The 288,358-nt window shown below is 47.7% G+C and overlaps 1 protein-coding gene, 2 non-coding genes and 1 pseudogene across 8 annotated transcripts; all 4 read left to right on the forward strand.

Annotated features, from left to right (window-relative positions):
- Positions 1-27,438: 27,438 nt before the first annotated feature.
- Positions 27,439-36,116, forward strand: LOC138480967 (RNA-binding motif protein, X chromosome-like). Of its 6 annotated transcripts, none has more exons than XR_011274175.1 (10): positions 27,476-27,589; positions 28,322-28,449; positions 28,635-28,741; positions 28,853-29,009; positions 29,260-29,382; positions 30,077-30,191; positions 30,358-30,474; positions 32,638-32,714; positions 35,672-35,759; positions 35,924-36,116. XR_011274175.1 is itself a non-coding variant. In XM_069612786.1 (9 exons), the coding sequence occupies exons 2-9, from the start codon at positions 28,341-28,343 to the stop codon at positions 33,733-33,735; spliced, it is 1,065 nt and encodes a 354-aa protein (XP_069468887.1). In that variant the 5' UTR covers positions 27,439-27,589; positions 28,322-28,340; the 3' UTR covers positions 33,736-34,003. The 6 variants fall into 6 exon arrangements, 4 of the variants coding, with proteins under 4 accessions (XP_069468887.1, XP_069468886.1, XP_069468888.1 ...); XR_011274176.1 differs by having other exon boundaries at positions 28,853-28,961; XM_069612786.1 differs by lacking the exons at positions 35,672-35,759; positions 35,924-36,116 and adding an exon at positions 33,428-34,003 and having other exon boundaries at positions 27,439-27,589; positions 28,853-28,961.
- LOC138481872 (small nucleolar RNA SNORD61) lies at positions 28,492-28,561 on the forward strand. Its single transcript, XR_011274464.1, has one exon. It is a non-coding gene; the product is annotated as a small nucleolar RNA SNORD61 (small nucleolar RNA).
- A 13,974-nt stretch (positions 36,117-50,090) lies between the features above and the next one.
- On the forward strand, positions 50,091-143,842 carry LOC138480537 (RNA-binding motif protein, X chromosome-like; annotated as a pseudogene).
- LOC138481873 (small nucleolar RNA SNORD61) lies at positions 50,259-50,328 on the forward strand. Its single transcript, XR_011274465.1, has one exon. It is a non-coding gene; the product is annotated as a small nucleolar RNA SNORD61 (small nucleolar RNA).
- Positions 143,843-288,358: the final 144,516 nt, after the last annotated feature.

The raw sequence follows: 288,358 nt of genomic DNA on the forward strand, positions 1-288,358 counted from the left end.
TAGGAGTACTCTTCTGTCAATGGAGAAAGGGGAATTAACCACCCGTGGAGTTGAGCGTAAATTCCCCCCACCCTCTGGTGTTCTCCCCACAGACCACCTCCGATATCCCCTCTAAAGTCTCACCTTATGGTTTGAAAGGGTGAGCTCTCCATCTGGCTTCGAGCGCAGAGGCGCGTGATGGACCAGTTGCTCCACTGGTCGAAGGAATTGGTGAGTTCCAGGGCTATTTTGACTCTCCCGGCAAAACGCCGCAAGTATGCAGTTCGTAAGAGTTCAAATGCCTGACCATCACTCCTATCCAATCCCGTAATCTGTGGTCTTCTCCTTTATTCAGGTGCTGAGAGAAAACCAGAGTCGAGGAGTTATACCTCCGGCGGTAAAATTAGGTAAGTCTATGCCGGGAGGTGGCTCCCCTTGATTGTCCTTTTGATTCACCCTGTTGTGCTTTTGTTTCCCCTTAGGGGCCAGGGTACGGCGATGGTGCAGTGGGAGCTGCGCTGACTCGAGGAGAGGAATGGTTTCCCCGGTGGTAAATCAGGTAGGTCTTAGGGTGCGAACCAGTACTCCTCTATATGTTCCCTTGGCTCACCTTATTGTCTTTATCTCCCCCTAGGCGCCGGAATGCGGCGGGAACATGCAGGAGGCTGCGGTGAAACGTGAAGATGCTGCGAGGAACGGTGAGTGCAGCGCGGCGCTGCTGCTGGCGATGCGACGTGTTTTAAAATAAAGTCTTTCCTTTGGTTCGAAGATGCGATGGCTCTGGAATCAGGTAAGAAGCTGGTAAATGTTCTGGTTCTAACCTTTCTCCTTCTTTCCCATGTTTCTAGGTGCTCTGGGTTCGAGGCGGGCGTGGCTGAAGTCTGGATGCTGCTGCAGGCACGGTGAGCGTTACGCTGCTGGATGCAGAATAACACGAAGCGTGTGCTGCTCTTCGGGCGTGGTTTAAATAGCCTCCAAAGTAGTTCCAGGTAAGTATTCCTCCACCGCCACACCCGAGTGGCAAAAGAGTTCCCAGGTAAAGTAGTCCCTTCTAGGCCTCTTGAGGGCTTGGATCCCTTGCAGCATGGTCTGCATCAGGTAAGTCCAGGTAAGTTTTCCCCTTATGAGCCTGGCGCCTATGGCGCCAGGACTGAAGTCTCATATGAGCCTGGCGCCAAAGGCGCCAGGACTGTGTCCAGATGGCCCCTAACAGGGGTCGCTGGGCCTTTCCCCAGGAACGTGATGCCTGCTCCCGGGGCTGCTGGACCTGGTCTGGTTCCCCGGGGGTAGGCATCATGACATGAAGAGATAAGAGACTTTGTGAAGGCCAGCAAATTTGCACCAAAAGGAAAAAAGTTCACATACCCTAAGAAACGAAGAAGGTATGAGGGAAAATGGATCTACTGCAGCCCAAATGGACAATGTCAGCTAATGACGTGGAACAAAGACGAACATGTGAAGACAGCAGGGAGTTTGAAGGGAGTGATAAAAATATGGACTCCAAAGGCTCACACATTCACGCCATCATGTACCAACGCAGAGGACGATGAGCATGACACTGAAGAAGCGAAGGAAATGAAAGCAAAGGAGGTTGCAGAAGTGGTCGATGAACCAACCAGAGGGGGGAATGTAAAGGAGGTCCCAGACATGGCCTGCACCCCTTCACCTCATTTCGAGGTTCCAGGAACGCGCTCGCCAAGGTATGTGACGTATGAAGAGCAAATGAACCTACAAAGAGCTGCAGTAGGACTCTGCCCAGTATACATCAGAAGATCCATACCGGCTGAACCACCCATAACCAGACAACCCTGGGAAGCACGGTACCCTATCAGAAAGCCATACCAGCCGCTGATACGAAATGAGGAGTGCCTACACACGGTCCACGAAGAGACCCCAAAAGCCTTAACGGAAGGCCAGTGGAAATGACACAAGGGCCCAAACAGATTCGAGAATGAACAAGAGCAGCTATCGAAGATAACTGCCAGTGCGAGTAACTACGAAATTGAATGGAATAGGCACAGAGAGGAGACAATGTTACAACACCAGGAATCAGTGTTACGGGACCAGATGGAAGCAACCGTCCTGTTAAACGTGTGTAAATAGGCTTGAAACGCAAGATGCTAAGAAATCGATATTGCTTGCAATGCTTAGTAGAAGATAGAGCGGCTAGCGCCAACCATATATCTACCTCAATGAGACACATTATACAAGTTTGACTCCATTTTGTAAAAGCAGAAAAGGTACCCAGGCGGCAAGAGGCCTGCCAGGCCAAGTTTCGAAACCCAGCCAAAGGCAAGAGAAGGAGCGGAATCGAAACTCAACAAAGAGCGGCTCATGCCTAGGAAATCGAGGTCAACCGGAGAAGGGGAGGAGAGCGTCAGCTCACAAGTCTCCAACTTCAGAGCATACCAGCCTGCCTCATGAAGGTCAAGATAAGGGGGGCCCATGCAGGTGGCTAGGCCGACACAGAATTAAATGTATTAAAAACTGGAAACTGAAGCAGATTCATGGTGAACTAACACGTGACCAGCCAGGCGCAAAGAAGTACCATCGCCTGATGTCATCCAGGACCCGAGGATGCCATAACTTTTCCCGATAAGAGTCTACAGTTTCGAGGCCATCCCTAGCCAACTAATTGACACGTCGCCCTAAAACACTGATTGATGGAAGGGAGGCAGGCTGAAACTTGGGACACCATGCTAAGGGGTATCTATTCTGCATGCTGCTAATTAAAGTGGAGATTTATCTTTAGGGATGTAACTTGCCCAATCACAATGGGCCATGTAATCTAGGGTCCTATAGACACTGTAGCCAATGAGACATCGTACTTGTAGTGACGTCAATCACGTGTGATATAAAGGGATGGGCATAGACGCCCACCCGATAAGAGTTATCCAATCCACATGCTCCATTATCATATACAGATATAACACCTATATTTAAGTAACCTTTCCTAACCAATTATATTGCATGATGATTTTTTATAGAAATTAGACATCAATGATGACGATTTGTGCCTATAAAAATTGTTGTTCAACTGAAGTTCGTGGAAGTCGCAGCTCCCAAGAGATAATGCCGCCAAGCCTTGGAGGCTGCCTTGATGGCCAAGAGTTCTTTATCCGTAATGGCATAATTCAGTTCTGGGGCCGTGAATTTCCAAAAGGCCACAGGGTGAAGCTGACCGGATTCAGGATCCTTTTGCGAGAGGACCGCTCCCATTGCCAAGCTGGAAGCGTCGGTCTCAACCACGTATGGTAGATCTGGACGAGGATGTTTCAGGATAGGTTCTGAGATTAATTTCTGTTTTAAGTCCTGGAAGTCTTTCTCTGCTTCCTCTGACCATTGAAAATGTTTATTCTTTCGCAGTAAAGAGGTAATAGGATGTACTAGCTGCGAAAAGCCTGGAATGAAACGACGATAGAAGTTTGCGAATCCGAGCATACTCTGGACTCCTTTAATTGAGGTTGGAGAGGGCCAATTGAGGAAGGCATCCACCTTCCGCAAATCCATGTGCACACCTTGAGGGGTTAGGACAAATCCAAGGAGCTCGACCTCTGTAACATGGAAGAAGCGGGAGAGTATACCAAAATGTCGTCGATATATACTACGACGCACACATGAATCAATTCTCACAGGACGTCATTCATGAAATACTGGAATGCCGTTGGGGCGTTGCAAAGGCCAAAGGGCATCACCTGGTATTCGAATAGTCCGTATTTGGTGCGGAAAGCGGTCTTCCATTCGTCCCCTTTCTTGATTCGTACCAGGTGGTATGCCCCATGGAGATCTAACTTGTTATAAATGTGGGCGTCTTTAACTTGATTCAAAAGTTCAGAAATTAGGGGTAAGGGATAACGGTTTTTAACAGTGACCTGGTTCAATGCGCGGTAATCGATGCAAGTCCTAAGGTCTCCTTCCTTCTTAGGCACGAAGAATAAGGGTGAAGCTTCCGGGGACTTGGACGGGCGGATAAACAGTTAGCCAGGTACTGGTCTAGATATTTCTTTAAATGCAGATATTCAGGTTCAGTGAGTGCATAGATTCGACCGCATGGAATGTGTGTGCCAGGTATGAGATCGATTTGACAGTCGTACGATCTATGGGGAGGGAGAGTGTTGGCTTGGTCCTTCTGGAAAACATCCTGATAATCTTGATATACCAGAGGCAGCGGGTTAGTCAGACTCATGATCGTTGTCACTTCCTTGACCAAGGGTTCTTTTACTTGATAACAGGTACGAGCACATTCGCCTGAGAAGTTCAGCCTCTTAGCACGCCAGTCTATGCAAGGATTGTGTTACTCTAGCCATGGCATCCCCAGAATGATTTGGAATTGTGGAGCCTTGATTATATCAAACACAATGGCTTCCCGATGTCCGTCTTGGCACAGAAGTGTCATCTCTGTCGTTGAGTGCGTTACAGGGCCCGAAGCGATTTCAGTCCCGTCGACAGTGGTGACTAAATCTGTTGTTGCCTTTTCACAGAGGGGAAGATTCATCCTTGTAGCCAATTCTTGATCCATATAATTTCCAATGGCTACGCTGTCGATATATGCTTTGACTGCATGCATTCGAGATGGCTGTTGGTGACTTATGAGGATCATTGGCAATGCTAGGTGCGAGGTCTGTAAGTCCTTCCAGTCCAGTCCTCTCCTGTCGGGCAGGGTAGTTTTCCGACTCTGGCTCTGTTTCAACTTTGCCAGCAACCCCAACTGCTTTCTTGGGTGGTTTTACGGGGCACTCTCGGAGGAAATGGCCGGCTGACCCACAATACAAACACAATTGTTGTTGTCTTCTCCGATCTCTTTCAGCCTTGGACAATGGCCCGCGCACCCCTCCAATCTGCATGGGTTCGGCCAAGTCTGTGGTTTTAGATTCATTTTCCTTTGGGCGTACAAATACCCGAGTTTCCCTTCTAGCTCGGTCTGCCTTACGGTTCTGTAGTCTGTGATCAAGCTGAACCACCAAGTCTATATATTTAGCACAGTCTCGGGGAGGGTTGACCACTTGAGCTAGAACATCCTTTAACTCCCCTCTCAAACCTCGATAAAACAGCATTGTTCTTTTGTCGTCTGGCCAGTCGGTTTCCATTACCGGCCTATTAAAGGTTGCGATGTAAGTTAACATATCTTGATTGCCTTGACGCAGAGACAAGAGCTCATTATCGAATGCCTGGCCCTGGGAGTGGCGGGCAAAAAGCTTCTCCATGTTCAATTGGAACCTCTGGAAGTCAAGTAAAATAGGATCGTCCCGATTGACTAGTGGTACTGACCAGTCCGCCGCACTGCCACTGAGGTATGAAAGCACAAAGGCCACCTTAGATTGGTCGTTTGGAAAGGCTCCTGGTCTATATAGGAAATGTAGTCGGCACTGATTTATAAAGACTGCATACCTTTTTGGGTCTCCTGAAAAGCGTTCTGGAGGTGCCAAAGGTACGGCCCCTGGAAGGACCACTTGAACTGGATTGCTTGGTGTTGTTGGAACCGTTGAGCCCAATCCTGGTAACAGTGTTTGCCCAGCCTGTGACTGAAGCAGTTGTCTAGCGAGGTCATCAGTACGATCCTTGGCCACAATCAGTTCTCTCCGCAAGGCATTGGTTTCCTGCCGAACTGAATGTGCCTCTGCCCTGATTTCCCCCAAAAGCTGGTCTAGCTGATCTGTCTCAGAGGTTTCCATGACGCCCAGGTAGAGAATTTTGTATAAGGCTTCACGTGCTGACACACTCACCTGGTCTCCACGGGGGCGTAGCACGTGGCTGCGCGATTGATGTCTGCACTGGCATGGCACTGCGCAGATGATGATGCTTGCTGCGACTTCTCCCTTGTTATCACCCCACGAGGCGTTTGTCTGCAAGATCGGAATAGGATATTAGCTACTGAGTGGGGCTGGATTGGACCCACCTCCTCAACCACCTGATGCCCTAATCCTCTTTGATCTCACCTTAGAGTTTTGTAAGGTAGGCTCTCCGTCCTGCAATCTCTAGCAGGGGCGCAATTAACACAGTCTTTCCCTGGATCAAGTTACTTCACTGATCCGTTGAGCGGTCGCCGAATCTTGGAGAGCTGGGTCAAACAGGTAAGTCTCTATGCCAATGGTTGCTTGGTGTAGGTGCTTGAAGTCTTTATTCCCCAAGTCCTTTTTTTGATCTGTGTTTTGTGTTTTCTTTCATGTTTCTGTGATGTTCTTCCAACGTGTGACGACTGTGCCTACCGATACGATTGTTACCCCATACATGCTGGCTTTTTTGAGTTTGGATAACTCTATATCATTAGGCACAATTGGCCTATTGAAACGCACTCACCATCAGTGGCTATATGAAGGTAGCAGCATATATAGTACGGGCAATATTAAATATTGGTTGAAGCGTAAATTAAGTGTTTGCTCATTTGCGCTCAATATGCTCCATCTAGAAAAATTGCCCTCCGCTACTGACTACTGTAAATATAGAAGGGATCGAAAATTTACCTCACTTTACATTCAGGCCTATCCCAATCCCAACATTTTTAGAACGTATCTACTGCTCAAATGCAACTTATTGGTGGCACTATCGCCGTCAAGTTGGAGGAACAAAAATATTTATAATCACAAATATTGTAGATTATGTGGCAATCTATCCGAAGAAACTTTGCATCATCTGATCATCACGTGTGAAAGTACGACCCATCTTCGAATGAAATACTTCAAATCATACAATAATGCTGCTACGATCCTTGAGATCCCCGGTCTATGGTTGAAATTTTTACAAGGCAATGACATGAATTTAATCTATTTTATTGTCCGATTTTATATACACTTATCTGAAATTTTTGACTGCTTAATATAACGTCCTTTCTTCCAAATGTGGATAAGTTTTTAAAGTGTTTGTCATAATGTATAATGATTTCCAGCTTATATCTTGAATCAATTATTTTTTAAAGTTTTATATGAAATGTTTTACAAAGCTTGTGCTGTAAGTATAACAATAAACTTATCATCATTATCTTTTCTTTCAGGCGCGGTCTCAAGCGGATTTTTGAATGGAGGATCAACTCTTCCTAAGATGCTGAACAGATTTCCTTCAGGAGAGTAGTAGGGCAAGAGTGTGGCAGTGAATGTCTGAATAACTGTTTTCCCTTCCGTGCGCGACTAACCTGCTGTTTCTTTTCATTCTTTGCAGAAGTGCCGCGGCTCCGGCATGAAGAGTGGAAGAACCGTTCCATGGTGTTCCGGAAGAATGCTGACCCCGGGTGAGTATTAGATGCCTGAGCGGATACTTTCCCTTACGCAGGTGCAGAGGTCCGGGGAACGGCAGAAGGAGCAACCGATGGATGGAATGCTGCAGGTAAGGCCTTTGCTGCTGTACTGACTTTGCTTCTCTTGTCTTTCTTCTTCCAGGTACCGATGGATGGATTTCTGGATGGGCGTGGCTGTAGCAGTTCGAGGACAGGACAGACACGGTGAGTGTTACGCTGCAGAAGTGCAGAATAACGCGAAGCGTGTTCTGCGTGCAGGGCGTGGCTTAAATAGCCTTGCAAGTAATTCCAGGTAAAGTAGTCCCTTTACCACACCCTGCCTTTCAGGTAACGTAGTCCCTCAGCCACACCCTGGGTAAGCAGAAAGGCTCAGCCTCACTAGACTGAGAAAGTAGTTCCATGCAGTTTAACCCATCTTATGAGCCTGGCCCCAACGGCGCCAGGACTGAGTCCAGGAGGTTCTGGGACACTCCTTTGGGGCTTGATAAGACCTTATGGGAGTCAGTGACTGGGGTGGGCCCATTAGATCCAGGGGGTTTTGAGCACGAACCATGACAGTCCCCCAGAAAAGGGTAAAGTTGCCATTAACTTTACTTAGTCAATTTACCACAGATCCAGTACACCCCATCTTCCATGGAGTACTGGAAAAGGTTACCTCGTATCCCTTTGTATCTGTACCTCCTAGAGCACTGTTTCGCTCTTTTAACATTTAGACTTGGCTGGTGGCAGTGGTATCTACCCTAACTTCTCTACCGTGGTTATACTATATAAACATGGTATTGTTTTAGGCCAGAGGTCTTCAAACTGTGGGGCGCACACCCCAGGGGGGGCGCCAGAGCCCAGCATGAAATGTAAAATAAAAAAAAAAAAGATATATTTTTTTCTTTTTTTCATTGGAGGAAATGGGAAGGGGCAGCTCACATGGTCACACTGAACCATAAAATGGTCTTAGGCACCAATGAAAAAATGGCCAGCAGTTGCAAATGGATATTCAGTCCTTTAGTCACAGACTGTTTGAATAGTACCCAAGGGGTTGTTTTTTGTTCAAATGTAAACACATTGTGATATTTAAAGAATATTTATTCAGCAACAATGGTCAAAACTACTAGCTGCATAGTGAAGTAACTCCTCAAACTGGCCCACATTGGCCAAAAGAGAGGCCCATTTTGACTGGCCTACACTAGCATTTTGCATTTTTGGTATGGTCATCGCCATATTGCCCTATAGGCCAGTCCAAGCCTGCCGGCTCATCCATAATGGGTGAGGGGGTGTCCACCAACTGGCCACCTCACCCATTATGGAGGAGCCGAGGAGCCAGCCCAGTGAAACACTGAGCACTCCCTCACCTGCTTTTTCCAGCTGAGGGAGTGTTCCTGGGCTGGCTGAACCGTCAAAGGGAAACACTGTTTTCCTTTGACAGTTCATTTCCCCAGCCGCACATGATCACTGAGCCATGCAACGCTGGGGGTGCTTTGCTTCGCCAGCCCTGCATAGCTCATTGGAAATGCTGGCTGGGGCATTGCATGTATATATGTGTGAGGGGATGCTCCTGCGCCTCCTCGCACATACGGGCAGAGCAACCTGGAGCGCAGCATTTTAGCAACCACGCGCAGGCCCCTGCAGAAGGTATGTTTATGGTGATTTATTTTTTATTTAAATGTGTATGAATGTGTGTATGCTTGTGTTATGGGACTGTGGTGGGAGCAGGATGGGCGGCAGCACTGGGATAGTGGTGGGAGAGCCAAGGGTCTGTACTGGGAGTAGGGTGCGGTGACGGCACGCAAAAGTTCATAACGATTTCTACATACTATCCATCTGGCACTTTTGGGGGGGCCTGGCCTGCCCAAACTGTGCTCAGGGGGGGCCCAGGCCAAAAATGTTTGAATACCACTGTTTTAGGCTATTATATTAGCCTCAAACTTAAACCCGCTTGACCAAATGCTTTTTCTTTTGGCTCCGGTTGGGTTTATTCACCATTTCTTTTTGTTAAAGTCCTTCTTGTGTTTTACTTTGCGCGGCAAACCAGGTTTGCCTCCTTTGTTCACTACCTTTTGGCAGGCTTCTGCCCAGAAGCCCTCCTCTAGGTGCCTGGGTGTCTAGGTGGGCTGAATGTGAGGGAGGGGTGTAGTCACCCCCTGCACAGGGTATCCTAGGAAACCCAAGTCGCACTTTGCCATGATTGGCTGAGGTGGTTGTCTGGGCCGGACAACCCCCCTGCTGCGTGATTGACAGCCAGGCTATGTGAATGGGGGATTTTCGCATAAAGGGCAGGTCTCTTGGTCTAGAAGACAGAGTCGCCACAGGAACTACAAGGAACTGAAGAGAAGACGAGAAGAAGTCGACTGCTGCAACTATCCCGTCCCGGTGAAGCCCTGCTGCAGTCCTGAGCTATCTAACCTTCGACGACCAGAGAAGATCCAGTCCAGAGTCTTCTTCCCTTGAGCTTGGTGGGGATAACCAGCTCATCTTCTACAGCCAGAGGATCCTCTTCATGGTCGAAATCACTGCACACTGCTGTAGTGGTCCGGATAGCCATCTGAAGAGCCTCTCCTGTTTTTAAGGAGCGCACCTTTTATTCACTGTCACTGCTGCCGGCTTCAGCCCTGTGTGGTGCAAACGTCCTCCTTCGGATCGAAGCTACAGGAACTGAGGGTCTGCAGGAAACTACCAGGAACAACCGCCGTGGCACCAGCTTCTCCCTTGAATAAGGTACTGTGTTCTGCTCAAGGAATTTGGGTGAATCCTTTTTTCTTCGTCTCCAAGTCTTGCCCTTGTCTTCCCTTCTTCTTATAACTTTTGCTTCCTCTGTTGACAATATCTAAGTACTCCTGGCTCCGCCGAATCGTGAACTATCTGACTGTGTGATCCTCGACAACAGGAACCCGGTTCCACTTGACACTGGCTCCGGCCTATTGACTTTTGAATTTCTGTCTAAGAGTGTTCTCTGATTCTGTCTGCCTTGACACAAGTATTGCCTATGATTTTTGCCCCCACTCTCTCTGGGTATCTCAGGGGCTAGGTGTGTTTTTGCCCCGGTAAAATTTCTTGCCGCTGATACGCATTTCTTTAGTAAGACCGAAATGTCATTACTGTCAAAAAGTGATTGCAAGTGTATTCCCGGGAACGTCTTTTGTTCCATAACACCGGTCTTCTAAAACACACGGTACTTACCTTGAAGTATACCGTACAAAGTGAATTGGTTAGTTGTAGTATATTTTACGTGTGGTTTTCGAATTAATAGAAGTGTCGTGTTTATAACAAATGGTTTAAAAATAAATGTACTTATATTTTTTTACTGAAACCTTGAGTCAGTGTTTGCTTGAGTCACAGTAATTGTGCTCCCTTTGTGTAATCTCTGCTACTGCTCATATACTCTTGAGTTAAGCCTGGCTGCTCCGCTACTGCTACCACTTTAACATAGTAGTACAGGCTTGTACCAAAGGTAAACCTTGTATTGCCACCTGTAGTCTTAATTGTGTGTAGTGGTCCCTAAAGGCACTGCACAGGATTCTGCCTAACACTGGTGTACAGCGGTGATGATTTGGAAGTAGAGTGAACACAATGGGTTTAGGAATTGTTCCCCGGAGCGTGCGCAATGTCATTCCTGAATTGTATATTTGGCATGTTGTGCATTCCATTGCCAATCGAGACACATGCTCCTGGAGACAGGGCACGAACCATTCTTCCTGTATTTCCGCTGCAATGTGCTGTTTGGTATTATGTGCAGGGAAGTGTAGCTGTTGATATGCAACTTCTAGTAACTGTAGCGGCATTACCACTTTCCCTGAGTTATTTTGTCGCCACAGTAGGTCTGTTCCCGACTGGCAGCACCCCCGTTTTGTCCATGTCAATTTCTCCTCTGCACTAGCTCCTTCCTGCAATTCTAGTATTTGTGATATGGACATCATGTTGTACCCTTCTGGGGGCTCTTCGGTTCTCTTGTTCTTCAGCATGTACTCACCTGTGTCATATTTCTGAAAATAGGAAGCCTCCTTGGCGGCAGCATCCGCTGCCGCGTTCCCCAAGGACACAACGTCTGTGTTGGATGTATGGGCTTGGCACTTCACTATTGCTACTGCAGTAGGGTTTTGTAGGGCCTCAATTAATTCTTTCAACAATTCTGCATGCTGTACTGGTGTACCGTCTGCCCTCCTAAATCCCCTACGCCCCCATCTTGCTAGACCTCCATGTACTGTCGTCGTCATGTAAGCTGAGTCTGTGTATATTGTCACTGCACAACCCTTTGCTGCATGTAGTGCTTCTATGAGCGCAATCAGTTCTGCTGCCTGTGCAGAGTAATGTGATGGGAGGCGGTACTGTACTAGTGTTTCATACTCACCTTCTTCTAACCTTACTACTGCCATGCCAACGTGTTTTTCTCCCGTGTCCACATCAATTGATGCCGACCCATCCACAAAGTACACTTCCCCCTTGCTTAGAGCGTTCTCACACACCACTGTGTCCTCCCCTCCTTCTCCTGTGTAGGTTGCACAATCGTGGTTCTGCATATCCTCTAATGTGCACGCTTCTGTAATGAATGTGGCGGGGTTCACTGTCTTGCATCTCACTATATGGATGTTGGCGCTGGACAATATAATCTCGTAGGCTGTCGCCCGCTGTGTGGTCAGTGTGCTCTTTGATCTCTCAAGTATTGCAAATAATGAATGTTCCACAAACAATGTCACCGGGCAACCCATTACTATTGTGGCACTTTTCTCAATTGCGAATGCGGCTGCAGCGAGTGATTGTTCGCATGCGAAATGACCCTGCATCATGGCATCTAAAGTACCACTATAGTAAGCCAATGGCTTGTGTCCTAAGGATGTTTTTTGTGTCAGTACTGCTGTCATGAGTGTTCCCTTGCAGTGTGAGAATAGGTAAAATTCGCGTCCATAATCAGGGTTTGCTAGTACTGGAGCGCTTGAAATTAGCTCTTTCAATGATTGAAATGACATGCTCATTTCTTCTGACCATTTTATTTTTTCATTCTCCTGTTGTGCTTCCTTGAGTGCTTGTAGGAGGGGCCTCGTGTATGCTGCATAGTCTAGTATCCATGCTCGGCAATAGTTGCACATCCCCAAGAATTTCTGCATATCTTTCACTGTTGTGGGTTCTCCTACTGATCTTATTGCTTCTACCCTGTCGGGAATTATCCTTTTTCCATCTTTTGATATGAGCTGTCCCAAGTATAGGACCTCAGTCAGGCAGTACTGTAGCTTCTCCTTGTCTACCTTGTATCCCTTGTTGGCCAGTAAAGTCAGGAGCGTTGTTGAATCTTTTCTACATGTTGCTTCATCTTGTGCACACACTAATAAATCGTCTACATACTGAATAATCGTACTCTCAACTGATAGATTTCCCAAGTCTTCATGCAATATGCGGTTGAATATGCTCGGGCTCTCACAGTATCTCTGTGGTAGTCTGCAGTGTTCATATCTCTTACCCCCCAGCGTGAAGGCTGTAAGGTATCTACTCTCTTCAGCCAGGGGTATTGAGAAAAATGCATTTTTCAAGTCCACTACTGTGAAATGTGATGCTGCATAGTATTGATGCAGGGTTCGGGACTAGAGGGAACTCTTTCTGAATTACGTCATTGAGGGGGCGTAAGTCCTGTATCATCCTCCAAGATCCCACTTTCGCTTTTTTGATTGGATAAATACATGTGTTGCATGGGGAGTTTGAAGGCACTATTATCCCTTGTGCTAGTAGTGCATGTATTGTTTCTTTTATCCCTTCTTCAGCTTCACGAGACAATGGATACTGTTTGACTCGGGGTAAGATTGCTCCTTGCTTTAGTTTTATTATTACAGGTTGTACTCCGTGCAACAGCCCTACATCATGGGGGCCTGTTGTCCATAAATTGTTTGGTACGAGCCTCATGTCGTCATCAAAAAATGACGGTGGTGTTCCTACCACTGCCATCAATTGGACGGGGATCTCCCTGGCTTGGATCAAAATGTCACAGGGCATCGCTATTTCCATTACTATCTCACCATCCCCTTCTGTGTCTGAAAAGAGATCCTCATCTGTTACCTCGCGTAGGGCGAGGTTGGCGTTTGTACACAGCACTGTGCGCCATTCACATCCTTCCCTGTCCACTCCAATCACAGCGATCCTTTTCGTTGATACCTGCACAGCGTGCAAATCCAACGATACCACTGATCCTGGTGCTGCGTTTGGACACACTATGGGGTGGAAGAGGAACTCTGCTGGAATCCTCCAATCCATGCTTCTTAGCTCTGGAATTACAAGGGCCAAAGTCTTTAGCCCTTCAATAAACATTTCCTCATTTTGTGGCAGCCCTCGTATTTCCTGTGTGGTTGCGTAGGCTTGCACTACCAACATCGCACGCAAGGGGCATATCCCGGGTGTAGAACACACTATTCCTCTTTCAGTGAATGATATGGTCATGTTAAGTTTACTCATAAGATCCCTCCCCAACAAATTTATTGGGGACTGTTCGTAATACAGTAAGGGTGCCCTCACAGTCTTGCCCCCCACCGTTACATCCAAAGCTTCTGTGTAAGGAACTTCAATTACAGCCCCAGAGAACCCCTGCGTCTCTAACTTCCTGTTAGATAACGGGAACCGGCCCTCTCTGACACATGATTTCTCCGCTCCCGAATCAACCATGAATATAAACTGCTTGTCTCCTATCTGCGCCCCTACCAATGGTTCCTCTGCTGCACTGTAGGTGGTAGATAGAACTGGACACGCAAGTGTTCTCTGTGGGCTGTCCTATGCGGGGTGTCTCATCGCCCCCCCCTCACTAAATACGTTGCCTGAGACCACTGACATGCCGTTGTAAGGTGCTGGTGCGGGGGCCCCCTATTGCTGTTGTCGCGAAAGGGTTACCTGGCGTATATTGCATACTGTCGTTGTTTTGTGGGTGGTTCTGTGTTCTATACTGGGGTCCCTGTTGCTGGCCGGCATTACCTTGGCCTGGGTTTCTTAGTTGTTGTTGTCCCATTGGGAGGCCATATGGGCTTCCCGGGTGGGGATGGCCATATTGTTCTACTTCTTGGAACCCGTTATTGGGTCTACTTCTGCACTCTCTAGAATAGTGCCCCCATCGCCTGCAGTTCCAGCAACTTCCTTGTGCACCTCTAGGGCCCTGCCATCCATTTCCTCCCGTTCCCCCGTACCCCGTTCCGCCTCCTCTTCGGACCCTGTACCCACCTCGTCCCCCTCGAGGGGTCCACTCTTGCCACTGCGGACCTCCACCTTGCTCTTGCTCATTCCACTGCCGCTGTCCTGCTCCCGCCCAATTAGCTGCCATCCTTCCTTGTATTGCTATCAGCCCCTCCTCCTCATCGTCTCCCTCCCTGCTGTGTGGGAGCGCAGCTACTGCTGCTGCGACCTTCACCAATTTTGTCTGTACTAACTTCGCTTCGTCTGCCAATCTTTTCTGAGCCACCTCCTTCTCCCTTTCCTTTATTCGTTTACAATGGTGTACTATTATGCTCTGAATTTCTGGCCATCCCTTTGCTTCAATACCTGCTATCTTGTCGAGGGCTTTCTGCACTTCCTTTGGGAGCCCTCTTTTTATAATGAAGTAAAATAAAGATGTCGATTGATGCCAAGGCGTGCCCGTCTCCGCTCTCCACATCTCTTGGACCCGAAAAATGTAATCCATAGCCTCCTCCCCGTCATTCATTGTACATTGCATCACTGACTGTAAGTCCGGTGTATCTGGGAATGTTTCGCGTAAGGCGTCCCACACCCTAGCCCGCACTGTGTTAAAGGAGGCCCCATCATGGCGGTCACAATCTAACGTTACTCCCGGGAAACCGGCTTTAACCCATACTCTTTCAGCCTGATCGCCCACCGCCGATACGAGCAGACTTTTCACATCTCCTATAGCTAGGGGTACCCCAGCAGTATGTTTTTCAAAGGCGTATATCCACTTACTTGCCCCTCCTGATAACGGGGGCAATAGCTTTAATAAATTGGCTTTATCCATCTGTGCCCATGGGATATAGTTAGGCCTCCCTCCTCCTCTGTGTATCAACGGGAGCTGTAGCTTTCCTTTCGTTATGGCATCCGAACCCGATTTGGATGCTGATGTTTCCAGTGATGCCATTTTCCCCACACTGCTCCTTAGTCGTCCCGTCCACTCATCGTCCAGTGTTCTCACTGAACATGTGCCATCCCCCCTTCGCTTCCCCCTCCCATAGCCATGCTCAACCTGTCACTTTCTTCTAACTCGTCCCTTATGTCGCATAGTAATTCCTCTCTATCTCCCATAGGCCTTTCATCATTGTCAGTATCTCCCTCGCGTGTCTCTATTTCAATTATTCGTGTTGGTTCTTCTTCAATTCTGAACAGTATCTCACCTTTCTTCCACCCCTCTTCAGGTTTTCTATTCTCGTCTGGCGCTCTAGACGTGCGCCCTGATCTAACCGCATTAAGTGCTGTTTGTCCGCACATGTCTTTTATCCTCGAGAGCTCATCTTTTGCTATTGAGAGTCTTGACTGTAAATCATCTGTGAGTTTCTCTATGTCCCTTTGTGTACTCGCCTGTCCTCGCTCCCCTGTACTTTCATATGGTGGGGGTGCAGTGGGCCGGTGGGGTGTAGGGGTTGTCGGGGGAGGCACATACGTCGGATCACTGTATCCTTCTGCGGGTACAGGCTTTTTTAATATCGGGTACAAACTTATTACCTCTACTGGTGGCGCTACACTTGACAATTCTTTGATATCTTTCTGTATCATCAGTGGATTGTCTGTAGTGGATGGGAGATCAGGATTTAATGCTGGTGCTTTAGGCGGTGGTATCTCTTCAAATAACCGCCAAAGATCTAATATTTCCCTCCTATTTTGCAACTGCTTCCCTTTGTACTTCAAGAAAATGCATGTGACCACCATATCCAGAACACTTTTATCAAATGACCCTCCCTCTGGCCATATCTGGGGTAACCCCTCTCCCTTCAACTCAGTTACCCATTGGTCGTGATATTTCTTAATCCGCTCCGCGTACCCTGGAAGACTCTTACAAATATGTGATAAGGGTGTTTCAGCCCCCATCTCTGTGCCCTCCTAGTGATTGTGTTTCTCTGTGTGTCTGCAACTACAAGGTAAATGCAGTATCAATATATATATATATATATATTTTTTATGCTACTTCACATTCAATGTTGGGCTCGTTTGGGCTCTCCCCCCCTTCCCCTGATTGCACGATACAAAACTAGCTATACACAGTGTCTACTCTGTTCTCTTGGGGGGGCACATACAAGGGCAACCCATCATTTATTTTGACAATATCAATCCGGAAATCAAAACATGCACATCTCACTTACCATGACCATTTAACTATTATACATTTATAACCGTTATGCACATTCACAACCTCAAATTGTCCCCTGACACATACGAGGTGCACACACCTCTTGGTAACACTCAATGCACCATTCAAGCTGCCCTCCCTTTCCTCCCTAGCCGGCTGTCCCTGTCTGTCTTACTTAGATAGATGGATGCGCATATGCATATATTTATATGTTTTAACCTGCTCTCCCCCTTCTAGTAGGACCCTTTTTCTCTTACTTTCTTCCCAAGTTCGTGCTAATCTCGCTTTTTATTCTCCCCCTACCCCTAAAGAAAAAGAAAAGAAAGAAGTAATAGCGATCACTAATATATTCTCAGTGCCCCCTTTTGCTGAACACTTTTATCTTGTATTTCACTTCGTCATATATTCCCAGTACTAGTCTATATAGCACTATGCGGCGCCGCCTTCCACCCCCTTTCGGAGCTAGGTTCCCGTCACTTTTATCTCTTATTCACCTCTTAATCCTAATGGCCATATGCAAAGAAAAAGAAAGGAAATTTTAGAATGATCTTTAGTATATCTTCGTACCCCCTTCTCGTTCCCTGTCCTACACTTCTCTCCCCGCTCCCTTTACAATCGCTCACACTCAGTACTCACGTGCCCGTCTTGAACCGATAGTCTCCGAAACTGGGTCCGTCCAGGCAGTGTCGCCGTCAGCTCAACAGTCAGCCCCGGCTCCGGCGAGCGGTACTCAAAGGGGATTTTTCAACCGGGATCCCGTACCCTCTCTCTATTGAGTGCGCACTTCTTAGTGTACCGGTCGCCGTTGGCGGGCAGCCTCCCGGAGCCGGCTCACCGTGCGTATCCCTTTTGACCGGAGATTCTCGTGCCAAAAGGGGACGGTTATAATGAGTTAGGAAGAAATAAAAATCACGCTATCGGGGTCACCACTGAAAGCAAGCGTCCCCAACAAGCACGATCCTCCCCGCAATGAGAGACAATGAAGGACTCTCCCAAAATGGGAATAAGGCCAAGACAGAGTGCGGGTGAGCGTAAATGGGAGTTTATCAATCAGAATAGGGCATGCAAAGAACTCTGCAAACTCCGAGAGCGCTCTGTCTGACAATAGCAAAGACAGGCGTATATATTTACAAAAAACGTCATAAGAACCTACACACTATAGGGGGCACAAGTTCAAGGGGATTGGGTGGCGACGACTAACTATAGGTGCTGCTGTGATGTGGTTGGCTTTGGCTGGAAGACGTCACTGGTCAGTCTCGTGGGTTGGGCTGGGCCTGGCAGGGTGGCGGAGTTCATCCGGGCGGTGTTGTCGTGCCATCGCGGCCAATGTCAGAGATGAATGTCCTTTCCTGACTTATTTGCCCTAGGCCATGCACACCGCAGTCATTCAATCGTTTCAATATTATCTTCTTTAGTAAATCTTCCAATAGGTTATACTACAGGTTAATGCAACACAGGAGGAATGCACCTTGTGAGGGGTCTGGAGGTAATACGTCAGGACATAGTTACCAGTGTCCTGTTGACCGGGGCCATAGGTCGAGGAGCTAAGCTTCAGGGCCTGGGACGGGCGGTACAGGTCTTTCTGCCTTGTTAGAAGTTGTTATGGATGTTCCGCTGTGTGTTGTCAAAGTGTCGGGTGTCCTGATTGCACAGGGCCATAAGTCTGAGATGGTCCGGTGGGTTGTGAGGTTTACGAGGGGGCGCGTGTGTTCAGGCAGAGGTTTACTGCTGTGCTGTAAATAATGCAGGTGGCGGGTGGCGGCCTTGGGTGCTTCAGAGGGGGTTACAAGTCTTTGAAGCGGCTCCAGTCTGGTTGGGGGAGGTAAAGCAGCGCGGCGCGGTCTCTGCTCTCATGCCTTTGGCAGCCTTCGCAGGGTGGGAGGGGGAATGGCCTTGCACGTATTTCACAAAGGTATCTCCCTCGTGTGTTGCCGATTTAGGTAAAGACATCACAAACATTTGAACACTCTATAATACTTATTCAAAACAATACAAAACATGCATTTAAACTTTGCTGGATGTGTCTCGATTATACCCAGTCTGAGCACCTTATTCATACATTATGTTTTAACAAGTACAGTATTTAGTTATATGCATATATATTTGCAGTAAGTGAGGTAGAGTTAGGATTGGTGGAGAACATGGAAAGTAACCCGCCACTTGTTCGTGACGGTGGTGGCACATGTGGGGCCTAGACATGCACACCTGACATGCGCTTTTTCGTGCATCCTTCACATGGGCCCTCTGTATGGTTACATTCGTCTTCTTGTGTCCTCTAGCAGCATTAGTTCAGTTATGGCGCAAGCCCATGGGGTGTAAGTTTCCCAGTGAGATACGTAACAAATAGATTCCTGGTGCGTTCCTTTATTATTAGCACCCAACTGCAATGGTGTGGGCTCACCATCGCTTATATCATGGAAGCATGATTTCTTGTAATTATACATTTTACAGGCTTTTGTAATATAAGGGATTTTGTGGAAGAAAGCATCCTTTGCGAGTAGTCTCAACATTAATATATAAAGATTGTCTGTCATCTAATGACTATTTTACTGTTCTTTTCATTGCCTAGGCCTGCTGGCCGGGTCATGCTGGGAGCGATGATACACTGCGGGAGGTGAACTGTTACAATGTTAGTGTATTACACTAGCTCATGTCCGTCTTGTTCGTGGGAACGTGCTCGCAGCGGATCTGCCAGGGTGCTGCGGCAACAAGGATGACTGAAACCCTCCAAGGGTGGGGGCCGCACTACAGTGCGCTGAGCTCACACCGTTTTTACCAGACAAAATGGTTTCTAGGCCTAGCTAAATTTTAATACATGTGGGCAATTAATACGTGCGGGCAATGTCTTCAGTGGGTGAGCACTCCACCACCTGGGCCCGGGTGGCATGAGGGGACGCCCAAAAGAGCCATAGCCCACACCTGGGGAGAAAGCGCAGGCGAGGGGGGTCTTCTTGGACCAGTCCTCCCCTACATTTGCCAGTCTTAAGCGCTATGAACACTAAGCTATGAGTGCATGCCTTTTAGAGCTTGCTCACATGGGGTTAATTCATCTCGGCTTCTCTTAGAATATTCTGCCTTTCTAACGGTAGCCCTGCATGGCTTCGTAAACAAATCCTCTTTCTCTGAGAAGGCACTGATAAGACATTCCTGAGCTTTCGCGCAGATGGGCTCCAAGTAGAGAGGGGCACAGAAAAGGAGCACAGTGGAAATTCACAGAGTTGGGTTTTTCCATGAGCAAGCCTATATTTTGCACAGGGAAAGTTCTGGAACTGTGCGTCATGGACTGACAGCACGAGATTATAAAAATGCATGCCCACATGACTCAGGTGGGAGATCGATCTGTGGACTTGGTTCGAGCAAGATCAAGTGTCCGGAATTTATGGCTCTGTCGGCACCCTGCAGCGCTGTCCTCTGAGCGGGGCTTGTTACAGCTAGCTTATGAGGGCCAGGGTCTCCCAGTGCTGATTGAAGGGGCGTAAGACTGTGTTTCTCTATGTTTTTCTAAGTTCTATGTTTCTCTATATTTTGCATTTCTCTAAGTTTTGTGCTTTGTAATCTTCTCTAACTTGAATCCCAAGATGTTGCTGAAATTCACTGTTTAGAATAAAATACTAAAACTTATTGAAGGTGTCATTTGTCACTAGCATGAGTTCACTGCTCGGCACAATAGAACCTGTATTTTGGGCTGAATTGGGTCATTTTTGCTCCCAAGGGCTGGTCCCGAGGAAGATTTGCCCAATATCAAGACAGGGGCGTAGTGGTGCACAAGCACCCAGCTGTGATATCCTTGTACGGCAACGACATCCTCTTGTTTGTTAAGCACCCTCAGAAAAATTTTAATCCTCTGACTCAAGAGGTGGTCAGGTTTGGTGAACTGTCCGGTCTCAGAATGAATTGGACGTAATCAGAAGTCCTCCCCCCTGACTCCCTGTGTGCAACAGCTTGATGCGGGAGATGGTTTTTGTTGGTGCCCGCCGGGGATACATTACCTAGGGGTGAGGGCTTCCACCACGCCAGACACTCTATACAGAGAAAATTACATACAAACCCTAGAGGAATTGGAGCAGACGGTTGAGGCATGGATACTACTCCCTCTGTCCCAGGCGGCCCTTATTGCATTGTCCAAGATGGTCATCCTCCCTAAACTACTATATATTTTTAACAACGTCCCACTGAGGCATCTGTCACGTTTTTGGGCTTGTATCAGGAAAATGATGAAATTAGTCTGGGCTGGTAAACAGCCTAGGGTAGCGTACGACACTCTCGCCCGGTCATATGACCAGGGTGGTTTAGAATGCCCCGATATGTTCTTATATTACCTCACAGCACAGGCATAATACATTGCCGGTTGGAGTTCTCTAAGTCTTGATATCCCACACAACCATCTTGCAACAGCAATCACCTCTCCCAACGCACTTATGGGGCTTTTATGGGGCTATAGGGATCGTATCCCGAAGGGGGAGATCCAGCCACTAGCAGTGACATATTAAGCCTGGGATAAGATCTGTCAGTTGCTCGAGTCCACTTCCCGATACCAGCCCTGTTTCCCGATCTACAACATAGTTGGGGTCCCACACACACATGAAAAATCCTTTAAGGAACTGTTTTTGAGACTGGGGGTGCAGACACTCTGTGACTTAGTCCATAATGATCAGATGGTCTCCTGGGAGAAACTTAGATCCAGAGGAGTGCATAATTCAGTGTCTTTACTTTACTACTACAGGCTTTGGGGTACACTTAAAGATATGTGGCGGAGTTTCCCCGAGCTCCTTCCCCTCATCCGGCCCTGAGCCTTATCATACAGTCATCTAGTAAACTTGTGGCTACTATATATAAATTGATCAGGGTTGGGAGGGAGTGTGGTAATCGTAGACATGAACACATGGCAATCCGCCCTTGGAGAGCCTTTGAGTGAGAACCAATGGAGGGCAATCGGCATGCAAACCCGGTATATATCCTTGAATTGCCGATATAGACTGATTCAGTTCAAATTCATCCATCAGGCCTACTACTCCCCCGCCGCCCTCAGCAGGTTCTTCCCTGGGAGATCTTCTGCATGTAAGAGGTGTGGGAACACGGATGCAGACTTCTTCCATGTCGCTTGGGCTTGCCCCCGCATTAGGCCCCACTGCTCCAGCATAGATGCGGCAATGAGTGCGATGCTACCCTCGCCAAAAACGTATTCCCCAGAACTTTGGTTGTTGGCCCTGATAGAAGGTGGCACTCGTTCAGAGAAGTATGGCCTCTGTGTTGGCTAGGTATCTTGTAGCCTGATATTGGGGGAGATACAATCCGCCCACCGTTACTAAATGGCTGGAAATCATGAACATATCTGAGCGAAGAGAGACTGCATATGCTTCCACACTTCCTCCCTCCAGCTGCCCTCTTGACTATTGGCCCCCTTTGAGACAATACATGGCAGATATGCCCTCGACGGTGCAATCTCCTGCCCTCTCCTTGGACCACGCTCAATAGTGCAAGCCTGGGGCCGGCTGGCCTTCCATTTCGGAATTTGAGGGGGACTGGAGTGAACACTTTCTCCTCCTGTTGTACGCTACTGACTACCTGGAGCTGTATGTCTATACTTGGCGCTAATGTTTTGTGTCGGGTTGGGGGGGGTGGGTGGTACGAATCCGTGGGCTGGAGGTAACCTGTTGTTGTTTGCTTGTTATTTGAAACTCAATAAAGAACGTTTTTTTTTTAAAAGGACATCCTGGTCTCCAACCCAGGCCTCCCTATCACTGACACCTATACCAGTGCCGCTTCCAAGGAATCTCTCACCGACATCCTCTTTGTCGTTCCTTCACCAGACCTATGGACCCCTCATATGGTCTCCGTGCTCTCTCCTATCTCCTCTTCTCCCATCAATGGTGGCACCCGTTGGGACGCCCTCCTGGCCTCCTTCCATTCCTCTAAGGTCATTGTTAATGTCTACTCAAATGGGACCGTCCTGATCCAAGGCCCTCAGGCCAACCTTCATCTCTTTGATAGACGCTTCCCGCGCCTCATCAACTTCCTCTCTTCTCCTGCTGTCCCCTCCCCCCTTTGCCTGACTACCTCGCCTCCCCCTTCTGCCTCCTCGTGGGCTACCTTGCCTCCTCCTTCCCACTCTGCCCCCTCTCGGGCTCCCGCTACACCTCCGAAAGGCGTACCTCTGATCTGTATCCCTCACTGGAAGTCCTACAAGGATGGCAACCTTCTCCATATTGCCACTCTAAACTCTTGCTCTGCTGTCAAACACGCCTCTGATATCTGCTGCCTTCTGGAAGAACTTGACCTTGATGTCCTCGGTCTCACAGAGACATGGTTCACAACCAGCTCTGGCACCAGCTTTGACACTCTCCTACCTGACGGCTACAGACTTGGAGGTGAAAAATGATTCCACCCAATTTCAATCGCTACAATAAAAATGTGTAAATATGGTACTTGAAAAATAATGTGATGCTATATATGATATTTTAATGTTATTGTTATGAAATTGCCCACCCGTTCATGGTGAGTTTGGTGATGGTTTATACATGTTTCAACAGGGGCAGACAGAAGACAATGCCTTGAGAGGGGAACAAGGTGAAGTTAAAGTCGTCTACCGTTTGGGGCGCAAGTTTGGATATTCGTTCAGCAAAAGAAAGAGGAAGGACTATGGTGACAGCTTGTGTTATAGAGGATGTGAGGAGTTGTAATTGGATTGAGAAATCACGTGATTTCAAAAACGCAGTACTACAAATACCAACATGATTATCTGTTTCCGGCCATTAGTGATGCTTGGAAAATTGAACAATTGTCTCTAGCAAGTACATTCGAAGGCAAACGATTCAGGCTAGCCGGCGATGGACAGTGCGACAGCCCTGGATTTTCTGCCAAGTACTACACCTACCACTTTCAGGACATGGATAGTAAGAAAATTGTGAGTACGGTGGTTGTGCAGGTAACACAATGTACATCTGCAGTGGCCATGGAGAAACTAGGATTTATAAAATCAGTGGAATATCTACAATCGAGGGGAATGCACATCGACCGCATAGCCACGGACAGACACGTTTCAATTGCCAAGACAATGAGAGAGCAGTTCCCACATATTAAACATCAATTTGACGTATGGCATCTTGCTAAATCAATCAATAAGAAAATCTTGGCTGCAGGGAAAAAAAAAGGTTTGGAAAGTATTTCAGAGTGGTCCCAGTCTATCAGCAAGCATCTTTGGTGGAGCTCCAAAACTTGTGAAGGGTCAGTGGAAATACTACTTGAAAAATGGCGGTCACTGATGCACCACTGTACCAACGTGCACCGCTGGTCAGAAAACCTACATTTCCACCAATGTGAACATGGCTCTTTGTCCCCAGTGGAGGCACGGAAGAAGAAGTGGTTGAATCCATCTTCACCGACACACAAAGCCATTGAGAAGATTGTTTTCCATAAAACTCTATCAAGAGATTTGAGGGGACTGACAGAATTCTGTCACACAGGAGGTTTGGAGGTGTTCCACAATTTGTGCCTAAAGTACAGGCCAAAGCGCTTGCATTTCAGCATACAGGGCATGAGACATAGGACTCTACTTGCCGTCTTGGCCCATAACGAGAATCTCGGCCGTGAACAATCTAGGACTACGGGTAATGTAAGGATGCCTCGCTACACTAAGGCCTTTTCAAAAAGAAGTAAGCAATGGCTGATCAAACCAGTCTATGAGGAAATGGAGTTCGACTTTGTCAAAAGCCTCATTGCTGCTGTATTAGAGAAGCACAGATATGGAATTTTGAATTTTTCTGTGCAGAGCACTGATCCATTGCCACCCAACTTTGCCACTGTGCCATGTCCACCCAAAGGAGAGCTGGTTGTGAAGTACAAATCCCGGTTTAAATAATTGTAATACAATTGTCTTTTTGTAAATAAATGTTATTGTACAGTGTACATACAAAGTACGCTAACCCTAACCCCTACCTTCACCATCCTGGGTGGCGAACAACCTGGGTGTCATTTTGAATTTTCTCTCTATTCACCTCATATTGCTGACCTTGTCTATATGTGTATGTATATATTTTTGTTGATGTAACTAATTTTCGCAATCTCATGTAAATGCTGCGCACTGTTAACCGAGGGGAGGCTTGCGTACTGCAAATAATAAAACAAACAACAAATCTCACTTTCAACTCAACTCCTCGGGTACTTTATACTTTCCCTGACCTTCCCCAAAAAAATTAAAGTCTCCATAGTTATGGTTCTTTGGGGCTTCAAAGCTCGCAGACAATGAGGACAAAATTGGGGGCCTTAGAACGCGCCAAGCGAGCTGTTGCAGATGGGAGAGAAGCCAGTTCGCATTTGCACATTGAGGCGCAGTACATAGATGGATTTGAAACTTCAAGTTCTCACAGATGGCTTTACTACGGGATGTTGCAAAGAAAGAATGTATGCTCATTTCTAGTGAAGGTCAGCGGCTTTGATTTTCAGCTCGCGCCCTGAAGAGGCCCACAACTCGCACTGGCAGTATAAGGTTCTATTTTTTTTTACCTTGAAAGACAGGGACCATGCCGAAAGAACTTCATTTGAAGGGGGGGGTGCAATAACGTAAGAGACGATAAGGCAGAAAATTCTGAAACTAGACCGAGTTTCATGTTAGCTCAGTATACGAAAAATCATTGTCAAGAGCACAGTGGGATTTACGGACTGCATTACGCAGAGACACAATGGAAATTGCAAATATAATGTAAGTAACTCTTTAGACGCTTTTATACCGGAATGAAGAATTAATGAATGGATGCATGAATAAATGAATGAATGAAGAGCTAGGAAAACGTTTGTGGGATCGTCCTTGTAGTGGGCACATGGGCATGCAGGTCCACATTCTACACACATGTAGACAAACATTTGTTTCTCATTGTGTGCTAACCTCGATTTATTTTGTTATTTTTCGCATTGATTTTAGAGCCGAACATACGCCATTGCACTATCCTTGAAAGCAAATAGTTTCACCTCGGCCGTAATAAATAAAATGAATAATATTAATAAAGATCGGCTGGCGAGACTAATTATAAATTTTATGTTTTCAAAACAGGTATATCCTTCCCTACTGCTACTGCCACCAGTTTCAGGCCCCGGCAGATGTTTTTTTCAACCGCCAGCTGCAGCTTCTTGTAAACAACTGCACCACTTTGACGATTTTATGGGACGATCGCCAAGGACCCATATGCCATTATGCGGTACTAGCGGCTGGAAGCAACAAATCAACCTTTACGCTGGCCTAGTGCCTACTTGATGGAACAGCCTTGCGGTTCACTGTGCGGCCAAAGTGCTTCTTTTAATGAAAACCAACACCCTGTGTACCATAAAGGAACAGCTCGTGACTCACGATAAACTTTTACGGATTTGCGGATAGAGATAAAAGAAAATAAATGGCATTCCGAGTTCATATGGCAATTGCTGAATATTCTATAAACATTTAATGTCAAATAAATGTACTTTACCAAATGTACCGTGTTGCAGTTTGATTTAAAAGTACAGTTTCATATTCCGAATTGTGGCGCGCTGTGTTGTGAATTGATCTGTGTTGGTTTCCGGGTTCTGTGTGAAGTCGCATAGAAGACGACAGGGCGCGTTTGCCTACGCAGCACAGAAACGTCACGGAGAGAGGCGGGGAATATGAATGTTTTGATAATGTCAGGCTCAGGGGCGGGGGATATGATTTAGTGCCGCAAAAGCAGGTCAGCCAGGGCGATGCAGCAAGTGATAAGATTATCACAAAATGGCAGCGCCCTACTGCCTGTTTTCGTGTGTGTTTAATGGACGAAAACTCAGGTAAGGTCCATAAGAAATTTTTCTAAAATCGAGCGACTTAGGCTTAAAAACACATGGCCGACCCGTAGGGGCAATAAAAAATGTTCACCGAACCATTCCTTTAACAACTTATGAAAAACGGACTACAAATTCATTGGTTTTGTTGGGAATTGTAGTTCTTTGCTGTTATTGTTTTTCATAATTGTTTTGAATTTTGCTGCTCGTGTAGTAAAGAGAAGTTCAGAGCATAATCGTTCGCCTCCGAGTCCGAATGTACGGAAAATCTGTATTGCCCACCCGCTCAGGAAGAGATATGTCATAGAGTATATATTTTTTCGACAGGTGCAGAAAGAAGTTGTCTACCAGTTGGGCGCAAAATATTCGATTGTGCAATCAGCAGCAGAAAGAGGAAAGAGTTTGGAGTAGTCAGTGTTTATAAGGGAAAGTGTGATGTGAAGGGACTGGGAAGGTCACGTGGTTTTATGGACTTATGAAAAATGAACTACAAATATTACTGCAGTTCTTGGGAATTGTAGTTTTATGTTAGATTTGTTTTTCATAATTGTTTGTTTAAACTTTGCTGCTCGGGAAATAAAGAGAAGATCAGAGCATAAGCTTTCCCCGCCCAGTCTTTAGTAGAATCATGATTTTCGGTAACGAATGTGTGGGAAATGTGTATTTACCATAATCAACAATGTAATGAATCTCACCGATAAAATGTTAACATATCATCATCATCATTAATATAAAATAAAAAGTACATCACGTTACTTTATAATGAAAATCGTACGAAAACGACCGGTAATTAGCACATGCGGCAAACATGGCGGCGTTAACAATGCCGGTGCTGGGTACACTCCAAAACAAAACACTTCCAGTCCGATAAAACTCATCCTCGCCGTCACACACACCCAGAATGCCATCGTTTTGAAAAACAGTTACACTTTGTGCTAGCCAATAAACGGTTGCCTTGCCGACTACAAGCCTCCAACATCAGTGTAATGTTAAAAAACATCAAGGTAATAATAAAAGTCAAACAAAACGTAAGCGACTTTAAAGTTCAGGAAGTGCATTGTTGTGTAAACTCGCGAGAGTGTCCGTCTGGCGTCTTCTTGTCGTTGGGATGGCTCTTCAAAGGCAAGAGTCGGCGATTTCCTGCTGGAGAGATGATATTCACCGAACTCGCGAGAAGACGTGACCCTTACGCGTGTACGTCACCTAATCTCCTCCCACCAGAATACGTAAACCTTTCGTCACCACGGCATGGTTTATAAGGGAGGCGTTCTTTGTTTCACGTTCATTTTGTGCACAGCGGTTCACTGTAGTTGAAGGTGAGTGAAGGGGGTTTCACGGAGTTGGTTCCACACGTTAGGTTTTTTATTTATTAAAACCAAATGCTAACTAAATATATTACCTGCCATATTGCAATTATCTGGTGTTGTATTTTGGTAGAGTATTATGCGGTTACCGTTTTTGAAGCTCATACGTCAGCGCGCTTGGGCGAAGCCGCCATTTTGTAAAATAACCCACGCGGTTTTTCTTCGAAAACGTCAGTTCTTTAGATGCCCCTAGTGTATACTAGCACCATATCTGTTCGTTTGAATCGACTCCTAATCGTACTATTTAAATTTATGTGTTTAAATAGTCTAAAGTATTTAGTAGTCGGGTGTACCTGATTTTAAATTAACTCGACGTGCGCATACACCATAATTTCGTCAATTATCGTAAAGGGCTCAGTTTGCTTCACTAGCCGCGGTCAAATACGATATTTAAGCGGCTGGGTACTGCGTGGGGTTGGTTCTGTAATCTCTATACGAATCGATTTTACTGAGTTCCATGCGACGGTTGGGTTTTGAAAGGCTGGCCTTTAGTGTGTTTCTCCTGAACCGACGTTGCACTATTCCCGTTGTCTGCGAGCCGCGCGGGATTCCTTCTGTCCCTTCGCGTGCATTTGGCTACGTTGGGCGCCATTTTGTCTCTGCTTTTTTGGTATGTGGGCGTCGCCCTTTCACGTCTGTACGCGCGAGTTTTTGTTCGGTGGCGCTAATTTTATTTTCTTTCAGGTTTTGGAGCCCATTCAAAATGGTTGAAGCCGATCGCCCAGGCAAACTGTTCATTGGCGGGCTCAATCCGGAGACCAATGAGAAGGCTCTGGAGTCGTGTTTCGGCAAATATGGGCGTATTGCAGAAGGTATGTTTTCGTTGGTGATATTATTTTTTTGCGTAGTATCCCCAAATGATGATTACAATGGCATTGATGGGCGGTGATATAGCCTGTTTGTCCTCTAAGAAGTTCTGATGGAAACGTTTTGGGTGTTTTGGCTTAGTTGCCTTGCGTAGTTAGACTGACTTGACCTGGTTGTATTTTTATTTTAGTCCTTTTGATGAAGGATCGTGAAACTAGCAAATCCAGAGGTTTTGCTTTCGTTACTTTCGAGAGTCCAGCTGATGCCAAGGATGCTGCAAGAGACATGAACGGAAAGGTAACGCCATTAAATGCACAAGTACAGCCGAATGCCAATAACGTGCAGGTTGTCTTTATATGAGCGCCGATGGCTTGGAATGTTCCGTTTTAAATCTCTACTTTGTTGTAGGCGCTGGATGGCAAACCAATCAAGGTCGAACAAGCCACGAAACCTGCATTTGAAACCGGCGCTAGACGTGGACCTCCACCGCCTCCAAGAAGCCGTGGCCCTCCAAGAGGTATGAGGGGTGGCCAGTGGGGCAGCAGTGGAGGCCCTCCCGAAAGAGGTACCTATCGAATCCCCTGCAATAGTTTTATTTCCGGAAGTTCTTCAGGCTCGAAATGTTTGGTTTAAAAGGGTGAACATGGATGATGGCAATTTCCATAAATGTCAGCTGAACCCCATGCGAGTTAGCCCCCACATAGCGTGAGGTTTTTGACGATGCGTGCTTACTTGCTGCGCTTGCGATGTCGGAACTGCTGGTTTTTTTTTTTGGCCCCGTCACAAATTCACCCAAATGTCCTTGTATACCATAGGCGGTTCTTCTTCTAGAGGACTACCCATGAAGAGGGGCCCACCACCAAGAAGTGGCGGCCCTCCGCCTAAAAGGTCTGCACCTTCAGGACCAATTCGCAGCAGTGGTGGAATGGGAGGGAGAGGTAGGTTTATGTTCAGTGGTATTGTTTGCAAGCCAGTGCCCATGTTCAATGCACCACGTGTAAAATTCTGATGTCAGTGACCAGTACAACATTGGGGTCACACTTCTGCAAGTACAGATTTCAATTGGACACGTGAAAGCTAGAGTGGGCAGCTTTTATATCGATAACGTTTTAACCAAGCGTTATAAATAACCTACCCTTCCACAATGAAACTAGCGCCTAGATACCCACGGGTTATGTGCGCTGTAAATGAAGGAAAACATGCCGTAGAACCAGGCTGTCATACTAGCATAGTATGACATACAAAGGCTTTCTGTGCGGTTTAACTATTGGTTGAGCTGGTCAGATATGTGGTCAAACAAGTTGCGCATCTGTCGTAAAAGTGGTAACTGTTATCCCCTTTTTTTTGTACTGCAAATGTCCCCGGTTGACTGAAGTTATATTGCAGTATACTACCCCGAGAATTTTTTTGGTAGTTGGTCCTAATGCAGTTGACAAGCGCTAGCACTTCGTAACAGATGATTTTTATCCGTCTCTTCTGAAGAATTAGGCAGTCGGAACCTCGTGAATATATATGGGCATCCTTTCAATGACTAGTTTGACATGCCAATTTGTAATGGTCAGTTATGGTTTCTACGAGAGAAGCAAGCACTTTGTCGCATGTTACTAATTTCATGTCGCTTTTCCCCTTAAGCTCATTTGTCACGAGAACGTGATGGATATGGTGGTCCTCCCCGCAGAGATTCGCTGCCATCAAGAAGGGATGTTTACATGTCTCCACGTGATGATGGCTATGGTGGTAAAGACAGGTATGCTTTATGCAGAGAAGAGTTCTTGCACTGCTTGGGTTCATGCATTGGCTAATGTTCCGCTTTTTAGTTGGATTACTTCACTGTGTTTGCAGGGAGATTTGTGGCGCTGGGTAACTGGTATAGTTTGAGTGATCTTAAGTAAATCTTTCTCTTCCCTTTTCAGTTATTCGAGCAGAGATTATCAAAATTCGCGGGATTCTAGAGATTATGCTCCACCACCAAGAGATTATGCATACCGGGAATATTCCAGCCGTGATGATTATGGATCCAGGGGATACAGGTATGCAACCGTTGCTTAGCGTTGTCCTTGACATAGCAGTGAGTGGGGTTTTAAGGAGAAGTTGGGGCTCGTGTGTGGGGGGCAGGGGGGTTGTGGGCAAAATGCGGCATCCGAGGGACCATGTATGGCACTCAACAAAGGTACATAAATTAGTGCGCGCACAAGCTTCACTGTATGGAGTTGTGCACTGGATGTTGTGGGGCCGAGTAGGAGATTGGAGCGTTGAGCAAGGGTAGCATGTTTGGAAGTAAGGTCAGGTGTTAAGGGTTGTGGTGGGCAGGCAGGTTCCTTGCACTGTGGAGAAACTGGGAGGGTGAGGGGCACGCTACATGTTCCCAATGTTGAATACATGCTGCATTTCAGTTTGTGTTCTCCAAGTGCTTACAGATCAGTCTCAATTGGTCTAAAGGAATTCTGGTAGCTGTAGTCTATTTTGGTAACCAGGAACAAACTCCCTTGCACTGTCGCTGTTTGGAAACGTGCACTGTGATATTTGACTGCTCTCCCTGCCCCCTGTGAGCTCCAGTGCATTACACACACATGTCAATTGGGGGAATTGCATACAACTACACATGTAAATGGACCCCATAGCACCACCAGATTATCGTACAAGTTAAGAAGCCCGTTCCATCAGTCATACATGGATTCTGTATTTGGATGTCCAAATAGACCCTCTTATGATTTGGAATAGTTTTACAGAACAATCTTAATCTTACCTGACCACCTTCAGCTATCCAGTTATGGTGCACCTTTTCTCAATGCCAGTACACTTGTTCTCTTCCTGGCCACCCTCTATGGGCTCTTATTCCTAACATCTTCACCTTCTCAGACATTTCTCCATTTCCTCACCTTCCCGATGTCTAGAGCTCTGGTCCTCTCCTGTCTGGACTACTGTAACTTGGACTAATCTAGAATAGGGCTGCAAGACATCTTTACTCGGGCACAGGGGCTGCATCGCCAGCTCTAAAATATCTCCTGGCTCCCAGTTGCAACAATGTTCAAATTGAAAATCCTTGCATCATCCATAAATAAGGCTCTCTGGGGCCTGGGACTGATTGGTGGCCTGGTGGTCCGCCCCCCCCCCCCCCCCTTCAACTTCCTTGATGGTTCTGGGCTTCTGCCCAACAGCGCCTGCATGCCCCCTTTGCACTGCCCATGGGCCTATGCCCCCTTTGCACGGGCCTGCTCTGCTGGTGGGTTCATTGGGTTGTCTCCACCAGGCGTCTTTGGCACCCTCGGAGACCCTCAGCACTTAAATTTGCTCACCTTTCTCTGCACTTGCATGTTCCGAATGTCACAAGGACAAGTAGTGCTGCTGTCTTTTCTATATTGCCGATATTTTGGCAGACTCCTTTTGCTGTAATTTAATCTTCATTCTCCTGGTTCTACAGTTCTAGGCCTTACAGCTGCAATATGCAAGTACAGGTGCCATGGCCACGAAGCTTTTTGTGTACTCTTCACGAAGTTAATGGGAAGCTTCCATTTGTCAGTCTGATTGCAGGTTGGCGCTACTGGGGTGTTTCCGCGTCTCGAAGCTTCATTTGCCATTACATTTTGGTGCCTCCGTGTAGCTCGGGTGTGTTAATCCTGTGGAGTAATCTTGTTTAATGCACTGCTGGTATCCGTTGTCTTAAAATGGCGGCTGCAGGTGCTGCTGCCAGTTTGTGCCGACAGTTTTCACTGAAGCAGGAGTTGGTGTGTGAAGGAAGGGGGGGGGGGGCTATCGGACTTAGTTTAGGGGGGGCGCATAACATTGACATTGTTGGGACTGTCGGGCCTGGGGCACATTGCAGCAGAATTAAGCAGTAGATTAAACGATTTTGTGGGTAACAGATGTTTTACTTCCGATTCGTTCTTGGTATAAAGTATGTGCAGCCTATTTCACGAGCAAGTTTTAACTGATGGCATAATGAAGACCATATGATAACAAGGTACCTTCATTCTCGACAGTACAACCGTGTTCAGTCGTTCCACCAAGGTAGCCATGACAAGTCCCTACAAACCGAACTGTCTTTGTCCTGTGGACTATGCTACTTAGTATGCTTCTTGGCCAGTGCCACCAGAAGACGAATTTACTTGTATTGCTTATTTTATGGATTAGTCATTTTGGCACTTGGTTGGGCGTAATTTTAGAAATGTTAATGACTATATCCTGTTTTTCAGTGACAGAGATGGGTATGCTCGGGATAGGGACTACGATCATCCAAGTGGCTCTTACCGAGATTCGTATGATGGTTACGGTAAGCATCTATTTTAAATTGTATTTTATGCATTTTAATCCGTTAACAAGCACAGGAAGTACTAGATCGCCCCCATCAGAGCAATACATCAAATCAGAGCACTAATAGTATGCAAACAAATTAGTCAAATGTCAACAATGGAATATGGCTCCATCTGCTATAAAAGAAGCCGTTTGGATGTTACAAAAGTTCTAATGACCTGAAGCAGTCTTCAGCACCTCAAGAACCAGTTATACTAAATTGGCAGCTCGTGTTAAATACAAAGCTGACTGCCGCAATCCCCTAATGCATGGCCTCATATACAGGCTCTTCAGATAAAGCCTGCTCTTTACTGCCGTTAAGTTGCTCCCTATTTACACGGCCTTCCGTGGCAAACCAAATTGCAGTCTACAGACAGTGCAAATCTACAGTTGGTTCAAAAAACCATGTCCCCACTTTTATGGTCACGTTTTTATCCACAATTAATTTCAACTTAACGAGGCAGTTGTCAGGCCAAATGCACAGCAACCCCATGTGGCAAATTATAACTTCCTGGATGCAAATTAATCCAAATGGGCAATCTACAATTGCGGTCCAAACAAAATGCAACTATTAAGCCCCACTGGCAACATTTGTTGAACATCACTGGATGCTAAATATTATACATCTGTAAATTAAAATCAGTAATGCACTTAACTTAGTGTTGCACTATCACCTGACCATTGACCCTGCAGGTAACTCACGTAGTGCTCCGCCTGCACGAGGTCCACCGCCATCATATGGTGGAAGCAGTCGATATGATGATTACAGCAGCTCACGGGATGGCTATGGTGGAGGTCGAGACAGTTACTCAAGCAGAAATGAAATCTACTCAAGTGGTCGTGAGCGTGTTGGCAGACAAGAGCGTGGTATCCCCCCTCCAATGGATAGAGGCTACCCTCCACCACGTGATTCATACAGCAGTTCAAGCCGTGGAGCCCCAAGAGGTGGGGGGCGAGGAGCAAGCAGATCTGATAGAGGTGGTGGCAGGAGCAGATATTAAACAAAAAAACTTGCTTGGGACATTTTTTCTTTAAAAACACATGGAGCTTGTTCTGTCTTTCCAGAGGACTTTACCAGAAGAAGTTGTTGTTTTTATTTAACTTTTTTATTGCCTGTAAGTTCCACCTCATTTTATGCTTTTGTGAGGAAAGGTTAATATGCTTGGTTTAATTTCAAAACTGTTAACTACTTCCAACCAGATGTTAAATGTGTTAGTCTGAGCTGTGTATTAGCATTGTAATTTTTCAAGTAAAGTTTCTCTGAAACAAGCCAATATATACTTTTTTTTTTCCTTTGATGAATGCTTCAGTTCTAGTACTTGCCACACATTGAGACCGTCATCTAAATGGAGTTTACATACCACTTTCATTCAAAACACTATGGGAGCTGTAAACCACAAATCCAATCGTCAATGGAAAATTCTACTTGTATTCTTTGGATACCACTTGGGGGTGAGCTGTAAATGGAAGCTTCAACAATACCACTTAAAAATGAGGGCTGCCTTTTGGTTCTTTTCAGGGTGCACGTTTAGTTCACCATTGCCTCTAAAAACCATGTCTGGTGAAACTAACCCATTAACATGCTACCTATGCCCCAGCACAATAGAACTTAAACGATGCAATAGGGTAAAGCTATTCCAAATGACATCAAATGTGATGTGACGGGTTGGGTAGTGTTTCCGAATCTGCTGAATTACCCAGCCATCCCTAATTTTGCAGAGGAAGTAGTTTATGGACAACTTGTACCCTGAAGGACGCGAAGGTAAATCTCAACAAAGACCAATGCCATCTCATGATCAAAATACGTTTCCCATTAGATAACAAATGGGATGGTGCGGTCTAATAACACGGCTACCTCTAAAAAACCCCCTTGTAGCCGTAAACATCTAGCCTGATCCCAATTTCAGATGGCAAATGAACGTGTACATTCTTTCTTTGCAACCTACAGTGATTCCAAAGCGCTCATAGTAAAACCTCGCATCTGACATCCCATTATCAAATGCCTCCTGCATTTGTGTTCACTAGCCAGATGGATGGCACTCATCAAATGGATTATCCGAATGTCTAACTACCCTGACATAGTATGATCATTTCACTTAAAACTGCCAAACAATGTTACTAATAATTTCTTTGCAACTGCAGTCTCGTTCACTATCTTAAATGGAAATTCGAGCATACACAGTAATTGAAGGCAACTGCAACGGATAGTGCTGCATAAGCCCATGGATTGTTCAATTCCCCAAAATCCTAACCTAGTCAAAGATGCTCATCCCACTTCAAGGTGCCAAACATGTTACTGTGTTAAATCTTTTTGCAAATCTACAGTATCTCCTTTCAAGGATCAGCTTTCAAAGCTGAAAGGGGGTGGGTGGGGAATAAAGATACCGTCAAAACAAATTTAAGACATCCGTATGCAAAGGAATCGCGCAACCTTGTGGTCAACAGACAAAAGAATCTCAGGTCAACAAAGAATCTCAAGTCAACGACAAAGATGGTAAGCAAAGAATCAGTTACTCGTCTTATTTCACTTCCATAGTACACTGACATCTTGTCAAAGGAAATTCATTCTGGGGATTTCGTATGGAGCATTTGCCACAACAATACGGTTTCGTTGGTCTTAATTCTGAACAGCTTTGTGTATAGTAGGAAGACTAAATGTGTCTTGGATTATTCAGCCTTTGTGGAGCCATTTTTTTAATGTGGGCATTTGAGTATAATATAGTACAATCTAGGCTTAAGGCCCCGATTCACCCTGTCCAATGTTAAACATCCATGGCAATGCGGTGGTAACTAGGGTAATGGTTTTGGTCAATTGTGACGGGACATAGATGTTGAGGGGATGATTACGTCCTTTAAAAGAAACCTTTTGTTAATGGGTGGGGGTGGTGGGTTTTGTTGTTGTTTAGTGCTTTTACTTAACTGAAGTGTTTCTTACAGGTTGACTTATAAATAAGATGCTTGGGTAAACAAATCTGACGGGAGTGTGTTGGTCGGATCGCACTTGGATGCAGAACCCATCCCCACGGTAAGGGGTGCGATTAGTCTAATAAAAAAAATCCCTTTGACTTGTATCCCGCCCTGGTGTACTGCTTGTGTTCAAACAGTTGCTTGTTCTGTGCTGTTGTAATTTTGTGTAGTCTTTGTAATTTTGTGTTGTCTTTGACGCTAGTCCCAAATTGTTTTTTTCAGGTGACTGCAATCTTTGGAGATCGCTATCTAATTGGGCCCAGCTGGGAAGGACACTTTACAGAAGCAGTAGTGGACTCTTGGGGTCATTTGGAGATGGTGCGGGTGGAATAGTGAAGGCTTGCAAATTGTGTGCTGGTTTCACATATGCATATCCAGTTGGTGGCAAATGAAAATAAACGTGTTTTTCATAAGACTCCTTTTTTGTTCATTGTGTTTTAGGTTGCCTTACCCTCGCACCAATTCCAGGTTGTGGCTTTAATTATATTGCTTGCATTTATAACGAGCCTATAAACACGTGTTTCATATACCACTCCAGTATTACCCATGGATAGTTCTTTATTGTGTTCATGTGGCGGTGGGCTGCCTCGTGTACAATACTATGGAATAGGCTGGTCTAGACGGTGCACGGCTTGCTTTAAGTTGGGAGCACAAGGGTGCAGAGGGTTCCGGGCTGTACATGTACAAAAACCAACATGGTGACATTTGGGGGCTTCACAATGGGTAGCCCAGTTTAGTTGGTAGGGTACCACTGCTAAACTGAGCCACAGTCTAAATGAATGCACCCTGGTGATTAGTCTGCTCCATAACCTGACTGCAGGGCATTCAGGGGGTATGGTGGGCGGGGAGTGTGCCTTCAGGAGGCATAATGTGTTGTGCACATGCTTAGAAACCAAGAATGAAAACAAATTGCCAAAGGTAATATGGTGTATGAGTGAGAACTGGAATGTGAAGGCGGACTGCGTCTGGTTATGGCAGCAAGGTCCTGTCCCATGGAACGTGTATTTTTTTTAATGACGCCACCGCTACCTTCTTGTGCAATATATTTCGTATCTGGTTGATTTTCATTCCATACTATTTGGTGTGATGCTCTCTTGTTTGGAAGCTTAGGTGTTCATTCTATGTGGAAGTACCCAGCGGAAAGTAAACGTTGCCAGTAATGCAGCTAAAAAAGCTCGAGGCTGTGACCTTAACTACAAAGTCCTCTATCGTCCGTACTTCGTCCCCAAACCTCTTCCGCTAACTATTTGCTAATCGGAACTAACCATTGAGTGCACACGTATTTTCCATGTTGGCAATACAAAAGTATGGAGAATGATCACTAACCTGCTTCCAAACCCCATCGGCTCTCCACAAATAGCATGGTCATTGCCCTCCTTGCTCGGCTCTCCACAAATGGCATGGTCATTGCCCTCCTTGCTCTAAATCCTAACCTTGCACTCGAGCTTCCCCTATGCTTGTTCTGCGCGAACCACTAAATCCATGTCAACATCGGCCTTCCCTGTAACATTTTACCCTTATTATATTAACCCTAGCCTTACTATAATTATCCAGACCATCTACCCAACAATCAACCAAACATCACCCCTGCACCGATCGCGCAGAACCGAACTTGCTGTAATTTCATAACCTATTTAGCCTACCCCATCCCATTTTTGCCCAAAGTCAGGCAAGCCCACAACACCCTCGCTATTCTCTAGCAACACCTGTTTGGCTACTTTTACGTCGCTAAGCTTTCACTGGCAGTCCCAATTTCTAAATGTATGAGCGTACTGTATTTCTGGTTTCCACCATTAGAAATGGCATTTATGTACCTGCCCAGCTTTAAACTATCGCCTCTGCTGACAACTGAATTATCTTCACCCGTGCTACTCAATTGCTCATTTGCCACAATGTGGCTGTGCCTGCAGTCTTTCCTCAACCCTTGGCAACCTTGCCCATGGTTTTCGCCCTCGTACTACCAGTTCCCAACATTGCAAGTACACGTCAGACACATTAAACATCTAGACATGCATGGCAAACTAGACTAATGCATGTATGGCTACGTTCGTGCTCCCCCCCCCTTATAAAACATTCTTTACTCTTCCTTCCCTCCAACCAATCTGGCTTCTGCCCAAAGCACTCCAGGCACTGCCCTCACCTCTGTTCTTAACTCTCTTCTCTGCACGCTACTCCTCCATTCTCCTTGACCTTTCTGCTGCTTTTGATACTGTCGTCCCTCCTCTTCTCAACTCCCTCATTGGTTGGCTTCAAGGACATCCTTAACTGGCTCTCCTCTTAACTTTCTAACCACACCTTTTCTGTCTCGTGGGGTGGCTCCTCCTCTCCTACTTTTCCCCTTAACCAGTGTTCCCCAAGGCTCTCTCCTCGGCCCCTTTCTTTTCTCGCTCTACACCTCATTCCTAGCTCGTATATCTCCTTTTGGTATCTCTCCCCATTTCTATGTTGACACCCAGCTCTTCCTATACTTCCCCTCTCATGATAAACTCTCTTCTTGCCTTTCAGCCATTAAATCTTGGATGGCCTCACACTTCCTTACACAATGCTGAGAAAACTGAACTCCTTTTCTTCCCGGCCAACACTTTTCCTCCTCCCTCACCTCCCCCTTTATTGTCCCCCCACCCCCTCAGCTTTCCTTCTCTCCCCATAGCCATAACCTTGGGCTCCATATCGACCCTCTCCACTCTCCACATTTCTCACTGCTAAATCCTGTCGCTTTCTCCTCTACAAAATTAGTAAATCTGACCCCTCCTTACCTTCCACGCCACTAAACTCTAAATTACCCCACTCATCTCCTGGCTCTTCTACTGTTCCTCCCTTCTCTTCGGACTCGCCTCATCTCTCCCCTCTTAAATCCATCTACCACTCTGCCATCCGCTCCCTATGCCTTCTCTCACCTTGATTCCATCTCCTCCTCCCTCACCTTTCGGTTGGCTCTTTTTCACTCCCAGCTCAAGTTCCTCTTCGTTTTCAAATCACTCCATGTTCTTGCCCCCCTACCTCCTCCCTTTCTACACTTTTTTCTGTCTGCTCTGCTAATCTTTTCCTACTCTCCTCCACCCTGCGCCCCCTTCCGCTCCTCCTTCCACTGGAACCGCCTCCCGCTTCACATTTGCTCTTCTCCCTCCTACCCTTCCTTTCGCTCTTCCACCCAACACCCCGCGTTCCTTTCCTCCTCCCTTCCCCACTACTCTCACCTCTTACTCCTGCTCTTCCTTACCCTTTCCATCTAACCACCTCCTTCCTCCCTTGACCCTGCTCACAGCCTCTTTCCTTCACATTCCTGCATTCCCCCGTTCTTACCTCACCTCATCTAACATCTACTACTCCCTTGCACCTCTCCCATCCCTACACCCACCTCACCCCTGCAATTTTGTAAGTTGTTCTTTATACTGTTTTCAGGTTGTGGTTCAATTGTCCTCCTAAGCACTTTGGAGTAAAGGGCTATAAATTCAATAAAATACAAAAACAATGCCTAAGCTCCCTCCACAAATCGAGGTGTAGGTAGCCCACTCAGGTTTTATATGGAGATTCCCCCAGGACAGCAAAAACGGGACGGCCTGCTCACCAGTGGACTCTCAAATTCAGGAGCAGCCTCCCTTGGCTTACTACGTGACAAAACATCCTGCAGGGGGGATACTTTTTTGGACACTACTCGTGGACTCTACTTGGTTCTACCCAAATTGCACTGTTCGTGTCAGCTCTGTATTGTTTACCCTTGTACTCTATTGCATTTTTGGGTGTAGGCCTCTCCCACAATACAGGACCCTTGAATCTAGCTGTATTCTAAAATTGCACTGTTAGGTGTATCCCTCCCACTACAGAGGGCTCTTGAATCTACGGTATTTATCGCACACCACTAGTATGGACACAGGCCCCCCATGCATGATAGAATATGCCTATGGCTAAGCACATGGCCTAGTACACACATGGCCATCAGATTTAAACATCTGACATACCACAACACCTCTACCACGCAGCGACCACCAACCAAGGGGAATTTGGTATGCTGATCCACAAATTCAATAGCCATCTATCTAACCCCCAACAGCAGCCACCCAAGTCCTAGAACTGCAACATGCACACACCTCCTAAACTGAACTCCAACATCAGTCACCAAGGGCGTTCAACCAAGGGAAAAGCACATTGAGGCCACACGTGGGCAAAGAGCGCTATGACAAAATGCAAAGAACAATTGTAGCTGTTGAATCTTGACCCAAACATCTGCCAACATGGGGGAGCTGTCCTTTCCAGACTTGGAGCTCAGATACCGGGTTGGGGAGCCGTGTACATAATGGGAATTGTCTTCTGAAGTGTTGAATGTTTACTGATCTAAAAGCAAGAGGACTAGTACTTGGATGACGGACAAAGGGCAAGCTGCCCAGTCTGGCACATCCCACTCTCCACATCAGTCATGACACACTGGCACATTGGAATAACAGGATGCAGTCTGTGCTTGCTCACAGCCCCAGGCTAATATTAGTTTGGGGGGTGGGTGGTTAATGATTGTCCCCTCACCCCAATGCCTATAGATGGGTCGGGTGAACAGTCTGGCACCCATGGGTTGCTTAAATAAGATATTGGGAATTTTTTTATTTCATGCTGAAACACGGTCACTAAATTAGTCACTTTTCTGTCAGCAAGGTGCTAATTGCAGATTAAACCAGATTAAAAGGCAGAGGTGAGAACACTTCTGGGTGCTATCGAGGCAATCTAACTTGCTGCAAGTGCACATTTGAAGTCTTCAGTTAAGGTGGAAGCAAAGGGCAGCCTGTAACATGCAGTGCGCATGTAAGGCCAAGAAAGTGCCAAAATGGAGGGAGCTGCTTGCCCTGCCCTAAGGCCCTTGAAGACTCGCAACATAATCGCAATACTGGGACTGAGTCGCACGACGCACTGATGTCTTCTGAACCTGTCCAGCTTAAGATGCAGAACCCTAACTTGCATGATATGGCTTGATGCGCTGTAAATCACATTACAACCAGCGACCTCAGTCTGAATATGATGTGCAATATATAAACCACATGTTTTTCTTCATAGCAAAAAATGCAAAAGAAATTCATTCTTGCTAAACCTGATGTCAACTAATTAGGCAGTGAGATTAAATGATTTCATCACTTAAAAGAAATGTGTAGTTTTGGGCAAAGCACTTTACTACATATCTTCCCAGTGATCCTGAATATTTTTGTTTGTGGTAAACTGTCTTTATTGATGAATGCTCCGATAGACTGGTCATACATGCATGCAAAAGTCTTGCCTCAAACTATTAGCTCAGAATTCACTGATTTACTTGGATGTCAATGCATAACCCTGAACAAACCTTGTGTCATGGTTATCATACAATCAAAGATGTGGTTAACACTTATTAGGGCAAAGTCTTTCTCAATATCGAAAAATACTTCAATAGGGAAGGTCTATAATGGTGATTCTCAATGTCCCCAGTCATGGAACTTAACTGTACAATTTATGACTATGCAAGTTGACACGTTTTCCATTGCCAGTACATGCCATACCTTCACCCACAATAGAGCCACCCCAGGGCCTTTGGTCACTTTCTATTGAACCTATAACATTTGAGCAGCCGTAAGCATGTTCAAGGCTGCTCAGATGCCTACCTCTGCTGCCTCGGCGAGTAATTCAATCGATGGTCTATGCAGTTGGCCACCAATGTCTTTGTGCCCCAGATCTCATTCATTAATTTTGTCCTATAGGGCAGGACCACCACATGGAGTTGATTTCCCACCCCTGCCCCCCACCACCCCTCAGTTCCTCCGGCATGGAGGTGGGTACTCGGACTGAATTTTGTCAAGCTTCTGCCATAAAAATACCATCGTAAGCATAATTCGTTAGGCAGGCTCTTTAATTGTAGAGCACTGCGATGCCTTGTTGGCCATCCTCCGGATTTGTTCCCACACTGCCATAGTGATTTCTTTTTTGCAAGTCCCTCTCCCATTTCTCCATGTATGGTAGTTGGTGCTCCAGTAGCCAATGGGTCCTAGCTACCTTCTTTTGAGTGACTACCTAATGCAATTTCTAGCCTTATCTGGTGTCTAGCACCCACCGCTCTAACCTCATTGTGCTAGATACAATGCCAAAGTTGCGTATCGTGGAACTGTTTTCCCTCGCCCTGCTGTGGTTTAGTTTTCATGTCATTGAATGTTAGGGGGGAATCGTCCCTATACAATTTGCCAGTGTCAAAGTAGAGGACTAATGCCAACCCTTCCAAAAAACTGCTGGGGCAGCTGGGACTGAAGTCGGGATTATCCCTTTACAGGAGTGTAAGGACCCACTCCTGGGGCCAAGCCCCTGCAATGGAATCCCTGGTTTCATTACCATACTGCACAGTTGGTGGCTTCTAGGCCCCCCCCCCCTCCTGTCACACGTTCCCAGAAATTGCAAGGTGCTCAACAGATGTTGCACCCTGTTTCAAGATATGCCACATCTCCCTTTTATTTCCAATAGCCCACTTGAACATGGGACTGATTGGCACTGCCTGTCATGATCTCTGCTTCCAAAAGGTCAGGGTTTTCCCAACTCCCTTGGAAGCAGATCCATAACCCAGGTTCCGAGTGCCAACCAGTCCCAATTGGGACCTTTTGGACCCAGTCCTGGCGCCAGTGGCACCAGACTCATAAATATGCCCAGTCCCAGCGCTGGAAGCGCCGGGCTCATAATGCTTGGGTGGACTTATCTGCAGCAGACCATGCTGCTTACTTGCCTGCCAGTTGAGCCTCTGATCCTCTTCTGTTTGGAACTACTTTTCCTGTTGGGTGGGGCAGGAGCCACTCCCTAGGTTCAGAACACTGGAACTCTTCTGGAAAGCAGGAACTCTTTTCTTACCTAGGCGTGGCTGTGGAAGGAGACACCTAAGCACTACAGGAGGCTATTTAAACCACACCCGATGGATGAATCTTGCTTTGCGTCATTCTGCATCCTCTGCAGCAGAACGCTCATCGTGTCTTCTGCATCTGATCCTGGGCCTAAGGAAAAAGGCTTACCATCCTGAATCCAGTCTTCAGCAACACCTATAAAGACCAGAAAGAACAGGTTAGCATTACGGTCTTCAGTGACAGCGCTTCACTTACCTGGTCCATCGGCTGTCACCAACGCCTCGCGCTGCATTCCGGCATCTGAAAGACAAAGGCTTACCTACTCTTCGTGCGCTCCAGAGGTCTTCGCACTGCATTCCGGCATCTGAAAGACAAAAGCTTACCAACTCTTCGCACGCTCCGGAGGCTTTCGGCGCTGCATCCCGCATCTGAAAGACAAAACAAGGTGCGTTTAAAGACATTGGGGAACTTTAATACTCACGTGCCATTACTCCTTTCCACATCTAACCCAGTGGGTATTCCGGCACCCTGCAGCCGCTCCGAACTTGTACCTGCAAAATAAAAAGACAGTTTGAGCGCATCGTGAAGCAGGCAACAAGCGCTTACTTACGTGCTTCCAGGCGCTTCTATTCATCACACGGGCTCCATCTTCAACTCACTTCAGCCCGTCATCCGCCATCGCCGGAACCCTGCAAAACAACACATCATTACTAAAGACTTTTAAAGACATTAGAATTACTCGAAACTTACCGTTCGTGCAGTAAACGACGGACAGCAGTCCTCTGAAGTCAAGAGGCCTGCTCCCCTTATCCAGTGAAGAAACTGGTTACAGCACCCTGCCCCAAGGCAGATGGAGAGCACGGCGTTCACTTACCTAAGACATCTTACCCTTCGAGTCAGACATACAGTGCACAGAAGTCCAGCCCAAAGAGCCAGCCGTGTGTTACACATCACCTTTGAAGATACGGTATACGCCCAGTCAAGACGGGCGCCTCTACGGGAATCAGGTGAGCGTTACAGAACGCAAAGCCTACCGCAAAACTCCCGTCCAGGCGCTATGGAAACCTCGGATACCGACCAGCTAGCCCAGTTACTTGGGGAACTAAGGGCAGAAGTGCATGCTACCCGTCAGGAAACGAACGCTTTAAGAAGGGAACTGATTATTTCCAAGGAGCGAACAGATCTCGCTAGACAATTGCTACAGTCACAAGCCGGACAGACCCCGTTACCCGCATCTGGGGGAAATCTTCCTTCTACATCCTCTATGAATCCAGTGCAGATCAACCTACCTGGGAATGTACCTCTGGCTCCGCCCGAACGATTTTCTGGTGACCCAAAGAGGTTTGCAGTATTTATCAATCAGTGCCGGTTGCATTTCTTATGCCGGCCAGCAGCCTTTCCGACTGATCAATCTAAAGTAGCTTTCGTACTTTAGTGGCAATGCAGCAGACTGGTTGATCCCTCTAGTAAATCAAGATGATCCGGTCCTCCATGATTTTCAAGCTTTTCAGCTCAGTATGGAAAGACTGTTTGCAAGACATTCACAGGGGCAGGCCTTGGACAATGAGCTTCTTTCGTTGCAACAAGGTAATCAAGACCTTTTGGCTTATATTGCGTCTTTCAACAGACTGATAGTGGAAACTCAATGGCCTGAGGACAAAAGGATTACGCTGTTTTATAGAGGTCTACGTGGAGAGCTCAAAGATGTGTTGGCCCAAGTAGTGAATCCCCCACAAGATTGTTCGGACTATATAGACTTAGTCGTTCAAATAGATCACAGACTGCAGAACAGGAAGGCCGATCGTTCCAAGTTTGATGCTCGAGTATTTTCCAAACCGCCAACTCCTTCCAAAGGAGTAGACTCCGGGGAACCCATGCAAATAGGGGGCCTGAAAGGTCCTCTAACACAAAAGGAGCGGGAAAGGAGAAAACAGTTGCAATTATGCCTCTATTGCGGAAACTCAGGGCACTTTCTTCGAGACTGTCCGGTGAAACCTGCCAAGAAGGCAGTAGGAGCTGCAGTTACCAAAGTTACAAACTCTGAGCAGGGAAACGACCTCGCCCGACAAGAATAGAGGTCCTCTTGCCGAGCGTGAAAACCAGTTCCGTGACCTCGCATTTCGTGATACCTATGGTCCTCATTAGCCCTGATAATCCGGATCGATTACATGCAATTGAAGCTTACGTCGACAGCGGTGCCATCGGCAATTATGTGGATCATGAAATGGTTTTGTGGATGAATCTAACACTTTGTCCCAAGGCTGTAAAGGACGTCATTACTACGGTGGATGGAACGGAGATAGCCTCCGGACCAGTAACGCATACCACTCAACTAGTGACGCTAGTAAGTCAAGATGGACACCATGAGAAGATCGTGTTCGATGTGATCAAGGCTCCTCAGTTTCAGATTATTCTAGGAATACCTTGGTTAGAGAAACACCATCCTCTGATCGATTGGCGAGCAAGAACGGTCCAGTTTCCAGAATGTGTCTCTACTGGTCACCCTCCACCTGGTGTTGCACTGGCAGCAATTTCTTCAGAGACTCCCCAGTTACCTCCCGAATACCTAGAATACCAAGATGTTTTCCGGAAGGATCAGGCTAACTCTCTACCTCCTCATAGGTCTTATGACTGCCAGATAGACCTGATACCTGGATCTACTCCTCCTTGTAGTAGAATTTATGCCCTCACCGAGCCTGAGAACCTTCACCTTCGACAATACCTGGATCAATACCTGGCAAATGGGTTTATTTGTCCTTCCAAGTCCCCTGCTTCTTCAGCTTTGTTCTTCGTTCCAAAAAAGGAAGGAGACCTTAGAACTTGTATAGATTATCGCTCCCTGAACCAGATCACCGTCAAGAATAGATATCCGTTACCTTTGATCCCTGAACTCCTGGACCAAGTCAGAAAAGCATGCATATATACAAAGCTGGATCTTAGAGGAGCCTACCACTTGGTACGAGTAAAAGAGGGCGATGAATGGAAGACGGCCTTCCGCACCAAATATGGGCTATTTGAATATCAGGTCATGCCCATCGGACTTTGCAATGCCCCGGCCGCCTTTCAATATTTTATGAACGATGTCCTCAGAGAGCTCATAGATGTATGTGTTGTTGTCTACATTGATGACATCCTCGTTTATTCTTCATCGGAATCTGAACATCGGAAACACGTGAAAATGGTCCTCGAAAGATTGCGTCAACACAAACTTTTCGCTAAATTGGAAAAATGTGTTTTCAACGTGACTGAAGTTGAATTCTTGGGATTCATATTATCACCTAGCGGAGTGCGTATGGATTCAAAGAAGGTCGATGCAGTTCTCAAATGGCCATCACCATCCTCCGTAAAAGGTGTGCAAAGCATGTTAGGCTTCGCTAACTTTTATCGCAGGTTTATCCCCGAATTTTCTCGAATAGTCCAGCCCATCACTGCCTTGTTAAAGAAAAACAAACGTTTTGAATGGTCTACCGAGGCGGAACAAGCTTTCCAGGATTTGAAGACTAAATTTATCTCTGCACCAATCTTAAAACACCCTCGCCCCGAACTCCCCTACATCGTGGAAACTGATGCTTCAAGCCTTGCCATGGGGGCAGTTCTATCACAAAAGGACCCGGTAACCAATCAGTTGCATCCCGTGGCATTTTGGTCCCGCAAATTCTCGCCTCCTGAAATCAATTACACGATTACTGACAAGGAACTTCTGGCTATCAAGTCTGCCTTTAAGGCTTGGCAGCATTATCTGCTGGGGGCCCGACACCGTTACTGTGATTACGGATCACCGAAACCTGCAATATTTGAAAACCGCAAAAGCCCAATCCTCTAGACAACTCCGTTGGGCATTATTCTTTGCCGAGTTTGACTTCATAATTACCTATCGACCTGGTACAAAAAACGGTAAAGCTGATGCCCTTTCTCGGATGGGAGTGGAAGAACACTTGATCAACCCTAAACCTGTACCAATCATTCCCGAACAAAGAATTCTGGGTGTAATCGCCACACAATCCATAGAGGAAGTTAAGGATAAAGCCAGGCAACTTGTAACTCCAGCAGACATACAGAATTGGCATCTGCAGGGAAAGGACTTTGCAGTAAAGGACAATGTATTTCCAAGAACGATTATACCTGTCCAGCACAGATTTACAGAAAAAGGTAATCTCTTGTTATCACGATTCTTTAATGGAAGGACATCCCGGTATGGCCAAGACCTCAGAAAAGATCAAGCGCTACTTCTGGTGGCCGTCTTGGAAAAAAGATATCAGAGACTTTATAATGTCCTGTGGAGTATGCGCCCAAAACAAGTCAAAAGGAAAGACCAGCAGGCCTCTTACGCCCTATTGACATCCCACCTCGCCCTTGGCATACGCTTTCTATGGACTTCATCACCGATCTACCTCCATGCTCCGGATACAATACGATTCTAGTAATCGTGGACTTATTCTCCAAGATGGCGCATTTCATTCCGCTCAAAGGCTTGCCAACAGCAGCAACTCTGGCCCGAGAATTTCTCAAAAACATCGTCCGACTGCACGGTTTTCTTTCGGTTCTAATTTCGGATCGAGGTAGTCAATTTATTTCTCATTTTTGGCGAAGTTGCTGTCGGTCGGCTCAAATTGATGTGAGACTATCGACCAGTCACCACCCTCAGACCGACGGACAAACCGAGAGGACCAATCAAACTCTGGAACAGTATTTACGCTGGTAGTCAGTCAAAATCTCGAAACCAAAATATCGAATACAAAAAGACCGAAAAAAAAATATCGAAAAAAAAAATATCGCATTTTTTATTTATTTATTTATATATGTTTTTGGGGTCAGGTAAGTAAAAAAAAGGGGTAAAATAAAAAAAAATGAAAAAAAGGGGGGTTGGGGGGGGGAACCCCCCCATTTAAAAAAAACACATTGAAAAAAAAATTCGATATTTTATTTTTCGGCCTTTTGTATTAGAGATTTTGGTTTTCGAGATTTTGGTTTTCGATATTATCACTATAAACCATTTACGCTGCATGCTGTAACACACTGAAAAAACTTGGAAAGACATCCTTTGGATAGCCGAATATGCCTACAATAACTCTGTCCATTCGGGAACTGGGAAAACCCCGTTTTTTCTTTTATATGGCAGTCACCCTCGAACCTCGGAGTTGGATCCCCTCCAAGATCTTGAAACACCAGCAGTAGACTACCTGCATTCTACAATCACCCAAGCCTTTAAGGAAGCTGTTTCACACCTTCAAAGGGCTAAAGAACAATACAAGAAAGGAGCAGATCAACATCGGAAGGAAGCCCCTCAATATCAAGTAGGGGATCAAGTCTGGTTATCCACCAAATATCTACCTCTAAAAGGGCCACGCACATTCAACCCAAGATACCTTGGTCCCTATTCCATCACTACCATAGTAAACCCAGTAGCGGTCAAGTTGGACTTGCCCCCGCACATGAAGATACATCCGGTCTTCCACGTCTCTCTATTAAAACCCGTGCAACCTCAAACCCGACTAACTAAATCTCCAAAACCCATCCTAGTTGATGGAGAACTCGAGTTTGAAGTCAAAAGCATTCTGGACTCCAAGATCTCTAAATCTAAACTATTTCACCTAATTGACTGGAAAGGCTACGGCCCCCAAGAGAGATCCTGGGAACCTGCTGAATATGTCCACGCTCCTCGCCTAATCAAAAGATTTCACCGAACATTTCCTGACAAGCCAAAACCTCCGGAGAAGCCCGGTTTGGGAGGGGCCTTGAGGGGGGGGTACTGTCATGATCTCTGCTTCCAAAAGGTCAGGGTTTTCCCAACTCCCTTGGAAGCAGATCCATAACCCAGGTTCCGAGTGCCAACCAGTCCCAATTGGGACCTTTTGGACCCAGTCCTGGTGCCAGTGGCGCCAGGCTCATAAATATGCCCAGTCCCAGCGCTGGAAGCGCCGGGCTCATAATGCTTGGGTGGACTTATCTGCAGCAGACCATGCTGCTTACTTGCCTGCCAGTTGAGCCTCTGATCCTCTTCTGTTTGGAACTACTTTTCCTGTTGGGTGGGGCAGGAGCCACTCCCTAGGTTCAGAAATTCTGGAAAGCAGGAACTCTTTTCTTACCTAGGCGTGGCTGTGGAAGGAGACACCTAAGCGCTACAGGAGGCTATTTAAACCACACCCGATGGATGAATCTTGCTTTGCGTTACTCTGCATCCTCTGCAGCAGAACGCTCATCGTGTCTTCTGCATCTGATCCTGGGCCTAAGGAAAAAGGCTTACCATCCTGAATCCAGTCTTCAGCAACACCTATAAAGACAAGAAAGAACAGGTTAGCATTACGGTCTTCAGTGACAGCTCTTCACTTACCTGGTCCATCGGCTGTCACCCACGCCTCGCGCTGCATTCCGGCATCTGAAAGACAAAGGCTTACCTACTCTTCGTGCGCTCCGGAGGTCTTCGCACTGCATTCCGGCATCTGAAAGACAAAAGCTTACCAACTCTTCGCACGCTCCGGAGGCTTTCGGCGCTGCATCCCGCATCTGAAAGACAAAACAAGGTGCGTTTAAAGACATTGGGGAACTTTAATACTCACGTGCCATTACTCCTTTCCACATCTAACCCAGTGGGTATTCCGGCACCCTGCAGCCGCTCCGAACTTGTACCTGCAAAATAAAAAGACAGTTTGAGCGCATCGTGAAGCAGGCAACAAGCGCTTACTTACGTGCTTCCATGCGCTTCTATTCATCACACGGGCTCCATCTTCAACTCACTTCAGCCCGTCATCCGCCATCGCCGGAACCCTGCAAAACAAGAGACATCATTACTAAAGACTTTTAAAGACATTAGAATTACTCGAAACTTACCGTTCGTGCAGTAAACGACGGACAGCAGTCCTCTGAAGTCAAGAGGCCTGCTCCCCTTATCCAGTGAAGAAACTGGTTACAGCACCCTGCCCCGAGGCAGATGGAGAGCACGGCGTTCACTTACCTAAGGTGAGAGCGTTAACCTTTGGGGTTCTACACGAGAAGAGAAAGGGAAGAAGAGAGAGACATTCAATAACCCAGTTCTTTAATCCCATATTTTCTATCTGCAGACATCTTACCCTTCGAGTCAGACATACAGTGCACAGAGGTCCAGCCCAAAGAGCCAGCCGTGTGTTACACATCACCTTTGAAGATACGGTATACGCCCAGTCAAGACCGGCGCCTCTACGGGAATCAGGTGAGCGTTACACTGCCATATCTTTTGTTGACTCCCAGACCACCCTCCAATTTAATGTAGGCTGCATTAGTTCTCTCTGAGGGACTCTACCGTCTTTAAAAAAAAGCATCACTAAGATCTTTTGTAGCGATTGCACCATAGAGCCCGAGATGGGGATGTTGGGGAGAATTCTCATTTATGGCTGCCTTCCCTCACCTACTGAGTCCCTCAGCAGTTTTGCTGGATTTCTGGGGTTTATTTTTTCCACCAGGTAAGAGTGTGAGCCTTTTCCCCACTCTTGCATGTGTTTTGCCATGTGTAGTTCTACTGTTTGTGTGATCTTGAGTTGTGGAGCCACACCACTCCATGAGCCCCCCTTTTTTTTGTTTTGTTACACAGCACCTTCAAAATGGTTGAAGCCAATCGCCCGGGAAAACTGTTAATTGGCGGGCTCATCTGGAGACGGATGAGAAGGCTCTGGAGTAGTTTTTCGACAAATATGGGCGTATTGCAGAAGGTATGTTTTCGTTGGTGATATTTTTTTTTTTTAGCGTAGTATCCCCAAATGATGATTACAATGGCATTGATGGGCGGTGATATAGCCTGTTTGTCCTCTAAGAAGTTCTGATGGAAACGTTTTGGGTGTTTTGGCTTAGTTGCCTTGCGTAGTTAGACTGACTTGACCTGGTTGTATTTTTATTTTAGTCCTTTTGATGAAGGATCGTGAAACTAGCAAATCCAGAGGTTTTGCTTTCGTTACTTTCGAGAGTCCAGCTGATGCCAAGGATGCTGCAAGAGACATGAACGGAAAGGTAACGCCATTAAATGCACAAGTACAGCCGAATGCCAATAACGTGCAGGTTGTCTTTATATGAGCGCCGATGGCTTGGAATGTTCCGTTTTAAATCTCTACTTTGTTGTAGGCGCTGGATGGCAAGCCAATCAAGGTCGAACAAGCCACGAAACCTGCCTTTGAAACCGGCGCTAGACGTGGACCTCCACCGCCTCCAAGAAGCCGTGGCCCTCCAAGAGGTATGAGGGGTGGCCAATGGGGCAGCAGTGGAGGCCCCCCCCGAAAGAGGTACCTATCGAATCCCCTGCAATAGTTTTATTTCCGGAAGTTCTTCAGGCTTGAAATGTTTGGTTTAAAAGGGTGAACATGGATGATGGCAATTTCCATAAATGTCAGCTCAACCCCATGCGAGTTAGCCCCCACATTCCGTGATGTTTTTGACGATGCGTGCTTATTTGCTGCGCTTGCGATGTCGTAAAAGTGGTAACTGTTTGAATCCCCTTTTTTTGTACTGCAAATGTTCCCGGTTGACTGAAGTTATATTGCAGTATACTACCACGAGAATTTTTTTGGTAGTTGGTCCTAATGCAGTTGACAAGCGCTAGCACTTCGTAACATAGATGAGGACGATTTTTATCCGTCTCCTCTGAAGAATTAGGCAGTCAGAGCCTCGTGAATATTTATGGGCATCCTTTCAAGGACTAGTTTGACATGCCAATTTGAAATGGTCAGTTATGGTTTCTACAAGAGAAGCAAACACTGTCGCATGTTGCTAATTTCCTGTCGCTTTTCCCCGTAAGCTAATTTGTCACGAGAACGTGATGGATATGGTGGTCCTCCCCGCAGAGATTTGCTGCCATCAAGAAGGGATGTTTACATGTCTCCACGTGATGATGGCTATGGTGGTAAAGACGGGTATGCTTTATGCAGAGAAGAGTTGTTGCACTGCTTGAGTTCATGCACTGGCTAATGTTCCGCTTTTTAGTTGGATTACTTCACTGTGAGTTTGCAGGGATATTAGTGGAACTGGGTAACTGGTATAGTTTGAGTGATCTTAAGTAAATCAATTCCCTTCCCTTTTCAGTTATTCGAGCAGAGATTATCAAAATTCGCGGGATTCTAGAGATTATGCTCCACCACCAAGAGATTATGCATACCGGGAATATTCCAGCCGTGATGATCATGGATCCAAGGGATACAGGTATGCAACTATTGCTTAGCGTTGTCCGTGATCTAGCAGTGAATGGGGCTATAAGGAGAAGTTGGCTTGTGTGGGGTGTGGGGGGAGTTGTGGCCAGTGAACAAATGCTTTAAAAATGGTCACTGTTGTCACCCGACCCTCTAGTTGCAAATCTTGGGACCACCACTGGTTAGTATTTTAATGCATGAGATTACGTTTTTGTTATCCCCCCCCCCCAAACCCCTGTTTTTTGGCCAGCTAGTTTCACTCGACTGATCCTCCTTTGCTGGACACACTACCTGCTTTACCCCCTCAACACATTAATTTGAAGCACGGGGGTGGCGTCCTTGATCACACATGACTGGCAGGCGTTCGACCCCCACCCCAATAGACTCACGCACAAAGATGCCAATAAGTTGTCAGCGGGAAAAATGCGGCATCCGAGGGACCATGTATGGCACTCAACAAAGGTACATAAATTAGTGCGCGCACAAGCTTCACTGTATGGAGTTGTGCACTGGATGTTGTGGGGCTGAGTAGGAGATTGGAGCGTTGAGCAAGGGTAGCATGTTTGGAAGTAAGGTCAGGTGTTAAGGGTTGTGGTGGGCAGGCAGGTTCCTTGCACTGTGTAGAGAAACTGGGAGGGTGAGGGGCACGCTACATGTTCCCAATGTTGAATACATGCTGCATTTCAGTTTGTGTTCTCCAAGTGCTTACAGATTAGTCTCAATTGGTCTAAAGGAATTCTGGTAGCTGTAGTCTATTTTGGTAACCAGGAACAAACTCCCTTGCACTGTCGCTGTTTGGAAACGTGCACTGTGATAATATTTGACTGCTCTCCTTGCCCCCTGTGAGCTCCGGTGCATTACACACACACACACACACGTCAATTGGGGGAATTGCATACTTCTCCAGCATTGGATCTTTCATGGATTCACATGCTTAGAATATTCCCCGTCGTCAGACCGGGACCCCTCGGTACACATAGCCTTTTTCAAAGGAAAAACTTTCGACACTTTTGTGTCCTATCTACGTCCTTCTAGGACCCGCCTACTCATGCTCCGCAGGCCGTGCTAGTATAAGAGGCCCGCCCCCGCGGCTCCCCTTCAGATTTCAACCGTCTCCAAAGTAGTGGGATCTCCTCGTGTTGTCCTACTGTTTTGTACTAGGTTGCGTCATTGGATTTCGAGTAATAATGTCCTCTGTGTCAGGTAACGCGCTGTTCCGTCCATGCGCGACATGCGGCTTAAAAAAGGTTTACGAGGGGGACGGACATATGGACTGCATATATTGCCTCCACCCTCACCATTCGGCGGATACCTGCGACATATGCAAGGGGTTTTCTCAAAAAACCCTCAAAGACCGGAACCGACGCCTGGTGGCATGGCTGAATGATGGAGCGGGGGCATACCCCCCCTCGGGGGTGGGCTCCACACAGTCGGCGAAAACATCGCGCCGAGCGGCCTCGTCGGAACCGCCGGCGAAGAAATCTAGACCGTCGGAAAAAGAGTCATCTGGAACTCACTCCACTAGAGACTCCTCGGCAAAGAAATCATCCTCATCAAAAAAGCATGAGAAGGAAAGGAAATCCTCCTCTGGCGATCATCACAGATCGACCACGAGTCGAGAGTCTAGTAAAAGCGGGCACAGTGTGGAGAAGGCGGGACCGCCAAAACCACCTGCGAAGTCTTCGTCGACGGCGGTCCAGTCATCGACCGCCTCCCTACCACTTGCACAGGGGGCATCCACCGTCCCGTCGACAATGGCGTCGACGAGGGCCTCGACGACGGGGATCCTACAGGAGGCCTGGAGGCCTGAAGTCTTTGACACGACCCCCCCGGAGCCTTTGCTACAAGAACAAGCTATGTTGCTGTCCTCGGAGGACGGGAACGAGAGAGTTGCTGGCCCAGCAGACCTAGGGCTACGAGCGGCTGACAAGTTGTCGACGAGGGCCTCCGTTACACCGGTATCTGCCCCTCTCCTCAATCCTCAATCGGTTTTGTCGTTGGATATTCTGTCCACGCTTCAGTCCTTGTTGCAGTCGTTGGACCAGCGACTACCCCAGGCAAGCCTGCCACAGTCACTCGTCGACGAGCCGGGCCCGTCCCGTCAACCGACGCACCCACGCACGCCAATCTCAACACTGGCACAGGAGGAAGGTGAGCTGCCAGATTCGGAGTCCGACAGGGGGGCCATGTCGGATATCTCATTATCCCCCTCCAGGGATCCTACCTGGGAGTCAGAGGCGGAGTTGGAAAACCCCAGAAGCCCAGCTCACCCGTCCCCTCCGGACGACATTGCGTCATTCCATTCTATGATGAAGGCATGCAAAGAATTTGGTCTGTCCCAAGAAGAACAGAAAAAGGATTGTTTTTTGTTCGACCACATGGGCAAGAGGAGGTCGGTGTTCTCGATACCAATACTGGACCATGTATGGAAAGAGGGGTTGCAGACAATGAGACACCCATTCTCAGAACCAGCAGTGAAAGGACGCCTAGAAAAAAGTTTAAGGCTCCAGAGTCTACCCCCAAGTGTTTATCCTCCCAACCAACACCGGACTCGGTGGTGTCGGCGGCAGCAGCGAGGAAGGCAAAGGCACAGCACAAGTGCACGACGACTCCTGAGAACGAGGCGAGACGCCAAGATGCCTTTGGCAAGAAAGTGCTCTCCGTGGGAGCGACCACAGTAAAGGCCGCAAACTCTCTGGCAATTGTGGCCAGATACGATAGGGAGATGTGGCACAGATTAGCTCCGCTGCTTGATCATCTTCCAGAAGAACAGAGGAAGGCGGCGATGCTACTGGTCCGAGAGGGTGAGGAAGCCTCAAATCACGCAATAAACATCGCGGTGGATCTCGCTGAGTCAGGCTTCAAGCAAGTCAACAATGGGGTGGTATTGCGTCGACAGTCATGGCTTGAGTGTACCTACTTCAGGCCAGAGGTGCAATACAAGGTCTTAGATATGCCCTTTGAGGGAGACCTTCTTTTCGGCGAGAAGGTGGACGAGGCCCTAAAAGGGATGAAAGAAGATTCGGACACGGCACGTTCATTGGGTGCCCTCCAGAGTGGCAGAAGTTACAAGTCTTTTCGTCCCTTTAGAGGGGCTTCAGGTAATTCAAGATTCTCTTTTGGAGACAGATCCTTTGCCAGATCGGCTTACCCCTCCCAGGGATACCGACGTGCCTCACAATCGGCTAACCATCGACGAAACTTCCAGTCTTCCAGAAAACGACCATCATACCCATCATCGTCGAGAGACAAGCAAAATAAAGATCAGCAGTGACATACCACGCACCGTTCTAGGGGGAAGAGACAAGCAAAATAAAGATCAGCAGTGACATACCACGCACCGTTCTGGGGGGAAGAGTCTCAGCATATGTCGACGAATGGGAAAGGATAACGACGGACCAATGGGTGTTAGACACCATAAGAAACGGACACTCTCTGCAATTGAAACACAACCCTCTGCAAATTCCACCTGCGTTCACCACTCAGTCCCATATGAAGGTACTGCAACAAGAGGTTACACATGTTAGCGAAGGGCGTGATAGAATTAGTTCCAACATCACAGAGAGGTCAAGGAGTCTACTCAAGATACTTCGTCGTAAAAAAGCCGAACGGCAAATGCCGTCCCATTCTAGACTTACGCGATCTCAACAAGTCCTTAAAGAGCCTAAAATTCAAGATGCTCACTCTGCAGGAAGTGATCCGCGCAGTTCAAAAGGGAGATTTCCTGGCGTCCCTGGATTTACAGGACGCGTATTTCCATATTCCAATGTGTCGGAAACACAGGAAATTCCTACGTTTCGTAATAGTGCGAACTCACTACCAATTCACGGTTATTCCTTTCGGGCTCAAGACCTCCCCCAGAACGTTCACAAAATGCCTGGCTCCAGTAGCTGCCTGGCTAAGGAAGCAAAGCCACCATGTATACCCATACCTCGACGACTGGCTGGTAAGGGGATCCTCCCCAGCGTCGACCAACACAAGTCTGCAAGCCACCAGGCAGCTTCTACAACGACTAGGATTTGCCATAAACTTCGAGAAATCCTCTCTGCGGCCATCGAGAACGCTGGTATTCTTGGGGGCACAGTTCGAGACTCAGTTAGGGCTGGTGAAACCTTCCCTCGACAGGACCTCAAGACTCATTCAACAAGCGGCCCGGCTACGGCAAAACACCAGGATCTCAGTGAGAAAGTATGTTTCAGGCCTGGGGGCCATGGCATCCTGCATCCATCTGGTGAGAAACTGTCGACTATTCATGAGGCCAATCCAAGAATTCCTCGCGGACCGATGGACACAGGCTCAGGGATCGTGGTCGGACAGGATAACCGTCGACGACGACAAGCTACGTCGGACCCTCCAGTGGTGGCAGAGTTCCCACAATCTGAGCAACGGTGTGCCCCTACAGGAGCCGGAGTTTCAGAGCACCATAGTTACGGATGCGTCCCTAACCGGATGGGGAGCGCACATGGGTGCTCTCCAAACGCAAGGTCGCTGGTCTCCAACGGAGTCACTCCTACACATAAACGTACTGGAACTCAGAGCGGTACGATGGGCTTTGAAGGCGTTCCTACCACACATCAAGAGTTTGCGAGTGCGAATACTGACCGACAATACAACAGCCATGTTTTATCTGAGGAAACAAGGAGGGACACGATCGAGGACTCTTTCCATAGAAGCCCAGAAAACATGGCATTGGGCATCGAAACACAAAATTTCCCTCGTGGCTCATCACCTTCCAGGAGTGAGGAAACGGCCAAGCCGACTCCCTCAGCAGAAGCATGGCCCAGATACACTAGTGGGAAGTGGACACGGGTTACTTGAGGAAAGTGTTCGAGAAATGGGGTCACCCCCCTCTGGACGCCTTCGCGACCAAAGACAACAAGAAATGTGAGCAATTTGCAAGCAGATGGCCCCAAGAGGGATCGGTGGGGGAGGCGTTCTCCTTCCCATGGACGGACATGTTCCTCTATGCTTTCCCCCCCGTTTCCCCTCATACGGAAAACAACAGTGGATACGCAGATACAATTGCCGGGTGATTCTAGTGACACCATACTGGCCGAGGCAACCGTGGTTCTCAGACCTCCTCCATCTATCGCTGGAACATCCCATAGCGTTTCTGAAAGTCCCGTACCTTCTATCCCGGGACAGAGGCACGGTGTGGCATCACGACCCGGACAGTCTCAACCTTACGTCCTGGCTCCTGACCTCTCGGAGTTCGGCGCCTTAGACATTTCAGAGGATTGCCAAAAAATTCTACAGGCGGCTAGAGCCCCTTCTACTAACAAATCTTACTCCTATAAGTGGCGGAGATTCTGTGAATGGTGTAGAGGACGACGGGGCATACAACCATCGTTGGTGACGCCGGAACAAGTTCTACCTTACCTGCTCCTCTTGGCAGAAAAGGGATTGTCCCCCTCGTCGATAAAGGTACACCTGGCAGCCATCTCGAGGTTCACAAGGAAGAGGCAGTCGTCTCCTCTATTCAGTGACAGACTGGTAAAACACTTCATGCAGGGTTTATTTCGAGCCTTTCCCCCGGTGAAACGTTTTCCCCCGGCGTGGAGCCTCAACACAGTGTTGGCAGGCTTGATGAAACCGCCTTTCGAGCCTATGGCCACGTCCAACATAAAATTCATTTCGTGGAAGTTGGCATTCCTGATAGCTATCACATCAGCCAGACGTATCTCGGATCTACAAGCGCTGGTCGTGGACCCGCCCAACCTAAGATTCTTTAAGGACAAGGTAGTCCTGGCAACTAACCCTATGTTCGTCCCGAAGGTTCCGACGGTATACCACAAACACTCATCTGTGGTTCTGCCTACTTTCTTCGCCACTCCATCGTCGACAGCAGAAAAAACTCTTCATACCCTGGACGTTAAGAGGGCCCTGAAATTCTACCTACATCGTACACAAGACATCAGGGCTACTCGGCAACTGTTCGTCGCATATGGTCCGTCGACGAGAGGAAAAGCAATCTCTAAACAGGGACTGGCTAGATGGGTGTCGTCGACGGTTGCTTTTTGTCACTCTAAGGCCGGAAGGCCACTGCAAGGACATCCTAGAGCTCATTCTACAAGGTCGATGTCCTCCTCAACAGCGTTATGGGCTGGGATTCCGCTGACGGACATATGTCAAGCGGCGGCATGGTCAGTGCCCCACACGTTTACCCGCCACTACTGCCTTGCCAGGCAGCATGCAGACGAGGTGCAGAAGGGAAGAGCTGTCCTGCGCCATTTGTTTCAGTAAGGTAAGCTCTTCCCTGTGGAGATTCGGTTATCTACCCTCTTAAGGGCGATATACTTTGTGGGCAATGTTATATGACTTAACTTATCCCTACGGGAGATATGCATTGTGTAGTAGGGTGAGGATATATATTGTTACATTACATTCTCACCGCCGTCTCAAGCGTTACTGCCATACAATCTATTCTAAGCATGTGAATCCATGAAAGATCCAATGCTGGAGAAGGGAATAGTTTCTTACCTGTAACTCCATTTCTCCAGCATTGGTATCTTTCATGGATTCACATGCGCCCGCCAACCTCCCCGTATGTAATGTATGTGATAAATTTAACCCTTCCTACTTTGGAGGGGCCGAAATCTGAAGGGGAGCCGTGGGGGCGGGCCTCTTATACTAGCACGGCATGCGGAGCATGCGTAGGTGGGTCCTAGAAGGACGTAGATAGGACACAAAAGTGTCGAAAGTTTTTCCTTTGAAAAAGGCTATATATGTGTACCGAGGGGTCCCGGTCTGACGGGGAATATTCTAAGCATGTGAATCCATGAAAGATAACAATGCTGGAGAAATGGAGTTACAGGTAAACTATTCCCTATCTACACATTTTACAGGTTTTTTTAGTCAGAGGTTGTGGAGAGAACGCTTCCATCGCAGGTAGTTTTGTCATTAGTATTTAGGAACTTTTGCTTTTATCAAAGGACCATTTTACAGTTCTTTTTCCACCCAGGCTCTGCTGGCCGGGTCATGCTGGGAGCAGCGATACACTGCGGAAGGTGACATGTTACAGTGTTGGTATCTTACACTAGCTCACGTCCGTCTTGTTCGTGTGAACGGGCTCACAGCGGATCTGCCAGGAAGCTGCGGCCACAGGGATAATTGAAATTCTCCAAAGGTGGGGGCCGCGCTGCGGTTCGCCGGGCTCACACCATCTTCATTAGACAAAATGGTTTCCGTGGCCTAGCTAAATTCAGCAGGTTTGGGCAATGTCTTCGGCAGGTGAGCCATCCACCACCTGGGCCCTGGTGGTAAGGAGGGGACCCCTGACGAGCCATGGCCCTCACCGGGGGAGGGGATGCAGGCGAGGGGGGTCTTTTGGACCAATCCTCCCCTACATTTCCCCCTTTCGTTACTTAAGTAATGAATTCTTTAAATCCTCCAATCTCCTGCACTCTTCCTCGTCAATTACTGCGTCATCCCATGCAGGTGTGCCGTTTATGGGCATCCATGCTCTGCACACCCCTCTCAAGCTCTCACCTCTCCTAGCATATTCATCTGGGGTACAAGTCAGGTATATACATCCGCTCTCCGCTTCCAAGTCCACCCACACTTCCTCGTACCATTCTAGTATACAGGGCTCTTTAATGGTAGTATGCCACAACTTATCTACTATATCCTTGTCATGGTACCTAGGCACTAGCTGATATCTCGGTGTGTCATCTGTTCCTGTTTGTACCTGTACTTCCTGCATAGCTTGTATTGTACCGCGGGTGTTGCCCATTGTCACCATCATCATTGCACCATTCGGTACTGCGTTAGCACAACATCGAAGACCCACCTGACACAGGCAAAAAATAAAGAGGAGGAATACTACAGCCGGCATCAAAAATTTCAGTCATTCCCAGCCACGATGGAACCCAGGAGAAGATCTTGTCGAACCACTTGCTTTCTTCTGCTCCACCTTCCATTCTCATTCTTTCTCCCAGGTTATGTACTGCTTTGATCACATGGGACAGGGAGCCGTTGTCTGCGTCTTCGGAAGGTACGAAAGTGCAGCAGGCACTTCTGATTTTTCGGCAAACGCCTCCGTCCATCGCTGTCAACAGGTCCAGGACATACCTGTTTTGCATGGTCATCAACCGTAATGCTCTTAGTTCCACTTTTATTACGTTGAACCCTTCTTCAGTGTCATTTGCCAGCTGGATCAGCTCCCAACGTGTGATTTGGAGCCATTTTGCATTTGCTCGCGCCTGGATACTTGGGATGAGTGAGGCGAAGAATGTTTCTGCAGAGCTGAATAATCGATACCTATCCGGGATCTGTGCCAGCAATTCTGACGATGCCTTTGATATGTAGTTCGATGATCGTCTGTTTCGGGACAGCACCCCTTCCTTGTTCCCTAAAGACAGGACATATACTTGTGGCTCTACAGTTGGCTGGGCCGCACTCTGTTGGGTGTTTTCTCGCGTCCTTTTGCTCCCATCAATGTGGCTTTCCGGGATTACCATTAGTGCTGAGTGGCCATCGAGCAGCTGCCACTCCATGATTGTGGGAGGTGCAGGTATGCCTGGTTGCCACATACCCAATACGTGTCCATGAGGGCCGCTGTCCCTTTTCTTAGATCTGGGATGGTGAGGGTCTTGTTACAGTTCTTGTTTGCCCCCATGGAGGCTTTCCCCTCTCCTTTAAAACACAGTTCAGTCTTTTTCCTTCTGCAGCTTGAAGGGTTTTTCAATGGCCGTTACCCAAGTTAGTTTTGAGATGTGTTCCTTCCATACTGGTGTGCATGTTTCTTCTATCCATTGCAGTTTCTCTGGTGCCACACCCCTCAGTGCTTCAGCCTTACACATTACTTCTTCGTCCTTCCACTTGTCTGAAAAAAGTGTTCCTTGTATTATAAAAAATGGCTCTTCCAGACATACCACTCCTACTGTCTTTGGATAGCGGGTTTTCTCATTCTGCAGCATTCTAAAAGTCACTTCATGTGCCTGGAAGGTGTTCTTAATTCTGCACAACGTGAGATGAAGGAGACACTGGGCATCGACAATAGGCAATTCTTTGGGTAGCAATACTTTGGGTGTGCCTGAAGCATGGGGAATGAGGGAGCAGACATAACAGCTCTCATTTGTTGTTTACTTAGCTGTTGCACTCATATCCGCATACCATTTATTCGTCTGGTGGGGGTGTCGTGGGTCTTCCATTTTGTCTAATCCTAACCCATAATACTCATCATACTTCCTCCTCCCCGCCTCCCTTTTCCGTCTGTTATTTCTTTGTCTAATGTATTTCCCGGCTTCATGGGCGATGGGCAATGTGGGCCCCCCTTCCTCCTTCCCGCCCCCCTTTGCCCAATCATCATATATTTCATATGTCGCTGTCATTTTTTCATTTTCTGCCTTTGTTATCTAACAGTGTGTTTTTGGTTACTGGGGCGGGCTGGCTGGTGGGGGTGTTATACAACCAGGATATGGCAGAGGGGTTTCGATCATTTAGACTGCGGGCATTGTAATTAGATATTTTTGGCGGGGACACTGTTTTGCATTTTTCCCTGCATACCTTAATTTTTCGAGATGACAGCATTGGAGGGTGTCGTGTAATATCCCCATAAAAGTTTAGTTCCATCCCATACCAAAAAATCACCTTCTTTAGTATTTACAATTGCTGTTGCATTAGTCACATTAGTCCTGTTAATCCCTCCCCCCTCGTTCATCTCGATAGAGATGAACACTATGAACCAATACGTAACAAGGCAAAACATAATTGTAAAAAACAATGTAATGCACACAGATAATCCACACTCATACGAATATCTACTCTCAGCTAACAATTCTCTATATCTAATAAATCTATCCGTTGCAGGCTGCCCGTTAGATGCCATGGTAGCTCCTGTTTGAGATATAAAAGTGCATTAAGTGCATGCATGTAAACATTTTGTTGGCACTACCAGTGCCAAGATATCATGGAAGGGGAATGGGAGTGGGTAGGGGAGTAGGGTTGGGGATATACAGACAAGGGAGCAGACACTATACATTTTTATCACATTATTATTTACATATAAATCCACATTTTTTTTTGTTTTGTTTTTTAAATACCCTTAAATGTAATTATTCTCGTCAACAACTTTCTCAATCAGGTGCATTTCCGCCACACACACATGTTCATATTCACTCATTATTTTCATTTGCATTGTTTGCTGTTGTCTGTGCCCCATCATCCACCTCTTCCTGCACACTATTATATGCCCTTCGTACATCCGTCAAATGTATCCAGTATTTAAGGCCCTTCACTTTCACAGCCGTAGGGGTGCAAAATACCACTTCGTATGGGCCATAGAACCGTGGTGCATTCCACCGGCGCACAAAGCTCCGGACATAGATGAATTCACCCGGCATCAGTTGTACCTGTTTCAGGTTCCGTAACGGACCCTGTTGTGTTTCCCTCTTCTCTTGTGAATGGTGGTGAGAGCTGCTTTGATATTGCGCGCGCTGCCCTTGTTAGCTTTTTCAAGTATTCTGAGAACTCATCTCCCCATATCGCAGCGCTTCTATGCGCATCTGAGTGTTCGCGCAGTGGGGAGTGTGCTGTGTGCATTCGCCTCCCATCACGATTTCGTGCGGGGACAAATGGTGGTCTTGCTTGGCTGATTTCTCAGCTCAAACAGCGCAAGGGGCAAACAGTAAATCCAGTTCTTCTTTAATGAGAAGCATAATTTCGATAATCTTCCTTTTAACAGGCCGTTCATCTTTTCTACCACGCCATTACTTTGAGGATGATAAATCGAGCACAATTTATGTTTTATTCCCAACAGTGTCGTTACTACTTTGAAGAGCTCGTTCACAAAGTGAGTGCCGTTGTCTGAGCGAATCACGTCACAAATTCCCCAGCGCGGAAATACTTCCCTCACTAGGAACTTTGCGGCGCTTTTAGCATCAGGTCGTGCACATGGGCCTACTTCCACCCATCTCGAAAATGGGCATACAACCACAATCATGTAACGTGTCCCATTGCACCTTTCTCCCATGTCTGGGTAGTCAATGTGTAGTTCTCTGAATGGCCCAATCGGTTTTGGAATTGTTCCCCTGAGTGTACGTAATGTCATTCCTGAGCTGTATATCTGGCATGTTGTGCACTCCATTGTCAATCTAGATATGTGCTCCTGAAGACAGGGCACGAACCACTCTTCTTGTATCTCTGCTGCAATGTGTTGTTTTGTGTTGTGTGCTGGGAAGTGCAGTTGTTGAAACGCTATTTCTAATAACTTTACTGGCATTACCATTTTTCCTGAGTTATTTTTTCGCCAGGGTAAGTCTGTTGCTGATTGGCTGCACCCTCGTTTCACCCACATCATCTTTTCATCTTCACTTGCTCCTTCCTGTAACGCTAGTATTTGTGATCTAGGCATCGTATTGTACCCTTCTGGAAGCTCCTCGTTTGCCTTGTGCTGCAGCATGTACTCACCTGCTTCATGTTTTTCAAAGTATGAGGCTTCTTTGGCAGCAGCGTCCGCTGCCGCATTTCCCAAAGACACAACGTCTGTGTTGGACGTATGTGCTTGGCACTTCACTATTGCTACCACTGTGGGATCTCGCAGGGCCTCAATCAACTCCTTCAGCAATTCTGCATGTTGCACTGGAGTGCCATCTGCTTGTCGAAACCCCCTCTGCCCCCATCTTGCCAGGCTTCCATGTACTGTTGTCGTCATGTAAGCTGAATCTGTGTAAATTGTCACTGCGCACCCTTTAGCTGCATGTAATGCTTCTATTAGGGCAATTAGTTCTGCTGCTTGTGCCGAGAAATGTGATGGAAGGCGGTACTGCACTAGTGTCTCATACTCACCGTCTTCTAATCTCACCACTGCCAGACCCACATGTTTTTCTCCCGTGTCCATGTCAATCGATGCTGACCCGTCTACAAAGTACACTTCCCCCTCGCTCAGGGCATTCTCGCACACCACTGTGTCCTCCCCTCTTTCCCCTGTGTAAGCTGCACAATCGTGTTCCTGCATGTCCTCCAGTGTGCATGCTTCTGTAATGAATGTTGCCGGATTCACTGTCCTGCATTGCACCACATGGATATTGGCGCTGGACAATATTATTTCATAGGCGGTTGCTCGCTGTGTGGTCAGTGTACTCTTTGATCTCTCAAGTATTGCAAATAATGAATGCTCCACGAACAATGTGACAGGGCATCCCATTACTATTGGGGCGCTTTTCTCAATTGCGTACGCGGCGCCGGTGAGAGATTGCTCGCACGCGAAGTGTCCTTGCATCACAGCATCCAAAGTGCCACTATAGTAAGCCAACGGTTTGTGTCCTAGGGAAGTCTTTTGTGTCAGTACAGCTGTCATGAGTGACCCCTTGCAGTGTGAGAACAAGTAAAATTCGCGTTCATAATCAGGATTGGCGAGTACTGGAGCACTCAATCAACTCTTTACGATTTGAATGAGGCGCTCATTTCTTCTGACCATTCTATTTTCTTGTTCTCTTGTTGGGCCTCCTTGAGTGCTTGCAGTAAGGGTCTGGTGTATGCTGCATAATCTAATATCCATGCTCTACAATAGTTGCACATTCCCAAGAATTTCTGCATCTCCTTCACTGTTGTGGGTTCTTTTACTGATCTTATTGCTTCTACCCTGTCAGGGATTATTCTTTTTCCGTCTTTTGATATTAGCTGTCCCAAGTATAGGACTTCTGTCTGACAATATTGTAGCTTTTCCTTGTCTACTTTATACCCCTTATTTGCCAACAGGGACAGGAGTGTTACTGAATCTTTTCTGCATGTCTCTTCATTCTGTGCGCAGACGAATAAATCGTCTACGTACTGAATGATTGTGCTTTCAACTGATAAGTTTCCTAAGTCTTCATGTAGTATGCGGTTGAATATGCTTGGGCTCTCACAGTATCCCTGTGGTAATCTGCAATGTTCATATCTCTTTCCCCCTAGTGTAAATGCTGTCAGGTATCTGCTTTCTTCTGCCAAGGGGATGGAGAAAAATGCGTTTTTCAAATCTACCACTGTGAAATGTGATGCCGTTTTTGGGATACTGCATAATATTGATGCAGGGTTCGGGACCAAAGGGAACTCTTTCTGTATTATATCATTTAGGGGGTGCAAATCTTGGATCATCCTCCAAGCCCCTCCCTTTGCTTTTTTGATCGGGTAAATACATGTGTTACATGGGGAGTTTGAAGGCACTATTATCTCTTGTGCTAGTAGTGTATTTATTGTCTCTTTTATCCCTTCAGCTTCGCGGGACAATGGATACTGTTTCACTCGTGGCAGAATCGCCCCTGGTTTGAGCTTTATCATCACTGGTGGTACTCCATGCAACAACCCTACGTCATGGGGGCCTGCTGTCCACAAATTGTTTGGTACTAGTCTCATGTCATCAAAAAATGACGGTGGTGCTCCCACCACTGCCATCAACTGGACTGGAATCTCTCTAGCCTGAATCAAAATGTCACAGGGCATTGCTATTTCCATGATTATTTCGCCATCTTTTTCTAAATCAGAAAAGAGGTCTTCATCAGTTAAGTCTCGCAGGGCAATATCGGCATTGGTGCACAGTACTGTGCGCCATTCACACCCGTCTATGTCCATTCCAATCACAGCAATCCTTTTTGCAGATACTTGTACAGCGTGCAAGTCTAACAATACCACTGATCCTGGTGCTATGTCAGGGTGCACTATTGGGCGGAAGAGGAACTCCGCGGGTATTCTCCAATCCATCCTTTTCAGCTCAGGAACTATGTGGGCCAGCGTCTTTAATCCTTCAATAAACATTCTCTCGTCCACTGGCAAGCCACGTATTTCCGGTGCAGTTGTGTGAGCCTGTACTACCAGCATTACACGTAATGGGCATATTCCTGGTGTTGAACACACTATACCTCTCTCAGTGAATGATATCGTCATGTTGAGTTTGCTAAGAAGATTCCTCCCTAGTAAATTTATTGGCGAATGTTCATAATACAGTAAGGGTGTTTTTACAGTTTTACCCCCTACTGTCACATCCAAAGCTTCTGTGTAAGGAACTTCAATTACAGCCCCAGAGAACCCCTGCGTCTCTAACTTCCGGTTAGATAACGGGAACCGGCCCTCCCTAATGCATGATTTCTCCGCTCCCGAATCCACCATGAATATGAACTGCTTGTCTCCTATCTGCGCCCCTACCAATGGTTCCTCTGCTGCATCGTAGGTGGTAGATAGAACAGGACACGCAAGTGTTCTCTGTGGGCTGTCCTATGCGGGGTGTCTCATTGCTCCCCCCCCCCCCCCCCTTGGTTAAACACACTCCCTGAAACCACTGACACGCCACTATAGGGGGCTGGTGCTGGGGCTCCGTTTGCTGTTGTCGCGAAAGGGTTGCCTGGCGTGTAGTGCATAGTGTCATTGTTCTGTGGGTGATTCTGTGTTCTGTATTGATGTCCCTGCTGTTGCTCATGGTGCCCCTGCCCTGGGTTCCTTTGTTGTTGTCCCATTGGGAGACCATATGGGCTCCCCGGATGGGGATGGCCATAATGTTCTACCTCTGGAAATCCACTGTTTGGTCTACTTCTGCACTCCCTGGAGTAGTGTCCCCACCTCCCGCAATTCCAACAACTCCCTTGCACACCTCTGGGACCCTGCCATCCGTTTCCTCCCATTCCCCCATACCCTTGTCCTCCACCTCTTCGGCCCCTGTACCCACCTCGTCCCCCTCGAGGGGCCCACTCTTGCCACTGCGGACCTCCACCCTGCTCCTGCTTGTTCCACTGCCGCTGAACTGCTGCCCAATTAGTTGCCATCCTTCCTTGTATTGCTACGAGCCCCTCCTCTTCCTCATCTCTCTCCCTGCTGTGTGGGAGCGCGGCCACTGCTGCAGCGACCTTCACCAACTTTGTACTAGTTTCGCTTCGTCTGCCAATCTTCTCTGCGCCACCTCCTTCTCCCTCTTTTATTCGCTTACAGTGGTGCACTATTATGCTCTGAATTTCGGGCCATCCTTTCGCTTCAATACCCGCTATTTTGTCGAGCGCCTTTTGCACCTCTTTTGGGAGCCCCCTCTTTATTATGAAGTAAAATAATGATGTCGATTGATACCAGGGCATGCCAGTTTCTGCTCTCCACATCTCTTGGACCCAAAAAATGTAATCCATAGCATCTTCCCCGTCATTCATTGTACATTGCATTACTGACTGCAAATCTGGGGTATCTGGAAACGTTTCCCGCAAAGCATCCCACACCCTTGCACGCACTGTGTTGAAAGAGGCACCATCATGGCGATCGCAGTCTAACGTTACTCCCGGGAAGCCAGCCTTGACCCATACTCTGTCAGCCTGATCCCCAACTGCTGATACTAGCAAACTTTGCACGTCCCCTATCGCTAGAGGTACCCCGGCTGTGTGTTTCTCAAAAGCATATACCCACTTGCTCGCCCCTCCTGATAGCGGGGGCAATAACTTTAGTAAATTGGCCTTATCCATCTGAGCCCAGGGTATGTAATTCGGCCTCCCTCCTCACCTGTGTATTAGTGGGAGCTGCAACTTACCCTTCGTCGTTGTATCTGTACTCACCTTCATTCCTGATTTTCCTAACAATGCCATTTTTCCCAACCTGTTCCTTAATCGCCCTGTCCACTCATCCATCGTTCTCATTGAGCATGTGCCATCCAACCCTTCGCCACCCCCTCCCATTGCCATACTTAGCCTTTCACTTTCTTCTAAATCATCCCTTATATCACATAGTAGTTCCTCTCTGCCTCCTGTGGGCCTTTCTTCGTTATCAGTACATCCCTCTCTTTCCTCTAGTTCAATTATTCGTGTTGGTTCTTCCTGTATTCTAAACAGTATCTCGCCTTTTTTCCACCCTTCTTCAAATGTTCTACTCTCACTCTGCGCTCTGGATGCATGCTCTGATCTAGCTGCATTGAGTGCAGTCCGCTCGCATATGCTTTTTATCCCCGAGAGCCTTGGCTATAGAGAGCCTTGATTCTAAATCGTCTGTTAATTTTTTTATGTCCACCCTTGGTGTACTCACCTGTGGTCGCTCCCTATGACTCTCGTATGGCGGGGGTGCTGTTGGCCCTTGGGTGGTGATAGTTGTCGGTGGGGGCACATAAGTTGGGTCACTGTATCCCTCCGCGGGCACTGGCTTGTTTAGTATTGTGTACAACCTAGTTACCTCTATCGGTGGCTCTTCTTCTGGCAATACTTTATCATCTTTTTGTATCATTAGTGGATTGTCAGTGGTAGATGGTAGATGAGGATCTAATTCCCTTGCCTTAGGCGGGGGTATCTCTTCAAACAGCCTCTAAAGGTCTAATATTTCTCTCCTATTATGCAACTGCTTCCCCTTGTATTTCAAACAAATGCATGTGGCTACCATATCTAGGACACTCTTGTCAAATGAACCCCCTTCGGGCCATATCTGAGGTAACCCCTCTCCCTTCAACTCTGTGATCCATTGGTCATGATATTTCTTAATCCGTTCCGCGTACCCAGGTAGGTTCTTACAAATATGTGATAAGGGTGTTTCTGCCCCCATACTTCGTGCTCACCTGACACTTATGTATCTCTATATCTCGATATCTCAATATAAACGTATCACCATGTGAGTTCGCGTATTTGTCTTACTGAATCGTGGGGACCTGCGTATTTCTCCCTCCACCTGCACACCATAAGAACGGCTGCGCACAGTCTCTATTCTATCCCCTTTGGGGGCACGTACAAGAGCAAACCGTCAGTAATTTCGACAATGTTACCCCACAAATCAAAAAGGTCAACACTCACTTCACCACATTACTCTCGTCTTTATATTTCGTCTGGTCACACTTACCATGACCATTCCATAGCTATACATGTCTGACCACTTCTACACACCCATTATAACAAAATGTCTTCTGACACATACGATGTTCACACACCCATATGTAGCACTCTAATCACAGTTCAGTTTGTCCTCCCTTTCCTCCCTAGCCGGCTGTCCCTGTCCGTCTTATTCTGAGATATATATATATATATATATATATATGTATATGTGTTTGTTCCTCAATTTTAGAGTAAAACTCTCTCTTTAGTTTATCTTTGTTTTTGTACTAACCCACTTTTATTTTCCCGTAAACCTAAAGAAAAGAATAGAAAGAATAGCAGTCACTAATATATTCTGTGTCTTCCTTTACCAGACACCTTTATCTCATTTTCCACTTCTTCATATATTCCCAGTACTAGTCAAGATAGCACTATGCGGCGCCGCCTTTCACCCCCTCGCGGAGCTAGGTTCCCGTCACTTTATTTCTTATTCACTTCTTAATCCTAATGGCCATATGCAGAGAAAAAAGCAAAGAAAGTTTAAGATGGTCCTTAGTAGACCCAAAGTGCCCCTTTTTAACCCGCCTCGTTCCCTGTCCTAAATTTCCTCCTCTACTCCCTTTATGATCGCTTGCACTCAATACTCACGTGCCCGTCTTGAACCGAGAGTCTCCAAAACTGGGTCCGTCCAGGCAGTGTTGCCGTACGCTCAACAGTCAGCCCCGGCTCCGGCGAGCGGTACTCAAAGGGGATTTTTCAACCGGGATCCCGTACCCTCTCTCTGTTGAGTGCGCACTTCTGAGCGTACCGGTCGCCGTTGGCGGGCAACCTCCCGGAGCCGGCGCACCGTGCGTATCCCTTTTCGACCGGAGATTTTCGTGCCAAAGGGGACGGTAGGGATATGTTGGGAGAAAAATAATAATCACGCTTTCGGGGTCACCACTGAAGGCAAGCGTCCCCAACCAGCACGATCCTCCCTGCAATGGGAGAAAATGATGGACTCTCCCAGGATGGGAATAAGGCCAAGACAAAGTGCGGGTGAGCGTAAATGGGAGTTTATCAATCAGAATAGGGCATGCAAAGAACTCTGCAAACTCCGAGAGCGCTCTGTCTGACAATAGCAAAGACAGGCGTATATATTTACAAAAAACATCAGAACCTACATACTATAGGGGGCACAAGTTCAGTGGGATTGGGTGGCGACGACAAGCTATAGGTGCTGCTGCGATGTGGTTTGCCGCGGCTGGAGGACGTCACTGGTTAGCCTCGTGGGTTGGGCTGGGCCTGGCGGGTCAGCTGGGTTCATCCAGGCGGTGTCATTGTGCCCTGTGGCCAGTGTCAGAGATGAATGTCTTTTCCTGACTTCTTTGCCCTGGGCCATGCACACCGCAGTCGTTCAGCCATTTGCAATATTATCTTCTTTAGTAAATCTTCCAATAGGTTATTCTACAGGTTAATGCAACACAGGAGGAATGCACCTAGAGCGGGGTTTGATGGCGATTCATCAGTACATGTTTGCCAGCGTCCTGTTGACCGGGTACCATAGGTCGTGGGGTTGGGTCTCGGGGCATGAGACAGGCTGTACATGTCATCATGTCTTGTTAGAAGTCATTATAGATGTGTTGCTGTAATGTTGCCATAATATTGGATGTCCTAATTTTACAGGGGCCATTAACGTTGGGCTTAAGAAAGGGCGCCTCTGGATTTGTGTTTTCAGGCTGAGGTTTACTGCTGGGTTGTAAATAATACAGGTGGCGGGCCGTGGCCTTGGGTGCTGCAGAGGGAACTACAAATCTTTGAAGCGGCTCCAGCCGAGTTGGGGGAGGTGGAGCAGCGCGGCACAGGCCTCTGCTTTCTCGTCTGGCAGGCTTCGCTGGGAGGGAGGGGGAATGGCCTTGCATATGCTCACAAAGGTATCTTCCTCGTGTGTTGCCGATTTTAGGTGCAAGTAGCATAAGCATTCAAATAATATACAATACTACAAGTCATGCCAAAGCTCACGTTTTAACATTGCTAATGCCTCTCATATAGCCAATCCGAGCACATAACTTGTACACTATGTTTTTAACTACAACATTTTATTATATGCTCATACATTCGCAGTAAGTGAGGTAGTAGTGAGGTTGGTGGAGCGCATAGAAACAACTCGCCACTGCAACTGACGGCAGTGGCACATGGTGGGCTTGGACCCATGAAACACATGAAAGGTGCATTTTAATGCACCTTTTGCACGAGCCCTCAATATGGTTGCATTTGTCTTTCTTTGCACTCTAGCAGCATTAGTTCGGTTATGGTGCGGGACCGTGGGGTGTAATCTTTTCAATGATACGCATAACAAACTCCCCCCCCCCCCCCCCGGGACGCTTTTACTATTTGTGCATAACGGCAGTGATGTGGGTGCTTCATTCCTAATGTCACATGAGCACACATTCTGCCATATCTACACATTTTACAGGTTTTTTTAGTCAAAGAGGTTGTGGAGAGAACGCTTCCATCGCAGGTAGTTTTGTCATTAGTATTTGGGAACTTTTGCTTTTATCAAAGGACCATTTTACAGTTCTTTTTCCACCCAGGCTCTGCTGGCCTGGTCATGCTGGGAGCAGCGATACACTGCGGAAGGTGAAATGTTAGTGTTGGTATCTTACACTAGCTCATGTCCGTCTTGTTCGTGGGAACGGGCTCACAGCGGATCTGCCAGGGAGCTGCGGCCACAGGGATAATTGAAATTCTCCAAAGGTGGGGGCTGCGCTGCGGTGCACCGGGCTCACACCATCTTCATTAGACAAAATGGTTTCCGTGGCCTAGCTAAATTCAGCAGGTTTGGGCAATGTCTTCGGCAGGTGAGCCATCCACCACCTGGGCCCTGGTGGTAAGGAGGGGACCCCTGATGAGCCATGGCCCTCACTGGGGGAGGGGATGCAGGCGAGGGGGGTCTTTTGGACCAATCCTCCCCTACATTATCCAGTGAATACATCCCACCAGTGGTGAGTACTAACTGATTGCAGATGATCAGCAGTTTTGATTAATTGATTCCTGTCTATCATCATCTTGCACTCTGCAGAGATAACCGAGGTAGCTAACGTTTGGAAATCTTTCGAAGCGGTTTGAGCAAATTGTCTTATAGCTTGAAGCCGGGCAGTAATCACCCCATAGGGTAGTGTCCAGTTAAGCAGATGTGTGAGCTCGGCATGTAGAGTAGTGTGAGACTGTGTGAGTAACAATGTCTAAGATAGTCGCAACCTGATCTACGCAAAATACTTAAGGGCTTCCTAGCAACCTATAATTATTAATACGCAAGGAATGATTAGGAACTATACAGGCTTTGTGCTGGTCTATCTGGAAAATGTCAGTCTCATTAATGTCGTACTGCATCCAGGTGCACTCCTCTGCTATGGGATGCATGACCCTCGTATTTGCGGAACCCACCAGGAGCCATTTATTGTCATAGGCAAGTTTATGAAAGGGCACCATATTTCCAAGGCATAAGCAGTTCTACTAACTTGCATTAAAGCGTGGCATGTGTTATTCATGCAATCAAAAGCAAGCGGTTTAATCCATATGTTTGCTGGTAACTGTAGCTCTGTGCGCCAGTGGGTTGAGGATAGTTGCCCACACTCGGAGCGAAAAGCCAAAATCTGCTGATTTAACAATGTTTGCCATAAAATGCATCGGGTGTCTTTTTGTAGTCTTATTGACCTGCCCTACGGCAGAAAAGATGTCTTCATAGCTAAAATTTTGCCATCTCCAATGGTTGCCAATACTTGTAGCAGTGTTTCGTAGGGTAGGGCTTATCAATGGACCCAACTGTGCCAGACGTTTTATGTTAGCACTGGCATCAGAACCCATGGGGGCTAATTTATTGTGCACAGTTTATATGTCAAAGGCGTTTAAAGCTCCCGTTCCTACTCCCGCAATCAATGTATTTAGCCCCCTAGCTATGCGCAATTTGGTGATGGGCCCCAAAAATTGACTCCATTTGTAGCAGATTGGTTGTAATAATGAAACATTGCCTCGTGACAAGTCTATATTTAAGTGTACCTCTGTAATAATAGAGGCGTGCATTACGGGCCTACAATTTCAATGTTGTCTTACTACTGGAAAATATAACATGTGCACAGTTTCTACCTTTTTCTACCTTTTGTGATTTAAAGAACACCATTCTCCAGGTGGCATGCCTGCCATATACAATATTAGTTTTAGATACAAACACCATACTACCAAAAACAGGTGCTGTTTCGTTGCACAATTGTATGAAATGCATTTAGTCAGGTTATAGTCCACAAAATCTTGGCGAGTACACTCGCTGCAGTTCTTGGGGCAGAAGAAACATCAAACAAATTGTTGGATCCATTCACTGAAACATTTGGGCCTAGGATTTCATAAGGGATCTATGTGATCACTGAGACCACACATAATTGCGACTTTTTTTTTATTAAACACACTTTGCACTACATAGATATGTGGGGGGACACCACCCGCAGCCCCCCATACTACTATAATATCCCATACCCCCCCACATATATATGTGGTGCAAGAGGGGGTTTAAAAAAAAAGTCGGCATTTTCGGCTGTCGCAATTCTCAGGTCGACATTTTTGTACGATTCCTTTCATAAGCACCAGTCATATGGGTCAGTGACAAAAGGTGTCCGACAATGTGCCAAGCCAGTACTTTAGCAGTTCCATGTGGCTACTCATTTGTAGCGCTTTTCTCACAGGTTGCGGTGCGATTGTTATCATCGCGCAGGACTGGAGCATCAGGTGTAGTGCATGCGATTCTCACGAGTCCATGTAACGTCTTGCATCAACCCATTCTTTACAGAGAAAGCGTTTGCTTGGTAGGTCAGGAGCACCCACAGCAAGTCAAGTCCCATCCCCTTCATACTGCTCTACGTTCGTGATGTGAGCCTAGTAGCGGGAATATAAACAGGCATGTCAGAATTCTGAAATAGTACAACATAGGTACTTCCAACACCTCGACTCAGCACTTCCCTAGCCTCAGGATTTTTGTTTGGATGGTGAACCCACACCTTTTTCCCTGTGCTACCGAAACCTCCCTCACCCCTCTGCGTGGTGTCTGGGGCGTGTTTACTTTCAATCACTTGGGGAACAACTGCTTGCTCACAAATCAATTGTGCACTTCAGTCATATTTGGTTAATGGTACCTCAGATGCACCAGCATTATGTAAAAGTACTGAAACAGTCCCTCGATAATCAGGATCAATCACACCTCCCAAAATGTCAATGCCTTTTTTGCCAGGCTGGATCGTGCAGCAATGCGTCCATAAGTGCCAGCCAGCAATTTAATGCCAATACCCAGCGATATGGATTTGGTTTGCCCCGCTGGTATCACATCTTCATAGGTAAATCCAATGCTGCCCGCAGTAGCTTGAATAGGCAGCTTTGCTTCTTTGTCTGTTTTCCACACAATAAGAGTCTTTGTGGATTCCACCTTCTCACTTGTCAGTCTCACAAAGGGTGTCTGCTGGTTTCCCAACGGACGATTTTTCAGTTCAAACAGTGCTTGTGCCAGGTGTTTGGACCACCCCTTGAGAGTGTGAGTCTTGGTCAGATTCTTTATTTGTTGCTTCAGCAGCCCGTTGATGCTCTCCACCAGAGCAGAAGCTTTGGGGTACCGACTGATGTGCAGTGTCCATTTGATGCCTTGCTCTAGTGCCCAGTTCTGCACATTATGTCCAGCAAAATGGCTGCCTTGATCTGATTGGATTTCATCCGGAATACCATAGTGCCCGATGAGGTATTCCATTCCTTGCAAGGTAGCCCGTTGATCTGCATGGGCGACTGGATAGGCTAACAGCAGTCCAGAATATGTCTACCATGGTCAACACATAATGCTTCCCATTTTCAGGCTGCAAAGGGCCAATGTAGTCAACTTGCCATACGCTAGCGGCTCTTTCAACTCTTCTCAAAGGGCCTTGAGGCTTCCTCTCCAGTGGATAGTGCTTCACTTCGCAGCACACAGATCATTGGGAGGCAGCTTGCTTGGCATGATCCATGGTAATGGGCAATTGTCTCCTCTTATCCCATTCATAGGTTCCTAATTGCCCTATATGCCCTGAGGTTTGGTGTGCCCAGTCCGCCATTCCTTGCAATACGTCAGCTTCTTCAGGTGTTGTGACTGGGCGAATCTTTGCCATTTGATCCACTTCGTTGTTGAACAGTGCAGCCAGTGAGGTGTCAGGGGGCATGTGTGCATCGACATGCCCAATGCAGATTTTGCACCTCTCACCTTTGCGCCACATCTCTTCCCACATGTCCGTCCCTCCCCGGATCGGAGTGTTTTTGATCTGCCAGCCATCTCTTCTCCATGCCTGTGCCCAATGCGTCGGGCCTTGATATGTGGCCCAACTGTCTGTGTATATGTATGCAGTCTCTGTCTCTTTCACCTGTTCAATCACAGAGGCCACCACCTGCAGTTCAGCATATTGACTGGATACTCCCACACCTTTCATCAGCAGTGTTTCTCTGTGGGGCTGGAATGCAACAGCTTGCCAGTGTCTTTGCCCTTTATCATACTTTGCCGTCCATGAACCATGCAAAATTTTGTTCTGCAGAAATTTCCTCCATCAATGTATCGTAGGCAGGCGCAACTTTGAAGGGAGATTCTGGCACTGCAACTGGGGTGCTTGGTTCAGGCATCGCTTCCAGATCCACTGCCTCCAGCATTTGTTCTTGCAGTCTGGAAACCCCTGTGCGGCCAGCTTTCGCACGTCACTGTAAATACCATTTCCATTTGACATAAGTGGCATCTTACGCCCTGCCACTCTTTCCGCTCGCAGCAGTGTTGCGCGCCCAGCCCATGATCGGAATTTGTGTGCAAATTGTCACTGGTTGCTCGCCTGTGATTCTTTAAGTCTCAACTAGAGCCCAGTACACTGCAGCAACTTGTTTTTCAAGCAGATTATATCTTGTCATAGGATCTGTGAGTTTTCTTGACCAAAAACCTTGCAGCACTTTTTCTGTCCTTGCTTTTGCCACAAGCTTCACACAGCAACATCATTATAGACAAGAATTTCCAGTTCAAAAGGATCAGTTTTCATCATGGGGCCCAGCCAGCGTAATGTAGTTCTGAAAAGCGTCCTTAGCCTGCTGAAAGGCAGACTGTTGATCTAGGCCCCATGAAAAATCATGTTTCTTTCTGGTAACTTTGGAGATTGGTTTCAGTTTCAGGCTTAATTGAGGTATGTGATTTCTCCAAAAAACCATTAACTCAATGAATCTTGGTGCCTCTTTTTTATTTGCTGGTGGACTCATCTGTTGAACCATATCAATCACAGGTTCAGGAATTTTCTTAACTGAACCAGACCAGATTGCACCTAAAAATGTCACTTCTTGAGCGGGCCCCTGTACTTTCTTGGGATTTATAGCCTACCCCCGGTTTTACATGTGTGTGATCAACTTTTCAGCAGCTTTTTCCACATGTTCTCATCAATATAGTGGGCAACATACACATCATCCAATGGCACCATCTTCAAGTCTCTAGCTATCAATCCATGACACAGAGTGGGACTATGCAAATACCCCTGAGGCAATTTAGTAAACGTAAATTGTCTGTCTCCCCAAGTTATAGCAAATTGGTCTTGTGATTCAGCGTCAATATCAATGGAGAAAAATGCATTGGCCAAGTCAAGGACCACATGCCATTCACCCACATCTCTCGTAAGGTTTTCAATCAGAGTAATGTCTGGCACCGCCACAGCTAAACATTGCACCTTCTTGATCAAGGCGTGAAAATCAATTGTTAGGCGCCACGCCCCATCTGGGTGGCGGATGGGCCAGACCGGAGAGTTTTATGGACTGACTGACGGCCTCATTATGCCAGCTTTCACCAACGACTCAATAGTTTCACCAATCTATTTGTGCCCTCCTGGCAGCCTGTACGGTTTCACGCACACAGGCTCAGCAGGAGGAGGAAAATGCAAGGGGGACCATTTTGCATGCCCAACCACCACAGGGTTGACTACTCTTACATGGATTTGTCGATTGCCAAACACAAATTCACCCAAATGTGTTGTCACTCTTTCCCAACAACATATCCATCCCTAGTATGTACTATGTGTGTCTGAAATCAGGACATTTGCTGTGAAGGGCAATCCCTCGCCAATTGACATCTTTACATTAAAAGCTTTTGCGGGGGGCGCTGTTGAGTGCCGACCAAGATGGCCGCCTGAAGCTGGAGCTCTGTGGCTGGCAGATCGCAAGATCCTAATTTGGCACCTTCACCACCTGGCAGCCGATCCCGGCTTACACGCTTCTGGAGCCGCTACCCCAGGGACCCTGCAGCTGGAATCCTGACAAAAAACGGAGCTGTGGAGCGCTATCCCTGGGCGCCGCTGTGACCATCCCCCCACCTGCCTGCAGCGGTCCCGCGTGCTAAAACCGGGCCCCGGCGGAGTGGCGGACAGACTCGCCTGGGGGCCTGCGGCGTGTTCTTGCCCTGGTGGATGTGCGCCGGCGGGTGGCGGTCCGCCTCTGCCCTGGCTGGTTGTAAGATCTGGAGGCAGCCCGGGCGCGTCCTGAGGCCGCGCACCGCCGGCTCGAGCGACCGCTGGTGCTGGGCGGCCCGAGGCACACTTGGAGGGACGTCTGCCCTGCATCGGGGCTGCCCGGGCCCCTCTTCGACTGCTGTGCCTCGCCGTGGTGCCGTCTCGGCGGGAGCTCTCCCCCCCCCCGCTGACAGCGAGACTTCAGCGCCCGGGGGGGACACGCGGTGCTGCCGGATCCTTGCAGCCACCAGGTACGTGGGACGGGGAGGCCCCGCGGACGTCCCTGGGCGGCGACACTGCCTCACCCCCTCCCTGCAGTGCCTCGCGGATTACCCACCGGCGGCCCCCGGCCTCTGGGCCCATTAGCGGTTGGTGTCACCCCAGGCCTGGCGCTTCCCCGGCCTGCATTTGTCTGGGCACCCCCCCGCCTCGCGGACTCTCCTTCATCCCCTCGCTCCATTGGGGGAGCCTTGGACATCACGGGCCGCGTGTCTTTTCATCCTTGGGGGACTCCTATGTTCTGAGGGGGCCACAGTGATCTCGGTGCCACTACTTCACCCAGGACCTTTTGTTTACCGGCTGCCTGCCCTATCCATCATCGCTGTGCTCGAGGCTGCGGCCTGTCTACCCTGCGGAGCATTGCGCTGGGAGGCGCCCCTCTCCATTCATCGCACTTGGCCACTCATATTAGGTTTCCTGCTCTCAGTGTCCGCTGGGCATCATCGCCCCCATCCCTGGGGTCTCCTAACCCCGAGGTCTCCCTGCGTTGCTCCCCACGCCTCCCTGGGCTGGCTGAGACCCCGCGGCCTGCGCTGGTAGCCGCAATATCGCATCTATACGGATTCACAGCCACGGCTCCCTCTGCATTACTCCCTGTTGCATACCATACTTCGCACTCTCCCTCACGTGGTACAGGGGCCGAGCTCCTCCTTCCTCTCTCCCAGGGCTGCTGGGGTTCCCACCCTCACCCGACCTCCAACATCGTCAGGATGACCAAGGGAGGGGTGAGGAAACAGATCTCCATCAACATGTTTACTAAGGCTGCGACGAGATCATCAGAGGAGACCACTGAGCAGGCCCCTGTTGCATCACCACCCGTCACAGCACCGGAATCCCAAACTATGATGGACTTCATCCGTGAGGGCTTCACTGCACTCAAAACTGGATGACATGAACGGTACTATATCCTCTATTAAGGCCCACATCGAGCGGACTGACAGCCGTGTGTCAGAGGTCGAGACACGGGTCGGTTCCGCAGAGGATGCACTGGGTGCCCTGCGCTCCGAGGTCACCGCTCTCTCCAACCGAGTCCTCGAGGTAGAGAAGAAGAACGAGGACTTGGAATCTCGATCGAGGCGTAACAACCTCCGCATTATCGGGGTTCCCGAGAATGAAGTTCATGAACCAATGGAGGACTTTGTTGAGCATACATTGGTCTCGCTCCTGGATTCTCCCAAGCTCTCCCCGCACTTCGCCATTGAGCAGGCACACCGAGCCCTGACGGCTAAGCCCAGGCCTGGTGCTCCACCTCGGCCCATCATAGCCCGGGTGCTGAACTTCCGTGACCGAGATGCCCTCCTCAGGGCCGCTAGACTAAAAGGTGAGCTACTATTGGACGGCGCAAGGATTCATCTTTATCCGGACTTCTGAACGGCCGTCCAACGTGAACGCAAGACTTTCCAAGCTGTGAAACGCAGGCTGCGGGACCACTCGGTCAAATACGCTATGCTCTATCCTGCCAAACTCCGCATAGAACACGCCAACCAGGTGTTTTTCTTCACGATCCCGGAGGAGGCCTCCAGGTTTATCGACGAACATTTCCCTGGTTGACCCCTCTCCTCTGATCACGGTTTTGCAGTTATCCTTCTGTCCCGACGAGGAGAGGCCAGGCAAGGCCGCCTTCCTGCATCGGGGTCACTTTGATCCTCTATTCCGGAATCTGCTTGTTTTGTTCATTTTACAAATATGTGCCACATCAACATGTGCCAGAACCCTGTTCAAGTTATTTGCAAATGTCTACTGTGGGCACCTTTTGTCTTATTTGGATCTGCCGCAGCCTGGACTGCGGCGGCCAGTCCGGCCTTCAGGCCCCCAGGCGCTGATGCCTCTGGTTTGGTTTTGGTTGAGGGGGGTTGGGATTGTCATCCCTCTGTTTGGGGGGGATGTGGGTGGGGGTGGGTCATGTCGGGGGTTATGTTGTTAAAAAGTTGGCGTTGGCAGCGAAGGCGAACCGCGAGGTGGTACTCAGGACTTGGTGCTGCAGGGCTGTGAAATTGGCCCGCTGGGTATTGACATTTTTTCTTTTTCACCCACCACTGCATCTGTGACCGAGAGTGACCTGACCTTCATGAGCTGGAACGTACGTGGGTTGGGCAATTATAAAAAGATGAGGCAGCTCCAGTTGCAGGCCGAGCGTCATGGGTCCAAGATTCTGTTTCTACAAGAGACGCATGCTTGCGCGGAACAGTGTATGCGTTTTGCCAAAACCTGGGGTCCCCATAGATTCTTTACCGATTTCTCTACCCAAAGCCGCGGGGTCATGACCCTCATCCACAAGCCTCAAGTTTACTCTTATTTCCTCACAAATAGACCCTCAAGGCAGATATGTGTTGCTTCATGCTACGCTCCAACACAGGGAGGTGGTCCTGCTGAACATTTACGGCCCTAACCTAGATGACCCTGATTTTTATGTACAGGTCACGTCCCTCCTTGATGGCTTCCCCCTTGTCCCCATCCTTTGGGGGGGCGACTTCAACACGATTTTCGATGTAGCCCTCGACAGATCTGGATCCAGGCCCCGTCAACTTTCCAGGGCAGCCTACGCTGCACTATCATCCCTGCCCCGTCTCGCCATGGTAGAGGCATGGAGGTTCTTCTACCCGGACTCCCGTGTGTACTCTTTTTACTCCTCAGTCCACGATTCCTATTCCCGTATTGACAGATGGGTGATCTCCAACGAATTGGTTAAGAGCGTTATACAGTTAATGATCCTTCCCAGAACCCTGTCTGACCACTCTCCAGTTACTGTGACCATCGGTTGGGGTCCTGATCCCGGCCGGACGCGCAACTGGAGGCTGAAATCCCTCTTCTTACTGGACCCAGAGTTTTGTTCCGAGCTCGAGCGGTCGATTGAAGAATTCTTCGAGACTAATATCGGCTCGGTAACGTCCCAGGCCACTTTATGGGAGTCATTTAAGGTTTATATTAGAGGGATTGCGTTGTCCAAAGAGAATGGGGTCCTTAAGTCAATCCGGAGAGATCTTGCCGCTAGTGAATCCAGACCCTCTACCCTGGAAAGCTACATGCTCACTTCACTCCACCCCGGGCAACCTGGCTGACATAGGGATGGAATTGGACACGTTCCGATCCCTCGCGGATCGCGAACAAAGGTTTTTTGATAGTCCTGGCATAGCGAGGAGATACGGGGAGGGGGGAACGCCCCGGTCGATTTCTGGCACGACTGATCCGTCACGAGACGGGGTCCCCACACATACCCGGAATCGAGAGGCCTGACGGCTCCATGGCTGTCTCTTCGCAAGACATCAACAGGGAATTTTTCACATTCTACGAAACCCTATACTCTAACTCAGATGAGGTATCAGTGGCGGAGATCGACTCCTTTCTCGATGCCCTTCCTCTCTCACCCCTGTCCCCGGAGGCCGCGGCCTCCCTTGACTCCCCTCCCACACTGGAGGAGCTGTCAGACGCTATTGACTCCTTATCCTCGGGGCGAGCCCCCGGCTCGGACGGTATCCTGGTCGAATTTTACAAGCATTTTAAGTCACAGCTGCTCCCTCACTTGCTGGCTCTTTGGGAAGAGTCTGTGGAGTCCGGTGTATTCCCCCCTTCACTCCGGGAGGCCACAATCACAGTACTATTTAAATCAGGTAAATCCCCCTCGCAATGTGGTTCATACCGCCCGCTCTCACCTATAAATTGTGATGTCAAAGTATACGCCAAGGCTCTGGCGATCCGGTTAGCTCCCTTCCTGCCATCTATCATCCATCCATATCAGGCGGGTTTCATCCCGGGTCGCTCCACCTCCCTGAGCCTGAGGCGCCTATTTAATATAATCAACAGAATCAGTCCCGAGACGCATGCAGTGGCTGTCACCCTCGACATGCAAAAGGCGTTTGACTCGGTTTCTTGGAGGTACCTATGGCGGGTTCTCGAGAGTTGCAAATTCGGCCCCTCCTTTCTCTCCTGGGTCAGATTGCTTTACTCTTCCCCTGTGGCCAGGGTCTGCACCGACGACCAATGCTCCCCCCCCTCTTTGAGATCGCCAGGGGGATGAGACGGGGGTGCCCCTTCTCTCCCTTGATCTTCGCTATAGCAATAGAGCCCTTCGCTGATATGCTCCGCCAACTCCACGCTCATAGAGGCCTCTGCACTGCGGGCCAGTCGGACATAGTGTCCCTATTTGCGGATGACGCATTGTTGTTTGTGCGTTCTCCCTCCATCAACTTAACCCCAATTGCTCGAAATCCACTCTTTTCCCACTCACGGAATGCACTCTCCCTCCTCCTGACACCTTTGGCTTCACATGGGCTCAATCCACATTTACCTACTTGGGAATAGTGGTAACGCGCCAGCAGGCGCTGACCTTCCAGGAAAACTATCAGAAGTACCTCACACACCTGACGGCTAAGGTCCGGGTCTGGGACAAGCTCCCGATCTCCCTGGCAGGCAGGATAGGGCTGTTGAAGATGGTGGTGTTGCCCCAGTTGCTTTACATGTTCACTAACATACCCTTGTGGCCAGGGGGGGGGGGGCTTCTTCCGTGACTTGACCCGTACTGTGAATTCCTTTCTCTGGCACTCGGGTGCGGTCCGCCTAAAAATTGATACCCTGTCTACTCCCATGTCTAAACGGGGGCTTCGGTGCCCCTGACTTCCTCAAATACTGGCTGGTATCCCAAATCCAATATACTTCTCACTGGTTTAATACAATGGACCCTCCCCCACATGTCCGACTCGAGAAGCTTGCGGTCTGTGACCGTGACATCCACTCCTTGGTGACCCAACCCGCTCCCCTGGCACTGGACTCAGAGCCCGGTCGCCTGCACGCCCATCGCATTAGCGAAGATGTGGAGGCTAGTCAAAACTACTTGCGCCTTCCACGGCAACCTCCCTCTCTAGAATTTCCTCCCGCGGGTCCCACCAGGCACGGTTTGTCGCTGGGCGGACGCAGGCTACGAGTTGTTGCATGATGTGTTTGACCAGGGTATATTTGTTGAATGGTCTGATCTCCCGTTGCCCCTGAGGAGTGGCCAGAGTGTATGGCTTCAATACGCATCCCTCCGCAGGACCCTGAAGCGTAATTATCAAACGTTCCCCGCGTTGCCACCGGACGACCCTGCTATTGAGGAGCTCACCTCCCCTGGGCCCACAAGGGGTAAAATCTCCAGGTTATACACAGTTACAATCCAGATCTGTCCCAGACTTCGCCAAACTGAAGCGTGTGTGGGGGGTAGACCTTGGTGTTGAAATGTCGGATGAGCGCTGGGCACATCTATGCGAGCGCACACATCGAGTGTCCTTCAACTCCCGGCTTAAACTCATTCAGTTCAAAGTACTACATAGGTTTCACTACACCCCGATCAGACTACATCGCATGCCCAGGGATCACCCTTCCAGCTGCCCTAGATGCTGCCGGGACGATGCCGACTACATTCACATGATTTGGTCCTACCCTCGCCTCACAGTTTTGGGAGGCAGTTTGCTCGACAGTGTCTGCTGTGCTTGACCATCCCATTGTTCCTTCCCCGGTGGTATGCCTCTTTCATGACCTCCCAGGCCTCTCCCGTGATTCCAAAAAATTAGCCGGCCTCTGCCTGCTACTCGCGGTACGCTCCATCCTGCTCTGCTGGCTTCGCCCCTCACCTCCCACACACGCCCAATGGCTGAGAGAGGTCACATGGGCCTCGGACTCTGAGGAAGCCTGGTCCCATATGCAACCCGCCCACTCCAGGCCTAGGAATGTCTGGCTCAGGTTCCGCTCTTACATGTCCGATCTAATCGCGACACCAGATACCTCCCCCCCGCCTACTTCCCCCCCCACCTGCTCGGGTCCTCACCCCTATCAGTCTTCTGTTGCCCTCTCCATGCTGTGATTGTACCCATTGAACCTCTGTGCACCTACATTCTCCAGCATTGGATCTTTCATGGATTCACATGCTTAAAATATTCCCCGTCGTCAGGCTGGGAATCCCCGGTACATTATATAGACCCTTTCCCGTAGGAAAACTTTTTCGACGCTATACGTCCTATCCACCTCGTTTTGTATCATGCGTGCCCGCGCCGTCAGGACGCCATGATATGAATACAGGACCCGCCCCCGCGCTCCCTCAGATTTCAACCGTCTTTCAAAGTAGTGGGATCCTCGCGGTTACTGCTAGTCGAAATTAGGTTGTATTTTCGCTTCGGCGACGTTACATTCTGGAAAAAATATGTCCGGAAAAGCTTTATTTCGTCCTTGTGCGACATGTGGACTCAAAAAAGTCTATGAAGGTGATGCCCACATGGATTGTATCTACTGTCTCCACCCGCACCACACGGCGGACACATGTGAGATATGCCAGGGTTTCTCCCAAAAAACCCTTAAAGACCGAAAAAGGAGGTTGGTCGACTGGCTTAACGACGGAGCGGGTGCCTATCCGGCATCAGAAGTTGGCTCCACGGCCTCCAGGAGCAGGTCGGAACCTCCCTCGAAGAAGGTGCGGCCTGTCGAAAAACGCCCTGCGGACAAGCAGACGGAGAAGCATGCTGGGTCTTCCTCATCACACAAAAAGTCCTCCTCCTCCTCATCCTCTAAAACGGAGAGGCAAGCGGCATCAAAATCCTCCTCAGGGGACCGTCCTAGGTCTTCCGTGAGTCGAGACTCTTCAGCAGGGAAGTCGGCAACGAAATCAGCTACGAAGTCTAAAGGCTTGGTGCCGGCTACTTGCTCGTCGACCCTGGTGTCGCTGACGATGCCTATTACTATTCAGGCAGCAGCGGTGGGGATTCCTTCGTCGACGGTGACTCAATCTATGGCCTGGCAGCCAGAGGTTTGTGACCCGGCCCCCCCTGAGGTTCTACTGCAGCCAGACACGGCCTTGTCGGTGTCGTCGGTGGAAGGAGAATGTGGCATGGTTATGCAGCCGTCGGACTTGCTGACCCCCCAGACGGTTTTGTCTCTGGATGTGCTTAATACACTTCAGAAGCTCCTGCAGCGTCTGGATACGCAGATCCCTCAGCCTGGCACTTCATCGTTGATATTTTCTGCACCTTCCGTCGACGAACAAGCTCAAGCAGCTCGCTCGACGACCAGAAGCCCGTCGGCCTCCCAGGTGGTGAAGGATCGTCCTCGAGCGCAGGAGGGTGAGCTGTCGGAGTCCGATTCTATACGAGGTGACTCAGGGTCGGACATTTCCCTGTCACCGTCGAGAGACCCAACATGGAATTCGGATGTAGAGGTAGAGTCTACAAGGAGCCAGGCACAACCATCTCCTCCGGATGATGTGGGAGCCTTCCATGCAATGATGGGAAAAGCGTGTTCCGAGTTCGGCTTAATTCCTGAGGAGCAAAAGAAAGACTGTTTTCTTTTTGATCACATGGGTCAAAGGAGGAAATTGGTATTTGCCATCCCAATCCTGGACCACGTGTGGCAAGAAGGCCTCAAGACGATGCGTCATCCGTTCTCGGAACCGGCTATTAAGGGGCGTATTGAGAAAAAGTTTAAAGCTCCGGAGCCCACTCCAAAATGTCTAACATCACAGCCTCTGTCAGACTCTGTGGTATCGGCGGAAGCGGCTAGGAAGGCCAGAGTACAGCAAAAATGTTCAACCCGACCAGAAAGCGAGGCCAGGAGGCAGGACGCCTTTGGAAAAAAGGTGCTCTCAGTCGGCGCCACGACGGTAAGAGCAGCCAACTCCTTGGCGATTGTATCACAATACGATAGGGAGATGTGGCATAAACTAGCCCCTATCCTAGAACATCTGCCGGAAGAACATCGAAAAGCAGCCATGTTGCTAGTACGAGATGGTGAGGAGGCCTCGAACCACGCAATTAATATTGCGGTGGACCTAGCAGAGTCTGGTTTCAAACAAATCAATCATGGCGTAGTACTACGTCGACAAGCGTGGCTCAAATGTACTACTTTCAGACCTGAAGTCCAATACAAAGTCCTAGACATGCCATGTGAAGGAGAACATCTGTTTGGAGACAAGGTAGATGAAGCCTTGAAGGGGATGAAAGAAGACACGGATACCGCTAGGTCTCTCGGCGCCCTCCATACAGGTAGAAGTTTTCGCTCTTTTCGCCCCTTCAGGGGTGCTTCCGGAAACTCCCGCTTTGGAGCCTCTAGGGACCGTGGATTTAACAGGCCCTCATACTCCTCACAAGGTTACAGACGTGCATCCCAGTCGGCACGTAGAGGCAGAGATTATCAAGCCTCCAGACGACGCGGCTCGGGTCCCTCGTCGACGAAGGACAAGCAAACCAGCAACCAATGACGGCCTTCGGAACATCCTGGGGGGTCGAGTCTCTCATCATATCGACCAATGGAAATGCATCACCACAGATCGATGGGTTCTGGACACGATTCGCATGGGTCATGCGCTGCAATTCAAAAACAAGCCTCCAAGTCGTCCGCCAGTGTTTTCGGCCCAGCCCCACCTTCGAGTTCTAAGACAAGAGGTTGCGCTTATGCTGCAAAAAGGAGCGGTAGAACGGGTTCCTGTGGCACAGGAAGGACAAGGGGTTTATTCCCGGTTCTTCGTTGTCAAGAAGCCAAATGGAAAATGGAGGCCCATTCTCGACCTGAGGGTACTCAACAAATGGCTAAAGAGCTCAAAATTCAAAATGCTAAAGCTCCAGGAGGTTATCAGGTCAGTGCAACCCATGGATTATCTGTCGTCGCTAGACCTTCAGGACGCATATTTTCATATCCCAATACGTCCACGACACAGGAGATATTTAAGGTTCGTCGTCGGGCGAAAGCATTTTCAGTTCAAGGTCCTCCCGTTCGGTCTCAAGTCCTCCCCCAGGACGTTCACCAAGTGTTTGGCCCCTATAGCGGCCCATTTAAGGAAGGACGGTCACCATGTCTATCCCTATCTAGACGACTGGCTGGTCAGAGGTTCGTCCATGGAACAAACACGAAACAGTCTGGGGGCCACGATGTCCCTCTTACAGGAACTGGGCTTCGCGATAAACTTCAGCAAGTCCTCCGTAGAGCCTTCGAGGACCTTGGTCTTTCTAGGAGCGGAGTTTCATACGCACACAAGCCTTGTAAGACCATCCAGCGAAAGGATACAGAAGCTACAAAGCAAGGCGTCGGAATGGAGATGCGGTACCAGGGTGTCGGTGCGCAAATACATGTCCCTGCTAGGGACCATGTCATCCTGCATTCCGTTGATAAATAACTGCCGTCTGTTTATGAGGCCTTGCCAGGAATTTCTAGCAGACCGTTGGGCGCAGAGCCAAGGTCGCTGGTCCGACAGACTGGTCATCGACGAACAACTGGTACAAGCACTCCGTTGGTGGAGAGTTTCTACTCATTTAACGAAAGGAATGCCTCTGGTGGAACCGGAGTTCCAGAAGACGGTGGTGACGGATGCATCGCTGAGCGGATGGGGAGCTCATCTGGATACGTTACAGGTACAAGGCCGGTGGTCGTTACAAGAGTCCTCCCTGCATATCAACCTGCTAGAACTGAGAGCAGTGCGGTGGGCTCTAAAATCTTTTCTTCCTCAATTGAGAGACTCTGTGGTGCGTGTCATGACGGACAACACGACTACAATGTTTTACCTAAGGAAACAAGGAGGAACACGTTCCAGGTCCCTGTCGATGGAGGCACAGAAAATCTGGCATTGGGCCCTGCAACACAACATGCTAATCTTGGCGTTCCACCTGCCAGGTGTGAGAAATGTGGAGGCCGATGCCCTCAGCAGGGAAATGAACGAAGTTCACGAATGGGTGCTGAACGACCAGCAACTACAACATGTATTCAAGAAGTGGGGACATCCTTCCATCGATCTGTTCACGACGAAGGACAACAGGAAATGCCCGCAGTATGCAAGCAGATGGCCTCAGCAGGGCTCACTGGGGGATGCGTTCTCCTTCCCATGGACGAACAAATTCCTGTACGCATTCCCTCCATTTCCTCTTATCCGGAGGACGTTGCAATGGATCCTCAAGTACCCATGTCGGGTGATTCTGGTGGCCCCGTATTGGGCCAGACAGGTGTGGTTTTCAGACCTGCTGCACATGGCGGCGGCGGAGCCAATGAGGTTCAGGAAGATCCCCAACCTTCTATCTCGACAGGAGGGTATCGTTTGGCATCACGACCCGGACAGCCTCAAGTTGACGGCCTGGCTCCTGACTTCGCCGAATTTGGTCAGCTAACTATTCCGGAGGAGTGTCGTCGTATTCTGCAAGCGGCAAGAGCACCTTCCACAAACACTTCATACTCGTACAAATGGAGGAGTTTCTGTCAGTGGTGTGTGGATCAACCAGGTTTGGTTCCGCAGTCGATTACGCCGGAACAGCTCCTTCCATACTTGCTGTTCTTAGCTCAAAAGGGCTTATCGGTGTCGTCGATAAAAGTACACCTGGCCGCCATCTCCAGGTTTACACGTCAACGACATTCCGCACCATTATTCAGCGACCGCCTGATTAAGCACTTCCTTAAAGGTTTGTTTAGGAGTTTGCCTCCCGAGAAGAGATTTCCTCCGGTGTGGAGCCTCAATCTGGTGTTAGCGTCTCTTATGAAACCTCCTTTTGAACCAATGTCATCATCGTCTCTAAAGTTTTTGTCGTGGAAATTGGCCTTCCTGGTGGCCATCACTTCAGCCCGACGTATTTCGGAAATCCAAGCTCTAATGGTAGACCCACCATACTTAAGATTTTTCAAGAACAAGGTGGTCCTTGCCACTAACCCACAGTTAATACCAAAAGCTCCTTCAGTGTTCCATAAACATTCCTCTATTGTCTTACCTACGTTTTTTCCAGAGCCATGCTCGGGAGCGGAGCGCACGTTACACACATTAGACGTGAAAAGGGCTCTCAAGTTTTATCTTCATCGCACGCAACCTTTCAGGAAAACGGGGCAATTGTTCGTGGCCTATGGTTTGGGTGCTAAAGGCAAAGCCATTTCAAAGCAAGGACTGTCAAGATGGGTATCGTCTACCATTTCGTACTGCCATTCCAAGGCTGGGAAGCCTCTTCTGCGACGCCCAAGAGCTCATTCAACTAGAGCGGCGGCATCGTCAACGGCGCTGTGGTCTGGAGTCCCTCTGGGGGACATCTGCATGGCGGCTACCTGGGCGGCTACACACACTTTTACCCGCCATTACTGCCTGTCGCAACAACATGCCGAAGATACTCGGATGGGACAGGCGGTGCTTCGACACCTATTCTAATAAGGTACGCCCCGGTTGAGGGGTTAGATCTTGTTGCAATTATGATTGAATATCGTTCGTTTTCTATGTTAACAATTGCTGATGGGTACACAACCATAGGGAACGGGCATTGTGAGGAAAGTATGTGAGTTTGCATGCAGGCCTCCTCTTTTCGGGATGGTACTGCTATGTAATCTATTCTAAGCATGTGAATCCATGAAAGATCCAATGCTGGAGAAGGGAGTAGTTTCTTACCTGTAACTCCATTTCTCCAGCATTGGTATCTTTCATGGATTCACATGTGCCCGCCTGCCTCCCCTGGGCATGCAAACTGGTTCCCCCACTACTTTGGGGGCCGAAATCTGAGGGAGCGCGGGGGCGCGGGTCCTGTATTTATATCATGGCGTCCTGACCGCGCGGGCACGCATGATACAAAACGAGGTGGATAGGACGCATAAGCGTCGAAAAAGTTTTCCTACGGGAAAGGGTCTATATAATGTACCGGGGATTCCCAGCCTGACGACGGGGAATATTCTAAGCATGTGAATCCATGAAAGATACCAATGCTGGAGAAATGGAGTTACAGGTAAGAAACTACTCCCTTATGTATACTGTATTCATATTGTAATGCCTGACGCTGTTCGCTTGTGTTTTGCTGCCACGCTGAATAATAAAAAGAAGTTTAAAAAAAAAAAGCTTTTACAACAGTTTCTGCTCCCCCATAACCATTGACCAAAACTCTGGGACCAGATAATTTATTGGGATTGCCATTCAGAATGGTTACCTCAGCTCCCTCGTCTAATAGAGCCAAAACCTGTTTCACTTTGTCATTCAAATACAATGTACGTGGCACAAAAGGGCGTCTGTCTCTGGGACTCGTTCTCTTTATTAACCGAACCTCAAAAACAGAGCCGGCCCTTCAATCAAAAACAGGGTCTGGGATCTCCCGTTTGTCCTTGGCCAAATCAGGGTACACTTTTGCCTGCATTTTGGGCTTCAACACCTCTTCCTCAGGGGGTGCAGTAGGGTTAGTTTTCCTTGGCCCCCGCTTCTGTAATTTCTTCCATTTCTCTAGCAGCACAGATGTGGGTCTACCGTCTATCTCTTCCTTCGGAATGCCTGCTTTTATCAGGTCTGCCCACATTTGCCTGCGCGTAACTTGAATGGTGTCAGCTTTCTCTTTAGACTTTGCATTTTTGCCGAGCTTTTTCTCTGAATCATTACTCGCAGCGACTAGGCACGCGGCTTTGTGCACATCCAGCCCTTCTAATTGCCCCAGTAACAGTGCAACCTCACCAATTGCTTTACCTTGTGCTGGACCCAGCAATGAAAGCAATGCTCCTTTCATATGACATGGGGCATTTTGCAATAAGCGCGCGCACATCCCTGCCGTAAACATCTCCATGTCGGGTCCTGCAAAATTTGCACTGTACATCACGCACTGTAACCCCATCTCTCTAAGCTGCTTTGTCGCTTCGGGCAGCGAGTTCCAGGGCCCCCACACTTCTTCCATATCCATTGGACTGGCATACAAAGTTGTTAATGCAGTCTGAAGCCAATTAAACAAGGAATGCGACCCTTGCTGCCCTAGCGCGCCGGGCAACATCTGTCCCAGCATTACATTAGTAGTGATTTAACCCATCTTCGATAATTCTTCTGGGGTTAAGAAGATGCTATCGCTGCCGGTATCCCACAATCTCAAATACCACTTCAAAATTGGTTCACCTGCTCTTTGTCTAAACAACTTGGCAATGTCTAAAAGCTCTGTGTATAATCGCGGACAATTCTGGTATTCTGAATATTTCCACCGCCAGCTTGGCCATTTGATTTGTTAGTGATTAATGGCCGCGCTGAATAAACATTTCTTTGGAGCACATTCCAGCTCCTCTCCCGCAAAACAGTCTAGCTCTGCCATTCTGACTTCAACTGGTTCGTCCCAGTCAAATGTCTGTTCGGCTTCACTATCGCTAACCTCGCCAGACCACAAATTGGATCCCATGTAGCTTTCCTAATTAATGCTCCAATTCTTATCTTTGACTGATTGCCTCGCCGCTGTCTGCGCTTGTGCGTGGCTACACGCACAGCTAAAGAGGCACATCTATCCTCCATCTGATCAGCCCCTTAACGGACGATTCCAGGGTGTCCCTCATTATAATTTGTTGCTCTTGGAGCAGGGTAATTTCATTTAATTTCCGAATCTGTGCATCTTTAAGCAATTCCTTCTCATGCCACTTCCGGAGCGCCTGCAGAAACAAACAGCCCACGTTTCCTGCTGCTTTTTGCTCCCTTTGGCATTTCCCAAGCAGTAAACTCTCCAAACACTCACTAATTACCGCCGGGGAAACATTTTCAAGCATATCCCATGCTCTCGGTGCAGAGTACCACTGCAAAATGTCTCCCACACCCGACCATGCATTTGTTGCCGGGCACCCTGGAATGTGCACTATTCCCTTCATCACATTCATCCTTCCCCTGTTTCTTCCAGAAAGGCATTCTGCTCGCAAATCCTGCCAAGGACTACGCCAAATGTAGTGAAAAGGGGAAACCGCACCCCCATGGGGCCAGCCCTTAGTACAAAATAACTCCTAATCACCTTCCCTCACAAGTAAGAAACTATGCGAGACACAATGAACTCGGTCTGGAAGAAAGCCACTCGCTCAGAAAATTTTATGCTTGCATTTATTTACTACATACACTAATTAGAATTAAGCAGCAATTTTCAATAGTATGGGAATTAAAGTGCGAGCTGAGTAATACAAATTATCAGTCACAGATGAATATGCAATTATTCTTACGCTCCTAGGAATCGTGGATGCTGATACTATAGACTCACACTCAGGACCCACGCCACTCAGTGCCCGGCACTACTCGGGGACTGGCCTAGCCCCCGAAAGCCTGCGCCCGAGCGGGAATGTGAAGCCAGGAGCCTCTGCCCTCTAGTGCTGGCTGGCTGTCCAGGCACTGTTTCTCTATATGCATGCTTCTCTCAAACAGCCCAGGAAGGGTGCTCCCCTAACTGGCCCAGGTAAAGATCTCTTATTAGGGGCTGCATGTCAATCACTATGACGTACCAGCTCTTCGAGAATCTTCTAGGCTAAACCTTCCATGCAGCAAAACATGTTTTCGCCTGGAAAGTTACTGCCAGTCTTGGCTCTCAGGCTCCATGTACGTTGTTGTGGGAAGCGCCTTTTACATTCCTGTGTTATCAGTGCACCTGACTCGCGGAGCGCAGAAGAGAACGGCTGTGCCTAGCTCCTAAAGGCTGCGCAGAGCTTCTTGCAAAACTAGATGTTTGTCTCAAGAAGGGCCTTTGCAGTTAACCCCTCGCAAGTATGCTGGCTCACTCAGTCTGAGAGGCCTGGCTGGTTCAGCATTTTCCTCCACGCTTCGAATAAGCTCTAAATACACGCAAGATAGCTCAGTAGGTTAACACAAGTGCCTAGATGCTTTTCATGACAACTATGCCGAGCATTTGTATATAGTATTAGCGCAATGGTTATTCAGATAACTAAAACCTTTAACACAATCTGCATCCTTTCAGGTTTTCAGAGTTCCCCATGAGGCATATTCCTTAACATATTATATGGTAATTTGCTTCTATACAATAACACTGAGCAGTTGTATAATCCTACACAACAATTTAAAGGTGGGGCATGTTGCATGTAATCTTGTATTCACTTCATAGTATTGAAGCCCAATTGTGCACATGCAGATTCATGACATTTTCTTAAACTACACATAATGTCATGAGACTTTTAATGTTTTGCTTGCAATATATTTTGGGTATGCGAATATCTGTTAGTGTTTTACTACTACAATCGCTCACTTTTTACAGAGCCCTGTCAGATAGTATTAGAGGTTTGCACAGGAGCCATGGAGGGGCATGAGTGGAAGGGCACAGGAGAACACTCCTTCAGGACGAAGAACAAATCGGCAACTTTCAAAAAACCAAATCAGATGTTTTTGTTTCTCTTTTTCTATTTCATTGTTTTTGTAATATGTATATATTGATTATGTAGATTCATCCATTGCTTTTTCCCCTTTTTTCTGTAACAATTATCTTGTAATATAATATTGAAAGGTTGATATGTGAAATCAGCCAAATCAATAATAAAATAAAAAATGAAAAATAATCAGATATTTTGGCAGTACACTACAGTGAAGGAAATGTGTTGTCTGTTTGCTTAAGGAGAGGAAACTCTAGCAACAGTCTACGAAACTGCACCTTCTGTTGCTATTCTCAGCTGCTGAGGGCTTTTCAATATAATCGTGTAGGTGTTTATTCTCCAGCATGGGGTCTGGCATGGATTCACATGCTCATGAATATTCCCCGTCGTCAGGCTGGGAATCCTCGGTAAAGAGAAATCAGTATCAGTTTCGTTTCTGATTTGTCTTTCGTAGTAGTAACCAATCACTGATCTCTGCGTCATACTGACCACAGCCAATGACTGGCATCTCCCTAAGCCCCGCCTCTGGCAGCCATCTTCAGATTTATTTTACCGCACGTTCAAGTGTTGGGATCCTCGTGCTATTGCTCTCGAGCTTTAGTGCGTTTTCGCGCTTTTTCATAGGAAAATTCTTTTTTCGGTCAAAAGAGCCTCAAGCTCCACCGTTTCTTTATCCGATCAACGGGGACCCGTGTCGGATTCTTCTACGCCCCTCAAGGGTGAAGATTTCGTCGAGCCACGCTTTTGGAGGACTCCAGAAGTTTCTCAGGCCCATCTCGGACATGGCCCAGGAGAAGGGAAGCTCGACGCCCGGAAAGCTGTTCAGGGTCTGCCCTGGATGCCAGCTTCAGAATGTCTTCAAGGAGGACGAACACTCCCTTTGCCTCTACTGCCTGCATGAGGACAAGACGCACGTGGAGAAGGACTGTGCGTTTTGCGGCAACATGTCGGAGCGGACCATGAAGGACCACCATCTGCGTCTCGCCAACTGGCTGGAAGGGAAGAGCCCGTCAGGCGAGAAAAAGAAGTCCGAGAGGTCTTCTAAGACCTTTGAGGGGGCCCCAACAGAAGGCCAAGCACCGCGAGTCCGCTGGCACCGGGAGCGCTGAACGGTCGGGCTCTTAGGTTGCCAGGCAGGGCGCAATCTCCCCGGCGCCATCAACCACGAGCCAACGCTCTGGCTCGGGTAAGAGGAAGTCCGAGTACCCGGCGAAGCTTCTGGAGAGGCCCCGGTCGAGCTCGAAGGCCCCATCGGAGGGGGAGCGAGGCGGTGACCCTCCCCCCAAGGAGAAGGCGGTGAGCGTACCTAAGGTGGTGAAAGCCTTGATCCACCCTGCCAAGGCCTCTATCGAGACAGTCGCGGCGGCCCTGGCTCAGCCTGTGGAGGCTACACCAGTGGAGGCGACCTTTGGGCCCAGAGTCTCCCTGCCACCGTGGAGGGAGTCCTCTTTCAAGCCCATCGACAGGACCCCCGTGAAACCTCCGACGGAGAAGAAAAAGGGGGGCAGAGGAGGCCATCGTGGACTCGGCCTCAACCTCTGAAGAGGAGCTGATCGAAGTCTTAAGCCACGGCATTGGCGTGGAAGACCAGCCCGTCGGGAGGGACCCCGACGAAGGAGACCATGAGAACGTCGAGGGTGCTGACGAGGTTCCTGACCGCCCGTCGGGATCCCCTCAACCAGTGCCGCAAGACAACTCGGCGGCCATTTTGTTGGCCATACGGTCCTTATGCTTGGAGGTAAGGACGAGATTGCCGTTACCACCAACGGAGGAACCGCTCCCGACGGGGGACCCGGAGCCAGGCCCTTCTGGGAGCCCTCCTCCTAAGAGAAGGATTCATCCTCCACCTCCTTTTCAACCATCGCGCCCTGCTCAGCCCTCCTCCCCGTCCACGACCCGTGGGGATGATACGGGGACGGACACGGCCGCGACGGGTACAGACGACAAAGTTTACGACGAGGATCTTCCGTCGTCACCTCCTCCCCGGGCTTCCCCACCCGACGAGATTGGATCGTTTCATGCCATGATCGCCAGGGCATCCAAGCTTTTCCAGCTCTGCCCGGAAGAGAAGGAAGGTTTCCTTTATCAATGGCGCGAGACCAAGAGGAAGACGGTCCTCGCTGTATCTCTACTGGACAATATCTGGGATGAGGGTCTTGCCCTCCTCAAGAACCCATCCACAACGCCTGCGAGAAGGGATCGGTACGAGAAGTACCGCGTCCCGGACGCAGCCCCCTTGTGCCTTCGGGCACAGCCGACTCCGGACTCGGTCGTCTCCACGGCGGCCAGGAAGAAAGCGGGGGGGCTTCGGCCTCTACGTCAACCTCCCCCCCGGACGGCGAGGGAAAGAAATTGGGCACGATGGGACGCAGAGTCCTCATCGGCAGCGACAACGATTAAGGCTGCCAATGCCTTGGCTATCGTAGCCCGCTACGACAGGGAGTTGTGGTACAAGATCGCCCCCCTGCTGGACTTCCTACCGGACAAGAGGGCAGAGGCCCTAGAGATCTTGCAGGAAGGGGAAGTGGCGTCGGACCACGCCATTACGATAGCGACGGACATCGCTGACACTGGGTTTCGCCAGTTGGGCAACGGCGTGTGCCTTAGACGGCGTGGATGGCTCAAGGCAACAGACTTCCGGCAGGACGTGCAGACCAGAGTTTTGGACATGCCGTTCGACGGGAGCAACCTGTTTGGGGAAAACAGTGGACGATTCCCTGCAAGCCATCAAGACGGACACGGTGACGGCCCGGGCTCTTGGTGTTCTCCAGCAACGACGGCTGCCCTTTCGGAGCACCAGAGGCAAGCAGGGTGCCTCCAAAGGTTCCGGCGGCAGATATTCCACCTACCGTCAAGCGGCCCGTTCGTCGTCACAGGAAGCCTACAGGGGACGAGGCAAGTCGGGCAGACCCCGCCGTCGTTGCCAGGGAGGACAAGGCGGCAAAGCCTCGTCGAAGCAGGACTGAACCGGCCGTGGGGTCGGGCCCCCACCGAAGCATCCCGGTGGGAGGCCGGCTGGCGAACTTCGTCAGCGTGTGGGAGTCCATCTCCACCGACCGTTGGGTGCTGGATGCCATGGCCCAGGGTCACGCACTCGAGTTTCGAAAGTGCCCGCGCGTCCCCACCCGTGGCCAGGAAGGAACAGCACGTCCCTCAACTTCTCTTGGAGGTAAAGGTGATGCTCAAGAAAGGCGCCATCGAGCTCGTCCCAAAGAGGCTTCGGGGCTCCGGAGTTTACTCAAGATACTTCCTTGTGAAGAAGACGACAGGAGGATGGCGTCCCATCCTGGACCTACGACGACTGAACAAATTCATCAAGGCACAGAAGTTCCGGATGGTCACCCTCCAGCACTTCCTGGGTCAGCTGGAGGAGGGTGATTTCCTGTCGTCGTTGGATTTGGAGGATGCTTACTTCCATATCCCCATCCTAAAGGGACACCGAAGGTTTCTCAGATTCGTGGTCCAAGGGCGTCACTACCAGTTCAGAGCCCTTCCCTTCGGATTGAGGTCGGCACCCAGGGTGTTCATAAAGTGCCTCGCACCGGTGGCAGCGCGGCTGCGCCTGGAGGGGATCCACGTCTACCCCTACCTGGACGACTGGCTCATCCGAGCAAAGACAAGGGAGCTCACTGCGGAGCACACGGCGAGGACCGTCCAACTACTCACGGACCTGGGATTCTCTATAAACTACACCAAGTCCCACCTGGTGCCCACGCAAGACGCACTGTTTCTGCGAGCGAAACTCGAGAAGTGGCGCTTCTGGCCTCTGGGTGAGAGGAAAGGACGAGGGCCATCTTGGGCAAGGTGCAGCGGATGCTGGTTGCGGACGCGGCCAGGGTGAGGTCCATCAAATCCCTCCTCGGAAGGATGTCTTCTTGCATTTATCTCATCCGCCTGTGCAGGCTTCGGATGCGCTCGCTGGATCCAGACGACGGGCAGCTTCGAGGACAGGATCACACTCGATGAGAGCTTCCGACAAGCGATCCGGTGGTGGGGCCCCCACGCGCATTTGACGGCGGGCATGGACTTCCAGACCCCGGGCCACCAGAAGACAGTGACCACGGATGCCTCCCTGGAAGGGTGGGGAGCGCACACCGAAAATCTGCACGCGAGAGGCCTTTGGCTTCCGACGGAGAAGTCCCTCCATATCAACATCCTGGAGCTCCGTGCAGTGTTTTGGGCCCTCAGGTCCTTTCTTCCGTCCCTCAAGGGCAAGGTGGTGAGGATCTTCATTGACAACAACACCACCACCATGTTCTACATCAGGAAGCAGGGCGGTACCAGATCCCCAGCCCTCTCCAAGGAGGCGCAGGATCTATGGCATTGGGCCGTCACCCAAGGGATGTTTCTGGTGCCGTTTCATCTGGCAGGAATAAAAAACACCATCGCCGACTCGCTCGGCAGAGAGCTGCGCTCGTGCCACGAGTGGGAACTACAACAGGATCTAGTGGACCGCCTCTTCCGACGGTGGGGCACACCCCAGATCGATCTGTTCGCGACGGCAACGAACTCCAAGTGCCAGAGGTTTGCCAGCAGGTTTCCCCAGCCGAGGAGCATGGGCGATGCTTTCTCGTTCCCCTGGGAGGGCCTGTTTCTATACGCATACCCCCCATTGCCTTTGCTGATCCGGCTCATCAAACAGCTCAAGAGGTCACGGTGCAGGATGATCCTTGTCGCACCTGCGTGGCCGAGGTAGATATGGTTCCCGGACCTTCTGGACTTGTCAGCGTCCCCGTCAATCAAGCTGCCAGTGGACGCGGATCTTCACTCCAGGGAAGGAGGCGCCATCCTCCATCACGACCCGAAGTCACTGAACTTGCAGGCCTGGCTCCTGCAGCGTTAGAGTTTGGAGGTTATGACATACCGGCCGACTGTAGAGAGGTTCTTGCAAAGGCCAGGGCGTCCAACTCTTAAATGCTACAGACACAAATGGAAGAGGTTCTCTGTCTGGTGCCACGCTCAGAAGATTAACCCTCTACGGATTACGGCTCCTCAAGTACTGCCGTACCTACTGACGCTGGCCAAGGCTGGACTGGCGCACGCTTCCATCAAGATTCATCTTGCTGCGATCTCCCGATACGCTAGAACCACAGGACGGACGTCTTTGTGGTCTCATCGTCTGGTGAAAGAATTCATGAAGGGACTGTTCAGATCGTTCCCGCCGGTGAAGGCTCCGGCCCTGGCGTGGGAGCTCAACGTGGTGCTGACCAAGCTCATGGGACCTCCGTTCGAGCCTCTGCACTCAGCTCCGTAGAAGTTCTTGTCGTGGAAAACAGCGTTTCTTGTGGCCATCACCTCCGCACGACGGGTGGGAGAGATCCAGGCCCTTTCCTGCAAAGCCCCGTACTTGACTTTTCACGACACGAGTGTAGTGATCAGGACGCACCTCTCCTTCATGCCCAAGGTGCCGTCGGATTTCCACCTCAACTGTCATGATGCCTACTCCCGAGGAGCCCAGGTCAGGCCCAGCGTCCCCAAAAGCAGACTTCATACTCACCAAGCAGGACCCAGCAAACCCCTAGAGGGGCTCTTTGGACCTTGTCCTGGCACCTTTGGCGCCAGGCTCATAAAAGGCATCTGTCCTGGCGCCATAGGCGCCAGGCTCATCATGGCAGCACATATGGTAATGCTTTGGTGAACTCACCCGAGGCAGACCATGCTGCATACTCACCCGAGGCAGACCATGCTGTCTGAAGCTCCAAGCCAACTAAGGCTGGGAGGAACTATTTTCTTTCAGGAACTCTTTTCTTACTCGTGTGGGGCCAGTGGAAGAACACTCACCTGAAGCTCTTCCAAGGCTATTTAAACCACACCCGGATGGCCACACGTGCTTCGCGTTATTCTGCATCTGCAGCAGGACGCTCACCGAGTCGGCTCCTGCATCCTGGCTCCTGCCACGCCCGCCAGCACCGGGAACACCTGCCAGGAGAAAAAGGCAAGCATTAGGACATTACCTACCTTCATCCAGCATCCGGATTCTTCACTCCGTCGATCCTGCAAAAGAAAGTCAAGGGTTAGAAACGCATCTCATCGCTCGCTGCAGCGCTGCTTCCACTTACCTTCACATGGCGCTGTCTAGCTCTTCAGCGGTCATAGGCGCCATCGGCCGCATCCCAGCACCTACGGAAAAGAAAGAGAGTAGTTAGAAGCGCTCCGCTTCTCACGCTGCCGCGCCGCTTCCACTTAACTTCACGTGGCGCCGGCAACCTTTTCAGCGCCCATAGGCGACATCGGTCGCATTCAAGACCTACGGAGAAAAAGGACAAAACAAGGTGAGCAACGAACTAATTGCAAAAGGACAGATTACTCACCTTAAGTCTTACCTGAATTTTGTTGGGACCTCAGTTCCCTTTTCGGGTCGGAGCGGCTTTTCTGGCTTTTCCGTACCCCGGCCCCAATGGGGAAATAAGACACACTCAATAAGGTGTCGGAGCAAACCACTACGGCACACCTTCATTAAAAGTACTCACCTGAGCTTACCTCGGCGAATCCATTCCTCCACATGGATTCCTCACCTAGTCCCTGAAAATTAAACAAAGGCCAAGGGACAAATAAGACTTGATCTTTTGAACTATATACTTACGGCAGCATTTTGGTAAAGGCAAGCAGACATCGAACCCTCGCCAAATCCCAGATCCAGTGAAGTAACTGGAAATCTACGCGCCCCTGCGTCAGAAGCAGGATGGAGAGCTCGTCCATAAAAAAATTAAGGTGAGAGTCTGCGGAAGGCACAGCTAGGGTTCGAGGAGGGTGAGAAGGGGGAAAAAGGGGGGAATCTCACACACAATCTAGCAGACAGTTAACTCCCTTTTCCCATCTACAGAAGGATTATTCTACGGGCCAGACAGACGAGGTTTGGGGGTCCAGTCCAGTCCATCTTCCAAGCACTGCGCTTTACCGTGGAAGAAGTTGTAGCAGTCCAGAACGTGTCGGCGCCTCCGTGGGAATCAGGTGAGCGTTACATCAACGAACCCTTGGTGTTGCCTGTTTTCTTCCCGTCGCCTTCGTCGCCGGCTAAAACGACTTTGCACTCGCTGGATGTGGCTAGAGCGCTGAAGTTCTACGTGGACCGCACGAAGAGTTTTCGGAAGACGTCACAACTTTTTGTGAACTTTGGACCTGTCAATCAGGGGAAGGCTCTCTCAAAGGCTTCCAGTTCCAGATGGCTCTCCGGCTGTATCATGTACTGTCATCGGTTGGCAAACCGACCGCTGCCCGGCCGTCCGAGAGCCCATTCCACCAGAGCGATCGCAGCTACCACGGCGTTCCTATCTGGTGTGCCCCTGCTGGACATCTGCAGGGCTGCTACGTGGAGGTCGACGCACACCTTCACGAAATTCTACTGCGTCGACCGGGATTCCAGGGAGGAGTCCAGGGTCGGCCAAGCAGTGCTGCGCAACCTGTTCGCCTAAGGTGAGCCTGGTGAGAAGGTAAGAGATGCTTAATGTTGAGTTGTATTGCTTAGTGTTGAGCCTGTTGCCACCTCCCGTGGTTGTGCATGTGTGTACTGCTATGTATTCTTTTATTCATGAGCATGTGAATCCATGCCAGACCCCATGCTGGAGAAGGAACAAGTTACTTACCTGTAACTGTTGTTCTCCAGCATGGGTCTGGCATGGATTCACATGCGAACCCTCCCGCCTACCCCTCTGCGGCTCTTCACTTGGTCATACTGCCACTTCACGTGCTACCAAATCTGAAGATGGCTGTCAGAGGCGGGGCTTAGGGAGATGGCAGTCATTGGCTGTGGTCAGTATGATGCAGAGATCAGTGATTGGTTACTACTATGAAAGACAGATCAGAAACAAAACTGATACTGATTTTTCTTTACCGAGGATTCCCAGCCTGACGGGGAATATTCATGAGCATATGAAGCCATGCCAGACCCATGCTGGAGAACAACAGTTATAGGTTAGTAACTTGTTCCCTGCCCCTAGTATCCCCATGCATCTTGTTCAAAGGATATAATTGAATTTCAAAAGAGGGGTCCCTAGTTAAAGAAGTAGTCACTCAATCTGGTGTACCGGTGAGCATTGCTGCTACTGACTTCAATAGATGGGCTTTTCTACAACAGGGCTCCTAAAGAAATCCGAGTAAGGCTCTTGTTAAATGTATCTAGGCTGTGGTGAGGGACAGCGGGCAAAACTATAAGCTGCATTACATGCCCTGTCATTTCACCTCCTATGTCAGGGTTACAAGCCGGGTTCTGATACAATTTTACTCCCTGCTTGGAATCAAATGATTTTTCTGGGAGTACAAAAATAATTTGCTTTGCCAGTTAGGATATTTAATACTTATTGAAATGTTCTTTTCCCTATAAAGTCCTTTTGACATCAACCAGTAATATTATTAGAGCTCCTACCTATGCCACTGCTCTGCTGGTCACTGATTTGAAAGCATATCAATGGGCCCTTTGTGGGCGGGAGCAGGGGGAAAGCTTATTCCTATATGTGCATGGTTTCCCGTTTTTGTTGGGCACATTTTCCTGATTTTAGAGTGTAGAAATTGACGGTTATATGCCATTTAGCCATAAGGCTTGCTTTGAAGTAAATGTTGTCACAACTCACAGGACAACGTAATGTGGACAGTAAGCAGAGACCCAGGTATTCTGATCATCATTTTCTGTGGTAGTTATTCTGATGCAATTATTGTCCGTAAACAAATAGAGGTATGTTCTCTTGTCACTTGCATTACTTTGTTAAAGTGGCATATGAACTCATATTGGCAGGTTTTCTTCTACATTCTTTTTATTGCATAAATTGCATTCCATATACATTTTTGGACAACCACATCATCGATAAGAGATATTTGTTTTTAGTAATAAACATAAGTTTTATTTCAATGGCATTAAAAACATTGTACATTGTCTCTGAGCGGTGTCGACAAACGAATAGACATAACTAAAGCTTTTTATGTACATACACATTTTGTCCCTGCACTGGAGTACTTTTGGTAGGTACTATGGCATATCTTGAAGTCGTGGACTGGTTGATGGGCTCTTCTTATTAATCACATACATTTTTTTAACCTATACATGTTTGGAATAATTGTTGTAAAATGCACTTTTTACACTGATCTGTAAGGAATAGCAGTGGTTGGGAAGAGGAAATACCCTTCCAAACTCTTAGGAGATCGTACCTCACTAAGTATGCACTCCCACAAAAGTGCCTTACCTCGTTATTCAGTTGCGCACATGAAAGATAATGTGTGCACGAAAGCTAACCATTCCCGCACTCAGGGAAAAATAATTAGAGGGAACATTGCTTGGGAGTGAGCTCTAAATGGAAGCTTCAACGATACCACTTAAAAATAAGAGGGCTGCCTTTTGGTTCTTTTCAGGGTGCACGTTTAGTTCACCATTGCCTCTAAAAACCATGTCTGGTGAAACTAACCCATTAACATGCTACCTATGCCCCAGCACAATAGAACTTAAACGATGCAATAGGGTAAAGCTATTCCAAATGACATCAAATGTGATGTGACGGGTTGGGTAGTGTTTCCGAATCTGCTGAATTACCCAGCCATCCCTAATTTTGCAGAGGAAGTAGTTTATGGACAACTTGTACCCTGAAGGACGCGAAGGTAAATCTCAACAAAGACCAATGCCATCTCATGATCAAAATACGTTTCCCATTAGATAACAAATGGGATGGTGCGGTCTAATAACACGGATACCTATAAAGGAAAAAGCTTGTAGCCGTAAACATCTAGCCTGATCCCAATTTCAGATGGCAAATGAACGTGTACATTTTTTATTTGCAACCTACAGTGATTCCAAAACTGAATTATCTTCACCCCTGCTACTCAATTGCCCATTTGCCACAATGTGGCTTTGCCTGCAGTCTTTCCTCGCCCCTTGACAACCTTGCTCATGGTTTTCGCCCTCATACTACCAGTTCCCAACATTGCAAGCGCACGTCAAACACTTAAAAAAAAATCTAGACATGCATGGCAAACTAGACTAATACATGTAAGCCTACGTTCGTGCTTCCCCCTAACCTTATAAAACCCCACCTGCCCAGATTCTTGTGTCCCACCTTCTGCACTGGTTGGCTAGCGGTTCTAAATGATGGCATTTATCTGTAAAGCTATACGTGGGTGTGCTCTGCACTACCTCAATGTACTCTACCTTTGCAGAAGTTGAGGACCATCTGGCCCCCTTCCTCACTACAGCTCACTCGTGATGTCACTTCTCTTCCATGGAACGCCAAGGCCACCTAGCAGTGGAAGGAGCACTGCATACACCAGTTGTCCTGACCTTAGGACTCCTTTATGTTTAGTTTGTTCCTATTCTTGGGCCTTTACTACCTAGCATGTCATTCAAAACAAAATTGCACCAAGAGTCATCCCTTTCCTGGGCTTAAAACTTCATCTTTTTTTTTTCTTCTCAGTACAAAGTCAGTGGGGTTTCTAGAAAGATAGTGAGCAAGTTTCCCCAAGGGCTCGCCTATCCCCCACTGCCATCAACTCCCATCATCCTCGCCCACCATGACTATGCCAACTCCCTCTACCTAGGAGCGCCTGCATCCCAACTAGAGAAACTCCAAAGAATTCAAAATGCAGCAGCATGCCTGATCAACCTCCAAGAACACATCAGCTTACCCGGAGTCCTCCACTCGCTCCCTATTGCTTGAGGCACAACCTTCAAAGCCATGTGGATCACCCATCGTGCAGACCACAACACACCCTGAGACAAAGGATTGTCCCCTACAACCGTCCAGGAACCTCGTATCTCGCAATGCATTCTGCCTAGTGATCCCACCACAACTCCATGAGACTTGGCGGGTCCTCCTTATCCGCCCAAGCACCATTATATCCCCCCTACACATTTGCAACATCAAACCACCTGAAATTCAGGAAAGCCCTTAAACCTGGCTCTTCCCAATACTCTCCTAAGCCACTCCACCTTATGAATACTCCACCAATAATCCCCTCTGCTTTTGATCATAACTCGGGGGTCGGCAGCTCTAGTAGCGGCTTCACCCGACACCTCCACTCAACACTGCCAGCCACCTAGATCTCAAGGTAAGCCAGCAGCTTTTGTTGTGGCTTTTCCTGATCTTCCAACATCCCAACGCTACAAGCACCAAAGCTAAGCCAGCAGCTTTTGTTGCGTCTACTCACTGCGAAACCCTGCCCACCAGTCCACATGAGAATTAATGGGCTATGGTGCCCTCACCTCTGTTCTTAACTCTCTTCTCTGCACGCACGCTACTCAAAGCACTCCTCCATTCTTATTCTCCTTGACCTTTCCGCTGCTTTTGATACTGTCGACCATCCTCTTCTCAACTCCCTCATCGGTTGGCTTCAAGGACAACGTCCTTAACTGACTTTCCTCTTATCTTTCTATCCACACCTTTTCTGTCTCTTGGGGTGGCTCCTCCTCCCCTACTTTTCCCCTTAACCACAGTGTTCCCCAAGGCTCTGTCCTCGGCCCCTTTCTTTTCTCGCTCTACACCTCATTCTTAGCTCGTATTATCTCCTTTTGGCATCTCGCACCATTTCTATGCTGACACCCAGCTCTTCCTATCCTTCTCCTTCTCTCCTGACATTCATGATAAACTCTTCTTGCCTTTCAGCCATTAAATCCTGTATGTCCTCACACTTCCTTACTCTGAATGCTGAGCTTCCTTTCAGCTCCCTTCCCAAAATATCCAATAATTCCACAAAACGTCTCAAAATGACCTTCCTTGGTTTCAAGGTGATCTAGTTTTAACCAATAGCAGGGTTCCTTTTCCCAAGTTCCAGGTAACACAGTTCAAACACAAAAGAAACTTGGGGCTCTGTCCTCAAGTCAATAAATGTCTCAAGGAGTCCCTTCCCCAAGTCTTAATTTTGTTTCCGCAAAAAATATTGTCTTTCCAATGTTCAGTCAGTTCTGTTTTCAAATGTATATTTCTGTGGTTTGCAGCTTTCAAACAATTTGGTATACAATACTCCTCTCTTTGGTTTAATTGTGAAGTTCCATTTAAAATCAAACTTTGGTATACTTTTGTTTTTGCATATTCTTTAAAGTAACATTCACTTCAGAACTCCGCATGTAGTGCCTTTACTTGAATTTAAAGTTCCGTTCCCTTCTGGGTTCAACAGGTAAGAATTCTGTTTGTTTGCAAAGGCTTCCATTCAATTCGGTATTCAACAGATATGGGTTTTGCCTGTGACTCACTTTTAATTCAATCTGCTGTTCAATATTCGTTCGATTCACTTTAAATGACTTGCCCAGCATTCAAAGACTTTCAAAAACCTGTTTCCTTAAACACGTGATCACTCCGATGCAGTGTGTTCCTGGCAGTTTAGCAATCGACAATGGTTTTACACCAGAGACTTTCGAAAACATGCTCTTCTGAGACACGCGATACAAAGTATTCCTTAACTATAGAACTGTTCAAGCACTCGCGCACCGGGTTTCGCATTCACCAGAAACTCAGTGGTTGCTTTAACAGTTTGATGTCAGGGTCCCAGCTCCTGCCCCTCAGACACTCCTGTGTGGGCCTCTCAACACAGGAGAACGAGCAGCTGGCACTTAAGGAAAAGGGTCTGCCTTCCTGCACAGCTTCCTTCTCCACTTCAGTCCGCTCCATGGAAACCCAGCTCCCACCTCATGATTCCACAGGCTGCCTCTCTGCAGTCCCCAGAATTTCAGCGTGCTGCACATGGTGGACCGACCCGTCGCAGATTTCCCCAGCTGTCGGTCTCTTCATGCAAGATTCCTGCTGCTTGCACCGGCCTCCCTGCAGCTCTTCTGTGTTGCTTTCTCCTTCTGATTGTATACACCTGCCACCCTCCAACAGGCTGCAGGTGTGCTTTTCCAATCTGACTTGCCTGACCATGATTAAGGGGACATGCCTGACCTTCCCAACACAGGGATCTTCTTAGTCCCAGTACCAAAATGGTAAACATGGTAGTGTGCACTGCTCTCAGCAGCCTCTTCCTAGTCTCTGTACTGTCAAGTGTCACATATGGGTAAATAAGGGGAGCTGACATACAATAACCCATAAAGGTCGGTGCAAAAGGTTAGGGTGATGGTCAATGGGAAAAGGGGGGGTATCACGTCTCACCCGGTTGCACCCCGCTCCCAATCCCCAAGGACTCTCCACCCAGGTGATCCTTCCTTGCTTCTCCACTCCCAGGGTCGGCATCCAAGAGCGATGGCCTTTCCCTGGCCACCTGCGCATAGGGTCCAAGGGGAGCGGGAGTGCGAATACCCTCTGGTTTCTCACAGTGGAATTATCCATGTATTTCTGAGGCATATCCATTCTTAACGTCCTACAAAGCTGCTTTTGCCCAGAGGCCTACTCTATATGTTATACAACTAATGAATGTCAGACGTGCTCATGGTTTTGTGATCACTACCTTCAGTGTCTCTAATGAAAGCTCTTATTGCTGCTTGGGGTACTCGCTGTGCCTTTATCCTGCTTACACATGTGTGTTTTAAGACTAATGATCTACTGCACATTATTCGCCTCTGCCATTATACTTCATGGGCTGTACTCTTAATGTGTGTGTTTGTGTGTGTATGTGTCTACTATATGTTACTGTCTGCATTTCTTCATGGGAGGTTCTCAGAAATGTGTCTACCCTTTTGTTTGCTTCGCCTAAGGCCTATTGAGTTCAACATATTGGCTGAGGGTCTGGACTCTGTCTTGTTTCTCCAGCATTGGATCTTTCATGGATTCACAGGCTTAGAATATTCCCTGTCGACAGACTGGGAACCCTCGGTACGCTTATAAAGCCATTTCCCAGAGGAAAACTTTCGACACTTTTGTGTCCCATCTACGTCGTTTTGGGGCCGCGCACGCATGCCCCACTAGGACGTAGCGGTATGAATGCCCTGCCCCCGCCGCTCCCTTCAGATTTCAACCGTCTCCAAAGTAGTGGGAGCACCTCGTGTAGTATACTATTTTGTCTAGGTTGTGCTTTTGGAGTTTTCTCCCGATGTCAGGGAAAGCACTGTTCCGCCCGTGCGCTATGTGCGGGTTGAAGGTGTACGAGGGGGACGGAAATATGGATTGCATATATTGTCTACACCCTCATCATTCGGCAGACAAGTGCGACATATGTAAGGGCTTCTCCCAGAAGACTCTTAAAGATCAAAGTCGAAGACTTGTGGCATGGTTAAACGATGGAGCGGGGGCATACCCGCCTTCGGAGGTGGGCTCCACACGCAGCGTGGCCTCAGTGTCAAAACCTTCAGGGGCCCCGCGCCGCTTGACATCGTCGGAACCCCCGGTGAAGAAATTACGACCGGCGGAGAAGGAATCATCGAGAAGCCATTCTAAGGAGTCTTCGTCGAAGAAAGCCTCGTCATCCTCATCTTCGATGAAGAAAGACAGAAAAGAAAAATCGAAATCCTCCTCGGGCGATCATCATAGATCGACCTCGAGTCGAGATGCAGAGAAGCGTAGGTCGAGTTCGGAAAAGGCGGGAACGCCTCAAGGACCTGCATGACCACTACCACCACGGTCGTCGACGGCAGGGCAGTCATCGACCACTTCTCTGCCACTGACATGAGTGGTCTCAACCGTTCTTGGACCGCAGACGGTAACGACGACGACAGGGCCAGCTTTAGCTTCGTCGACGGAGATCCCGCAAGAGGCCTGGCGACCTGAGGTATACGACCCAGTTTTGCCGGAGACACTACTGCTGCAAGAGACCTTGTCGGTGTCCTCGGAAGATGAGGATGTGAGTAGCTGGCCCTGCAGACCTCAGGTTACGAGGGATTACCAGGCCCCTCTCCGGGAGCATTCCGGGGTCTACCCCTCTTCTCAATCCAGTCACTCTTGTTGCTGGATGTCTTATCCACGTTGCAAACGTTGCTGAAGACACTGGACGAGAGACTACCTCAAACAACTCGGCTACCTCCGTCAACCCCCACGACAGTGCCTGCGGGTGGAGACCTCTCGGCTCCACGCCACGAGGAAGGAGAGCTGATAGATTTGGACTCGGACAGGAGAGCCTTATCGGATGTCTCGCTTTCCCCCTCCAGGGATCCAACCTGGGAGTCTGAAGCGGAATTAGAAACCCCGAAAAGGTCGGTGTTTTCAGTACCCATCCTGGATCATGTGTGGCAGGAAGGGTTACAGACCTTTCTCGGAACCGGCGATAAAAGGTCGTCTGGAGAAAAAATTCAACTACCCCCAAGTGTCTCTCCTCCCAACCAACTCCTGACTCAGTGGTGACGGCAGCGGCGGCGAGAAAGGCGAGGACCCAGCACAAGTGCACGAACCCCCCCCCCCCCCAACCCGGAAAGTGACACCAGAAGACAGGATGCTTTCGGCAAAAAAGTGCTGTTGGTAGGTGCTACCACAGTGAAAGCGGCCAATTCTCTGGCCATAGTAGCCAGATACGACAGGGAGATGTGGCATCGACTGGCTCCTATGCTGGAGCATCTTCCGGAAGAACATCGTAAGGCGGCAATGTTACTGGTCAGGGAAGGTGAAGAGGCCTCCAATCATGCCATAAACATCGCAGTGGACCTCGCGGAATCGGGGTTTAAACAGGTGAACAACAGTGTGGTTCTCCGAAGGCAAGCATGGCTGAAATGCACCAACCTCTGACCGGAGGTGCAATACAAGGTGCTGGATATGCCTTTTGAGGGAGACCACCCGGCGAGAAGGTGGATGAGGCCCTGAAAGGCATGAAAGATGGCTCGGACAAGGCGCGTTCCTTGGGGGCCCTCCAAAGTGGTCAACGTTTCTGGTCTTTTCGTCCCTTCAGGGGAGCATCAGGAAATTCCAGATTCTCTGCATCGAGAGACAGATCCTTCAGTAGGCCAGCATACCCCTCCCAGGGATACAGACGGGCTTCTCAAGCGGCAAAACGACGCCGGGACTACCCAGGCCCCCAAGAAGAGAACAGGTTACTCGTCAACGAGGGATAAACAGACCAAGGACCAGCAATGACTGGCATCGGAATGTTCTGGGAGGCAGGGTATCGTGCTACATCAACGAATGGGAGCAAATAACGGATCAATGGGTGTTGGACACTGTAAGATAGACATTCCCTGCAATTCAAAAGCAACCCTCTGCACATTCCACCAGCGTTTGTAGCTCAACCCCATCTGAGCGTGCTGCAGCAGGAAGTAGCACTTATGTTCCAAAAAGGTGCTATAGAATTGGTTCCGCCGTCACAGAAGAGTCAAGAGGTTTATTCCCGATACTTTGTGGTGAAAAAACCAAACGGAAAGTGGCGTCCCATTCTAGACCTGCGCGATCTAAACAAAACGTTGAAAAGCCTACAATTCAAGATGCTCACGCTCCACGAAGTGATCCGGTCAGTTCAAGAATGGGACTTTCTGGCGTCTCTGGACCTGCAGGACGCGTACTTCCACATACCAATGTGTCGGCGACACAAAAAGTTCCTAAGGTTTGTGGTAGGGCGGACTCACTACCAGTTCACAGTACTTCCTTTTGGGCTGAAATCCTCTCCCAGAACGTTCACGAAATGTTTGGCCCCGGTGGCAGCCTGGCTGAGAAGGCAAGGCCATCATGTATACCCGTATCTCGACGACTGGTTGGTGAGGGGGTCCTCCCCTATGTCGACTCACACAAGTTTGCAGGCCACCATGCACCTCTTACAACAGCTAGGGTTTGCGGTAACCTTGGAGAAATCCTTGTTAACGCCGTCGAGAAGCTTGGTTTTCCTGGGCGCACAGTTCGAGACCCAGTCAGGGTTAGTGAAACCATCCCTCGACAGAATCACCAAACTCAATCGATTGGCAGGTCAGCTGAAAATCAATACCAGACTGTCAGTGAGAAAATATATGTCAATTCTGGGCGCTATGGCGTCCTGTATTCCTCTGGTGGGCAACTGCTGCCTGTTCATGAGGCCGGTTCAGGAGTTTCTGGCGGACCGGTGGACGCAGGCCCAAGGGCGCTGGTCCGACAAACTGACCGTCGCTGATGACTAGCTCCTACTAGCTCTTCAGTGGTGGCAGAGCTTCCAGAATCTATCCAGAGGAGTACCCTACAGGAGCCAGAGTTTCGGCTAACCATAGTGATGGACGCGTCCCTGACAGGCTGGGGAGCACACATGGGCACTCTACAAACGCAAGGTTGTTGGTCTCGGAGGTAATCTCTCCTGCACATCAACGTTCTGGAACTGAGAGCAGTGCGCTGGGCCCTGAAGTCGTTCCTGCCGCACATCAGAGGGTCCACAGTGAGAATATTGACAGACAACATGACAGTAATCTTTTACTTGAGGAAGCAAGGGGGCACGCGATCCAGAACCCTTTCCACCGAGGCTCAGAAGGTGTGGCATTGGGCTCTGAAACACGATGTATCCATCGTAGCTCATCTTCCAGGTGTACGGAACGAGCAAGCGGACTTGCTCAGCAGAAATATGGACCAAATTCACGAATGGGAGATAGACAGCATTCAGTTGTCAAGGTCTTCGAGAAATGTGGACGGCCTCCGCTGGATCTCTTCGCTACGCAGAGGAACAAGAACTGCGGAATGTATGCCAGCAGGTGGCCACAGGAAGACTCTGTGGGAAGCGTTCTCCTTCCCGTGGACGGACAAGTTACTCTACGCCTTCCCTCCGTTCCCTCTAATACGGAGAACTCTGCAGTGGATATGCAGGTACAGGTGCCGGGTCATCCTAGTGGCACTGTGTTGGCCGAGGCAGCCGTGGTTTTCCGACCTGCTTCACCTGTCAGTGGATCAACCAATAACGTTCCCGAAGGTTCCCAATCTCCTGTCCTGGGACAAGGGAACAGTGTGGCATCACAATCCAGACAGTCTCAATCTCACAGCTTGGCTCCTGACTTTTCGGAATTTGGTGCCTTGAGCAGTTCGTCGGACTGTCGGAGGAACCTGCAAGCAGCGCAAGCCCCTTCCACCAACAAGTCATACGAGTGTAAGTGGAAAAGGTTCTGTACGTGGTGTCAAGGACAGATGGGAGTGCAACCTCTAAGGGTCACTCCGGAACAGCTTCTGCCGTATCTGCTACAACTAGTTAAGAACGGATTATCTTTTTCATCAATAAAGGTACACCTGGCGGCCATCTCTAGATTCACAAGGAGGAGGAAGTCGTCTCCCTTGTTTAGTGACAGGTTGGTGAAACACTTCATGAGGGGTTTGTTCCGGACGTTCCCTCCGGTTAAACGTTTTTCACCAACGTGGAGCCTTAATATGGTGCTAGCAGGGTTAATGAAACCACCCTTTGAACCAATGGCCACATCGTCGATGAAGTTCTTGTCATGGAAAGTGGCCTTTCTAATAGCTATAACATCAGCTAGGTGGATCTCGGAGTTGCATGTGTTGGTCATAGACCCTCCGTACCTAAGGTTTTTTAAGGACAAAGTGGTTCTGTCAACAAATACTCGTTTCATTCCAAAAGTTCCTACGGCTTATCAGCACTCATCCATTGTCCTGCCCACCTTTTTCGCAACCCCCTCATCGGCTGTGGAAAAAATCCTACATACCTTGGACGTAAAGAGAGCTTTAAAATTTTACCTTCGTCGGACTCAGCAATTTAGATCTACGCAACAACTCTTCATTGCATATGGTCCTTCGGCGAAAGGAAAAGCAATTTCAAAGCAGGGACTGGCCTGATGGGTCTCGTCGACGATTGCCTTCTGTCATTCCAAAGCGGGAAAACTGCTACAAGGGAGTCCGAGAGCTCATTCCACAAGGGCAACTTCGTCGACGGCGTTGTGGGCAGGAATCCCGCTGACAGACATTTGCCAGTCAGTGCCGCACACATTTACCCGCCATTACTGCCTCGAACGGCAGCATGCGGACGTGATACAAATGGGAAGAGCAGTCTTGCGCCATCTGTTTCAATAAGGTAAGCCCGTTTCAAGAAAGGTCTGTGCTTATTTTGACATATGTATCTATGGATGTATATATATATTTATACATGTGTATTGATCTGTGCATGTACTGTTGCGTAGTTTACATTGGCATCCTACGTAAGCATGGTTCGCCATACATAGGCTTAGGAGAGTGACGGATTGCATTCACACCTTTTTCAGGATCACTGCTGTGCATTCTATTCTAAGCATGTGAATCCATGAAAGATCCAATGCTGGAGAAGGGAATAGTGTCTTACCTGTAACTCCATTTCTCCAGCATTGGTATCTTTCATGGATTCACGTGCGCCCGCCGGCCTCCCCGGAATGCAATCGTCTTGTGTATCTAGGTTTCACCCCATTCGGCTTTGGAGGGGTCTAAATCTGAAGGGAGCCGCGGGGGCGAGGCATTTATACCGCTACGTCCTAGTGGGGCATGCGTGCGCGGCCCCAAAACGACGAAGATAGGACACAAAAGTGTCAAGTTTTCCTATGGGAAACAGCTTTATAAGCGTACCGAGGGTTCCCAGTCTGTCGACAGGGAATATTCTAAGCATGTGAATCCATGAAAGATACCAATGCTGGAGAAATGGAGTTACAGGTAAGAAACTATTCCCTTCTGTCTCGTGTTATAGGGACTTCCTTAGCTTGTACTTTCTCTTGCGATTGGAACGTTGGACATTCATCCCAGCATTACCTCCATCAGATCCTCTAGATGTGGATGATGCAGACTGAGGATTTCGATGACTCAGAGGAATATCCACAGGAAGAGGAAAACCTAAGAAATCCATAAAAGTATCCATCTGATACATGCCCGAAGATGTGGAAACTCACAATTACCACCTGCCCTACAGAGGACAACGAAAAATACACCACACTGCTAAAGAAGTAGCACAGTGCTTTAGGATCAAGGTGCAAGAGCATGACAACATCGATTTCATAGAGGATGTCCTGGAGGAACCAGTTTCTCACATTCCACTAAAGAAGTCAGTAAAGAGAAGCGATAAGCTCCCACTCTGCTTTTGCTGGCAGATACTTGAGCTGTAACCCCATGTATAAAAAAAAAAAATGCAAGCCTTTATATTCAGACCACATCTACATTCGGGGCCATCCAACGCCAGCCTCACTTGCGCTTACTGTGGCCTGGATGAAAAGCAACACTCCTGAACAAGGAACAAGGTGTAGGGGATGGCCCTTAAATTACATCGCAACATAAAACTAAGCCCTCTAAAAGGAAGAGTAATGGTTTGTGGAGGTTTTTGAGATCACTACAGATAAGGCTATCGCAACAGAATGATCTAGAAGATAACTTAGCTACGAAACCAAAATGAATATGGGAAAAAAAAAGAAAAAACTCTCAAGGTCTCATCCCAAACCAGCTGAGCAAAAAAAAGATTTTGTGGAAATGTTTAAAGCACAAATAAGTTAAAGAATAGCTGCCATCCGCTGAAGCCCCCCACTCTATCCATACTGTGTTATACAGTGTGCTTAAAGGATACAATGCCACCCTTAACTGGGAACAGACCAAAGGGGAAGCTTTCTAAGTACACACTGTGATGCTGGAAATGCATCGGAGGGACAGGGCAGCCGTATCCTTGTCCTTTACTGCTTTTTATCGTATGTTCTGTCGTGTTTTCCACGCAGGAGTCCATGTGGGACTCCTGGCGGTGCAGCTCTCTTTTGGTTTGGTGAACGGACCCGTGAGATACCCGTATGGCACCATGGGTGGGGGTACAACCCTGTGCCCCTAGTGTATGTTTTTGGGCACCTGTGGGTGGCCCGCAGAGCAGGGTATGGGCTGGTGGCAGCTCCATGCTGAATTTGACAGGTGCGCGGAGTATCCTCCATTTTGGGGATACCCCGGCCCTGCCATGGGGATCAGTTGATTCCTGATGGAAAACAAGATGGCCCCTGTGGCCTCTTGCTTTCTATTACCCATTACCTTGTTTTCCCAAAGTCCTGGGAAGCCCTGGCTCTGTCCCTTCCCCCTGACTGGCTGTTGGGTGGAAATGCCGTTGTTGTGAAGGCCCGGCCAGACTAGCTGGAGCCTTCCCGGTGATGTATGTTGTGGGTACCTCCTGTGGGTGGGACCTGGGTGAATAGAGTGTGTGACGAATATGCATTCTGTGTTGTGGATGTCTAGCATCTGGTGGTTGACACAATGACTGAGACAGCCCCGCCCGAAACCGGTATGAATGCAGTTTGGAGTGTTGAATGGCTCGGTACTTGTCCCAATACACATAACTTGTTGTGAGTCTGGAGAGAAGTGAATGGCCTGAATACCTCGTGTGCCTGATTGGCTGCCTGCCTGCATGAATGCCCTTAGTCGTGATTGGATGTTTGAGTGTGACCCAGCGGAATGAATGGGAGATCAACAGTATATCTGGGGACCTCTCACTGCTAGGAATCGTGTTCAGAAGCTGAAGTCCACTACGATGAGTAACTGGAGTAACTGAAGCTTGACCTTGAAGCCCCGCTGGACGAGAAGAAGTGCTGTTGCTCTCCTTCACAATCTGAAAGCTGCTGTGTCTCCAAGGACTGACCCAGAGAGGACCTGGTAAGGCACCCTCTTCCCGAGCTACGAGGGACCATCGTGCACAGCTCATCTTTGCCAAGACTCCCTGGTAGACAGACCTTCGACAGGCTGCCGACCCGAGACGGGGACTGCTGCGGAATCTCAAAGAGAAGCACCCTGTCATGATCACTGCTTCCAAGGAGCCAGGACCAGCCCAACGTCCTTGGAAGCGGGCCCCTAACCCTAATCCTAGGCACCAGCCGGTCCCCACTGGGACCTTTTGGACCTTGTCCTGGCGCCGGTGGCACCAGGCTCATCAAAACCATTGGTCCCGGCACTGGAAGCGCCGGGCTCATAATAGGTGTGAGGATGCTTGGGTGGACTTACCTGCAGCAGACCATGCTGCTTACTTACCAGCCACTTAGAAGCTATCTAAGAACAGGAACTACTTTCTTACCTGGGTGGGGCAGCTCCACTCCCTGGATACAGCACTGGAACTCTTCTGGAAACTGGAACTCTTTTCTTACCTAGGCGGGGCCGTGGAAGAAGACGCCTCATCACTCCAAGGCTATTTAAACCACATCCGATAGATGAAGCGTGCTTCGCGTTATTCTGCATCTGCAGCAGAAGGCTCACCGAGTCTGCTCCGGCTTTTCTTCTTCTGATCCTGGACCTGCAAGTATCCTACTTACCATTTCAGTATCCAGACATCATCAGCACCTGCAAAGAACAGAAACAGGTTAGCAAGGCGAACTTTACACGCAGTACTTACTCAACTGATCCATCGGCTGCGGCCGCTTCGTCACGCCGCATCTCCACCTGCAAAGGCAAAAGCATTGCCATACTTACCGGCACGCTGTGGATTCCGGATTTCTTCGTTCTGCATCGCCGCCTGTAAAGACAAAGCATCGTTAAAAACTTACTGGCATTCCGCGGACTCCGGCGCTGCAAACCAACATCTGAAAGGCAAAAGAAAAGACGTTAAGCAGGTATTTACTTACGTCCATCCCGCTCGTCGCAATAAAACGCCTGCAAATACTCCGGCGTCTCTTTAACACGAACTAAGCTGCAAGGAAAGAGACAATTAGAGCACTTGCCATACTTACAAACTTCCAGGCGCTTTACTTCATCTTCCAACTCAAGAGCCCTGCAATACATAAGGGAAAAGCATTATATAGAGTCTGCATATAAACGTGCCACGCATTTAAAGACTATAAAGACAAAAGGTGTCCAGAAACTCACCGCTCGTGCAGACAACGACGGTAACCATCCTCTGAATTCAAGAGGCCTACGTTTCACCAGTGAAGGAACTGGCAACGGCACCCTGCACCAGACGCAGATGGAGAGCCCAGCATTCACCTATATAAGGTGAGCACGTTGACCTGGGGGCTCTACGAAAAAGCTGGGAAGAGAGAGGGAGAGAGGGACATTCAACTACCCAGACCATTAACCCCCATATTCTTTCACCTGCAGAAACCTCACTCTTCGAGTCCGACACACAGTGCGAAGAGGTTCGACCCCAGAAGCCAATCGAGTCCTGCACATCACTTTTCGAGTCACAACAGCTTCCTGCCAAGACCCGCGCCTCCGTGGGAATCAGGTGAGCGTTACACACCCGGACTGTTGTCCGCCACTGTCGACGACCACCATCGCCGACCGGAGCCGCTGTGCTCCCGTTTGCCTAAGAACTTCATTTCGATCATCGGACGCTCTCGTCTGCATCGTCGCCCACTTTATCCCGCTGGAGAAGGCCCGACCGTCGATGTGCCGAGGAGCATCCGCCGGTGGGTTTCCCGCCACCTAAGGACCACAGAGACGCCGACGACTCGACGCCCTTGCTGGGCCACAGTTCTTCATCTCTTTGCGGTCCAGAACTATCGTCACCGAGGTGCCCGCACGCCTCTTCCTTGCAGGACGCCAACGCTCTGTCGTCGACTAGCACCGCTAGGAACGAAGCTGCCACTTCGCCGCCGTAGTTCAACCTGTTCGGCGTCGGACGTTCGATGACTCGTGACTCCTGCCTTAAAGGGAGGGCACTCAAGAAGGGCCGTCGATTCCCCGACACCGAACGCAGAGTTCCTCGACGCCCCTCGACGATCCGTGGCTCCTGCTTTAAAGGGAGTCACCCAAGAAGGATCGCTAGACGCATCTTCGGAGAACTCTACTCCACCAGGTATATTGTGGGTGTAAAACCTTAATAGGAGGAAATAAGACTATCGAACAATATATGGACTGGGCTTGTGCTATATAACTTTTTTTTGGAATAACTTTTATTGGATTTTGAACAATATAAACGAGACACAAACCATAATCAATAAGACATTCGCGAATATAGATCTAGTGTCTATTCCACCCTTCCCTCCCTCCCCCCCTTACCCAAGACCACGGGACAAGCATCTTTGACCTTCGTATCAGCTTATGAGCCGGGGCTGTTACTCCTGTCTGAGGCGCTATCAGGCGCTCTGGGGTGAAGCAACGGCACCGTCGGTGCCACCCAACTCTGTAGTTCTCCACTGGAGTCAAGTCTTTGTTCTTGGATTGCCGTTTCCCATGCTCCAGTCTCAGCTGTTATCCATTTGCTAAGATCTTGCCACCACTGTGCCTCACTTGGGCATTTTGGGCTTTTCCATACCATGGCTATACATCTTTTCGCTGTGATGTATATTAAGTCTTTGAGTCTATTAAGAGGTTTATTTTTCCGGCTGCGTCTAGTTGCCCAATATGCAAGCCGCTGGTCTATTGACTTCTACATCGATGTTCGCTTCAGCAACCCAATCTCTAATTCGAGTTCAGAACTCCAGTATTACTGGGCAGCCCCAGAACATATCGGTCATTCCGGCCTCTGGCTCATTGCGTTTGGGGCATGTTTGGGTTTTCGCGCCCTTGAACTTTGATATGGCTTCTGCGTGAGATAGGTCCTGTTAATAATGTAAAGTTGAATGACTTGTAGGCGGGCATTCCTGGAGACCACCTTATGGTAGTGGGTTATCTCATCCCATTCATTATCTTCAAATTCAAGTCCCAATTCGCTTTCCCATTTGACCTTGCATTTGAGCTCATTTCTGGTCATACTGTGGATTAAGGCCTCTACTTGTGCTATATATCTTTATTTACAGGTTGCCCAGGTGGGGGGGATCTCCACACAGAACTGTGCCTAGTGGTAGGGGTCAGAATTCTGCCTATTGTTTCAACCATCTTGCGTTCCTTCCCATCTCTATTGCTGGTTTCCTCGTTATTGATCTGTGTGACATTTTAACCGTAGAGTTGATGCACTTTAATGAGATTTGATATCATTGGTGGTGCCACTTTACAATTGTATATATTTATCATTGTTGACTTCCGAGTACAAAGTGCGTTATTGTGATCGTGTACATACCTTTGAATATTTATATAAAGACTGTGTTTTCAGTAATAGTGTGTGGACATTCCTTTGTGGGGGTTCGGGGACTACACTGCTTAAGAACCAGCCTGCATCACCACCTGAGAAGCTAGGCCTTGATTGCTCGACTACGTTACCAATAATAGAGAATCTTGGCTGGGGTCCTCTGTGCCTCTCCTCTACCATATAGAGAGCGGAAGTACAGACACCCCCTACCAGTCTTTACACACAGGTCTTAAGGAAGCACATAAAAATAGAACTAAACCAGAGAGTATAATTGCTTACCTAGGAACATCTGGTGGGAGGAACATGCTATTTTGTCTTGTATGTATATATATATATATATATATATAGCACCTCCTGCCATAATTCATGGCATTGAAGCGCTGTGCATGTCCGAGTAGCCGGAGGAGGAGTTGGAAGGAGCATTCAACTGTACTAGAGGAGGTGAAATCATTGTATATAGATGCGAAAGAGGATGGATAGATAGAAGGCATGAGATGGAAAGGTGTAAAAACTATGTGTACAGTTAGACTACATTTGTTGTGGGACTCGGCTGTATTCTATAGGGTGCATTGCAGGAAAGTAGAGCTAGCAGCACAGAGGGGAAAGCCACGCTAAGGGCATTTGTCTGGATTTATTTACTCTGTTCCATGCGCAGGGGCATATGACTGCTGTGGTACAATGGGTGAAGCTCATACAAAATAGCATGAATTATAAGAGGAGTGCACCGCAATGAAACAAATGAATTGAGTCGTTTTACCTGTAATACGTTGTGCTTGTTTCTTCCTTAGCCACTTAGTGGACAAGCAGGTCTATAGTCCAATGTGCTTATGGTCTTCTATAGGTGACATGTGATCAAATTATGACTTTAGAAAGGCGAGGTGACAGAGAGACCTTGCCAAGAAGTGCCACTTCCAACTCCACCTCCTCAAAGGAAGTCTTCCTTTTCTCACTTTCCCCCAGAAGCTCAATGTCTCCAGAGCTCTGGTTCTCTCTAGCCTAGACTACTGCAATAGCCTTTTCCTTAATCTTCCCGCTTCCTCTCTACGTCCCCTCCAGCTAATACAGAATATGACTGCAAGACTTATCCTTGGCATCAAGCCCAGGGACCGCATCTCATCAGCGCTAAAAACGCACCACTGGCTTCCGGTTGCTGCAAGGATCAAATTCAAATCCCTATGCATCATCCACAAGGCTGTCTGGGGCCGCGGACAACGCTATCTGCAACTTGCTCTCACTAAATACTCTCCCTCCAGATCCTTATGCTCCTCCTGCACGAACTCTGTGTGGTAAACGCTCTGTTAAACAGCAAGCTGGTGGCCTATCTCTTTCCTCAGCAGGTTCTCTCCAATGGAACAGCCTCTCCCTCCCACTCCCCCTTCCTGTTCGTTTTGAGCCGGACCTCTTCAAGTTCTGAAGCTCCTCAAGACTTTCCTCTTGACCTCCTCCTCCTTCTCTTCCTCCCTCCTCTAAACCTCACAGCTGGTGAGATTGGTCACCAGGGCCCTTCTGTGGCCTCCTCGGTCCTGGCCTCCCACACCCAATTGCCTCTTCCCCTCCCAGCACCTTGCCCTGGCACCCACTGACCTGCATCACCACAGGCTTGCACTTACCTATTAATTGGTGGTATATCACTCCACCTATGCACTTGCAGCTGCTCACTCCCTAGCACTTACCCCCATAGTCCCCCACTCCTTCTCTCCCTCTGCACTTGCACGTTCTGAATGCTCACAAGGCCTAGTAGATCCGCCTCTATCTTAGTGTTATATCTAATTGTACTCCCATGTTCCGTTCCTTTTGCCCATTTGGGTGCTTTGAAACACCATTTACTTGTTGTATAAGCGCTTACAAATGCACAATAAATTGATAAATAAATTACAGTAGGAAAGTTTTTTCTTCGTCAGGATAAGGTCCAAAACAGGTCCAACATGGCGGATCAGTGAAGAAGAGAATGTTATGTGATTCCGGGCTGGAGGAAGATAAGGTGAGGGTGTGCTAGGTATGATGGAGTAAACGATGTTAGGACCAACGAGGGTAACACTACACTTCTGGCTAAGGTGAGAGGGACAGTGTCCACTAAAGATATGATAAGCTGTGGGTGTACAGGAGGTCTAAAGAGGGTGGGGAGATGGGCATGGAGCAGAACTGGTATTTGCTGGTCAAGTAGATGATAGTGAGGAGTCCAGTTGGAGGAGGAGGAGGAGGAGGAGGAGGAGGAGGGCGATGGGAAGAGCCAGGTTTTCAGAGCTTTACTAAAGAGGAAGTTGTCTTTGTTGTGGATGTTTATCAGGAGGGAGTTCCAGATTGTTAGTACTTGAACTGAGAAGGAGGAGCTTCTGAGTGCGTGTTTGCTCACAGGGATTTCTAGAAGTGATGCATAGGTTGAATTGAGGGTTCTGGTGGGTATATATCGCGAGAACATCTTTTGCATGTTGAGGAATACATATGGCTTTGAAGGTGACTCAACAAGCGATTGGGAGTGAAGTATGTGAAGTGCAGGTGAAATGTGGTCCCTCGGTCCAAGGTGTAATAGCAGTCTGGCTGCAGTATTCTGGATGTGCTGCAGGTTTGTCAGATGAGAGAAGGAAGCTTCAAAGAGCAGTGCAATGGCCTATTCTAAGTGAGAGAAGATGATGGCAATAGTTGCTGACACTCTGTGGGAAAGTAAGGAACTGGAAAATGTGTCAAAGGATGCAGATATGATGGAAGCAGGGTTTCACCATCGAGTTAATGTGGGGGAGTGTGAGAGAGAGTGGAGTTCATCAGACAGCCCAGGTTTTATACTTTCATTGCAGGGGAAGAAGTGATCCCAAGCGATAGAGGCCATGGCTTGGGCTGGGGAAGATAAGTGTTTTTCTGAAAAGCATGATTTCAATTTTCCCTGGGTTGAGGACCAGGTGACTGGAAGTCATCCCAAGGTTAACCCCCGAAACACGAGACGCAAGGTCGGGTGTGGGGGAGGAAGGATCACTGGAGATTTTGAAGATGATTTGTGTGTCATCAACATAATTGTGGCAGGATAGTCCATGGGATCGTAATAGTGCTAGCGTGGGGCTGTGATACAGATTAAAGAGAAGGGGGAGAGAGTGATGCTCTTTGAGGGGAAAATGTCAGAGTTGATAGAGAGCAAGATTTCCAGCACACATGTGAGAAGATTTCTTTTAGCTGGTGGGGTGGGAAAGTTCCTCCAGGATGGATGAGCCTGATGGTCGTCTGCTAGGCAAGAGCTTCAAGAAGTTCAAGGAGGAGAGCTAAGTGAAGGAGGTGAAAAGAGGAAGTGTTAGGAGGAGGATGGTCAAGGGATTGGAAGGTGAATGAACAGGTGGAGAGACATATGTATTTGATAAGATATGCCTTGTTCCTTTCTATAGCTTTATTGTAGAAGTGTACAGCTACAGGTGTTAGGGAGAATTCTCTTCTAAGGCTAATTTCCCTTACCTATAGTCCCACAGCAGCTTTGCTGGATTTCAAGAGTTTATTTTTTTACTCCTAAGAGTGAGACTCTTTTTCCCACTCTTAGGCATGTGTGATGTGTTTGAGGCTCTGTTTGTGCTTATGGGCCATGGAGTTTTTCTCACTCCATGGGTATCATATTTTTACATGTGTTACACAGCACCCGCAGTGCAGTAACACAGGGGTGTCAGTGACCCCCAAACAAAGACTCCATACCCTGGGACTGACAACTGTCTACCAGGGCATGTAAAGTCCCCATTGACTTTACTAGTCAATAATTATGAACAAAACCAGTACACACCATCTTACTATGTAGGTACTGGGAAGGGTTAATAGTTTTTCCCTCGTGTTCATTTTCGAGAGGGTACTGTCCAGTCCCTCTCTCCAAAGTTTCTGGCTGGTGGCAGTGGTTACTACCATAAATATTCGACCGCAAATATTTTCCTATGGGATTTTCCCATTGTTCGGGGCTACCACTTTTACTGACAGCCTTGAACATACTGCCAGATTATTCTATTATTAACTTTACTCCGGTAGGGTTTTATTGCCAGATCTTTCTCGTGTCTTTCTCTGAAATCCTAACCCAGGTCGGGGTAGACAGGATGTGTGGGAGGGGGAATAGGCACCCTGGACCGGGTTGCCTAAGCAACCCAAGTCTCACTCTGCCTTGATAGAACGCCGTGACCCGAGCGCGGGTGAAAATCCAGGAAGTCCGAAGGTACGTTTTGAGGAAAGGAAGGAAGGAAGGAAGGAAGGGGGATTCAAGGAACCAGGAAACCAGATTCAGAAAGAAAGCCCCGAGCGAACTCCGGCAACACATGTCCAACTACAGCAAGCGGTAGCGTTGAGACGCGCAGAGCCGCGGGGGCGTGTCTGTTCAGTAGAACGCAGATGGTGGAGCGCAAGGACTGGCAAGCAGCGTTCTGTATCAGGCGGCCATGTTGGAAGGATTACTGCATTCAATCCCCAATGGGTCAGGGACCATGAAGTCCAGAAAGGACGTAGGTGACGGTTCATGACAATATGCCTCCTCTGAAGCCCAGGTCCTCCGGGTTTGCCTGGATGGATAAGATGGTATCTTCGAATCAGCCTGGGGGCATTCATGTTTGACACGGGTTCCCAAGTGTGCTCACTGGGAGGATAACCTTTCCACTCGACCAAATATTGTAATTGACCACGTCGGTACATAGAGTCACAGATTCTGGAGACCTCATATTCGAGTTGGTCATTGACAATCACTGGGGTAGATCATGGAGCAGTTCGAGAGGGCTGAACATATGGTTTTAACAGAGCGGTGTGGAAGACTGGATGGATCCTTTTCCATGATTCTGGTAGTCGGAGTCGAAAGGCCACTGGATTGACGATTTCTTTTATAGAAAAGGGCCCGTAATACCTGGGAGCCAATTTATTTGGTCGTAGGTGACGGGGAAGGAGTTTCGAGGATAACCAGACTTTATGGCCTACTGAATAGGAAGGCCCAGGTCTTCTTTTGGAGTCAGCATAATGTTTAACATCTCTTCGGGCCTTTTCTAGGTGTTCCTTTGCGTCTTTGTGCACTTTAATTAGTGTTTCAATCCAGGAATCAACCGCAGGAACCGGGGTGCGGTGTGGAATAATGGACAGTAGGATTGAAGGATGAAATCCTTGACTACAGAAGAAAGGACTGGTTTTGATAGCTGAATGATCCGAATTGTTGTATGTGAATTCGGCCACAGGTATTAAGAGTGACCAATCATCCTGGACCTTGGTGGAAAAGCAACGAAGATACTGTTCCAGGGTTTGGTTTACTCGTTCAGTGGCTCCATTGGTCTGTGGGTGATAACCCAAAGACAAGGCATGTTGGATTCCCAGTATACGACATAACTGTTTCCAGAACTGGGACATGTACTGGGGCCCTCGGTCAGAAATTATCTTGGAAGGTAGCCCATGAAGCCAGAATGTGTTCCAGGAAAATTCCAGCAAGTTCAGATGAGGATGGCAGTTTGTATCATGGCATAGGCTTGTGATCTTTTGTCTCAGTCCAGGAGTGGGAATGACCAAGCGATTGTCCTTGATCAGGTATCCGTCCTTTGTTTTGACATTCCATCGATTGTTTCTCTTAAACTCCTTCCAAGGTTCAGAGGACTGGGTTTGAATTTGAATATCCTCCAGGAGGGTAATTGCGTGGGCAACAAATATTGTGTGGGGAAACATCTTAGGAAAGGTCCGATCTTAAAAGGGTTCATAATCAGGACGTCGGGATAAGGCATGGGCTATAATGTTGTGTTCCAGGGACATGATAGATTTGAAATTGGTATTGGGCAAAAAAGAAGGCCCAACGGGCTTGACGATTGTTTCTACATTCTAGGGATTGCAGGACTTGAAGATTCCGATGGTCCGTGCGGACTTGTACTGGGTGTTTGGCTCCCAAAAGAAGATGGCGCCAATCAGTGAAGGCTTGACGGATGGCTAGCAATTCCTTTTCCAGGACAGAATAATGAGTTTCACTGGGGGTCAAGGTGCGAGAGAGATAGGCGATGGGGTGTTCTAACTTGCCGCCAAGTTCCTGTTTCAGGACTGCCCCAATGGCGTAGTTGGAGGCATCAGTTTCGACAAGAAAAGGTCGATCAATGTCGGGTTGAGCTAGGATGGGAGCTTGTGTGAACTCCGACTTCAATCGCAGGAATGCTGAATCTTGAGCTGAGGTCCACCGAAAGGGGGTATCTTTCTTTAACAATGTAACAATAGGATGCACAATCTCAGAAAATGCTGGTATAAATTTCCAGTAGAAGTTAGCAAGCCCTAGGAAGGATTGAATTTGTTTTACAGTGGTTGGAACAGGCCAGGATAGAATGGAATCAACCTTTGAGGGGTCCATTCCAATTCCTTTTGGGCTAAGAACGAATCCGAGATAGTGAACAGTTGATACATGGAAAAGACACTTCTCAGGTTTAGCCAGGAGCTTATGTTCACGTAGACGTAAGACTGTCTTTACGTGCTCTTCATGTTTCAGGTGGTCCTTGGAGTATATCAGTATGTCGTCCAGATATACAATGACGAAGAGGAACAGCATATCAGAAAACACCGGATCCATAAAACGTTGGAAGATTGCTGGGGCATTAGCAGGTCCAAAGGGCATAACCAAGTATTCAAAGTGGCCAAAGGGTGTTCTAAAGGATGTTTTCCATTTGTCACCTTGCTTTATACGAATAAGATGGTAGGCACCCCTGAGATCTAATTTTGTTTAGACGACTGCACCTCTGACTGCATCCTGGATGTCCGAGATGAGAGGCAATGGGTTACGATCCTTGAGAGTACACTGGTTAAGGCCACGGTAATCTAGGCATGGTCTAAGCTCCTTGGAATCCTTTTTGGTGACGAAAAATAGAGAAGCGCCGGCCAGGTACTTGGATGGTCGTATAGTTCCATTTTCCAAGTTGGTATCCAGGTATTCCGGCGGGCCCTTTTTTCGGGTTCTGACAAAATAAACATTCTCCAGCATTGGATCTTTCATGGATTCACATGCCTAGAATATTCCCCGTCGTCAGACCGGGACCCCTCGGTACACATATATAGCCTTTTTCAAAGGAAAAACTTTCGACACTTTTGTGTCCTATCTACGTCCTTCTAGGACCCGCCTACGCATGCTCCGCAGGCCGTGCTAGTATAAGAGGCCCGCCCCCGCGGCTCCCCTTCAGATTTCAACCGTCTCCAAAGTAGTGGGATCTCCTCGTGTTGTCCTACTGTTTTGTACTAGGTTGCGTCATTGGATTTCGAGTAATAATGTCCTCTGTGTCAGGTAACGCGCTGTTCCGTCCATGCGCGACATGCGGCTTAAAAAAGGTTTACGAGGGGGACGGACATATGGACTGCATATATTGCCTCCACCCTCACCATTCGGCGGATACCTGCGACATATGCAAGGGGTTTTCTCAAAAAACCCTCAAAGACCGGAACCGACGCCTGGTGGCATGGCTGAATGATGGAGCGGGGGCATACCCCCCCTCGGAGGTGGGCTCCACACAGTCGGCGAAAACATCGTGCCGAGCGGCCTCGTCGGAACCGCCGGCGAAGAAATCTAGACTGTCGGAAAAAGAGTCGTCTGGAAGTCACTCCACTAGAGACTCCTCGGCAAAGAAATCATCCTCATCAAAAAGCATGAGAAGGAAAGGAAATCCTCCTCTGGCGATCATCACAGATCGACCACGAGTCTAGAGTCGAGTAAAAGCGGGCACAGTGTGGAGAAGGCGGGACCGCCAAAACCACCTGCGAAGTCTTCGTCGACGGCGGTCCAGTCATCGACCGCCTCCCTACCACTTGCACAGGGGGCATCCACGTCCCGTCGACGAGGGCCTCGTCGACGGGGATCCTACAGGAGGCTTGAAGTCTTTGACCTGACCCCCCCGGAGCCTTTGCTACAAGAACAAGCTATGTTGCTGTCCTCGGAGGACGAGAACGAGAGAGTTGCTGGCCCAGCAGACCTAGGGCTACGAGCGGCTGACAAGTCGTCGACGAGGGCCTCCGTTACACCGGTATCTGCCCCTCTCCTCAATCCTCAATCGGTTTTGTCGTTGGATATTCTGTCCACGCTTCAGTCCTTGTTGCAGTCGTTGGACCAGCGACTACCCCAGGCAAGCCTGCCACAGTCACTCGTCGACGAGCCGGGCCCGTCAACCGACGCACCCACGCACGCCAATCTCAACACTGGCACAGGAGGAAGGTGAGCTGCCAGATTCGGAGTCCGACAGGGGGGCCATGTCGGATATCTCATTATCCCCCTCCAGGGATCCTACCTGGGAGTCAGAGGCGGAGTTGGAAAACCCCAGAAGCCCAGCACACCCGTCCCCTCCGGACGACATCGCGTCATTCCATTCTATGATGGAGAAGGCATGCAAAGAATTTGGTCTGTCCCAAGAAGAACAGAAAAAGGATTGTTTTTTGTTCGACCACATGGGCAAGAGAAGGAGGTCGGTGTTCTCGATACCAATACTGGACCATGTATGGAAAGAGGGGTTGCAGACAATGAGACGCCCATTCTCAGAACCAGCAGTGAAAGGACGCCTAGAAAAAAAGTTTAAGGCTCCAGAGTCTACCCCCAAGTGTTTATCCGCCCAACCAACACCGGACTCGGTGGTGTCGGCGGCAGCAGCGAGGAAGGCAAAGGCACAGCACAAGTGCACGACGACTCCTGAGAACGAGGCGAGACGCCAAGATGCCTTTGGCAAGAAAGTGCTCTCCGTGGGAGCGACCACAGTAAAGGCCGCAAACTCTCTGGCAATTGTGGCCAGATACGATAGGGAGATGTGGCACAGATTAGCTCCGCTGCTTGATCATCTTCCAGAAGAACAGAGGAAGGCGGCGATGCTACTGGTCCGAGAGGGTGAGGAAGCCTCAAATCACGCAATAAACATCGCGGTGGATCTCGCTGAGTCAGGCTTCAAGCAAGTCAACAATGGGGTGGTATTGCGTCGACAGTCATGGCTTAAGTGTACCTACTTCAGGCCAGAGGTGCAATACAAGGTCTTAGATATGCCCTTTGAGGGGGACCACCTTTTCGGCGAGAAGGTGGACGAGGCACTAAAAGGGATGAAAGAAGATTCGGAAACGGCACGTTCATTGGGTGCCCTCCAGAGTGGCAGAAGTCACAAGTCTTTTCGTCCCTTTAGAGGGGCTTCAGGTAATTCAAGATTCTCTTCTGGAGACAGATCCTTTGCCAGATCGGCTTACCCCTCCCAGGGATACCGACGTGCCTCACAATCGGCTAACCGTCGACGAAACTTCCAGTCTTCCAGAAAACGACCATCATACCCATTGTCGTCGAGAGACGAGCAAAATAAAGATCAGCAGTGACATACCACGCACCGTTCTGGGGGGAAGAGTCTCAGCATATGTTGTCGAATGGGAAAGGATAACGACGGACCAATGGGTATTAGACACCATAAGAAACGGACACTCTCTGCAATTCAAACACAACCCTCCGCAAATTCCACCTGCGTTCACCGCTCAGTCCCATATGAAGGTACTGCAACAAGAGGTTACACATGTTAGCGAAGGGCGTGATAGAATTAGTTCCAACATCACAGAGAGGTCAAGGAGTCTACACAAGATACTTCGTCGTAAAAAAGCCGAACGGCAAATGGCGTCCCATTCTAGACTTACGCGATCTCAACAAGTCCTTAAAGAGCCTAAAATTCAAGATGCTCACTCTGCAGGAAGTGATCCGCGCAATTCAAAAGGGAGATTTCCTGGCGTCCCTGGATTTACAGGATGCGTATTTCCATATTCCAATGTGTCGGAAACACAGGAAATTCCTACGTTTCGTAATAGGGCGAACTCACTACCAATTCACGGTTCTTCCTTTCGGGCTCAAGACCTCCCCCAGAACGTTCACAAAATGCCTGGCTCCAGTGGCTGCCTGGCAAAGGAAGCAAAGCCACCATGTATACCCATACCTCGACGACTGGCTGGTAAGGGGATCCTCCCCAGCGTCGACCAACACAAGTCTGCAAGCCACCAGGCAGCTTCTACAACGACTAGGATTCACCATAAACTTCGAGAAATCCTCTCTGCGGCCATCGAGAACGCTGGTATTCTTGGGGGCACAGTTCGAGACTCAGTTAGGGCTGGTGAAACCTTCCCTCGACAGGACCTCAAGACTCATTCAACAAGCGGCCCGGCTACGGCGAAACACCAGGATCTCAGTGAGAAAGTATGTTTCGGTCCTGGGGGCCATGGCATCCTGCATCCATCTGGTGAGAAACTGTCGACTATTCATGAGGCCAGTCCAAGAATTCCTCGCGGACCGATGGACACAGGCTCAGGGATCGTGGTCGGACAGGATAACCGTTGACGACGACAAGCTACGTCGGACCCTCCAGTGGTGGCAGAGTTCCCACAATCTGAGCAACAGTGTGCCCCTACAGGAGCCAGAGTTTCAGAGCACCATAGTTACGGATGCGTCCCTAACCGGATGGGGAGCGCACATGGGTGCTCTCCAAACGCAAGGTCGCTGGTCTCCAACAGAGTCACTCCTACACATAAACGTACTGGAACTCAGAGCGGTACGATGGGCTTTGAAGGCGTTCCTACCACACATCAAGAGTTCGCGAGTGCGAATACTGACCGACAATACAACAGCCATGTTTTATCTGAGGAAACAAGGAGGGACACGATCGAGGACTCTTTCCATAGAAGCCCAGAAAACATGGCATTGGGCATCGAAACACGAAATTTCCCTCGTGGCTCATCACCTTCCAGGAGTGAGGAACGGCCAAGCCGACTCCCTCAGCAGAAGCATGGCCCAGATACACGAGTGGGAAGTGGACACGGGTCACTTGAGGAAAGTGTTCGAGAAATGGGGTCACCCCCCTCTGGACGCCTTCGCGACCAAAGACAACAAGAAATGCGAGCAATTTGCAAGCAGATGGCCCCAAGAGGGATCGGTGGGGGAGGCGTTCTCCTTCCCATGGACGGACATGTTCCTCTATACTTTCCCCCCCCGTTTCCCCTCATACGGAAAACAATACAGTGGATACGTAGATACAATTGCCGGGTGATTCTAGTGACACCATACTGGCCGAGGCAACCGTGGTTCTCAGACCTCCATCTATCGCTGGAACATCCCATAGCGTTTCCGAAAGTCCCGTACCTTCTATCCCGGGACAGAGGCACGGTGTGGCATCACGACCCGGACAGTCTCAACCTTAAGTCCTGGCTCCTGACTTCTCGGAGTTCGGCGCCTTAGACATTTCAGAGGATTGCCAAAAAATTCTACAGGCGGCTAGAGCCCCTTCTACTAACAAATCTTACTCCTATAAGTGGCGGAGATTCTGTGAATGGTGTAGAGGACAACGGGGCCTACAACCATTGTTGGTGACGCCGGAACAAGTTCTACCTTAACTGCTCCGCTTGGCAGAAAAGGGATTGTCCCCCTCGTCGATAAAGGTACACCTGGCAGCCATCTCGAGGTTCACAAGGAAGAGGCAGTCGTCTCCTCTATTCAGTGACAGACTGGTAAAACACTTCATGCGGGGTTTATTTCAAGCCTTTCCCCCGGTGAAACTTTTTCCCCCGACGTGGAGCCTCAACTCAGTGTTGGCAGGCTTGATGAAACCGCCTTTCGAGCCTATGGCCACGTCCGACATAAAATTCATTTCGTGGAAGTTGGCATTCCTGATAGCTATCACATCAGCCAGACGTATCTCGGAACTACAAGCGCTGATCGTGGACCCGCCCTACCTAAGATTCTTTAAGGACAAGGTAGTCCTGGCAACTAACCCTATGTTCGTCCCGAAGGTTCCGACGGTATACCACAAACACTCATCCGTGGTTCTGCCTACTTTCTTCGCCACTCCATCGTCGACAGCAGAAAAAACTCTTCATACCCTGGACGTTAAGAGGCCCCTGAAATTCTACCTACATCGTACACAAGACATCAGGGCTACTTGGCAACTGTTCGTCGCATATGGTCCGTCGACGAGAGGAAAAGCAATCTCTAAACAGGGACTGGCTAGATGGGTCTCGTCGACGGTTGCTTTTTGTCACTCTAAGGCCGGAAGGCCACTGCAAGGACATCCTAGAGCTCATTCTACAAGGTCGATGTCCTCCTCAACAGCGTTATGGGCTGGGATTCCGCTGACGGACATATGCCAAGCGGCGGCATGGTCAGTGCCCCACACGTTTACCCGCCACTACTGCCTTGCCAGGCAGCATGCAGACGAGGTGCAGATGGGAAGAGCTGTCCTGCGCCATTTGTTTCAGTAAGGTAAGCTCTTCCCTGTGGAGATTCGGTTATCTACCCTCTTAAGGGCGATATACTTTATGTGGGCAATGTTATATGACTTAACTTATCCCTACGGGAGATATGCATTGTGTAGTAGGGTGAGGATATATATTGTTACATTACATTCTCACCGCCGTCTCAAGCGTTACTGCTATACAATCTATTCTAAGCATGTGAATCCATGAAAGATCCAATGCTGGAGAAGGGAATAGTTTCTTACCTGTAACTCCATTTCTCCAGCATTGGTATCTTTCATGGATTCACATGCGCCCGCCAACCTCCCCGTATGTAATGTATGTGATAAATTTAACCCTTCCTACTTTGGAGGGGCCGAAATCTGAAGGGGAGCCGCGGGGGCGGGCCTCTTATACTAGCACGGCCTGCGGAGCATGCGTATGCGGGTCCTAGAAGGACGTAGATAGGACACAAAAGTGTTGAAAGTTTTTCCTTTGAAAAAGGCTATATATGTGTACCGAGGGGTCCCGGTCTGACGACGGGGAATATTCTAAGCATGTGAATCCATGAAAGATACCAATGCTGGAGAAATGGAGTTACAGGTAAGAAACTATTCCCTTCTCCCGAAAGGGATTACTGCTGAAGGTTCAGTATCGATGGCACAATCCTCAGGTCTGTGTGGTGGAAGAGCTTGAACAATGGCTGTCGAGAATACATCTGTGTAAGCTTGATAGGCCCTGGGAATCCGGATGATGTTAGAAACAATGACTGGAATTTGCTGAGTTTCTTGAGTCTTCAGAGGACCTTGGTAAGGTATCTAGGGATAAGCAGTGGGACATACAATGTTTAGAACCAAGAAACAATGAGGCTGCTGCCCAATTGATGTAGGGGTTATGCTTCTGTAACCAGGGCATATCTAGAACCATTGGATAGTGGGCCGATCTTATAATGTCAAATTTAATCCTCTCTTGATGGTGGTTTATGGAAAGTAGGATCACTTTAGTTTGAAGGGTTATGGGTCCCGAAGACAGGGGTCTCCCATCAATAGCTTCTAAAGGTTGCATTGTCTCTCGAGTTTCATGTGGAATGTTGTGAGTAGTGACCCAATCATGATCTATGAATATGCCCATGGCTCCACAATCCACTAATGCCAGGATGGGGTAAGATTCTTTCTTGAAAGGCAATAGGAATGCCTGTAGAATCACAAGATTATTTTGTCCAGGAGAGTTCAAGGAAGGAATTGATGTGGAGCAGACATCTCTCTCCCGAAACTGTGCCCCATCTAGGATCGGGAGCTGGCGTTTCTCGAACGCCGTGGAGGAGCAATAGGGCACTCTCTCACGAGATGTTTATCGGAGGCGCAATACATGCATAGACCAGTGTGAATCCGGTGCATTCTTTCTTGTGGGGTAATGGGTCCACGGAAGGCCCCAGTTGCATGGGTTCTGGATCCGAGGTTGGAGAAGCTGTGGGCTCTGGTCTGGATGGGTGGTCTGTGGCAGCCTTTTGGAAGGTTGACTTAGACTTCTTTTTTTCCGCCTTTCTTTCCTGGATTCGAAAGTCTATTTGCAAGGAAAGGTCCATAAGAGCCTGGAAGGAGTTTGGGCGACCTACCCTGGCTAACTCGTCCTTTATTTCTTCATTCAGGCCTCTTCGGAAGAGGGTGAAGCTGGCTTCTTGAGACCAATCGGCTTCCTTCACAAGTTGTTTAAAGCGGGTCACATAGGTAAGCATATCCTGGGATCCTTTTTGAAATTCAAGTAAACATTCTTGAGCGGTGTAAACCTGCTCTGAGCGATCAAACATGGCTTTTAGGGCTTCCATGAACCCATCATAATTATCCAGGAGGGCGTCGCCCGAATTAACTAGGGGGGTTGCCCAGGTCAAGGCGTTACCAGTGAGGTGTGAGATCATGAACTCCACCTTTGCTCTAGGAGTGGAAAACTAGTAGGGCTTGAAAGTGAAGTGTACCAAACATGAATCAAGGAAGGCACGGAGGGTCTTTGAAGGACCATCAAATTTGTCCACTACTCCTCCCAATAACATGCTTTCCGTAGTTGCAGTGTCATGTGACATGGCTAGCTGCTTTAATGCAGGATTCTCAGCCTTAAGGTTCTGGACTTCTGTGGTTAGTTCCTGCATGCCTCGCATGAGGTCTTGAACCGCGGCTTCCATCTGTGTCTATCGTTTTTTTAGGCATCTCAATCTGTCACAAGTCTCTCCTCTTCTCACCTGTTTTTGTTGTTTGCTTGAGACCTTCTTTGGTGACTTCTTTCGCACGGTCCGGGATTTGTATAAACCTGTGTGCTGGTCTTCGGATTCCAGCGTGAGGATGACAATCCAACTCCAGGATACGTTCAGATGTCCAGGACGGAGACCAGGAAGGAACAATGTCCGAGCTCAGACACGGAACGCCGTGATCGAGCGCGGGCGAAAATCCAGGAAGTCCGAAGGTAAGTTTTGAGGAAAGGAAGGAAGGGGGATTCAAGGAACCGGGAAACAGGATTCAGAAGAAAGCCCCGAGCAACACACGTCCAACTACAGCAAGCGGTAGCATTGAGACGCGCAGAGCCGTGGGGCGTGTCTGTTTAGCGAACGCAGAGCGTGAAGCGCAAGGACTGGCAAACAGTGTTCCGTATCAGGCGGCCATGTTAGGATTACTGCATTCAATCCCCTATGGGTCAGGGACCAAGAAGTCCAGAAAGGACGTAGGCGACAGTTCATGACAATGGGCCTCATTACGACCCTGGCGTTAACCATGACGCCGGTATTTTACCAACTCCGCCATGGTGAATGGCGGAATTACTGCCCCATTCCAAGGTTGGCGGGGCGGTAATTCACCATTCACCATTGGCCCTTCCCCATTCCCATTTTTGCCCCCATAGGGCTCAATGGGAATGGGAAAGGCATTAATTACGGTACCGCAAATTGCGGTACCGTAATTACCTCCAAGGTCCCTTTGCGGGTTCCTTCCTTAAAGGCTGGTAAAACCAGCCGTTAAGGTCAGGACCCGCAAAGGGACCTCGTAATTAGGCAGTAGGGGTTTAACGGCACTGACACCTTTTACGGCACAGTTAACCCCCTTACCGCCTGGGTTGTAATGAGGCCCAATATGTGCAAAAGTAGTGTCCTCTTAGAAATTAAGTAATTGATACAATCTTTGTAATTTACCTTTGAGTAATGGGCCTAGGTAAGATTTTTAAATTATCATCCCACCCAAACTGCACTGCCAATCGTTCCAAGTTGAGAAAAAAGTTCCCTAAGTCCTCACCTTCTAGGTATGGTTGCAGAATACCTTGAGGCAACAGGGGTTTGGCATGAACAGCAATTAACTGTTCCAAATCTGACTGCAAGCAGGAACCTGTCCCCAGTCTGATGGGCCTGCTAGTTGGGCTAATGCATCTTTAACAGAGGCCGTATTTATATGGGGTATTAAGGTTCCCTCTGATTCTTCTCCTAACTCTGAGGGGAAAAAGATGGATTCAACTTCTTCCTTTTCATGATCAATTAAAAAAAATTCAAATTCTTTGGTATCTGAGCCAGATTAGAGTATAGCGGATTGAAGGTTTAGATCTGTTATTGGTAAGGCAGAGGTGGAATAGGAACTACCTGAGAGGAAGAACTTCCCTTTAAGGACGGATTACCGGGTACTAGGTCTAATAAAAGTATGGGGTGATATCTTCAGGACTATACAGTCGCATTGTTGTAAATGATAATGGGAAATAGTATCAAATAAACAGTTGGGACTGATATGATATGGCATTTGTAACGCGCCTATACACAAGTGTTTCAAGGCGCGACGAGGCAGGGAGGGGGCAACAAGGGGAGACAGACAACGATCCTACTAGGCCAGGTGTCATTCAGATCGCGCAAGTGCATGGGTAGGGGGGGACGGGAAAAGTGCGAGGGGCAAAGGGAGAGGGGAAATTGCAGTACAGGGTTAGTAACGAACAAGATAAATAAGGGCCAGCTGGTGGCAAGTGCAAGATAAGTGCAGACAAGTGCTGGGAAGGGGGGCTGTAGGGATACAGAGACAGTCCCGCAGTGCAGGGGTTGCCAGGAAGGCAGTGCAGGGGAGAGTGGCTGGGCCAAGGACCGAGATTGGTGAGTGGCCCAGTTGCGGATTCAGTACAGTTTCAGTGATTTAGCAGGGGAGAGAAAGCAGAAGCAAAGAGGAAGGTTTTGAGGTTTTGAGGTGCCAGGGAGGCAGGAAGGCTGTTCCAGGGGGAGGCCCCTGCTGCGGAGAGAGATCTCCCCCCAACTCGTTGCTTGGAGAAGCGGCTGACCCTGAGGGAGTTGAGGCGGATGAGCGAAGAGCTCGAGAAGGAAGATATTTAGGAAGAGAGAGTTGAAGGTATTTTGGCCCAAGGCCCCAGAAGGCCTTGTGGACAATGCAGAGGGTTTTGAACTTAATCCTCGCAGCCACAGGGAGCCAGTGTAGCGATTTCAGTCCTGGAGAGATACGGTCCCTGGGCTTGAGGCCAAGGACAAGTCTCGCAGTCCTGTTCTGCATGAGTTGCAGAGGGCGGAGAGTAGAGGCAGGAAAATTTAGATAGAGGCTGTTATAGTAGTCCAGCTTCGAGACAACCAGGGCTCTGGTGACAGTTAGCTTCTGGGGAAAGGAGAGGAAAGGAAGGATACCTTTGAGGAGGTGCAGCTGGTAGTGTGACTTCTTAGAAACGTCAGAAATGTGAGGAGAGAAGGAGAGTGTGGAGTCGAAGATGACCCCAAGGTTTTTTGCCTTGCAGGTAGGAGCAGGAAGATGACCAAGAGAGGCCGGCCAGAGAGCTGCAGGGAAGGAGGGAGTGGGTGTGCCGATGAGTAGAATCTCGGTCTTACTGGCATTAAGGCAGAGATCGTTGGCGGCACACCATTTCTGGATAGCAGAAAGACAGTCAGAGATGAGGGAAGGAGAAGAGGAGGCCGAGGGTAGCCTGAAAATGAGCTGGGTATCATCCGCATAGCACTGAAAGTTGGGGCAGAGAGCAGCGATGCGGTGGGCGAGAAGTGCCAGATACTGGTTGAACAGCCAGGGAGAGAGGTTAGAACCCTGGGGGACACCACAGGTAGAGAAAAAGATGTCAGACAGGAAAGACCCCTGTTGGACCTGGGGGGGTCCAACTGAAAAAATAGATCTTGGTCTCATGGGGATGTGAGCTTGTAAGAAAGGGGACTTCTTTATGGTATGTATTCGGTCTGAGGCTTCAACATAAATAGTTTCTCTCCGACTGGTGGTAAAACGATAATTAACATGGGGCCTTCAACTTTTATCAATTGAATCGTATCCCACTCTGACACCATATGTAAGGAAGGCATGTTATCAATAGTGGACAGACACAATGGATAAATGTTTCAAAAACCTTTATTGGGTAATTTGGATGGGTTGGTAGAATTCCTTACTGGCCCTAACTCTAGAATGGGAGTAACCTCGACCATTAAATAAATAACAAACAGTCCCAGTCAGCATAAAAGGCCTATACTAAGAAAACCTATCCTTGCCCTCCTTCTCAAAATGACAAATGTGTTAAGGGAATGCAAAAGGAAAATAGTGTCTCAAAAGAAATGTCAGAATTCCTTCAAATAACTCCCTTCCCCACGTTCAGAACCACAGAGCCTAGAGAGTTTTCCAAAAAGTATAGGTGGATGGCACAGTTCTTTCAGTTTTGCACACATTGACTTACTGGTACAGTCTAACAGTTCAGGCTTGGGCTTCGAGCGTCTGATAGTCCAATCACTTCCTTAGGCTTCGTCCGAATGATCATAAACATACAGTTCCACTTTTGACCTTTACTGTACAGGCTTCCCTTTTGGACTCGAGCCTGTCTTTCACCTTCACTATATCGCACAGTTCTGCACAGGCTTCCCTCTGCCAGGCTCGTGTGGGTCTTTCACCTTTCACTTTACCACACAACTCTGTACAGGCTTCCCTCTGCCGGGCTCAAGCCTCTTTCTCTTTGTGGGGGGTTCCCTTCCCCATGTTTTGTCTCCGGTGTCTTTTCACTGTTGAAGACTTTCGAAACTGCAAGGATTTTACATAGACCTCTGCATGACCACTTCGACCTCTCGCATTAATTCTACAATCCACAATCTTCCTCCTTTTACAACACCAATGCCTCTTGGTACTTGTAGTTCCTTATTCTCTTTGGCTTGCCTTCTTGGCCTTTTCCTGAAATTAAATGTAATACCAATACTTCTTGGTATTTGTAGTTTCTTGTTTTCTTTAGTTTGCCTTCTTGGCCTCTTTTAAAGTTCAAATATGTTGCCCTCTTGGCATATTCAGAGTTCACATACTTTGTTTTTCATTCATTCAACTTTCTTTCAGGATCGCACTTGGTTTCTTGCCTTAGATTCCCAATCAACACAGAACATTTCACAGAGACTTTCAAATGTGTGGTTTCACCTCGCAGACCACTCTGTTACTTTGTATCCATTCCTCTTACAATTCAACAATTGTCCTTTGGATTACACGTTTTATCGGCATACCTTCAACCTTTGAGTTACAGTGACTTTTTCTTTAAACACAAACCAGACTTTTGTTGACTTCGATAACTCACTGGTTGTGTTGGTCAGCCTTCTTTCATGAATGCTCTTCATGCAACAGTCAAGGCCGTTTCTAGTGCCTCCTCTGCTCCTCCCCAACTCCGCTGCTCACCCGGGAGGGTCGCGGGCTGCTTTCAAGTACCTTGAAGGTTTCTTACTTCTGCTCACTCGGTTTCAGTCTTGGAACGCTTACGGCTTCCCAAAAGTGGGGGATTCTCGCCTGCATCTCTTGATCTTTGTAACTGCAGACCAGCCCATTGGCCGCCTGACTTCCATCGCCTGGTTCGCATTAGCTCTGAAAGAGCTGTTCCTTCTTGTACCCAGCCTCACTCAGTGTGCCTGTACGCGCCACCTTTTATTCGTTTGAATAGGAGTGTTAACAAGTAGCAGGTATATATAGTTAGGATTACGTGCCTGACTCTGCCTGGCCTTATTACACTGGTCAGAGCCATTGTAAGTCAGTGGAGGTAATCTGCCTGACCTTATTCCTCATCTTCCTCGACTCAGTAGTTTGCCAATGTAACAAAGGGTGGAATTATGGGAGATGTTGTTTCCCATACAACGAGCAGGGATAGCGGTTAGATGCGTTATGGAAATAGGGGGGGGTACCAGGTGTCTGGTCAAAGGGTCGAATGGTCAAAGGATCGACACCAAAGGATCAAATTTTTTTTTAAATTATTTTTTGGGGGTTTTCGTTTAGTGAATAAAAGTGGTTTTACCACAAAAACAGGGGTTTGGGGGGAACCCCCCCCAAAAAAAAACGTAACAAAAAAAAATTCAAACCTTTGGTTGTTGATCCTTTGACCAACAACCGGGGGTACCATGTCTTGCCATCAGGTGTTTCTCCCCACGGACCCCCTACCCAGGTGATCCTCCTTCTCTTGTCCACCCCCAGGGTCGGGATCCAAAAGCGATGACCTTTCCGCCACCGCAGTACAGGATCCCCATGGACTAGGTTGTGAAACACCCTCTGGGTTTTCACATACCCTTCCCCTATGCGATGTGGCTGAATCTATTCCATAGGGGAACCGTCAAAGGAAATCTACATTTCTCTGATTTTTACCTTTCCGGTGTTCTACTGTGGAATGGCATGGATGTAAGTCCAGAAACCATCGCATATCCTGTGGATTGGATTCCCTTTGCTGATTTACCCAGATAAGGGGAGAATGATCAGTTTTAATAGGGCTCTCTGCCAAATAACCCATATTAGGGGGGGGGGGCGCTGTTGTGCGCCGACGAAGATGGCTGTCTGACTCTCGAGCTCTGCAACCCATGAAATCCTGAAATCAATAGCCTGCGGAGCAGCACCAAGACCATTAAAACTAAATGCAGCATGGTGCGAAGTACTCATCTGGGCACCCTTTGAGCAAATTTGGTGGAGAACGGGCAGCCTGGCCCAGTGGCGAAGCCGTGGAAGTTGGCAGGCTGTGGGAGCCGTCTGTGACCTGCACACCAAAATTCTACTGTCCCCAGCCCACTGCAGTGGAGGGCGCTCCTGGCGGCGGTGAAGCCCTGTCACCTCTGACTGCAATTGACTACTCTGTACGAGGTTGCCCAAGGATTAATTGTTGGCGGGCGCGAGTGCACTGTGACTGGACCTTCCTGGCAGAGGGTGAAATATTCAATGTCCCGCGGAATTACAACACAGATAGTCTGGGGATCTCCACTGACTGCCACCGGGTGCGCAAGTTCTCATGGTGAACTATCGGCATTGGGACGTGCCCGCTCCTCGGTTTCCACCTTACACCCTGGACTGCACTCCAGTGCCGGCACTGAGGCCGAGGGGCTGCGGGCGGGCTAGAACTTAAGCCAAAATCATACCCGAGCTTGCCCGCTCCTCTGCGTCTACTTGGTATCCCTGTCATCGGCCGGTGCACGTGTGCGGAGGGTGATACCGGTGCAGTGAGACTCGAACGGACTGCTGCCTGGCGGCACCGACACCCACCAAAGAATTGCGAGTGAGCCCCCTTCAATTCAAGGTACGTCTTGCGGCGGGGTGGTGGGAGCGCTGGGCGAGGCATTATATCGGCTGCATGGATCACCGCAGCAGGGCTGGACCTGCAGGCTGGCTCCCCATCGGGGGAGGGAGGCTGGCACCGGGCTCCACACCACGGCTGTATGGACACCTGCCCACATGGTTAAGTGCCTGAGACCCCTGCAACATCCGACCATCCATTGAGTCTGGCTGGTCTCCCTGTAGGTCGGACTCACTTAATCCACAGCGATAACTACATACTGTGGCAGAGGTCACCAGTGGGCATGGCAAAATACTCTTGGGATTGACTGTCTTATGGACGAGTAGCAACCAGTTGGGGTCGGGAGACCAAGGTACTCACTAGATCTTGTCAAGAGCCCTGGTTATCTGGTGACAGCCCTAACGGGAGAGGAAACTGCATTGCTGTAAGCTCTTGGGGCCATTTCTGCGGTCACTCACACCCCCGCCAGCCAGGACCCACCCCTAAACCCGGGGCATTATCATCTGACCACAGACGTGGGGCACTATAAACCGGGCTGAGATCATCCAAAAGCTGCAACAAAGCCCATTCGTGGTGTAAAACGCATAACACAGAGGCACTGCATGACCACAGCACCCACTAACAACCCGTTAAGAAGCAAGTCTGCCATAGCGGCTATAGACCACAAACGAGGAGACACCATGGCTCTACTTCAAGGTTAATACTCCTCCCATACAACCAGGTTATGCCAAGAGGTGCAAGGGGAGGCAGGAACAAGAAGGGGCCCCATGGACACCTGGACTAGTGCAGCATTCGCAGAGAACTTCCAGGGCACCAATCACATACCGACGGGATCCACCCATCCACAACTAGAACCTAGAATGGATCCACCCATGATCGCACTTCAGAGCTTGTTCGTGGCTATTAACAACAAGCTAGATTTTCTTGGTAATAACATTGCCTCTATCAGATCAGATATCCAAAAGGTGAATACCAGGGTGTCAGCGGCCGAGGACAGGGTGAGCACTCTTGAGGATACAACCACCACCCATGGCAAATCGATAGAAGAAATCCAGAAGAACCTGAAGTCCATCTGAGATAAGTGTGAGGATCTTGAATCTAGATTGTGCCACAATAATTTCAGGGTGGCAGGGATGGCTGAAAAAAATCAGTCAATGTTCCGATGGAGCAATTTCTGGAAGAAGTCCTCCATTCGCTGTTCACAGAAGCCCAATTCACGAAACAATTCTTGGTGGAGAGGGCGCACAGATCCCTTGCCCCGCCCCCAAACCTGGGGCTCCACCACACACAACAATAGCCCGTTTCCTCAATTACTGCGACTGCAACTTGGTTCTTCGCCTAGCACGAGAGAAGGGGTCACTAAGCTATGACTCCAATCGTATACACATTTAGCCAGACTTCTCCAGTGGTGTCCAGACGATCATTCGATCAAGTGAAAAAGACACTGAGGGAAAGGAAAATAGAGTATGCAATGTTGTTTCCGGCAAAATTGCGTCTCCAACGTGCGGGCAGATCCCACATTTTTGAAACTCCCAAAGAATCAACGGCCTATATAGAACACATCCTGGTCGTCCCCAACAACGGCTAAGGCATACCATCTAGCCAGCATGCCACTCCACTCAAGCATATGCAAGATCCATGCATCGTAAGCCAATGAGGGGTTGAAACTCCTTGGAGCGTCGAGGCCTTAGGCTTTCTACAATGACCACACAAAGCCACCCATTACAACAGTTGGTTAAGTTAAATAAGGGGACTACACCGTCCATTTGGAGGGTTGGTGAGGGTGGGAAGGGTGGGGGGCAAGAGACGTGGGTTAAAATGGAAAAAGCTGACAACAAGTTGGACAATGTCACTTGCAAAGAAGGCAACAGTCACAACAACTTCATACCTACTAAATGTGTATGGCACCGAAAGACCCATCTAGCAAACTGAACCTCCTAACGTGGAACATTAGAGGCTTAGCAAACCCTATAAAGGCCATTCTTAATATGGAGAATGTAAACATCGTCTCTTTTTCGGACAGTTTAAACAGTTTTTTGATCTGCCTTCGATTATCGGACAGCCCACCATGGTAGCGGCAGTCACCACACCATCAAATATAAATGACCTTGACCTTCTCACACAAAAAAAGAAAAAATTGATCCGTACGGAATCGCACGGTCAGCTAATGGTTGAGTACCTTAAGGCGGGAGTAATCCCAGAGGGCCTACAGGTTAGGAACATCCCCAGGGTCTTCTTGGACAATCCAAAATTTATGGCGGATTTTAGTGGTGTTGGTAGCAAATGTTCCCGGGATTGGGTCATCCTGGTGATTTCGACAGCAGAACAAGAAGCCAAAAAGCAAAAAGAAGAACTTACAGCTTTGGACAAAAAAATCCAAGAGGAATCGACAATACCAGACATTAAGAACCTATTGAAAAAGATAGAGGAGGATATGGGTAAATTCAAAACATTCACACTAGACAGAAAGTTGTGGAAATTGAAAAAAGATATCCAAAATTATAAGGAGGAAATTACCTACCCATACGTTGTACCTGGCTTTTTTACCCAGAGCAATATGGCCCAAGGAAATGGGGGAGGTCAAAACAAACGTCCTTTCAGGAAGTTTGTGACTTTTTCGAATTCATCGAACAGCAGTGATTGAGGTTCATCAACTGGCCCACAGAACAATCAAGGTGGTGCCTCACCGAGGGGCCGTCCTTTTCAGAATCGGGGACAACGAGGGAGGCCGTGCCAGCAAGGGTATCGCGGAATTTCGAACAAGTCAGTGGCAACCACCGCCACAGATAGGGTGATGCCTATTTTTAATCTGAGCACCCATATTTTGACTGCCGCTGAAACAGGTCTTAAACAAAGGGTTTACTTTCGTACCAGCCAGCAAGGCTGAACTTTTTAAAACTGAAGTTGAAATGAGAAACTTTTTTCGCATAATCAGGCTGAAATATTTTTTTAGGGACTCTAAAGACCAACCAGCAAAGAAAAAGTCTCTCTGGTTTGAAACCTCCTTCACGGTTCATTCCTACAACATCAATGGTATCAGCAGAAATCATTAGTTTTGAGACTAAAGTTTTGCGCGATATGAGAACATTGATAACAACGAAGAACTATAAAGACAATCTTACGAAGGTAGAAAGACAAGCAATGAAAGACCTTGCAGATGACAAACCTTTTGTAATAAAACCTGCAGATAAAAGGCGGTGGTGTGGTTTTGTGGGGAATTGAATCCTATTATGTGGAAATCAACAAACAACTAAATAATCTAGTGTTTTACAAACCTCTTCCAGGAGATCTTACAGCAAGGATTCTCGAAGAGATCAAAAGTCTTATGACGTATGCGGAATTGCAGGGTTGGATTGACAGTGACGAAAAAGCTTTTTTGATCCAACATGACCCTGTCACTCCAGCCCTATATTGTTTACCGAAGATGCATAAAACTCCTATCTGTCCACCAGGGAGGCCAATTGTGGCCGCGATTGGTTCTATTTTAGAACCTCTCTCTATTTACACTGACTTTTTCCTACGGTCGTTTGTAATTAATATGCGGTCATATATTCAAGACACTACACATATGATTCACATCTTGGAAAATATTGAGATAACATCTAAGGATTACACTTGATGTGGAGGCCCTATGCACAAGTATTCCACAGATGAAGTGCATTAACATCATGCACACTGTGTTGGAAAAAAGACAAGATAAAACTGTTCCATCTGACTTTATCACTGAGTGCATAAAGTTGGCTCTGACTAACAACTACTTTATTGTAGATGGTACCTATTATTTACAACATGGCACCAGTATGGGTTAGACCTTCGCCCCCGATCTGGCGAACCTTTTTATGGACGACTTAGAATGTAGTTCAGTATATGTGGAACACAATCCATTCAAACATTTGATGAAAACATGGCACAGATACATTGGACGTCTTTATGCTATGGTCAGGAAGTATACAAGAGCTAGAACAGTTATTTCAATGGATCAACCAACAAGAACCATGTATTAATTTCACTGTCATCTAGTGTTGAGAAAATTGCATTCCTAGAACTAGAGATCTATAAAGGAGAGAACACAGTGGGAACCACTCTTTTCAGGAAACCCACCGATAAAAACTCTCTTTTGCTGTTCAACAGCTACCATCCGGCAAGTATGCGTGAAAACTTGCCTTTTGGCCAATTCCTACGCATCAGGAAAAAATGTACCCAAAGAGAAGATTTCGACAAAAATGGGCAGGAGTTGTCATCAAGATTGAAAGCCTGAGGCTATCCACCGCATATAATACGTAGGCCCTTTAAGAGAGCCAGGAATACGAACAGGCAGGAGTGTTTGAAGAAACAGGTGCTAACCAGGGAAGAAAAAATCACCTGTCAACTTTTTCACCGATCAGTAATGCACTGAGACGCAGTATATTGAAAAATTGGGGGATGATAAATACAGAAGACTTTGTACTAGGGAAACCTCATTTTGCGTTTAAACGCATGACGAATCTACAAGACAAATTGGTTCATACATACAAAGTCACGCACCCAATTTTAACTTCCACACAGTCAACTCTGTGGAATACACAACCTGTGATGGGCCATTACAAGTGCGGGAAATGTTCAGTGTGTAAACTTACATCAAACCAAAGAAATAGATCTGAAAGGTAGGAAGTGGACATTGAAGCATTTTTCTAATTGCAACACAAAGTGGGCTATTTGTTATAAATTGCCCGTGTGGCTTACTATACATCGGGAAGACCAAGAGACCCGTTCGGCAACGGATCTGTGAGCACAGATCCTGCGTTAAGAACAGAGTCCCCGACAAACCATTAGTGGCACACTTCATTTCTGCAAAACACACGCATAAAGATATCCATTGGACGATTATTCAGACAATCAGCCCCCACCCAAGAGGGGGAGACAGAGATTTAAAGTTAAGAAAAATCAAACAAAAATGGATTTTTGATCTAGATACGGTCAAGAACGGTTTGAATATCGCAATAGAATGGGGGTTGTTTATACACTGACACAGAGTTAATTACTAGTTGGTGCCTTAGTAGTTTTAGTGCCCGGGATATTGGCTATTTCAATTTTTTGGACCTGAATATTCATCCTTTGGTCTTGGTTGTATATAGATTACCATTACCTATTTTGCATGTAGTCATTTGCAACAAACATATCCGCTTTTACATTATATAATTAACATCTGAGGAATCTGATTCGTCTAGTACAATATAGCGAGCCCTTTTTAAAAAACTACAAAGCCCATGACCAGCAGGGTTCTTTGAACAGTCCTTCTTTTCATACACCTCGCGGTCACGAGACAAAAGAACGTCATTGCGCGATCACGAATTCACGCGTTTTTGCAGTCAGGTGATCTAGTGAGAGACCCGATCGTTGGCCTCGGTGTAGCAGCCTTGTAAAGGGAACAAATGAGGACTGTGTACTCTTATAATAAGGTAACATTAGCATTTGTGCGCTCCATATTTTTTGTAGTGAGGCCAAGAAGCGACTCTGATGGTATTTTTTCATGTTTAGAGGTTTGCAGAGTCTTGAAGATTACGAGCAGAAATCCCTATGGGAGACGTAGTATTGATAGAACGAGGAAGAAGTCTGGTTTTCTCATTTTGGCGGTAAGCTTTAAAAGAGGCATCAATATAGTTTTAAACAGGTTAATACTTTGCTCAGCTATTCAAAAACCGTTCTTATTTGTGATTAAACATCAGGGAGACCATGACATGTCAGCGATATGCGGCTATAGAGCACAAGTGACTGAAGGAAGCCATTAAGAAAATAAAGTGAAAGACTTGTACGCATCATCTTGACGCTTTTGAAAGTGAGTGAAAATGTGATATGAAGTGATTAAATAATGACAATCGTATGTGACATGTTAAATGTTCCTTTTTGAGATGTCAAATCTACGTGACATGTAAAGTAATTGCATGCTATACTGACACGTGCAGGAAAATGAAATTGAGAAAGGAAATACACAACTCAGACTAGGGGGTTGGTGGTGGCCCAGATTTAATGGGATCAGGGTTGTAGTTTAAAATTCTCTCACAGGCTAAAAAATAGGAGATTATGTATGTAGTAGCTCTGTCCTTTTACACATTATATGATACCACACATGATATCTGATATAGATGTCTGTTTTTTTTAATTCTCTTCTAGATCTGATAGTGGGAACGCAAGGGTGCCCCCGGTATACAACACATTTAAAATATGACTACGTGATAAAGAAAGTGTCCTGAAGACAGAATCTATGAAGAAATACAAAGGAAATTGATTTAACTGTATTCTTGTTTAAAGACAGCATGGATTCTAGAAACACATGTTTAGTGTTGGCACATTTGTCTCCTCCAAAAAAGAAGAGAACAGTGTAATAAGAACGCACATTGAAGGTGTGTCCACCGATTATGCCCTATTGTACAAACTGTATGGGTTTTCAGATGTATACTCTATGAAATGGTGAAGAAATAATTTATTTTGTTTATATGGACAATTAGGGTCTTTTTTATATGTATCACTTGAGCTGTATAGCTTTTTTTATGATTGCGATAGACATTAAAATGTGTGTTATTTTTTGAAAAGTCTTGTCTCTACCTGTATTTTGAATGGGTAGCATGTATGTGTAATTGGCAGATGCGACAGACAAACCCATAGCCTGAAAGGGAGGAAGCCATTTTTGTGGGATTTTCTTGTTACAAACCCTATAAAGCGCAGGAAAATACTAGCTTATGCTAGAAGGTACAGAATAGACATCCTATTTCTACAAGCGACGCACGAAACAGCCAAAATAGTCGACTCGTTTGCTCGGGAATCGGGTTCCCTGAGAGTGGGCACAGGATATTAATCACAATGCACAGGGGTGTTAACCATCATACACCCCCGAATGGGCTTCCAATTGTAAATATCACTGACTGATCCCAAGGGGAGTTACATGATCATAGGGGGCACCCTACAGAACCAAGACACAATCCTAATCAACACATACGGGCCCAACATCGACACACCACACTTCTACTTACATGTTATGTCACTGGTAGCATCCCTCGGCGATGCCAAGCTCATTTGGGGCTGAGATTTCAATACTGTTCTAGATCTCCGGAAGGACAGGTCATCCAAGCCCCCTAGACCCCTCTCCAGGGCCGCCAGGACAATCACACAGTGTACATCAGAGTTGCCGCTGGTGGGCGTGTGTAGGGCTCTTCACCCAGCAATAGAGGAATTCACATTTCACTCCTCAAGCTCACAAATTGACTATTGGTTACTATCACCCGGCCTGGTCTCGCAGGTGTGTAGCTGCTCTATCCTTCCAAGAACACTATCGGACCATTCGCCGGTACTTATCGAGCTACAAAAGGCTGACGAGTTAAGAATACAACACAGATGGCGAATGCCGCCGGCCCTCCTGCAAGACGAAACAATCATTGAATCTCTGAGGGTGGAAATCTGTGAGTTTCTTTAACGCAATGCAGGGTCGGTCTCTTCGCCGGCCATAATCTGGGAAACTTTCAAAGTATGGACGAGAGCCAACTGCTATCCAAAACAGTTGGTGTGCTTAAAACCATCAGAAACAACCTCAACCAAACAAACTGCTCTCCGCACATTAGAAATAACACATGCATTATCAACTAGCAGGGAGACCCTTAAGCCACTGCAGGAACAACTGGAGAAGTTCAGGGCCTTGGCAGAAAGGGAGATAAAATATATATCGCAGCTAACTAGAGCCTGACGGTACGGGGAGGGCAACAAAGTCGGGAAACTGTTGGCGTCCCTAATAAAACTGGAACTGGGGTTTAAGCCAATCACATCCATCATGGGCACGGATGGGGCTGTACACACGGAACCTGATAAAATTAACGAAATCTTCTCAGACTTTTACTCCGAGCTGTATGGGAATTACCGACCAAGTGTCGGCACCGGAGCTGCACCAATACATGCCCTCTTTCCCATTCCCCAGGCTAGAACATGCGGAGGTTCTTGAAACCCCCCTTACGCTGGAAGAATTTGCCCAAGCAATTAAAGACTTGACTGCTGGTAACAAGGGGAAAGCCATCACAAAACAAGGCAGGAGATGTTTCTGCAGAGCTGACTTTTACAAATGTTTATCAACGGAACTGGCCCCCAAGATACTCGAGATTTGGGAAACATCTATGGAAACTGGCACTCTCCCCTAATCTATGAGAGAAGCTACTATAACCGTCCTGCTCAAACCTCACAAGCTGTTATGCTCACCTGGTATCCACGGGGGCGCCACACGATGCTGGATGGGGTGTCTGTACGCTATCTCAGGCTTTCTCTGCCTCGTTATTTGCTTGCCTGGTGAGGGTAGCGCCTATCACAGGAGAATGGAGCAATTAGGTTTGGGTCCTTGGTGGGTGAAACTCCCACCTCCCCCTGATCCCGAATCCCCTTCCCCTGGGGTTATTTCTCACCTTGGATTGATGAGCGTAGAGCTCTCCGTCCTGCTTCTCTCTGCAGGGGCGTGTTGAGTGCGGGCGTTCCTTTGGACCTAGTTACTTCACTGGTCCGTGGGCCCTTGTATCGTGCCCAGACCGGCTATGACTCAGACTCTTCTTGCTGTCTTCAAGTGAGTTATAGTGTATTTTCCAGTCTCTAATCTGTGCCTTTCTCCCCTCTCCGTTGTGTCCTTCTTTTCGATGTTGCTTTTCTCTGACTATACAATTTCTCTAATAATGTCTTTTGTTTCCACAGGTATGGCTGCGGTTAGAGTTCTTGACGAGAAGCCGCATGAAGATGAGGAGGCAGCGCCGGGCAGCAAAGATTACAGGTAAGCGTTGATGTGCGGAGCGCAGCGCTGTTAATGGATTTATTGCGAGTGTTGCTAACCTGCTGCTTTTGTTCTCTCTCCTCTTTCTCCCACCGTTGCAGGTTGCAGTGATGTTCCGGAGTGACGAGCGAGCAAAGCGCGTCAGGCTCTGCTGCTTACCCAGGTAAGTGTTGGTAGTAATGCTGTTTTTGTTTCTTCCTTCATTGCAGGTTGCATGAGCTTCTGGAGTGGCGAACGAGCAAAGTGCTGAATGGTTTTAGGATCCGCTGCTTACCCAGGTATGTTTTGTTAGTAATGCTATTCGTGTTGCTTCCAGGTCGGTGATGGCGTCAAGATCGAGGGTTTCAGGATTGGCCCGGAGGTAAGCAGGAGCTAGACACGGTGAGCGTTACACTGCAGGAGTGCAGAATAACGCGAAGCGTGTGTTCCAGGTTGGGCGTGGCTTATATAGCCAGCCACACCTTAAGGCCCCGACCACACCCAAAACACTGGTCTGCATAGTTCAGTTCTAGCAACAGAACTGTGCTACAGCCCTCCATGTTGGGTTTAGACCCATGACTGATACTTGTCCTACTCCTGATAATGAGCCTGGCGCCAGAGGCGCCAGGACTGACTCCAAGTGTTATCTTTAAAGGCCCTGGGGGCCCCTTTTTAGAGCTGCAGTCCCGCTGTTGCTGGGGGCTGTGATGCTTGAGGGGGCCAGGGGCATGAATCGTGACACAAGCCCCTGCAAGATCCCAAGTCATACCATCCCCTATCGCTCATTAACACTGACACGAAAATATTTGCGAAAGTCATAGCAAATCGACTCCTTCCTCATATGAACAAACTGATACACCTGGACCATTCTGGTTTTATACCAACCAGATCCACATCCCTGAACCTTAGAAGATTGTTCCCGATTATAGCACTGCTTAACCCGAATGCAGACGCAGTAGCAGTATCACTTGACGCCAAAAAAGCATTCGATTCTGTTTCCTGGGCATACATGTATTGATTACTGAAACACATGGGTTGCGGCCTGCATTTCCGAAGGTGTATTCAGCTATTATATAAAGACCCCAAAGCCAAAGTACGTACCAATCATAATCTGTCCCTTGCCTTCACCCTTCAGAGAGGTACGTGGCTGGGGTGTCCCCTATCCCCATAATTTTCGCTCACACAATAGAGGGGCTTGCAGCATATCTACGCCACAAACACTCACATCGGGGTATTCCAATCCACGTGCATCCCCAACTTATCTCACTCTATGCAGATGATACCCTGTTGTACCTGCTAGACGCCGAAACAAACCTCTTACTAGTCATCCAAGACGTCACAGAATTTTCCAAATTTTCGGGATACAAAATTAACCAAGCCAAATACGAAATTATTCTTCTCACTGACTGCGTGCGCAAACGTTTGCCAGCCATGTCACAATTCCGATGGTCACCCGATGCCGCCCGATACCTAGGTGTTGTCATAGCTACGGATAGAAATCAACTATATGAGACCAGTTTTACCCCTTACATCTCACAGTTAGAAACCAAGCTAACACTATGGAGCAAGCACCCCATTTCGATATATGGGCGCATAGCGCTGCTCAAGATGGTAGTGGTCCCTAAATTATTCTACCTATTTAGCAATGTCCCCATATGGCCAGGTAAAGCTCTCTTTGAAAGGCTACAGAGAATGGCTCCAAATTTGTGTGAGGAGGGGGTCTGGCCAGACAGTCTTGGGCCAAGTTCAGCAAGAAATTTGGCACCGGACTTCAGCCAATATTACTATGTGGTGCAGGCAAAATATGCCAAATTCTGGTTCCAAGACAGGGAAGCATATGCCCGCATACAAGTAGAGAATCAATTAGCTGCCCCTAACGACATGCGCTCCATGATATTTACCAAATCATGCACAAATCCAGACCGCCTGGACCCAGTGACCTGCACCGTTCGAGCCTGGGCAGCTTTATACCATAGGGTGGGCTGTACATACCCATACTCTGCTCAACCCCGCTATGGCAACACATTGACATGGCCCCCTCCCTGGATACCGCGATGCAAATGGTCTGGGACGTGACTAAAACCCTGACATTGGGCGACATGTTTCCAAACGGGGAATTTTTACACTTAGACAAAGCATATAGTAAATTTGGTCAGTCTCGCAGTTACCCTGCAATATCATCACCTAAAGTCAGTGCTTAAACATAACTGGCCATCATTCCCCGCGGAACCGCAGCCACATCCTTTCATACTAGAGATAATGGCCCAGGAGGGCTTCAAGGAGAGCATCTCACAATTATATAGTAAGGTCCAATCTCACCCCCTCACAAGGCACCAGGAAATTCAAATGGGAGAGGGACTTGGAAACCGAGATCGACGAGACGCAGTGGACCAGATACTGACAATACACCAAGTCAGTGTCACTCAACGCCAATCTCAGGCTTGTCCAATATAAAATGCTGAACCATTTATGTCACCCCTACTAAAATAGCCAAATACGACCGATCCACGCAGGCCCTTTGCCCCAAATGCAGTCTTCCTGAGGCGAACTCATTCCACATGTATTGGGAATGCCCACCGACAAGGCAATTCTGGCAGGAGGCGGCAAAGAGCATGAGCGACATACTGGATACACGTATACCATCCATACCACTTAGGGGATATTGGTAAGGCCCCCATCAAGAAACGCAGACTTTTTGTGCTGGCTACCGCAGTGGCCAAGCGCAATATTGTTAGACAGTGAAAAGTGAAAACAGCCCCACAAAAGTGTGGCTTTGCAACCTATTTGACACATACGAATGTGAAGAATCATATACAACGGGTATAATCCCCATGAGCCGACCTAGAGACATATGGGCCCCCTTTAGGCGATACCTGAATTTCTCAACTCAAGATAATGTTGATGCGGTTTAGATAGACTACCAAAAATAACTGCATTGCCTCTAAAAAGGGGTCAACATTGTTTGTCTGAGTTTCTATCCCGCTCATTGATCTGTATTGAGTTATTGTTGTTGCTAATGTTATGTTCATGTCAGCTGGAAAATAAAGTTTAAAATTGTTTTTATAATAACCCATATTAATATTGGATAAGTCTTCTTTACCATTTTTATTCCATGTCTCGCCTGGCATTTTTTTTTTTTGGTCCCTAAGAACTCCCCCTGCTCCCCAGGTCTGAAGGTCCCTTGGGGCCAGAAGTGGAAACCTGCTCAGGTTTTCCAAATACTTTTCGCTTAAGATTTTGGCTACCTAAGGAAGAGACCTTTGTCCTATTAATGTCATTGGGTGGATATTTTGACCAATCCTATCTCAGTGCAGGAGGAGAAAAAAATTCTGATTGCCAATTTTTAGCAGGGGAAAATTGAGGGATCTGTGGTGGAACATTTTGTATTAACGTAGAGAAGTTGGGGAAATCCCTACTAATGACTACCTCTTCTGGAAGACTTGGTATATAATGGCTGAGGGTATGATTTGTTTTCCTTTAATGTTGATAGATACAGGTATTTAGGAATATATTTCATTATACCCATGTACGCAGGTAACTCTAACTAGTTTTTGGTTTTCAAGGTCTCTCTGCGAAATCAGGTCTGCTCCGGCTGCTGTTTTCCTGCTACCTGAATCCATCAAGGCATTTACTATCCTTCCATTAATGGAAGCCCTTTGATGGGTAAATTCAATAGGCGAGTGACAAAAACATACATTAACAGACTCAATATCGTCTTCTGGTTCCTACCATTCGTCTCCCATTCAATATCTTATTTCCATGGGTGGTTCTTTCTGATTCTTGGGGCAACTTCTACCTATGTGCCCAACCTCTTTACATGAATAACAGGTGGATAATTGGACTTTAGATATTTTGGATTCATCATTCCTCTCCTTTGATTTTGAATTCTAGTTTTCTAAACTCAGATTTTTCCCTATCCTTTCCTATCCATTCTCTAGTCTTGGGGAGATTTCCCCCTTGTTCCAAAAAGAACATTGTTGGACGTGAGGAACCTTTATGATCTTTTCTCATCAAATTTATGTAGTGAATTAAAATATTAATTGGCGTCTGAGTAGTTTTGTGCTGTTTCATTGGACAAAGTAAGGGTAGGCTTGTTCAATTGTAAGACTGTTTTCTGTATAGAGGGAGGTAGAGAGTTAATGAATTGTTCTACGGCCAACATCTCTATCAGCTCAGGTAAGGTTTTTTTTAGCAGTCCATAGAGAAACCGTGTTTTTGATTTGTTCGCCCAACTCTAAAGGGGTTTCTCCAGGATTCAGTCTGATGTTCCTTTTTTTGTTTATAAAAGTTGCTAGTTTGTCCCACTCTTTGCAGGAGCCCTTCCATAATATATGCAAAAGTAGTGTCCCCTTGGAGATTAAGTAATTGATATAATGTTTGTAATTCACCTTTGAGTAATGGGCCTAGGTAACACATTTTAAAATTATTTTCCCACCCAAGCTATATTGCTAATCGTCTTAAATTGCCTAAGTCCTCACCTTCTAGGTATGGTTGCAGAATACCTTGAGGCAACAGGGGTCTGGCATGAATGGCAATCAACATTTCCAAACCTGACTGGAGATGGGTTTCTGCTTGCATCTGATGGACTGCTAATTGGGCTAATGCATCCGTAGTGTAAAGAGAAAAGCATTCATAGGTGCATAAACCCACTGAGCTAACCATATAGTATATTAGGTCTAGAGCCTGCTGTATTAGAAGCTAAGACTGATAGCTTATTCAAATAGTGTACTAAATGCTGATATTCATAGTTTTATAGATGGCTTACTAATGCTTTAGCAGTGCTTAAACACCTAGCACAGTGAACTATATTAAACGTGAGCCCTCTTCTTAGAGAGGGTTAACTGCAATACTGGTATCTAGCTTCCACTTTTGCAAGAGGCTTCACTATACACAGACAATGGGTTGCACAGGAAAGCAGAGCTGAAGGCACGACCTTGGCAGGTGCAAATAAAACTGCATTCCTAAGGAATGCTTTGCAGCTATAGATGCGGGAGCGGTGAAGAGCACAGAGCAGAAGTGGATTTTTCCATTACAACACATTTTCACCACAAAGCTTCTAGCAGGTTGCATCACGCTGATTGGCAGGCCTGCCCAATAAGAATGCATACCCACATTAATCTGGAGGGACTCATCCAATGGGCTTCTGCAGAGTACACAGCGAAGTGCCCAGAACCAGCAACCACTTTGGGCAGGGGTTCCTAGTAGTCATATCCCACCTACGTGCTGGTTCCAGAGAGGGGCATGGCCAGTCCCACAGAGCACAGGTGCCAGGCGTGAGGGTGACTTGGGTCCTAGATGTGACAATCTTGTGCCAACATCCGCAATATCTAGGAATGTAAGACCTGTTTGTGTTCAAAGTATTTGTGAATCATGACTTGTATTCTATCCCATTCTGCTAAAATACTACTCAGTTATATAATTTGCTTGTTGTCAAGTAAATGCAAGTATATCACATTTTTTGGTTGAGTTTCCTCCAGAATGAGTTCATTGTGCTTTGCATAATACACGAACTAGAAATGGGGGGGGGGTGTCAGTGTATTTGGGCTGGTCCCAGAAGTGAGCAAACACCCTTCATACCACAGTGGCCATTTTATTCTCTCTCACATGGCAAAATATGCCCTAAGACTAGAAGCAGTCTTTAGGGACTCCCAGGGTCTTTTCCCTTAATGGACAAAGAGTTTTGGAACCTTTTGTAACGCTCACCTGGTATCCACGGGGACGTCTCTCAGCCTGTTCTGACCTCTTACGACCTCAAACCCTTCCCTGGAGGCTATTCGACTGGAGACTGGGCCTGAAACACAGGATTGGTAGAGTTTAACTCCCTATTGTCTCTGTGTGCTTGAACCCCTTCTTCTCCGGGGTCCAACCCTTCCCTTTGATCCACAGCTCACCTTGCTTTCTTGGATAGTGTGCTCTCCGTCCTGCTTTCAGCACAGGGGCGCGTTGATTGATGCGGGCTCGTTGCTGCCTAGTTACGTCACTGGCAAGAGTTGGACAGGTAAGTATAATGAGTCTTTTGAACAGTTCTCTAACTTTGTTCCTTTCCTTCCTTAGATGATGGCCGGCATCCGGGGATGGCGGCATGCTGCTGAGATGAGTAGCGCTGAAGGTGAGTGAGAGCGGGATGCACCCCTTTCGTATTTGTATTGAACTGAGTTCTTTTTCTGTGTCTTTTAGGTGCCGCAACGTTTTCAGCGTGGATGCTGGTTATGAAGAACAAAAGCGGTGAGTAAGCGCAGTATGCGGCGCCTCTAGATGTTTCCACGCTAACCTGGAGTGTCTTTTCCCTCTTGCAGATGGATGATAAGTTCCGGAGACAGAGTTCCCCCAGAGCGGCTGGGATTCAGGTAAGCGTTTGAAGCTCGTACAGTATTTAAAAATAAGCGAAGATTTGCAGAATGCTTCCTAATGCCTTTTTTCTGTTTTCCCCTTTCCTTAGGAAGCGGCGTGCCGGGATGGGAATGACACCCCCAAAGATCCCCGCAGAACAGAATGAGCGATGAATGATGGGCGGAAGCGCCGCAAGGTAAGGCTGTTCCTAACAGTGTTCTTGCAGGAGCTGAGTGCAGAAGAATGGTGCAGGCCTACTGGAGACCGATCCGAACACGGTGAGAGTCACGCTGCAGGTGCAGAAAACGCTAAGCATGTTTCTCAGCCTGGGTGTGGCTTAAATAGTCTCTGGGTATCCCAGGTGTCTCTGGGCTGAACCACACCCAAAAGACTAGACCGCACATGCATTTCTGGGAACCGAAATATGTGGGGGCATCCATCTTGTCCCCATCAATGCACTACAAGTCCAATCCCCAATGTTATCCTATGGGAGTGAGTGAGTCTGGTGCCACAAGCGCCAAGTCTGACTCCAAGTGGGTCTATGGAGGGATGGAGAGGCCCTTGAGGGCCATGTAGATGATCGTGGCCTGGCTCCAGCCTGACATCTTGGAGGGCTGGGGCCATGAAGGGCAGGAATCATGACACCTTTATGCATGATCCCCACCTTAAGAGCCATTTTATCTTCTGATATAGAAACTATTGAGTTTCCCAATGACAGCAATCTAAGCTCTGTATGGTTAAATCTAAACTTGGACACTGGCCCTTATTACGGGTCGGCGGTAACCATGCCGGTAAAACTGTCAGGAGCCGCCGTACCCGTAAACAGTTACTGGCGCCTGACTTGCCAGTAACACCAGAGTATTACAACCCCGGGGGCCGGTAAGTCAGTGGAAATGGGGAACATGTTACCGGCGACTGAGTCCCATAGGACTCAATGGGAATGGGGAACATGGAAGCACCGGCACCGTTAATAATGGTGCTGGTGCTTCCGTGAAAGTCTGTGAGTGGGTGCCGGTCCGCCCGGCAAGTCAAACCTGCCGGGCGGGAGGGCACCCGGCCCCCAGAATTGTACTTTGCTGTTCCGGAAACAACGGCGCCGGTAAGCTTACCAGCACCGTTGGTTCTGGACTGGCAAAGTTGTAATGAGGGCCATTGTCTATCAAATACTACTGGATGAGACAAACATTTATGAAATTGGGTTTTGATCTATTTACGGTTAATGGGGAACATTTGAATGTTTCTTTTTTTTGTTTACTTTATCCGCTTTGCATCACAATATTAAAGACATTAATCATTGCATTCAACTTATACAGTCCCAAATAGAAACAGTACAATAGGTAAGGTGCCAACAGTAGAAGGACTCAATTGTCTCTCACTATGCATAAACATAGAGCCAAGCTTAGGCTACTCAAGTTGGGAAGCTATCACCACATCAAGAATAAAAGAAATATCAGACTATCACTTCCTCATTACAAAGACTGGAGGGGGTTTCTGTGCAGTAGCACCTGGAGCGTTCCAAGTGCTGAATGGGAATATGGCAAAATACTACTTTATTATCAGTTCAATTAAGTAGGGAAACCTGGCGAATAAACAGATTGTAGCTAATCACACTCAACGCATTTCAGTTACACAAAAGATTTTATACCTCAACATGCATTAGCTTTGACGTCATCCTACGTGGCTAACAGTAAATACCTACCGGGTGGAGGGATTGGTTAGGGGAAACTTATGTACCTATAGTTTGAGTGTTGGTATCATCATTGGATGCCCCTTATCTGGTAGGCACGCCTTGAACAACCTCTAACTAAGTAAAATACTGATAATATCATAACAGCAGCGTAAAGGCTTCTACAGCTATCTATGGATCACCATTACATAGACCCTCATGATTGGTTGGCACTCACTTCCAACATTGGACATTCGGCTTGTTGGCAGCACGTAAGCAATGAAACCAGGTGCAAGAGAACAACGTCAGACAACAGCCTTTCTTAGCTAATTAGCCTACCATCTCTCATCAGTTAGGCCCTAAGCCAAAGCTTCTTCTTTGTGGTTGACCTTGCTGGCTGTTCTCTTCCTCAGAACTTCAAAGGTACATTGGTATCTTGGTCTGGAGCTTTATGAATAGGCCTTATTTTTCAGTCCTGAATCATTTTGTGGGATACCATGATTTTGTCCATTCTGTCCTTCTAATTAGTGCTATTTGATTCAATTATATTGGGTGCTATTGCTCTCCTCTGCCTCTGGGGACTTGGTTGCTCCATCCTGCATGTGCTTTCTGCATCTTTGATTGTACAATACTTGGCACTCACAATTATATTTCTCTTAGATTAAGTAAAGGAATTAATGTTTTACATACACGGCTTATCCACTTCAACTCAGTTTGAGCCTTACAGTTGCTTCTTGCTGTGGCATACTTGATTCTGAGCCAAGCAAATACCTTTTGTTCTTGCACAAATCTGTATTCCAATGCCTGTCAGTTCTGCAGCTTTGGTCTTTCTCCTCTCAAGGCTTTTCGCTTACTTTTATATGATGCCGACGTCCATGTTCTCAACATGGCTGATTTACTTGCATTATATTTCCTACTTCAGAAAGCTTCCACATTGTCTTATCTACCTTGCATGTATGTGTGTATATATCTACTACATCTCTGGTCACTTATCTTCTTAGTGCATATGGTTTTCTTCATATTCACATATATGTTTACTTCGTCCCTTCATTCACATCTTCGTTCTCTAGATATCCGTAAAATCGAGTTCAGTGCATCCTCATCTCTTCTTCATGACGTCACTTCACATCTGTCAGACTTTACTTATAGTTCTTCTATGCCCAGTAGTGTCTGCAGGCTTATGTCTACTGCATCAGTTCAGGGATACATTTGATACGGTTGTCTGAGCGCATAATGTCTCTCACACCTCGGATGCGGTATTGGATGATACCGAATGACATGCACAGTGTTTTCTTGCTGGTCTTCGAATGACAGAGGTGAGGGGGTAGGTGCTATAAATGACGTGTACATCTGGCTCTCTACAGTCCCCATTCCCCCCTCTGGTCAAGTCCTCGACCACCTTCTCTATTTTCTTCACCTTTTCTTCACACTGTGGTTTCTTTGGGATCCATATCTTTGTTATCCCCCCTCAGGACACCTGCATTCTTTGTGTTCAGCCACACTCCAGGTCATATGGCAACACTCCCCAGTTGGAGTACAGAACACTCAATGCCCCACATTATTCATATGATCCTTGGGATAGTAAAACCTTGTTCCTGGGGGTGGCATACAGCTTCCTTTCAGGTGCTCACGGGTGGTGTTCTGTCTTTGTTTGTCTATCACAACATTTACATTGATCATTATCTTCATTCCAACTGCTTTCTTCGCTGTCTTCTTATCTTGTACTATAATTATTCTTAAAAGACAGAATCCCAGCAATACTAACACTAGTAATGCTCCCAACATTTTCCCAGCATCTTCTGTGTTTTTATCAATGCATCTTCATTAGGCTGAGGTCATTCCACAAGTATCAAAATCAGTATGCAATATCAGCCGAATGCATGTGGAATTACTGCTTGTCAGGTTTAACCACATCAATTGTAAACGCTGTCTCATCTTTCTTTGTAATCCTAAATGGGAAGGACAGGTACTCTATCTGTAAAATCGAAATATGAATGGTCTGAAGTAGTGTATGACTTGTGTTGATTGTAAACGCAGCTTCACTTTAAGGTGCTTTCTATTATTTTTAATATGTAAATGGAAAGATGAATTCATTGTATGATTTGATTTAACTGTTTTTTTTTCTCCTTTCCTTGTATTTTATGTCCTTATTGCTTTTTGTGTATTTCGGTTTGTTGTTAAAGGTTGAATTGACTTTTAACCAAATAAGCATCTTCATATGGGAACGTTTGCTTTGACATCCATCGTAGGGTTGCCCACTTCCCTTCAAATTGTCCTCTTGATTTGTCCTCTTGGCATGCATTCTGCTAGAGGACTGAGACACTTCGCATTGTGTATAGGTATTTCTCTTGCTATAAATATTCTGGTTGTGCTCATGGCATAAGGGATGAGAGAATATGCATAACATCTCTTATCTGACGTTCCTCTCCCCACCTTACTCATGTGCTGGTACCATAGGTTATTTTTTAAATCGGCCGATTTATCAAGATATGTATTTATATCCTGATAATCTTCTCCCTCATCCCTCTTAAGTTGGTTAATATGTTTGGAAATATCAGGGAATAGGAAATGCTTTTGTTAGGAATAGATGTATCATTGTTGGACACTCCATCTGTATTGTAAAACATAATTTGACAACATGCTATAAGAAAAAGGAAGTAAAGACTATACATTGTACACAATATAGCTACAAGAAATATTGCAAAAGAATTCACACGCCATACTGCATTTTGCGTATTAATCGGTCTTCTTGTTAGCAATATGTGTCTCACAAACTGGGAAGATTCCCATTTTCCTTTATCAACGTTTAGTTCCTATTACTCATAACAACCACACTTTTATATAACAGAAATTGTAATATTATTGCAATGATGATCCTGTGAATAATGGGGGCTGACTTAGGATTTCCCAAAAAGGTGATAGCAATGTTTCGTCTCACTAGATCTCGATAGGATTGAAGTATATATGCAAAAAGAGCACGCAAGAATGTGTGCAATGCTATAGGCAACATAAAGTGTTGTGTGCTCTTCTTTTCTTCAAAACATTGTCTTTTACCTAAAAGTAATAGTTCTGTAAACACTGAAAAGTCATTTGTTGCCCTTTTAAACTTGGGAATGATGAAACATTTGAATTGTTTTTATTTTGATGACTCCTGTTGGCTCTTGGTAGCCGATCTAGTCTGCATGCGCATAACTTCTTCTCTTGCTTCACTGTCAATGGGTGCCGTAGGGGTACGGGTCTCTTTTGTAGAGCTTTACATCATTCAGATGCTTGCCTTTCATGGATCTTCATGGCAGTGGGGGTGAACTCCTCTACTAGGTACGGGGTCCTTCAAAACGGGGCTTATTCCAAATGCAGAAAACATTTTTAAAGAGCACTTGGTCTCCAGGATACAAACTAGGTGGTTTTAACAGTTCGATAGGGTTGAACGTTTGGCTGTCTTCTTCAATCTTCTTCCACCCTTCCCTCTGATTTTGATCTGTTGGTAAATAAAAGAAACACTTGCGGTCATTTTTTTCAAATAATTATACATCTCATCCCCTAATGTTTTTGCTACACTATGAGCATCAGTTTGTATTCGATTGGGAGGAGTAAGGGGTACTCCCATGTGGCGTCCAGTCACCAAATCATGAGGAAACAGATGGTGATCTGAGCCAGGCTGGTTTCTTAATGCAAATAGGGCAAGGGGTAGGCAATATAGCCATCCCTTTTTCAAATTCATCTTTATTTTAGCTGTCCTTTCTTTAAGTAGTTAGTTTAAACGCTCACAAACAACATTCGCCTGGGGGTGATAAGCAGATGAAAATGTATGCTTTATACCTAATAGAGTGATTTGTTCAAACATCTCATTTACAAAATGTGGCCCATTATCAGAACGTAGGACTTTGCAGAAACACCTCACGTATGAGAAAATTTGCAGCACATGTGGCATCGGGGTGCGTGCATGAACCGGCCTCAATCCATTGGGAGAAAGGACATACTACTAACATACATCTGTAGCCATTGCATGTTTGCAACATATCCACATAATCTATATGCAGATGCTGAAAAGGACAACTGGGTTGGGGTATTGCTCCTCTGTGTTTGCAAGGTATGCCCTGCTGTGAATTTCAGGAAGACAATGCAGTTCACAATAAATTGTGCCACGTGTTCTAACAAATTTGGCAAAAACCAGTCATCTGCGATCATGGAAGCAAGACTCTCGCTAGTAATATGCGCAGGATAGTGAAGCTGATCAAGTGCAACTCTCAATAATATTAGAGGCATAACTGGCTTTCCAGTACTATCTTGTCTCCATATAGCCTCTGGGGGGGGGATAAAGAACACCCCTGTCTTTTCCATAAATCCTGTTCCGCTTGTGGAGCTCGAAACTGCAGCTTGGTTAACTGTACAATGGACAGCAAATTAAAGCCCTCTTTCATCATCATACATCGTTCTGACATTTGCTTAATACTTTCTACTTGAAAATTATAAATGTTGGGAAAATATGCTGCTCTTTTTGCTTCAATGTGTCTGCCTTCGTCACCACGAGAAATCATGTATGCCCTTTTAGTATGTGCTGCGCACTTCACCACAGCGATAGCTGATGGGAGCTTTAGTACCTCACTAAGTTTGTCTAATAGCGATGCATGTTACACTGGCGTGCCGTCTGCGCAGAGGTAGCCCCTCCTTTTCCAGCGTGAAAATCCTGCATGTATAGTTGACATCACATATGCGGAATCAGAGTACACTGTCACTTCCTCATCCTCTTAGCTCTGAAGTGCGTCGATAATCGCCACTAATTCTGGAGCCTTTGCTGAACAATGTGAAGGCAGTCTTGCACTTGTTACCACTTCAAATTCACCATTTTGTTTTAACCTCACAACTGCCGATCCTGTATGCCTTTTTACTGTTGAGTACCTATCTGTGCTTCCTTGAGTCCTTTCAAAAGTGGTTTAATACATGTACTGTAATCAAAAACCCAGTCCCTACAATAATTACATAGGCCTGAAAAGGGATGCATTTCCCTCACTGTCTCAGGTCTTAGAGGTTTCATAATTGCTTTCTGCTTTTTCAGGTGTCACTTTTTTCTATACACAGTACCTCTTCCTGAAAATACTGTAGTTTCTCTTTGTTTCGTTTTCCTGCCAATACTGTCATTAACTGGACTGAATCTTCTCTGCATTTTATTCTGTCTCACTGCACACTAATATGTCATCTATGTACTGGATTATTGTGTTCTCAAGTTGTATGTTAGCCAGGTCCATCTGAAGGACCCTATTAAAGATCGATGGGGACTCACAGTACCCCTGTGGTAATGTTTTATGTTTCCACTGCTGATTTCTATACGGAAATGAAGTCAAATCTTGGGAGTTATGTGAGACAAACATGGTATCAACAGTTAGACCTTTGTGTTCCACTTTCAGGCTCCCCTGGACTAGACGAAGTTGTCGGACTGCACGGTCCACCCATTATAGGTCGCGCAACCCAGGCCTGGGGCTTCTAGCTCTGTCAGTTCTTGTCAGTTTACTAGGTTTGACTGGGCTTTACCTGCTCTGGCCCTTTAAAAGTGTTCCTTTCTCATGTACAGTCTTCTGCCGGCTCTCACTGGGTTTCTTGATTGCCAGCGCCACTTTGTTCACACTTCGTACCTCGCACAGCTCCCCTCGGGATGTCAATTTACTTCCTTCAGTCCACCGAGACTTTCGACAACGTAATCTTTCTTGCACAACCACTCGCACACGGTTCTATTAGTTTGTCTTGCCGCACACAATGCTTTCACTCTGAAGGCTTTGACAATGGGTTTTCCCTTTGTTCCGCTTGCACTTGCTATATAGTATTTAGCCGTGCATATCACATTGCGAGTCTCCCTATGCTCAGACTCCACGGCAATAATTTCGCTGACGCTTTTAGGCTATCTGCTTTCTGAACACTGCAGCTGAGGTCAGGGTCTCACCCCCTGCCCCTCAACACTCCTGGCTACGGCCGGAGAATGAGACCATCCGGCTTACACAAGGAAAGGTCGGCCCTGTCCAAGGCATTCCCTTTTTAACCACACTGGCTCCCTGGAGACACGGCTCCCTCGCCTCTTCACCCCAGAGTCTCTGCTCTGCCACAGGGTAACGTGCCGGCTCATCAGTCTCCTGCAGCTGGTTTGCTCTCTGCCTTCTTGCTGCTTGCTTCCAAAACGCCAGTTCTTTGTAAATCAGGGAATCCCCTGCTGGACACAGCCACGCAGCCTCCCTGTTGCTGTCTCCCACTGCAGCCTCCTGCACTGCTGACTGCCCCACCTTTTATACACCTGCAGCAGATTAACAGGCTGCAGATGTGTGGTAAGTGTAGAGCCTGCCTGACCTTCTATTACCCAATTACCTGGGCATGCCTGTCCTTTAGCTCTGAGTGAGTTGGATATTAAAGGGGCAGTGGTTCTTTTCGTATTCCTTTTAATGGCCTGCAGGGAATTGGCACTCTCTTTGAACCTTACAAAAAATCTCCCCATTCAGCCAAAAGGTACTGAAGGTCAGGGTGATTCTCTGGGGTCAGTACCTTTCCCTGAGGAGGGTCCTCTGGCTCTTCTCCCTCAGGAGTTGAGTGTGGGGTCACCACTGGGCCCAGTCCCTCAAGAGCTTGGTCCACATTGGGCACTACGGATACAGTATGTAAAGAAGGGGCCCCTTCACAGAGGTGGCCTTCTTGCTCTTCCTTTTTGCCTTGCGTTTCCCCTTTGGCTTGGGTAACTGACTATCAGCCAGACCCTGTTTGACCTGAGACCTAGTGACTGCAGCAGCAGTCAGGGGGGAGGGGGCATTGGAAACCAACCCCAGTTTAGCTAGGTCATTTCACAGCAGCACCTGGCCAGACACATGATCCTGAACAATCACTGGAATTTGGGTTGACTTGTCATCCACCTGGATGATGACTAAGGCTACAGTGGCATGTCTGGGAGGCCTGCCAGCTAACCTAGTGGTTCTCAGAGGAGCACCTATAAAATCTTCTTGCCTGAGCAGGGTCCTGTCCACCACTGTCATGCTAGCCCCAGTGCTTATCAAACCAATGGAAGGCTGCCCATTTATGAGGACACTTCTGTCACACTCACCTGTGTCTCTGCAGGAGCGATAGAACACCCCCTTTGACCCTGCGTACACACTTCCCTTATTCCAACTTGGAGGAAGTGCCTGTCAAACAAAGAGATACACACTAGGATCTGGGTTAGCTTGACCCCCCTGGGGCTCCCTCCCCCTTCCCTAGGAATGTGCTGAGTTGTTCCCCAAAAGCTCACCTTGGTTCTTAGGTGCACACTCCATCCTGCTCTCCGCAGGGGCGCAGTTCTATTGAGAGGAATGTGTAGTCCTACTCACGTAGGTGTGATGGCCAATGTCTGTTTTGCCAATGTTCAGATGTCCCGCTGTTCTGACTTCACAGCGAGTTTTGTAATGTTCTAATGCCAGTTACTTCACTAGCAGGTAAGTGCGCCTCGCAAGTGAAGTAGCGCTGAGATTTCGGAATTGCTCTGGTATGATACTGTTCTTATTTGTCTTTCAGATGCTGCCAAGCGTAGAAATACCAAAGGTACCTTGGGTAAGTATGCGCAGCGAAATGAACCTTGAAGGCCCGGTGAGAGTGCACCGTGTTGCTGAATTGCAGATCCGGGGAGTGTGCGCAGCGTTACTGGTTTATGCGCATCGAGTAATGTTCTTTCTTTTGCAGGAGTAGACTGATGGGTGCTCAAGCTATGAGCCAGGATGCAAGCGCAGCGGGGAGAACCTCGATGGTCCGGTGAGTATGTGCGGCGTTGCTGATTTGTGCTCACCGAGTAATGTTCTTCCTTTCTTTTGCAGATGCCGATGCAGGTGTAACCCCGTGTCCGGACGAAGATTGCTGCTCGACGAGTGCACGGTGGAAGATCCAGAGCAGGTAAGCAGTAGCTGAAGCATGCGGACGGATCAGGAGCACAGTGAGAGTGTTGCTGATGCAGCTTACAGTAAGCAACACGAAGCACTGGAAGAATCTGGGGCGTGGCGTATATAGCCAGCCACGCCCAAACACTAGAGAGCACATAAATTCCCATACACTTTCTTTTTGGCAACAGGAAGTGGTAACAATGAACAGGAAGAGACTAACAATAACATGAAGTAACTATGCTCTGCTAACTAAAGGAAGTTATCTATTAGGGGTGTGTGCGTGTGTACAATCCCAGCCTGATTCTACCCCACTGTGGGTGTTTGTGTGTCTATGCCAAGCCTGCTAAGCTTTGACCCAGTTTGCCCCAACTGTATGCCTGGTACTCATGACAACTTCTCATAAATCAGCACTTCAGAGTGTACTGATCCCAGGCACCAAGGGAAACTAAGAATATCTCTGCAGGAGCACCAAAAGTGATTCGTGGAGAGGAAGTGAGGACAGTGGCCTTCACCTCAGATATAGGGTAAGAGAAGGTCAGGCTGACAACCTGGACACTGTGAGAATCCAGAAGGTGTCCCACCCGCTAGTCCCCGATGGTCTCTCTCAGATGGCATGGGCACGGCCATCGCATTTGGATCCAGACCCTGGGGGTTGACCAGTGTGGGAGGATCACCTGGGTAAGGGGTCTTGTGGGAGTGGGACACCTGATGGCGAGATGCAGTATCCCCCTCCATGTAATACCTTTCACCCCATCCTACCCAGTAGGATATTCAGGAACTCTACCCCCCCACCCTTTCCCTTCCCAAACACTTTTACACAGACAGCCCGCTCTGGGAGAAAACAGACTCACATCCGAGCATTGTACCTGACATGTCCCTCTACTATGGTCATGCAAGGTCAGCCAATTACTGGTAAGCACTCACACCTGACTTCCATTAAACTTCCCCAACACAGAGACTCCACTAGGCCTGTATTATATTTTGATGGTCGTAGTTTGCTCCCATCCTTAGATTTTGGCTTAGATAGGCGTTCAACCAACCCATTGAAGTTCAATAAACACCATTGAATTGTGATAACTTGTATTTGTCTTCACTGTTTGATACCATGCCTTCCTTGCAACACCAATTGCTTTACCATTAACCGTAGGGTCACCCTTCCTGTGGTCCTGGGCCCCACACTCCCAACAAGCACCAGGGGTGCAAGGAACTGGACTAGGACCACTAGGCGTCTGCTTTACAGCAGGAGGATCACTACTCCCATCCCCATAGGATTTATCCCCATTAGATTTGTGGACCTTAGAAGAGGGAGGTTTGTGCTTACTCAACGTTGGCTGCTTTTTAGACTCCTCAGGTTTCTGAGAGGTCCCTTTTTCTTTGTCCTTGTCCTTCCCACTGGGATCCTTGGGAAACAACTTGTGGGAGACTGAGAAACCTGAGGGTATTCTCCCGATTAGACCTCGAGAGTCCCTTATTCAGGTTGCCAGAGAAGGGCTGGTTGCTCTCAGATCCCAACCCTGAGGGTGGATGAGCGAGGGAGGATCACCTGGGTAGGGGAACCCAGGGTTGTGCTTGCAAGAATACCCTATTGTACGTGGGAAGAAGTAGAGAACGATATATCTGAGGCCTTTGTAGGCTGTAATACATTTCCTCCCATTGACTCTATCTTACCCAGATCTAACGACCCCTCTGTATATAACAAGTCCCCTATGATCCCAAACCCCATTGCACCATCAACCAGAAACCATCTCTCCCAGAATCCCTGTTATCCTGTTCCCTACCCGAACACTCCTGAACATTCTTTTCCCCTTCCCACTGGTTATTCTTAGTAAAATGTTCCCAGTCACTCGCCTTCCCGTCCCTGTAATTATTATTTCCCGTACTCTCAATCTGCTCAGACAACACACTACCATTCCCACAATCCCCCCCTGTTTAGATCACGGTAAAAACTCTAGTCATATTTGTTTCACAAACCCTACCAGTCTCACCCCCCTGAGTTTATCAAGCTCTGTAGGACGAAGGATATCACCCTCCTGTTAACCCCACCTTTTCCAATACAAACACTTTTGAGCACTATGATGAAAAACAGACTAATGTTAAAACTGTTCACATGACATGTCCCAATACCAGGGGCAGGCAAAGTCAGGTAATTGAACAGAAACACACACACCTGGCGGCCCTTTCCCTTCCCCACTGGAATAAAAGGTGGAGCACGAAAGCACAGTACGTGCAAGGCAGACCGCGTGATGTAAAAGCTAACTCAGCACGGCAGTTCAAGAGGAGGAGAAAGACAGTACAGACCAGGAGGGTGACGAGGAGAGAATCGACCTTGCCCTTTTCGACCAAGGCCTGTGGGTCCTCTGCAGAGGGAACGAGAAGTCTGCGAACAATAAGCAACGTGTATTGCAACAGATGTGCCCGGTACGTGAGACCCTCCTCCACTGATTACCATGCCGGGGAGAGACTCTGGTCTCTGTGGTAGCAACCTTAACTCAGAGGCGAAAGAAAGCCAAGCAGTGCATCACATCCGGTGAGTCGAGGGGGTGTTGATAAGAAACCAAACTGTGTTGAATGAAAAGCAGCCGAAGTCTAAGTTGAACTTTGGAAAGTAAAAGGATACTATTAACGAAGGATGGGGCAAACCAGATTCAGAGGAGTCCGGCACCACGTGGGTGCTCACGCAGGAAACTCTGGGCGATTACCCAACGGTAAAGACTACTGTAACCAGAAGGCCTTGGGAAGAGGCGAAGAATGGTCAAAGTGGTCACACAGCAGTCTTTCAAAATCCTCTCTACCGTCGAAAGTCTTTGACCGACAGAGAATTGTGAAAGTTAAGGGAAGTAAATCCTGCATGGTGAAAATTAGTACATGAACTGTGTTTCGTGAAGATTAGCAAGAGTGAACCCAGCAGAAGGATGCTAACGAAAAGGGGCAAAGTAATCGGTGAGAGTGAACATGGCAGAGGGAAGCCGACAACCAAGGGAAAAGACCGAAAATCTGTGGAAAAAGACACAAAGATTTTTGAAAGCGAGAAGCATTGCAAGACAAGGGAAATGGAGGTGTCCCCCTTGTCATTTGGGGCCCGAGCCTGGCCGATGGAGATTAAGGGGTAGAAGGTTACCACCCAAAGTTCACTGAGAAAGGAACTGTCTTGTTAATTTGCTGAATACGATGTCTGAGGGGTCTGCGCACAGAAGAGGGGGACCCAGGGGTGAGGCCAACAGCCAGAGTGTTCGTAGAGCAGAACTTTTTGTTGTTTGTTGAGAGGATCAGGCCTCGAAGGCCAGAGACTTTTCATTACAAAGAGGCTTATCCATTGAAAGAACCCGATAGCTGATACAGAACTGGTAGCTCGTGGTGGGAAGGCTCAAGCGTGTGCTGTGTTCCAAAGTCCCACCTTGTCCTGTGCTAAAAAACATGGGGAAGGGAGACCTCGAGGCAATCACATCCTGACTTATTATTTGTGTACACTTTCTTCTTTATTTTGAATACCCTATTCCACACCCTTTCTGTAATTAGTTGTAAGGAATTGGCAATAGTTTTTTTTTTCCATATAGGCTTTTGACTTTGACAAGACGCAACAAGGACTGCTTTATTTTTCATTTGATGGTCAACACTTGCTCCCATCTTAGATTTAGGTTAGGCATTTTTCCATCCTGCACTTACAGTTTAAGTAAGCATTCTTGAACTGTGATCACTTGTCTCTTTACTGTTGTCACCATGAGTTCCTTACAGAGACCCACTTGTCAGCCAGCTTGGCCAACTAAAGGGGGTCTAAAATGTTCTGGTCAGCAATTTACTGATGCAGCTCTGGTGAACAAGCTTCAGAAAAATGCAAAAGAAATCAAGAGGTGAAATAATTCAACAAAGGTTTTCACCTTGTATCCATCAATCCACTCCATCATGTTCATATGGACAGCACTCACCCAGTCAACCCAAGACACACACTATCTCTTCTTATGGTCCTTGAACCTCTTAACGTGTCTTGCCAATCAAAGCAGCTTTCATACACACATAATTGGCCTCTCTGTGCCACACTGTTTCGGAATACAACAATCATAACCAGCCTGAGGTACACTACTCAACAAACACTTTTCCCAATCCTTTTGGTCAACGTCATGGATCACCTAAGCCAGTTCAAATGCCTCTATCCATTTGAGAATATCAGAACCCTCCACATACACACCCACCAAATCTTTCATAAATTTGGTAGCAGAAGACCTAACACTCCCAACTGTTCTAGCTGTAATCTCCACCTTATCTTTCTCCAGTTGAATTCTTTGGTTTTCAGTGTCTGTTTTTTAGTATTACTTGTGCCAATTCCTCGTTTTTAAACTCAGCTTCTGTTTCCAACTTTTTGTACTGAAAGGCTAATTTCTCTCTTTGTAGCTCCAACTATAATAGTACAACTTGCTGGCTCCATTGCTTTTTAATTTGTAGATTAATTATCTGCCACCTTGAACGATCTGACAAGTGAGGTGCCACAGTTAGCAGGCAGGCGTTTTCCACTGTTAATATATGCTGACGATGCGGTTCTTACAAAAACTACTGGTTGAAGAATTAGTTCTGCAATGAATCAGCAATTTCACTTACTTGGGCGTCAAATTTTTGAAAGGTTTGAAATTGCACCTGCATATTGAAGCTCAGGCTGGTAAATGTGCCCAAATTAATGCCTCTATATTGCAATACGGGCACAGCATGGCTGGGCTCCCAGTTGAGCATGCTCTAAGCATTTATAGAGTAAAGTCTGTGCCGGTGGCCACGTACGGTGCAGGCCTCTGGGGGCATCAGATACCCATGCCTATACAAAGGAAGAGACTCAATTCCTCAGAAGACTTATGGGGGTACATCAGGGTTTTCCTGATTATATAATCCACCAAGAATGCAGCACAATGTTTGTTTCAGACCTCATCCAACTTCAACCGTTGTAATATTGGCTACGTCTCTAGGGCAATCCAGCATTGTCACCACCAACAAGGTCACTAACCTATGATATTTGGGGCTCAGATGTCGTGCACAAATTAGAATGGACAAATTATATACGAGCAAGCTTCGCGCAGCTTGGCTTGATGGATTATTTTTAGTGCAAAACAGACGTGGGGGGATCAGGCTCTGGAGATTACGACCAAAGCCTTTTTGAAATTAGAACATATTAAAAGAAAATGTAGTGAATCCCATAAAAATCTATTTTGGGTTATTTCAGTAGGAAAGAAATTTTGGGCCTGCCAAATTGTGATCTGGTTCAATGAACCGAGAAAGAGGGCAGTCTTCATTGATCAGAAGTCCAACTTACTTTTTAGTTCCCTGATGGACAAAAGAATACAAGGCTGGAATAGTTGTCCTTGCAGTCAACATGATGTGGATGACCTGTTTTATTTCTTGTTAATATGCCCTTTATATATGAAGTTGCAGCGTAAATATCTTTGTCTGTTGCTTAGGAACTGGGGGATAAGAAGCACAAGTGCAGCTTTTAATATGATTTTATCACCACCAGATCTTAACTGTGCACTAAAAATCTAAATCTATGTTGAGCAAGCTCTGGAACCCAGAACGGTTTTATTGTAATATTTTATTTTGCTAGTTTATATTTTGTATCATATGAATTGAGCTCTGTTGTATTTGTGCTGTTGTGATTGTTTTTCTACTTTGATGGGTATCGCCCGAAATTAAATTGTATTTATTCTACTGCAGAGCATCACCCTGAAGAACAGTGCTGGAGAGATAGCAGTCCCATTGGTAGATTCAGTAATATCTCCAGGGTCAAGGTCCCCACTGGAATCCCCCCTTTCTCAGGAGTATCACAATCTGCCAGGTAATCCACAAGGGCAGCTATGATCTCTGACCTAGATGTATCCTCAAAGTCTAATTCTCTCTCTTCACAAGAACTCTGTAGAGCATCTAAGCTCATTCCTGTCAATTTACCATTTGTAATAAGTTCATGGTTTGTAGTGATGTATTTATTATATACCACTAAACCTATAAACTCTAGAGAAGTGGAGATATTGTGTAGGTAGCAAGGTTAAAAACTCTAAAACCAGTGACCCCACTGCTCTGCCACCAGTGTAAAGACTGGAGGGGGTATCTGTAATTCTGCCCACTATATGGTTGGGATAGGTAGAGGCACCGAGCACCCCATCCAACTTTCTCTAATGGTAGCTATGGATGCGCAACCCAGGCTGAGACCAAGGGGGGTGATGCAGGCTGGTTCATAGGTAAAGTGAATCCCCAAGCTCCCCACAATGGAATGTCCACACACTATGTTAGGTGATACACAGTCCTTTTATTAAAGGATACAAAGTCAGGTAGGTATATACAAAGAAATAGGACTAATTGTCAGGCTCTACAAATCAATAAATAAACTAAACTAAACTTTGTACTTGAAATCTAATCGGGTAACTTAACATACAGTTCTATGTGGTACCACTGTTACTGTTAGATTCAGTTATAATGCACCAACTGCTGACAGTAATTAAAAAGCATTTAAATTATTAGGCAAGGGTAAACCTCATGAACATTAATGCAGAAAGGCAGGTAATACTCCGAACATAGGCAGAATGATTTCTTTAGGGTAATTATGCAATACGGTATGAGGATCCCCCCCACTTGGGCAACCAGTAAGGAAATGTTAAGGTATACTTCATGTTGTATATTACAGCCCGGTCCAAATATGTTCATTAATAGTCTGTTTCTGTTTGTACAGATCCCACTATCCCAAGAAACCTTGAAAGCCACAAGAGAACAGGATCCAAGACGGATCTTGGACCCCTGTTTGAATCATGAGGATGGAAGATGCTCTTCCTCGTCACAGTACCTTGGGTGCCTTGGCAGATGAAGTAATGGAGTTTCTTGGCTTTACTCAACGACACCCCTCAAGGGTGGACCCCGCTTGGAAGGAGGAGTCATTGGGATGTCAGTGTCGTGAAGAAGAAGCGAGCCAAGCAGTGTGGGAAAGGCAGAAATTGCAGACTTTTGCGGTGGTCCCCGATGGTGGGTTGCTACGCCGGCTGTGGATGTCCCATGAAGGTAAAACAGGCTGTGGACCTCGACAAGGCTTGGCTGAAGAAGATAAGACCCTTGGTGGCCCCGTGGATGACTCTCTGTGGTGACAGGTGAGTGGCAGAAGCAGGTACCGGGTTTCAGGATTTCGTGGTTTACCGCCTTTCGGTTCTTTGGTGCTGCAGCTGCAACACAGACCCCAGGAAGGCTTCTGGTAACCTGGACAATGACCACTGGTCTGTACTGCAGACTCTCACCAAGTCTGAACCCTTGGAATATCATCTTTGGATTTTGGTGGCGGGAAACCCACCAGTGGATACTTCTCTTCAGACAGCGACTTTGGATCGTCTCAAGGTGTGGAAAAGTGGATGGAATGTCTTGTGATGATCGTAACAGAGACAACATCAGAAAAAAAGCATGCTATTACTGCAACTTGCGAAAGGCAAAATACATAGTCCGAAATGGATACTTATTCTACTCTAAAATTGGTCGTTTATCACTAATACATATTTATCACTAATACAACAGCACAGCCACACCAGGGGGCACCGTGCCCCCTGGAGTGGTGGCACAGTGACAGCCGCCGGCCCAGCAGTGGCCCCGGCCCCTCAACTTTGCATACTGCAGCAGCATGTGAATGATGCATGCATCATAATTTATGATGCACACATCATGCATGCAAATCAACCATCAAAGCAAGGTAATGTGTTAACTTGCTTTGATGAATTATGTCATTGCAGGTGTATTTTTTATTTCCAAAAATGTTTTATTATATATTTTGTTTTCTCCAAACCGGCCCAGGTGTGGCCAGAAACTAGCTTCCACTCCCCAGGGACGATTATGGCCCGGCCACTGGCCGATAGGCCAATACGACCCTGTCCAGCTGTCACAAACACTCCTCTGGACCCTGGGTGACACAGATGAACTTCTTGGCTTCAGGATGTTCAGGCACTCCTCTTCTGGACCCACGAAGATCCCTTCTGTGGAGGGCAGCCACACAGGATTGGCTTTCAGGACAGTTTGGGTGAAGAGCAGCAGTTTCACGATGTTCCCTCGTAGCTACGGGAAGAGGTCTCCTATCCAGGTCTTCTCTGGTTCAGTCCTTGAATCAGCAAAGCAGCTTTCAGATTGGATGAAGAGATGCAGGTGCAGACTTCTTCCTCCAGGTGGATTCCAGAATGCAAACTTTAGATGACTTCAGCTTCTGCTTCAGGTTTCTTGTTCAGCTTCTGGCCAGGAGTTAAGTGTGAGGTCCCCTGTTATACACAACAGTCCCCATTCACTCAGGCAGAGTGAGGCTCGGCCAGCCAATAACACACACAAGTGCGTTCATGCAGGCAGCACCCAATCATGCTCGCAGGCATTCAGGTCATTCTCCAGAAACTAGACACTCACAACACAGGATGTGGATAGGGGCTACTCCCCAGGCTTTCAGTGCACTACACTGCATTAATTCCAGTTTCAGTCAGGGCAGGCTCGGGAATTATGTCACACAACCATAACCAGACACCCACAACACAGAATGCATATTGACTACTCACTCCATTCATGCAGTCTCCACCTCAAGGGTGCACCTACAACAAGCTGTCCCTGGGAAGGCTCCTGCCAGTCTGGTAGGAGGCAGCCCAGAGACATATATGGTTGTACCACCCAACAGCCATTCAGGGCTAGGGCACAGAGCCAGGGCTTCTTGGGACTTTGAGAAACAAGGGGGTAACGCAAAGGGAATCAAGAGGCCACCAGTGGCCATCTTGTCTTTGTGTGGGAATCCATTGATTCCTATGGCGGGGCCTGGGTATCCCAAAAATGAAGGATGCCCAGAGCCACTGCCAAGTCAGCATGCAGCTGCCACCAGCCCATACCCTGCTCTGTTGGAAATACACATGTGCCCAAAATCATAAACTAGGGATACAAGGGTGTACCCCTACCCATGGGTGCCCTAAATGTATCTCATGGGTGCTGTTCAGCAAAAGGTAACAATGAAGAGCTGCACTGCCAGGGGTCCAAACTGGACTCCTGCGCAGAACACACAGTTTGAGTAATTCTTCAAAAAGGCCCTGCTCAAGAACATCTTTACAGAGCCAAGGAGTCACACCTTCTTCAAACAGATAAGTCACAGCTTGTTGGGGACATAGTGGAGAGAAGATTTAAAAAGTCCCTGTTTAGGGCCTGCTCTACCTGTGGGTTTAAAAACGTTTTTGAGGGTGACGGGCACGAGGAGTGCATTTATTGCCTCTAGACCAATCACCCTATTGAAGAGTGCAACATTTGTCAAAGCTTCAGTTACAAAACACTGAGGGACAAACACAGATGTCTAGTCCAATGCTCAATGAGGGGAATTACTTCCTTCACAGGCTTAGTCCACCAGGAGCATGGCAGTACCAAGGCTGTCGGAAAAGAGACCTGTGGAGGCATTGCGAGATCGCAGGAGTGTGGTCTCACGAGATCTCAGATGTCATGTGATGGCGGAGAGTCCGCGCTTGTGCGAGAACGTTGGCGGAAAGCCAGTGCAGCGGTCCACCCTAGCGCTGCTCCTGATAAGAAGAGTTCATAACTACAAGCATGAAGGGGCTATGTAGCCTGGCTTCCAGGAGCGTAACTCCAATGCCATAAGAGGCCTCATGGGTGTCCTGGAAGCCTTCTGCGTGCCATCCAAGTGCACACTCTGACTCCAGTGAAGTTAACTGGGAGGCACCTGACTGCAACTGTGAGTACAGTTTCTACCCATGCATGGACAACAAGTTATCCGCCCCTTTTTGTAGCTTTGCAATAAATACAGTTAGAAGTACTCCAGGCATCCTGTCATCCTTTAAGGCCACCACATAATTGGTGACGAGGATACCAGAAGACTCACAGGCCCACCATGCAAGGTGCCACACCACCCCCCGCGTTTCTCCCCTCAGCTGGGACCCCGGCAATTCCGTGGATGCAGTGGGAGCCCCTCTTCTCCACGTATCTGGAGGCTGTAGGTGCCATGGGATATGCTCCCGCCAGAAAGAAGGCGATGTTGAATGCAATGGGGGTTGAAGGACAGCGCATCTTTGCCAGTCTAAAGGCCATATCAGTGGATGACGATGATGACGACGTCTACAAGCAGGTAACCCGCCGCATAGTCAGGAGGTTCACCAATAAGCAGAACGTGGTGCTACACAGGCTGAGGTGCTACACCCGTAAACAAGAAGGGAACAAGCATGTGGACAACTACATCACCAGGATGAGGGAGCTGGCATCCCTATGTGCTTTCGGTGAAAATGCAGAACAAGTAATCTGCGACATGCCGGTCGTTCACACAAACTCCAGGAAAGTGCAGGACAAGTTCATCCAAGAAAAAGAGGTGACCCTCGACAAGGCCATCCAAATTGCCAGGGCAGAAGAAGAAACATCCAGCAGATGCAAAGAGGCGGGAAGCCACCTTCCAGTGCCCGAACTCGCGGCGCTGCAATGGAGAGGGCGTAGAGTTAAGCAGTCCCATGACAGCCCCAGAGACAAAGGCCCAAGGCAAAAGGATATGCCGAAATGCTACAGATGTGCCAGCACTAAACACATGGCGAACGATCGTGACTGCCCGCCAGGAAAAAAGGAGTGCTGAAAGTGTGGACGCATAGGTCACGTGGCCCCGGCATGCACGTGGCAGGAAACAACTGTCTCCCGCGTTGATGGCGACCGCACTTCAAGTGAAGATGACGAGCTACAGGACAGACCCATGGTCATCATGGTCAACGCCTTCCACGACAGGAGAGAAAAGCCCCTCTGCACCACTAAAGTGGACAGCATGGAAACGCGCATCATGGCTGACTCGGGCTCAGATCTCACAATCCTTCCCATCGACACGTACAAGGAGAGATGGTGGGACAAGCAAAAGTGGAAATTAGAATGACCAGGCAAAAGCCGGCGGTTTTCGGAGACGCAGCTATCGATCTAGTCGGCTACATCAAAGCCCAAATTGAGTTCAAAGGCAGGTCCACCACCACCAAAGTGTACTTCTCGTCCAAGGGCCCCGCCGTGCTCGGATGGGACGATCAACACAAGCTCAGTATAAAACTAGACCCCAGCACCCCGGAACAGGTACTCATGTTCTCCTCAGGAGCAGCGCAAAATTTCAGAAAAGTCTTTCCAGGCCTGTTTTCCGAATCCCTGGGGAAAGTGAGGAACTACGTCCACAAGATCATTCTAAAACCCAATGCAGTGCCGGTGAAACAAAGTCAGACCAGTAACCGAGACCAGCATTAGAAGCCCACCTCTGGAAGATGGTCGAAGAAGGAACCATCAAAACAGTGGAACCCTCTGAGTGGCTGAGCCCAGTGGTCCTAGTAAAGAAGAAATCCAGCAATTACTTCAGAATATGCATCGACCTGAGAAGTCTGAACCTAGAGGTTGTTACCGATAGCTTCCCGCTCCCCAGCTTCAGCGAAATTGTGCTCATGATGAAAGAAGCGGCAATCTTCGCGAAGCTGGACATGCGTGACGCTTAATACCAGATTCCATTGCACAAAATGTCATGCCCCCTAACAGCTTTCACCACCCCCTTCGGCACATTCCAATACACCAGCATGCCGTTTGGGTTGTCTTCGGCAGCGTCCGCATTCCAGAGGATGATGAACTCACTATTAAAAGGAGTCGCAAATGTTTCATACTTTCAGGATGACATCCTCGTCTATGCCAAAGACAACGAGCCCCATGATAAAGCTCTCAGAGCAGTCTTGAGCAAGCTCCAAGAAGCAGGCGTCCATCTATGCCATGAGAAATGCGCTTTTGGAGTAAGCGAGGTAGAGTACCTTGGGTACCGCATCTCAAGAGAAGGGGTCAGCCCCAAGAAGAACCTACTGGAGGCCATAACAGACCCTATGGCCCCGATGTCTCGTGAAGAATTACGCTCGTTCCTGGGCCTCGCGGAGTACTACGCAAAATCTGTCCCAAGGTTCTCCGAAACCACATCCCCCATGAGGGAACTCTTGAAGGGGGAAACCTACTGCTGGGGGCCAAAGCAAGACGAAGCCTTCTCTGAAATCAAAAGAAGGATTCTACATGCACCGTGCCTGAAACCGTTCAACCCTGATTGGGACACCTGCATCACAACAGACTCTAGTGCGTTCGGGTTGGGGGCCACGCTGACCCAGAAGAAAGGCGACACAGAAAACATTGTAGCATTTGCGTCAAAATCCTTATGTTCAGCGGAGAAAAATTACTCCACTGTAGAAAAGGAAATGCTAGCATGTGCCTGGGCCGTCGACTACTTCACATCTTACGTTTGGGGCACGAAATTTAGATTGGTCACCAACCACAAACCCTTCATTCACATGTTGAGCCCAGGCGGCACCAAGACTGCCACACCTGGGCTGGCCAGGATCGCTGCAAAGCTTCAAGAGTACACTTATGAGATAGCCCACATTGCTGGTTGGAAAAATGCGCAAGTGGACTGCATGTCCAGGCTCCTGAACGACAACGCCCCTGGGACCACATTCCTGGAAGAGGAATGTGTCGTAGCCTCAATAAGTGACTTGCGGAACGGCGAGTACATGGACCTGAGCGAGCGCCACTGGCACGAGCTGGACGATGCCCTACGGCACGTAGCAGCCTGGGTCTGCGAAGGGTGGCCTGATGAAAGAGCAATCCCTGAAGGCCTACGTCCCTACTGGAAAGTGAGCGATGAAATCACCACCATGAATGGTCTCATCCTGAGAGGCGACCAAGTGATCCCGCCTGGCAGAATTCGCAAGGTGATATTATGCAGAGCACACTCAGGCCATCTGGGGTGCAACATGACCAGGCGCAGGAAACGCGACGCCTATTGGTGGCTCGGCATGGATCAGGACATACAGCAAATGGTTGAAAGATGCCACGAATGCACAAACAGCGACAAACGCCTGTCGGTGAGACAAGCCCCCATGCTGCCCACTGAAGTCCCAAAAGGGGTATGGTGCAAATTAGGGTTGGACTTCATCAAGCCCCTGGACAGCATGTCCCCAGAACACAAATATGGGATAGACACGGTTGATTACTCCTCTAAGTGGATCGAAGTTGACTTCACTTCGGACATCACCACAAACACAGTCATCGAAGCACTTACCGCCATATTCAAGCGCAAAGGCCTCCCCGAAGAAATTGTGACGGACAACGGGGTCCAGTTGGTCTCGCGAGAAATTGAGAAATTCCTGAAACTTAACAATGTTCGACAGCAGAGAGCAAGCCTCTACCATCCACAAGCCAATGGGCTCGTCGAGCGGGCGAACCGCTTCATCAAAGGCGTGCTGCAACTGGCGCACGCCTCAGGCCTAGACCCGTACAAGACTGTCAAGGAAGCCATCGCGGCCCACCGCCTCACTCCAAACGCCATCACCGGTGTTTCACTGTTCCATCTGCTATGGGGGAGAAGGGCAGCATCCACACTGGTGCCACCCTGACTTCACCAAGTGAAGGCTGACTAAGACGTGGACATGAAAGACATAGTCTTTCGCATCCAACGGAACAAAGAAGCCATGAAAGCTCAAGGAGACACACGACGAGCCACCCGCCACACAGAGGTTAACAAAGGCGATGTGGTGAAGACATGCCTTCCCCACAAAGAAACTACGACCGGCTCCAAATACAGTAGTCCCATAGAAGTCATTGCGAAAGGGTCCAACCACATCTGCACCAGTGACGGAAGGAAATGGAATTTAGAAAGGGTGGCCATGTATCGCAGGAAGGAATCCTTCAAACAACCACTGTGGGAAACCGGAGAAGATCAAGACCAACAAGAGTTGCTGGACAAACTTCGCAGAAAGAGATACACCGGAGTCACCCTACCGTGACGAATTCTCAGGCACCAACTCCTCAACCCCACTCTGGGAGTCACAGCGCAAGGCAAGACAAAGAGAACCTGATCCACCCGCATCTCCCCAAGAGTGCTCACGCAACCCTGCCTTGCTCCAAGATCAAGGCAGACCACAGAGAGAGAAAAGAAAACCCAGCAAGGTTGCAGACTTTGTCATGGAATGACCATCCATTCTTTTCCCATCAAAGGAGGTGTGTGGAGACATCGCGAGATTGCGGGAGCGCTTTCTCACAAGATCGCGGATATCACGTGATGGCGGAGAGCCCGCGTTTGTGTCAGAACGTTGCCGGAAAGCCAGTACAGTGGTCCATCATAGCGCTGCTCCTGATAAGCAGAGTTCATAACTACAAGCATGAAGGGGCTATGGAGCCTGGCTTCCAGGAGCGTAACTCCAATGCCATAGGAGGCCTCATGGGTGTCCTGGAAGCCTTCTGCGTGCCATCCAAGTGCACACTGCCTCCAGTGAAGTTAACTGGGAGGCACCTGACTGCAACTGTGAGTACAGTTTCTGCCCATGCATGGACAACAAGTTATCCGCCCCTTTTTGTAGCTTTGCAGTAAATACGGTTAGAAGTACTCCAGATGTCCTGTCATCCTTTAAGGCCACCACAAGACCTCCCTCTCAAAAGAGAGTAAGGTCTGAAGAAAGGCCAACACACAAGCACAAACACTGGGAAAAAAACATGCCTGTAAGGCATCGTCGTCGCCAAGCTAGGCCTCGCTAAAACCTATTCCATCGGTGAAAGACACGGGGGGGTGGGGGGGATCTCCCCCGTTGCTGGGAAAACCTTGTCAAAGTCCACATCATCTTCAACGACCACACCGTTGGTAAAACTGACTACAAAGGGCTTGTTTGTACCACTGTTGACGGCAACAACACCGTTAACGACAGCACAGTCATCCATGACAACAAAGTCATCCACAAAACATCTGTCGACAGCAACACCATCCACAACAAAGTCAGCCACCAAAGACCAAGGACAGTCAGCAAAGCCCTCATCGACAGCACACTCGTTAACGGCAGACCCCTTGTCAACGAGAAAATCGCCTCAATCAAAGGCATCATCAATGCTGCACTCATCAATGGCAAAGTTACCACAATCTTCCTCAACGACGCACTCATCCCCGAAAAAGCATACAGCAGTGCAGGGGGAATCACTACACCGCTAATAACTGGCGTCCACGTCATCCACAAACGTAGTGCATCACTTGTTGACGAAGTCATCAACCACCAAACATGACGTGCCACAAAAGAAGGCAGCTGAAGAGGGCTACAAGTCAACAGTCCTAGAGCCAACCGCAGTAATAAAAAGCGGCACTATTGATCAGGGGCATGTACAGACGGAAGTGCAAGTCGGGTCATCAGTTTCACCGATCACCTACTCTCACATCATGCTGTTTTGCAGCATCAAACAGATTCAGACTTTGAGGTGCAACAAGAGGAGTAACCAGTCTTTTCAGACTTGGAAGGCTCAGTCATTCTGGGAGAGCAAATACAAGTACGGCCGCTGCTACCAGTACTGGCCCCCACAACTGTCAAAACACAGGCCACCCAATCCCCCTAGGGCACCTTCTGCCCCTGCTACACAAATTCCAGGGACAGGTCAACATCATGTACACCCAAAATCAATGCCATGCCAACCCCTGTTAAATACCCAGGCCTTGTTGTCATTGCAAGTCTTATCGTCCTTGCACAGTCTGTTAGCCCAGATCATGGGCATAATTATAGGGGAGGAAAGGGGTTTTTGTCCCCCCCAACTTTTGTGGCATGCCTTTTTGTCCCCTCCATCTTTTGGGGGGGGGGGCAGGGGGTCTGCAATCATGAATTATGTAACTGGACAGCGCAAGCCTGGCTGGGGTGCCCATCAAGGCTTGTGTTGTCTCATTACATAATGCAGAAATGCCTGGCAGCCACGCAGCACCACATTCAGGGCCGGGATGCCCTGCATGGCTCAGTCCCTCACCCTGGCCAGCCTGACTCAGTCAGCAGCCAGAGTGCTGAACTGGGTGTTGCAGGGACTGACACCTGTGTTGCCACGCTAGCAGCAGCACTTCCAGGGGCTGCGGCTCAGAGAATCGCTTTCAGGCTTTGTCTTTGTGCGACACACAGACAGGAGCTAGGAAGCTCATTCAGCTTGCTGGTTTCTGTCTGGAGGTGCGTGAGTGCGAAGAGGTTAGGTCGGTGTAACATGAGACGTGGCCCGGGCGGCATTTGAAAGCAGACCAGAGGTACCTTAAAAAATGTTTTTCATAATGTTTCCTTGTGTATGTTTGTTGGGGGGCTGGGCTGCGGGCTGACCCTAGTGAGGCCGCGTGTCACATTTGGACAATGTGAGCAGAGCTCACAGTACACATTAAGGCCGTAGGTATGAAGCCACACTAACAATAACACATGGTGCATTCTCTGTGGCAAGCCACAGCTCTGCAACGCCTCTAAAATGAGTCTTGCCACTTTTCAGATGCTTAAAGCAACACCATCCTAATTTCAAAATGAAGTTGGCTGAAGGTGCGCACTCCCCAAGTAGAGTGGAAAGAGCCAAGCTGAGAAAACCTGTGACCCGAAACTGTCGTACTCTGCAAATTCTCTGAAATTAATTTGAGTGCTATACGCCTTCCAAACATGGTGAACTTTTGTTAAGCAGTTTTTGCTCTAGGTGCGCAGGAGGAACCGTATGGCATTTTGTGTTAAAAGCACACTTTTAGGAGCCCTGTACAACTTTCCCCCTGCCGCCAAAAATAATCTTTACCAAACTGGCAAAAAGTACTTCGAGTTTTGCAGACACTTTTTCAGGACAGTTTGGTGCAAATGGGTGTATGGGTGTATGGTTCAGGTTCCAGGCCACCAAAAATTGCTTCACTTACCAAACTAAGCAGGGGAATATCCAGCAGAGTGTGGGGTCGGAGCAACAAAATGCAGTGTGTGGAATTCCACATGGTCTCCTTGGCGCCCCCAAACCGCCGACCACTGCCCCAATATACTTTTTTGGTAACATTAGTGGAAGGTGGCATTTTAACACACAACAAAAAAAATAAAACTGAAGGATCATTCCAGATGCAGGAAACTCACCTATTAGAGCTCTGCCCAAGCCCTCTGAAGCAAAATACATGCAAACTTCCTAATTATTATATGGATGGCACCAACAGAAGTGACTTTAGAATAAGTTGCCATAAATAAGCCAAGTGACAAATAACTTTGTGGTGCAAAATACCTAAATTGCACTATTATATGTGGAGCAACTCTATAGTCATTAGGCTTTTCCATTATAATACCATGATACATTAACATAAGCTTTGAAGGGAATCAGAGTCACCTGCAGAGCTGCAGATGAGGCACAATGTGATTAAATGATTTGCTCAGGATCCCATACTTGGTTAAATGGTGAAACTGGGATGTGGACAATTTAAGCAACCGCGCACATCTTTCCAGGTTTAGTTGATGAATATATTTATTAAGTTTTTGCTTTACATTTCATGTGCTTAAATAATTATTTATAGCAATGCCTTGGAAGCAAACCACATTACATAATAAACTAGGCTTTCATAGTAAACTAACCATACACCATATACATTATCATAGAAAAATGTTGAGCATTGGGAGTATGGCTTTAGTTGTATTCTGCATGTAAAGTCACAATAGCATCATGTAGATTAATGTGAGCCTAACAAATCCCCCTTGGGTTTTAAAGCCATAGTCAAAAGCATGCAACATTATGCACTCTTCTCACTTCTGACCACTCCCTCCCATTCACATTTCTAAAGGGAAAAAGGTCCCTGCTAATAGTACCCCCTTCCCTCCCATCAATGCCTAATGGCTCACATTGTAATGCTCTGTTGATACAGAGCAACGTGAGGACCCACTGCTGGCCAGAGCTCCTTGGGACATTGTCCTGGCAGCGGGACACCTCTGGGTGGCGTCCTTGTGGATACCAGGTGAGCGTAACAGAACGCGAAGCTTACCATAACACATCCACCTGGGCGCCATGGAGACATCAGAAATGGACCAATTGGCCCAATTACTTGGAGACCTTTGTGCTGAGGTTCATTCTGCCTGACAAGAGACTAATGCCCTCTGGAGAGACCTAATAGTGACCAAAGAACGCACTGAAGAAATTAGCAGGCAATATTTGCAATCACAGGCAGGACAGACGCCTCTACCTGGAAGCAGTCCAATGATGCAAAACCCTGCCATACCACCCACTCCGGTACATATCACGTTACTTGGAACAGTTCCTCTGGCACCACCAGAAAGGTTCTCAGGCGACCCACGGAAGTATGCGGCATTCATCAATCAGTGTCGCTTTTCTTTTCTTTGTAGGCCTGGAGCATTTCCAAAAAACCAAGCTCGGGTAGCTTTTGTTTTATCATACCTGAGTGGTAGTGCAGCAGATTGGTCGGTGCGGTTGGTAACCCATGACGATCCTCTATTACATGACTTTGGGGGTTACAGAGAGAAATGGAAAAACGTTTTGCTCACCATACCCAGGAACAAGCAGTAGACAATGAACTCTTGTCCCTCCGACAGGGGAATCAGGACTTGTTAACGTACATTGCTACCTTCAACAGACTGGTTGCCGAAGCTAGATGTCCAGAAACCAAAAGAACCACATTATTCCATCGAGGCTTACGAGACGAATTAAAGGACGTCTTAGCCCAGGTGGTTTATCCACCCAGAGACTGTGCAGAATTCATCAATCTGGTCATGCAGCTAGACCACCGATTGCAGGAACGAAAGGCAGACCAGTCTAAGACGGACCCTCGGACCGTGTATGTTCGACCAAGGGAAAACACACCCCGTGTACCTGAAAATGCTGTAGAAGCCATGCAGATTGGAGGGATACGGCGTCCATTAACAAAACAAGAGCGGGACAAAAGAAGACAACAACAGCTTTGTTTGTATTGTAGGAAACCAGGACATTTCCTGAAGGTCTGTCCAGTAAAACCCCCAAGAAGAAGAGTCGGCCACAGAGAAGGATGAAGCTAAGGAATCGGAAAACTACCAAGCTCGATAAACATAGAGGTCAGTTTGTCGAGTGAGAAGAAAGAGTTGCTGACCTCGCACTTTGCAATACCAGTGATCTTAATTAACCACCAACAGTCGTCAAGAATGCATGCCGTTGAAGCATGCATCGATAGCAGAGCAGTTGGAAATTATATTGATCAAGAACTGGCAGCAGAGATGGGGCTTCCTTTGTGTTCTAAGCCAACTATGGACAAGGTAACCACCATGGATGGGACAGAAATCGCTTCCGGACCAGTAACCCAGTGCACAGCCAGGGTAACCTTGCTGTGCCAGGATGGACACGGGAGTCTATTTCATTTGATCTCATCAAAGCACCTCAGTTCAGGCTAATACTAGGGATGCCATGGTTGGTTGCTCACAACCCTTTGATAGACTGGCGGGCACGAAAATTAACCTTCCCCGGTGACTGCTCCCCTGCCTGCTATGACCAAGAGGAGAAACCCGATGTCTGTATCCCCATGACTCCCGGAGCGACAGTATCAACCCTCGGAGCAACTATACCTTGCCCAGTGAATACCATGATTTCCAGGATGTTTTCCGAAAGGACCAAGCCAATACATTGCCGCCGCACAGGCCCTATGACTGTCAGATCGACCTTGTTCCTGGTGCACAAATCCCTTGCGGCAGGATCTACGCTCTCACAGAACCAGAAAACCTTCATTTTAAATCCTATTTAGACCAGTACCTTGCAAACGGATTTATCCGTCCTTCGAAGTCCCCCGCAGCCATTCCTTTGTTCTTCGTACTGAAAAAGGAAGGAGACTTGAGAACCTGTATTGGCTACCGCGCATTGAACCAAATCACTGTGAAGAACCACTACCCCTTGCCACTTATCCCTGAGATGCTAGACCAAGTTAAAGATGCCCAGATTTATACCAAATTGGACCTTCGAGGAGCGTACCACCTGGTCCGAGTCAGAAAAGGAGATGAATGGAAAACCGCCTTCCGTACTAAGTAAGGTTGTTTGAATATCAAGTCATGCCCTTTGGGTTATGCAACGCTCCTGCGGCATTCCAATATTTCATGAATGACGTCTTAAGGGAGTTAATTAATGTGTGCGCCTTAGTGTACATAGACGACATCTTAGTATACTCAGCCTCGAAACAAGATCATGTGAGACACGTTCGTTCAGTCCTCACCAAGCTCTGTCAACATCGCTTGTTTGCAAAACTTGAAAAATGCTTTTTTCACATCACCGAAGTAGTTTCTTGGTTTTATCCGTACTCCAGGAGGCATCAGAATGGACGTGCACAAGGTAGATGCCATTCTGAAATGGCCTTTACCGACGTCTCTGAAATGGGTACAAAGCATGCTGGGCTTTGCGAACTTCTACCGCCGGTTCATCCCAGACTTCTCTCAGGTTGTGCACCCAATCACAGTACTATTACGAAAAAACAATAAAAAGTTTACTTGGACCGAAGAAGTAGAAGAAGACTTTCAGGAACTCAAACGAAGATTTACCTCCGCTCCAATCCTGCGACATCCTCGTACAGACCTCCCTTATGTTGTTGAAACTGATGCGTCCAGTCTCGCAATGGGGGCTGCCCTTTCACAGAGAGACCCGGAAACCGGCCAGCTACATCCTGTGGCCTTCTGGTCGAAAAAGTTCTCACCTCCAGAGATTAATTATGCCATCACGGACAAGGAACTCCTGGCTATCAAATCCGCCTTTAAAGCCTGGAGGAACTACCTTCTGGGGGCCAGACATACCATTACAGTCATCACAGACCACCGAAACCTGCAATATCTTCAAACAGCCATGGCCCAGTCCTCGCGCCAATTACGGTGGGCCCTTTTCTTCGCCGAATATGATTATGTAATCACATTTCGACCAGGAGTCAGAAACGGAAAGGCGGATGCCTTATCTCGCATGGGCATAGATGAAATAATATATACAACCCCAGACCCAGTACCTATTATACCTGAAGACAAGCTCTTGGGTATCACGACTACCTTAACACAAGCAGAATTATAGAAAGAAATCTAACGGACAATGAGTCCTGAAGCCCTCCTCGCATGGCAAACTCAAGGAGAACAATATACCATCAAGGTCCATCTACCCTTTTTTGGGGATCGCCTATATGTACCCAAGAAGGAATTATAACAGCATATTATTTCAAACTATCACGATTCACTGATCGAAGGGCATCTTGGGATCGGCAAAACCCTAGCTAAGGTGGAAGAGAACTTTTGGTGGCCTACCTGGCATAACCACAAGATAGATCCTGGGAGCCCAGTGAGAATATCCACACACCACGTCTAATCAGAAAATTCCATCGGAACTTCCCAACCAAACCTGGGCCAGACAGAAGGAACACCATTCAATTCAATATATTCAGTCCTGCTGTGTCTGCGCACAAAATAAATCGCAGAAACAAAAGCCATCTGGTCTCCTACAACCATTGGACATTCCTCCAGTTCCATGGCACACTCTTTCCCTTGACTTCATCACTGATCTACCTCCAAGCCAAGGGTTCAACACCATCCTTGTAGTTGTGGACTTATTCTCGAAGATGGCCCATTTTATTCCTCTCAAAGGCCTCCCAACGCAGCCACTTTAGCAAAAGTGTTCCTGGAGGGCGTGGTTAAGCTACATGGCTTCCCTTCGGTTCTGGTCTCTGATCGAGGCAGCCAGTTTGTTTCAAACTTCTGGAAAAAATGTAATGGCGCAGATCGACGTTCGGCTATCTACCAGTCACCATCCCCAAACGAACGGCCAAACTGAGAAAACCAATCGGACACTCGAGCAATATTTACGGTGCATGCTGCACCATGAACAAAGGAATTGGAAAGACCTACTATGGATAGCCGAATATGCATATAACAATTCTTTGCATTCAAGCACAGGAAAATGCCCCTCTATACCCTTTATGGCAGACATCCACGTACCTCTGAACTAGACCTCCCAGCCAACTTGGAAATGCCAGCGGTAAAGACTCTACACACAGCCATTACTCAGGCTTTCAAAAGGGCAAAGGAACACCTTATTCATGCCAAAGAAAAACAAGAGATTCGCCGACCAACACCGGAAAAAGGCCCCTGATTATCAAGTAGGAGACAAAGTTTGGTTAGCCGCTAAATTCGTACCCATCAAGGGAACCCGGACCTTTCATCCCAGATTCTTAGGACCCTATACCATTAAGGCAATCATCAACCCAGCAGCCGTGAAACTGGATTTACCACCTAATCTACACATCCACCCGTTATTCCATGTGTCCCTCCTGAAACCAATGCAACCCGGCACACGGATTGGGACACCGCCTAAGCCCATACTTGTTGACGGAGAACCAGTATTTTAAGTCAAAGATATCTTGGACTCTACTCTAGGACCAAGCTATATTATCTCGTCGATTGGAAAGGATTCGGACCACAAGATAGATCCGGGGAACCGAGTGAGAATATCCACGCACCACGTCTAATCAAAAAATTCCATCGGAACTTCCCAACAAAACCTGGGCCAGACAGAAGGAACACCATGGGAGGGGACTTAGGGGGGAGTGCTGTCACGACCCTCGCCCAAAACCCCCTCTGGCAAACCCATTGGCCAGGTGGAGGCAGGACTCGGGCCTCTAGAGCCTGGAATCCTCTTCAAAAGCCCACATGGGGCCAGTCCTGGCGCCTATGGCGCCAGGCTCATACACCATGAAAAACAATGTGCTTGGGAACTACCTTATTGTATTGTGAGCCAACATGGAGGCATCCACATAGCTTGGTTCCTAAGAACCAAGCTATGTGGTCTAGTGTTTTGGGTGTGGCAGCCTAGGGACTACTTTACCTGCACTATTTTGTTGGGGCTATTTAAAACACACCCGAGCAAGACAACACGCTTCGCGTTACTTTGCAGCTTGCAACGTGATGCTCACTATGTCCAGCTATTCCCTCGAACCTCGGAGAAGCAGAACCTGCAAGGAGACAAAAGGTGTCATGATGCCTACCTCCAAGGAGACAGGTCCGACCCAGCAACCCCAGAGGCAGGCATCATTCCCCCCACGGAAGTGCCAGCGGGCCCAAGCTGAGGCCCTTTGGACACAGTCCTGGCGCCTTAGGCGCCAGGCTCATGTTAGACCCCTGTCCTGGCGCCTTAGGTGCCAGGCTCATATAGCTAGACATGTGTTCAAGTGTTTTAATGTGCACTTACCTGATGCAGACCATGCTGCTACATCCAGGCCCTCTTGAGGCCTGAATGGAACTACTTTACCTGTGGGACTACTTTCCACCTTGGTGTGGTTGGGGAAGGATACATACCTGATCGGTGGAAGGATACATACCTGGAACTTCTTCCAAAGCTATTTAAACCACGCCCGATCAGCAACTCACGCTTCGCGTTGTTCTGCTCCTCGCAGCTGGACGCTCACCGTGTCAGCTCCTACATCTGGACTTCAGCCACGCCTGTCAGCATCCTAGGTCGCCTGCAAAGGGAGATAAGAGAGAATTGGTGAGAGAAAGAAGACCTTACCAGCTAAAGCTGCATCACGGAGACATCACACCGACGATCCTGAAAGGGAAGACATTGTTTTAAAAGCATTTTGCTTCGATCGCTGCAGCGCTGCATTTCACTCACCTTTCCTGGGCGCCTCCATCTTCAGCAGCGATCATCCGGATCCGCACCCACTTCTCAGAGCCTAGCGAGAAAAAGACAAGAAAACAAGGTGAGAGAAGGAAGGGAATAGGAAAGGCTCAGTTTCCTTCTAAGACTTACCTGTTGGGTTATTCCCATTTCATTTCGGGTCCTGCCGCTTCCTGGCATTCCGGACCCCGGCCCCTATGGGGAAAAAAGACAAGGACATTGAATGAGCGAATGCAAAGACATTACCTGAACGCTCATCCAGAACTTACCTGTCATTTACTGGAACTGCACGTTTCACTTCGGGTCAGCGCCATATCTCCGGCATTCCGAACCCCGGCCCCTAAGGGGAAAAAAGACATAAGCATTAGCGCTTGCTGCAATAAGACAATGAACATTATTATTAAGCTTGAACTTTTGAACTTGCAACAGAACTCTTATGGCGCCTCACCTGAATAGTCAAGCTTATTTTGAACTCCCATCAAACCTCAATCCAGTGAAGTAACTGGGTTTCAACGCGCCCCTGCATCAGAAGCAGGATGGAGAACTCATCCTTCCAGACCCTAAGGTGAGACTTCACGGGGAATCGTGGAAGGGTATCGTGGAGGGCTGGAAGGGAGTGGGAGGCTTGAGCATTATTCCATCAGTAGGTAATACTCCCTTTTCACGCACAGGGGAATATTCCTGCGAGCCAGAAAAGACCAGAGTAGAGGGGCCCTTCCAGTCCATCTTCAGAGTCCTGCGCTTCACCACTGAAGAAGCATCAGCACTCGAAGCCAGACCTGCGCCTCCGTGGGAATCAGGTGAGCGTGACAAAAGGAACATCATTAGCAGCAGCATCTTACCTGCAGTCTTCCTCTTTAAACACTCGCAGCTACTGAGAACAGCTTCCTCGAATCTGCACTCCTACCGGACAGAATGACCTGAAAGAGGAAGACAGAGGCAACATTGAAGAAAGCAGTAGAGACATTTACAAATTACGAACTGCTCAAAAGGCTTACCTGGCTGGTCAGTCGCCTCTCGGCTGGCACCACTCCAGATATTCCACTTGCGCTGAAGAACACCGCGACCTACAAGGAAGGAAAACACAGGTTAGCAAAGGCAAGACTTGCAGCGCTGCACATAGCGCTTACTTACCGCATCATAGCGCTCTTAATGCGCCATCATTTACCAGCGGGGCTCAACCAAGCCAGTTCACCGCGCTGAAGCTCCACATACCTAAGCGAGATAAAAGAGACCTTTTAAACAAAGAAAGGCATGCAGGATAGCAACAAAACTAAAGAACAGCAATAAGACGTACCTGAACAATATGAAAAGGGCCGGCGTCAGTGAAGTAACTGGACCGCACTTGCCCATAAAAGACAACGTGCCCCTGCAAAGAAGGCAGGACGGAGAGCACGCCAAATTCTACCACAAGGTGAGGAGAGGGCGCCAGAGGGACTGAAATCATACAGGGGTGGAGGGAGGATTCTTACACCCGTCTGTCAGTCTTGAACACAGTCCTCCTGTATTTTCAGGCAGAACCTTCCCCGCATACCACATCAGGGCAAAGCTGAGTAGCATACCAGCGAGTAACCCGACTGGGTGGTGTCCCTGTGGATACCAGGTGAGCGTAACAATACCTAGACCCCATAGGTCTCTGCCACCAACAACAGGGTCACCACCAAGGCACACTCCACCTAGAACCGAGGAACATGAGGAAGGGGAACTTTCTAGCACAGACCCCGATGATGACCCTGCGGGACACAGCCTCTACTTCTACAACTGAGTCCCCAATAAGAGGAGGAAGCTGGAAAACAAGTTTAAGGCCCTAGGGTCAACACCAAAGTGTCTCACTACTCAGCCCGCCCCGGAGTCGGTAGTCTCACAGCAGCACGCAGGAAGGCCCACTCACAGACACACACATGCACAGTGCCACCAGAGAATGAGGGGCATAAAATAGACACCTTCACTAAAAAGGTCTTGACAATCGGGGCGTGCACCATCAAGGCGGCAAACTCCCTAGCCATAATGGCAAGGTACGACAGCGAGATATGGAACAGGATGGCTCTCATCACGGAACACCTGCTAGAAGAAAAAAAAGCACTGTCGATCCTAAAGGAAGGTGAGGAGGCATCAAACCACAGCATAAATATTGCGGCAGACATCGCGGAATCCATTAGCAATGGGATGGTGCTACTGAGGTAAGGATGGCTCAGATGCACTGACTTCTGTCCGGGAAGTCTAACATAAGGTCATCGACATGCTCTTCGAGGAAGATAATCTTTTTGGGTCTAAAATAGATGACGCCCTAAAAGCTATGAAAGCAGATACGAACACAGTGAGGTTGAAGGACTTTTCGTCCCTTCATGGGTGCATCAGGAAGAGCCGGCTTTTCCTCCTTCACAAGAGGAGGTAGAGCATACACAACGACTACCACCTACTCTCAGGGATACAGGTGAAACATCCATGGATACCAGAGATCCAAAGACTTCAGACAGTCGCAGAGTTGCAAGACTACTCCAACCTCCCAAAGAGGACGGCAGGGAAAGCAACAAGCCTGACTTCACATACCATCTAAATGCAGCGCAGGTAGGGGGAAATGTTGCCAAATACATCAAGCACTGGTGTCAAATAACAGAAAAATGGGTTCTGGTTGTCATCAAACACGGACACCTTCTAGAATTCACCAGGCACCCTCATGAAAGTCCCCCAAACCTACATGTGCCTATGCATCTAAAGGTTCTCCAGGAAGAAGTCAAACAAATGATAGCAAAAAACTCAGTAAAGGGTTGCAAAGGGGTTCTAAGATGGCTGCCGGTGAATGAACACTGTGTCAGTTGCGCTCCCGACCAGCGGGTTCCTGCTGAGCTGACCGAGCTGAAAAGCCCTCACCAGGCGTTGAACAGCTCGTGGGGGTGAGCCTAGGAGTGGGGTCCTGTTTGCAGCTGATCGGAACATTTGCGGGGCTGCGAAGCTGCGGCCGTCGGAGAGGAGCAGCCCGGGGATGAGTGAGAGCCGGGCGCACGCCTCCGGAGTGCGCCCGGCGCCGGCAGCGGTGCTGCGTGGGGGTGCTGCCTTGGCTGTGGCGGTCCGAATGCCGCGAGGAACACTGGCTGCTCAGTGAAGAGAGAGCGAGGAGGGCTGGCTGGCTGGGGTGGTGTGGGTCAGCGAGGGACGTTCGACTCGCTGCCCGTGGCAGAGAGGTGGACCGGGCTCGGGCCGGGCATGCAGGCGCGGACCGGCGCCGGGGGGAGTCTCCCCTGGAGTTCCGGGGCTTTCTTACATGAATTCCGGAGTGGTGGCTGGAGGAGTTTGCATCAGCTGGTGAGCAAGAGAAGAGGAGACCCGGAGGAGCAGGTGGAGCGGGAGGCCTCGAACAGCGGAGGGGCACCGCTGCCCAGGAGGGGCGCATGAGAGGAGTTGCTGCGGTTCCCCCATCTCTAGAGGAATAAACGCGGTGGGGGCAGCGGGAGCCCCTGGTCTCTCCTGGGTCCGTTGGCGCAGTTGTCTGCCGCATCTGCAAAAGTTATCAGGAAGGTAGGCACTGCGCCTCTGTTGGCGCCCGCACCCGGAACATTGAAGCAAATGTGAGATCTGTTGAACCTTCAGCAGCGAGGGCTCGTGCCTAGGTGGACTGCTCAGGGAAGCGGACAGATTGCCCTGCCACCACCCAAGGCGAAGGTGGAGCAAGGGGGGCCACTGACATTTAAACCTTGGTGACGCTGCTGGCCTGGTCGGTGAAATAGGAGGCGGTGGGCAGTGGGGTCAACCCAGGGGTCTGGGCACCGATTGAGGGGAAGATAATCCCTCCGGTATAGGCGTAGTGCCCCGATCCCGCAAAGCACGCAGGACTCCCCGGGGAGAGCAGCGGAGGTCCGGGGGAGGGCAAGACCGGAGCGCCTGTCAAGAGAGCGGGGCTTCCCAAACATCGATCGCCTAAGACCGAGGTAGTGCACACGCTGGGTGGTCCGAGCTAATATAAAATAAAATGTCCAAGAACAGGAGCAAGGACGTTGGCCCTGCATCCAAAAACATAAAGAAGAATCAGGAGGGAGATCTTGCGAGAATATGGGCCAAAGATATGGGAGGACCTGCCGCTCAGCAGAGTATAGAAGGCGAAAATGTGGTGCAGCTGGCGGGACCCGGGGTGGAGCAAAACGCACCAGTTACACACTCCTCACTAAAGCTTCTCCTCACAGAAATAGTAGACCAGATCACTGCGGCTGGCCAGAAACAAATGGATGCACTGAGGGAAGACATAGCTGGTGGGTTGCAGGAAATCAATCGTGACATTGGTAAGGCGGAGCAGCAGGTTGATACCGACGAAAGAGCCATCCAGGACCTGGCAGAGGACGCCAGGACGGCAGAAGCTCTTCTGGAAACTTTGGTGGCAGCCACTCATAACTCGGAATTCCAGGCAGAGGACCTGGAAAATAGGTCACGACGCTCTAACAACATGTCAAAGGCCTGCCAGAGGTAACCCCGGATCAAGAGCTAGAACAAGTAGTCAAGGGTATTTTTGCGGAGCTGCTGGAGACAGAAGCCCCAAACGAAATATTGTTCGACAGAATCCATAGGGTTGGCCCCAGGAGACAAGACCCAAGCTCAAGACCAAGAGACGTTCTGGTGGCGCTGCATTCCTATGCAGTGAAGGAGCGGATAATGGGAAAGGCCAGGAAGTCGAAGAGGATCACTTACAATGGGTTGGAGATAGCCCTGTAACAGGACTTGGCGCAAGTAACCCTCATAAAGAGGAGGAGAATGGGGCCCGTCCTGGCCCACCTGCGGGAAAGGGGCGTGCGCTATAGATGGGCTCACCCCTTTGCCCTGACCTTCGAGTGGCAGGGGAAGCGCCAGAGGGTCACAACTTGCAAACAGGGTATGGTGATACTGTGTCAGGATGTGGATGAGCTGCCGCCATCTGAGATGGATAACCCGCACAGAGTACTAAGAAAACCGTGGGAATGGTCCACGGTTTGTCCTAGAAAGACTAGAAAGGGGAGCGCCCAAGCAGCAAGCAAGCAGGTACCTTCTGCGGCCGACCGGGACCGGCAGAGGAGTCAAGTTCCAGAGCAATATTAAAACTATGAATACTTTAACAACCGAACAGGACTGCACGATAAGCCTGGGGAGGGCGAAACAGAAGCAGAATCAGTGCATTTTTCCGGGGCAAGTTGGGAAGGGGGGAGCAAACCTTGGAATGGGATTAGGCGATCCTGCGGGGCCTTACCGGTGGGTGGCTGGTGGACCAACTCTAGAGATGGTGATTCGGGGGGGGGGGCTGAAGGCCAGTTGGTCCGGCCCATCAGGGGATATGGGGTGGAGGGTGAGGGGTAGGGGGGAGAGGGGGGGTGGGTAAGAGTTCGAGGGTGATGCGTTTGGTGCAAAGAGGAGAAGGCGCAGGAGAGGGTGGAGAAAGAAAGGGGGCAGAAGGGGCGTGTCCCCGAAAGCTGAAAGTCACTTAACCCGGCCCTTAGTAACATGGCGGATTCGGGAATGCTGAAGGTAATTTTGCTGAATGTTAATGGCCTGAACTCAGTAGTGAAAAGGAAAAAAGTGGAGAGATATGTTAGGCGGAAGCGTCCAGATTTAGTAACCCTGCAAGAAACTCATATCCAGATGAAGGATAGAAATAGAATAAAGATATGGGGCTACTCTAGAATTCTGCAGGCCATACAATCTGTAAAGAGAGCGCGAGTCCTCCTGGCACTAAGAGACGGCTTAGACCTAAAGATAACGGGGAAGGACGCAGACCATCGGGGTAGATTTCTAGCTGCCACGTTGGAAGGGAAGGGGGAGACCCTAACGATAGCCATGTTATACGCGCCTAACACTGGGCAAGAGGAATACATATTATCTGCGCTTCACCGCCTGGAAGTCGTAGCGAAATCCTCAATAATACTAACGAGAGACTTCAACATGCCGTGGGATCCCATCAAAGATAGGAGTAGGGGACAGACCCCACATCAGGGAGGGCTGTCGGGACAGCTTAAAGGAAGAATGGCCAACTTATCGTTAGTGGACGCCTGGAGGGAGTTAGAAGGGGAAAAGGAGGGTTTCACTTTTTACTCTCACGCCCACCGCTCTCATTCAAGGATTGACTTCATTTGGTTGTCAAGCCGATTACTGGGAACAGCAAAGAGTATAGAGCTAGGCCCGATTACATTTTCTGACCATGCCCCATTGTTGATCGCTCTATCAAGAGGAAGGGTCCATTCGGGCCTTTGGAAATGGAATTATCCAACTCCCCTTTTCAAGGATGAGGTCCTGAGAGAGGAGGTGAATGGGGAAATTGAGGCCTTTTTCGAAACCAACAAACTAGGGGACACAACCCAGCAGACCTGGTGGGACGCCTTTAAGGCTACCCTCAGAGGGAAGATAATTGCCATAAAAGCAAGAAGGGACAGGGAACTGAGGCTAGAAGAGGCTAAACTGGAACAACAGCTGAAAGAAATAATGGTGAAAACTTGGCCCAGGGCAATCTTTAGCTACTAGAAGGGAATACAGGGCTATCCGGGGGCAACTCGATTTGACACAGACGAGGGCAGTGGAGAGGAATTTGCTTCGTCTCAAGCAAAGATTTTACATTAAGGCAAATAAGGCGGACCGCTTCATGGTGAGGATGCTTAGGAGGGAGGAGAAGACCAAAACAATTGCGAAAATAAGGGTAGGGGGAACCAGAATCAGCACGAATAACACGGACATCAAAAATGAGTTCACCCGATTCTACTCTGACTTGTATAGCTCGGGCAACCTACCGCAGGAGCTGGTGACTGAGTACCTGGGGAGGAATATGAAGCTTTAGAACAGGAAATAACAAGGAACGAGGTCAGCTGCCATCCACTCCCTACCCTCCAACAAATCTCCGGGTCCGGATGGTTTGATCGCAGAGTTCTATAAAAAGCATAGGGAAACGCTTATCCCCCACCTCACATCTCTATGCAATCAAATAGGTAAGGACGGGGCCATCTCCAAGTCGATGGAAGAGGCAAACGTCATCCTCATAGCCCAAAAAAATAAGCATCCCTCGGAATGTGGGTCATACCGTCCTATAGCTCTGATCAATGTGGACGCAAACATCCACGCACAGATCTTAGCTACCAGATTGAATCAGATCATCCCTAGATTAATCCAGCCCGATCAATCTGGATTTGTAAGGGGGCGGCAGACAGGGGATAATGTCCGGAGGTTGGTACAGCTGATAGAAAAGTCCCATAAGAAGGAGATCCAGCCATACTTACGGCAATAGATGCCAAAAAGGCATTTCATCGGGTGGAATGGCTCTTCCTCTTTGCAACAATGCATAAAATGGGATTTGGCCCGTGTAAGAGCAAGTTATCAACACCCAATCCTCCGTTTGGCCATCAATGGCCAGCTAACGGAGCTGATCCTAGTGGGGAGGGGAGACAAGCAGTGGAACCCATCTGGAACCCTTTCTTGAGGCGGTCAGGGTCAATAAAAATATAGCAGGAATTCCTTTTGCGGGGACTCCCCACAAGATAGCGGCATTTGCCGATGATATGATCTTCTCCCTAACACAACCGGAAGATTCCCTAATGGCAGTGGAAAGGGAGCTAGAGCAATTCGGGAGGGTGGCAGGACTCAAAATAAACGCAGCGAAAACAGAAATCTTGAATCTCACCCTTTCGTCGGTTAGAGCTCATGACCTTAAATCAGCGTCTCCTTATAAGTGGGTTGAGCACTTCCTTCCCTATTTGGGCATCAAATTAACCAAAACTGTGGAAGCGTTATACCAAGGGAACTATCCCCCCCCCTCTTAGAAAAGCTAAAGTCCAAACTGGTTGATTGGAGTCCGCTAGCGATCTCATGGCTGAGGCGTATTAACGTGCTGAAAATGGTGATATTACCTCAGCTCTTCCACTATTTTGTGTCCCTGCCAGTTAGCGTTCTGCAATCTTTTTTTTGGAGCCCTTCAGAAGATGACAACCAAATTCTTATGGAACAATAAGCATCCGAGAGTGGCGGCCACCGGACTTTAGGGTATACTACAGAGCAGCCCAAATGCGGATTATAAGGGACTGGCAAAGGGATGACCGTGAAAAGATATGGAGACCCATGGACAGGGCGGTGGCAGGGGAGGATCTGGAGGGAATATTATGGAAATTTAGAAGGTATAGGAGGGCAAGGGTGTACTGTAGTTCCCTCCTCTCAACGGGAGTTCACGCATGGGATGAGGCAGTGAGCACGGCGTACCTCACAACCTACCCGTCGCCGTACACACCACTGTTCGATAATCCTCAATTCACCCCAGGGCATAAAATGTCCACATACGAATCTTGGTGGAAGGTGGGCTGTAGAGTGGCCCACAATATGTTCACACAAGGCCAGGTCAAACTCTTTGAGCAATGCAAGGCAGGCTTTGGTCTGACGGAAAAAGAAAGATACCCCTACGTCCAATTGAGACACTGGGTACATCACCCTACCATGCAAAAAGGAGCTACCCGCCAGCTAACCCCATTTGCGAAATTTTGGAGCAGGGATTCCGGGGACAAGCACCTAAACTTAGCTATTTACAACCATATCAAAGCCCGCGAGGACTCACCTCACAGGGAATATATAAGGAAATGGCAGGAGGCAGTAGGGACAGTAGTAGAAGAGAAGGAGTGGACGATGATCTGGAGATATACTCCCAAACTAACAAGGTCATTGCAAATACGGGAGATTTGGGTTAAACTAATGCACCAGTGGCACATGACCCCAACAAAACTGCACAAGATGTTTCCAGACACGTTGTCGCTCTGCTGGAGGGACTGCGGGGAAGAGGGCACATGGAGCCACATTTGGTGGGGATGTCCCAAACTGGAGGTTTACTGGAAGGGCATAATAGAGGCAATCGAGCAAGTCATTGGGATTAAGTGTGTTGAGAACAAGGGCCTGGCGATGTTGGGGCTATGGGGTACATTGGAGGCCATCAAGTATAAATCAGACCGCAAACTGTATGTGATTATGATGATGGTGGCAGCCCTAGTGGTGGCCTGCAAATGGAAGGCTAAAGAACCCCCCCAGGACCACGAATGGGTGGCGAAAATCTGGGGTTTAGTAGCAGTGGAGTGGCTCACCTACTTGTTACAGGGGGAATACCAAAAATTGAAGACAGAATGGGCATCGCTATTGCAATATCTTCAGCGAGGCTAATCATAAATGCCAATAAAAACCTATTAAAAATAAAAATGGGTTGCAAAACATCTCGAAGTGAGTTTACTCCAGGTACTTTGTAGTAAAGAAGCCAGACCGCAAGTTGCATCCCATATCACCTAAGTAGGTTGAACAAATTGTACCAAAAATAAAGGTTCAAAATGTTGGAGCTACAACAAGTAATAAAAGCAATACAGTACATGACATCCTGGCGTCCCTAGACTTGCAGGACGCGCATTTTCCTATACCAGTAAGTAAAAAGTTTTGTAGTAGAAAAGAAAAAATACTAATTCCGAGTACAGCCCGTTGGGCTAAAATCAGCTCCTCAGGCATTTACAAAATGCCTTTGCACCCATCACAGCGTGCCTCAGAAAGGAGGGACACCACGTCTATCCACATTAAGACGATTGGCTAATCCGTGGATGTCTGTTTGCAAATGCATGGGTCTACTGGGCACCATGTCCTCTTGCATTCCCCTCATACCCAACTGCAGACTCCTCATGAGGCCCACACAGGAATTCATAGCCAGCAGGTGGTCCCAGATCACAGGGTCATGGGAGGACAGCGCACAAGTTACTCTCATGCTCACACACAAGCTCCAGTGGTGGTCTCAAATGGAAAACATGAAAGTGGGAAATCCTTTACAGGAACCAATACACCAGAAAATGCTTGTCACAGATGCCTCCATGGTGGCTGGGGAGTGCACGTAGACCAGCTTCACAACAAGGGACTCTGGACTGCCGAGGAGGCAACCATGCACATAAATGTTCTGGAACTGAGGGAAGTCAGGTGGGCCTTCTGGTCTTTCCTGCCAGTGTTGCAGGGTTCTACTGTCAGAATTCTCACAGACAATACAACCACAATGTACTATATCAGAAGGCAAGATGGGACAAGGTCAGCAACCCTGTCCCAAGAAGCCCAGCACGTGTGGCACTGGGCCATCGCCAATCCCACATTCCTGCAAGTGTACCATGTCCCGAGAATCCAAACTTTGGTGGCGGACAGTCTCAGCAGAGCGTCCACACAGTGCCATGAGTGGGAGCTAAAAGACAGTCAACTGAAGAGAGTGTTCACACAGTGGGGTCACCCGTCAGTAGACCTGCTTGCCACCAAGCAGAACATGAAGTGCGCACGGTTTGCAAACAGAACTCAATAGGATGGATCAGTGGGGGACGCCTTCTTCATCTCATGGACAAATCTGTTTGCCTATGCGTTTCCCCCAATACCCGTAATTCTCAAAACAGTGCAGGCAATGAGAGCTTATCCTTGTTGATCATCCTAATCACTCCACACTGACCATACCAGACATCGTACTCAGACCTTCTGCTGCTATTAGAGGACCAGCCAATCTGTCTAGAGCGCACTGTCAACATTATATTACAAGACCGGGGTACAATATTGAAACATGACCCGCAATCCTTAAAGTTGACCGCATGGCTCCTGACTTTACTGAATTCAGACACCTAAAAATACCTCAGGAGTGCAAGGAAATCCTTAGCGGTGCAAGGGCACCCTCCACTAATCACTTGTATAAGCTCAAGTAGAAGCGATTCTGTACATGGCGCGCACAACAGCAAGCAGTGCAACCACTCTTGTATGCCAAGAACATCTCCTCCCATACTTGTTGTCTTTAGCAAAAGGGGGACTCTACCACTCATCAATCAAGGTACACCTGGCAGACTTCTCCAGGTACATTAGCAAGAGCGGATATATGTGCCTGTTTAGAGACAGGCTTATCAAACATTTCCTGCAAGGACTGTTTCGGTCATCCCTGCCAACCAGGAGGGCACCAGCAGAATGGAGCTTAAACACAGTCCTGGCGGGGATCATGAAGGCGCCTTTTGAGCCGTTAGCTACTACTCAACTCAAGTATGTGTCCGGGAAGGTCGCATTCCTGGTGGCTACCACGCTCTCCAGAAGGGTATCAGAGTTAAAAGCACTAGCAGTAAATGAACCGTACTTGCGGTTTTGGAGAGACAAAGTGGTGCTAATGACCAACCCGTACTTCATCCCCAAGGTTCCAACAGACTTTCACAAAAACTCAACCATTACGTTGCTGGTGTTTTTCCAGAGTGCGGCTTCACTTGCAAAAATTGTGTTACACACATTGGACGTAAGAAGAGTGATAAAGTATTATCTGGACAGAACAACGTCTTTCAGAAGCTCCTGTGAGAAACTAGACGGTGTCTCACCCGCTAGTCCTCTGGTATCTGTCATCCAGGTGGCCAGGACACGGCCATTTTGGATCCAGTCCTGGGAGTGGACCAATGTGGGAGAATCACCTGGGTATGGGGTCTTTGTGGAGTGGAAGTGGGACACCTGATGGTGAGACGCAGTATCCCCCTCCCTGTAACACCATCACCCCCATCATACCCGGGAGGATATTTGGAAACTTTACCCCTCCCCCTTTCCCTACCACTTTCACACGGACAGCCCACTCTCACACTCAAGCACTGTACCGGATATCTCCCATTACTATGGTAAGGCAAGTTCAGGCAATTACGGGTAACCACTCACACCTGACTTCCATTAAGCTTCCCTACACGGATAAAAGGCAGAGCATGAGAGCACACTCTAAGCAAGGCAAAATACACAAAAGAACAGTATTTTCCGGACGGCAGCTGAACGAGGGAAGAAAGACAGCAAACCAAGAAGGGTTCGCAAGGAGGGAGATACCCTTGACCTTTCCAGTGAGAAACCATTACTTTCCAGAACCCTTCGGATTAGTAAGCGTGAGGCCAGGAAACCAGACTGAAGAATCCTGTACTGTGTCAGAGATACCCGGGGCCATCCTGCATGGCTGACCGAGTCAGGGAGGAACAGCAGCCGCCGTGGTACCATCCTTTGCTCCAAGATCAAAGCAGCACCAGAGAGAACAAAACAGCCGGTGAGCTGGGGAGACCGATGCAAGACCAGTCTGTGCTGAAGTCAAGGTTGCAAGCGGCAACATTGAATAAAGAGCACAAGAACGAAGATTGGTAATGCGTGTGATGATAGACACGAGGAAAGCTTAATTGCTGATGGGTGTTTGAACATTACGGAGAAAATATACAATACCAGTGACAGAGTGGTCCGGCACCGCGAGGCTGCTCAATCGAAGGTCTCTGTAAGGTATCCAGCCAAGAAGTGACAGAAACGAAAGTAGAAGAATGATAAGTGAAGTGAATCGAAGTGGTCCTGCGACGGGTTAAGCAAAACCCACTGCACATTCGATAGTCTTCGATTTTTGATATAAAGAGGAAAACTTAGCAAGTGAGATTACATGGTCCGAGCCCGAACGAGGGAGACCAATTGTGAACAGTGTGCTAAAGGGGTCTGAGCCTGATCGAGGGAAACAATTTGTGAATATTGTGCTAAAGGGGTCCGAGCCCGGACAAGGGAGACCAATTGTGAACATTGTGCTTAAGGGTCCTGAACTCGATCGAGGGAGACCAACTATGAATATTGTGTTGAAAGGGGTTCTGAGCCCGAAGGAAGGAGACCCATGATGAACACTGGAAGCGAGAACTTGTAAATGTGAAAATCCTGATGAGTAAGGAACTTGGATGCTTGTTTGTTATGACAGGCCCTCTGCAATAAGAGACTGTTTTGGCAGAAGATCCTCATACCTATTTTTTTAACTGTATCCTCTGTGGCAGAGAATCCAGTGTGTGTGCGAAGCTTGAACGTGCCGCCTTGCCCCATGCTAAAAACGTGGGGAAGGGAAGCCAACTGCTCAACTATCCTGACATATTCTTTCTTGAACACTTTTCTTTTTGCATACATTATTGTCCCACACATTGTATTTAGAAGTAAGGATTGGCAATAGGTTTATTAGTTTAGACCCTTTCATTTTGACAAAGACTTCACTAGAACTGCCTTATTATTATTTAATGGTCATAGCTTGCTCCCATCCTTAGATTTAGTGCCAGATGGGCGTTCAACCAACGCATTGAAGTTAAATAAACACCCTTGAACTGTGATCACTTGTGTCTGTCTTCACTGTTTGATACCATGCCTGCCTTATACTCCTCGCAGCTCTTTGTAGCTTTCGACCCTTCAAATAAGGGGAAGGCTATCTCAAAGCTGGACATCTCCAGGTGGATCTCATCAGCAATCTCTTTCTGCCACGTTAAAGTGAATAAACTGTTAACAAAAGCAGCTCATGCTTCTTCCACTAGAGCCACAGCAGCGGCTCTATTGGCCGGAATTTAATTAACTGACATATGTCAAGCAGCTACCTGGACGGTGCTGCACACATTTACAAAACACTACTGCCTGGAAGGGCAATATGCTGCAGACGCAAGAATGGGAAGAGCTGACCTGCAGCGTCTATTTCAGTAAGGTAGGCGTTTTACCTACATCTCAACCTCCAAAATAGTAACACTGCTGTATATTCTATTCACAGCATGTGAATCTATCAAAGATCCAATGCTGGAGAAGTAGTAAGTTGCTTACCTATAACTCCTGTTCTCCAGCATTGGTATCTTTCATAGATTCACATGAACCCTCCATCCACCCCCAAGGTAAAATCCTCAAATATACGACTAGCCAGCATGTTCTGGTTAGAATCTGAAGAGAAGCTCCAGGGGAAGCGCTAACTACTCAATGACCCACTGGATTAGACCAAAAGCACCCATAAGAATGGTGATATGATACACAATAGGCCTGTTTTTTTCCTTAAAGGAACATAGGAAAGAGATATCTGAGGATTTCCAGCCTGACAATGGGGAATATTCACAGTATGTGAATCTATGAAACATACCAATGCTGGAGAACAGGAGTTACAGGTAAGCAACATACTCGTTCTTGAATTAGGTTCAGAAAGTTCTTGTGTAAGCAATATATTTTAGAACATTCAGCTCTTCCTTGGTTTCTTTGTACTTGGTTCACAAAATGTCTTATTCATATGATACATTTCACAATAGACTTCATTTTTACAGCTTTGATGGATCTCCTGGTATACTCCCCTGTCAAGAATCTCTTAGGTTCTTCAGATCCCCTGGTATACTCTCCGGCCAGGTATCTTCCCACAATTTTAAGGTTCATATTCAGGTTCAAAGTGCCTGATCTATTTGGCTACCAGGATTTCCTCTTTGGACTTTATAGATCCCCTAGTATACTCCCCTGCAAGGTATCTTGCCTGAATATCTTTTAACCTTATATGCTTTTGGTGGATTGCCTGGTATACTTACCTGCCCCTGCCAGGAATCCTTCTTTGGGGTCCTCCAGATCCCCTGGTGTAATTCTCTGCCAGGTAGCCCCCCGCTCCCCAAATGTCAACTGCCTGGTGTACTCCTTTCACCTGGACTTTTTATCAATTCCACTGTCCTTTAATATGCCACAGTTATATCACTTCGCTGCATTTCTATTTGCTTGCTTAAGGTAACACTTGTTCCAACTTCCCCACATTAACATCTCACACATAGGTACTTGTTCAAGTTTGGTCATTGCACTTTATCTTGTCCTTATTCAAATATTCTTAATTCATTAACTTTTTTACATGCCTGTCGCTACGTCCCAGGGGCCCCAAGGGCTCTGGGCAGACTCGCAGGTGGTTTGCAGCATCCCTGACCTGTGGTATGTATCTGCAATAAGGCTTCCTCTCTGGGACGGCCACCTTTGTGCTGCAGACTTTCATCCAATCTTTCTTTCAGCTCTGCGCTCACCGGTCGGCTTCTCTCTATGACCTGGACCGAAGAATGCTACTTTCCACCACAACCGTTTCTTCGGGGGCTCTGCTGCTGCTCCTGGTGCTCCGACGGTCCTCCAAAGGTGCCTGTTGCGTCTCTCCTTCCTTCAGGCCAAGCCGGTATGTGGCACTCGTGTTTGCAATCTGCTGCATGGATGTACTTGTTCTCTCGACTTCCTCTCCTGTTCTGCCTGCATTGTGAGTGCGGATACCATTTCTTTTCTCCAATCTTTCTTTTTCAAACACAATCACAGTTTACATGACATTATCGCACAGTTTCTTCAGTATATATCTCATTCACCGTTCTGAGTATCCGTACTACCAAAGTTCCACCTAAGGTTTGTGGTCGTGCATTTGCATAGTCCAGTCCAACTTTAATTATAACATTTCCCGAACCTTTCATATCCCCCTCCGCCCACACCTTCCCACCCTATATACAATCGGTATGGTTCAATTTTTCTGTGTTACTTGGTGAGATAAGTGTGTTTGCTCTTCAGGCATAGTTCACGGTTTTGCTTCCCCATTCGATGACCCTCAGTTCTGTATCGTTCTCATTAATACTGGTCTGTAATATCAGCCTTCTCCAGCATTGGATCTTTCATGGATTCACATGCTTAGAATATTCCCCGTCGTCAGACTGGGACCCCTCGGGACACATATATAGCCTTTTCCTATAGGAAAACTTCCGACACTTTTGTGTCCTATCGACGTCCTTTTAGGACCCGCCTACGCATGCTCCGTAGGCCGTCCCAGTATAAGAGGCCCGCCCCCACGGCTCCCCTTCAGATTTCAACCGTCTCCAAAGTAGTGGGATCTCCTCACGTCGTCTTACTATTGTCAGGCTGAGAGGTCCTGTATCCGCGGAAGCTGCTGAACCCCCGACAATCCCCCTGAGATGTATTTCCCAGAACTAGTTTTCAAGACAGCTCTGTAAACTACACCCCAAAGGGAAAGGGGGAATGGGACAACAAAACAACACCAGGCAGACTGCGTCAAGGCTAATCAGTGCTGAACCTGCAGAGGATAAAGAATAACATATACACTTTCTTAATTCACTTACTTAACCTTATGAATGGGAAGTAATTAATCCTTAACTAATAATTAAGAATCCTACCTGGTTCTTCTCTTGAAATTTCTTAGAGAAGCGGATAAGAAGCTGAAAATCTCTCTTACTTGCGATACTAGAAATTCCCAGCAACTTCTTACATTAGGCAAAACTGGAAGTTTTAGTTCTTTGTTTGTCTTTTTTCCAACTTGCACTGGTAGTTCAATTAGATTGTCTTTAAAATGTTCTTTCTTGTAAAATCAAAACTTTTCAAACTATTTATAATTATCTTGAGTCTTTGAATCCTTGAAGAAAGAGGAAAAAACGTGCTAACTGCACACGCAGGTTATTTCCATTAATCGTTGAACTTCACATAGAAATCTTCCTGGTTGAAGAACACGCGCAAACGGATGAAGACGCGCGATCCAAGTAATCCACACGCGCAAAAAATCCACACGCGCAACAATTCACACGCGCAAGGGTCCACACGCGCAATAATATTCTCCTGCGAGACACGCGAAATAAGAACACCCGCGCTATTGAGTTCAAAAGCAACGAAGTGATTGTCACGCGCAAAATTACTCGCGATGGAAAAAACACACGCGCACTCACAAGGCACGCTACGAACAGATTCTCGCGCTTAAAATCACACGCGCTTTGTATTTCACACGCGCTTTGTACACACGCGATAAAAATCACACGCGCTTTATATTTCACACGCGAATTGTATTTCACACGCGCATTGTACACACGCGATAAAAATCACACGCGCATTGTATTTCACACGCGCTTTATACTTCACACGCGCTTTGTATATTCGCGCTAAAAATCACACGCGCATTGTATTTCACACGCGCTTTATATTTCACACGCGCTTTGTATTTCACACGCGCTTTGTAGTTTTCACGCTGCGTATAGCTTCTGGCGAAAAGGATCTCTCGCGCAATAAAACACACGCGCTTTTAAAATGGCACGAGACCAACCTCTGCTCGCGCTCGGAATACAAACGCTAGAAAGCACGCGCTCACTTGAATACGCACGTTACAGTCAAAATCTCGCGCTAAGGAACACCGCACTGGAAACACAAGCGCACACCGATAGTTCAATTGTTTTAGTTGAAACACTACTTTAAACGAATTTTCAAGGAGACTGTATTTAAGATGAACAGATTTACAGTAGAAATAAAGTCACTTATCTCCTTAGCGAATTCACAAAGATTTCCTGCTTTTCCTATCTTCCAAAACGAATTCCTGCCAGCTGAAGACTTCTCCTGAACCCCCAAGAAAGTAGCCGCTCAACTGCTGAGATCTGAAGGATAAAATCCACCAGGCCTAATACTAAAGCAGGAGCAGCCACTGAACACGTCCTCTCAGATGGGGTTTTGATGATGAAAGGCACAGAGTGACAGTTTAGAATGTTCATTGTTGTTCAGCATTGTCTTCTAGCCAATCAGAGCTGTCACTGTGAGGCTCCATCTTGCCTTGGGTCAGAACCAGGATTCTGAATCATCAAGTTAAGGCCTAACCAACTATAATGGAAAACTTCCCACCCACACAAAGCTAATCTGAAAAGGATAAATAATGAAAAGGAAACTTGAATAAGAGAAGGAAACCTGACAGTACCCCCCTCCTAATGCCCAGTCTCTGGGCCTATCTTGTGTGGGTATTTAGCGTGAAACTTAGCAACTAAACGGGGGGCATGGACATCAACTGAATCTTCCCAAGAGCGTTCCTCCGGTCCATATCCCTCCCAATCAATCAAATACTGCAATCTTCCCCTCACTTTCCTAGAATCCAAAATTTGTTTAACCACAAATTCCTCAGATGAATCCTCCAAAATCACAGGGGAAGGTGGTGTTCCGAATCTAGCTCCTGAACAAACTGGTTTTAAAAGACTAACATGAAAGGTAGGATGTACCTTCAACTGCTTGGGTAATTTCAATCGTACTGCCACAGGCTTGATGATTTTCTCTACCTCAAAAGGGCCTACAAATCTTGGACTGAACTTATTCTTCCCCTTAATTTTCAGGTATCGGGTAGAAAGCCAAACTAAGTCTCCCACCTTATATTCAGGACCAGTTTTTCTTCTCAAATCGGCATATCTCTTATATTTCAACTTATTTTCTCCCAGAACCTTTTTTGCTCTATCCAAGTTATTTTTCATTATCAACAAGCGATCTTCCACTCTAGGATTCCCTGAATCCTCCTCCAACACCTCAAAACTCAGAAAGCGAGGATGAAACCCACGACCCAACAAGAAAGGGGGCATAGAAGTAGCATCTTTTCCACAATTATTGTAAGAGAATTCTGCCAACCACACCAAATCCACCCATTCCTCTCTAGCTTGTAAATAACACCTTAAAAACTTCTCCAATTCTTGATTTACTCTCTCCACTTGTCCATTACTTTCCGGATGATACCCAGAAGTCAAACTAACTTCCACTCCAAGTTTCTTACAGAAGGCCCTCCAGAATTTTGAAATAAATTGAGATCCCCTGTCAGAGATAACTTGACTTGGGAGTCCATGTAGTCGAACTACACCTTGCAAAAAACTATGAGCCAGTTTTTCCGCGGTAACCTCTCCCTCTATTGGTAAAAAATGTGCTTCTTTAGTAAGAAGATCGACCACAACAAGAATGGTAGTACAACCCTTATCTTGAGGGAGATCTACTATGAAATCCATAGAAATTGTGTGCCAAGGACGAGGAGGAACAGGTAACGGCTCCAATAAACCATGCGGCTTCCCAACTTGACTTTTCGCTTGTGCACAGACTACACAAGTTTTAACAAAATTCAATGTGTCTTGGCGAATTTTTTCCCACCAAAAATTTCTTCGAACCAGTTCCAGAGTTTTTTTGAACCCAGGATGTCCTGCTAAAATGGATTCATGACAATTTCTCAAAACCTTTTCTCTCAACTCATCAGTAGGTACATAAAGCTTATTATCAAAAAAAGGAAGATTGTCTTTCAACTTTCTAGCTGGATCCAGTCTCACCCACTCCTCCATCTTCTGCAAGGACATATTTTGACGAACTTCATTCAAAAAATCCATTTCTTTAATGGCTCCAGCTAACAAAAAACGTTCTGGAGCAATTATAGGTTCTGGTTCTATAATCTCTTTGTCTTCACTTCCAGGAAATTGGCGAGATAACGCATCAGCTTTTTTGTTCTGACTTCCAGGTTTAAAAGTCACAATGAAATCATAATCTGCAAAGAACAAAGACCAACGAAGTTGTCGTGGAGACAAAGTTCTTGCAGATTTTAAAAACAATAAATTTCTGTGATCAGTAAGGACCGTTACTGTATGTCTTGCTCCTTTAAGAAAATGTCTCCATTCTTCAAAAGCGGACTTTATTGCTAACAGTTCCCGATCAGCAATTGTGTAGTTCACTTCAGCAGCAGAAAACTTTCTAGAAAAGAATGCAACTGGATGTATTTGACCAGTAGTTTCATTCCTTTGAGAAAGCACCGCCCCCAACGCTAAATTTGAAGCATCCGCCTCCACAAAAAAAGGTTTAGAAAGATCTGGATGAATTAGAATTGGACTAGAAGTAAATCTTTGTTTTAACTCTTGAAAAGCCTTTTCTGCTTCAAGGTCCCAGTCAAATTTCACTCCTTTTTTCAAAAGTCTCGTTATAGGAGCAACCAGTCGAGAAAAACCTTCTATAAATCTCCTATAAAAATTGGCAAACCCTAAGAAACTTTGTATTTCCTTAACCTTAGTAGGAGGGGGCCATTCAAGAACGGCTTGCACCTTTTTAGGATTCATTTCTAAACCCTTAGGTGAAATTATAAAACCTAAAAACTCCACAGAATCGGTATGGAATTGACTTTTTTCCAATTTGGCAAACAAATGATTTTCTCGCAATTTTTGTAACACCAAGCGCACATGTTTCTGATGTTGATCTAGGTCAGAAGAGAAAATCAAAATATCATCGATATAAACGACAACAAAAATATCCAAGAATTCTCTAAAAACCTCATCAATGAAAAATTGGAAAGCCGCTGGAGCATTACATAGACCGAATGGCATAACTTGATATTCAAACAGCCCAAATCTGGTCTTAAACGCTGTCTTCCATTCGTCCCCTTCCTGCACACGTACAAGATGGTAAGCTCCTCTCAGATCTAATTTAGAGAAAATATTTGCTCCTTGTATTTGATTAAGCATTTCTGAGATGAGAGGAAGAGGATACCGGTTCTTAATAGTGACTTTATTAACTGCTCGATAATCTATGCAAGTTCTAAGCGAGCCATCCGGTTTTGGTACAAAAAATAAAGGAGAGGCCGCAGGTGACTTAGAATGACGAATAAATCCTTTGGCCAAATTTTCCGACAAATATTCTTTTAAATAATCATTCTCTTTCTCAGTAAGAGCATATACCCTACTACTAGGCAAAATTGTTCCTGGCTCCAGTTCAATTTTACAATCAAAGGATCTATGGGGTGGTAATTCTCCTGCCACTTTCTCATCAAATACGTCCCAGAAATCTTTGTAACACTGGGGAAGTTGACCCACTACAGCTCCCACATCATGACCTCCAATTCCAGTCTCAGCCAGAAAACTAGATACAGAATTACTTTGTTTTACCTCTTCTTCTAAGAGACTTCCTGAAAAGCAATTCTCTTTACAAAAATCGGATTGCATGTCAATTGTCCTAGCACTCCAATCAATTAGGGGATTATGAAGAGTAAGCCAAGGCATGCCTAAGATAATCTTCAACAAAGGTGCATCAATTAACTCAAATGAAATTGTCTCTCTGTGACCTCCTGATAACTCCAAAGTTAAAGAACCAGTTCTATGAGTAATAGGACCAGAAGATAAACATGTACCATCAACAGCCCTAGCCTGCTCTACAACCTCCTTCAGAATAATTGGAATTCCCAACGATTTGGCCAGACCCCAATCCATGAAATTCCCAGTCGCACCAGAGTCAATCATTACAGGACCATTTCCCTTACACTCCAAATCAAAAAATAAGGATACATTTATGGTTATATGAGGAACCGCTGTCTGCACCGTATTGGCGATCTGTTGTACCTTGACTGCTGAGGAAGAAGTCTTCTTGGGAGTGTAAGGACAGTTTCCTAAAAAATGCCCACCTCTTCCACAGTATAAACACAAATTATTCTCTCTCCTCCTAGTCTTTTCCTCCACTGTTAACGGGCCTCTGATTCTTGGAGATGAATTATTCCCTTTGGGTCTACTCTCTATTTTGGGTCTATCTACTCTAAGTATAGACTTTACATCACTCTGACCATGACGTCTCTCTGCCTTCCTTTCACTCAAACGGAAATCCAATTGAATAACCAAATCAATCAGACCTTCACAAGTAGGAGGGCGTTCAACTACTCCAGACAAGGCATCCTTTAACTCATCTCTAAGGCCCCGATAAAACAACGAGGCTTGTTTAGCCTCGGGCCACTTGCTTTCTAACACAAGGGACTTAAATTGTGTTATATAAGCAATCAAGTCTCTATTACCTTGTTTTAATTCTAAAAGTTCACCATCCACTTCCAGAGATAGCTGTCTTCTATCAAACATTTTTTGGAATATCTCTAAAAAGTTGGTATAATTTTCTAAAACCGCACTCTTTTGACTCACCAACAACCCAGCCCAAGCAGATGCTTCCCCAGAAAGATATGACAACATAAATGTTATCTTAGAAGCATCCGATGGAAATAATTCTGGTCTACTCATAAAATGTAATTCACATTGTGTTAAAAACACCCTAAATCTCTTGGAATCCCCATGATAACGTTCTGGGGACGCCAAAGGCACTGGCAAAATTATACTCCTTACCCCTTCTGCCACTGTAGGCGCCCGTTGTATGTGTGGTAACTGATCTTCTCTTTCTAACTCTGGTGGAGAACCTGCGCCCCCTGAAACCTCATCCTCTCTCCTTTCTCCCCTCTGTTGAATTTGTGTAACTTTAACACTTAAGTCATCCACCTTTTGACTAAGTAAAGCATTCTCATCCCGAGAAATTTTCAACTCCTCCCGTAACTCCCTAATCAAAGATCCTAACATCTCCATGGATTCGTCGGGGTTCATGACAGCTCGGGCGGACTAAATTATTGGCCTTTCATTCTGTCAGGCTGAGAGGTCCTGTATCCGCGGAAGCTGCTGAACCCCCGACAATCCCCCTGAGATGTATTTCCCAGAACTAGTTTTCAAGACAGCTCTGTAAACTACACCCCAAAGGGAAAGGGGGAATGGGACAACAAAACAACACCAGGCAGACTGCGTCAAGGCTAATCAGTGCTGAACCTGCAGAGGATAAAGAATAACATATACACTTTCTTAATTCACTTACTTAACCTTATGAATGGGAAGTAATTAATCCTTAACTAATAATTAAGAATCCTACCTGGTTCTTCTCTTGAAATTTCTTAGAGAAGCGGATAAGAAGCTGAAAATCTCTCTTACTTGCGATACTAGAAATTCCCAGCAACTTCTTACATTAGGCAAAACTGGAAGTTTTAGTTCTTTGTTTGTCTTTTTTCCAACTTGCACTGGTAGTTCAATTAGATTGTCTTTAAAATGTTCTTTCTTGTAAAATCAAAACTTTTCAAACTATTTATAATTATCTTGAGTCTTTGAATCCTTGAAGAAAGAGGAAAAAACGTGCTAACTGCACACGCAGGTTATTTCCATTAATCGTTGAACTTCACATAGAAATCTTCCTGGTTGAAGAACACGCGCAAACGGATGAAGACGCGCGATCCAAGTAATCCACACGCGCAAAAAATCCACACGCGCAACAATTCTCACGCGCAAGGGTCCACACGCGCAATAATATTCTCCTGCGAGACACGCGAAATAAGAACACCCGCGCTATTGAGTTCAAAAGCAACGAAGTGATTGTCACGCGCAAAATTACTCGCGATGGAAAAAACACACGCGCACTCACAAGGCACGCTACGAACAGATTCTCGCGCTTAAAATCACACGCGCTTTGTATTTCACACGCGCTTTGTACACACGCGATAAAAATCACACGCGCTTTATATTTCACACGCGAATTGTATTTCACACGCGCATTGTACACACGCGATAAAAATCACACGCGCATTGTATTTCACACGCGCTTTATACTTCACACGCGCTTTGTATATTCGCGCTAAAAATCACACGCGCATTGTATTTCACACGCGCTTTATATTTCACACGCGCTTTGTATTTCACACGCGCTTTGCAGTTTTCACGCTGCGTATAGCTTCTGGCGAAAAGGATCTCTCGCGCAATAAAACACACGCGCTTTTAAAATGGCACGAGACCAACCTCTGCTCGCGCTCGGAATACAAACGCTAGAAAGCACGCGCTCACTTGAATACGCACGTTACAGTCAAAATCTCGCGCTAAGGAACACCGCACTGGAAACACAAGCGCACACCGATAGTTCAATTGTTTTAGTTGAAACACTACTTTAAACGAATTTTCAAGGAGACTGTATTTAAGATGAACAGATTTACAGTAGAAATAAAGTCACTTATCTCCTTAGCGAATTCACAAAGATTTCCTGCTTTTCCTATCTTCCAAAACGAATTCCTGCCAGCTGAAGACTTCTCCTGAACCCCCAAGAAAGTAGCCGCTCAACTGCTGAGATCTGAAGGATAAAATCCACCAGGCCTAATACTAAAGCAGGAGCAGCCACTGAACACGTCCTCTCAGATGGGGTTTTGATGATGAAAGGCACAGAGTGACAGTTTAGAATGTTCATTGTTGTTCAGCATTGTCTTCTAGCCAATCAGAGCTGTCACTGTGAGGCTCCATCTTGCCTTGGGTCAGAACCAGGATTCTGAATCATCAAGTTAAGGCCTAACCAACTATAATGGAAAACTTCCCACCCACACAAAGCTAATCTGAAAAGGATAAATAATGAAAAGGAAACTTGAATAAGAGAAGGAAACCTGACAACTATTTTGTACATGGTTGTGTACCTGGAGTTGGAGTTAGGGGAAATTTTCCTCCATGTCAGGAAAAGCGCTTTTCCGTCCGTGCGCAACGTGTGGCTTGAAAAAAGTTTACGAGGGGGACGGACATATGGATTGTATATACTGTCTCCACCCTCATCATTCGGCTGATAACTGCGACATATGCAAAGGGTTTTCTCAAAAGACCCTCAAAGACCGAAATCGACAGCTGGTGGCATGGTTTTTTTTTTTTGATACAACAATTTGTATTGTTTTTTCTCACAAAGAAAACACACGTCTCGCACAGCGAGAAAACAGTTACGTTCCTCCCCCACCCACCAACAAACACTTTTCACTTATCCATTACTATAATGCTCCTAGGCGTTGTCAATTGTCTTTATCGTGCTTGTAGCGTGTAACTCTGTAATATCCATTCATGTCCTTGGGTGCTACCTCCCTGCCGAGCAGGGGGCATCTTTCAGTGTAAGTCTTCCCACTTTTGCCAAATTTTCGGGCCTTTTTCAGGGCATCCCCTGGCCGTGTAGATTCTTTTCTCCATTGCGACACAAATGCTCACGTCCGTGGTCCATTGTTCATATTTTGGTGCTGATTCAGAGCCCCAGAGTTGCGCTATGTTTCTTTTGATTAATGCACTGGCCGTGAACAACAGCACTTTTTCGTACCGTGACAGTTCAATCTCATCATCTATCCCCAATAATAGCAGTTTTGCATTTCTGTGAACCTTTTTGCCCAGGACCCTTGAGAGATCGTCGCAGCACTGCTGCCAATAGTGTCGAATTATGGTGCAGTCCCATAGAATGTGAAAGAAGGTGCCCTCATCTCGTTTGCATCTCAAACACGTGGAAGAGGAAGCCCTACCCCATTTGAAAAGGGCAACCCTCGGATAATATATTCTATGCAGTATCTTTAGTTGTACCAATCTCAATCTGGAGGAGATCGCTATTTCTCTAGGGAACATCAGGGCAGTTACCCAATCCTCAGGGAGCATACTACCTATGTCCCCCTCCCATTTCGTTTTCAGGTTCGTCAGTTCCTCGGTGGCAAATGACGTTATGACACCATACATGGTAGATGTGACTTTACTTTTAATCATGTCTGGGAATAGGTTACGTTCCAAAGGGGTGTATTCCGGCATGTCAAGCATCTCAGGAAGATGAGTTCGTATGGCGTGTTTGAGTTGTGTGTAACGATACTGCTCTTTAGTTGTCAGACCGGAATTGGCGATTAGATTCGCAAGAGGTACCATTTCGTTACCTTGTATTACATCGCCAATTTTGGTGATACCCGCTTGGGTCCAGGAGTGCCATTTTGGAAGTTTGTTCACTTCCGGAAGCAGTTTATTATTCCATAAAGGTTGAGCTGGGGTCAGCTTATTATCCCAACCTAGGTATCTGTGGACGTTCGACCATGTTAGAGATAGGTGTGAAAGCATGGATGGGGTAGTGGCTCGATCTTTTCGTCGATAGAGGTATCGAAGTATGGGCCGTTCTTTTTGGGTAGGGTCTGGTTCTCTGTTGTGTGGTAGTGTCATGTCTGCGTGGAGTTTGTCGTTCACTATTGCCATTTGACTGGCCCAGTAATAAGTTTGCACTCGGGGCAATCCAATCCCACCTTCCCATACGGATCTTTGTAGCGTGGTTAGTGCTAAGCGCGGATGACCTCCCTTCCATAACAGTTTGCGTAGCGACTGGTCTATTTTCCGAAATTCGTTAGGAGCTATGGGTAGCGGTGCATTTTGAAGTATGTAAAGGAAGCGGGGGAGTGCCAGCATTTTAAACAGTGCGGCTCTGCCTAGTAGTGTCAGTGGTAGGGACATCCAGTGCTGGACGTCTTCTTTGAATCTCGTCATTATTGGATACAGGTTATTGGGCACATAGTCTGTCAGGTTGTTCGTGACTTGTATGCCTAGGTATCTGAACTTCTCCTTCTCCACATAATATGGACAGTCATCCGGTACCGCATTGTCTATGTGTTGCAGTGGAAACAATCTGGATTTATTCCAGTTGACGCGAAGACCGCTGAATGCGCCGTATTTAATTAATAATCGCGTCACTATGGGGCAGGATGTACGTGGGTCTTTCAGGTATACTAACAGATCATCTGCGTAGAGGGATACCTTGTCCTCCCAGTTGTCTGCCCACCTAAAGCCACTCCATGTTTGCGTAGATCGCAGTAGAATTGCTAGGGGCTCAATTGCTATTGCAAAGATTAGGGAAGACAGGGGACACCCTTGTCTCGTGCCTCTGCCTAAATAGAAGGGGTTGGAGACGTGTCCATTCACTTTCGTGGCTGCTTCGGGGCGGTTGTAAAGTAATTTGACCCAGCTCATGAAGTATGGTCCAAAGCCCATGCGTTGCATGATCGCCCATATTGCCTCCCAATAGACTGAGTCGAATGCCTTCTCGAAGTCTACAGCGAGTAAAGCCAAAGGATCCTGAATCTCAGGTGTTCTCTCCAGTGCAGTATGCAGCCTGTATATGTTTTGTCTAGTAGACCGCTGTGGCATGAATCCACACTGGTCGGGATGTATGAGTGTGTGTATGACCTGTTGGAGGCGGTTGGCTAGCACCTTGGCCAGCACCTTGGCTTCGCAGTTTATGAGAGAGATGGGCCTGTAGGAGCTGCACTTGTCGGGTGGCTTGTCTGCTTTGGGCAGGACCACAATTGTGGCTTTCCTTAGATCAGGGGGGAGACAGCCCTGTGAGTGAGAGTGCTGTAGTGCGCGAAGCAAGTGTGGGGAAATTATGTGTGCACCTATTTTTTTCCATGTTTCAATGGGGAAGCCATTCGGGCCCGGGGTTTTACCTGATTGGATTTCTGACATGGCTTGGGTCAGTTCGCCTTCAGTGATTGTCTGTTCTAACAGGGTAGACTGTTCTGCACTTAAGGTGGGGAGGGCAATCTCCTCTAGGACATTCATCACGGGTGGTGAGGCTGGTGCCCTATATAGCTCAGCATAGTATTTTGCGAAACCCTCCGCTATGTCTGCGTCCTTCACCAAAGGGTCTGATTCTCCTGTTGCTAGTTGCCTGACCTGGCTGGATCCCAGGTCTTTGCGCTCCAGCCATGCCAGCATCTTCCCGGCTTTATCCCCCGTTTCGTATATCTTTGCACGCATTGCGGTATGCGCCTGCTTTGCGTTATCTAACGCTATGTGTTGGAGTTGCGCCTGCGCCAGTTGTAGTGCACGGTGCGTTTCCAAGTTGTCATGGGCTAGGTGTTCGGTCTCTGCTTTCTGCACATTTGCCTCGGCATGGTGTATTGCCTCTGTTTGTTTCTTTTTATGGGCTGTGATCCAGGCTATTATTTCCCCTCTAAGTACTGCCTTGAACGCCTCCCACAAGATTACCGGGCTATCCACTGAGTTGGTGTTCCTTTCAAAGTATTCTTCAGTGGTCTTTTGGATGTGTTCAACCAGCTCTGGGAAGCCTAAATAGTAACTGTTCAGTCGCCAGCTGGGTGGTGGGATCGAATTGTTGGTATTAAGTGTTGTCACAAGCGGGGAATGGTCTGATATGCCTCTGGGGAGAAAGTATGCCTCACGGACCTCGTGCATGTTGTTCAGTGGTAGTAGGAGGTAGTCTAACCTAGACAGCGAGGCATGTGCACCGGAATGGTATGAGTATTCCCTTGTGGCGGGGTGTAGCGTTCTCCACACATCCTGTAGTCCCAGTGCGCCCACAAATGTGGCGAGTTTTGTGCGTGCATTCGGATTTCTAGATCTTCTGTGTGTTCTGTCAAGGTCCACGTCCATTACTTCATTAAAGTCTCCCCCGATCAACGTAAGGTCTGCAAGGTTGTTCATAATTAGAGGCGTAATATCGTTAGTCAGGGGGGTCAATAGGTTAGGAGGTGCATACACCGCCATCATGGTCACTGAACGCTCTCCAATCGAACCTGTCGTGAGTACAAACCTCCCTCCCGTGTCTTGCGTGGTGGATTTGGGGACAAAGGGAAGTCTTTTATGTATGAGGATCAGTACCCCTCGTGACCCCATGGTGAAACCGGCGTGGAATGCTAGCCTGTAGTTGGTGCGTCTAAAGAATAAGCAGTTGGTACCGGCTAGGTGTGTTTCCGTCAGGAATACTACATCCGGCGAGTGTCTATTCAGCGTTTGCAGCACTAGGCGTCTTTTAATGCAATTGCCGAGCCCATTGACGTTCCAAGTCAACACTCGGATTGTTCTATTTCTGGTCACGTTAGTGATTCCAGCTATTCGTCATGTGTTTCAGCGATAACAGGGTGCACTAGTCCTCTGATAGCACTATGGCGTTTCATGTTATAATGAGAACAGTCAGGGTTGAAACCAGGCTGGTGTTTTATCGGGCGTGATTCCATTTGTGATGTGTAGAGTGCTAGCAAGTACGGATTGACAATTGGTGCGTTAAGGGTGGTGTAGTCTTTGGCATTATAGGTGGCGTGGTATCTCGGAACATAACTAACTTGAAACAAATCCCCATCCCCCCTCCCTATACTCCTCCCCAACATGAAGTATCTGTCGCCCTAACTCTACTGGCTACAAACAACTATATCGCCAGATTCAACTTAATGTGAGCTGTTTACACCTTTCTCCTGACTTACTGTTCTTGTGCAAGTCTGGTGTTCCAGGTCACAAGTCTCGATCTGAGGGCGTGGCTTTGGCCGATGCAGTGAGTGCCCCCATGCTTCCCAGGCCGCGTGCCTTACATAGCACGGTGTGATCTAATAGTTCGTTAGGTGTGTCGTGGTCGAACAAAATGCCTCATCAGTATCAATGTTTCAGTCCATTTCCTCTTGTTGTGGTGGTTCCTGCACCGGGGGTTGTGGAGCTGGGCGTCCTCTGTCCAGTGGTGGGCGGCGGTTTCTGTTTCTGCCTCTGTTGTTTGCGAGTGTCCAGTCGCCTGCAATGTGCTGCTTTGCCCAATTCCATGCTTCTTTCGGGTCTGAGAAATGTATTGTTGTCCCACCGTGGTAAATTTTGAGCTGGGCCGGATAGAGCAGGCCGTATTTAACGTGTAAGGATTGGAGTTGCCTTTTGAGCTGATCAAAAGATTGCCTGGCTCTCTGGATCTCCCTTGTGTAGTCAGGGAAGAATGTCACTCTGGATCCATTGAAGGTCAGTGTGCCTTTGGCTCGCGCCGTCTGGAGAAGCGCATCTCTATCTCTGTAGTTCAGCAGTCTTGCGACTATGGTGCGTGGCGGGGCGCCGGGTATCGGTTTTCCAGAGGGGACACGATGCGCTCGTTCGATTGAAAAGAACTTCGAGAATGTCTGGGGCTCAAACATGTCGGTGATCCATTGTTCTAGGAACAGTTCCATGGAAGGGCCCTCCGTTTTCTCCGGTACGCCCAGGATGCGCACGTTGTTTCGTCTCGATCGGCCTTCACTGTCCTCGGCCTTCTCCTCCAGTGTTTTCAAACGCGCCACCACTCCGGCCATCCTCTGTTCCATGGTGCGCAGCCCATCTTCATTCCCAGAGATTCGCTGTTCCGCTTCTCCCGTGCGGGAGGACAATTTCTGGAGATCATGACGGAGAAGCGAGACATCTGTACTGATGCTGTCCATCTTTTGTTCCATAGAGGTTCTGGAGTTAGTTATCGCCGCCATGATGTCCTTTAGGGATATGGCTTGTTCTGTTTCTAGCATGGGGTTCGACTGTTCATGGTCCGTTTGTGCGTTTGCTGCGGCCGTGGTGAATTGATCTATCCTACTTTGGCTGGTCCCTCTTTTTGTTTTGTCCTTCCCCGTAGTGGCCGGCATGGTTTGTGGTGTTTAAACGGTACCGTCCGGGGCAGATGTTTCGTTGGGCAGCGTCGTTCGGGTGCGGTCCGCTGGACACTGTGGTAGGGTTTAATACGCAGTTGGGTCTGTACGGTGTCCGAAGCCACGGCCACCAATCATCGGTGTCTCGCCGTGAGTAGGTGTGCCGTGAGGTAGTTTCACCTCGTATTCCGTTGTCGACGGTTCTCGGGCAGCGGGAATGGGCGAGGATGTAGATCGGTCCCACGGGGTCCCTGTGCCCCAAAATGGCGGGTTCCCGCTTTCCCTTTATCCCCCTCTCCGTACCGCAGGATAGAGGTGGTAGTCGTCCGGTGACGGGCAGGGGTCCCCTCAGGAGTTCAGTGGTCGCTCCGGTGGCATCTGCAGGCCGCGGCCGCATGTGCGGGAATATTGGTGCGAGGCCGTGTGCCTACTATCACTGACTGTCGACGCCGTGTCCAGGGGCGTATCTCTTCCGTTTCACGATTTATCCTCGAAGTTAGGATCCTTCGTTTGCCGTGCGGTCCGGCCCGGCCCGGCCTCGACCCCGTCGGCCGCCGGTGTTCAGGCAAAATTCAGTAGTGCTTGTTGGTGACCACGGCACCCTTTGTTCATCCGCGGTTCGCGGCGGCCATCTTGCGAGCTCCGCGGCGCGTCCGCTCGCTTTTCAGAAATATCTTACTAAGTGGGTTCCGCGGCACCGATTTCCTCCAGGAACCGGTCGGGACATTCAGCAGAGGTTCCCACGTCGAATAGACGCTTTTTGGTTGTGCAGGAAGCAGGATTGTTTCAGGATACGGCTAGCGGCCCGGGAGCGAAGCGAGCTCACGTCCTCATCGCTCGGCTGTTGGCCACGCCCCCCGAGCTGGTGGCATGGTTGAATGATGGGGCGGGGGCATATCCCCCTTCGGAGGTAGGCTCCACACAATCGGCGAAAACATCACACCGCGCTGCCTCGTCGGAACCACCGGCGAAGAAATCTCGACCGACGGAAAAAGAGTCATCTCGGAGTCATTCAGCTAGAGAATCCTCATCGAAAAAATCGTCATCTTCATCAAAAAAGCATGACAAGGAAATGCCGAAATCCTCCTCGGGCGATCACCATAGAACCACCACGAGTCGAGAGTCGAGTAAAGGCAGGCCAAGTGTGGAAAAGGCGGGACCGCCTAAAACACCTACTGAGCCACCGTCGTCGACGGCGGTCCAGTCATCGGCCTCCACCCTGCCACTGACGCATGTGGTATCCACTGTCCCACCGACAACGACGGCGACGGTGGCCTCGTCAATGGAGGTTCTACAGGAAGCCTGGAGGCCTGAAGTTTTTGATCCGATCCCCCCGGATACTTTACTGCAGGAACAGGCTGTGTCGTTGTCCTTGGGGGAGGACGAGAGCGGGAGAATAGCTGGCCCGGCAGACCTCGGGCTACGAGTGGTTGACAAGTCGTCGACGAGGGGATCCGGAATTCCGGTGTCTGCCCCTCTTCTCAATCCTCAATCTGTTTTGTCGTTGGAGATTCTGTCCACGCTTCAGTCTTTAGTACAGTCGTTGGACCAGAGACTACCTCAGGTAAACTTGCCACGGTCACCCGTCGACGAGCCGGGGCCGTCCCGTCCACCGACGCACTTATGCACGCCAATCTCAGCACCACTGGCACCCCAAGAGGAAGGTGAGCTGCCAGATTCGGAGTCTGACAGGGGAGCCATGTCGAATATCTCATCATCCCCCTCCAGGGCCAGAAGTGGAGTTAGAAACCCCAAGAAGCCCAACTCACCCATCCCCCCCGGACGACATTGCATCATTCCATTCTATGATGGAGAAGGCGTGTAAGGAATTTGGTTTGTCCCAGGAAGAACAGAAAAAGGACTGTTTTTTGTTCGACCACATGGGTAAGAGAAGGAGGTCAGTGTTCTCCATACCCATACTAGACCACGGAAGGAGGGATTGCAGACAATGCGTCACCCCTTTTCGGAGCCGGCAGTGAAAGGACGCCTTGAGAAAAAGTTTAAGGCCCCAGAGTCTACCCCCAAGTGTTTATCCTCCCAACCAACGCCTGATTCGGTGGTGGCAGCGGCGAGGAAGGCGAAGGCCCAGCACAAGTGCACGACTCCGCCTGAAAACAAGGCAAAACGTCAGGATGCCTTTGGCAAAAAAGTGCTATCCGTCGGAGCAACTACAGTAAAGGCCGCAAACTCTCTGGCTATTGTAGCCAGATACGACAGAGAAATGTGGCACAGGCTGGCGCCGTTGCTGGATAATCTTCCGGAAGAGCATAGGAAGGCAGTGATGTTACTTGTCCGAGAGGGTGAGGAAGCCTCCAATCATGCAATAAACAAAAGGGTAAATAAATAAATAAAACATAAGCTACAAAAGCATTATATTAAGAAAAGACAGTCACAAGGGGGCACGGATGGGGTGGTGTTCAAACAGTTAGGATGCATGCTGAGCAGTCGAAAAGCAGAGCTTCATTGCGGTTGACCTCGCTGAGTCGGGCTTCAAGCAAGTCAATAATGGGGTCGTATTACGACGACAGTCATGGCTTAAGTGTACCTACTTCAGACTAGAGGTACAATACAAAGTATTAGATATTCCCTTTGAGGGAGACCTTCTATTCGGAGAGAAGGTAGACGAGGCCCTAAAGGGAATGAAAGAGGACTCGGACACGGCACGTTCATTGGGTGCCCTCCAGAGTGGCCGAAGCTACAAGTCTTTTCGTCCTTTTAGAGGGGCTTCAGGTAATTCCAGATTCTCTGCGTCGGGAGACAGATCCTTTGGTAGGTCGGCTTACCCCTCCCAGGGATACAGGCGTGCTTCCCAAACTGCAAACCGACGCCGGAACTTCCAGACGTCCAGGAAGAGACCATCCTATCCGTCGTCGTCGAGAGACAAGCAAAATAAAGATCAGCAATGACGAACAACACACCGTTCTGGGGGGAAGAGTATCAGCCTATGTCGACGAATGGGAACGAATAACGACGGATCAATGGGTGCTGGACACTATAAGGAACGGGCACTCTCTACAATTCAAACACAGCCCCCTGCACATTCCACCTGCGTTCACCGCTCATTCCCATCTGAGGATACTGCAACAAGAGGTAACACTCATGTTAGCAAAGGGCGTGATAGAATTAGTTCCAACATCACAGAAAGGTCAAGGAGTCTACTCAAGATACTTTGTCGTAAAAAAGCCGAACGGCAAATGGCGTCCCATTTCTCAACAAGTCTTTAAAGAGCCTGAAATTCAAAATGCTCACGCTGCAAGAAGTGATCCGAGCCGTTCAAGAAGGGGATTTTCTAGCGTCCCTGGATTTACAGGATGCGTACTTCCATATTCCAATGTGTCGGAAACACAGGAAGTTCCTGAGGTTTGTAATAGGGCGGACTCACTACCAGTTCACGGTTCTTCCCTTTGGGCTCAAGACCTCCCCCAGAACGTTCACGAAATGCCTGGCCCCAGTAGTGGCCTGGCTAAGGAAGCAAGGCCACCACGTATACCCATACCTCGATGACTGGCTGGTAAGGGGATCCTCCCCAGCGTCGACCAACACAAGTTTGCAAGCCACCATGCAGCTTCTACAACAGCTGGGATTTGCCATAAACTTCGAAAAATCCTCTCTGCGGCCATCGAGAATGTTGGTGTTCCTGGGGGCACAGTTCGAGACCCAGTCAGGGCTAGTGAAGCCTTCCCTCGACAGAACCTCAAAACTCAATCAGCTGGCGAGCCGACTACGACGAACCACCAGGCTCTCAGTGAGGAAATACGTTTCGGTCCTAGGAGCCATGGCATCCTGCATCCATCTGGTGGCAAACTGTCGCCTATTCATGAGGCCAGTCCAGGAATTCCTCGCGGACTGATGGACACAGGCCCAAGGATCGTGGTCAGACAAGATAACCATCAACGATGACAAGCTGCTTCGGACCCTTCAGTGGTGGCAGAGTTTCCACAATCTGAACAACGGTGTACCCCTACAGGAACCGGAGTTCCAGTGAACCATAGTCACGGATGCATCCCTAGCCGGATGGGGAGCTCACATGGGTACTCTTCAAACGCAAGGTCGTTGGTCTCAAACGGAGTCACTCCTACACATAAACGTGTTAGAGCTCAGAGCAGTACGATGGGCCTTGAAGGCATTCCTACCACACATCAAGGGATCGAGAGTACGAGTGCTGACGGACAATACGACGGCCATGTTTTATTTGAGAAAACAAGGAGGGACGCGATCAAGGACTCTTTCCATAGAGGCCCAGAAAACGTGGCATTGGGCATTAAAGCACGAGATTTCCATCGTGGCTCACCATCTCCCGGGAGTGAGAAATTCGCAAGCAGATTCTCTCAGCAGAAGGATGGCCCAGATACACGAATGGAAAATGGACACAGTTCAGCTGATGAAAGTTTTCGAGAAATGGGGTCACCCCCCACTGGACGTTTTCGCAACCAAGGAAAACAAGAAATGCGAGCAATTCGCAAGCAGATGGCCTCAGGAGGGTTCCATGGGGGAGGCATTCTCCTTCCCATGGACGGACATGTTCCTTTATGCTTTTCCTCCGTTTCCCCTCATACGGAGGACAGTACAGTGGATACGAAGGGAATAGTTTCTTACCTGTAACTCCATTTCTCCAGCATTGGTATCTTTCATAGATTCACATGCGCCCGCCAGCCTCCCCGGAATGCAATGTATTTGCTTGATAAGTTTAACCCTTCCTACTTTGGAGGGGCCGAAATCTGAAGGGGAGCCGCGGGGGCGGGCCTCTTATACTGGGACGGCCTACGGAGCATGCGTAGGCGGGTCCTAAAAGGACGTAGATAGGACACAAAAGTGTTGGAAGTTTTCCTATAGGAAAAGGCTATATATGTGTACCGAGGGGTTCCAGTCTGACAACGGGGAATATTCTAAGCATGTGAATCCATGAAAGATACCAATGCTGGAGAAATGGAGTTACAGGTAAGAAACTATTCCCTTCCTTTTACAAACTAGGAATGGGTCCCAACCTGACAGAAACTTTTGGTGCTTGCCCTCTCTCAGGGCTCCCACTTTCTCCATGGCCATTAGGTTCCAGATGTTGACCCACCAGTATGCTATTATGCGGCCATCTGCATTTTTCCACCCCTGGGCAAGGGGCATCCTTGCTGCCATAAGCAGGTGGGTGATGAGGTTAGCAGTGTTCTCCAGCATTGGATCTTTCATGGATTCACATGCTTAGAATATTCCCCGTCGTCAGGCTGGGAATCCTCAGTAAATTATATAGACCTTTTCCATAGGAAAAATTTGACACTTTTGTGTCCTATTTATGTCGTTTTGGGCCGCGTACGCCTGCGCCTTTAGGACGTAGAGGTATAAGTAGCCCCGCCCCCGCGGCTCCCTCAGATTTCGACCCCAAAGTAGTCTGGGGGGACATCTGGTTTACATGCCAGGGGAGGCTGGCGGGCGCATGTGAATCCATGAAAGATACCAATGCTGGAGAAATGGAGTTACAGGTAAGAAACTATTCCCTTCTCCAGCATTGGATCTTTCATGGATTCACATGCTTAGAATAGATTGTACAGCAGTAGCCCCCATAGATGGAGGTGTGTAGGCAAACCAATATCTCCATAACCATAATGCATATTTATAATGGCAAAACATCACCGTATACTATGTTAACAGTGACAACATCACACTTCGAAGTACATTAGCCAAAGGATGTGACCCCTTAATTGGGGCTTACCTTATTGAAACAGGTGCCGTAGGACTGCGCGACCCATCTGTGTATCCTCAGCATGTTGCTGCTCGAGGCAATAATGTCGGGTAAACGTGTGTGGTACCGACCAGGAAGCCGCCTGACAGATGTCTCCCAGCGGAATTCCGGACCACAACGCCGTCGACGAGGAAGTGGATCTCGTCGAATGGGCCCTTGGATGCTTCTCCAGCGGTTTTCCGGCCTTTGAGTGACAAAAGGAAATAGTAGACGACACCCATCGGGCTAGTCCTTGTTTCGAGATCGGCTTACCATTAGCCGAAGGGCCATAAGCCACAAATAGCTGTCTCGTGTCTCTGAAGCTTTGATTGCGATGGAGGTAAAATTTTAAAGCTCTTTTCACGTCCAATGTATGGAGAGTCTTCTCCGCAACCGACGAAGGTGTTGGAAAAAACGTCGGCAGCACTATAGAAGAGTGCTTATGAAACATGGTAGGTACTTTAGGAATGAAATGAGGATTATTAGCCAACACGACTTTATTACTGAAAAAATCTCAAGTACGGTGGATCGATCACTAAAGCTTGTATTTCTGGCAGTCGTCGAGCCGAAGTAATAGCTACCAGAAAAGCCAACTTCCATGACAAAAATTTCAATGATGACGAGGACATCTGCTCAAAAGGGGGCTTCATCAGCGCTGCCAGAACCAGGTTAAGACTCCAGCTTGGAGGGAACTTTTTCGCCGGTGGAAAGGTTCGGAACAACCCTTTAAGGAAATGTTTAATCAGCCGGTCACTAAATAACGGAGTTGAATGTCTTTTCCGAGTATGGGTGTTATATTTGCCCCATACAGGCCATTGTAATCTTTTGTTAATTGTATTCCAAGATATTCTATTGCCCCAGTTTCCCAGGTTAAGGGGGTATAGTGCTCTCAGTTTATCAATCTCCCCCTCTTCTTCCGTTCTGTTTAGGTCCTTGGATTTAATAACATTTATAGTGAAGCCTGAGACCCTGGAGAATTCTTGTAGTCTTTCGAGTGCTGTCGGAAGTATGTTTGTGGAGTCTCTAAGGAAAAGGAGGATGTCGTCGGCATATAGTGCTGTCTTGCGTGTTGCCCTTCCCCAGGTCACTCCCACTACCTCTTGGCCCTGTCTTATTATTTCCACTATGGGCTCCGTCGCCATGGCGAATATTAGGGGAGATAGGGGACATCCATGTCGTGTACCTCTCTGTATTTTTATTTTGGTCATGTTTTTCCCATTGACCATGAAGGTTGTGGATGGGAGTCAAAAGTTAGTTCACTAGAACCATCTTAATGAAGTTGGGGTCACAGCCGAATTGCCTCAAGACCAGTTTCAAGTATGTCCAATCTAGACTGCCAAAGGCACGTCGTGCATCTAGTGCAGCCATAGAAAATGTTTACCTCGTCCTGGTTCCTAGATCTATGACATCCACCGCTTGCCTTATATTGTCTTGCGTGTGTCTCCCTATTATAAAGCCTGCTTGGTCCTCATGGATTATTTTAGGTAATACCTTCATCAATCTTGTTGCGAGTACTTTAGCGTATAACTTGGCATCACTATTAAGCAGTGAGATCGGCCAGTAGCTAGTGCAGTCTATGGGGTCTTTGCCCGGCTTAAGTATTAGGACTGTGACTGAGTTTCCCATATCGGCCGAGGCTGTGCCGCTTTCCCTTATATGATTAAAGAGTTCAGTTCATGGGCCTAATAGTTGATTTCGGAACGTCTTATAATATCCATTTCCTAGTCCATCCGGACCCAAGGTTTTGTTAGGGGATATATTCGTTATGGCATCGCTTATTTCTTGTGCTGTTATGGGGGCCTGTAAAGTGTCATTGTCCTCCTCAGTGATTTGGGGCAGGGTTAATTTTGACATATAATTTATTTGTGCGTGTGGGTGGAGGTGCTCCTTTTTTAGCAGTTCCTGATGAAATATTTCCATTATTTCCAGTTTCCCCTCCTCTGAAGCACATGGTTCCCCTTTTTGATTCTTAAGAAGCGCAATGTAATTACGGGAGCTTTGCTTAAGGAATTTGGCCGCTAGGAATCTGTTGGCTTCCCCACCCATGAACATAACGTGTCTGCTTGGTGTACAGTAGGGACTGTGCCGTCTGGTCTGCTACGTGGGTTTTTAACTGGGCTCTTGCTTTTCGGAGTGCTCCAAGTGATTTTTGTGTTTCTCTAGTTTTGTGTTGTGATTCCGCCTCCTGTAGTTCTGGCTCCAGTTTCTTTTTAATGAGCCCCATTTCCTGCATGTATGCTGTGGTCTGCGATAGGAATTCCCCTCGGACTACCACTTTCCCCACATCCCAGATTATTCCCCAATCTGTTTCTCCATTGTCGTTGTCTTGAAAATAGTTAATTAGTGCTTTCTCCATATGTGCCCTAAGTGCAATGTCTCTCAATATCATTTTGTTCAGTCTCCAGTTTTTACAAGTTTTGATCATGTCGACTGAAGCATGATCGAAGAGATATTGAACACCTATTTGTACTTTTCCCACCTGGGGAATCAACGTGGCCGAGACCAATATCATGTCGATTTTTGAGTACACTCTGTGTGCCGCTGAGTAATGGGTAAATAATTTTTCTTTCTCATGGAAAAATCTCCACGTTTCCTCTACCCCCAGATGCCTAAAGTGTTTCCCTAGTGCTTGTCTGTTTCTCCCGTCTGCAGCTGTGGGTGGCAGTGTTTTGGCTAGGGCAGGGTCCATAACACAGTTAAAGTCTGCACCGATCGCTATTTGGCCTTCACACCTTCCTCCCAGTTTCTGCAGTATTTCCCGTAGGTATAAGTCCTGTTTCTCGTTTGGGGCATATATTGCAATTAGTGTGTATATCTGCTCATTCAGCATGCCTTTGACGAGCAGGTATCTGCCTTCCCTATCTTTGTACAAAGCCTGTTTCTTGAATATCACATTGGCCCCAAATAATATAGCCACGCCTTTGGTCTTTTTCCGCCCGAAGCATGGTTCTGCCTAGGGAATGCTTTATGGGACATCCTTCTTTCATCAGCAAGGAGCAGGTGCGTCTCGTGTAAAAAGACTATCAACGCTTGGAGATCTGTTCTGGTCAGAATAGAGCGTTGCTTAACCGGCGAGTTTAGTCTCTGTACATTTAGGGTTATGATATTCAAGTCAGCCATACCTCTCGTGCCCGAGTTTTCCCAAATGTTCACTACGTCTCCTCCAGCTGCGTGAACTACGCTTCTTCCCACCTTGTGGACCATACCTTGGAACTTTTCCTTTTAACTGAACTTCAAATTTAACTTTCCCTCCTCCTCCCCCCTCCCAACCGATTTCTTGTCCACTGGACCAAGGTTTCTTAGAACCTTCCCCAAGTCCCTCCTGGGGCATTGGGTCTCATATCTGCTCCATCTTTCCGCCTGCCAGAACATTCCCATATCCTGAATTGGGTTCCAAGATGCCCCCCTCCCTCCTCCCTCCCTGCCTGGGCCTGCTTCATTCGTGTCCCCTTCATTTCACCCTCCTCCGTTCTTAAACTTGGGCCATATTTGTTTGCTATTGTCTTATGTGTGTTTCTGCTTCTGGGTTTCATTTCGGCCAGGGGCCAGTTAGAGTGAGATCTTTGCCTCGTCTCCTATTGGTTTTGCATGACCATTTCTATACTATCTATCTATCTATCTATCTATCTATCTATCTATCTATCTATCTATCTATCTATCTATCTATCTACGTTCTTGTATTGCGCCACTAACCCAGAGGCCTCAGGGTGCACACAGAAGAAAAAGAGAAGGCAGATAACAGATAACAGTGTCAAACAGGAAAAACAAGAAATAGAGAGCCTTGAGAAACCAATCCTCACAAAGGCCAACAAGATGGAAATATTGATGGCAGGAAACTGAATTCAGTACCAAGAATGCTGTACTATAAGAGCAAATATGTCCTAACCTTTATCAAACAGGAAGGTCTCTAGTTGCTTCTTGAAGATAAGCAGAGAGTCACTGTTAGCACGTTATGTGGGAAGTAAGTTCCATAGAGCCGGTGCCCAAGAGTCAAAGCTAGTACCCCCAAATCTTTTCAAGGTAAATGGAGGTTGAACCAAGACAGTATTACTGCTTGAGCGCAGAGGACGGGTAACTGGTTTCTTTTTAAGCCTAGCAGTAAGGTAGGATGGAGGATGACCATATAGGCATTTAAACACAATGGTTAAACCTTTATGATGTAAACGCTGTTTGAATGGCAGCCAATGTAGGCTGCGCCTAGCATCGGAAATGTGCATATTGCGCTTCTCCAGCATTGAATCTTTCATAGATTCAGATGCTTGAATATTCCCCGTCGTCAGACTGGGAATCCTCGGTGATAAATTTAATAATAATTTTTTTTTTTTTTTTTTTTAAATATATACACATTGCTACCTAGTAGTGCATGTACATAGCCCATTATGGCCTATGAGTCATTTCATTATGTAGTCCCTCCACCTCACTTTGGTCCTTTATGGCCCCAGCCAATGAGGTGGCAGGGCTTAAGCTCCGCCCCCGGCAGCCATCTTTAGATTTTTCACCGCAGTCTAACAGACACAGGGAATCCTCAAGCTCTCTGAGCTTTTTCAAATTCTTTCTACTTTTGTGTGGAATATATTTAGTAAATATATTCCATTTTGTTCCCCTTCTCAGGGGCTTTGTTTCCATTTAACCTGGGAGACAAAACTTGTTGTTTTCCTCTCAAAATCGCCGACTGAACTTCTCTTCAGAAATGGAGGCACCTCAGGCTGTCAGGAAGCCTTCCCTGTTCAGGGACTGCACGAGGTGCAAAAAGAAATTGGTTTACAACAAAGACCCCCACGAGCATTGCATTTATTGTCTGTACCCACATGACATTAAAAAATGCGAGATTTGTAGAACTTTTTCCACCAAGACCCTTCATGACAGGCATAGAAGACTCCTTTCTTACCTGGAATCCAGGGATCAATCTTCGGACGAAGAGTCTGTCAGAACAGCTCCTGTCCAATCCAGCACTCCATCTGAGAGACAAACTTCAAAGAGAAGGGCCTCTTCAGTGGAAAGGAGTTCCTCTCCCAAGTACAAAAAGAGGAAGCTGGAATTGATACCCTTTCTGCCTCCAGTTGACTTACCAAGCCAGAAGAAGTCTGCAAAATCTGCCTCCAGAGGTAAGGAGGAGTTTGCAAAAAACGGGGGGGGGGGGCAGTCGTCGGCGGGGAAACCGCCCACGAATGATGTGAAAGGTAAAGGCCCGTCATCGGCCATACCGTCGACGAAACCAGCAACGACGACGACCACGCTTAAGACATCGTCGACAATAAGATCATCGTCATCGGACACGTCGACCGCGAAGCAATCGTCGACGAGCAAACACCACTCGTCCACGAAGCATTCTTCCATGACGCAGTCGTCCACGAAACGCATTCCACATTCGTCAACGAAGCTCTCGTCGACGGCAAACCCTCAGTCGTCGACGGGAAAATCTCAGTCGTCGATGGCGAAGCCCTCGTCGACGGGAAAATCTCAGTCGTCGACGAAATCTCATACGGGAGGTTTGTTGACGAAGATAGCACCGCAAATTACGGAGGAATTGCGGCCTTCCACATTTGAAACTCCTGTCATTGAAAGCAATGTCATTGAGAAGAATACTGAAACTGAACCACTGGTACAGCAATTTTCACCTTTGGGTCACATGACAGAGCTTCCGGATGTAATTCTTCAGGAAGAATTCTCTGATGCGGAAGTGATGGAAGAGTCCACCGGTCCCTTACCTAAACAATACAGCCCTCCTTGGCAATCGTCCACGGGAGAATCCGAATACCCTCATGACCCGATACTCATGTTATCCGTGCAGAGGATTGTAGAAGAATTTTACAGGCGGCAAAAGGAGAAGCAAATTCCGATTGATCCCATAGAATCAGGAATTATTCCTAGAGAGTCATCTCCAATTCCAGGCACATCTGGTTGTTCTCCTCACAGGAGTAGACTGCAAAAACGGATGGGATCACCGGAACCTGCTCGAAGACCAAGGAGCAGCACCCACAGTGCTTCACCTACAAGAGTCCCGTCGCCACAGTCATCGCGCAGACCGCGATCTCCGGATGTGGACCCCACTATGGTACCGTCCACCATTTCGGTATCAGACTGGCAGGAGGATCCTTTTAGAGAATTCTCGGAACCAGAAGAAGGAGAAATAACACAGGAGCCAGACGCATCCAGTGAGTGGGATGACTACGTAGTCGAGAAGCCAAGGAGGAGAGACTCGCCGGGCAAGGCCTCACCGCCGGATGATCTCGTCTCTTTCCACACCATTATAGGTAAAGCCGCAGAATTGTTTAAAATTCAGGTTTTTTCTGAGGAAAGGAAATCAGTGCTCTATGAGCACAGGGACAAACGAAGGAGGACAGTTACCACAATTCCTCTCCTCGATACCATCTGGGATTCCGGATCCAAGATCCTATCCACACCCTTATCGACTCCAGCGCTGGTGTCCAGGCCAGAAAAGAAATATAAAGCTCCAGATTCGGCACCTCTTTATTTGAGAGGTCATACGAAACCAGACTCGGTTATCACAGTGGCGGCCAGAAAGAAACTCGCCAACCCCTCCTCACCGTTGTCGGCACCACCGGATAAGGACGGACGTAAACTGGAAGCCATGGGCAGGAAAGTATCATCTTCTGCATCGCTTACAATCAGAGCGGGCAATGCGCTGGCCATGACCGCAAGGTTCGATCGCGAGCTTTGGCTCCGCATGTCTAAATTGGCGACACAATTACCACCAGAGCTCCAGGAGGAGGCAAAATCGATAATCGCGGATGGTGAAGCAACATCGGATCACATGATCGACGCAGCGGTTGATATGGCCGAATCAGGCTTTAGGCAGATGGCGCACGGCACAGTGCTCAGAAGGCAAGCCTGGATGAAGGCTACTAACTTTAGACCTGAAGTCCAGGCGCAGATATTAGACATGCCGTTTGATGGACAAGATCTCTTTGGAAAGAAGATAGACGATCATCTGAAGGGAATCAAGACAGACACAGCCAGAGCCATCAGTTCTTTAAAGGACAAAAGTAAGGACCATCGGTCTTTTCGTCCCTTTAGAGGCTCATCTTCCAAGTTCAGAGGATACGGTCGTTCCTCGTATGGTCAAAAAGCACAAGGCGCACGTACCAAGACAATAAATATCAGTCATCCAACAGATACGCCCATAGAGGCAGAAGTGGCTCCGCCCAAGGGAAGTCACAAGGCAAACAAAACTGACGACCAATGTTTTTCCCCTCTTCACCACACCCCGGTGGGGGGAAGGGTGAGCCAGTTATTCCAGCGCTGGCAATCAATTACATCGGACAAATGGGTGTTACAGGTGATCCAAAAGGGTCACACCTTAGAATTTCTGGACCAACCTCCTTCCCTGCCTCCAACATCTCGCAGAGTGCATATGCTAACACAGGTCATGTCCGAAGTGCAAAAACTGCTCCAGAAGGCAGCAGTAGAACCAGTCCCTTATTCTCAGAGGGGAAAAGGTTTCTACTCCCGATTCTTCCTCGTCAGAAAGAAAAACGGTCAATGGAGACCCATCTTGGACCTGAGGGCACTCAACAAATTTATCAAGCGCATAACATTCAAGATGGTAGCTTTACAAGGGGTGCTACCTTGGTTAAACAAGCACGACTTCTTAGCCACTTTAGACTTGGAGGACGCATACTTCCATATACCGATCCATCCAGCGCACAGGCAGTTCCTCAGGTTCACGGTGGGAGAGCTTCACTTTCAGTTTCGAGTGCTCCCGTTCGGGCTAAAATCGGCTCCGAGAGTTTTCACAAAATGCTTGGCGCCGGTAGCAGCAAGTCTCAGGAGGGCAGGAACGGACGTTTTTCCATACCTGGACGATTGGCTGATAAAGGCAAGTTCCGCTGCAAAGGCTCGCTCGGCAGTGTCGAGGACTGTCAACCTCCTAAAAGAGTTAGGTTTCTCCATAAACCAGACAAAATCCTGCCCTATTCCCAGCAAGGTAGCTCTCTTCCTGGGAGCCGAACTCGATACCAGCATTCCCAGAGTGAGGCCATCCGCAGAAAGAATAGCAGCGATTCTACGCTCAACTTCAAACTTCCTACAGAAAGAGACAACATCCGTACGCTCTTACAAATCCCTATTGGGCATGATGTCATCATGCATATTCCTCATACCGAACTGCAGGCTTCGCATGAGACCTGTGCAGGAAGCTCTGGACCACCAATGGAAACAGGCTTTCGGAGGCTGGGAAGACATTGTCCAGATTCCATTGACGTTGCACAAGGCCCTTCGATGGTGGAATGTTCCGAGGAATCTTCTGCAGGGGATGCCGTTTCAAGCACCGACATCGACCCTTCTGCTGAGGACGGACGCTTCCTTATCAGGTTGGGGCGCTCATCTTGCGGGCCTCCAAACCAAGGGCTCTTGGTCGACACAAGAGTCCCAGCTCCACATCAACGTGTTAGAGCTCAGGGCCGTAAGGTTGGCACTGAAAGCTTTCCTACCGGTTATAGCTGGCCAAGTTCTTACAGTCCAGACAGACAGCACGACTTCCATGCACTATACAAACAAGCAGGGAGGCACGAGGTCACAGATCCTGTCGCAAGAAGCCCAACAGCTTTGGGCATGGGCCTTGCACTACGGGGTGCAGATCAGGGCAGAGCATCTTCCAGGAGTGGACAATGTCCTAGCGGACAGGCTAAGCAGAGAATACTCAGCGTCCCACGAGTGGGAGCTGGACGAAAAAGAAACCCAACGGATATTTGCCTTATGGGGCCATCCGCAGATCGACCTTTTTGCCACCAGGAACAACAAAAAATGCAAGAGATTTGCTTCAAGATACCCGGAGCACCAATCACTGGGAGACGCGTTCTCAGTGAATTGGTCGGGGAAGTTCCTCTATGCCTTCCCACCCATTCCCCTCATGTCGAGGGTACTTCGCAGGGTAAAAGAACAGGATTGTTCTTTGATTTTAATTGCACCGGATTGGGCACGGCAAGTCTGGTACCCGACGCTGAGGCACCTATCCTGTCAACCCCCGATTCGTCTCAAGACGCATCAATATCTACTGACGTAACAGAACCGCAAGGTCCTCCACCACGACCCGAGGAGCCTGTCTCTCAAAGCATGGTTCCTGAGCAGCGCAAACTGATGCACCTAAAGTTACCATCGGAATGCTGGGATATCATCAGGGCCGCTAGAGCCCCGTCCACGCAAGTCACCTACACCAGGAAATGGACCAGGTTTTCCAAATGGTGCGAGACCTCTGCAATCGATCCCCTCACGGCCTCGGTTAATCAGATTCTGCCCTACTTGTTGCACCTGGCTAAGTCAGGGCTCTCACTGTCCTCTATCAAGGTCCATCTGTCAGCCATAGCGGCTTACACAGTAACCGCGGAGACGCAAGCCTTACTTTCCTTACCAGCGGTTAAAATCTTCCTGAAAGGACTGATGCGTACTTATCCGCCTACACCTACACCAGTTCCGGAATGGAGCCTCAACACCGTCTTAACAGCCCTCATGCAACCTCCCTTAGAACCCATTCACAGATGCGAAATGAAATTCTTGTCCTGGAAGACATCTTTCCTGATAGCCATCACATCAGCCAGAAGGATCAGTGAGTTACAAGCTTTGTCTTCTGAACCCCCGTTTACTTTGTTCCATAAGGACCGCGTCATCTTAAGGCCTCACCCGAAGTTCCTCCCCAAGGTACTTTCGGAGATGTCGTTCACTGAGCGCATTGTTTTACCAACCTTCTTCCAGAATCACGATTCTGAAGCGGAAAGAACCTTACATTCTCTAGACGTTGCTAGAGTGTTGAAGTTTTACTTGCAAAGAACCAAGGAGTTCCGCTCCTCAAACCGGCTATTCATTTCTTTCTCTGGCCGTACCAAGGGTCAGCATATATCTAAACAAAGTCTGGCACGCTGGGTATCGTCCTGCATCACCCACTGCCATCAGTTGAAAGGCGATCCTTTAACTAGACCGCCGTCTGCGCACTCCACCAGAGGAAGGGCGGCGTCAACAGCATTCCACGCAGGGGTGGCATTGAAGGACATATGCAGAGCCGCCACGTGGAGCACTCTGCATACTTTCGCCAAACACTACTGCCTGGCTGAAGATACCAACAAAGAAGCTGCAGTTGGACAGGCAGTGCTCCGCCATCTCTTTGTATAAGGTAGGACCAGCCTCTTTTCCCACCTTTCCCGAAGTATGTAACCGTTGTGTTGCTGCATGGTAAAGGTTTGATCAGAAATATGTTTTTTCTGTATTTATGCATATATATATATATATATATATATATATATATATATATAATGGTGGCATGTTTTAACTGCTTGGTATTCTATTCAAGCATCTGAATCTATGAAAGATCCAATGCTGGAGAAGTCTTAGTTACTTACCTGTAACTGTATTTCTCCAGCATTGGTATCTTTCATAGATTCACATGCGCCCGCCCGCCTCCCCTGAGAGGCTGCTTCTAGGCTCGGCATCCATCATACTGTAATCTCTACGGTTCAAAATCTAAAGATGGCTGCCGGGGGCGGAGCTTATTCCCTGCCACCTCATTGGCAGGGGCCATAAAGGACCAAAGTGAGGTGGAGGGACTACATAATGAAATGACTCATAGGCCATAATGGGCTATGTACATGCACTACTAGGTAGCAATGTGTATATATTTAAAAAAAAAAAAACAAAAAAAATTTTATTATTAAATTTATCACCGAGGATTCCCAGTCTGACGACGGGGAATATTCAAGCATCTGAATCTATGAAAGATGCCAATGCTGGAGAAATACAGTTACAGGTAAGTAACTAAGACTTAAGGCCCATTACAGCACGTACTGCACTATTCTGTATGATTTGCAAGGTTTTAAGGTTGGCCTGCGAGGTACCAATCATCAGACTATTACAATAATCCAGCTTGCAGTTTACAATTGCAGCTGCGATCAAAAGGCAAGATTTTCTTTGGACAGATAAGGACGAATCTCCCATAAAAGCTGGATATAATAGTGACAGGAGGATTTAAGGTAGTTGGCCTGACGAGTGAAGGATAACTGAGGGTCAAAATAGACCCCCAACGTTTTTACAGATTTAGATACAGAGATAACATGTTGACCAATCAAGAAGTTGTCATATTTTGTGTCAAGTTTCTTTAGTCTCTGCTGGGTACCTTGGATCAACAGCTCAGTTTTGGCATTGAGGGCTAAAGAGTTTAGCGCCATCCACTTCTGAATTTCAGCAAAGATGGAGTTGATGTGCTCTGCATCTTTTAAATACTCACCAGTGAGTTTGATAACAATCTGCGCGTCGTCAGCATAATTAGCAAAATAAATATCCATAGCTGACAAAAGGGTGCAGAGAAGACGAGAATAAATGTTAAAGAGTAGAGGCGAGAGCCATGAGCCCTGTGGAACACCACATAATAGTAGGGAAGCCATAGAATAAGCATTATCCTTAGTTACTCATGTTCCGTGGGCCCAAGAATGATTTAAACCAGGCAGATGCTTCAGAGGAACATTTACCAATTGTGATTAGTCTATCCGCCAGACGTTGATGATCAACTAAATCGAACGTGGCGCATAGATCTAATAATAACAGGGCAGTATGACCTTTGTCAACAAGACCGGCAATGTAAGATTTTAAATCCAGCAGTGCAGTCTGTCCCATGATTGGGACGAAATCCAGATTGTTGTGAGGCTAGTATGTTGTGTTCCTCGATAAAGGTTTGGTATTGGCAGTACGCAATTTTATCTAGGATTTTCAACAGAAAGGGAACATTGGTGATTGGACGATAATTTCCCTCCTCTGCAGGATCCAGATTTTCCTTCTTAAGCAGAGGTGTAACCCATGCTTCCTTTATGTTCTCAGGGACATAGGATTCCTGAAAAGATCTATTAACAAAGGTGGTGATCCATGGAGCAAGAGTAAGGATATGATCTTTAAATAAGGAAGCTGGGAAGACATCTCCCTTCCAAGAGGTGGGTTTGAGTTTAGAGACAATTTCAATGACTTCATCTGTAGAAACAAGTTTAAAGGTAAAAGCAGGGGAACCATTAGAAAAATCCATGTTATCTAGAATGGATGTGGTATAAGTCAATAGTTTGACCTGAGTATTAATGTTATTTTGATGAGTTAGGGTTTTATTTATGAAGCTATTATGGATGTTTTGACACCATGCGCTATCCGCCGGCAGCAACAATGTGGTGGTACAACCCTTAAGCTCCTGGAGGATAATAAAAAGCTCTTTAGAGCTAGATTTAGCTTTAGAAATCCTAGAATTGAGGTGCAATTCTTTAGTGGAGCGGATAAGTGACTTATAGTGTAGGAGAGCCTGCTTGTAAGAGGTAAGGCTAGACTCAGATGGTTGTTTATGCCATTGTAGTTCCAATCGACGTTTTTTAGAACGTTAGAACGAGCCTCAGTTATTTCAACTGAGAATGGAATATAGGGAGCATTTTTTCTATTTTTTATGTTAGAGGGTTTAAGTGGGGCTAATATTTCCAATGCAGCATCAAGTGTGGATCTTATGTTTGCTACAAAGTCTCCAAGTGGCATGGTCATCTCTAAAGATGTCTGGCCCATTGTCTGGGTCCTTCCCCTTTCTGATTCCGTCTTAGCCCCTTGTCCAGATGAGGTTCTTCCTCAAGCTTTAGTAGGGTCATTCCTTCCTTGCACGTGGTGATCCGTTGCTGTCTGCACTCCCAGGTAAATAGCAAGCCAAAGGGGAATGAACAGGCCTCCAGATAAGGTGCGTACAAGGCCTTTTTACGCATGAAAATCTTGAAAATACGAAAGCTTTATTATTTTCCTGGGTACATTGACACACAGGTTTAGAGCAGAGTGCAGTGCAAAGGTCTGGTATCTTGACAGAAACCAGAAGGCTTCTTTTGATTTCTATCTACATGGATGTAATTGCAAGCCACCTCTGAAACAGAATGTGTTTCTCTGAAGCCTTTCAAAAAAATAAACTGCACATTGTGATAAAAGGAATGTTTTCTTTCCATTCAGTTTCAGAAGCACTGTGCATGTTTTCCTAGAATTTTAGGATTGTATAATAAATAAGAGAGAAAACTAAGTTGCAATTGAGAATTAATATTTTTTAACAAGTTATGCTTTTTTTCCCCAGTGAAAGCAAACCAGTATTGCACAATTGTATTTTTCAGAGTTCCGGTGCTGTGTGCATAATCATGCAGAGACAGATCATTTTTACAATTATAATTTAATTTACACTCTAATTATAAAAACAGTGTGTAAAATAATGACTATGCAGAGTCTAGTTTACATCCATTCAACCTTGCAGTCAATGGGGTACATTACTATAAATGGTCAGTGGCAGCAGAGTCTTTGCTCAAGGGTGAGGGATTGTCATTACACTGATCACAGGTGTTCTAGCCTCTCAAATCTTCAGGACTACAATTAAAACATCCAAAACATGACTCTCCAGGAAGTGCAAGCGCTGTTCAAAAAACAAACAAATGAAAGGTACATTGGTAATTGAAATAGAAACTCAGCAAAACCTGTCCCTGTAATAATCCAGATAGGTATTTAAGTTTATGTAGAGCTTCATGAATGGTTTGTCATACATCTAGGTACTGTGATTATTATACCTCAGTCGATACTCAGTTAACCAACCTCTGAAGGATGTTAGCGAATAATATAGCTCAGTCGGTTGAGCACTTGTTGCTGCAATCTTTGCATGATCTGTGGGTTGCGGGTTAGAATCCCGGCACGTCCAACTCAGCCTTTCATCCATTCGAGGTCGATAAAGGCGTACCGACTTCGGTTTGGTGTTGGTGGTAATTGTGATAAATATGTTCTATGTACAGTGCTTTGCCAAAAGAGCTATATAAATAACCATTTGACCACTAGATTAGATATAGAATTTAGCATGGAGTCCTTGCCTCTCTGCACTGTTGTATCAGTGCACTGTTGTATCTTGCACTGCCTCCCGGCCATCCCTGCACTGGAGCCTGTGTCTGTACCCATACAGTTCCCCCCACTCCTCTTCTGCAGCTATCAGATTAACCCTATCTGACATGCCCTGTACTTTACCCTTCACTGGATGCACTACCACTGCTCCTGATCACCCTTATTTATACATGTATTTATCCACTAACTTATTATTTATCTTGTTTCTCCTATGCTCTGCACTTTCCATTCCCCCCTCCTTTTTCCCCTGCACTTTCCCCCTTTCCCTTCCCCATGCACTTGTGCGTTCTCAATGTCACTGGGCCTAGTAAGATCGTTTGTTTTTGTTTTCTCCCCTGCTCCCCCTCCCTTTGCCTGGCCGTGCTCTGAAACACCTGTGTATGAACGCGATATAAATAAAATATCATATCATATAACATTGGCATACCATTAGGTAGTAATAACCCCATGAAATTAGGACTTTCATGAAACATCAAAAGACAATTCTGCTATCGAATCTCAAAACACACAATACAATTCATGTTTGCTTTACTACCTAATTGGCTAGGTTTTTGTGATTTCAACATTTAAATATATACAGGAGAGATCAAATGGCCAGAAATAATGAAAGGTGTATTCTGTCACAATGCAGAAAGCTGCCGCATAGTAATGATTTCCATACAGTTTTTGCACATGTCGTCTGGATGTCACATACATTTTACTCTCTTGCGAAGAAGGGTCATTTTTACTCTCTTAAAATCACATTTACTCTCAAAGTTTAAAAATAGAGCGTAAAATACTCCCACCTCAAAATCTTATCTGGAGCACTGGGTATGCCCATTTGTATGTGATTCTTTTGGCTATTAGCGCCCTTGTGACCGGCTGCATCAGTCTTCTTTTGTGTAGTCTAGATAAAGCTAGGCAAAAAACCTCGGGGTCATCTTCGACTCCACACTCTCCTTCTCTCCTCATATATCTGACGTCTCTAAGAAGTCACATTACCAGCTGCACCTCCTCAGAGGTATTCTTCCCTTCCTCTCCTTCCCCCAGAAGCTCACTGTCTCCCGAGCCCTGGTTCTCTCCAAGCTGGACTACTGTAACAGCCTCTATCTTAATCTGCCTGCCTCCACTCTCCGCCCTCTGCAACTCATCCAGAACAGAACTGCGAGACTTGTCCTTGGCCTCAAGCCCAGGGACCGTATCGCTCCAGGACTGAAATCTCTACACTGGCTCCCAGTGGCTGCGAGGATTAAGTTCAAAACCCTCTGCATTGTCCACAAGGCCTTCTGGGGCCTGGGGCCTAAATACCTTCAACTCTCTCTTCCTAAATATCTTCCTTCCCGAGCCCTACGCTCATCCGTCTCCAACTCCCTCAGGGTCAGCCGCTTCTCGAAGCAACGAGCTGGGGGTAGATCTCTCTCCGCGGCAGGGGCCTCCCTCTGGAACAGCCTTCCTGCCTCCCTGAAACTTGAGGAGAACCATCTCCGGTTCCGGAAGCACCTCAAAACCTTCCTCTTCACTTCTGCTTTCTCTCTCCCTCTCCCCTGCTAAATTCTTCACCAATACTGCACTGATTCTGCAATCTGGGCCACTCTCACCGACCTCGGTCCTGGGCCCAGTCACTCTTCACTTGCACTGCCTCCCTGGCAACCCCTGCACTGCGGGACTGTCTCTGTATCACTACAGCCCCCCCACCCCCCAGCACTTGTCTGCACTTACCTTGCACTTGCCACCAGCTGGCCCTATTTATTATTTTATATTTTATTTCTATTGTACTTATTTGTACTGCACTCCCCCCCCCCCCTTGCACTTTTTCCCTTCCCCCTACCCCTACACTTGCGCGGTCTGAATGACACCTGGCCTAGTAGGATCGTTGTCTGTCTTCCCCTTGTTCCCCCGTCCCTGCCTCGTCGCGCCTTGAAACACTTGTGTATAGGCGCGTTACAAATGCCATATATCATATCATAGGTACAATTGGATTTGCGTTCCGTTGATAGTGACCATTTGATGTTTCCTCACTGCTTGTAATATCTCCTCCTTTGTGGTGTAAGAAGTCATTGCTAATAGGACGTCTCTGGGCCTAGCTCCAGAGTCCCCTTTTTTAGGTCCAACTCTGTGCACTCTATCTATTAATATGTCCTCAGGCTGGGTGCCAGTTACCAGGCTGCTAAAGCAATGCTGCATTGTTTCTTTCAGGTCTTTATCCTCGATTGTTTCAACCAGGCCTTTAACCCTAATGTTGCATCTACGAGATCTGTTCTTGAGGACTTCTGCCTAGAGTTCTAGGTTATTTGTCACCCTGGCGACCTACTCGAGAAGTACACTGTTCTGTTTTGTCTCTTCCACAATCTCCGAGTGCCCCACCTCTGTAGTGTCCACTCTGTCCCCTAGTTTTGTGATGACTTTCTGGAGATCCTGTCGGGAGGATCGTTTTTCCTTGTTGGTCCTGGAGGGATTCCATTATTCTACTTTCCATCCCTTTCAAACATTCTAGCAGCTCTTCTTTGTTCAGGGCCACCTTGAGGTCCTCCTGCATATTTTCCTTGCTGTCTGCTTCCTCTGTCGCGCCCTCACCTTGCTGTTCTTCCAGGCGATGCTGTCTCCAGCAGTGCTCCAGCTGTCCCCCTCGAGTTTTGGCTGCGCGTTTGGCTTTCAGCAGGATGTTCTTGGATTTGACCCCTGGCATCTGTGTCCTCACCTTTGCACCCTAGGTGAGTGGGCGATCAGGGGTGAGCACCTCTTGATGGGTTCAGCATGACTCTGGGCGGCCACAATTCCATTTTCCTTTCTTGCACACCTTTCAGCACGCTTTCCAGGGACAAACTTGCCTCATACTCTCTAACTCTCGTTATTCCTCTCTGCTTACTTGGGCTGCGGACCGTGGGGGTCACATTGTCCATTCATTCCTTGTCAGTGCTCCTTAGGGACCTCTCTCATTGTTCTCCCTTTATTGTCTGTCCTCGCAACCCAGCTCTTACTGCTAACCGGAGCTGCTGTGCCACGTGATATACCCCTCAGCGAGGAAAGATCCCGGTCCTCTGAGTTGAGCAGGCTCCTCTTTCCTCACGCTGTCCCATCCGGGGACGTGCATTCTCTGTCCTCCTAGTGGGGCCCGGCTTTTCAATGGCCTCTGTGCTGCTTTCCGTGGGCCCCGTCGAGCCGCCCCATTGTCTGGGCTCCTCCTCACCAGCTTCCTCTGTGCGGCTTAGAAATCCGCTTCTTGCTTCCCCCAGCTCTGGGGCCTCTGGCTTGATGGTTCCGCTCTGCTTCTTCCTCTTGGGGGTCGGTGCTCCCCGTTGCTTCCTGCCGCGCTCACCTCCACAGGTCTTGGTCGCTACGGTGGTCTCACCTCACGGGATGGGCGTTCCGTTGTCCTTTACGAGTGCCGATAGTTTGGGCTGTTCTTGTCCCTCTTTGGCGCAACGAGGTCACGGGGGTTAGGCAACCTCATTCTGTTTATCTCCAGGGGGTTCTGAGCCTGCGATCTGAGCTTGCAGCCGCTCCGTCTCCCTTCCCTGTGTGCTGTCGGTGCTCCTGGTCGCCAATCTAGACGCGGCCCGGGCGGTGCTCTCTGGAGATCTTTGGAGCTCGTCCTGCATTTCTGTTTGCTATGGGTGTTCTGGGCACATTTCGGAGTGCCTTCCTCCTCGCCAGCTGAGAATACGTGATCTGCAATATTATGGTTCTTGCTTATATTTCACCTTTTGCTAGGCCCGGCCGGGAGCTCTGAGGAGCACACCCTCACTCCTCGGCAGCCATCTTGGAATCCCTGCGGATGCCATTTTTAAATGTCTGCACACTCATGATTCAACCAAACAACTAGTCTGCATATTCAGCTTTGTGTTTCTTTCAATCCACATCAACTACTTCCCCCTCTCCCTCGTCTCAGTGCTTTAGGCTTTGTGGGAGTTGAAGTCCATAAAGATCATGGGATTTCTAAATTGCATCAGAAACAGGAGATGGTATGTGTGTGTTGTGTATATCTGGGGTATGAATGGGATTTTGACTAAATTGACAGGATGCCATCAGAAGGTTAGGGGTCATCAGGTTTTCTACAGGAAACAAGGAAGAATACTGCATCTCTTCCAATGTAGTCACGACCTCCCCCCAGCAGTCGTCTCTCATATTACCACCCCCAGGGTCAGGATCAGGTGGAGGCTGCCATCCCCTGGCCACATGGGAGGAGGTCATCGCCGGAGAATCAGTGATGACACAGGATTCATCACATATAGACTATATTTTTGTAACACAAATACTCCTGGAAATGTGTGAACAATTTGACATAATTCACACAAACCTGAGTGCTCACTCGAGACTGAACCTAAAATTGGCCTTTACTGTTCATCGGCTTGATAGCTATACCCATCTCCAGGTAAGTGAGGAGGGCATATCTAAGAAAATATAAAATGGTCTGAGAATAGGTACGAGAAAATAAATAGCTTGGTATTGAATTGGTGGCTCTCCACGGGATATAGTGAAACCTGTAAGAAACTATATCCAGACTTTTTTCTGACACAGTAGTAGTATGGACTGATACTAATAGGGAGATCTCCAGATGAACAGTCCTCCCAGTGAGGCAGTCAGTTTCTACACAATACGATGGACAAATTGCGAATAAGAAAAAAGAAAAGTCCTTCGAGAGATAAAAAGGCAGGAGGCAGTATAGATAATCTAGATAAATTCAGAGTGCAGATTAAAATGCTATTTAAAAATGTGCTTAAATGGTATAAACAAAATAATTGAATAATGAAGAGCCAGGTAATGCTTAGGACTTCTTTTGGAACATTATTAACAACTAAATTGTCCCCCCGAAATTACGATTGCTCCAATTCTATTTCAGCTGAGACCTGGACTTGGCACTTTATAGAATTATACGCTCCTTCTGCCTCTACTCAGTCTTGGGACACTTCCATCATTGTTCCCGTTTACAAAAAATTGTTTAAATGACAATCACAGTAGTTACCAGCCCATTGCCCCGATGAATTTGCGAGCATGTCCTGCAGGATTTGGTGGCATGGTCTTTGCAGTCGCAACATGTTTCCAAATTCCAAGTTGGTTTTAGGAAGGGAATGGGTATGGTCATTTATGGCCTGATATACTCTCTGTGCCAGAAGGAAGCGGGGTCAAGGAGATCCTTTTTGTATATGGCTAGTTTGGATTTAACAGTGTGTTAGGCAGAATCATGTGCAGTACCCTTTGGGAACACTACACACAATTAAGACTACAAGTGTAAGTACAATTTCACCTTTGGTACAAGCCTGTACCACACAGTAAAGTGGTAGCGATGCCAGACTTATCTCGAGAGTAAAGTGAGCAGTAGAACAAGTTACACAAAGGCCCAACAATCACAGTGACTCAAACAAACACTTACTCAAGGCTTCTTGGTAAAAGAATATACATTTCTCCAGCATTGGATCTTTCATAGATTCAGATGCTTCAATATTCCCTGTCGTCAGACTGGGAATCCTCTGTGATAAAAATAATCATTAACATTGTTTAATATACATCCATTATCCCATAGAGAATGCATGTAAATACCACATTGTGGCCTATGAGCCATTCTATTGTGTAGTCCCTCCACCTCACTTTGGTCCTTTATGGTCCCAACCAATGAGGTGACAGAGTTTAAGCTCCACCACAGTCAGCCATCTTCAGATATTTCACCGCAGTCTAACAGACAGAGGGAATCCTCCAGCTCTCTGAGCTTTCAAATATGTTTCCTCTTTTTTGATTAGTATATATTCTTTAAATATATTCTACTGTTTTCCCCTGCTTAGGGGCTATCTACTCTGAATCTTTGAGCACCAGGAATCTTTTTTCTTGCCTCAATGCGTCGAGCGAATTTCTCCTCAGCATGGCTGAACTTCAGGCTGCCATGAAGCCTTCCCTGTTCAGGGACCCTTGTCGGTGAAGCACTGAGTGTTCTGCTCCTGGAAAAAACTGGCCTACATGAAGGATCCACATGACCACTGCATCTACTGCCTTTACCCTCATAACATCAATAAATGTGACATTTGCAGGTCTTTCTCCACCAAAACCCTGCAAGACAGGAGACTTCTGTTACATCTATAACCAAAGGTTTATCCTCTGACGAGCAGTCTGCCAAAACAGCTCCTATACTGTCTACTAAACAATCTAAGAGACAAACCTCTAAGGGAAGGGCCACTTCAGTTGAAAGGAGTTCCTCTCCCACTCTAAAGAGTAAGAGAAAGCTGGAAACCACTTCTTCCATACTTTCCTTAGGCTCTGGAAGCCACAAGCCACAAGATACGACATCCTGAAGAAAAAACCACCTCCAAAGGTAAGGAGGCGTTTTAAAAAAACCAGGGGGGGGGAAGTCGTCCACGGAGAAGCCGTATATGAGCAACAGTAAAGATAGAGACCTGCCGACGACCATGCCGTCGATGAAACCCTCATCAACGATGACAACTCTCCAAGCCTCATCGTCTACGACCAAATCCTTGTAGTCGAGGTCAACTTCTACAAAACAGTCGTCGATGAAGGAAGCTCATCACTCGTCGACGAAGCTCTTGTCCACAAACCTCTAGTCAACGGATAAGGGTCATCAAACATCTTCAGAGTCTTTGTCAAAAGTACCGTCGACAACACCGCAAACGTCTACGGAAGAAATAAGGCCCAAAACGCCCCTCGCGGATGTCAAGGATAAACCATCCAATGGGAGTAGTCTGCCCAAGTCTATGGGAGCAACGCCGCCGGTTTCAGAGGCTCCTGAACCACTTGGAGCACAAATATCCCCTTTAAAAGAGATGACAGAACTCCCTTGCATCATTCTTCAGGAGGAGTTCTCAGACACGGAATTTCCTGGTGAGCAACCTTTTCTCATCCCCAAGGAAAACAGTCCTCCCAGGCAGCCGCCTACTGAGGTCATTGCCGATCCTTATAACCCTGTGCTCATGGAATCGATGCAAAGGATCATCGAGGAATTCAACAGACGTCTAGAAGAAAAGAATATGTCATCTATGACCAAGGAGTCCAGAACCCCCCAGAGGGACATCTCACCTCGACATAGTACACCAAATCACTCCCCTTCCAGGAGTAGACCACAGAAAAGAGCACGATCACCTGAGCCTCCACATAGATCCAAGAGCAGAACACTCAGTGCTTCACCGACAAGGGCCCCGTCTTCAGCATCGTCACATAGAGCTCGATCTCCGGTTCGATATCCAACTATGGTGCCATTGTCTGTGTCAGTCTCGGATTAGCAAGAGGACCCGTTCAGGGATTTCTCAGACCATGAAGAAGGGGAGATCACACAGGAGCCTGATGCTCCCAGCGAATGGGATGATTATATTGTTGAGAAGCTCAGAAAGAAAGGCTCCACAGGTGATTCTTCACCACCGGACGATTTAGTATCGTTTCATACTATTATCGGGAAAGCTGTGGACTTGCTCAAATTACAAGTTGCATCGGAAGAGACAAAGTGAGTGCTTTACGAACACAGGGACAAGCGTCGAAGAACGGTTACCACCATTCCTCTTCTCAACACCATATGGGAGTCTGGATCAAAGATACTGGCCAAGCCATTATCCACGCCAGCACTGGTTTCAAGACCTGAAAAGAAATACAAGGCACCAGACTCAGCACCGCTTTGTCTAAGAGGTCATACTAAGCCAGACTCTGTTATCACTGTAGCGGCCAGAAAAAAGTTAGCCAACCCTTCATCACCACTGTCAGCTCCGCCAGACACGGAAGGTCATAAGTTGGAAGCCATGGGTAGAGAAGTGTCTTCCTCAGCATCTCTCACTATTAGAGCAGGCAACGCGCTGGCCATGACTGCTAGGTTTGACCGCGAGCTTTGGCTTTGCATGTCCAAGCTGACCAAACATCTACCTGTGGATCTCCAGGAAGAAGCCAAGTCTATCACTGCAGACGGAAAAGCTACTTCTGATCACATGATCAATGCTGCAGTTGATGAGACTGAGTCAGGATTCAGATGCCTCACGGGTATAATCAATCTTCCTATGGTCAAAAGACGCAAGGAAACACATTTCAGGGCAACAGATACCAATCTTCCAACAAGTACTCCCAAAGAGGAAGACGCGGCTCTACCCAAAGTAAAGCCCAGAACAAACAAAATTGATGGGTCGGTTCTTCCTCTCAATGTCACACACCTGTGGGGGGAAGAGCAAGCCAATTTTTTCAACGCTGGCATTCGATAACATCGGACAAGTGGGTGTTACAGGTGGTCCTCTAGGGTCACACCATAGAATTCCTACACCAACCTCCATCCCTTGCTCCCACCCCTCGCAAAGTGCAAATGCTAAAGCAAGTCATGTCCGAAGTTCAAAAATTACTGCACAAGGCAGCAATAGAACCAGTTCCTTACCCTCCGAAGGGAAAAGGTTTCTACTCCCGTTTCTTTCTAATCAAGTAGAAGAACGGCCAGTGGAGACCCATTTTTGATTTGAGAGCGCTCAACAAATACATCAAACGCATCAAATTCAAGATGATTTCCCTTCAGAGCGTCCTACCGTGGCTAAACAGAAACAACTTCCTAGCCACTCTGGACTTGGAGGACACATACTTCGACATTCCAATTCATCCTGCCCACAGACAGTTCCTCAGGTTTGCTGTAGGAGATCTGCATTTCCAACTCCGGGTACTACCGTTCGGGCTAAAGTCAGCAAAGAGAGTGTTTACCAAATGTCTGGCGCCCGTTGCAGCAAAACGCAGAAGGATGGGAACGGAAGTCTTTCCATGTTTGGACGACTGGTTGATAAGGGCGAACTCCTCCAGTCACGCTTGATTGGCAGTGTCTAAGACTATAAAACTCCTAAAAGGGTTAGGTTTTTCGATACACAACAAAAAATTCAGACAGTTCTCTTCCTGGGGGCCGAGTTCGACACCAGCATTCCCAGGGTAAGACCATCGGCGGACAGAGTAACAGCTATCCTCCGCTCCACCTCATGGTTCCTAGAAAAAGGGACAACCACGGTATGTTCTTTCAAATCCCTTCTGGGCATGATGTCCTCATGTATATTTCTCATACCAAATTGCAGACTTTGCATGAGACCAGTCCAGGAGGCCCTGGACCACCATTGGAAACAAGCTATAGGTTCATGGGAGGACATAGTTCAGATACCGACGACAGTACACAAGGCACTTCGGTGGTGGAATACTCAGCAGACCCTGCTTCAAGGAATGATATTCAAGACACCAACATCTACTCTTTTCTTAAGGACAGATACGTCCCTTTCGGGCTGGGGAACTCACCTGGTGGACCTCCAAACAAAATGTACTTGGTCAGACCAGGAGTCACAGCTCCACATCAATGTCTTAGAGCTCAGGGCGATTACGGTGGGCTCTGAAAGCCTTCCTTCCAGTAGTAGCTGGACAAGTACTGACCGTCCAGACAGACAATACAACCTCCATGCACTACACAAACAAGCAAGGGGGCACAAAATAAGAGGTCTTGTCAAAAGAAGCTGAACTACTATTGGCATGGGCCTTACACCACAGAGTCCAAATAAGGGTGGAACATCTCCCGGGAGTGGACAATGTCCTAGCGGACAAACTGAGCAGGGAGTACACGTCATCCCACGAATGGGAGCTAGACGAGAAGCAAGTCCAGCAGATTTTTTCCATATGGAGTCATCCACAGATCGACCTCTTTGCCACCAGAAACAACAGAAAATGCCAAGAATTTGTCTCAAGGTACCCGGAACAGCAATCAGCAGGAGATGTGTTCTATGTGGACTGGACAGGGAAATTCCTGTATGCCTTTCCCCCCATTCCACTCATAGCGAGAATTCTACGCAGAATGAAGGAACAGAATTGCTCTATGATCCTAATAGCGCCAGACTGGGCACAACAGATTTGGAATCCGACTCTACAGCATCTATCCCGATGGTCTGCAATTCGCCTCAATACCTATTGATGCAACAGAACCATAAAGTCCTTCACCACGACCCAGCGAGCCTCTCCCTCAAGGCTTGGTTCCTGAGCATCGTAGACTTATGAATCTGAATCTCCAAGCAGACTGCTGGGACATAATCAGGGCCTCTAGAGCCCCCTCAACGAGAATCACCAACATCCGGAAATTGACTTGTTTCTCTAAGTGGTGCGAGACGTCTACAATTAACCCTTCGATAGAACAGATACTACCTTACTTATTGCATTTGGCTAAGGCGGAGCTCTCATTGTCCTCTATCAAATTTCACCTATCGGCCATATCAGCATATACAACGACTCCAGAAACACAATCATTACTCTCTCTTTCGGCTGTCAAGGTCTTCCTGAAGGGGTTGATGCGTACTTACCCTCCTACGCCTTCACCGTCCCTACCTGGAGTCTAAACAGTGTTAACGGCTCTCATGGAACCCCCTTTTGAAACCAATTCACAGATGTGACATGAAATTCCTATCTTGGAAAACGGCCTTTTTGATGGCCATTACATCGGCCAGGAGGATCAGTCAATTGCAAGCTTTGTCTTCAGAACCTCCTTTTACTTTGTTTCAGAAGGGCCGCATCAGTTTTAGAACACACCCTAAATTCCTTCCCAAGGTCTTATCGGAAATGACACTCACAGAGCGCATTGTCCTGCCATCTTTTTTGCAGAATCATACCTCTGAAGCAGAAAGAGCATTACATTCTCTAGATGTGGCTAGAGTTTTGAAATTCTACTTACAGAGAACTAAGGAGTTACGCTCCTCAGACTGTTCATTGCCTTTTCTGGTCACACAAAAGGACAGCATATCTCCAAACAAGGTCTGACACGATGGGTCTCCCTATGTATCACCCACTGTCATCAAGCGAAGGGCGACCCCTTCACCAAGCCGCCTTTGGCACACTCCACCAGAGGGAGAGTGGCATCAGTAGCGTTCCACGCAGGTGTAGCCTTGAAGGACATATGCAGAGCCGCTACCTGGAGCACTATGCACACGTTCACTAAACACTACTGCCTGGCAGAAGATACCAACAAAGAATCTGCAGTTGGACAGGCAGCGCTCCGCCACCTGTTTGCATAAGGTAGGACGAGCCTCCTTTCCGCCTTTCCCTGAGTATGTAACCATTGTGTTGCTGTATGGTAAAGGTGTGGCAGAAATAATGCATTTATGCTTATATATATATATATATATATATATATATATATATATATATATATATATATATATATATATATATATATATAATATGGTGGCACGTTTTAACTGCTTGGTATTCTATTCAAGCATCTGAATCTATGAAAGATCCAATGCTGGAGAAGTCTTAGTTACTATTAGGGAGAATTCTCTTCTAAGGCTAATTTCCCTTACCTATAGAGTCCCCCAGCAGCTTTGCTAGATTTGAAGGGTTTATTTTTTTTCTCCTGCTAAGAGCGAGACCCTCTTTTCCCCAATCTTAGACAGATTGCTAGTGTATGTTTTAGGCCATCTTGTGTGCTTATGGTCTATGGGGTTTTTCTCACCCCCATAGGAATCATCCTTTTACATGTGTGGAACACAGCACCCTCCGTGCCGTACCACAGGGGTGTCGTAGCGACCCCCAAACATAGACTCCATACCCTGGGACTGCCTACTGTCTCCCAGGGCATGTAAAGTCCCCATTGACTTTACAAGTTAAATCTTATGAACAAAACCAGTACAACCCATCTTACTATGGAGGTACTGGGAAGGGTTAATAGTTTTTTCCTAGTGTTCATTTTCGAGGGGGTACCGTACAGTCTCTCTCACAGGTTTCTGGTTGGTGGCAATGGTTACTATTGTGAATATTCAACCGCGAATATTTCCCTATGGGATTTTCCCATTGTTCGAGGTTACCACTTTTACTGACGGCCTCTAACATACCGCCGGTTTATTTTAATATTAACTTTACTCCGGTAGGTTTTTATTGCTAGAACTTGGATTTAATTTCTTTCTTGTGTCCTCCTCTGTAGTCCTAACCCAGGTCGGGAATCCTTTGTTCGTCCTTTTGGTGGGCTTCGGCACAGAAGCCCTCCTCTAGGCGCCACTGAGTCTGGGTTAGAAAGGATGTGTGGGAGGGGGAATAGGCACCCTGGACAGGGTTGCCTACGCAACCCAAGTCACACTCTGCCCTGATAGGCTGGGGGGGTTCTCCCGCCAGGAGAGCCACCCCACTGTGTGAGTGACAGCTAGGCTGTATGAATGGGGTCTTGCTGCATAAAAGCAGGGTCTTGAGGACTGGAGGACAAGACGTCGCCACTGGAACTAAGAAACCGAAGAGGAGAGAAGCCAAAGACATCTGCAACGACTGAACCACCGGTGAAGCCCTGCTGCAGATCCTCACCACTTTCATCCAACGACTCAGATCTTCACCTGTAAGAGTCTTCTTCCCTTGAGCTGGTGGGGCCAACCAGTTTGCCAATCGCCTTCCAGGTCCTGCCTTGGTCGAATCGGCAATGCCAAGCACTAGGAGGCCGGATAGCCAGGCACCCGTCCACCCGGACCGCGATTTAAAGGAGCGTACATTTTATTCGTTTGGCAGCACCGCGGCTGGTTTCATCCCTGGGCAGTGCAGTAACCCAAACCTTCCTTCACGAGAGCCTCCCTTCCTCTGCTGGATCTCCCAAACTGCAGGAACTACCGCCACCGCAGGAGCCTCTTCCACTTTTAATGTACATTGTTCCGCCAGGCCTCCCTTTTCTTTGGGTACTGCTAAAGGTGTTTTAAATCCTTTACTTACCTACTGGGTTGGCCGCTCCTATCATCTAACATTGTCTTTCACCGCCTTTTCGAATCGTTTAACAAAGACTTGACTGCAGCTACAAGAACATTGTGCTCCTGGGCAATTGACACTGTATCACTGACTGTGCCACATGCCTATTGACTCTGGCTAAATCTGTTACAACTGCCTTCTCTAGATTGCTTCTCGCCTAGAAATGTGTTGGTGCACCTAACTCTTATAACTACCTTTTTCTTCCCTCTTTTTAAACTTGTGAAGTGCCATTTTGCTCAGTTTTCTCCTCAGTATTATACATGCTAAAGTACTATTTTGCCTAACTTGTTCACAATCTTATTGGGAAGTGTTGCTGGTGTGTTTAAGAGTATATTCCTGTATAACTTGGCCTTTCCCCTCCCTTTTGAGAAACTGTTAGAGTGCCATTTCTGCTTGGTTTTCACTGTGCCGTTTTGCTCAGTTTTCACTCTTGCTCAAGCTTGTCTACAATAGGGAGTTGTGTATACTTTTCTTGACTGATTTAAGTTGCTTTTATAATAGTGATTTGTGTGTGAACATCAGTGTGTGTAAAATAAATATATATATTCTTTTTGATACAAAGCTTTGGTCAGTGTTTCCTTGTTCCATAGTATTGTAGTCCTAATGTGTAAACCCTGAATACTGCTCATCTCCCTCTTGAGATACGTCTGACTGCTTAGCCACAGCTACCAACTAAATATTTGTGGTACAGACTGATACCAAAGAGGATTTATTGCACATACCTGTAGTCTTAATCTTCTGTAGTGCTCCCTAAGGGAACTGCACAGGATTCTGCCTAACAGTTACTTACCTGTAACTGTATTTGTCCAGGATTGGTATCTTTCATAGATTCACATGCGCCCACCCGCCTCCCCTAGAGGCTGCTCCTACGCTCAGCTTCCATCATACTGTAGGGCCTACGGTTCAAAATCGGAAGATGGCTGACTGGGGCAGAGCTTAAACCCTGTCCTCATTGGTTGGGGCCATAAAGGACCAAATTGAGGTGGAGGGACTACACAATAGAATGGCTCATAGGCCACAATGGGGTATTTACATGCATTCTCTATGGGATAATGGATGTATATTAAAAAATTGTAATGATTATTTTTTTATCACCGAGGATTCCCAGTCTGACAGGGAATATTCAAGCATGTGAATCTATGAAAGATACCTATGCTGGAGAAATACAGTTAAAGGTAAGTAACAAAGGCTTATTTACACTTTGTTTGAAAACATTAGCAAGAACAGCTCAATACTACACACTAATAAAACACAAATACCCAACCGGTAAGTAAATGAACAAGAAGTGGGGGCAAAATGGCACTTCAGTTACTTTAAAAAGGGGTAAAAAGACAAGGTTATAAGAATAGACAGCACAAATACTTGAATAGGCAGGGGAAAGTTTAGACGAATTTGGCTAGGTGAAAAGTTAGACAAATGTTTAGGGAAGGACAAGCCTTCAAAGTTGAGAATGTTTCCACAAACTTTCGCAATGGCCGAAAAGATTTCCGCACCGCGTTTGCACAGTACCTTGAAAGTGAAGAAGAGCTGTAGCTGAGGCAGTTGTTCCTGGCAGTTCGAGCAGATCTCGCTGTTCCTGAGCTTCAGTCGTGGGGACAAGAAGGAGGTCGTCAGGAGGTTCCTGCACTGCCCAGGGATGAGGCCGAAAGCTTTAGCAAGACATTGGTTTAACGTGTGAGTGCCTTAAAGTCTACAAGCTAGTTTTCTTCCCTCTGGCTATCCGGTTTTCAACAGCACTCTGTAGAAAATTCGACCAGATGGGGATGGTGTCCAGGTGGCTTGTGAGTTGGTTGTTCCCACCAAACTCAAGGGAAGAAGTTAACCTTGAAGGGCTTCTCTGTCGATGGAGTTTCAGGCAATTCGGACCTGCAGCAGGGCTTCCCCGGTCATCCAGGAGTTGCAGCAGTCCTCTTCCTTCAGCTCGTCTTCGGTTCTTTCGTTCCAGTGGTCGACTCTGCTTTCCAAGTCCCAGAGACCTGCTTTTAAACAGTTTTCCCCCATTCATTCCAGCCTGGCTGTCACTCACACAGCAGGGTGGCTGTCCTTGCCTGACAGCCAGCCTGCCAATCACGCCAGAGTGCATTCAAGTTTCCTAGGAGTCTAAGCAAAGGAATTTTCAGGCACCTCCCTCACATCCTGTGCACCCCAGACACTCAGGCGCCAGAGGAGGGCTTCAGCACTGAAGCCCGCCAAAGGCCAATGAACAAAGGAACCAAACCTGGTTTGGTACGCAGAGACAAACACAAGAAGGACCTTTCCTAAAAGAAATGGTGAAAAACCTCGACCCGAGTCTGTTTTTACAGATAGGTCTGGGGCGCCATATTGAAAAACATGGCTGACCTGATTTTTAGCTACCGTTGTTCGCGGTCGGGAAAAATCATGGTAGTTTCATCTAAACCACTGCCACCAGCCATTTAAAGTAGGAAAGGCTAACATTTGACTGTTAGATGAGTGTTTTGGCTCAAGGGAAGCTAGGCAACCCCTCCAGCACTCTATAGGAAGGTATCGTGTGCTGGGTCTGTAAATTTAAAGAGACTAGTAAAGTCAATTTAACTTTACATGCTCTGGGAGACAGTAGTCAGTCCCAGAGAAGGTATTTAAACCTCGGGAAGTCTAAAAGACATTCCTGTGCCACTGCACTGAAGGTGCTGTGTGACACACAGAAAAAGATGATGCCTATGGAGTTGTCTTAAAACTCCATAACCAAAGAACACAAAAGTAAAACACACATCAAAATACATGAAAGAGTGGGAAAAAAAGGCTCACACTCTTTCCAGGTAAAAAATCTAATCCTAGAAATCTAGCAGGGGGTCTCAAAAGGTAAGGGAAACTAGCACATTCTTGATAATTCTCCCTAACACAGTGGCCTTTGACTGTGTTAACATGCAAAGATTATTGTCCGCTGAGGTCCTGAAAATTTTAAAACACTTAATAATATATTGTCCACATCTACATCAGAAGTGGACCAACACCTTTCTGTGGTATGCACATAACCCTGAGGTGATTAGTACGGAAGCCTTTTGGGGCCAGCTTCTATATGGACAACAGAATTCCTTAATAATCCATTTAATTAATTTTTATAAACATATTTTTAAACTTCTAAATTAAATTATGTAAAGATAGATTACAGGCGCCATTATGCTGCTTTTTGAACTGTTGTAATGTACACTGCTAACCATGGATGCTGATATTTTGTATAATGTATGTTATTAATTGTTTTAACTGGATATATGAATTGTATTGTAATAAGTATGTAAGGTTTGTTTTTAAAACAAAACCACAATTGACCCATCTTCTCCAAATCAGCATAGCACTTCAAATTGACCAGCAACAGAACTTAACCCCAAAACACAGGTAAAAATAAATCAGCAATATCCGTTATAAATTTGCACCCGCCAAATGCCTCTTAATATCACCCACCTTCTCCTCATTACCCGATTTTATTTGTATTAATTCTCTTACCTAATTTGTTGTTGTTCAGCGCTACTTTTTTCCCTCCCTTTTTTCCTTTGTCCCCTCTATTCCCTCCTCTCCTCCTTCTGTTCCTTCATTTACCCTCCCCCTTTCTTTTCTCTTTCTCCCCTTTTCATTGTGCTCAATGAATGGGATAAGAGGCACATTTTATTCGGTATCGGGAATAAATCCGGGGGTTCAAATTGTTTTTCGAGAAGGACCACCATTCTTTCATAAATTCTCCCACATTGTGAGATGTTCAATCATGAACACTTCCCCGACCTTGAGAAGCCACTCTGTTCTGTCCAAGGGTAGGTGGCCTTCCATTTCTGAGCTAGTGCAAGTCTCCCTCCTCTGAGCAATGCTTACAGTATTTGAGGAAATCTGTAGTCTTGTGCGGGAGATCCCGATTAGCACAGTCAGGGGGGCTTACTCGAGCACTTCTGCTGTCATTTATTTTATCCAGTAAGAGAATTTGGTGCAGTAAATCTGGATATGAGGGCATCCCCACCACATATAAATGTAAGTACCTGGGTTGTCACATCCTCTTGGGAAGCTTGATGGGTGCATTCACAATATTCTAACTTGATCGTGGTGCCATCTCTGCATGATTTTAAAGTTACAAATCATTGCATTAGTCAACAGATTTCCTCTGAAGGTTATATTGAAGACCTAAGGTTCTCTGGGAGTTTAAATCTCAAGTCATTTTCCTATTGCCTTTTGAATCTTGGAACATATCTTGGAACATATCTTGGAATATCTGGTAGCTCAATAACTAGTAGTGCTTTTTAAAGCTTTGATATCATACATTTCCTACTTTGGGCTTTGCTCCAAGTGGTCTCCAGTTATGTAAATTCATGACTATTTAAATCCTTCCATTCCCTTTTTATGATTAATCCCTTAATCCTTAAGTATTGGAATACACTAGGCTTCATCTCCACTAGCATCTCCGCACCTTGCTCCTGTTCCTTAATGTTTTCATTTCAAAAGATTTGACCATTGACCTACTCTTTCCAATTCTGCATACAACCATTTCTGGGAGGATATCCCCCCTGTTTTACTCAGATCTATCGGGTGTCCCCACAACTAACGTAATGTGGAGGGCCATGAAGATAGGTACTTGTTCTTTGTGTCTTCTTTTCATGGATCCCAGAAAATGTTCAAATCTGGGTGTGTTCTAGAAATTACCCTCTTAAAAACACACATGACCATCAGTCTTCTTCACCAGCTAGGTTTTTCATTCAGCAAAATAAAAGTCCACCCTTATTTACAAACAAGTCAATAGTGTATCCTTCAAGGGAGAGGGTTCAAGCATTAATAGCCAAACTCCTTTTCCACAAATATGGTAATCTGATAATGGTACAAAAGGTAATGACACTGTGGGATGATCACATTGTGCATATTCATCATCCCCTTTATACGCCTCAACATACACCCAGTACAACAGTGGCTTGCGAGCATCTGGGGGAATGGGATAGGCTAGTGTTGCAAAAGGTGGTACAAGCACTACAGTGGTGGACAGAAACTAACATGTTAAATTGAAAACCTTCTGTAATTTCTTTCATAGGTTTACAGATTCCTTGAAACTAAGGAAAGGAATTTACCAGTTCTTCATATTCACTCTGACAGGAGGAACTTTGAAATGTATTACATTATTTCTCAAGCACACAAGCCCATGCTCGATTGTAAATAGGGAGAGGCCTCTGTTAGGGTAGTTAATAAATGTTGCATGGGGAAAAGAGAAATTTGAATTACATGCGCCATATTGCGGACTGGGGTGATGGCGATGTTGCAAATTTGCTCAAATTTAGTGTAGTTAATGTGAATGGGATAAATGTTACTTTTAGGGTTATTTGTGTAATGTTATACATTTTTAGATTTGCACATGTGTAGCAATATAAGGACAACTTTGATGATATGATATAGATACAATATAAATGAATGGAGTGTCACTCAGCCTTAATGAGAAGCAAAGAGTTAAAACATGCACATGCGAGATAGAAGGTTGTGAATGGTGTTTGTGAGGAGGGGACACAGTAGTCTATAACACACATGCATGAACATACATACACGGGAAGCTTTTTGGGATAGTTAGTAGATATGCAGGATATTATGAATAAATGATTCTCTGTGCCCCCTCGTTGTGGGAAGTTTGTGCGAATCACCAAAGGTTGGATCTGCTGCAAGGGGGAACTTTGAATGGCCAGGAAACTGTTTTTTCAAGATTGAAGGCTCAGAGGGAAAGCACCGGTGAGTTTCAACCAAGCCTGTTTTCGACATGCTACTATTGTATAAGAGAGATGCAATCTCTTTACGTACATGGGAGCCTGTTATTGAATGACAGAGGTATTTCGGCCACCTGATTTGGCTGGGTTTAAGGGCCGGGCAATTAACCGGATGCAAGGGTTGCTTGTGGGGAAGGTGTACCAATAGATCATGGCTTTTCAATTGAGTTGTCAGGGTGTGGGTTGGAACCATGTGGGCTGGAATGGGTAAGTCGCACAGTTTAGACTGAAATGGGGACACCAACAAGTTTGGGCGATAAAACCAGCAACAATAGATCAAAAGGAAGTTTGTTTGTTCCCCTCCTTTTCACTTCAGGAGGTTGGCAGGCACCTACAGGGGTTCCTTCACCTACCGTGCTGGGTCCTGGTTCCAATGTCACAGCCAGCAGAGAGGCCTTGGTCCACTGCAGTTCGCCCTCACTGTTCCCTGGAGATAGTTGGCGAAAAGAGCTCTACTCTTCTTTGGATGCATTCTATCTTCACCTCCCTGACAGATGACCTTGGGATAGGCTGTATCCCCAACAGAGGTCCAATGAATAATTATTCTTGTCATGAAAGGCAAAATGTCACAAGGGATTGGTCCAAAGCAAGGTTGCTGTAGGTGGGCCAATATGGGCTGTTGTAACAAGTGCCCTTTGCATTCTGACATCATACCCAGAGTGCCCCCTCAAACAGGGATTGGGAGAGATAACAGGGAGAGATAGAGAGCCCTAACCAAAACTCGGATGGTGGAACCCCTCTCTCAGGCCACTTCTTCCTTCTGGCAACTCTAACTCTCCCCATACCCATGCCTGCAGACTTCAAATTGAACACAGTGTTCAGCCCCCTTCTGCTAGTGTGGCTTTGTTATGTCAGTGCTGCATTTAAAGTACCTATTCCTAGGAGATCTGGTATGGGTTCCTTTGCCCTATGAGGAAGGTGTTACCCCACCTGAAGGAGGATCAAAAGGCAGCACCTGTGGACATTCAGCCCAGACACTAATACACATCAGTACTGCCATAGCTGGGTCTGGTTCAAAGAGCAGACACTAGTGTGATAGCAAATTGCCATGGGTGTATAATTATGTGCTCTTAGTAGTAGTCATCATGCTGAACCAGGCATTCCTCCTATTTTACGATTTACATGTCACCAGATTGACTAAGGCATACATTTATTAAATTTGGAAATGGAGGTGCAGAAGATTAAAAAGCCAACTCTGCCTGCCATCAATTTGTGTTCCAACAGCTGCCAGAAAGGCACATGTGGCCTTTGAACGTGCCCTGGGTCACTGCTGAGCTGGTGCTGAAAGTGCTAAGAGGCTGTATCAGGAAAGGCACATGTGTGAAATGGAGGGAAGGCGTGGTATCACAAGTATGACCCGGATACAATAGGTACAATTTGTAAAACCTTTATTTAAGTTTCTGGGGTTGAAAACCTCCTCCTTTGCCCTACAACTAAGATGGGAGTAGTCTCTGCCATCAAACGATAAACAAAATAGTCTTAGTGGAGTCTGTCAAATCAAAATGGTCTATGCTAAGAACACCTAATGCCTGCCCCATCTCTTGTACAAAAAGTGTATAAAGAAGAAATGTAGGCAAAGGAAAAATCAGTGTTCTAGCTAATAAATGGAGCTGAACCAGCTCTCCTCCCCACGTGGGAACACATGGAGTAAGGCGGTCCCTGTAGGCAGAACGACACACTCTGGCTCGGGTTTCAACACAGTAAAACGTTCCAAAACATGGATCGGGGCCCTATGGGCCTTCCGCATTAAATTCTCCCTTTTTACTTCCAAATAATGTTTCAACAAAAGGTTCACGTAGGTCCCCCTCCGTCAGGCTCAGACCTCTTCAAACACACAAAGTTCAACAAAACTTGCAAGGGGGGCTCCTTTTCCCAAACTGATTACACTTCAGGTCTCCCTCAGCCGGACTCAGACCACTTTCGAGTGTTGAAGACTTTCAAATGTGCGTGGCTTTCTTTACAGACCTCCGCAGGACCACTTTGACTAACAGAACAAGTTTCAACTTTCACTCTCCCCTTCTCTAGGAGTTCATTTTGGCTTACCTCGTTTTTGCAGCTCAATCGTGTTATTGTTACAAACAATGCACCTTTCACAGAGACTTTCGAGTGGGCTACTTCATTTCGCCATACCACTCTGTTACTGAGTATCGCTGATTTCTCAGCTGTTCAAAGTTTATCCACACGCGTGCTGCCTTCACTTGCGATATAATGTTGCTGCTTCAAACTTTCTTTAACACACAACGGTCTCTCAGGTCGCTTGCCAACTCACTCCCCAACTCTGCCGTTCACCCAGGAGGGTCACTAGAGTCCTTAGAACACAATGCAGTCTTCTGATGTGGGATCTGGTCTTCTGCATGTGTCTTTTCCGCCCTGTCGGAGGCAATGACCTCCAGTAAACTCTTGGGGTTTTCAACCCACTGCGCTCGTCCCTTGGTCCATCGCTCTGCACGAGTAGATTTGCCTTTGCCCCGGAAGTCCTGCACATACTCATGTTCCACCTTGCTCAGAGTGTGTCTTTAGGTTCTGCCATTTATCTGTGTGAGGAAAGCTAATTGGTATCAGGTGTATGCACTTAAAGTCAAGTGCCTGACCCGATTAAAGTGACATGTCCAGTTCGATGTATGAGCATTAGTCTTGTTACTCTGTCACCCTCTTCCTTGGCCCAGTGTTTGTGCAAAAAGGGAGAGGAGATTTGGGACCTCAGAGAATCCTAAAAAATAGGATGGGTTGGATAAAATAAAAACAGGGGGAATACCGTGTCTCACCATCAGCTTCCTCACCCCCACTCCCTGAAGACCACTCACCCAGGTGATCTTTGAGCAATGGCCACCCCCATGGTCTGGATCCACAGGCGATGGCCGTGCCCTGGCCACCTGAGAGAGAGATCCCCGGGGACTAGCGAGTGAGACACCCTCTGGTTTCTCACAGAACTAACATTTTGGCATGGATCATTTATGAAAGGGGTCTGATTAGCAGGTATCCCTTTCAGAAACAGAACTGCCCACATCATTTTATTTGAATTTAAAAAATGCTTGCACTATCCGGCCTTCATCAGATGGTCATTCTGTCACACTCCGCATAGCCCAAAAGGTTGCTCAACACCCTTCCAAGTGTTTGGCTCATCCTCAAGCTGAAAATATCTACTGAGGACAGCTGCATTGGAGTGCTGTGATCTAGGTTCATGCTGGATGTCCATATTCAGCCCCGTAGGGCTATGGCCCAGTGCAGCAACTTGGGATTCTCTCCCTGCATGGTCATTATTTATTTGGCATTTGTAGAGCACACCAACTCTAAAGCCATCCAGGCGCTAACAACCTGAGACCCCTGTGGAAAGTTTGGTTTGTAAAATGGGAACCACAAATGTTAGGCTTCAGCTTGCTTACCGCCAAAACTACCACAAATGCCACTTTTTCAGTTGTGGCCCAGTTGCGCTTTTGCTTGGTCAGGTGCCGGACAAAATCCTAGTCGTGCCATTTGTGATGGGGTAGCCCACCACAAAGAACCACGCTTACTCTGATGAAAATTCCAAGGGTGTTTATTTTTCAATCCACAGTTTATGGTCAATTAGAGAGTTCTCTATGGTTCTCAGGACTTGGGGGTTTGGCGCTAGGGCTGTCCCCCTCTCTCTCTCTCTCTCGCTCTCTCTCTGACCTTTCCTCTCCTCCCTAGCCCAGGCATCCTAATCAGGGAAGTCAGTGCTAGCCAACGGTAACACCTTCCTCTTCGCCTCCTCCTCTCTCCCTCTCCCCTGCTAACCACCTCTTTCTGCTCCCTCGCTCTCTCCCCTCTCCTTCTGCTCAGTGTCGCTAATTGGCTTCATGGTGTACCTTCAGAGCCTCACAGGTCCCAAGCTTTCCTCGCCAGTATCCTGCACTTGGCCACGGGCCTTGCACTTGCTGCAGCAATACTGCACTTTGGTTACGAACCATGAGAGTGGTATCTCTCTGCACTTAACCTATGTTCTAACAGGACTGGGCACACTTGGTCCCAATTAGCACCCCCCCACACGCACTTCCTTTTCTATACACCTGCATAATCTGAATGTACCTTGCCTAGTAAGATCGCTTGTCCTGTCTTCCCTATGTCTTCCCCTCCCTTGCATGGTGGTATCCTTAATATGATGGCTAACTAATTCCCTAGGGATCTTCTAGTTTTCCCTCTCCTATTCCCGCTTAGTAGCCTCAGGGGTACGAAATGGTGCCTTCTTTTGCCCAGCATCATGCTTGCTCCTTTCACACCCTTTCGGACCTGTGTCTTTCTATATGGCTCCAGCACCCCTTGGTTTTCTGCAATCCCCTTCCACGTTCTCCTGTGTTAGGCAGATGGTGTTGTGCCACTTGCAGCACCCCTTTGGGTTCTGCAGACCGCTGATCTGCGTTCTCCTTGCAGCTTTTGTTCTAACTCTCCTGCATGGATGCCGCCATCACTGCAGGTAAGGAGAGGAGCGGTGGGGAGGGGGCCTGCCTGCACTCAGGCACCCGTGTTGCGTTGGGCTCCCTGGGTTGGGGTGGGCACCTCCCCCCTTAACAGGGCCTCAATGCTTGCGCTGTCACATACCTCCACCCTTGCTTTGTAGCTTCCCTCTGGGGTTACCTGTCCCTGTGGTTCTTCTGACTTTCTGACCTTTTGGGCACTGAATATGTTTTGGGTTAGTAAGGCTACAGTCTCTTGCTGCTGAAGTGCTATTTATTTTTGAGCTTCCTTTAGGACCGCTAAAAGTTCTTCTATAGGTGTTCTTTCTATTCTTCAGCATTGGATCTTTCTAGGATTCACATGCTGTGAATATTCCCGGTCGTCGGGCTGGGAAACCCTGGTAACTTAGTAATTTTCCTATGGAAAAACTTTAACACCTTGAATGTCCCATCAACGTTGCTGTGGTGCTTTTGGCAGCACCAATGGGACGTCAAGTGTATAGCTCCGCCCCAGCAGCTTCCCCTCAGATTTCAACCATCTTCCGAGCTGTTGGGATTCCTTGCGTTTCTTTCCTGAGACAAAATTACATTTTGTCAAGAAAATCCTTTTTTTTTCAAAAGTTCTCCCGACAGCGATTTACATCGATTTCTACACCACACAATCTTCAGGAGTGAAGAAGTCCTTATTTAGGCCATGTGAGACCTGCAGCCTAAAGAATGTTTGAGGGGGACAGGCACTCAGAGTGCCTTTACCCAAACCATTCGGCTGACGGATGCGACATCTGCCAAGAGTTCTCTCAGAAGACCCTTAAGGACCGGAATCGACGCCCTATCTGTTGGCTCAATGAAGGGGCCTATCCGGCATCGGTGGTTGGCTCGTCACGGAGTGGGAGAGCAACCACTCCCTCTGACAAGAAGTCACCGTCGAGTCAGAGGTCCTGGTCCGAGGATCCGGGGGCTAAGAAGCAGAAGACAGGTGAGGCTAAATCGTCTTCGGGCCACGACAAGGCCAAGCATTCTTTGCCTTTAAAGAGGCCACTATCCAGTGGGGAAAAATCCTACACAGGGTCTAAACACTCATTCAAAAGTGCTTCGTCCAAGTCACCGTCAGACAAACCAAGAGAGAAGGGCTTGCACCAATTCCTCAAAATCTGCAAACTCATCTCGAAAATCTCCTTCGTGGATGGACAAACATAAAACCAGACCATCTATGACATCCTCCTCAACCTCGTTGGTGAAAAAAATCTACCTCGACAAATAACAAAAAACATCACTCATCATCTGAATCACGGAGATCATCTTCAAGACATCATTCAACAACCAAATCGTCGTCAACACCATCAACGACTGTGTCGACAATGACAGCGTTCTTGTCAGGGTCTATGGCTCATCTCCAGTCGACGACCACTTCGACGGCAACTACCTTGTCGACCACCACCTCGACAACGACCACCCCCTTGACGACCAAGAAAAAACCACCTGCGGAAAAGCAGATGCGTCCATCGACCACCAGGTTGGAAGTTTCAGAATTGGAAGGCAATATAGTGTCCCCTAAGGGTATATTAAAAACCCCTGGGACTACGATACAGCAAGACCAGGCTTCCCTGGAAATGTCCCCATTTGAATACCCATGCCAGAAGACATTTTTCAGCACAAGATCACGTCGGATTTCGAGCCTCTGCCATATGAATGCCAAGAGGTGTTTTTATCAGATACTAAGGAAGGACCTTCTGATGCTCCCATTCAGGGTCCAGCTACAGGGGTACACAAGCCTTTAAGGTAATCTCTACCTTAAACATCGGCAGGAATGGGAGGTATACAGTTGCAATACTTTCTTCTAAATCCTCAATCCCTGCTGTCCATGCAGGTCCTTACCACACTGCAATCTCTACTAGGTCAGCTTGACGCCAGACTTCCTCTTCCTCAAGATCCAACAATCCATCCTTATGGAGATCCACATGTTAGCCCTCTTGAGACCAGGGCACATGCTCTAGGAGGCAAACTCCTCCTAGACCTCTGTCTCCACGTACATTTAGTCCATGAAGGAGGGGTCACAAGAAGAGGGTAAATTGGTTGACACAGACCAGGACATGGATCAGAGGGATACAACTTCCACTGCTTCTTCCTCACCAAGGAGAGCTAACACAGATCAGGACGCACCGGGTAGCACAGCTCAGCCTTCACCCCCGGATGATATCTCAGCATTTAACTCATGATGTCAAAAGGATGACAGGAGTTTGGCCTAATTCCGGACGAAGACAAGGAGGATTGTTTCCTCTTTGACCATATGGGAAAAAGAAGGAAAGCAGTCTTTTCAATACCTATTCTGGATCACGTGTGGCTGGAGGGCCTCTGTACCATGAAACATCCCTTTACGAAGCCTGCAGCGAAAGGAAGATTGGAGAAGAAGTTTAAGGCTCCAGATTCTACTCCAAAATGCCTCAATTCACAACCTGCACCAGAGTCAGTGGTCTCAGCTGCAGCAAGTCGCAAGGCTCGAACACAACATAAGTGTGCCAGTCCTCCAGACAATGACAACAGAAAAATTGATGCCTTTGGTAAGAAGGCTCTCACTATTGGAGTGACAACTGTAAAAGTAGCCAATGACCTGGCTATCGCTGCTCAATATGATTGAGAGATGTGGCACCGTTTGGCCCCTTTATTGGAACACCTACCAGAACAGCAGAGAAAGGAGGCTATGCTGTTGGTGCGAGAAGGAGAAGAAGCCTCGAATCATAGCTTCAATATAGCCGTTTATCTGGCCAAAACTGTCTTTAAACATATCGGCAATGGGGCAGTTCTTAGATGCCAAGCATGGCTATGCTGCACAAACTTTCGCCAAGAAGTGCAGCACAGAGTTATTGATATGCCGTGCGAAGGAGAAATATTTTTCAGAGACAAAAAAGATGAAGCCCTTAAAGCCATGAAGGCAGACTCGGACACGGCTAGATCTCTCATTGCTCTGCAAAACAGGAGGTCCTTTCGCCCCTTTCGTTCCTTTCGTGGACTCTCAGGCAATGCAAGATTCTCAGGCTCCAGAGAGTAGACTCGTATATTATTCTCAGGGCTACAAGCGCAATTACCAATCCTCCCAGCGCAATAGATAATACCAGGGGCAAAGAAAGTGTGGATCTTCCACCTCCCAGAGAGGTCGGCAGAATAAAGCACAACAATGACTGCCGCAACAGCAGTTAGGTGGGGTGAAATGCGGCATTCTACCTCAACTAGTGGCAATCAATAATGACAGATAGGTGGGTGCCAGATGCTATCCAGTACGGCCACTTGTTGGAGTTCAAACGCGCAAAGTTCCCAATTCCCCCAATAGAGTTATCTCACCCAAACCATCAGTTCCTACGGCACGAGATACGTCACATGCTAAGATAAAGAGCCATCAAAAAAGTGCCTCTCTCAGCAAGGTAAAGGGAGTGTACTCAGTGGCCCTAGACCTCAAGGATGCATACTTCCATGTGCCAATACATCCAGGCACCAAAATACCTCAGGTTCGTAGTGGGTGAAAGCCGTTATCAATTTTGGGTTCTACCATTCGGCCTGAAATCTGTACACAGAACATTCTCAAAGTGCCAGGTACCAGTAGCAGCCTTCCTCTGGAAGCAAGGCCACCACGTTTACCCATACTTTGACGATTGGTTACTTCAAGGATCGACGTACCAACAAGCCTTATCGTCTCTCAACCAAACAGAGATGCTGCTCCAACAATTGGGTTTAACAATCAACTATACGAAATCCTGTACAGTTCCTTCAAAGAGCTTGGTTTTCCTGGGGGCACAATTCCTTACAAGGCACAATCTGGTCAAACCTTCAGCGGAAAGAGTCAGAAGGTTGTTATCTCTAGCGGACTCATTTACAGTGAACAAGCTAGTCACAGTCCGCTCATACATGGCTCTTCTGGGAACCATGTCCTCTTGCATACCTCTGATTCCCCACTGTCGGCTTCACATGCGATCAGTGCAAACATTTCTTGTGACCAAATGGTCCCAAATCCGGGGTTACTCGTCAGACAAGGTAAACATCTCCCGGACTCTGTCAGAAACTATGAAATGGTGGACACACCCCTTCAACATCACGAAAGGAATGCCACTGATAGAGCCAAATTTCCAGCTCACTATTGTGACGGACACCTCCCAAGTGGGATGGGGTGCTCATTTAGACCAGCACCAGGTCAAAGGCCTCTGGTCCCCCAAAGAAGCCTTACTACACATCAATGTGCTAGAATTACGAGCAGTACACTGGGCTCTCAAATCCTTTCTCCCTCTGATACAGAATTTGGTGGTACGTGTCCTCACCGACAACACGACTATGATGTTTTACCTACGGAAGCAAGGTCGGGACGCGATCAGATTCCTTATCCCAAGAAGCACAAACCATCCGGCATTGGGCCATCCGGCACAACATTCTAATTAAAATCTTCCACTTACCAGGGGTGAAGAACAAGCAATCAGATACCCTCACAGACAAATGAGTGGCAACTGCACAGCATCCAAATAGCCCAAACATTTTCAAAATGGGGTCATCCCCATCTGGACCTTTTTTGCCAGCCCCAACAACAATGCCAAAAATTCACCAGCAGGGTTCCGCATCCAGACACTCAAGGGGACGCGTTCTCGTTCCCTTGGAGCGGGGTGTTTGCCTGCGCGTTTCGTCCCTTTCCTGAGATAAGGAAAACCATACAGATGATACGCAAGGCTCCTTGCAAAATAATCTTGGTAGCCCTGTACTGGCCCAGGCAGACATGGTTCTCCAATCTGCTTCAGTTGGCAGAGAACGATCCAGTTCATCTAGGATCCCATGCCAATCTTCTATCCCAGAACAACGGAACGATCTTTCATCATGACCCAGGCTCACCCAAGTTAACGGCATGGCTCCGGACCACTCCGAATTTGGCCATCTGAATATCCCTCAAGACTGCCGTCGCATCCTAGCAGCAGCCAGAGCCCCATCCACCAATCTCTCCTATAGTCGAAAAGTGAAAAGATTCTGTACATGGTGTGCACAGCAACCTCACCTGCAGCCATTAGCTACAACACCTCATTAGCTCCTTCCTTATCTGCTGAAATTAGCTACAGAAAGTCTGGCGGTCTCTTCCATCAAAATGCACTTATCAGCGATCTCCAGATTTACACAGAAAAGAACATCTTCTCCGCTCTACAGTGACAGGCTAATCAAACATTTCTTAAAATGCCTTTTCCGTACCTTCCCACCGAAGAAAAGGATTCCACCTGTATGGAGCGTGAACCTGGTCTTAGCAGGACTTATGAAGCCTTCCATTCAAACCCATGTCAACAACCCACATCAAGTTTCTAACTTGGGAGGTGGCTTTTTTAGTGGCAATTACGTCTTCTAGACGGGTTTCAGAACTCCTAGCCTTGGTTATTGATATATCCCATCTTCGGTTCATGAGAGACAAACTGGTTCCCTAACTAACCCGCATTTCAATCCTAAGGTACCATCTGAGTTTCATAAAAATGTTACGATCACTCTACTCACATTTTTTCCAAATGCCACTTCTCCAGCAGAGAGGGTACTGCGCACTCTGGATGTCAAAAGGCCATTGTAATATTACTTGGATCGCACAACATTGTTTAGATCCTCTAAACAACTCTTTGTAGCCTTTGGTCCATCCAACAAAGGAAGATCCATATCGAAACAAGGCATTTCAAGATGGGTTGCATCTACAATATCCTTCTGCCATGCAAAGGCCAACAGGCCGTTACAATCAACGCCCAGAGCGCCCCCACTAGAGCCACAGCAGCCTTGGCTGCTCTCTGGTCTTAGGTACCCATCAGAGACATTTGCCAAGCGGCAACATGGGGGTGCCCCACACTTTCACCAGTCACTACTGCCTACACCAGCAACATGCTGAGGATGTGCAGATGGGACAGGCAGTCCTCCAACGTCTGTTCCATTAAGGTAAACCCTGCAGCTTCCGGGGTTACTCCTGTTCTCTAGCTTAAAGATGTATTGTGTTGGCATTAATGTACACAACTTCATAGTATCTCATTTGCGTTTGCCTGGTCTACACCTCCGAGCATTTATACTGCTAGAAAATCTATTCACAGCATGTGTATCCATGAAAGATCCAATGCTGGAGAAGGGCGTAGCTTCTTAACTGTAACTCCATTTCTCCAGCTTTGGTATCTTTCATGTATTCACATGAGCCCTGCAGCCTCCCCCGCTGCAAACATCCTTTAGAGGTCATCCTCCAGCTGGAGTGGTTAAAATCTGAGAGGAAGCTGCTGGGGCAGAGCTATACACTCGACGTCCCAAAGCACCCACAACAACATTGATGGGACACTCAAGGTGTCAACCTTTTTTCCATAGGAAAATGACTAAGTTAAAGTTACCAGGTTTTCCCAGCCTGACGACAGGGAATATTCACAGCATGTGAATCCATGAACGATACCAACGCTGGAGAAATGGAGTTACAGGTAAGAAACTACTTGCTTCTGGAAGAATTGGTGGGGTGACAAACCTTAGTTAGTAGTTGGCGCTGGCTGGATTTGGTAATCCAATTGTTAAAAGATCTGATAGTAATAGTCCAGTCCTTGAGTCATGTGAGTTGTGGTTTTATTAGTGTTTAAAACAACATGGATATTATCTTTTTCCGTGCCAAGTTGGTGAAACAAAAAGCAGCCGACGCAGGTTTCAACCAAAGTATTTATCAAGGCTGTGATTATGGTGAGTGGGGTGATATGGTTTGAGTGAAGGGATCCGGTGTGGTGACCATGTGTGTTTCATATATGGTTTTTGTATTGATTCATCACATTTTATACAGATTCAACATATTTTGAGACAGTATTGTATGAGAAACACAAGCGTAACATACAAGCATAACATACATAGCACATGGAGTCAACATTATTGGAGCAGTGATGTGAGTTGTGGTGATTTGAGGGTGGCATTTCAGAAATTACAATCATCATGATGTTTAAAGTTATCAGACATATTGGTGAGAGCAAGCATGGAGTGCTTCTCTTGCATCGGTTGGTATTGATTCCAAGCCCACAAAAGTAATGTCATCTTTGTTGTCGTCCTGATGTTTTTCTTGCCAGTGGACGGCCAGTGGGTATTTGGAGTCTTGGGAATTAAGTGAACTTAGATGTTCCCTTATTCTGATTCTGAGCTCTCTTTTGGTACTTCCAATGTATTTCTGTTTGCATACACATACGATGGTAGAGATGGCATATTTGGATTTGCAATTGATATATTGTCTAATGATATGTGTGTCATTGAACTTGATGGTCTTAGAATTCCTAGCAAATTCTCCTCACCATGTACCATCAGCCAATCCCGAGCTGACCCTGGCATTAACCCAGGAAGTGAATACTCACTGAGTCACAGAGTCCTGCGGTCTGACCCAGCCGCAACACAGCGCCGATCCCGGCTCCAGGTAAGCGATTCCGCCCCCATAATTATGCCTTCTGACCGCATTCGGCCCCTCAGCCTAACACCCTCTGCTCCTCATATTACGGGTGACCACACCCCTGCTCTGCAACAACGGCCCCTAAACCCCGGGCACACCTTCTCCTAACGCATCAGCGCCCCGCTCACACGACTCACAGACCGGGAGCGTTGATACCCTCGCACTCAATTCATCTCCCCCATGGGCATGACTACCCTGGCATGAACGGCAGTCCCAGGCCCAGACTACCCGCCTACTACCTACCCACCACAGGGTCCCCAACTACAGTACCCCTGACTACCATCACCTTTGCGGGCTCCATCCGGTGCACTTCCACGCCACAACAAACCCACCTCGCTGTACTATAAACTCACGCTACACCGCCCAGTCCCATTCACTATGAAATAAACAGCTAGCCCGCTCCTACCACCTCCCTGTTGCACCGCCATTAATCAAGGCCAATCCTTGCCACTACCAATCAAACTCAAGACAACTATCCCTTGGAACCTTTGTTCCAATCCTAACGCTGCTCTACTAGTTATTTACAGACCAGGCTAACCAGCCTCAACTGGTACCCCAACCTGGGCCACCAGCTCTACCATGAGTCGGCTGCCACCTGATTTTGGTAAACTCTAACCGCCTTGGCTTTGTTATAAACCTTCTTGCTGTTACCTACCCAATCTACCAACTGGTACTAATATACTTCTTACTCTCTCCCCCTTCTCATTCCTCGGTACTTTGTCTCTTGAATGGTACTCCATACTTGCTCTCACCAATATGTCTGATAACTTTAAACATCATGATGATTGTAATGTCTGAAATGCCACCCTCAAATCACCACAGCTCGCCTCACATCACTGTTCCAATAATGTTGACTCCATGTGCTATGTATGTTACGCTTGTGATTCTCATACAATACTGTCTCAAAATATGTTGAATCTGTATAAAATGTGATTAATCAATACAAAAACCATATATGAAACTCACATGATGTCACCATGCTGGATCCCTTCACGCAAACCATATCACCCCACTCACCATAATCACAGCCTTGATAAAGACTTCAGTTGAAACGCGCGTCGGCTGCTTTTTGTTTCACCAACTTGGCACGGAAAAAGATAATATCCATTTTGTTTAAGTCTAACACTAATAAAACCACAACTCACATGACTCAAGGACTGGACTATTACTATCAGATCTTTTAACAATTGGATTACCAAATCCAGCCAGCGCCAACTACTAACTAAGGTTTGTCACCCCACCAATTACCAAACCAACCGGGAACCTAGGAGTAGCTCCCAAGACAAACCATGTGCCAGGCGGCAGGCTAAACAACTACTAACACCAACAGGAGGTGCGCAGAGGACCGGCGGTCCTGACCCCAATACTCCTCAACCCCCTGAAACCCATCTCGAAGAAACCCCTTCTTGTTGACAGTTCTCAACCCCTCTGCTTGCTCTAGTCCCTCTCCCGGTTTGACTGGGTGTTACTGATATCTGGAATCTCCCTAGACACAAGATATATTTCCACGTCTTCCACAGGCATGACACTGGTAACGCAATTCACTTGGGGTATCTGCCCTGTGGGAGTTTGCTTAGAGGATCTCTGCTGTTCCAGGACCTGTATTCAGTCGTCGAAGCTGAGGAACTTTTCCCCAATTATAAGGTCTTTGGGACAGCTGGAATTCAACAAAACCTTAGTTTCACAAGCAAATTCCCCTAATAGGATGGGGATGGTGGTTGACACGTAGGACACCCAGTCTCTGTGGACACCAGGTAGCCTTAGGGGTTCCATCCATCTGTCTGCCTATCAGTAAAGATGCTGTTGTAAATACTACCCGAGTTTAGCAAGATCCAGATAGTCTTCTCCCGCACCTTCATCTACATGCAGTATCCCTCCTTCAGAAAGTCACCTAGGGCACACAATGACTGGGCCTTGGAGTGTCTTTTAGACATTCTTCTGTTCTTCTGCCCTACTCTGGTTTTCTTTCCTGGGGGTCTGGTTTGAGCAAGTTTCCCTGGATTTCGGAACCAAGTCAAGCCACAGCCCACCCAATCTCTGTGTGCTCATCACCCCCCCCCCCCTGTATAATGTCTTCTGGCCATTGTTGGAACAGGACGGCCCACAATTGAGCTATATCTTCTGGTGAAGGACATTACTTGTCATCATTTGAGAAAGTGTCAGGCCCCAAAGCTTGAGTTGTGAGCTTTCCTCTTGGGTTATTATCTGAGATTCTTCATATTCAAGGAGTTTTGGAATCGCTTGCGTCTCATAGTGTGTGCAGGATGGCTTCTTGCTGTCCCAACTATCTTCACAACTCGGTCCATTCCTCGGATAATCTGGTTTCATTCAAGGATCATAATGATCCCGACTTGGTCTCTCAGATTCAGGATTTGTCTAAGGCATGTTTCTATCATGCTGCTTAGTGGCCGCAAGGCTTGAATTCTCCTCGTTGTCTTCCTCTGGGATAATCATTGGTGCCAGCGAGTCGGTTCTCATTGCTTCTTGTGGCATGGTATCTTTTACAGCAGTTTGATTTAGAACATACCCTCTTTCTGCACTCGGCTGACTTCCAGTCTTCAAATCTAACTGCGATTCCCCAGGTATGTCCCGGGGTTCAAGGGCCTGGCTTTAGCCGAAGACTCTTCGTCTTCTCCGGACATGGTAGTCTCGCTGCTATCATGGTAACAATTCTCCTGGGGGGTGTCTGGCTACATAGGCATGAAATAGGACGTGATTCCTGCTGATCCTCAATGATCCTGACTGAAGGCTATGATCGAGAAACACGACGACATGCAATATTGGACATGAAGACACAGGAAAGTGCACAGAGCAAGGTGTTCAAAATCTTCAATTGATCGATTTGATCCAAGACACAGTTTGAGCATTATGAGCCGGAGAAAGGGTGCTGCGCCCTATCGAGGAAGAAAGCAAGATGGCAACCGGACTAGAACAAAGAAATGAGCCGACGGGCAATAATAAAGAAGAAAAGTAGCTGTGATGCAGACAAAGCTGGAATAGACCTCAGCTAACCCTGAAGACGAGATCGGACGGTAGCAGGGGACAAGCCGACAGACCTGCACAGTGAAGTTGGCACGGAAACCCCTGCAGTGACTGCAGAACGACCAGTCAGATCGGAACAAAGAGGGAGAGATGGACAACAAGATCCGAAGTGCATAGCCCTGCGAAGGAGTTCTCGACGTTGATGCACTGCAGCAGGGAATAATATGCAGGAAGAATATTGGACACCTTGAGACATTGCTGCGTCATTGAGGTTGCGAACACACGTTTAAAAGTGGATTCAGGGATGCCAGTGCACCAGCACTGATAGTGGATACCAACAAATGTGTGGCAGTGAACAAGAGAAGAGAACTGTATTTAGGAGAAGCACGAAGCCAAAGACTGCACCCTGCTATGCAAGAGGGCCCTGCAGTGGACAGCGGATTATGGGCACAGATACATTGTAAGAAGGGGGGCCTCCCTCTGGAACACCTTGGGGTCATCTTCGACTCCACACACTCTTCTCTCCTCACATATCCGACGTATCTAAGAAGTCACACTACCAGCTACACCTCCTCAGAGGTATCCTTCCTTTCCTCTCCTTCCCCCAGAAGCTCACTGTCTCTAGAGCCCTGGTTCTCTCTAAGCTGGACTACTGTAACAGCCTCTATCTAAATCTGCCCGCCTCTACTCTCCGCCCTTTGCAACTCATCCAGAACAGGACTGCAAGACTTGTCCTTGGCCTCAAGCCCAGGGACCGTACCTCTCCAGGACTGAAATCACTACACTGGCTCCCAGTGACTGCGAGGATCAAGTTCAAAACCCTCTGCATTGTCCACAAGGCCGTCTGGGGCCTTGGGCCAAAATACCTTCAACTCTCTCTTCCTAAATATCTTCCTTCTGGAGCTCTTCGCTCATCCGCCTCCAACTCCCTCAGGGTCAGCCGCTTCTCCAAACAACGAGTTGGGGGCAGATCTCTTTCCACTGCAGGGGCCTCCCTCTGGAACAGCCTTCCTGAAACTTGAGGAGAACCACCTCTGGTTCCGGAAGCACCTCAAAACCTTCCTCTTTGTCTCCGCTTTCTCTCCCCCTCTTCCCTGCTAATACTACTGAAACTGCACTGAATCTGCAACTTGGCCATTCACCGTTCTCGGCCCAGCCACTCTCCCCTGCACTGCCTCCACGGCAACCCCTGCACTACGGGACTGTGTCTGTATCCATACAGCCCCCCTTCCCAGCACTTGTCTGCACTTACCTCGCACTTGCCACCAGCTGGCCCTTGTTATTTATGCTGTATGCTAATAACCCTGTACTGCACTTTCCCCTCTCCCTTTCCCCCATGCACTTTTCCCTTCCCCTCTACCCTTACACTTGCGCAATCTGAATGACACCTGGCCTAGTAAGATCGTTGTCTGTCTCCCCTTGTTTCCCCCCCTGCCTCGTCGCGCCTTGAAACACTTGTGTATAGGCGCGTTACAAATGCCTTATCATATCATATCATAAGAAACTGAAGCAGGCATAAGGGAAGCGCAAACCGGGCTTCCCGAAAACATGTAATTGACCAAATGAAAGAAGCGAAGCGAACACCCGATGACATAGCCGCATGAGGAGATGATCATATGAAGTGGAGGGACACTGTCTGTAAAAAGAGCTTAACAGCTGCTCGATTGCTGCAACCTGTTCCAACACAGTGGGGGCCTCTGCATGGAGGGACGGCTGCCAGCACGTATTGCTTCACAATTGGAACTGCGACCGACAAATGAGGCAACTGTAACCTCAAGAAGCCATTTGGACTGGCCCTAGTAGTAGATGGGTCCTGGAAATTATAACAAAGAGCAGTGTTACGCTCTAGTGGCAGTTGGCACAATCTGGCAGAGGAAAGAGAGGATGATGAGTAGGTGGAGTCACAGCCGACGGAGAAGTAGAGCAAGCGGTTCCGGACGGCTTTGGCTGGCACAAGGAAGAGACTGGATGCTGAGGCTGACTATGAGCCACAACAGAACAAACTACAGCCACGGTTCTTATATAACACACTGCAGCAGCTTACAGTCCCTAAGGAGTGTACCAAAGCAGGTGTTGTAAATACCCCGGGTGCTTCAGACAGTCGAAGGAGGCCTGCAACATCCAGACTATAAGGTGAGCTGAACCAACGGTGGAGGGGTGAGGGTGGTGAACTGGTTGGTACAAAGGACCCAGGGAAGACCAATAGGCCCCGGAGGTGGACGAGGAGTACAAGCACAGCTTGTAAATGATAAGCACCCACGAAAGGAAAAGCCACGAATCAGAAGGCGTGGATACTTAAATCCGTAGTAGCGGGGGCATTGGGTGCTAACTGAAGACGCACCTCCCACGAAATTGAGGCATCCACTGTTATAGTTTTGTAGAGGTACCAGGTACTGTGGCAAAACTCTCGGACAGCTCCAGTATAATGTAAAAAACAGCAGGTGACGACGGATAAATAAGGCAAAATACTATCACCAGACACTAAGAGCGCCCATTGAAGAGCCTGCAAACGAGGTGGCGACATTTAGGTTGTTCAGGATATATGGCGTGAAAGAGGGCTCCAGCCATGGTTTGAACTTTGGGAGGACGGCGCAGAGGATAGCGGGCTTGCAACAAGTACAGGCCTTGTAAAATATATGCGAATTGAACACTGTATGGGGCGGCAGAAGCAGACCACCCAACATAGTACCATGTACGTCAAAATAGCATGACAACAGGCCTGGAAGTAGATGCGCCACAGAACAGGCGGACACACCAATGGTGTCCAAGGTGAATAAAGGCAACGGGAAACAGTCCTCGATGGACGCATTTGCCAAACCTGCAGAAACACTAGACAACGCGAAGACAACAGTGCGAGAGACGCAAGACGAGGAGGCTCCCGCAAGAATTGACAACCAGATATTAGAAGCCATAGCTGAGCAGAACTCGGCACTGGAATTTAAAATCGATGCAATCAGTATTGATGTGAACCTCTTGAGACAGGATGTCAGAGCACTAGCAGAATGCACAGGAGTGCTAGAGAAGGAGGTAAAATCTAATACGAGCATGAACCTCGAAAACATAGCAGTGGAAGCGGAACGTCGAGCACGGAGGAACAATGTACGGATTGAAGGAGAAGAAGGACCAAACCCGACAGATTTAATTGAAAACATGCTGTTACAAGAAATAGGAGCAAGGACACTAACCCCAGTGTTCACAGTTGAGAGGGCGCATAGGGCATGACGAGGAAACCGCCGCCTGGAGCCCCACCCCGGCCGATCAGAGCCAAGATACTGAATTACAAAGATAGGGAGAAAAGTCAGGAACACTTTCAGAAAGGAGGAACGATCTGCCGAGCATCGGCGACCATCACGGCGTATCCTGATTATACTTTCCTGGTGCAAAAACAAAGGATGACCTACGTGGCAGTCAAGAGACGGTTATGAGCAGCTCATCTCAAATTTATGATGTTGTACCCGGTGAAACTGATGGTCCTCTATAAAGACTGTGCTGTCTTTTTTGAGACTCCGTAGGATGCGAACAAGTGGATGGACTCAATGAACATGCCGTCGGAGAAAGAAGACCAGGTGGGAGGCGGGAACGATAAGTAAATCTGGGTTGTTGGGATAATGCATATTTAAGCCGCACAGTTGCCATTACGGAATGATCCAACTGATAATCAGGTTGGAAGGTCATTTGCAGATCTGACAATTAGCTAAATGCAGGAGCCACGCCGACAAGGGCGTCGCCAAGGAATCACACTATAACCTACACTGGTTTAGATAAGTTAGGATACTAGTAGTTCAGTATCCTCCTGCTGCACTCCGAATACCAGCATTAGAGCTTGTATAGGAGCGTGATGCAGGGATGCTGGAGCTCCGGATTTGGGACTGGGCAAAAGTTGGGTACTGTTGGGGTAGAGGGTGGGGTGGGATGGGATGGGAGTTGGGGTAGTTGAAGGGGGGCTGGCCTGTAGACAAGCACAGGGAAGGTATAGGGAAGGTGATAAGGGAGGAGTGAGAGCAGGAATCATTAGAGATGAGGAGTGAGCTTAAAATAGTAACCTGGAATGTTAGAGGCATGAATAGTTACATTAAGAGAAACAGGGTCATGGCATATTTGAGATGACAGAAAATAGATATAGCCCTCCTGCAAGAAACTAATTTGATTAAAGACAGACATGATACCTTGGCACGGAAATGGGTGGGGGGGATTTGACCTTGGGTTCAACGTACTCAGCATATGCTAGAGGGGTCCAAATATTGGTGGCAGGAGATTTTAATTGTCTGTTGAACCCGATGGTGGATAGGTCAGATGGTAAATTTGCTCGTCCGGCCTCCTCAGCCAAAGCTCTAAACACATTGTTACACGCATTCAGGTTGGCGGATGTATGGAGAATACTGCACCCACAAGACAGAGTATACTCTCACTATACTGCTCTTAAGAACCTAAATACAAGACTAGATTACGTGTTTGTGGGGGAGGAAACTCTGCGAGAGTTCATACAGGCTGAATATAAAGCATGGGTCCTATCGGACCATGCCTCTGTTAATTATGTGTTGGGTAACCCCCCGTCCCACTGGGCTAGGACCCTGAATTGGAGACTCAGGGCAGAGACACTTAAAGATACATGGTTCTGAGAACATCTGAGAGAAGTTGTTCAGCAATATTTTGAGCACAACACGGGCAGTGTGGACTCAGTGGGTACACTGTCGGAGGCTTTTAAAGTAGCGATGAGAGGAGAGGTCATAGCGAAGTTGAAAGGGATACAAGATGTATTATTACAGGATTTTCACAAAGCAGAAGGTAGACTAGAAACCATAAGGCAGACAGGGAATAGATCCCTGGAAGAGGCTCAAGAGGTGTCCCGCCTACAACAAGAATGTTGGGAACACTGGAAAAGATTCAGCAAATTAAGCTACAACAAATATGTGGAGAGGGGGGGGCGTGGGTTGGCAGCCGCTGAATAGGCTGCTCTTCTACTGAGCTCCTAGATCTGACAAATGATCCGGATGGGCGCAGGCCTATACACCTTGGAAACCAACGTGAAAAGAAAATGATGGCAGTATGAAGCATAGCGGATTTTAATGCACGCTGCCATGTGCTTATTGCTGCAGCAGAACAAAAGTTAGGGTACTTTGCAGTTTCGAACGTGAGATGCCAGACTGCACCCAAGATGGCGGCGGGACCCGAACAAAGCAGCCCCTGAGTGAATGGACAGTGCCCGATGAGGAGAGCGAGAACAACTCAAGAGAAGCGCACTATTGAGGGGGCCGCATGTGGTTGCGAGTGCAGAAACATCCGACTGCGAGGTGCGATACAACATCATGGTGAACCCCTGCGGTAGCTGAGTCGGGCTGGCGGACAATAGCGGATGGAGGAGCATACATAAGTGTCCTGTGGCGAGCGGACCCTTGTACCGGAGCCCGAGGCGCTGGGTGATCTATATGCAGTGCACTGCGGTAAGAAAGGTCGCAAGAGACCTGAGAACCCCGTCGCACCGCTGAGAGGAACAAAGTCTGGTGCCTGCTGGATACATGCGGCGGCCGATAAATAAATGCGGCTGGGGCTCATCAGTAATACTGTAGCAGCGGATGAAGAAACGAAATGGGTGCGAGGAGGAAGCTGCACCCAGGAATGCATAAGCTATGCGAGAGGACCCGTTAGGGTTAACAGAACAAGAACGGTGAAAACACCGAGTGAACCATAGTAAAAGGCACATAGAAGGCATGGCGCGCACCCTCCTAGACGGCGAAGATAAACAAATAGGGGTTATATATGAGACACAAACACGCCGCGAGCATAAAGGAAGCCATACATGCAGCGAGTTTGTGGACAGACTAGTAAAGCAGAAGCACGGCATACACGGCCACTGGCTAGTTGGATAGATGAAAGGCGAGGACACGCTTAGAACAACTAGCGTGAAGCGGAAGCAAGCGACCCCCATAGACCTGGAGTGGCACAGTAAAGACATATTTGGGGCAGTTGAGAGTCTGTAACAGATCCCGCCAGGACTATAGCCTCTGGATACAGGGGCATGTCAAAGCACAATCCCTGAATAGCACAACAATACGGACTACAGCCACATACAGGAAGCCCCTGGCCCAGAGACAGAGCCAGCAGCATTGCAGCAGATTGGGGAGCATATTACAAGTGGTTCAATGCGGCAGGAGGGAAGGCCTTGCAGAGGCGCAACAGACTCCGGAAGGAGCATAAAGACCCAATATAGCTAAGCAATAGGTGCGGAAGCCTCCTAAGAGTCAAAGAGCCACACCGTGACGGTTAACGAACCAGCGGCGAAAATGGTGCAGCACAGGGGGAGACCCCACACGCAATAAATAATACAGAGGTGAAGGCTAGGGAGAAGAAAAGGGAAGGAATCTCACGATAAGGCACGGGAACCCCTGTAGAGCCCAAGCCTGGTGCGACTAGCACTTAGTCCGCCAGCCGGCACAATAGTGCATAAGCCCTATGGCGGGACCTGGATTTTAAGATAAAAGAGCATAGGACCCCCGCCTAGGCACAGAAGGCGTGCAGGGTGTCAATATAGATGCTTGGAGAGGTGGCTCAGAGCCAGCAACAAAGCTAGAGCTAGAGAGGATCGGTACAGCGTGACGGGTGGTGCCGTAGAGGGCCTTCTGCCACGGGAGGAAGCTACAAGAGGGCAAGACCTGCACACTGCTGGCGGAACAGATCCTGGAGCTGAAACAGGGCGAAGATGTCTGTAAGGGGAGGCAAAACCAAGGGTAAGCAGCCCACACTGGACACTTTTACTAAGACACAGCAAGCCCCCACTACCTCTACGCAAGTTATGGCCACGGCATCCGCAGTAGAGGCATCGCCAACTGAGAACCAGATGATCCTAACCGCCATGACAGAACTGAAAACCTTGTGGGGAATAACTATGGCTGACTTGAGGAGTGCGCTAGAAACCAAGATAGATGTGGTGGGGATAGAGGTCAATCTGCTGAGGCAAGATGTGCGAGCGCTAGAGGAGAGAACAAGCGGCCTGAAGAGTGCGGTGAAAATCAACACGGACACCAGTACAAATAATGCTAAGGAGGTCCACATATTGAAGCAGCAGGTGGCCAACTTGGAGAATCGGGCTGAGGAAGCCGAGGAAGAGCGAGACACAACAACATACGCGTGGTTGGCCTGCCGGAGGGAGGAGAAGGCCAAGACCCCATGGACTATGTGGAGAACATGATCATCCAAGAGACGGGAGCCAACAAGCTCTCCCAAGGGTTTGCAATAGAACGTGTGCATAGGGCCTTGATGAGGAAACCACAACCCGTAACCCCCCCGAGAGCAATTATAGCCAAGATCCTGAACTATAGAGACAGGGAAACGATTTTGGAATTCTTCCGGAAGGGAGGGACAATAAAAAGGGTGTCTGCGACCATCACTGCATACCCTGACTACACGATGCAGGTACAGAGACAGCGCTACAGTTATGTGGCGTTCAAGAGGAGACTGCGTGCGGCTGGATTAAAATACATGCTTCTGTACCCTGCAAAACTCAAGATCCTGCACAAGAGCAAAGCGCTTTTCTTTGATACTCCGGAGGATGCGGCGACATGGTTGGATGCACAGGGCTGTCCGGAACAAGAGGGGGAGCAAAACCGAGAGGAACACGATAAGTGACGCAACTGCCATTTGTGATAAAAGGTGGGCGGGGGGGGACCTGAGGCAGAAATAGTGGAACAGTTAACAATGGTTGTGGTTGGAAAAGATAGTAATGGGACACTGTAACATGTGACACTTGAACACGTTGGACTGGAATATAGAGCATAAAATGCAATAAAGGTGGCATTAGGCGCACTTAGCTTAATTGAGTAATCGGATGGAGACACCTTACCCCCCCGGAAGTAGAATAGTAGGACCGCCACTAGTGCGATATCTCCCTGCTGAGCCATGAGTATGGCAGTAGCCGGAAAAGGGGTAGATGCGGGGGTGCCTGAGATGGGCAAAAGTTGGGGAGGGGTAGATGTAGAAGGGGTTGGAGGTTGAGTTGGGGTGGGGAGGGAAGGGGGGTTGTGGGGAAGTTTTTGGGAAGTTGGGGTATGAGCCTACACCACGAAAAAATGAGATTTGGACTGCACTTGTGGAGGGAAGTGAGGGAACCTAATAAGTCATGGGAGACCTTAAAGTAGTCACTTGGAACGTTAGGGGGCTCAATAGCTATTTAAAAAGAAACAAGGTAATGATGTTCCTGCGCAGGCAGAAAATAGACGTAGCCTTGCTACAAGAGACTCACCTAACGCAAGAAAAGCTGGAGGTGGTCCTGAAGAAGTGGAAAGGGACAGTAGTGGGCGCGTCATATTCAGCCTATGCTAGAGGGGTGATTATTTGGGTTGCACCGCATGTCCCGTTTCAGTTGCTGCACTCCACGGTCGAGCCAGATGGGAGGATGGTAATAATTAAGGGGTTGGTGAAAAATAAGGAAATTTGTATTATAAATACATATGCCCCAAACCAGGATACGGCGGCATACTTCAGAATTTTATATGGTAAGCTCAGCATGAGACTAGGAGGGGCGGTGATTTGGAGAGGAGACTTTAATTGTGTACTCAATCCGAAAATGGATAGATCTGATACCAAAGTAGACAGGCCCACCCCAGCTGCCAAGATATTGCAGTCTCTGTTAGCAGATCTCGGGTTAGAAGATGCATGGAGGTCACATCATCCACAGGATAGACAATACTCGCACTATTCGGCCCCCCATGGCCTGCACACTATGTTGGACTACGTGTTCGTCTCACACAAACTAATGATCGAGATAGCGCAGGCAGAATATAAAGCGAGGGTCCTCTCAGACTACTCGCCGCTGATACTAGTACGGCAATATAAACCCAGAGAGAGAAGATACCGACATGGCGCCTCCGAGCAGAAGCGCTGAAAGATGATATTTTTAGGGAGGACATGAGAGAGGAAATAATAAGCTATTTCGAGATTAATACTGGAAGCGTGGAGACAGCGGGTATGCTCTGGGAGGCGTTTAAACTAGTAGTGAGAGGGATAGCCATAGCTAAGTCCAAGGGGCTACAAGGAGGGAGTTTGGCTGAACTAAAGGAAGCGGAAAAAGAGCTAGAAAAAGCACTGAAAAAGGGAGGTGACACTAAGGAAGATAATGAAGCAATATTAATGCTGCAACAGAGATGTGCAGGGTACTGGGAAAGGTTGTGTAACCTCAATTATAAGAAATATATAGAGAGGCAGCATGCAGGGCAGACAAACCAGGGAGAGTCCTGGCATGGCTATACAAAAGCAAGTCCCTCAGACCCACAATCAGAACGGTAGCGAAAGATGATGGGAGTATGGTAGACTCTCAAGAGGGGGTTAATCAGGAATTTGTAGATTATTACCGTACCTTGTACAGAGATGCGCAGGACAGCAACAGCAAGGAAATAAGGGAAACATTGGAGGATATTGGGTTGCCGGAAATTAGCGTAGAAGAGCGAGAGGAGCTAGACGCTCCAATAACTCTAGAGGAATTGGAGGAAGTATTGAGGCAACTACCCACTAGCAAGACCCCGGGGTCTGACGGACTCCCCAGCGAATTTTATAAGATGTATAAAAATGAGGTACTGCCTCCCCCCCCCGCTTCTAGAGATGCTAAATGAGGCATACGAAACCGGAAGGCTACCAGAGTGCCTAAGAGAGGCGATCATCATACCACTCCCCAAACCTAATAAGCCCGGCAGTGAGTGTGGCTCCTACAGACCCCTGTCAATGTTGAACCAGGACAGCAAAATATTGACAGTGGTCCTGGCAAATAGGATGAGGAGAGTCATTAATAAACTAATACATCCCGACCAGACAGGCTATGTCCCCAACAGGAATATAGCCAACAATCTTAGGCGACTCCACCGAGTCATTGAATATGCAAACGGGGATGCGGGTGAGATGGCAACAGTTTCATTAGACGCAATAAAGGCCTTTGACTCGGTCAAATGGCCATGGCTGATGGTAACCCTGACTAATTATGGAATAGGACTGGGGTATCTCAAGTGGGCCAAACTATTGTATAGGGAGCCGCTAGCCAGGGTTAAGACAGGAGCGGAGATATCAGAGAGGTGGCAGCTCGGCAGGGGCACTAGGCAAGGATGCCTGTGGTGCCCCGTGCTGTACATCTTGGCCCTGGAGCCCCTGGCGATATACTTGAGGCAGCAGTATGACATTATAGGTATCACCATAAAAGGGGAACCGCATTTAATTTCCTTGTACGCAGATGACATGTTGTTGTATTTACGCTACCCTGAAGAAAATCTCCAATATTTCCTGGAAGTAATGGAACGATTTGCAAAGCTTTCAGGCATCGCTGTGAACCCCCAGAAATCTTGTGTATTTCCACTGGGCAGGTATAAAAGGACCCCGCTATAACAGTTACCCATCCTGCAGATACCATGGGAGGTCAGCTTAACAGAATAGACATATATTTTACGGTGGAAGCAGAGCATCAACATAACACGGAGAAAGCTCTCAAGAATATTGAAGAGAGCATGAAGTTCTGGGTGAAGCTCCCCTTGTCGATGATGGGACGAGGGGCAATGCTTAAAATGGTGGTCTTGCCGAGACTGTTGCCCTATTTTGGGAACATCCATATTTGATACCCAGACGATTCTTTGTCAGACTAAATAGCATATGCAGGGAATTCCTCTGGCATGGTATTAGGAACAGGGTGACCGTTTGGAAAATACAAAACTCGCACAAAAAGGGGGTATTAAACTATGTGATTTATTATGTAGCGAGCCAACTACAATATGTAGCTAAATGGCTCTCTGAGGCAGGCTGTTCTGAGCGGAATGCGCCCCATTCTTCCTAAATGAAATGATGTGGGTGCCCAGATCGGATATGGAAGGATGCCCGAGGATGATGACACTCGGGTGGGAGATATGGCGGAGAGCATGCCAGATAATGGAGAATCCATCCCCGTGCTCCCTGCAGGTCCCATTAGTCGCTCTGGCGGGAAAAGACAAGCAACTAAGACTAACGATTAGGAAGCACTGGGAACCGGTAGGGATAGATGGGTGATATGTGGCAGGAGGGGAGCATAAAGGATTTTGAGGAGCTGGTAGAGGATACGGGGCTACAAATGGGGCCGTATATCACATACCATAGGGTGGTGCAACAAATTAAGAAGACATGGTCTGAAATAGTACTAGCGGATGAACCGGACGCCACTATAGACATAATATACGACATAGCAGAGGGGGGACATGAAATATCTAGAATATATGAGCTGATGATGACCAAAGCGGGGAAGGAAGTGGTACAGTTTAGACAAGATTGGGAAGAGGAAGTGGGTGCCCCAATGAGTGATGGGATGTGGGAGCGGGCCCAAGGTTACCACAAAAAAGTTTCACGAAATGCCAGATTACAGCAGATACAATTATATATAACTCACAGGGCGTACATGACACCCCAAAAAACAGCCAATTTTAAAATGCAGGACGAAAGTCATGCCCCAAATGCGATGAAGAGAACGCCGGAATGGTACACATGTTCTGGTCATGCCCCATAATAAAGAGATTTTGGGGAGAAATAGCACATAGGATGGAAGAAAAAGTGATCAAAATGGTGGTGGACACGGTGTGGGCTTGCTTGTTAGGAAGTTTCCGTAGACCGCGAAAACTTGTCATGCATGCTGGACGTGGTCCTACCTCCTACGCTCGTAGAACAGCTAGACCGTTCTATTCCAAATGGCGGTTGTTCGATACGCTGCCGGGAAAACGACGTTTGCACTTTTCACGTCGCTAACTCCACGTGTACTCTGCTTCGTCACGTGAACTACGGCATTACGTATTTAAGCAGCGTGGAAACTGCACTCGCTGCTTCTGATCGAATCATTTGGCGTTGTGTAGCTGATCCTCCGGTCTGCATCCTTGCAGGTTACTATAGCTACTTATTGGGCCTTCTACAGCGTGTTTCCGTCACACGCTGATTCCTGGAGCTGTTTGGTCGCGTGTAAATCCACACGCGCACGCTATCTTCAAGCGCTAAAGGACTGGACTGCGTGAATCCTGTTCGCGTGTAAATCCACACGCGCACGCTATCTTCGAGCGCTGCTGGTCTGGACTGCATGAATCCTGCTCGCGTGTAAATCCACACGCGCACGCTATCTTCAAGCGCTACTGGACTGCGTGAATCCTGCTCGCGTGTAAAATCCACACGCATATATTGTCTTCGAGCGCTGCTGGCCTGGACTGCGTGAATCCTGCTCGCGTGTAAAATCCACACGCATATATTGTCTTCGAGCGCTGCTGGTCTGGACTGCGTGAATCCTGCTCGCGTGTAAAATCCACACGCGCACGCTATCTTCAAGCGCTGCTGGCCTGGACTGCGTGAATCCTAATCGCGTGTAAATCCACACGCACGCGTTCTTTTCTTCGCGGCTGTACATAACCGCGTGAACTTTGTTTATACCTTAAAAGGAACGCTATTTCCAACTCCTGCACCTGTGATATTAACAGGGGGAGTGATTCATTTCTATACTTTACTCTACGTGGGAAGGAAGCTTTTCAAATTGGAAGGTGACAGTGAACAGTACTTTGGACGCTATCCTGTGGTGCATCAACCCGGTATCTAGCGTGAGCCTCGTTCCGTTCGGGATAAGTCTCCCTTACTAATCTTCCCTTCCTTGTCGTTTGTTCTACCTTGGATTCCTCAAGAGACACTGCTGGATTCGTTCTGCCCTAGACTCAAGGTCAGTGTGTGTATTCATGACATTTTCTATTCCATCATACCCAGGTTGGGGGCAGTTATTCATGATACTTTATTTTGTTCTAGGCTGACTTCCTATACCTTACCCACGCCCTTTCCAGTGATCCATCGCTCTGCTTGTTTTACCGGTCAGAGAGTTGTATCATTTGGAAGGTCTTAACTTGACTTCACAACTATCAAAACGCGTGAACAGGGATCCGGAAGACCCTACCGCCTGTATCCTTTTGAGTACCGTATCCTTTTCAGTTAATACTTGGGTGCTTTCTGACAGAATCAGAAGCCATGGAGAGTACGGATCCTTTAGTTGTTTTGACTCAGTTGATCAGCGATTTGAGAAATGAAATGGTTACGGCACAGGACATGTTACGGCACCGTATGGACGTTATGCAAGACGCCATGCACGGTAGTCCTCAGGGAGCACAGGTTCCAATGGCCACTGCATCTGGATCGGGGACTATGACACCCCCACAGGAAACTATCAATGTGGTTATGCCCACTCAGTTTCCCTTGGCCCCTCCGGAACGGTTCACAGGTGATCCCAAAACCTATAGAACCTTCGTTAATCAGTGCCGACTCCATTTTCTTTGCCGTCCTACATCGTTTCCTGACCTAACCACAAAAGCAGCATTCGTGCTTTCCCATTTAGGGGGCACAGCTGCTGCTTGGGCTAACCCTTTGTTGGAAACTAATAGCCCTTTGTTGTACAACTGCGACGATCTCTTGGCTGCTATGAGTAAAGTCTTTGACATGCGTTATGCCACTCAAGCCATGGATCTGGAATTACTTAATCTACAGCAAGGCAATCAGCCTCTTTTGCTTTACATTGCCCGGTTCAATCAACTAACAGCCGAAACTCAATGGCCTGACGGCAAGAAAACGGCTGTTTTCTACAAGGGTCTTTCAGAAGAACTGAAAGATGCCTTATCCACAGTTCCTGTGGTTCCTACGGGATTCACAGAGTTGCTCGATTTGGTTTTACAAATCGATGCCCGAAGGAATGCTCGGAAAGGAGAGAAAAAGCCTTTCATGCAAGCCTCGGGGCGTTCAGAGACACCGGCAGTCCTCTCTAACGACCCCGAACCCATGCAGATTGGCGTCGTGAGAGGCCGGTTGTCCAATACAGAACGAGAGAACCGAAGAAAGAACCATTTATGTATGTATTGCGGTTCTTCTGAGCATTTATTGGCGACATGTCCTAAAAAACCCATCAAGCGTTCGGGAAACGCCAAAACTCGACAATAGCAGGGGTCCCTATGTCGAGTGTTTCATCGGACTCCAGTACCATTCCTAAACACGCACCCGTAATTGTTGAGGTGACGTTACGTTGTGGTGAACGAGAATTGGTTTCCAAGGCCATGGTTGATTCCGGAGCCACCAACAATTACATAGACATCACATATGCCAAGAATTGTTCCATACCCCTTGTAAACAAGAACAAACCTGAAACGGTTAATACCGTGGACGGATCTGTTTTGACTTCTGGTATGGTAACCCAGGAGACGGTATCTGTTCAAATGACATTATCGAATAATCATTCGGAAGAAATCGTCTTCGATGTCATAGCCGCTCCGCAGTACGAGATCATACTTGGTCTTGCATGGTTAACCCTTCACAATCCCGCCGTTGACTGGGTTTCGGGATTGCTCCAGTATCCTTCGATTCATTGCAATGAACATTGCTTTACCAGTCAGGAGGTGTCAAACAAGCAACACATGTTAGCCTCTATGGTGGGAGCTTCAACTATCAGCGTGGTTCATCAAAGCGACACTACCATACCATACGAATACGCTGAGTATGCTGATGTCTTTGACAAGGGCCAGGCAGAACAATTGCCTCCCCATCGACAGTACGACTGTCCTATTGAATTGATTCCTGGTGCCAAAATCCCTACAGGCCGTTTGTAGTCACTGACCCCAAAAGAAGACGTTGTGTTGAAAGAATACATTGACAAAGCTTTAGCGATGGGTTTCATACGGCCATCACAATTGCCTGCTGCTTCTCCTCTATTTTTTGTTCCGAAGAAAGAGGGAGATCTAAGGCCTTGTATAGATTACAGGGCACTTAACGACATCACCGTAAAAAACCAATATCCTTTACCACTGATAAACGTTCTATTGGATCAATTAGGTACTTCCAGTTACTTCACCAAATTGGACTTGCGAGGAGCATACAATTTAGTTCGCATTCGTGAAGGCGACGAATGGAAGACCGCTTTCAAGACACGGTATGGTCTTTATGAGTATTTGGTGATGCCTTTTGGTCTGTGCAACGCTCCCGCCACTTTTCAATTCTTCATGAATGATATATTCAGGGACATAATGGACCAGTTTGTGGTGATTTATCTGGATGACATTTTGATCTATTCGTCATCTATTTCGGAACACGTCAAACACGTTTCTACAGTCCTACAAAGACTCAGGGAGAACCTTCTTTATGTGAAAGCCGAGAAATGCGTCTTTCATTCACAGGAAGTGGAATTCCTGGGCTATGACATTACCAATCTAGGGGCTCGAATGAGCCGTTCCAAGGTGAAGGCCATATTGAATTGGCCGGTTCCGTACAATGTCAAGTCATTACAGTCTTTCTTAGGCTTTGCGAATTTTTATCGCAGATTTATTCATTCCTTCTCCAAAACAGTAGCTCCTTTGACGGCCTTGACTAGTTCTAAAGTTCCTTTTTGTTGGAACTCGAATGCCCAAGCATCATTCGAAAAGTTGAAAGAAGCATTTACCACTGCACCCGTGCTCCAACATCCAGATCCAGATCGCCAGTTTATCGTTGAAGCGGATGCATCCAGTGTCGCTACTGGAGCGGTACTCTCACAAGTTTGCACTGAAACCAAGGAGGAGCACCCAGTGGCTTTCTTCTCTCGCAAACTTACCCCATATGAACGAAACTACACCGTCACTGAGCGGGAACTGCTGGCTATCAAAGATGCCTTCCGAGAATGGCGTCATCATCTTCTTGGGGCCAAGCATCAGGTGTTAGTGTACTCTGACCATAGGAATCTTCAAGCATTCAAATCCATGAAATGCCTTACGGCCCGACAGGCCAGATGGCATGTCTTTTTTGCCCAATACGATTGCCAGGTCACATATCGTCCTGCCCGAGAACACGTTAAGTCGGATGCGTTGTCTCGGATGGGTGAAGAGGCGAAGGAAGAAGCACAAGTACAGAGTCAGTTGTTGGCAGATCATGTAATATGTAGCTGTTCTGTTCAACCATCCTTAAAAACCGAAGTACAAGAGTGGGTAAAAAATCATCCACAAGTTATCCAGGATATGAGTCTGGACGTACATAACGGTTTGCCATTCACACAAGGAGTGCTCTACCTACCGACGTCTTCAACGCGGAATAAAGCCCTCGAGTGGAATCATGATTCCTTGATCGCAGCCCATCCTGGACGGAAGAAGACACTAGAACTACTCAAAAGATGGTGCTGGTGGCCGTCCATGTCAAAAGATGTTATAGATCACGTATCATCTTGTTCTGTATGCATCCAATGTAAAAGCACTCCTGGTAAACCAGTGGGCTTACTCCAATCCCTACCTGTCCCTAACAAACCATGGGACATGATATCTATGGACTTTGTGGTAGAACTCCCACCAAACCAGGAATACGATACCATATGGGTTGTAGTGGATTATTTCACTAAATTGGCTCTTTATATTCCCTGTATGGGTTTACCAACCGCTGCTGTTCTGGCTGACCTATTCATCCGACATGTATTTCGTTTCTTTGGTCTACCGTCAGTAATCATTACAGACAGGGGCTCACAGTTTGCGTCACGCTTTTGGAGAGCACTTACCTCTGCATTACTGATTGATGATAGAATGTCCAGTGCTTACCACCCTCAAACTGATGGACAGACCGAAAGGGTCAACTGCACTATGGAACAATATCTGCGGTGTCTATGTCTGCAGTACCAATCGGATTGGTTCACGGTCCTGCCGGCAGCTGAATTCGCCTATAACAACTCCTATCATAGTGCCATAGGCACTTCACCATTCTATGCGCTTTATGGACAGCACCCCCGATCAATACCTCTGGATTCCAGCTTGTCTTTGGATACTCCTGCCGCAGGCCGTACCTTTCGTGATCTGAAGATATTACAGAGGAAAGTGAAGCAGCAATTAGAGCTGGCTAAAAAACGCGACAAGTTCTATGCCGATGCTCATAGAATACCCGCACCCGTCTACAAGGCTGGTATGAAAGTATGGCTGTCCACTAAGAACCTGAGAATTCCAGGCAAAAAGAAATTGTTGCCTAAATACATCGGTCCATATGTAGTGCTCCAGGTGATTAATCCGGCTGCTGTCCGCCTGGCTTTGCCACAACGATCGCGAGTGCATCCCGTGTTCCACGTGTCACTCATTAAGCCATGTTCTGAAGCTACTAGATTGCCTGTCCGGCCTGTTGCTGTTTCTGTGCGGGGTTCGGATGAATACGAAGTACAGGACATACTGGATATGAGACTACGTTCTGGTAGGCCGTTTTATCTGGTGGACTGGAAGGGCTATGGTCCCGAAGATAGGTCCTGGGAACCTCTTTCTAACATTCATGCTCCTGCTTTGTTGAAGCGTTTTCACGCGAGAAGGGGAGAGGTTGCCCCTTTGGGGGATGGCACTGTCATGCATGCTGGACGTGGTCCTACCTCCTACGCTCGTAGAACAGCTAGACCGTTCTATTCCAAATGGCGGTTGTTCGATACGCTGCCGGGAAAACGACGTTTGCACTTTTCACGTCGCTAACTCCACGTGTACTCTGCTTCATCACGTGAACTACGGCATTACGTATTTAAGCAGCGTGGAAACTGCACTCGCTGCTTCTGATCGAATCATTTGGCGTTGTGTAGCTGATCCTCCGGTCTGCATCCTTGCAGGTTACTATAGCTACTTATTGGGCCTTCTATAGCGTGTTTCCGTCACACGCTGATTCCTGGAGCTGTTTGGTCGCGTGTAAATCCACACGCGCACGCTATCTTCAAGCGCTAAAGGACTGGACTGCGTGAATCCTGTTCGCGTGTAAATCCACACGCGCACGCTATCTTCGAGCGCTGCTGGTCTGGACTGCATGAATCCTGCTCGCGTGTAAATCCACACGCGCACGCTATCTTCAAGCGCTACTGGACTGGACTGCGTGAATCCTGTTCGCGTGTAAATCCACACGCGCACGCTATCTTCAAGCGCTGCTGGTCTGGACTGCATGAATCCTGCTCGCGTGTAAATCCACACACGCACGCTATCTTCAAGCGCTACTGGACTGCGTGAATCCTGTTCGCGTGTAAATCCACACGCGCACGCTATCTTCAAGCGCTGCTGGTCTGGACTGAGTGAATCCTGCTCGCGTGTAAAATCCACACGCATATATTGTCTTCGAGCGCTGCTGGCCTGGACTGCGTGAATCCTGCTCGCGTGTAAAATCCACACGCATATATTGTCTTCGAGCGCTGCTGGTCTGGACTGCGTGAATCCTGCTCGCGTGTAAAATCCACACGCGCACGCTATCTTCAAGCGCTGCTGGCCTGGACTGCGTGAATCCTAATCGCGTGTAAATCCACACGCACGCGTTCTTTTCTTCGCGGCTGTACATAACCGCGTGAACTTTGTTTATACCTTAAAAGGAACGCTATTTCCAACTCCTGCACCTGTGATATTAACAGGGGGAGTGATTCATTTCTATACTTTACTCTACGTGGGAAGGAAGCTTTTCAAATTGGAAGGTGACAGTGAACAGTACTTTGGACGCTATCCTGTGGTGCATCAACCCGGTATCTAGCGTGAGCCTCGTTCCGTTCGGGATAAGTCTCCCTTACTAATCTTCCCTTCCTTGTCGTTTGTTCTACCTTGGATTCCTCAAGAGACTCTGCTGGATTCGTTCTGCCCTAGACTCAAGGTCAGTGTGTGTATTCATGACATTTTCTATTCCATCATACCCAGGTTGGGGGCAGTTATTCATGATACTTTATTTTGTTCTAGGCTGACTTCGTATACCTTACCCACGCCCTTTCCAGTGATCCATCGCTCTGCCTGTTTTACCGGTCAGAGAGTTGTATCATTTGGAAGGTCTTAACTTGACTTCACAACTATCAAAACGCGTGAACAGGGATCCGGAAGACCCTACCACCTGTATCCTTTTAAGTACCGTATCCTTTTCAGTTAATACTTGGGTGCTTTCTGACAAAACTCAAGCATGTGAGTAAATTGAAAGACCTGGCGTATGTATTGGCAAAGAGAAGAATCGCCATGGAGTGGAAGGTATGTCATAGACCAAGAATAGAAGTATGTTGGAAAGATTTACAGAAATGGGCAGAGGCAGAAACTGCGGTATGGCAGGAAGCAAGCAACGCTGGGGGGGGATGAAGAGTCTGGGACCTTGATAGCTTGGAAACAACTAATTATTTGGGCTCACGCAAGATGAATTAAGTGACCAGGATCAAACAGGAAAAGAATCCCTACTGCAAGACGAAGAAACAGAACAGGAGGGAGAGTAGGCTCGGGAGGGGGGGTGGGAACGGGAGAAACAGTGGACATGGATAATGTGATGTGTATTCAAATACGATTACATGCACTCTAAGTTTGGTTTGTGTTGGTTGTTAAAATAAAATCAATAAAAATTGTTTTAAAAAAATAAATTAAAAAAACAAATATGTGGAGAGACAATATGCAGAGGGAGACAAACCGGGGAGGTTGCTAGCCTGGCTATATAAGAGTGAGACCAAACGGGAGAAATTTATAGCACTGGTGGGAACCAACGGAGAGTTGTATTAAACGCAAGAGGAGGTGAAGAATTGTTTTTATGACTACTATAAACAACTGTACAAGGAAACCACAGAATGCAATATGTCCGAGATATAAGACGCATTGTCCGAGATCAGACTCCCCCAAATTAAACACGGAGGAGAGAGACAGGCTAGAGATACCCATACTATAGAGGATCTAAAGTATGTGATAAAAGAATTACTGACCGGCAAATTCCCAGGAGCAGATGGGCTTCCTAGTGAATTCTATAATGAATATAAGACAGAAATCCTTGCTCCGCTGCTGGCAATGCTGAACGAGGCACTGGAGACGGGCAGATTGCCGGATCCTGAGAGAGTCAATAATTGTCCCCCTTCTTAAACCAAATAAGCCGGATATAGACTGTGGCTCGTATAGGCCCCTTTTGTTACTAAACCAAGACGGGAAGATTCTCACGGCAGTAATAGAACATAGACTCAAACCGGTCATAGCCAAGCTTATAGATCCTGATCAGACAGGATATGTCCAGCACAGGAATATCACCAATAACCTGAGAAGATTACACCACATAATTGACAGCACCCAAGGAGAAACGCAAGACGTTGCAGTGGCGTCCCTCGATGCAGCCAAGAGGTTTGACTCGGTCAGATGGCCTTGACTGTTAGCAGTATTGGAAGGGTTCGGTATGGGGCCCACATACATAAAATGGGTGAGACTGTTGTATAATGATCCGATAGCAAGGGTCAAAACAGGCATAATTATTTCAAGACAATGGCAGCTAAGCAAGGGCACGAGGCAGGGATATATGTGGTCCTCAATGTTTTTCATTTTAGCGTTGGAACCACTAGCGGTATATCTACGGGAGGAATATGGGGAGGCGAGCATCATAACTCCGGGAGGAAG

This window comes from Ambystoma mexicanum, chromosome 5p (genome assembly GCF_040938575.1).
Source record: "Ambystoma mexicanum isolate Mex_15411 chromosome 5p, UKY_AmexF1_1, whole genome shotgun sequence".
NCBI lineage: Eukaryota > Metazoa > Chordata > Amphibia > Caudata > Ambystomatidae > Ambystoma > Ambystoma mexicanum.

Excerpts from the sequence above, each read along its gene's own strand:
- LOC138480967 (XM_069612785.1), top strand. The coding sequence starts at position 28,341 with ATGGTTGAAGCCGATCGCCCAGGCAAACTGTTCATTGGCGGGCTCAAT. Across the intron at positions 29,010-29,259 it reads TGGAGGCCCTCCCGAAAGAG|GCGGTTCTTCTTCTAGAGGA; the intron begins GTACCTATCGAA and ends TGTATACCATAG. Across the intron at positions 30,192-30,357 it reads GGCTATGGTGGTAAAGACAG|TTATTCGAGCAGAGATTATC; the intron begins GTATGCTTTATG and ends TTCCCTTTTCAG.